Here is a 221,859-nt window from a genome sequence, read left to right as displayed (position 1 = left end):
TGCAATCCTGCCCAACCATGACAAATTCAGTCTATTCCATTTGATCAAGTCTCTATCTGAGTCCATAATTTTTCATAATTATTCTTGAACAAATCTATATTTTTTGCAGTCAGCTCAACTCCCAAATATTTCACCTTACTAGTTACTTCACAGTCCGTTGTTTCCATTAACAATTGTTGTTTCTGCTTAGTCATGTTTTTACATAGTATCTTTGACTTCTTTTTATTAATGAAGAAACCTGCCAAGTCACCAAACTCCTTAATCTTATCTATCACTTTTGGCATGTTCTCCAATGGATCTTCTACAATTAACATTATGTCATCTGCAAATGCTCTAACCTTGTATGAATAGTCCTTTATTTTTATTCCTCGTATTTCCTCGTCTTGTCGTATTTGTATCATCAGAATCTCCAATACTAATATGAACAACAATGGAGATAACGGGCAACCTTGTCTTGTTCCTTTACTAATCGTCAATTTCTTGGTCAGTTCATCATTCACTACAATTGCTGCAGTCTGGTCCCTATATATTTCTTTAATTGCTCTGATGAATCTTTCTCCCAGTTGTAGCTTTTCCATAGTGGCAAACATAAAGTCCCAGTTTAAATTGTCAAACGCCTTTTCAGCATCAACAAAGAAGAAACCAACCTCCTTGTCACAACGCTTGTCATAATATTCAATAGCATTGATCACTGTCCTTAAATTGTCTCTTATTTGTCTGTCCGGCAAAAAACCTGCTTGTTCTTCCTCTATAACTTCCGAGAGCCACCCCTTCAGTCTCTCCGCCAATATCTTTGCAAAAATTTTATAATCATTGTTAAGTAATGATATAGGCCTGTAATTTTTCACGCTAGTCAGATCTTGGCCCTCTTTTGGGATCAATGATATATTCGCTTCACTCCAAGTGTCTGGAATTCTTTGATCCCTAAAAACTCCGTTCATCACCTCTTTTAGGAATGGTGCCAGTTCGTTGGCCATTGTCTTATAAAATTTAGCCGTAAGTCCATCTGGCCCTGGCGCCTTTCCTAGATTTGCGGATTGTATTGCCATACTTATTTCCTCGTCAGTTACTTCACTGTTCAACTTATTTCTCCAAGCTTCCGAGATCTCTGGAAGTTTGGTTTTCTCCAAATATGATGCTATTGATTCTTTGTTTACTTCTTTTTTATTATACAGCTTAGCGTAAAATTTATAAAAGGCTCTGCTAATGGTAGTCTGCTCCAAATACGTTTTGTTTTCTTCACAAATTTTATTTATTATTTTCTTTTCCCTTTTCTTCTTTAATTGCCATGCCAAATATTTCCCAGGTTTATTAGCACCCTCAAAAGCTTTTTGATTCAGTCTTTTAAGGTTCCACTCCAATTCTTTATTACTCATTGCTGTTAACTGTTCTTGAAGAATTTTGATTTCCTGATGTATTTTCTTTTTCCCTGGTCTCTTTTTTAACTGTACTTCTTTGGCCTTTATTTTCTCCTCAATCTCTTGTCTTTTCTCCTCTTTCTTTTTCCTTGCTCTACCATTTAAGTCCATTAGTATGCCCCTTACAACCGCCTTATACGCGTCCCAAACTTTACTGGTTGGTACTTCTTTATTCACGTTGTATTGTATAAAAAACTTAGTCTCTCTTCTCAATGTTTCCATATTCTCACTTTCCTGTAACAAGTCCTCATTTATTCTCCAGGCTTTCCTTTTTCTCCTTTTTCCAAATTTCCACATAATTGGGTTGTGATCTGAGCCTACCATCGGCATTATTTCTACCTCCTTAGTCCATAACGCTAAGTCCTTTGAGGCCCAGATCATATCAATTCTTGATAATGTAAAATGCCTTGCAGAATAAAAAGTAAACTGTCTGGTTTTAGGATATTCTCTCCTCCATACGTCTTCGAGAGTCTCTTGTTGAATCAACTCAAAAAAAAGCTTTGGCAATAGTCCTCTTTTCTTTTGTGCTTTTGTAGTCTTTTTGTCTAGTTCCAAATCTGTCACTCCATTGAAATCTCCAGCAAGAATTATCTGGTCATATACAAGATCGTCTAAGTGCTTCCTTAAGTCCTCAAAGAAGCTTTCCTTTGCACCGTTAGGTGCATAAAGTCCGACTACCAACACTCTCTTTAAGTTCCAATTACATTCCACTGCTACAAATCTAGCTTCCACATCTCTCATAACAAATTTTGGCTGCAGCTCCTCTTTCATATACAACACCACTCCTCTTTTTTTCTTGTTGGAAGCCGCTACAAATTCTTTGCCCAATTTTCCAGATTTTAAATATTTTACATCCTGTTTTCTAATATGGGTCTCCTGCAAACAAACAATATCACATTTTTGTTTTAGTAGCCAATGAAAAATATTTTTTCTCTTATTCGGTGAGTTTAGTCCATTTACATTCCAAGATAATACTTTACACTCCATATTCATGGTTTTGTTGGTAAGTCTTTTTCATTGTCCTTAATAAATCTCTCCATCTCCCGCTCAGATCTGATACGCTTTTTTGCCCCTCCAAACTCAAAGGACACTCCTTCCGGTAACTCCCATCTGTACCTAATGTTCATGTCCTTCAAAGTCTGAATTAACACTCTATATTTTTTCCTGTCCAGTAACACTGATCTGGGCAATTCCTTCATTATAATAATCGTCTTGCCATCAATCTCCAATGGATCTTGAAATTGTTTTGTCACAATCCTCTCTTTCATATTTCTAGTTGTAAACTGCACGATCACATCCCTTGGTAGTTTCCTCTGGGTTGCAATTCTCGAGTTCACACGATACGCCACATCTAGGATAGCCACAATTTCCTCCTCCTCCTTCCCCAGGTATTCAGCCAACACCTCAGTCATCTGTTCTTGCGCTGACTTCCCTTCAACTTCTGGCAGACCACGAAAACGAAGCTGCTTCTCCATGTGTTTAGTTTCTGCAACTGACATCCTCCCCTTTACCAATCTCATCTCTGTTTGTTGCGTTTCTATTAAATTCTCCATCGCGTCTTCTACTGTTTTGACTCTCTGTTTCGTTCCTTGTAATTCACTGCTAATCGTTTCCACGCCTTTTTTCACTTCTGACAGCTCCGACTTTACTGTCTGTGTAACTTCTTTGACCTCTTTAATAAGCTCCAATTTCGTATCCTTAAGTTCTTTCATCATGTCTATAAGTTTTTTGTCCAAATTTTCTATTGCCGATTGCCACTCTTTTTTCGACATCGTGGGGCTTGCTTTAGCTCGCTCCCACGAATCTGCTCTCTTCCTCAGCTCGGTGGCGTATAATTAAACGTTTTCCTTTTTTTCAAATGTCCCAATCTTTGCCAAAATTAATTTTTTATATCCAAAATGTCGGGCGTCTTTTCTCTATGGTTTCTCTATGTTATTATAATCCAAGATGGCCTACTTCCTCTTCCGCTGAAGCCACGACCCTTCCACTTTCAAAAATGGCGATTCCCCACTTCCTGTCCCTTGGCAAGGGCCGCTTCCCTCCAGCCACTCTATTGTTGTTACGCACTTCCTGTCTCCCGTCTTCCCACAGCAGGTCTCGCGATGGTGTCTTTTTCCCACAGCTCCAAAACCACAGGTATTCAAAACAATAGTCCGTTTTTTGTAATAACTTCTTTAAACTTAGTCTCTTTTAAAATACAACTCCTGCCGAGTCTTCACCTCCTTTTCACTAGTCTGTTGCAGTTTAAAAATCTACTTTCTTTCCTCTCTGTTTTTGTCAATCTGTCCCGTTTCAAGAGATAGCGATCTTTACCTTCTCTTCAACTTTCTCGGGTTGTAATCGCTGTTTCGATCTTAAATTCTCCTCTCGACTTCCCTCCCCGATCGAAGCTTGGGTATGTAGGTCTTATGCCAGCCGAATTGGCCCCAAAATTGCCGCAGAGATTATAGCCGACCCGTCGCAGGGTGGGACCTCAAGGATCGGGGGGGAGACTCCTTGTGTAGAGCCCCCCCTCGTCCGAGATCTAGCTCACCCTAGGGTCTTGAGCGTTCTTTGCCTGCTCCCCGCCTGAGAGCAGTCGGCCGCGGGTTATTTTCACCCCTCCGGCCGGTTAAAACGGCAATCCGGTCAGCTCCGCAAATGGAGCTGCGTTAGACCTCCATGAATCCCAAACCGGAAGTCCTATAATCACATTCATCCTTATTGACAAGTTGGTGCCTAAAACTGTGGTTATCTGCTCATTGCATTTATTTAATTCTGTTTGAAGACAGGCCCTTGGCTTCTGAATTTTTTTCCCCAACGCCAAAGTATCTTTCACAGGATGCCAACAAAGGAGATTTCTTGAGGAAAGGCTGAGACCATGCTACCAGTTTTTGTTGTTTCTCTTTATCATGTGCACAAGAAAACAGGGTTTGGAAAGCTTTTACATTATAATAACACCAAAAAGGTATTCTAGGTGACAAAAATCCTTTTAGGATATTTTTTTAAAGTCGAGTATATTTTATAAATGTTATGCAAATGATTACATCTTTGTCTCAATTGCTACTTAGATTTTAGCAACAAAACATTTTAATGAAACTCACTAATTTCTGTTACCTTGAAATTATACATATTCAGATAGGCTAATCTTAAAAGTATTTGAAAATGTATGTGGCAGAATATGTTAAGCTGTTTTCTTGAGGGCAGCACCTAGAGTAATTTTATGGGGGGGAAATTAACTTGATGGACTAGAGGTACAGTGTCACCATCACTCATTTTGCACAAAAGTTTGCTTGTTTAGATATTTCCTACACAAAAAGTTTCTCTGAAGTGCAGCAAACTTCATCCTTAACTGTGGCTCATGTTGCTCTACTTTTTCTGCTTCCTTACTGGAGAGGCTCAAAGTAGCTGGCATTAAAGATAATTTGCGGGCAAACGTTAACTGAAGAAACCCAAGACAGAACGGTCATGCATGTGCTCTTGGTGTCTTATATTGCTATGGGAGGTGTTAGTGGCAAATAAGTCTGAGTTCCTTTTTATCATCATTGGCCTTGTAGAATCCAGATAGTTCTGCCCAAGGACAAAGGAAGAGGAAGCTATGAGAAGCATCCAGTGTCCTTAAGAGCATCAGTAGCCTAGCTTGTGGTTGCTGTGCTTAAGTAAATTCCATCTTGGTCTTGAAGTCTGTGCATGTGTGTAGAATGTGGAAGGACATGCATTTATTAGACTGGAAAGTAGGCCATGCTACACACACACACGTGCACACATACATATGTATTGACATGAAAGTATGCCTTTTTCATTAGATGGCAGAAAAAACAAACTTTTGAAGTAAGATGCCAAAGGTGGGTTGAGCAGTCTTCTCCCTAATTAATTGTCAAAAAGTGATTTTTGCTCTACAGCGGCATAATTCCACAAACTCATGTGGAATTTAACATTTTTAAACTGCAAAATGTTGGGGTATTTTCCCCCTTAATATGAAGAAAAACGAGTAGCCCAAACTGTGGTCCTCTTGCCCAGGTATGACTGTGGCAACCTGTTAAATGCAAAAAGAGAAGAGTAGTGTTGCTCAGGCATCTGGCAGTAGCACAGAGGTCTGTGTTGGTTCTTTAAAAGGTATCCCTTTAGATTGGGATGAAGCTAGACATTTCTTCTGAAATGTTCTATTTTAGATATACACTTGGATCCTGTTACTGTCTTTTATTTCTCATTAATTTATCTTTTGAGTTTTTAACCATATGGTGGTATAGATTTCCTCACCTGTGGATTTTTACCTGTTGTGCCACTGTAATATTATTCAAAGGGTAAAAAGTAGACTGATTCGTCAGGGGTATGTTCAGACAACTTGTTTAACTGTTTCTTCAGTGGCTCACCTGGTTAATTTTTCAATTATGTAGTATATAAATAAATAACTTAAGAGATCTAAATCAAATCTTCCTCTTCAAGAAAGAGGAATTGATTCAAAACTGGATCAAATTCCATAAAAAAGGGGGGGTAGAAACGGCTAGATTTTAGGGAGATATTTGGCAAAGAGGAATTAAGGAATTAACCCTTCATCTAGGGGTTAAGATGAAGCAAGCGTGAGAAGCAAAGGGATTACTTTCCTATGTATGGTTCCGCAACTAGTTTTTTTTTTTTTCCACAGCTTGGTTTGTGTAGGCAGGGTCCTCTACAAACTTGTCATTTGCATGTGTATCTGAGTAACCTAAGAAGACTGTTTAGCAATGGCTTAGATGCAGCTGGAAGCCTAACTGAAATTAATTTGGATCTTAATAGAATTGGTAAGGAACTAACCTTCCAGCCATTTACATACAAGATTTAATTTCAGCCACCACCTGGGCTTTAAATGTGCATTTATTGTGCTTTCAATTGGGCTCTGAAAAGTTGCTGTTAAGTGAAAGGAAATAGCACCACCTTTTGCTTTTTTTGACCAGATTTCTGATCTCAAATCAATTCTTGCTTCCTCTCAGACAGGATGTTGGCCAGAAAGCTGACAATCCAATCCTATACAACATTGCAGCAGCCTAAGCCCATTCATTTTAGTCAGTTTAGACTGCAATAACTCTGCTGACGGTTAGACTGCCTTGGATGGTTTTTTCATTTACAGATCCCATACATGATGCTAGTATTATATTAGTGCATGTGAATGGAATCCAGTGCACAGAACATAGATACAAAAATGATAGCAAGATGTTATTTAACCCTTCTGTCAGGTAGAGCTGTTGCTTGACAAGAACACAACTCTCTGTCCCCGTATTAATGTAAATGAGAAGCTGTTGGTGGATGCAGATAGAATAAAATTAGATAACAGTAGCTTGTTCTGTTGTCTTGACTGGACCCAGTTTAAGCGCCTGGAGGGTCAATGAGAATAGAAATATTTGCGCATGTATTCAAAATGTGTGAATATTTTAACATGTGCAGTTAAAGGAAGATAAAATTGACGCATTTTGCCACAGGATAAAAACTGGTGGACCACAGATTATAGCTGGATCATGTTTCTCATCCTTTAATTAAAAAACTTTCAGACTTCCGTGTGAACTATGCAGTTCAGCAGGAGGTGCAAAGTTTCAGGTTCTATATAGCTTTTCAGTGATAATGCTGATGTTTATTTGCAACTTTTTGGCTGAAGTATTGATACTAAAAATGTTACTAACTGTTAACTGTATGGGTGGGGTTGACAGACACAGGCTTCCTCAAATAAAATTTTAGTTTAAAATTTCATTTTTAGAAATCCAGTTACAAAAGTAAAGTGTGTCATTGAGTCACAGTTGCCACAGCATGGCAATCTCATGAAGTTCCACCTCATGGGATCCAGGCAAGAGATTAGCAGAGGTGGTTTGCCATTGCCTTCCTCTGCATAGCAGTTCAAGTTGTCCTTGGCACTCTCCCTGTTTAGCTTCCAAGCTCTGACAAAATCAGGCTAGCCTGGGGTTAATAAGGCAACTTGTATTGCTGTGTTCTGTTCTAAAAAAAAAAAAAAGGCATCAGTCTCAAAATGTAAGAAGGTAGTTTCCCTGTAAATCTAGTCCATGTGTCCATGATAAGTAAAAGTTACGTTGCAGGCTTGAAGTATTAAAGCATACCATGATGAAAGTAGCAGACACAACTGATCCCAAGGATGGAGAGGTTGTTGGAAAGCGGTCCCTGGCCTTATCCTTCAGAGAGCAACACCCCACCGACAACAGTGGCTCTGCATATTGGCTGGAGACTTGTAAACTAAGTATACATAGATGCTTTGTTAAAAAAGAAAAAATGTTGCTTGTGTTTGTAAGTACAGCAAAGTGTAAAAGAGAAACTGTGTTCAAGAGCCGGTTCAGCTTGCTGAATCTCTATTATAGAATTTATACATGCTTTAGAAAGGCAAGTTTCTAGTCCTTAAGGCATCTTAGAAGGGTTGGAAGTAACCCTGGTGAGACCTCAGACTAGCGTGAGCTATCTGTTATGCTGAATGTTTCTCCTTCCTTTCCATTTTATTAATAAAAGCTGAATAAACCATGCCAAGCCAGTGCCCGTGTCAACATGTCTATTTTGTATCATTTGCCAGGGTGCAGGCTGCAATTTTCCCTCTTGCTAGCAAGGCAAAATGGAATCTATCCCCTTTCCTCTTCTTCTCTGCATAGACCCAAATGTGGAGAGGGGAGAGGAGAGATGGCCTGCCTCAGTTCATAAAATGCACAGATGTGCAGAAAATTGATTACCATGCCTATGTAGGGCATCCAGTTAATGATTATACTGGACTGCTAATCAGAAAACAGATGAACTACAAGAGAAATACTTGACAGTGAGCTAGTATTTGGCAGATGCTTAATGGGTGATTTGGGGCGTATTTCTTTCTCTTTGGAGCAATAGTCGTCTCCAGAAAGCCACATTCACGTGTACTAGCAACCAAAAACAGCCATGTGACTACTAAACAGACAACAAAAACAGACTACTAAATACACACAACCTAAGATATAGCTGTTAATATGAAAGGCATAACTAATCTTTTTAATGACTGGAGTACTTCTGATGGTGTAAGGTTGCGTCTCCACCACTATTGAACCTTTGGCAGCCCTTGTATATCTGGAGTAAAGTACAGCAGCTCAAGTGAGAAACTAAAGGGGCTAGGAGGCCAGAATGGAGCAACCTGGCTGTGGAGAAAAGGGAGTTAAAATCCTCACCACTCCACTGAGGTCAGCTTTCTTTTTTACCAGGAAGCTGCCATTTGGTGGTGGTTTGACTCTTCTCTACAGGTAGTGTGCTGTCTTCCTGACAGCCACTCAGTTGCTGGGATAAGAATGCAGAGGCTGTGTATGGGGATTATTGGGAAAGTTTGTCCCTCTATCTCTAACACAAGCTCTAATACTCAGGGAAGCAACTACAGTCTGGGAGACCCCGGTTTGAATCCCCATTGTGCCATCGAAGTTTGTGGGGTGACCTTGTGCCAGTCACATGCAGTAGTAGTTCTGAGGATAAAATAGAGAAGCCAGTTTGAGTCCCCACTGGAGAGAAAGGCAAGGTATAAATGAAGCAAACAAGCAAGCTCATACATCCTCCAGTGTCTCTGGCAACAGCTGTTTCAGGATGGGAAAGCCCTACCCTCCAATGGCCTTGTCCACATGGCCAAAAGGCACATTGGGGAATGGTGCTTCAAAGAGGCATATCTGGCTCCCAAGCCACTGAAAGAGTATCACTGCTTTGGCACAAGAAGTGTCGTGCATCTGCTGGAAAAGACACTTCTTGGGGGAGAAAATTGTATTTGATATAAGTACCTTTGATTTGCCTGTAAGAGGAAGAGGTTCGTGTTCCAAAAGACTAATTAAAAAATATCTATTGAGAGAACGAGGCCACAATCTAGCCGCAACAGTGCTAGGGATTGAAATCTTCTGTATTGAATAGGTGTGGGTGCATTCTGTTACAATTTTGCAGCACTGTTGGAGAGAACTATGACTCCTTTTTCTCTTGAACAGATTGGTAGAGTATCCAGACAGAACCTTATAATTATAGGTGACTTCAACTTCCCTGATGTGTGCTGGGAGACAAGCTCAGCAAAGTGACAAGACTCACGCAACTTTCTGACCTGCCTGGTTGATAACTTCCTTTTTCAAATGGTGGAGGAAGCTACAAGGAGCTCGGCCATACTAGACTTAATATTAACCAACAGGGAAGAATTGGTAGATGGCGTGAAGGTGGTGGGGACCTTAGGGGGAAGTGACCATGTCCTCCTTGAATTCCAGATGCTGTGGGGGGCCAAGGAAGTTCGTAGCCAGACTCTTAGGTTAGATTTTCGTAGGGCCGGCTTCAATGAACTCAGGCTTAATGAAAGTCATTCTATGGGGGAGTATGCTGGAAGGGAAAGGAGTGAGTAAAGGGTGGCTCCTCTCAAACATGAGCTTTTGCAAGCTCAAGCCCTCACAAATCCAACAAGACGGAAACATGGTAAGGGCTCCAAGAAACCAATGTAGATGAACAGAGAGCTCCAGAAAAAGCTAAGGGAGAAAAAGGAAATATTCAGGAAATGGAGAGGACAGACCTCTAAAGAGGAGTATATGAGGGTTACTAGGTACTGCAGATCAGCCATCAGAGAAGCTCCATATGAGCTGGGTCTGGCCAGGGGGGCTCGCTACAATAATAAAAACTTCTACAGATATGTGAGAAGCAAACACAAGGTAAAAGAGGCAATTAGACCGCTGTTGGGAGTGGAAGGAGAAACTGATGGTGGACAGAGGAAGAGCAGGCACGCTTAATGACTTTTTGCCTGTTTTCTCCCTGAAGAACTTGAGCCCATCTAGAGATGGTAATAGACATGACAGGACACCTGGGTGGCTAGTTGACATTGACAGAGAGGTTGTGGAGAGGTACTCGGCGGCACTGGATGAATACAAATCCCCTGGGCTGGATGGTGTGCACCCAAGAGTGCTCAAAGAACTTTTTAGAGAACTCTGTCCATCATCTTCAAGGACTCCTGAAGGACTGGGGATGTGCCACAAGACTGGAGAAGAGCTAATGTTATCCCAATCTTTTAAGAAAGGGAAGAAGGCTGACCGGAGAAACTGCAGGCCGGTCAGTCTGACTGCTGTTGCTGGGAAGATATTAGAGCAGATTTTAAAGGGATCGATCTGTAAGCATCTGAAGGACTGCTTAGTGATCCAGGGAAGTCAATATGGTTTTGTCCCCAACAGACCTTGTCAGACCAACCTAGTTTCCTTCTTTGATCGAGTGACGAGCTTACTGGATTGTGGGACCTCTGTCAACGTGATTTACTTGGATTTCAGTAAAGCTTTTGATCAGGTCCTCCATGACATTCTAATGGGTAAACTGGAAGACTGTGGACTGGCCTATAGGACAGTTTGGTGGATAGGAAACTGGTTAAAGGACTGCACCCAAAGAGTGGTGGTCAATGGCATTTCATCAGATTGCTAGGAGGTGACTAGTGGGGTGCCACAGGGTTCGGTTTGGGGCCTGGTATTTTTCAATATTTTTATCAATGTTCTGGATGAAGGGATAAACGGGCTACTCATTAAATATGATGATGATATCAAATTAGAAGGAGTGGCAAACACCCAAGAAGACAGAGTTAAAATTCAACAAGACCTGAATACTCTGGAGAAATGGGCGGTTGTGAACAGGATGCAATTCAACATAGATAAGTGCACAATATTATATCTGGGCCACAAAAATGTGAAGCACAAATACAGGATGGGGGATACACTTCTGGGTAGTAGTGTGTGTGAAAGAGATCTTGGAATAAGAGTGGACTGTAAACTAAATATGAGCAGTCAGTGTGATGTGGTGGCAAAAAAGGCAAACTCTGTCTTGGGTTCTTAAAGGGCCATTGCATCAAAATCGCAGGAGGTCATAGTCCCTCTCTATACTGCCTTGGTCAGGCTGCACCTGGAGTAGTGTGTGCAGTTCTGGAGGCCTCACTTCAAAAAGGATGTGGACAAAATTGAGAGGGTGCAGAAGAGAGCGACGACAATGATCGGGTCTGGAGACTCAGCCCTGCGAGGAAAGGCTGAGAGCCTTGGGAATGTTTAGTTTGGAGAAGAGATTGAGGGGGGACATGATTGCTCTCTTTAAATATTTGAAAGGCTGCCATTTGGAGGGCAAGGAGCTGTTCCAGTTGGCAGCAGAGGATAGGACTTGAAGCAACAGCCTTAATTTACATGCAGAAAGGTACTGGCTGGATATTAGGAAAAACCTTTTCATGGACAGAGTAGTTCAAAGGTGGAATCAGCTGCCTAGGGAGGTGTTGAGCTCCCCTTCACTGGCAGTTTTCAAAAAGAGGCTGGATGAATATTGGTCAGGGATGCTTTAGGCTCATCTTGCATTGGGCAGGGGGTTGGACTAGAAGGTCTGTATGGCCCCTACCAACTCTGTGATTCTGTGACTTGTCTGCCAGGGAAGTTTTTCTAGCAGGGACTATTGTTTAGTGTAAGACCCACCTTCAAATCTCTCATAATTAAAACTCAGTTGTGTTCCAAGTAGAAAACTGTTAGGGTTGGTTTAATGTGCCAGCCAGGAAAACACACCTTTGCACTGGCATCTGCATTCCAACGGATTCATCAGACAGCACTGGCGTGCACTTCTTAAAGGGCATGTTAAGCAGACCCCTTGCATTTTGTCTACATGGCAAAACCGTTGGAGAGATTTTGCTTAATCTTGAATTCTGTTGAGATTGCTTGGTTCACAATTTGTTGTGTAAACTGCTTAAGATTGCTTTTAGACATGCTGTTTTTTTTGTTTGGGGTTCTATATGAGCATCCACTGCTGATATGTTTTTGCAATAGAGGCTAAATATTGCACTCCACCAGACATCTACTTTTAGCTCATTAACAAATGAAATCACAGTAAAAATGTTGCTGTCTGCCACATTCACTATATTGTAAACTAAAGACTTTGAAAAAATTACTAACCTGCAATTATTAACCTGCCAATCAGCTGTAATTAATAGTTAACTTTTTAAACTTCAGCCATGTCATTCTGTGTAATGGTTGAAATGTACAAATCTGTGAAATCCTGTTAACCCTAAAAGTATTTTTGTATATATGAAATAAAAATTTAATCTTGGGGGGAAGTCACTGCTGCTTGTTGCCTATAAGTTTCCCAAGCAGCCGCTTGCTCTGTTGTGCTGGAGTGGTCAGAAACATTTTGAGTGCACAGGGTATGTATCAGCCACCAAGTGCGTATAGCATTTGAGAGGAAAGAAGACAACTAGGGTAGAGGCAGCAATCAGAAAAACAACACAAAAATGCAACACATTAAGAAGCTTGAAGGGGCTGTGTGCTGTTGCTAAGAAAACAATAGCTAGGCAAAGGAGTTTTTGGAAACTAAAACATAACTGGAAGATAAAGCATTACTAATGAGAGAGTTGAAAAGCATTTGCTGTGTTAACTAACCTGGCCTTGGTTCTTGGGTGCAGGTGTCTGTTGGGCAAAGTTTGTCTCCAGTTGGGAGCACTCTGACTCACTTCATTCCTCTGTTTGTTGTAGCAGGGCAGCCTCCCATCTGGTGCGCACTATCAGCTCTGCCTATTATATTTTGCCAGTACTGGCGCCAATAGCGTAGCCTAACCTATTAGCATTTCCTAGAGCAATACAAAAGGGAATGTTACCTAGTGTACTTAGAGACCAGTTCAAGCTCATCAGTTGGTAAGCAGCAGAAAACTATCTTCGCTGATCCTAATCTAATCATCCTGCCAAGATTCAGTACTGGATAGGGCAGGGGGTTAAAGCTTCTTGTGTGCCTCTCTTCCCAGAACAGAATGCATTCAGTCCTCTAGTAGCCCAATTTCCCCCCACCCCCCAGGTATCATGCAGCCCTGTAGCTTTGTTGTGGAGGGCCCCGTGTCACTTCCAAATTCAGATGAATAAGCAGTTCAAAAGGACTGGATTGCAACCTGTTAGATAATATTGCATTTAGGTGTTGTGTTTGAGCCATGAATTTTCAGCTTGAGGTTACAGGATGTTTATGGGCCACTGAGGGCCATCACAATGTCTGCAACAGTCCAACTCATGGAAGTGAGAGGCTGCTTTGAGTAACCGGAAAAAAGTGATAAAGAACTGGGATGTGAGGAACTGAAAAGCAGGCTGAGGGAGGAAGAGAAGGAACAGGAAGTGGATAGTGAAGGCAGTGGGCTCCAGCACCTTAACAGATTTAAAGGGAAAAGAGGGGCCTAAAGGATGTGTGGTCATGGTTCTTCTGGGGCCCAGACTCAAGGACGGTACCCACAGCACCCAGACCATGGAGATAAGAAATCACTATTCCAAAAGTGCAGCCATCTCAGCTGAAAATACAAAACTACCCTTACAGCATTCGAGGAATTTGAAGGCAGAATTAAACCTGCCATACTCTTGAGGTATTCAAATGCAGAATTAAATCTGCCAGCACACACCCAAGGCCTCAAACCTCCTAACAAGACTTTTTTTCTCTGTACCCGTTTTGGACTGTACACTTTTATCATCATATGAGGTAACTTCAGCAACCTGTGAGTTGTTCGCTGTAGCAGTGGGCAGCAGGCAGTATACAGGGAGAGTACAGCTGCTGTGCAGAGAGAAGGAACACGTGAGGCCTTTGTATGGCTAGTGCACTGCATTTCCTCCCACACTGCTGCAGCCAGGACAGACAGCTGGCCAAACAAGGATAGCAGTCTGCAGGCACAATGAGGTAAGATGGGGCCATGACTCCCCACCAGAATATTTTCAAGAACACGTTTAAATGTAAATAATTTTGGCAACAATATGCTAGAAGGTGTTCAATGGCAATACATTATTAAAGAGTTTAGCATTTTCAGTGTTATATACTGGTAGTCCTACCTATTGTGATTATGTGAAAATGTTCACTTTATAGAATTTGTTTCCTACTTCTAACTTATTTTTTCCTACCTCTCAGACAGAAAAATTAAAAGAGAGATGTGCTGATTTACAATACCCCCACCCCCCAATTATAAAGACTCTTCCCACTCCTTGTATCTGACGAAGGGAGCTCTGACTCTCAAAGGCTCATATCCTGGAAATCTAGTTGGTTTTCAAGGTGCCATTAGACCCAGATCTTGTTCTTCCACTGCAGACCCACACTATTACCCACTTGAAATTACTCACCAAAGGTGCAAGTAGTTTTAATTCTCTTTAAGTACCAGGTATATTTGCAATTTCTCTTAAGGAAAAGACATTTATACTTTAAAATCCCATAAATATACCAAATAGTACAATTTTACATGCTAACTACATTATAAATGATTTATTTTATCTTAAATCAGTCAAAGCAGTTTAGGTTTGATAAGAAAGTAAATATTACATATATTTCAATCCTGCCCCTTTTTCCTTTTTTTCCCCAGGGTAAAAATACAAAAAAGGGCTTTAAAATTTCCAGACATTTTCCATCCCTAATTCCATCCCTTTACTGCCTTTCTTTCTTTTTTAAAAAGGTTTTTATTGGGTGAGTAAAATTTAATATTACCAATTTTTTGATTAATACCCTCATTTCCATATTCTCCCACCCTTTCCCCTCCCCCCTTTATCTCAGACTTCCAACAGTTTTCCAACTCGCTGTCTAAATCTACTGCTTATATCTCTTTTTCTTTTCTTATTCATTCTAATATATAGAAACATGTTGTAATTGTTAATTTGATATTAGGTTTTTTATAGTTTAACATATAATATCTATTTTAGTAGTATATTAGTACTGCCTTTCTTTCTTTAATACACCTGGTAGTTTAGAGCTGGTTGACCATAAAGGCCTTCACTTAGCAACACTTTGGGGTGGGAAGCTGCCCATATTGCTCCTCTTCCCCTTTAAAAGCCTGTCAAAATGTTCTTTGTGCTTTTCTAGGGCTATTCCTTTCCTAGCCTCCTCCTTTGTGCTGGGGGAAAGAGGAAGAAAACAATCAGGAAAATACGATAATATGGGAACTGTACTAGATCAGTGGAATTTGTACATCAACTGCTGCTCACATTCTATAAAGAGAAGAGGATGCCTCCATTGAAATTAGGGATACGCTTTTGAATGAATATACACAGGATTGGGCTGTGCATGTGTAGGGGAAGAGAAGGGAGGCAGCAGTTAACTTGCCAGCATGTAGCACAAAGGAGAACTGGGTCCGTGATAAAAATACATTGCATCTCAAAGAATGTTGTACGTACAGACATGAGCTGGCCAAATACAGAGATCTTAAGAAGAGTGCAATTTTGTCTCATGTAGAACAACAACAGAGGACAGTGAATGGATGTATGTAAAAGCATATTTATATAGATTTGCTCCATACAAGCATCCTTACACTGCATTTGAAATATTTATTCATTTGTACATAGTTTCAGCTCTCAGCAAAGCCCAATGCCCCTAGACTCCCTACAGCTCTGGTTTCAGTTGCCGCAAACTAGCCCAGTTTGACCCTTATAAATCAAGTGGTCTTAAACAGTACAGCTGCTTCTTCACCCCTGAGCTGTTTTCCAGCCCAATGCACAGAGTCCATTCAATGCTATGTAAAGAATTATTGGTAAAAATTGGGGTTTCTTCATGGTTACAGCTCTGATGGACGACTCTGTCATTTCAAGGTTAATGTTTGATGAAGCAAACAGCCTTTGCACTAGGTGAAACCTTCCGGTGTCAGTGAGTGGAGCCAGCACCGGGTCTGCAAATGTCAGTGTACCATCTGGGGAGGTCATATCAGGCTGTTCAGAGAAATGGAAAGAAAGGGTCACTGCCACAGAAACGCAGCTCTTTTTCAAACGGTCCCCATTCTGTCCCAAGAACATGTTTAGACAGGCTGTTCCATTTCAGGAAAATGCTTGACCGTGCACAATAGTTTTGCCTCATTTAATGTACCAAATTCACTCACTTGGTTTAGAACATTCTGGGCAAATTGGGCTGAATCAAGCTGTTGCAGCCTGCAGAGCTTTGCTACCATTCAGACTTCTCACACCTCAAAAACTTACCAAGCAACACAGGGCAGGGACAACCTGGAGGTCACAGCAGGCCCACAGCAGCACAAGCGCATAATCCGACAGCTCTGTGGAAAAGAAAAATCAGAGGCGAAACAATCAGAAGTCAAAGTAGCAAGTTTGCCTTGTCCTCGAAGTATATTCTAAAATCTTAATGAAACAAACACATGGGATGTGAGAAAGGGAAAGGTCCAAGAAAGGCCCAGCAAAGAACAGAACTGACTATTTTGAAAGGCACTGTGTCTTACAAAAGGTTACCAGGTGATGTTCCCTTCCTTGGAAATTTCTCCCTCAACCATCAGATTACCAAATTATTCATGCACTGTGGCTCTGTCCTTTGGGTTCCCTTTATTATGCTCCACTTCTTCACAACACTATTTGGGCTCTCTGCCATTCATCTGTATAGCAGCAAGCACAATTCCTACATTCAGGAGCACCACTGGCATGGGTTGAAGGGTACCTTCCCGGCTTATACACCAGAGGCGCCTATATCTAATGGAAGGGCAAGTCCTAACCTTTGATTGATATTTCCAAGTATAGTCAAGCAGGAACTTTCTGCCATTTGCTTCTATGGAAGAAGATTTTGTTTTTGTTTGTTAGCTGCTCTGGAGGACAGAACGGAACACAAACCTTGAAGTTCAGCATGATCAAACAAACCTGACTACATGTTAAGCTACGGGATTTCAGGAGATCACCCAGAGAATAGTGTAGAGAGCAGAAGGTCAAGGACAAAACCCATTTTCCTTGCTCCAAGGGAGACCTCAAAGAAGAGATGGAAGGAAGAACAACTCTCTGAAAGTGGTTGAATGAACAATAAGACAGCCAGGAAGAGAATCAGCTGATGACAGAGTCACAGAAACCTAGGATATGAAGGGAGTCACACAAAAGGAATTGCTCAACTGTTCTACAAGACAATGGAGGAGTCAAAGAGATGGGGAAAGAAAAGAGACTTTTGGATTTCACAGTGAACATGATCTGTGGCCTTAAGCAAAACAATGTCAACATATCATAGAGGGAAGAAGTCAGGACAAAAGAAATTGGAGGGGAGAAAACCAAGATCACGGATGAGGTATACTTCACAAGATTGGAAGCAAATGACAGAAGGGAAGTGAAAGCCAGTGTGATGCAGATGTTAAAGTGGGTCCTGGGGAACCCAGGCTGGAATCCCTACCCTGCTATGGAAGCTCACCGGGCAGGCTTGGGCCAGACACATGCACTCAACAAGGTTGTGAGGATAAAATGAAGAAGAGGAGAATGATGTAAGCCACTTTGAGTCCCCGTTGGTGAGAAAGGCAGAATACAAATTACATAAATACAGTAAGTGGGACAATAGAGGCAGGATCAGAGCTGGATGTATGCATACACTATAGCTATAGTTTAGGGCCTCAAATTATGAGGGGCCTCTATATTTCAAAAATGTACAAATTTACCATTTTCGGTAACCTTATGGGGCCTCCTAAACTTGACACCTTAGGATTTCAGCATGTCTTAATCCAGCCCTGGGAAAGATGTTTTTTTAGAGAACAGGATAAATGACAAATTCTATAGGGAAGGAGCCAGAAGTATGCCATAGAAGGGCTAACAGCAGAGGAGATAAGAGATAGCTGGAGGAATTAGATGAGAACAGCTGCGCAGTCAACTCATCAAGTGAGAACGGAAGGAGGAGGAGTTGGGAGCAGTGCAAGAGGAAAGGAAGAATGGAAGAGGTAGAGAGGACAGATACACAGCTTTGAGTTCATCACTGAAGGAGAACAGTGAAGAGGGTGGAAGGAAGTGGAAGGCAAAATAAAGCTGTACGCAAAAGCAGATCTTCACTAGGAAGCTGCTAATTACTCTCTCCTTTCTTTACCTGCAACAGCACTGAGGAGGATGTGAGCAGCTAAAAGGAGCTCCTGATTTTGATGCCAGTCCCTCAACTTTTCATCCTGTAAATTGATTCCCATAAGCCGTAAGAACTCTTCTGCATTTTGTTCCTTTGGCAGCTGTAACTCCTTCAGTACTAAGTTTTTTGGAATGTCTTCTGAGCATATATTGTCCAACTGTAAACAAAAGAAACAGACATAATGTTTCTGGGATGCTAAAAATCAAAGTCGAAACATAGAGCCTTTGGAAATATAATTAGCATTGCTTCTTTCTAAAAAGCCACTTTTGAATAAAAAGTGAGACTGCTTAGAAAATGTTTTTGTGTTTAGGAAGCAAAAGGATTACCACATCCTCCAACTGAGTCACTGTTTCTTCATGAAGCAGAAGTTCACGAAGCACTTGATATAAAGCACCCTGTTTTCCTTCTGAAAGTTTCATGAAAGGCTGGAATTGCATCTTTAATTGTAAGACATCTGCCACAGACAAAAGGACATACTAAGCAAAGTCTGTTAATAGAAAGCAGTATTTAAAACTATCAACCAAGTTATTAATGATTCAAAGTTATACATTCAACAAAGCATTTTAATTTACAGCATTATTAAAAATAATTTCAAGTCAGAACAGAACCTTTACTGGAAAGTAAATCCCAGTGCAGTTCTTAAAACATGCCAAGGTTTGATGTTGTGTTCCTTTGGGTGTTTTTTCACAGGAAAATCTTGTACCACATTAAAGAGATGGGCCTCTTCTGGAGAACATCTTGGACAAGTGCTAGAATGGCCCATCATCCTACCTTTCATTAATGGAAGAATATTTAGATGCTAGGTTTGCAACATTTCAGTTGAATGCCCAATTCCACTTGTGTGCCAAGTTTTAGTGGAAGTTAAATCTAGCTCCTTTTTCATTACATTGCAGAAACAGCATTGGAATGTATGGGAACATTTTTCAATTCAGTTTGTGTCATGTGGAAACAAATACAGGAAAATACAGAAAAGGCATGAAGATGAGTACTATGATAGTGAATGCCAAAACCTAAGAGATGGACAGCATGAATGGTGGTTGGGAAGCAGCATGTTCTTTGTCAAGATGGATTGTTGCCCAATAGAAGCCACAAAAGGATTCCAGGTAAGTTCATGCTCTGTTCATTTATAAGAACGAACACAACAACTTGGGGTTAAATAGAAGACACATCATCCAAATGTGGCTCTATTGCAAATAGGTTAGGACATTGCTAGAATGGGCTAATGCAATAAAAAGGCAGAGCTACAAGATGTGCACAGTGGGTGTGCTAAGAAAACACAATCACATGGAGCTTTTAACAAACACATTGCTCTTTTAGCCATACAAAGGGATGCATTTCTTTCTTTCAGCCATTGATGTGCTCCAGAGAAAGTGCTTTTTCAAGAAAAATCACAGATACTGGGAAATGGTTGTACTGGCCACTGCTATAGACCACTTAGAAACAAACGGCCAAATTCACAGACCATATAAAGGGTGCACTGAAAAAGCAAACAAATCAACAACAACAACAAAATTTAACCAGGAAATGAAAGTCAACATATTTCCATTCCTTCTTCCCAATAGTTTTGCCTATGTAGACCTTGATTACCTAAGGTACAGCCAGCCACTTGTTCTATTAGCACATAATTTTCACCAGCTTTGCACCTGGCCTCTCAACACAATCCTTGTCCATAGCTGCCACATATACCTCCCTGTGGTTTCTCAGAATAAGATGGAGCTCACTGCAAAAAACAAGATTCCATAGGACGAGAAGCTAAGTAAGCCTCTGCTGAGGCATTTAATTAAGAAACTGTTGCCATGCTGTGTTACGAATGTTCAAGAACTGCTATTCCACGCATACCTCCTAAAACATTATTAATTTGGAGTAGTTTGGCAAGGATATGCTAAAAATGGGAAATGGTTCTTAATTATGTTCCCGGCAAGGGGCAATGTCTTTGCAGAACAAAAGGTGCACATTGCAAAAGCATCACATTTTCGTCAGTAGATACCTTCAGACATTAGTACAAACGTACAAGGAAGCATCTCCAGGCCATGTGAATGCAGCTGCCTGTTGGCAAAACACAGAGTACTTTGGCCCAGGCCCACACAGACACCCTGCCCCAGAAACAGGAGTGAAGTCATTCAGAGAAAGTGGATGGGTGGATGGATAAAGAATGGAAGGTTTACAATTAGCTTCCCCACACCATGCACACCTATTTAGAGAGTTGTACTGATTTTTACTCCCAAACATAATTGGAAGGCTATAGAAGAAATGGGGATGCTTTATGACATGACCCATGAAAACGGATTTAGGTTTTTGACTTAGGAAAAAAAAACTATATATTTTATTGTTCACATTTCAATGCTAACTTCAAGGTTAAAGGAAGCTTCTGAAGGTGAAGATTTTTATGGACCAGCATAAAAAGTCACCATTGTCCCCACAATCTCATAGTAAGTTATGCTATAGCCTGTCAGTATGCCATTGCCTCGTTTTCACTGGTTAGTAATTTCTGGCACAGTTAGCAAAATCAGCCCTCTTATTTTGATACAACAATATCTCTTGTTCTTAGGGATACTGAAGACACTGAAAAGTAAGAGAGTAGGCTAAATCCCCACTATTATTTTAAATAAAGCATCCTATATTTCTTATAGTATTACTTCATAGTTAGTTTTAAAGCATACCATTTTTCAAAATGTTTAATGAAGCCTCACTGGGTATGGGGCTTAATGGCCCAGAGACCTTCTCGTGGTCCACAGCATCCGGCTGATGAAGGAAGAGAGCATCTCTGAAGATTGCAGAGTAAGGATAAGACGGCACTTCTGTGCTCTCTCTTTCGAAACCACCTTGTTGTTCATCCAGCAGGCAGAATTCTGTCAGTTTAAAATGGTTTTGAATTCAGTCATTCAGGAAGACAAGGAACTCCAAGTGCCTTTGGAGGACCTTTTAACCCACCCCAGCAAACATCTCGCTGTATGCATTAGAGCTTTTCTTTCTTTTTTTTGTAAATGAATTTTGGTTTACACAAATTGTGATCTAATATCATTATTTACTATTTAGATTACTCACTAGCTACACTGGCTTGGGTCAAAAGTTGTGCAAGCACAAATCGAGAAGAATAGACCTTTCCCTCCTCTACTCCCTTGCTGTGGTTGAAAGAACACCCTGAAACACTGCCTCCAGGGGTCAGGGAATGGTCAGCAATAGAAGAGGGTTCACTATTGGGGGAGGCGATCTGTGATGAGAGGGGGAAAAAGGCAAACATCAGCTTCTCCTCCCCCACGGGGCAGAATTGCCCCTCCACCAATAGCAAACAAGGTCTGGATCCAAAATATGTGCCCAGAACAGCTGACGAAACATAAAACCACTCAAATCAATTACTGATCTATTACATTTATATTCCACCATGGAGATCCCCCATCCAGGCCCAGGCCAACCCCACATCTGCTTAGCTTCAGAAAGGTTGTCAAATTATATGCCATGCAACCATACCCACCAAGCAATGTGGAGTGCCTCTGATGATTGGAAAGATGGGCTACATATTGTTTTAATTAATTAATTAAAATGACATTTATGGCCCACTCTTTTTAAGAGGTGGAGCATAGCCTTTGACTATGTTATTGGACTGTTGTTGACTTACACAGTGAATTCACTTTGAGTCTCAGTGAGAAAGATGATAACAACAACAACAACATTTGATTTATATACTGTCCTTCAGGACAACTTAATGCCCACTCAGCGGTTTACAAAGTATGTTATTATCATCCCCACAACAAAACACCCTGTGAGGTGGGTGGGGCTGAGAGAGCTCTGAGAGAGCTGTGACTGACCCAAGGTCACCCAGCTGGCTTCAAGTGGAGGAGTGGGGAATCAAACCCAGCTCTCCAGATTAGAGTCCCATGCTCTTAACCACTACACCAAACTGGCTATAATACTAGCTATAATACAGTAAATAAATATATAAAATTAGCTTTTTTTTCCTTCCAAAGATTGTCATGAGATAATTTTTTCCCTGTCATGATGCAATGAATTCCAAATCTCGCAACCCATGGCTTATGAGAGGAGTAAATCCTGCTCTCCCGGCTGACCTCAAATTATGCAAAACTGAATTATTCAAGGCGGCTTTTTTACTCAGGAGAGCTGTGCTATTAGGAAGTGGTTTCAAAGAGATACACTGGTAAAGGAAAAGGGTCTATAGACTGTACTACTACATACTGTCTCTTGCTGTAAGTATGAGCCTACTGAGTAATTTCTGTGTTGTTTAATATGTCAGGTTTGGAACTGCTTATGCTCTGCTTCAGCTCTCTGTTTCAGATCTCTGCTTGCTTTCAAATCCCTACAAATTTGCATTTGTATACCTTATTGCATTATTTATTGAATGTCTCTGTTGTACACTATGTAATCCACTGTAAGTCTCAGTGAGAAAGGTGGACTATAAATGGCAAAACAAAAAAACTCCAAATAAATGGCTCAAGGCTCTGTCCTTCAACTGATACTCTCTTAATAGCAGAGCATGATTTCCATGGACCTTTTTAAGATCCAACATGCCACAGCCTCAATGAAAACACTTCCTGCCCTACACCTATTTACCAACAACATATACACAAAAGATCTGTTTATGGACCTCCCAACATCTTTCCTAGTTTGGCTCAGTCTCTGCTTTATACATTTTTACAATCACACTGTAATTTCACTGAAGGAAAGAAGAAAGATTGGACACTGTTTTCAGAAAACAAACAGGATTATAATGTTGGCATTAATAACTTCCACAATTCAGAAAAAAGACATTAAATAATGCATCAACAGAAAACCTGAATCCTTTCTTATACATTTTCCAAAACTGTAATGAAATCTACATACAAAGAAAAAACAAAAAGAGGTGATATAGGAGCAAAAGCAAGATGGAAGGAAAGAAATGCTAGCAACTATTCAAGCACAATGTTCATGTTCAGAATTTAAATATAACCTTTCTGATTCATATATCAGTGAACGGAATCTAAAGGGAATGGGAAGCACAAAGACCAACAGGAAAGGAATATTGCAAGAAAGGAAGTTTGAAAAGCCCTCAACAACAACTTTGTGCTACGACAGAATGAGAATGAAGAAAACAATTGTGAGCATATTAAAACCCCTCAGAGACTGAGAAGAGTTGCAAAGCAAGAGAAATACAAATTCAAGCTTTCCCCTCAAGAGTAAAGAGACTCTGCCAAGGTGCTTCTTGTGCCTCAATTAAGGCTAATAAGAGCCTCGTGTAAACACTGGAAGGCGAACGTATTAGTGCTGCCAACACTTTCACTCCTGTTCCCAGGGCAATCTTATCTAATAATGTTCCAAAGCTGGAAATCTGTCAGAATGGCTGAGGTCGCCTGAGCTGCTGAACCAGGCCAGGCAGAAGAGGTATCTTTAGGAAAAAGCAAGATGGAGGGAAAGGCAACAGACTGCATTTAAAAGATGGGTGACATCTGGGAGAAAACCCCTTGCAAAAGGCTTTCCCACCAGAAACTTGAGTGAAGAAAACCACAGCAGGATGGACTAAGTAGGTAAAGATTCAATGTCTTTGTGACAGCAGCAGCCAGAAGCTTATTCACCTCATTCTCTCTATTTGCATGATTATATTGGCATGACTACAGTTTCCTAGTTTGAACTGGCAAGAAGGCACAATGCTCTCTATGCTGGTAAATTTAAAGACTGGTTGCTAGATAGATACCTTTCAAAGTCAGGTCAAATGAACTTAACCAACAGAGATCACAAAGACTGGGTTCTGTTGAGTTCAAAAGCACATGTCCTGTACTACTAACGTTCAGGAAACTGAGGGATTTATTTTATTTTATTTTTATTTACTTTGTTTATAATCTTCCTTTCCTACTGAGACTCAAGGTGGATTACAGGACAAAATCCCCAGAAAGCACACAAACATGTATGAACCTATGAAACTGCCTTCTATTGAAACATACTATTGGTCTTTCAAGTTCAGTATTGCCTACCTATATTGGCAGTGGCTGTCTCAGGCAGAGGTCTTTCCCATCGCCCACTGCCAGATCCTTTTAAGTGGAGATGCTGGGGGCTGAACCTGAAACTTCCTGCATACAAAAGAGATGCTCTCCCACTGAGCCACAGCCCCTCTCCTCCAAGCAGAATATGTGCCAGCCATAAACACAGCAAGCAAGAGCTACCAAGAAAATGCAAACTGACATGGGGCTTAAAGTAGCAAATAGCAGCATTAAGACATACACGCAAAATCCAGAACTCAAAATGATACCTCTAAGCACAAGATAAACAGCTGAACAACCAAAGCAAGATAACTAAGCAGCACAATTTCTTTATGATTTACTGCCGTGAAAAATTACTTCACGTCAATAAAACTTTTATGTGAGTTCAGTTAGTTTAGGCACAAATTCATCTGCATCGTGAAAGAAGCTGAGCGCTAGAGATTAGAGATGCCCTTCCACTAGAACAGCTGAAACAACCTGGATTATAGTTATGCTGACATGCTTATTTCACTTGCTGCTGGGTGGGTGGGGGGTGGGAGAGAATACTTGGTTGTTAGAGGAATTTGGATTTCTTGGTGACACCCAGCCAGTGACCACTTGTAAGAGCTGGCCTCTGTAAGAGACAGAGTTCCTCCACCCTTCCCTTCACCCTCTAGTTATAACAATGACAGACAGCAAAAGCCCACATCTTTTATGGCTTCAGTGATTAGATATAACTAAATATAAAACAGGGCAGGGCAGAACCAATAAAGAGCAGGAAAAAAGGGCAAAGGTTAATGAACCCAGGCATACTAACTTTATTATTAGTGCGCTCAAAGAAGGCACTCCAACAGAGAGATGTCATAGTTAGAAAAAGTAACAATGTGCATTTATATGCACTTTTAATCTATACTTTTTAATGTATGTATTCAAGCACGCATGGCTACCATAAAATTATATACTTTTCTGAGAGAGAAGTTTTCAAAGTGCATAGACACAATGCATGAACTCTTAGCAATCAGAGGCAACTTTATTGGTTCTCCTCCCTTACTATCAGCCAGATAAACTCTTACATATATTCATAAGACAAGTGGAATCTTCTCCTTCAGGTATGCCATCATCCATCATGCATAGCAAAATGAGAGGCTTCAAAGCTTTTCATTTTAACAATGACAATCACATGAGGTAGGTTAGGCTGAGCAAGAATGACTGGCCCAAGGTATCCCAGCATCTTCCATGGCAGTGTGGGGATTTGAACCTGAGCCTTCCAGACCCTAGTCTGATGCTCTAACACTGGTGCAGGTGCAAGCGCTCTCTCTCTCTCTCTCTCTCTCTCTCTCTCTCTCTCTCTCTCATCTATACAGACAGTTTTGACTGTCATCCAGAGTATCTGTAGGACATCTCACACTCAACTCTCTGGCAAGAAAAAACCCTCAGTCTACAGAAATTGGGAAAATTAGGAAGGAGTTTCGCTTGCAGCAGTTCCTGTGCAAAAACCTCCAAATGGCTAAAACTACTGAAAAAGCTACAGGTTTTTGTTTTTCAGTGGTTGAACTCTGTGATGAATTGGATCTCCTGTCATACTGTTTAGTGTTTAAAAACAGTTGCAAGGGGAGGGGGAGATGGAGCAGATTTGGAAAGAGGATTTCTTGAGAGAGAAATCAAGAGAGATAGAGGTCATCCTGTGAGGGAACTGTGAGAGTGTATTTGGGGGGAGAACCCTTTTCTCTTGTGCCATTTTCCTCAATAGCAACTGGGGGACAGGGAAAATTCTTATTGGTTCCAGCATTGGGGAAGAACGGTGTTGGGAGTCCAACAGGGAGGAGGGAGTCTGGCCTCTGTGTCCTGTCAGGGCATCTCTTTGGCCAATGTGTGAAAAACAGATGCCAGTCTAGAAGAACCACTCGTCTGATCCAGCCTGGCTGTTCTTATGCACTAGAATTATAACTTTCCTATTATACTTGTTCTTTTTCCCTACTGGGGACAATGGTTAAGCTCTCCTTCCACAATACCACAGCCTCAATCCAAGCTGCACCCCCGCCCCTTCAAATCATTTAGCATTTTAAAAGGAGCTGGGCAGTCTGGTCTCCCATAAAATGACAAATGCAACTCAGCTCAAGCTAACTATCCAGAAGGAAAAAAACACAGGAACTCCGGTAAGAAAGCAGATGGTGGATGAGCAGAGTATATCTCCTGCATGAATTAGTAGAGAATCTAATGGACTCTGACAGATGGAACTGTTTGGGTGAGTCAGACGCGTGTGCTTACTCATGTATGCTGACACGGGAATCGTGCTGTCAGATCTGAATCACTGTCAGCTGTACACTCTCTCTGGTCACACACAAACAAGTTGTTTACAGATTCCTTGAAATGCACTTGTGATTTCAGCAAAACCAGGATGCGCTTTCGTAGAGTCGTGTATATTTGTAAAGCCATCATTTTTGCTCCAGCTTTTGAATAATGCCTGGTTAAATGACCAATCTGGCTTTTACGTTCTAGTAAACCTGGCAAGGTAACATAGCTCACTGACTAACAGTGTTCCACAATGCTGCTCAGGAGAGGGGGCAAAGAATACGAACCCATTACCTACCAAATTGTCCGTCATGCTTTATATACAATTCTATTACACCGTAAGCAATAGCTGTGGGAGCTGGGATCTCCAAGATCACATTGGAATCCTTCATTACATTCCCATTTTCACTCACTGATACCTGAGAGAAAGATGCACTCATTCATTAATTTGCACTGGCTTGATCCAACACCCCAGTAATTTAGTCATGAACTGACTATCAAGGTAAAGAAAAGATATTCTGCTGTGCTGCAGAAAATGGATTTAGATACACTTTTAATTGTTAGTTACACAAGTCTGAAATACAGGAAGTGAAATTGTCCGAACATTCGTACCAGAACTGAAGGAACCGTCACATATTATTTTTGATCAATTCCAATACTTAAAATGCCAGCACAGATGCAGCTAAAAGCTAGCATATTTGTAACTTAGAAACAAGTTCATGATGAACCAAGAAGAAAATTAATAATCTTACAACATGCATAAATATTTTTCAGAATTTACTACCACAGGTTTAGCTAATAGCTTATATGGCTTTTTAAAAAAAAAGGCAAATCCATGTCCATGAAGGAGGAGATCTCATTCCCCCCCCCCACACACATACACACTATTCCTGGGGGGCTCCTGTTCATTTGGAGGGGTGTTTTGGGCTGCCAAGGGAGAGTGAACAAAAACTGACACACACCCCTCCTTGCACCCATGGAAATCTATGGGATGCAATTCATTATCCATAACGGTTGCAAATGGACCCCTCGCATATAGAGGTACTTTTGTAAAGTTCAGACTACCAGATGCCAGGAAGAAGAAACTAGGAATAACTGCCTCCTTAGTGTTCTGCTTATGAGCTTATCTGAAGCAACTACCCGGCCACGGCTAGTTACACAGTGCTATGCTCAATGACCTCTAGTCCGAGCCACCAAAAATCATTTAGCTTACCCTGTATCCAAGACACAAGTCTGGAAAAGCTCTTCAAAGACAGTTTGAGGAGTACAAATCTCAAGTGTGAAGCTGACTATCTGCACTTCCCAAAAGCCATTGCTCCTTTGAAGAATAGAATTAGAGGAAGTAATATACCAAATGGCCCTCGCTCAGAAACAGCACATATTTTTAGAGAACAAGTTGATGACATGAAGTCAGTTACTCAACCACACCAACAGGCAAAGGAAAATTCTGTGGCCAAAGTAATTGCTTAAGCATCTAGCTCAACATGCGATAGACCGTCCCCAAACCAGCAAACATGAAGCAGCTTTGTGGAGCAACAGAAACTTTCATACATAGCTTGGAGCAAGTCCTCTAGGAATTTCTCCTGCACATTCTCAAAGGCTGTGTAATATCAAGAGAGTGTATTTTTGCAGCTTGCACTCATTGCAATAGAGCTTGCATAGGACGTCACAGAACTGCATACTGTGTTTGCAGTATGTTATTGGGACCACACAACTGCATATATGCATAAAGCCTGGCATCAGGAAAGCTAGAGGGGGTTATAACAAGCAACTGTTCAAACTTAAACATGAATGGAGTATTTCAAAAATGCCATGTACATAAAAAGGTATGGGTTGGGGCCAATAATTCTCTTCTGCTAAGACTTGTTCAGACAGAGAAAAACGTACTGGAAATGAGCCATTGGATCATATGACTTCCTTGATCTTACCTTTATGACCTTTGTACGTAACCCCACCATACTGGCCACTTTTTCTTCTGTCTGAATGTGTTCAGATATTAAACATTTCTGAGTTGTTACTATTCTTTCTGTAAGGATACAAAGAACTTCATGCTTTCTTTCAAGCATTTGTTGCAGCAATGTATTGTGTAGATTTATTGTCCTGTAAGAAGAGAACAAATATCATCTAAGACATACAAGTTGCTACCAAGAATATTCAGGTTTACTAACTATGTGTAGAATCATTATGAAGGACTCTTTACCAGTATCAGCCAAAACATACTCAGGGTCACTGCATTTGTATAATTGAATAATTTCTCACTACAAGTAGATACTATCATTAACTAGTTGCAGCACTTCAGCATAAAATTTATACCCTTAAACTTGGATGACCATCATACCTTCCATGAGATCTTCCACATGTTTCGTACTGACATCTCCCTTCAAGCTCTACATGCTCTTCTAGAAGCAAGTCACAGTTTGAATCAAGCACAAAGATCACTCTCTGGCAAAGAAGTATTTAATCCTTGATGTGGCTATGGGAGATGTTTAAAAGCAAATTATTTTACCAAAATGGTAAGTAGCTTTGGTTAGACTTTGATGATTCAGTAAAGCATAGGCCACTGATTAGTAAAGAATGCAAAATAAGTAGTAAAGAATGCAAAAGAGTAAAGAATGCAAAATAAGACTCTAGTCTTCATTATCAAAAATCCAGGGAGAAAGATTCACTCTTGTCAAAATACTTGTAATGGCACCTTGTGCAAACTATGTGCATGCATGTGCCCATCTAGTCACAATCAACTTATGGTGACCCAAGCAAGGGGCTTTCAAGGCAAGTGTGAAGCAATGCTGGTTAGCCATTTCCTTCTTCTGCAGAGGAAGGAAATGGCAAACCTGGTGGTAGTATGTCCAAGTACAGATTCTGCTTAGCTTCCGAGATTGGACAAAATGGGGCTATGCTGTGCTGCCTTCCCTCCTGTGCAAACTATAGCAGTCTTTTTATCAAACTAACCACTGCCAACATCTAGAAAATACATCACATCTCCAATTAATAGACAAGTCTGTAAAAGAGGACTTGACAAATATGAAGGTATTTATTCTAGTATAAAGTGAGGGAAGAGAATCGTGTTGTCCTTCCTTCCACTGTTAAATGGAGAGCTAGGTCTGAACTCCATAAACCACACACATAACGAGACTTAGGCTGATTCTGCACACGTTGGATAATGCACTTTCAATGCACTTTAGCAATCGTTTGGAAGTGGATTTTTTGTTTCACACATGAAAAATTCAGTTCCAAATGATCTCTAAAGAGGATTGGAAGTGCATTATCCAATGTGTGCAGAAAGTGCTTTAGACTGCTTTTGCTTCTAGTTCCATAGGCTGCAATGGACCCCACCCAGAGCAAATCTAGCCCCCGCCCAGCTGCAAGGCTTCCCCACTTCATAGGGCTGGGACATACTGCCACAGGTGATAGATCAAGGATAGCACAAGTATGCACAAAGGGGGAAAGAGTACTTGAATATCAGAAAAGGTCCTGTGTTGATGCTAATATCCCCATGGCAGTCTTCATAACAATGAAATTACATCCGAGTTTGAATTCCAAATCTCATTTCCTGGCCTCCTCCTAGTGTACTGGGGCAATCAGAAACAGCCCAATTTCTTCTGTCCAAAAACAGTGGTTGAGATTCTATAAAGCCAATTCCTGCACAGCTTTATTCCCTCAGAAGGGAATTAACTAGACCAGAGCACTCCAGTCTAAGCTCTGTCACATTCCACCAAGCAGAGTTTCATGTTACTTCTCCTATTAATCCAATTCCAAGATACAGCTTTCCGGTGGATTAATTTCAGGCATGCCAAAAGCACAATCCCTTCTATAAAGTCTTATAGTTTAGCTCAAAACAGTTTCTCAGGCTGTGGAAGTACTTCCTTCTGCATCTTCTTTAAGAGGGAATAAAGCCTAAAGAAGAACTACATGCTTGGGAAATATTCACACCTCTCTCCCTACCGCAGGTATCATGGCCTGGTCAGTTGCAACTTGTATAATTGCTGGAATGCACTGCAGAACACTCATCAAGAGGAAGGAACATAGCGACAGAGGAAGAAAAGATTGGAACAATAGCCACTTTTGATGGATGCTTGTAAAAAGTGAGTGACAAGCTGAAAAGAAATAAATTACTATTTGTAAATGTGTTGCTGGAAAATGAAAATATGGTTCACTGTAGAGCAGTCACTTAACTGATGAATGTTCCCTTGCTTAAAAAAATTACCATGCAGTCGGAGAAAAATACCTCAGCTGCTTAGGCGGGTAGCTGCAGTATGCTGCACTGGTTTTCACAGGCTGCATTCAGATGTCTCACAAACCTGTCTCCTGTGCTCTAAGATCCCCTCCCTCCTATCCAGTCCTCTCCCACAGAACAAGACCGGAAGCTTTTTGGTCTGAGAAGCCTTTGGTCAAGCTCCAACTTGCCATGATGGCCAAAGGCGCCTTGGCAAACTGCCTTTTCCTTGGAAACCAGGATTCAAAACTGGGATTAAACTATGGTTTAGTATCCATTAGTGAGAAAAAAACCTCAAATTTGCAAGTGAGCATAACAAACAAGCCATATTTCTGACAGTCACCAATAAACAGAGACTCGTTGTGAGGTCTGAATGTGCAGCTATAGCTTAAACATGACATTAATTCACATGTCCAACTTTGAACAGAGAAAAATATGGGACAGGAGGGAACAAAAACTGCTATGCCAGGATCATCACTGAAAGGCACCCCATGCACGCCCTGGCATCTGGAGAGGTTTCAATTTATTACCCAGGATCATTTCCACCAACTGTCAGGAGAACAGGATTCAAATTATTTTTAAAAAAACAACCCAGGAATTAGCACGAGAATAGAATTCATATCCTCTGAATGGGCACCACTGCATCCCAGATAGGTTTTATCAAAACTCTGTCACAAAAGTCTGCAAAGGGAAGCCCTGCCTCACCAACCTTTTGGAGCTCTTTGCAAAAGTCAACAAGCATGTGGATAAGGGTGATCAGGTGGACATTATATTCCTGGACCTCCAAAAGGCTTTTGACAAGATAGCTCACCATGAGTTTATCATGGGATAAAAGGACAGATCCTTTTACTGATTAACAACTGGCTAAATGAGAGGAAGACAAAGGTAGGAAGAAATGGACTGTTCTCACAATGGAGGGAATGAGCAGCAGGATCTCGCAAGGATTGGTATTGGGACCAGAGCTATTTAATTTATTTGTAAATCATTTGGAATTGGGAGTCAGCAGAGTAGAGACCAGGTTTGCAGATGATACCAAACTATTCAGGACGATAAAATCCAGAGTGGATTATGAAAAGCTATCTAAATTGAATGAGCGGGGGGAAATAGTAGAACTTGGGGGTTGGCACCCAATGAAGTTAATGGGCAGCAGATTCAGGACGGACAAAAGGAACACTCAATGAGTAACTAAACTGTGGAATCACCTGACAGTGGCGGTAGTGATGGTCACAAGCATAGACAGTTTTAAAAAGGGTTTAGATAGATTTATGGATTAAAGGTCCATCTAAAGCTACTAGCCACAGTGAGCAGTGGGAACCTCCACATTCAGAGGCAGGAAACCTCTGAAACCCAGTGCTAAAAGACAACATCAGGAGAGGGCCTTTCCCTCGATGCCGTTTGTTGGCCATTCAGGGCTAGTGGTTGATCACTGTATAAAACAGTACACTGGACTAGATGGACCATTGATCTGATCTGGCAGAGCTCTTCCTAGGTTCTTAAAACTGAACTATAATTCAGCTACTGCCAATTTCAAGTATGCGCTGTATTTCAGAAGACATTCAGTTCCATTTAAACGGACATACATTTCAACGGACATACATCCCCAGCCATCACTGGCAGTCCCTTTGTACATAACTGCAGATCATGTCCCAAATTTCTCAAGCTGATTCTGCATATCTTTTAACCCTTCACAAGGACATCAACTCTAAAGCCCAGACTTACCTTCCCTGGATATCTTTCCTAAGTTTCTGCAGATCAGCTTCCTGCTTTTTTAGGTTTCCAAAAGATGAATGGCTAGCCACAATGCCTTTTCCACCGGCTCCAAGAGTGATCTTTCCAAGAGATGTTTCAATGCTTCCACTGACATAGTCTTCAAACTTCCCTTCATATTTCACAAAATCAGATTCCACAATAACTTTCAAGAGAAAATAAACAGAAACAAAATCAGAAAAGTTGTCTAGGCTTTAGAACATTCATTCTAAAATGGAGAACAGCTTTCCAGACAGAGTAAAATATGGAGGAATAATCAGATGCATTCAAACATAAAAGTTTACTGAACAGTCTACTCCATTCATTCCATTTTGCCTGTGAGTTTGTGAGCACAAGGGCACTGAAGAACCAGGGTGACAACAAAGCCCCAGAAGATCTTGGGCAGGATTTCTGCCCAGTGGGGTCTTATTTCAGCAATAACAGCAGTTCCTCTTGGTGTCCTGTTCTCCAGATTAGGACAGGGTGTTGAAAACTTTGCTTTAATTCTTTCACCCAACATGGTTTTGCTCAGGGTATATCACGGGGGGCACCAGGAAGGCCATCTGGACCGGGCCTCACATTCACAGAGGGGCTCAGATTTAAGCTTCTGACATAACCTCCAAATAAGGTTGCAAAGACAGTCACAGCGATACACTGATGTTCATCATTTAAACAAAGATGTTCACTTAAAATTGTGTCCCATTACCAGGCCACGCTTCCTGTTGTGCACTATGAATTAGTATCATCATCATCTTATATTCTAGTAGCCAAGTGTTGCCCTCTACCGAAATCTGTAGATCAGATAGTTCTGCAAACCTGGAGAACCATCTAAGTTTGCAGAAAAATCTGAAAACATTTTTTTTAAAATACATGGAAATACATGGGAGGATTTAACCCTCCCCCCTGTACTTTTTTATGTTTTCAGATTTTAACCACCACCATCACCACCCCAAACCAGAATGTTGCCTGCACAAGCACACCTATCTCTTCCTCAATCAGTGGCAGTGATGAGACTGGAAGCTGCATAGGACTGGCGGTGCCGGTGGCGAGGGTGGGATGGGGAATGGAAGTGGCCCAGGCATCTCTCAACCTCTGAGAGGTTCTGGCTTTGTTACTGAAACCAGCCTCCTCCACATGCTACTACCCCTTTAAAGGAAGAGACATGGGTGTCCTTTCTTCCTTCAAAGAAGGGTGGTGGCATAGTAAAACTGTGCATAGAAGGAATAGTTAAAACTCCTCTCTTCATGCAGCCCAGTCCTTGAATTGAATACATATATAATTTAGCTTTTAAAGATGAATGGCTATCTGAAATCTCTGTCTCATCTAAGCAGAGTTTCCCTGGGCTGTCTCATTTCTACACATATATCTGCCTTTTACACATGGAAGAAAATGAAGTCATATAATGGTTTTGTTCCAACATAACTGCAATAGAAAGGGACAGCAAAATATTCTCTCTGTGGAACTAGATATTTTCCAAGAAAGAATGGATGTGGCTTCTGGGCATACTGCGTACAATTTGGAAACCCTGAGCCCTGTTTCAAAGCCAACCCTTGTTCTTCTAATATATGAAATAAACAAAGACATTCAGTATTTATTTATTTTATTTACTTTAGACTATCATTCTGTCCTCCCCACGGCGGGCTCAGGGCGGATCCCCCCTCATCTAAAATGTATGATACTTGCAGATAAATGTTTGAAATGGGACCAGTACAACAGCACACGTCATTACAATTGAGAAGACCTGTTTCTTCAGTGTTGGAAGCAAATACATTGGTGCAGAAATGCAGAATCAGGGGATATGATTTGTTCTCTTGGGAGATAAAGTAGTATGGTTATCTGAGAATCAGTGTGATATCATGGTTAAGACCTAGATCTGGGGAATCTAAGTCCATATCCCCTATGAGCCATGAAGTGATCCCTGAGTCACTAAATGAACAAGGATGCTGTTAAGATAAAACCAGAAAAAAGAAATTGTATACGCTGTCCTGAGAAATATGGAGGAAGGGTAAGATAAAAACTTGACGGATAAATAGATATCCAAGAGACAGTCCCACTCCTGGGCCTGAAAAATATGACTGCAAACTAGGGTTGCCAGTCCCCCACTGGGGATGGGGATCCCCCGCTCCCACCCTCCACTCCTGCCCCCCCTTACCTGGCCAGCAGGGAAAATAGTGGGGGAACATGCCTCCCGGAGTGAATTCCCAGGCAGCTTGGCACACTCCACAGTGGGCCAATTTGGGCCCCAAGCGGGCTGAATCGGGCCCATTTGGGGCCTAAATTGGCCCGCTGTGAAGCGCAGGAGCTCTTCAGCACCCTCCCAGCAGCACTCCTGCATGCCATAGCAAGCCTAATCGAGCCCATTTGGGCCCAAAATTGGCCCGTTGCAAAGCACGGGAGCACTCCAGGGCTCCACCTTTACCACAGATTTCTGCTCCTCTATGTGGTTTCTTTTGCTGAGTTCCCCTCACATTTCAGTGCTCTGGCCTTTGTGAGCGACTTCCTGGAAGCTGCAACTGAAGGCTGAGAAGATGATACACAGCTCTCTTTGATTCTGGCCTCTGGAGATGTTTTTATAATACTCAAAAGTCAAAGGCCTATTATATTCCACAGTATATTCAAGAATGGAGCACAATGTCAACTGAAAGGATCTGAAATGCATGAATGCTAACAGTCATTCCAAATAAGTGCTTCACAACATCAAACTTATAAAATGAAATCATCTGAGACACCAGAATCATCCAGAATCACCTTTCATTGCTTACACTGGAGAAATTACTCTGGAATATATTGCATATCTTTTTTAGTGAAAATAAAATCAAGATGGCACGTTAAAATGCAATAAAATGGCAACAGCTTGCTTTGTGGAAAGTATGAAATATTCTAAAGTTCTAAAAAATAAAATAAAAAGGAAGCAGACACTTCTGCCACAATTCAGAAACGAAACATTTGTTAGTCATCATAGCACTTTGCCTTAAGTAGCTGTTGTTTTACCTGGTTTTATGGAACTGCCTTCAGCAAGCACATCATTCAGCGTGACTGACAAGAGGTGGTACTTTGGCTTCTGCCAACACCAGGTTTTCTTCTTCTTGGTCACCAAGCTCAGGAGCTGGAATTTATCCAGGTCATTCAGTCGTGACACAGGGATCAAGTCTCCTCCACAGTCCACCTCCCTCACAAAATTCTTTGTTGCTTTTGCAAACATCCTTGCGGGGAATGTTGTTTCAGCACCTTGTGGAACAAAAGCAAATTTGAAAGATATAAATATCATGAACAGCAGCACACATAGTTTACATTTTTTTTAATTCAGACACTGATTTGGACAGCTGTCTCTGAAACAACTGTCCACAGCATCCACTGTGTTTTTCAAATCCAAATCAGAGATGTTTATGTTCTTAACAGGACCATTTGTAATGATCTAGGCTCCTCCAGCAGCTCAATTTAGGCATCGCAAGCAAATGGAAGTTTTTTCTTGATAGGCACAGACCTAGCTAACTGCAGGGCTGACATGCTCTCTTCTCTTCCGCTGCACAGGGTGCCAATACTGAAGATGGAAGTCTTTAATAATTCCAGTTGATCATGGCATCTGAACATAAGCATCTTAACAAATGGGAGTTTCTATCTTTCCCAGTATCTTGGATTTTTAATCTTAATTAAATCAGCGTTAACTATCTCTGAAAATAGGAAAGAAAACTCCAGTTTCTTAGGACACTCCCATTTGACTAACTGGACTTAGTTGAAGATGTCCACCTTCAAGCTCAGTGCACTGTATGAGGAAGAAGAAAAAGCAAGCACACAAGCTCAACAACTGCCCAAGTATGTGTTCGACTCTAGAAATGATATGTACTTGTTGCAGAGAAAATTGGAATTCAAGTTGCAGTGTAATTTAGGGTTTTTTTTGTTTTCTTTTCCTCTTAATTTTATAGACATATGTATTGTTAGTGTGTTATGTTTAGAATTGTATGTTTTTTCTTGTTCTCTATGTTTGTTGTTTATTGTGTTGTGGTGTGTAGTTTATAGTTTAAATAAAGAAAAATTTTAACAACTACCCAAGTATGTGTTCAAGCTTCAGTTTGTTTGTGATGTACAGCTTGAGTTCAGGTGAGAAAGGGGCCGTTTTCTCGCAGCCTTATTATAGCACAAAACTAGCGCATCCTATCGCTGTTCTTCCACTAAACCTCGTGAATGTGTCTTCACGTAATAGTCAAGTTCCATTTATTCCACTTAGTGACGCTTATTTAGCGGTTTTTGTGTTGGTGGGAACACCTGGAAACGATTGGGAACGCTTGGAAACACTTCCTTCCCACTTAGCCCATCCCCCTTTTTCTCTTCTGGAACCCTTGGAAGTGATTTTCGTGTCCAAGACCCAGGAGTCCTGCAAGCCTTTGCGGGCTCCCAGTCAAGCCCCCTTAAAAAAAAAAAGGAAAACTGATTGCGCTATTGCGATGTTTCTTTAAACAGGAACCAATAACCGAATACTTTCAGCCATGGTCTAATGTTGCTGTTGATTACTTTCAAGTTATGCACATTTAATGTTTGCTGTTAATTAAAAGCAGCCCAGCGTTTGGTGCCTTTCCTGAATCTTCCACATCAGGCTGCTTTCGTTTGTGTAAAAGGTGCTAGCAGCAGGCTCTGCAGGCGCCAGAGGAAGCCCCCCTGGAAGAGCATCGCTTTGACTGTCTCCCCCCCCCACGCTTCTTCACTTTGCCATATGCCCCCTCCCCTCCCCCTGTCCCCCCCACCCCGTGTGTACGTGCTTTGCTGTAAGGTGGAGAGAGGTAACCATCTTGGAGGTTGCAGGAAGGATGGTGAAGATGACGATGTGGAAGAGATGGAGATGAAACAGAATATGACAGACGTCTCCAAAGTTCAGAGCCCTCTTTCCGACAGGGGAGGGGGGAAGCGAGTCAGAAGGAGTGTGAGGAAGGAAGCCTGGAAATGCTTTCCCAGCCCCCAAAGCCTTGTTTCCCCCCCAAAAGCGAAAGGAGCCGGTCGTGGCAGGCTGCTGCCTTCTGCTCGCCTTTGTGCACTGGGTTCCAGTGTGTACTGGCCCGACAAGTGGCGTGCGCGTGTGTTTGTTTCCCCACCCCACCTTGCCTTTCGCTAATTGCACAAAAACAACTTTACGACCCCAGTGGCTGGGAGGGAACTGGAAGCGGTTTGGTGGAGTTGGGAGCGCGGTAGGAAGGTGCTTCGCTGTTATTGTGATGTTGTGCAAATCTTGAAGCCTTAAAAAAAAGTGAAAGTGGGTGGTAAGGTGCTGTCATCAACTGCGACATGCACACATAGACCACCCACTATTGCGCAATTTCTGCAGAATGTGAACTTCTGAAAGTACAAGGAAACGCAACAAGGCAGAACAAGGCGAGGCAATGCGGGATCGCACATGGCGCAAAACTGGCGGAATATTTGGATGTGTGAAAATGGCCAGGGATTGTTGAGAAAGACCCTTTCATAGCATGTGTCATGGAGCTCAGTGAGAGTGAGGACTCTTCAGGAGAAGAGGGGCCTTGTGTAACCAGCCAAGCCAGCCCTGATGCAGCTGAAGCCGGTAATCAGGAGGAACAGCTGCTGGCAGATCAGAGTCCATGGCCAGCAGCTGAGCCAGAAGCCCAGATACTCGCCAGCTTCAATACCCCCGGTGAAGCCCAGCCACCAATTACCCAAAGTCCACAGGCACCAATGCCCTCCAGCTCTAACACCACAGGTGAAGCACAGCCAAGGACACCCAGATCTCCAGCTTCACCTAGAGACCACCGCAGATGAAAGTGATGTATGGAGCTGCAGGAGCAGTGACAGAGTGCACACCTCCTGGCCAGGCGCCAGCTGCTTGGGGAAAGCGATGGAGACTGAGCACAGGATAGCTCCCAAGCAACTAGCTGCAAGCCCAGCTCATCTATAAAACCCAGCCACAGAAGACCAGGAGGCATGGAAGCAACATGTTGGATTCCTGCTCTGGCTGGGCCACTGCACTGAACCTTGCCTTGCCCTTGTCTTGCTGTGTGACCCTCTGACCGTGCCTCAACCTTGTCTCTGTCTAGCTCTTGCTCTGGCAGGCAACTGACCTTCGGACCTCCTGACCTGGCTTTTGGATTCTGGATTTTGTACTCACTCCTGGCTTGGGACTTGTGCTCTGACCTTGGATCGGACTTGGACTACTCTGCTTGGGCTGGCCCAGCCCCCGACAGCATGCTTCACACATTGCAGTGTCGAACTCTTGCTGTGATAGCATGCTTCATACATTGCAGTGTCGAACTCTTGCTTCCCTCAACAAGGAGACATTACCAAGCCTGCTCTCTCTGACAAATATTATCTGTGCTGTAAAGATTTTGCAAACAAGTTGCTGTATTCACATTTCAAGATATATAGATAAATTGTCCTGGGCAAAACCCAAACCCACACACTCCTTCTGTGCACAAATGGAAAGCACTTCTGCTAAAACACAGACAGTGGGGCAAAATTTCTTACTTTGCACCCCTAGTGCTTGATAAGAGTTCTGTTCTATAAGACTGGGAAATACTTTTACATGGAATGAGGGTGGGGACTGCCCCTTTAAGGGGAGAGCTTAAAAATTTCAATCATATGTTTATACCTAAGAAGTACGCTGTCAAGCAACACTCTCATCTTGTATTTGTTTGGCCAGAGTTCTATGTAACACACAAAAACTGTGCCACTGCTAATCCATTAGTCTTAGACTGAAGTTTACGGGATGTATCTAACCTTTTTCATGTGGACCTCACTGTACTCTTATTATACCCCCATCCTGGAATGCTTCTGTCCACAAAGGTTCCATGACCTGGTACAGCTTTTTTGGTAGTCCATGACCTTCACCAACAACACAAGTAATCACCAGAGATTTCCAAGACACAGGCTACATTTTGAATGGAAGTTTGGAAAGCAAAGGAAGAGAATAAGGGAAGGAGTAAAGCAGGCAGGATCCAACCTATTGCTCTTTTGTCTTTTTTGTGGCTGTAAGAAATGTGCAGTGAAGCAGACAAAGCAAAATTGCTAAAGATAGGTTGTCAATTTTGTTGAAAACACAAGTTTCAGATAAGGTGATGCTATTTACTGGGGAAAATGGAGGAGAGGGAAGCAACCCTACAGAAATATATTATGAAAAAAACCTGCTTTCTAAATGATGTTTCATATGCAGCTTCAAATTCCTAAGTAGGAAATAACATATCTTTCATACTGTGTCAGTAAAAATAGCAGCACATATGCATACATCATTGCTTTCCCCTCTAAAGGCACATGCAATAAGTGGGAAAGGATTGGGTCCCACACATTTAAAGACAAGAAGTGGCATTTTACTTTGTGTTGGCCCCCAAATACACTCCTCCATATAACAAAAAGACCTGAAAAGCAGATGAAAAGAGCAAGTGGAAGAACAACCCATATGGGAGAAATGTTTTGCAAAATGTTATGAAATGAAGAGAAGTAGGGCAAGACATGAAAGCTCTGGACAACATTAGGTTCAGGACTGTATTTCCGATCAGCAGAAAATATTACATTGCTTATAAGTTTGAATTTTGTTAAAACATCTGAAAAAATCCTATGTCATATGTTCTTTTCTTTTTTTTAAGGAAAGGATATAAATTATATGTAGGCAGTATCTTGCACGGTCAGGTGGTCAACTACATATATTAGCATGTGTGCTCATTTTATTTTTTCTGTATAGAATCCTGATTGTTTCATACAATCATAGTCTGAACATGGAATTAAAACTGAGTTAACTATAACCGACAACAATGTGGCATGTTTAGGAAGAACAGAGTTAAAACAAGATTTGAAGATTATTCAAATCTTAAAGTAGAACAGATTCATTCTTTCCCTGGCAGTAAATACCACACCAATCCTAGTGAAGACAAGTGTTGTGTATGACAGTCAGGGTCAAACATGATGTAATTTTTTTCCTATTGACTCCCCCCCCCCCCACTCCCTACTTTGCAAATGCAGCTACCATGGCTGTTTTTTCAAGGAGGAAAACAGTACTGAAGGGGGGGACTTTTAACCTTTTTTCTTTTGTCATTTTCTCACTGAAAAAGCTTTCTTGAGTTGTTTTTACCTCCCCTGGGAGGATAAAAAATTACAGACACTCATATTTTTACATAGTGATGTTACAAACAGCTTGGGGGGGGGGCTATATTTTTCAGCAAGAAAATGCTGAAAGGGTTAAAAACTTTCCTCCCCATTCTGTTCTCCTTGAAAAAGCAGCTTCTGTGGCTGCATTAGCAAAAGAAAAAAAATATTTTAAAATGAACATGCTCACACACAAAATAATATGCAGTTTGCCCTTCAGATCAACCTTGACACTTCAATTACATAGGTATAAATGTGGTTATATTAAACATACAGAATATCGAGGAGGGCAGGATTTACTCAGGGTGGCAGAACTGCAAATGTCAACTAATTATCACTCTTTATTTTCTTATAATAGAAATTACATCAGAGTTAGCTCACACACAGAGTGTTTGGGAGTTCTCCCTGTGGATACTGTTGAAGGATAAGGAGAAGATAACAGTAGGTTATATTAGGTTTGTCATTAACATGTTGCTTGGTTGGCATTGGCAACTAGAAATAGACCGCAGGCTAGTAAGTGGTGACTCAGCGAGTCCCCTAACGTAGTAGCAGATTCTCCACCCCTCTAAAAATAAATAAATAAATAAACTGGTCACAGTTTGGCAGTGACATAATTCATCACTTCTCATGCCAGAAGCTCCAGCTGTGTTTTGCAAACACCTCTTCAGTTCATATCCCTTTGGGGCCGAATCAAGACCCAATAAATTAAGGTAATGACTCAGACTCAGCTCTCACTGAGGTGACAAGCCTGGACTGCATGGTACAGCTCGCAGGGCTGAATCGTCACCCCCCATTCTCTCTTTCTCTCTCACACACATATATAAAATCCCTCCACACAGAAAACTGGCAAGTCAGGGATCCAAAGCCAATTTAATATAAAAAAACCTATACTCAAATAAAGCCCCCGTTATCATTTTCTCCTGATCCAGGCAAAGAAACAGATTTCAACACTGGGATCATATTTTTGGGAGCATATTCTGTATGTCCACAACTCCCCCTTACTGAACTGAAGATGAAGGCCCAGCAGACAGGCAGCACTTTCCCACCCCCACCCCCCACCCCCGAGCCTGGGAGTTCTATATGACTGGAATGTTTCCACACTGTCAGTGCAATCCTATATGGAGTTACTTCATTCTAAACCCATTGGATCAATGGAGTCTAGATTGAAATAGCTCTGCTTAGGAATATACTGGGTATATGGCTTTTGTTTTTTTAAACTTTCTTTTTGGATTTTGCCTTGGACGACCATGGCCCCCTACATCTATTGCAGTATTTCTATTTCACATACTATTGTAGCATCCCTGTTTTACATACTGAGGCTGTTTCTAGGGCCAGCCCATAGCTTTTGGGCACCCTAGAATTTGGGTGCCCAAGCCACCACCACCCGCCCCATCATGGAGAAGCAAGAAGATGGCACTTGCCCTCCTCCTCATGGCAGCGGCATGGTGCCCATCATCATTGCCCTGCAAGCAGTGGCAAGGTGCAGAGGAGATGAGGTAGTGCCACCCTCCTCCCCATGTGGCAATGAGACAAGGTGTAGAGGTAGCACCTGTTCTCCTTGCACAGAAAAGTAAGGTGTGGAGGTTATGAGGTAAGGCAACACCTGCCCTCTTTGCTACTCTAGGGAGGTGAGGCAGTGAAGGAAAGAGGAGCTGGGCAGGAGGCCGAGCCAGATGCCACTTCATTAGTGGTGGACGGTACAGTCAAGTTGTACCACAAGACATCATGGAGTTTTCAAAGCAAGAGATGAGCAGAAGTAATTTGCCAAAGCCTGCAGAGATGCTAGATTTGGTGGTTTCCCATCCAAATACTAAACCGAGGTCACCTCTGCTTAGCTTCTGAGATCTGACAAGATCAGGCTAGCCTGGGACATCCAGGTCAGGGCAATTCATTAGATGCATAAAATATTACAATCAACTGATACAGGTTATGCACACACAAAACTGCAAACAGCAGAAGTATGGTGGGAAGGAAGAATTGTTACAAAGAAGGGCTCCAAGTGCTTGTTGTTTCCCAGGACAAGATCTGTGACATTATATTGCAGAGAACAAATGAAAAAAGACACAGAAAAGACATTCCACCTGTTGATGAATTAATGAAGTAGGAATAATACAAAAAGGGTACATAGACTTGTAAGATGATACAGTCGCTTTCTGTACTAAGCTTAAAGATTTCAAATTTATACAAAGTGTACTTTTAGTATACAAAGTATACTTTTAGTACTTTGAGAGAATGAAGAAAATAAGTGTGAAAAGTACTATCATGTGTATTTGTGTGCATATCAGAACACAGGAGAGCAAGCAATTACAATGGGATTATGTCTTCTAGAACCATTGGATGAGCACAAGCAGCTACCAACATATTGTGCTGTACATATTGGACAACAGGCTAAAGTTTTTAGGTTTTTACAGTTAAGACAAAGAAATATGCCAGTGTTTATAAAATTATACACTAGAAAAAGTGGACAGATTTATTTTGCCACATCTGGTAATGCTAGAATTCAGAGTCACCCAACAAAAGGAAGTTTAGACCTACAAAAGAAAGTTCACACTGCATAGAGATCACTGCTGCAAGATGTGGTGACTGCTAATAGCATCGAAGCCACTTAAAAACAAATCCATGGAGAGCAGATCCGTGGCTGTTAAGAGCAGAACTGAACCTCCATATTCAGAGGCAATATACCTCTGAATACCAGCTGGGAGCGGAGCAAACAATAGGGCCGCTGGATTACTGCAGATGCGCCTTGTTTGGAGGCTTCCACCTGGCTGACCACTCCGGGAAACAAGATGCTGGGCTCGATCTTACGCTCGCAAGCGGAACAGAACCAAGAGAGATCAAGACCGGGTTCTAACCGGCACTCTGCTCTGAAACTCACTGGTGCCCTTGGACCGTCCTAACTCTGCCACACACAGGGTCCTGAGCGGAGGGGGACCATTCCCAACGCCTTGTGCACCTTGAGGCGATAGAACTGGAGAAAGAGAGGCGTGCACGACGCTGCTTCTTTATGTACAGCATGACCAAGTAGAAGATGGGGGGGGGGCAGATACCTGCGACAGCCCGCCTGGGAAATGGGCGCCCCAGAGCTGCGAGATGCTGCTCCGGCCTGGGACATACACAGAGCTCCGAAAGGCTGCACTGGAAACAAAGCAAGAGACAAGAAAGGAGGAGGAGAAAGCGCGTCGCCCGAGGTGCTGAGGCGGCTGCCGAGTCCGACACCTCTAAGGAAACGGGAGCGCCGCCTGCGCCCCCCCTTTACTCACATTCCCAGGGTGGCTGTAGCCCTCGTCAGGCCTCCCCTCGCCTCCTCACGGGCGCTCCGGGGCTCTAGGACCGCAACCCATTGCCGGCGCCCGCCCATCACTCCGGGCGCCACGCCCCTCCTCCGGCCGCCCCTTTTCCAGGCCTCTTCTCTTGCTCCTCGCGCCGCTGACTCGTGAGGAGGCGGAGTGCACTGCGGTCCACGGGGCGTGGGGCGAGAAGAAAAAAAGAGCCTTTTATGTTGACTCTCATTTAACACGTGTTTGCGCGTAGTCCAAGGCTTCAGCGTGCGCTTGAGCGCGGAGATCATTTGAACTCATTTTACCTTTGTTGTAGCCTGAGATATGGGCGGGAGGTTTGGCCACGGGGGGCAGCAGAGCTCTTACGGTGCCGTTTTCAAGACAGCCGCTCCAGTGATGGTTTCACGTGTTTTCTAGTGCAAGCATATTCGCTTTGATTCAAAAGTGAGATACTTAGGTCAACCGGGCTTGCAGGTAAATTTTCGTGGGTGCCATCCTGTGCACGTTTTCTTGGAAATAAAGCCTGCTGAACGCAGCGAGACTCACTGCTGCGTAAACGTGCCTCCAGTTACTCTATTAGATAAATGGATGCTGTCAGCTAAAATGGATTCGTCAGAAACAGCCTACGTGATTGAAGACGTATGTTTGGGGCAGTGTTGCAATGGTGGTGTCTGTGTGATGTTTTATCGTGACACTAAAGACTGAGTCGACGATAGCTTTACAACAGCTCTTGTTATCTATCACCGATCTTAGATTCAGGTTGGCCTTCAATAGAAGAGGAAGATTCGAGTCCAGCTCGTTAGGAACCAACTAGATTGCCAGGGTATGAGATTTCTCAAATCAAGAAGAAGAAGAGTTTGAAATGTTGCTTATCAACGATCTTGTTATCTGTCAACCTCGCCTCCTTGGAAACATGGAGAGATAATAATGCATGGAGGCTTGTAAAACTCATTCCCCCCTCCCCCGTACAATATTAAATTGGCACTGGCTTCTCCCTCTGTGATCCAAGGCCAATTGCTTTGTTCATTGGATGTTTTATGCTGTATGCCTGCATTACTTTTTATTCTGTAATCCACTTTGAGCCTTAGCCAGGGAGGCAGGCTATAAATAAATAACCACAGTTGCCTACATTGATTAACATAGATTCATATTCTTTTTCCATCCCAGATACACACCTAGAGATAACAGCAGTGGGCTACATTGCAAGGTTGTTGTAAAACACTCTGCCCTCCCTCCAGGCAATATGCAACAAAAAGCAGGGGGGTTATTTTTCACCTCTTCCTACATTTGTCATACATCTTACCTGAGTAGGAGGGGGGATTTTTTTCTATGACCAGATGTCATAGAACAAAAAATTTCCAAAATAACCAAAGTCCTATCTCTAGCCAAAAGAACTGTCAGTCTACTACATAAGTACCTCTCTGGACAAGGAAGTTGTGCAGGGTCCAACAGAAGCGTGTTTTTTTTAATGAGCAAATGATCACTGGGCCCATTAAAGTTTGGAACGCTGGTCTTTGAGTTAGAGAATTAGTTCTGTACACAGTTAGGAAGGAAGAATCCCCCTTTAATTACCCCAAAAGGCTTTGCTGTGTAGCATGGGACTTGCCTGACAAAAGTCACGTAGGACAGAATCTCTAGTAGAGAGGAGAACTGGGTGAGATTGAGTGGAGAAGCAGGCTGCATTCCACTAGGGTTGCCAGCTCTGAGTTAGGAAATTCACGAAGATTTGGGGGTGGAGTTTGGGAAAGGGGGGTGGGAAGGGGGAACTCAACTGGATAAATGCCATTGAGTCTACTTTCCAAAGTAGCTATTTTCACCAGGGGAATGGACCTCTGTTGCTGGGAGATCAGTTGTAATTCTGGGAGATCTCCAGCCACCACTGGGAAGCTGGCAACCCTGATTGTTTTTACGAAGCAATTTTTTTTAAAAAACAAAAATCTATTTTGCTCTATTGTAAGTTATATTAGCGTTAAAGCCTTTAATCACAGCAAAAGGTTTCATGTTTCTTGGATTCATCTGTTCAAATGAGTTTGCAGAGAAATGAAGGGCAGGTTGCCATCCTCTTGCCATCTGTGGATACGGAACTTGTGATTTTACTTATTCGTGATCTGTGATTTGATCACATGGCAGAGTGTCCAGCCTATTTTTACTCCCCCCCCCCCCCCACATACCATCATAGCAGTTATTAACTGATTAAATTTTGCAGGCTTTTAAAAAAAATTGCTACTGGAAGGCAGTAGACCCCTGCCTCCTAGTGTTTATGGATCTTGTTTTTTATGTTGATCCTGGGAACAGATCATCATTTGTGGGCCTACTGTAGTTGTAATCACGTTAACTTAACAATAAGTATTTTTTAAAAATCACTGGTATATTTTTGCAAGAAAGCAATGAGTTGCCTGGACTCTGAGATGGTTCCTGATGCGTTTGTGTTAGGGATCCTCTTATCACACTACTAGTTGACTGTTATTTCCAAATCTTTGAAAAACTCTCGAGCCCAAACAATTCAGTCCTGTTTGCCAGCATGGTGTAGTGGTTCAGACTGTTGGACTAGGATAAGATCTAAGAGACTCGGGTTCAAATACTCCCACGCTGCCATGGAAGCTTGCTGGGTGACCTTGGGCCTATCACACACTCTTAGCCTAACCTATCTCACAGCTGGTTGTGAGGATAAAATAGAGGACAAGAGAACAATGTAAGACTCTTTAGGTCCCCATTGTATAGGAAGGTGGTGACACAGACCCTTGTCTGATAATAGAATATTGATTGAACAAAAGGGAACCAGGTTTAACAAGTGCTTCATTTTCATGTCAGGTTCTGCCACGGGTGCCAACCTGTGAGATGCCGGCCGGCCTGACCTCCACCTTAAATGACCTTCAGGGAATATGTGAGATCCCGCTCTGTGGAAGGAGGGGGGGTATACCTCACCCTCACACCCTCTCAGTCCACTCGCAGGTCCCTCAACCTGACCTTGTCCCTCCCAACCAGCCAGCCAGCCAAGCCTCCTTTGATTCGAGCTTCCAGTAGCCTCAGCTGGTCTCTATTACCCCCTTCCTCCCTGTTTGCAGCTCGGCCCTGTGCTGCTTCTGCTGTCCTGCCAGTACAGTAGCTGTCTGGCTGGCTGTCCCTATTTCTTGTGCCTTTTCCCTCTGCCCTGGCCCCCTCCTGGCTGTCCTTACTTCCCCTGTCAGGCCTCTTAGCCTCCCATTGGAGGGTGGAGCTGGTTGACTTCCACCTGCTCCTTCTGACCGTCTGGTGCTTGGGTGCTTCTTTCTCTCCCTTGGGTGCTGGCAGCTTCTGGCCCTGGGGGGGGGTGTCAGTTGGGGTGGCTGGGCAGCTGCCTTCTGGCTGTCTCCTGTCCCCTTTTCCTGGCAAGTCCGGGGGCTGAGCCACAGACTCTGGACACACACGCCCCATTGGCTTTGACTCATGGGGGTTGGGGTCCTCCTCAAACATTCACAACATGAGCTCTGCATCGACGTGGCTGGCTCCCCTGTGGTACTTGATGTCGAATTGGTACAGGAGGAGGGAGAGGTACCAGCACAGGACCCTGGGGTTATGCTCCTTCATGCAGTACATCCCTTTTAAGTTCTGTGCTTTTGAGGACAGAGTTGTACTTGAAAGTAGACAGACGTTATAATCCTAAACACAATTACTCCAGTCTAAGCCCATTGAAATCAGAAGACTTAGACTGGAGTAACTCTGCTTAGGACTACACTGAAAGAGGCTCTTTTGTTTCCACATTTATTTTAAAAGTAATGCTACCCCTGCTGTAACTGCCCCTCTGGGACAGTGAGATATAAATGAAGTAAATAAATAAAATAAATTATGCACAGCCTCACAAATACACAACCCAATTGATTTCATTCCAGAAGCACACAACCAAGTTAAGTGACAGATAAAAAGATGATGTATATAGAGAAATCATGCCAATGGAATACAATATAATGATTCTTTGAGATTAAAATTAGTAGAGAGGTGGCTCCACAAAATCTATGCAGTAAGATATCTAGAATTATACCTAAAAGTCTCTCAACATCAGTTAAGATTTCAACCACCAGGTGTCAGAATTTCAAGAACACATGCAAAACTTAGAAGTCGGTTCCAAAATGAGCCAAAAAATCTTTCCTAAATACCAAGAATGGAAAACTTTGCTTTCTCCAAAATCCCAGACATTAAAAACAAGATTTCTAGTATGTGATATAGCATCTGAATGTTATTCAAACCACTTCAAGTGGAATCTTGTATTTGGAGAAGCAAAATGGAAACATAAAATATATGAATCCACATAAGTTCGAATATTCAGGAGCACTATACTATGTAAAATAGATCAGACTGGTACAGGGTTACTTGGGGAAACAAGGGATATTCAGCTAATTGGAAAGAGGGAACATTTCTCTTATTTAAATGAATGAGAACACACCAAAGCATACGTTTGTATAGCTTATTCATTCATCCTATTATTCTGCAGGAGATATTCCTTGTGTCTTTTTTATTGTGCTGCACAAAGGTATACTGTACATAGGTATACTTTCCCTGGCAATCCTGCTGTCATTAGATCTTAGAGGCTAAGCAGGGTTGGCCCTGGTTAGTAATTGGATGGGAGATCTTCACAGAAGACCAGAGTTGCAGAGGCAGGCAATGGAAAATCATCTCTGTTAGGCCCTTTTCTAGAAAATCCCAGCAGGGCATCGCCTTAAGTCAGCTATGACTTGACAGCACTTTTTCTCCACCACCACATTGGTATTCTTAAAGAGAAAAAGCAGCTACCTCTATAACCTAAGTGATTACTCAATGCAAATGATGTGTATTAAAACACATATTCATCTCTTATATCTTAGGTGTCATAATAAACATGAATTTAGGGTAAAGATGTGAATAATATTCTTATGTGCCTTGAAAGATTTGTCTCAGGAGCACTTTGCAAAGGTCCATCTGGCTGAATTCTTGTTTTATTAAAGACCAGCTGGCTTCTGTTTTGTTTAAGAGCCTCAACCCTTAGGGCTTCATCATAAATAAAACACCATCCGATAAAGCTTGAAAACATCATTTTTATGCAGCTGTTATATCAAGCAACTTTACTTTCATTTTAAATATTTTACTTTGGACAATGAAGCATCAAATACACCTGTATGTTGTTTTTCCAAGTTTTCTGTCATTTAAAGACCACACTGTTTTTCAGCTAAATAGCGGCTTCCTAGCAAGTGGAACTCTAGAAAATGTGTTTGTTAACTAAAGTTCTCACTGATTTGAGATTACTTGTAAATAGAGATGGGCACGAACTGCATTATGAATTTCAAAAACCCACGAAAATGGCGATTGCGCGATCGCGATCCGGCGGTTCGTTATCAGCCATGGCCAACGAACCAGCGGTCGGTAAAAGCCTGGTTCGGTGCGTTTGGCTGCAGTTCGGGAAGCCAAATACTTAGGCGCCAGCAATCAATTCCCCTGGCAACGGAGCTGGGGGAATGCCTGAACTCTGTCTGCGCTCCTTCTGTCGCCCTGGAAACCTGAATGGAAGCCCAGCTTACCTTGATCGGCAGGTCTTCCTTCCAACCACAGAACTGCAAAGAGGTTACAAGTTGGGAGAAGACACCCAGGGGAGGAAGGGGGAAGGGGGTGTCCTGTAGCCACGGGCACTCCAATCTCATCCCTGCAAAACCTTATAGGCAGCTCTGATGGCCAAACACAGACCTCCTGTGTTGCTCAATGGGACCTGTGCTTATACATAGCCGTGGGCTCCCAGGCTGGCTTTTACTTTCAGCGAGAAGTGGCGTGGGACAGAGCTCTTGCTTGCCACTTGCTAGCCTTTGGAGAGAGAGACTAATTCAGGTTGGTTTGGGGGGATAGGGATCTATCTCCTCTGGTTCCAGGGCTGCTGCCTGGCTCTGGGGCCAAGCTCAGTAGGCACCTCGGCTGAGGGCTCACACTGATTAATCAGTGCCTGATCTGTTCAGGTCTGTGGGAGTGGTGGGCTAGGGCTCTAGTTCCTCCTTCCCTCTGGTGCCATGGCTGCTGCCAGTCCCTGGGGCCAAGCTCGGTGGGTACCTTGGCTGAGGGCTCACAATAGTGCCTGATCTGTTCAGGTCTGTGGGAGTGGTGGGCTAGGGCTCTAGTCCCTCCCTCCCTCTGGTGCCATGGCTGCTGCCAATCCCTGGGGCCAAGCTTGGTGGGTACCTCAGCTGAGGGCTCACATTAGTGTCTGATCTGTTCACGTCTGTGGGAGTGGTGGGCTAGGTGTCTAGTCCCTCCCTTCCTCTGGTGCCAGGGCTGCTGCCAGACCCTGGGGCCAAGCTCAGTGGGCACCTCAGCTGAGGGTTCACAGTGTCATCTCCGTTCTTCTTCTCAATTGTTGTTTGCTGGCACAATGAGGCTTCGGGTGGGGGACAAGAGTGGTTGTGGGGGGAAGTGCAGAGATTGTCCTGGTTGCAGCATGGGAAACAGTGCTGTGCAGGTCTCTGGAGCAGCAGAGACTCCCGCTCCCCCAAAATCACCAGTTGCGGCTGTGGAGGAGGCCAAAGAGCTCTTGCTGGCAGCGGAAGAGGAACTCCTGAAAATTTGGGGGGAGGAGGAGGCCAAGGGATCCTTGGAGGAACGGTTGGGGTTTGAGGAAACATCCAGCCCATCCCCATCCCAAACTACCGGTGATGCTGTCCCTGCCTGCAGTCCACCCATTACTCTGTCTTCCATTGCCAGCTCCATGGCACATCCAGCAGCAACCCTTTGTCCTCCCTCCCCTGGAACCATTAGTGGGCCACGGTTCAACCTCAATGTTTGAAGGCACTTTCGGTCCCTTCCTACTGACCCTCGTGTGGTGCGGTGTGGTGTGTGTGAGGGCCTGGTGCGCAGGGGCAATGACCTGAAGCACCTGTCATAGATGGCCCTGACTCAGCACCTGAAGAGGCACCACCCAACCCTGGGGTCTCCGTCTTCGGCCAGCATAACATCAGTCGGGGGGAGACCGAGGGCCACCAGCTCGTCTGATCCAAGATTGGTGGGGGGGTCTCCGGAATGCACCCCGAGCAAGAAGCCTTGCCTCAAGGGTGCAGCTGGTGGGAGCGGAAGGGTCAGGCAGGCCGCCTGGGGGGAAGTTGTTCCATCGGGGTCGGGGGTGGCTCCGCTGAAAAGGGTGAGGTCAAGGGCTCAGGAGGCGGGCGTTTGTGTAGTGGCTCAGACGATTGCCCTGCAAGGCTTCCCCCTATCGGTCGTGGAGGGCATGGGCTTCCAACTGCTGCTCCAGACCTTTGCCCCATGGTTCTCCATGCCGTCACGGTGCACTGTTGGGCATTAAGTCATGCCCGCCCTGTACAAGGCAGTGTGAGACATGGTGTGCAGAGACCTGTCAGCCGCCCAAGGCAGAACAGTGCACTTCACGGCTGACCTGTGGAGCGGCTGCCATCACGGGTACCTTGCCATCACCACCCACTGGTGGCAACCAGAGGACCTCCGCTTCCCCAGGCCAAGATCTGGCAGCTGTAAAAAGGTGCCCAGCTTGACACCGGGCTACAGGGCAGTTCTTTTTCAGGCCCAGGGGATGGACGAGGTCCACACCGGGAAGAACATCACCACCACCATCAAGGCAGCTCTGAGGGGGTGGATGTCCGAGGTGGAAGGGTTTGTCCGTGACTTCATGGTCACGGACGCGGGAGCCAACATGTTGGCAGCCCTGAAATAGGCATCCCTCCTGGGCCTGGTGTGCATGGCGCACAAGCTGCACCTCGTAATGCAGGACGTGCTCGGGCTGGGGAGCAAGCCGAGGGACAGCTGGGACAAGGAAACCTTGCAGACGCGCAGTCTGCTGGACAGCTGCTGTTGCATCACTTCCCACTTCTCCCGCAGCATAAACTCTTCCCGCGAGCTGTTCCAGAGGCAGGGGGAGGCAGGGGACCCCGAGCACCAACTCTTCCAGGACCTGCCCATCCACTGGGACTCCACCTACAACATGATATGTCATCTGGTGGAGCAGAAGGGCGCATTGGAAGACATCCTGTCCTCTTCAGATGTGCTGAGGAGGGGAGAGGAGTTGAGCATCAGCTGGAGAGTCCTTGCCCAGATGTCCCAGATCCTGAAACCCTTCAAGGATACCACTGAGCTCTTGTGCTCCTACCAGGCCAGCCTGGGTCAGGTCCTCCCTCTGATCCATGGCCTAGACCAATTTCTGGCCCCGGAGCTCCAGCAAGGGCAAGAGCTGCTCCCCAGGGTCCGGGACTTTGTCCGGAGGATCCAGGCCTTCATCGCTGAATGCTTGCATCCTCTACACTGTGAGGCTCTGTACCAACTGGCCTCCCTCTGTGACCTCTGCATCAAGGGCAGCATCGCCACATAGGCGGGTCCGATGCAGCACTGGAAAAAGGAGCTCTGCAGAGCGGTGCTCCGTTTCCAGAGACAGAGGGCAGGAGAGAAGGAACTGGGCAGTGGCGAGGGGCAGGTGGTGAAGGGGGAGGGGGAGGGGGAGGAGGGGGGAAGAGAGCCACACCAGGGAAGAGCCACCCCAACGGACACATTCGATCCCTGGGCCTCGTCGGTGGACTGCGTGGTTGGCCGCTGCATGGCAGGCGCGTCCCTCTCAGTGGAGGACTTGGTGGGGGCCATGGTGCACGAATACCTTTCTGAGCCCACCAAGCCCCCCCATGCCAACCTGTTGCAGTATTGGGTGAGGAAATCTGACCAATGGCCAGACCTGTCCATCGTGGCAAACAAACATCCTGTCCTGCCCTCCCACCAGTGTGCAGAGCGAGCGGGTGTTCTCCCACCTGGGAGACCTCCTCCGTCCCCGCCGCGCACGTCTGCACCTGGACCTGGTGGACAGCTCGTCCACAGCAGGCTCAAGCCTCCCTCAGTTCTGAGGGCTGCTTCCATGGCTGGTGACCCTTTGCCCTCCTCTCCCTGTCAAGTTCCTGTTCCCTCTTCACACCTCTCCCTCTCCAGATCTGCTCAGATGCCTCCCAACCTGTTCTTTCTTTCCCATCCCGTCCTTTCCACGAAGGCAGGAAGGTGTGGTGCTGCCAGCTGATGCGGCTTTTGGGCACGAGGAACAGCTCTGCTGCTGTTGCCGATGTTAGAGTGGCAATGTATGGTACCCCCCCTTCCATGGCACCTGGTATCCCCACTGAGCAGGGGGGAATGGGTCCCTCCCACTCTTTCCATGAAGGCAGGAAGTTGGGTGCTGTCTGCTGCCACCGCTTTGACCCCGAGGGGCAGCTCAGAAGCTTTTACTGAGCTTGACAGGTTTGAGCTGCATGGTGCACCCCTATCCATGTGTACCTGCTGTCCTCTCTGTGCATGGGGGGAATGGGACCCACGACCAGTCACATGTCCTTTCTGCGAAGGCAGGAAGGTGGTTGAGGTCTGCTGCTACTGCTTTTGGGCATGAGGGGCAGCTCAGGAGCTGTTGCTGGTGTTAGTGTGGTGCTACACAGTACCCCCCCCTTCTGTGGTCACCTGCTGTCCCCTCTGAGCAGGGGGGAATGGGTCCCTGGCCCTCACACCCTTTCCGTGAAGGCTGGATGGTGGGTGCTGTATGATGCTTCAGCTTTGGGCCACAAGAGACAGATCAACTACTGTTGCACATAAGATTGTACGTCACAGTGGCCCCTGCCAACAGCAGTGGCTGTCCCCTCTGGGCAGGGGTGAGTGGGTAATGCCGCTATGACCAGTCATATCCTTTCCGCAAAGGCAGGAAGGTGTGGTGCTGCGAGCTGATGCTGCTTTCTGCCATGAGGAGCAGCTCTGCTGCTGTTGCTGGTGTTAGCATGGCACCGCCTGGTACCCCCCCTTTCCATGGGCACCTGCTGCCCCCTCTGAGCAGGGGGGAATGGGTCCCTCGCCCTCACACCCTTTCTGTGAAGGCTGGATGGTGGATGCTGTATGATGCTTCGGCTTTGGGCCACAAGGGACAGATCAACTGCTGTTGCGCATAAAATTGCACGTCACGGTGGCCCCTGCCAACAGCAGCGGCTGTCTCCTCTGGGCAGGGGTGAATGGGTAATGCCACCATGACCAGTCACATCCTTTCCGCAAAGGCAGGAAGATGAGTGATGCTGGTGACAGCCTCCACTGTGACACAGGGGGAGCGGACAAGCCTCTGCCACAACAGTCTGCACACTCCTTCAGGGTGGATGTGGGATCCCTCCGTCCCGGTCCTGCTGCGCAATGTGGCCAGGAAGCCTTGGGCTTGGCTCTCCTCTCCCACACAAGTACATGGTCCCTCTTCTCACCTCACCCTCTGCGGAACACTCAGTTCCCTCCCAATGACCTCTCTGGTCCTGTCCTATTCCATCCTTTCCGCAAAGGCAAGAAGGTGGTTGATGCTGGCTGCTGCCACAGAGTTCCTCAGTGGGATCCTCGGAGGAGGCCTTGCGGCTGTTAGGATCTTCTAACTTCACAGACCCTCTTTCAACCTGTCCCTCTCTGGAGCACTCCAACCCCTCCAAATGACATCTCATCTCCTTCCCGTCCTTCCATGGGGGGTGCTGCCGGCGAGCGGCCAGACCCCCTGCCCCCTAAAGGGGTGGTGGTTTGTTGCTGGTTCCCCATGGCCGCCAGGCCCGGCGGCCGCCATCATCACCCTTCTTCCAGCCTGCACCGGGAATACCAGTGTGCTCCACTTTAGACTGGTGGTTGCAGGGGGATCTTCCCACTCACCCCCACATGACAGGTCCTCTCCCTCCCAACCTTTCTAGCAAGGCAGGAAGGTGGGTACTGTCGGCTGCCACCACAGAGTAGCTCAGTGGGAGCTTCAGAGGAGGCCTCGCGGCTGTTGGTGGATCTTCCCACTTCCCCTCCAAATGACATCTCCTCTCCCTCCCGTCCTTTCCGGCAAGGCAGGAAGGTGTGTGCTGTCGGCTGCTGCCACACTGTTCCTCAGTGGGACTCTCGGGTGAGGACCCTTGCTTGCTGGGGGGGTCAGGCCCCCGTTCGAATGACATGTCCTCTCCCACCCACGCCGGGAATACCAGCGTGCTCCTCTTTGGCCTGGTGGGCGGGCACATGGGGGGTGCCACGGGTGAGCGGCCAGACCCCCCGCCCCCTAAAGGGGAGGTGGCTCATTGCTGCCTCCCCGTAGCCGTTAGGCCCGGCGGCCGCCGTCAACACCCACCTTCTGTACACTGGGCCAACGTCAACCGGTGGCTCTAATTGTGTCAAGTGGGAGTTTCTTGGGGGCCTTGGATTGGAGAGGGTATAACTCCAAGGTCCCTTTTGCAATCTTGTCCAAACAAAGTTGTTGCTTGGCAAAGAATTGGCAAGAGGAGATATGATTAAGCTAAATGACATCCTGAAAACATTTAATATCACTGAGCCAGTTTTGTAGATGGACAAGAGTTTACCCAACAGGAGATACACCATTCAAGTTCTGCTGATTTAGTAGATTTGGCTCATTGTAGATTATAATTCATCATGGTAATCCTGTGTTGGTCTTCATCAACCATGCCGACTGGTAGGTTTGAGGCGATTTATCAGTTATGATCAATATAGATCTGCTCTATGGGGGTTGTTTAAATAGTTGGGGAATTCTATTACTTAATAGACTATAACGCAGATAGTTTAGAAGTAAACCACCAGGAGTATCTCATTAAGGGCTTGCTTCTCTGGGCCTGTAGACTAAGACAAATTTGTTTTGTTTCAAACAGGGCTGTTTTCCCATTTAATTAAGCCAGTTTACAGGCTTCCACAGCTGTGTGCAATCTTACTCTCTGTGAAGTCTGCAGATTTTCCATCCATGTTGTGCTATGGGATTTCTACAGCATGTTCTTTCATTTGCTTTATTAATTTGGAAAGTAACCAATGTTACAGGAAACTGTCGAGCGTTTTCTATTGGCAAAATGTAAAATGATCATATGCTCAGACAACTGAAAATAGTATGAATCAGTCTTCCAAGGGTTCTGTTCGCTTGGAAGAAATGCTCAAAGGATCCCACTAAGCATGGATTTTTTAAAAAATGAGAACACGGCATGATGTTGGAGATGTAATATTTATTAATATCTACCTAATGTAGTTACAGGAATAAAATGCCTCATACTTTACACAGTAAGATGAGCCAGAACTATTGCAGCCAGCACACTGTATAAAAGAAAACAAAGTGGAAGACGAGAATATTGCAACTATGAAGAGACAAGACTCATAATGCAGCAGTCATACCCTCGAGAGTATGATACAGTCCTGTCACCAGATCAAGTCAATACCTTCCCAAACAAAACCAATGCATGGCAAGATTTTTCAATTCAACAGTTAAACATTTGGAGCAGGTGAAGCATGCATACGTGAGCGAGCCTATTCTGAAATATAACTTGGAAACCAAGATATGAAACACTATGCCCAATTCTGAAAGAACAACGGCACCCAAATCCTACTGAATCAGTAGAAGTCAAGGGAAGTCTGGAGTCACAAGCCATCTACAGTGACTGTTATTTAAAACAACTCTGTGAAATTTCTTGAAGTGAGATGAAGAAATTTGTAAAAGGTGATTAACATGCCAACAACTTAAGAGAGAGAGAGCAGAATGACAACAGATTTATTGCTCTTAGAATTGGGAGATGAAAAAATATTTGTTCTAAACAAGCATAGCTATATAGAGAGATTGCGATCAGTTTAGTAAATTTGTCATAGAAAGGTAGTTTATACTCTTCTCATGGAACTAAAAGGGCCTTAAATATGGAAGGATCCCTGCCATACCATTCTCTTCCGAGCACTCTAAGGTGACACTAACGTGGAAAAAACATTATAGGAATAAAATAAATGACATTAAAATCTCACTCAAATTTGCAACAATATCTGGAATTCCACATACTGGGGCAGCAGGCTAACCATGAACTCAACAGCAGCAGAGGAATTTCTAGTATGAAATCCTCACTAGCCCCAAATTGGTGGGCTAGTGAATATACACAACATTGCTGTGTAAAACATATGTGTAAAACATATTTAGGTTAGTTGACTACATGACTGTGCATCACCAGATTGCAGCATAGTCTGTGACTACGAGTCTCGAGACATCTAACAAGTGAAGAATATGTGTTGGCAGATGCAATGTTAGCGGGGAAGGGTAGTTTTAAAAGACAGAGCCGGTGGTAGGGCAAAGGTTTTGCTGTATGAAGGGGCTGTGAAATGCCAGAAGGGAAAACTTCACCATTATAACTTCTCCAGGTCCAAGCCCAGCTCTGAAAGGTAGCACCAGTCCATTTCCATTCCTCCATTCCTCCTGCGATCCCCCCCCAGTTTTAGATTGGAGAGGTGAAATTGACAAAGCCTTCCTGGAGGCAAAGACAAAATTAACAAATCCTCTGAGAAGCCATCTCCACTGTAGCTGTCTTTTTAAACTACCCTTCCCGGCTAACATTATGTCTCCCTACACTTGACAAACACGCACCAACACATCTCAAGTAGAGAAGCTCTACATAAAGGTCAAATTGGTTAGGGATTAGAGGCAGCTAATAGTTGCTCTGGCCCCCTGAACTTACCTCAAGTTTTCCTGTCCCAGTAACTTCTTATATAAAGGAAACACAAGAATACTTCAGTATTAGTGCTAATTCTCTGCTAGCCTGACTTGTACTAACTATAGAAGTACACTTCAATTATTCCAAATTTACTACAAAACAGGGCACAGGGAAGAAAAATTAGATGGTCTAACAGCCTGGTTCTTTTTAAAGAGTACTTTCCTCCAAGCTAAGGCTGTGAGCTCCGATCATTTCACTATCAAAAGGATGATTCACCGGAAAAGAGGGCAGGGCAGATGCACCCACGTTGTGCCAGCATTAAAAAAGCCCTCCCTCAAAGTTCAGCCTTGTAAAAAAGGGAACTTAAATTCTACACCAAAGAAATCCACCAGGCAATGCAGGCAACTTCGAATTCGTTAAGTTCATTTGCATAATTTAGTGATGCTTTTTAATACATGGACATTTTATGGAATGATTGTTAACGGTAAATAAGTAAAGCTCTAGGACAGGGGCATGTGGACAGGGAGAGATACTGTAGTTTGTTGGGTTTAAGGCAGCAGTAGACATTCCCTTCAAACTTCCTCTCACAGCCATAGGGAGCAGAAATTTGCTTTGAATTGTTTTTAAAAATGTGAGTAAAAGGAATAGAGCCTTTGGCCCCATATCAAATGTGCACAACAAAAAGCTACAAATACAGTGTGCATAAATACAAATACTAGATTTCAACTACACTGAATGTGATCCATATCAGATTTGTTCTGCATTTCATCCAAATAATATACTTGTAATGGAAACATCATTCTCTCACACCAATCAAAAAGGAGTTTTAAAAAAGTTACCTGCCCAATTATACAAGTCAATTCATTTCAAAATATTCAGTACTCAAAAGGATAATAAAGCCAGTGCTGGGATGGCACCCCCCCCCCCCGCAAGTACAGAACATGTTACTGGGGAACAAAAATTCAGCGTATTGACAGCCCCAACTTTCACAAGCTGCTGTTATGGCTGCAAAGAGATGCTTCAAAGTGCATATGCAAAAGCCAGTGAAAAGGCTGAGGAGCTATTGAGCGAAGACTTCCAGTGCTTTGAGGGGGTTCTAATGCACCACACAGCCCTCTTTGCTCTAGCAGAAACAAGATAACATTATGAAAAATAAGATATGCAGATGTGTTTAGTTTGCATATAGATCACAGGATTTAGTTTTTTGGGAGGCACAATCTCAGTTCCTTTAGAAGCAAAGATAAAGATTCTGTGCTTGAGTTCGCATACTCTGGTGATTGCTCTACATAGAACTGTCATGGTCCACTGTGTTACTGTAGGATTTTCCTACATTTAACCCAGATAAGCACTTCTAACCCAAACAGAGAGTGGTAATTATGCAACTAAGAGGGACCTGAATAATCACTATGAAATGTTTGCTGCTTGACACAAAAAGCGAGCTGTTGAAGCACAGAAGTAGGACCTGAGACAACTGGATTCTGTGATAAAAATTTGCTACATAACCTTAGGCTTGTCACAACCTCTCAGCCTAAGCTACCTCACAAGATGGCTGTGGTGGGGATGGGTTGCTCTTACTTGCATTTTGTATGACTGTAAACCACCTTAGAAACAGACTTCTGTTGCAAGATAGTTTATAAATTCTGTACTAAATAATTTTAAATAAATATTGAATACTAATATCAATAACAACAGTGATTTCCTCTCTCCTCATATTTTTCACACTTTACAGTTTTGTCATCTACCAGGGCCTCCCACATTCATTTCAAAGCAGAGATCAACTGTGTTTGTTTATGTGCTATGACGTTTAGATGTAGCTTTGGATGTGGATAATCAAATATTGTTTTGAAAACCTGAGTACTAGGACCCCCCCCCCCCTTACACACACACACAATGGAAGTACAGGTTTCTTCAAGTTTTCCAACTGAAATTTGAATTTTGTCAAACATTCTGTCTTTTAAGATCTGAAATTGGGAACACCAGACATCCCATAATTCACACACTATAATCTGTTTTAAAGTTTGGAATTAAAATGTATTTTGGATTCAAATTAAAAAAGATTTAATTTGCCATATACTGTAGAGCACTTGAACTGTAACTTATGAGGGAGCATTCAAAGAATTCTCACGATTTCTTGATAATTCACAGCTATTCTTACAGTGCTTCTCCTCTTTCCTCTTAATTTCACTATATGCTCCAGTTATCTTTTATACTTTTCAGATATAGGGTCCCGTGACTCAGCTGTTGTTCAAGCCAAATACAAGCTTCAGTCAGACTGTTCTTTGAGCTCACTAACAGTCAAGTGCATCTGGTAACACCAATTTGAAGTATTTGCGGGTTGGAATTGGAACTCCCTAAGTGTAGAGGTGTTGCTCCTACTGTGGTCCTCTAAAGTACCCAAAGGCGGGAGGAAGGAAAACTAAAAAGGGCTGCCCAATGGCAGTTTCCTAAAGATGACTGAATCAAAGTAGAAAACAATTGGTTTTCCTCCTGTACAAAGTCTACCAGTCTGTGTGGGCTAGCAAAGCTCAGCAAGGAAATTGGCACAGCCAGCTCAGTGCCAGACTGCAGATGTTAGGGACCCAGGATAAATCTTTCTGCCAGGAAGTGCCCTCAAATGATGCAGAAATAGCAGTCAAGATGAAATGGTATATAGCAGTTATCAGCAAGCGTTCAATGACATTCCGAATTATTCAAATTCATACTTGTTCTACCCCGGGGGTACTTAGATTCTTTTATAATTGCAATTATCCACACAATGTGAACACGCATATCTATCACCACTCAAAACATAATCGGAGCAAGGCCAATTTGTGTGAATGTGTGTCAGTCTCTTATACAACTAAGTGGAGCCCAAGAATCAAGGCAGCACCATACGTGTGGTTGTGTTCACATGCTTGCACGATATTTTAGTAAACCCACTCCCTTCCCTCATTAGCAAATCCCTGTACTGGAAAGCCAGACTGCCTAACATTTAAAGTTACAACAGGCTGTGTGTGTGTGTGGGGGGGTGCCATCTACAACTCCAATAGTTGGAAATATTCAGAAGTAGCACAACATTTTTTAAAATGTGTGACCAAGCACTTAATTATATATTCCTCCTCTCCCATTGAGGGTGGGTAGGAGAATAGCCATGATTTCGCATAGTATCAAATAAGTTGGAGACTTATGCTAAAGTAGTATATATCTGTCAACATGATTCTATGTTCTACTGAGATACAGAGTGTGATATAATCACTGTACATGGTGAACTGGCTATATGATCATTTCATCCTGCACCAGCTCCCTATTTTGTACATGAAAAGACAAATAAACAGTCAAATTGATACAGTGACATTCATGGAATCATGGCTTTAGGGGACTGGATCTCCACAAATAAAAGCAGCAGCAACTAACAGACCAGGTTCCTTTCTGAATCCTAGATACTAGATTTGTATCTCAGTTTGCAACTGATTAATGCATGCACGGTAAGAGTCAGCTCCTGGTTCGTGAACAATGACTGTACTCTTTAATAGCTACATTAAACATTTAAAAACTGCACTTAGAATGTAAAAAGCAGATACTATTTCCAAAGAACAGCCACGCATCAAAACCAGTGAAGTTTCTGGAGGCAAAATTAAAGAATCACTCTTAATTGACTGTAAACATGGAGACCATTTGTGCGGGAGGAGCTATACAAAACAAATTATAAACATATATGCTAGACCTGTCCAAAACCTGAAAAAAATTGGAAGAGATTTTAACTAGGAATGGAAAAAAAATCAAATAAATAGAATTTATATAAACAAACCATTTAGTGCTTATGTTAAATTGTTTAGCAGAAATAATCCTAAAGAAAATGACAGAAAATATTAATCAGTGAAAAAATGTCATAATTGCATAAGGTATTCCTTATTATTTAATTACAGCATAGCTAATTTAAACTTGAGGAAAAAACAAAAACAATAAAATGATTAAGTGTAACTGGGGCTGTTTCCTTAACAATGGGAACATGGTGATAAGAAAACAGGTTTGTTTTCTCAGAAAGGTCAATGTGGCTTTTGTGTTTAACAATACTTAGCAGCACTTGCTATGTAGAATCTTGTAAAAATAAGCTAAGGAAAAAAAACAACTTCTAACTGATGTCAGAGAACACCTTTAAACTGGAATACTTGCAAAATGTTACACAGAATCTTCATTTGGCCCAGTATTTTAAAAATTTCAAAGAAAGTACATAGGAAGATATGAACTAGAGATCTTTCAAATGCTATGCATTATGAGAGTGTTGTCAGTGACAAGAAAACCTTTCCCCATAGACCTGAATTCTAAACATATTAGTTATCCTCTAGCAAGCTCTTTCTGTAATGCCCCCCCTTTCCTACCCACACAAGCTATCTCTCTAGAAGAGGTTGTTCCAGACTTGGAAGAGAGGCATGTATAGGGCTTCCCATCACACACACAGTTGTTCTCTATGCACACTGAAATTAATGGATCATACTTCCAAATACCATGTATAGAACTGGGATGCAGGACTACACATCATATGCTAAGAAATACAGGAACGAAAAGAGTGCTTTACAGTAGTAAGTGCTGGATTTGTGAACCAGCAATGCTTTTCTCGCAATCTGCAAGCAATAGCTACAAAACCCGACAGAACAAACTTGTGTTCCAGACTGCAGTAATTTTGAGTACATGCTTCTTATAATGTGCAATACTGTATAAACTGTGATTTAACAAAACAAAAATAAACACATGATTTCCACCGCCATTCAAAAGTGCTATTTCATCTACTTCCATGTCCTGTTCTAACATGCTCATGAAACTATTACTTATACATACAAAGGATACAGGAAAGACATACAACCATTTTAGTGCAAGACAAATATTTACCTAAACACAAAACATTTAAAAGGAAGATCATATATTCCATACATTTATCTATAAGGCAGATGGTCAGCTTTTTAAAAAAATACTAGATATTAAATATGCTGCTCAGAAGAGGTAGAAAATACCAACATCTTATTTTCAGAAAATAATGTCTCTTAAAACAATTAGCTACTTTGCAAATGTTTAAGAAAAAGGGTTTCTTTCTCTGGCAGGATCTTGTACCAGTGAAACAAAGAATTCATGCTCTTTAAAGCAGAAAGGTCATTCTTTTCATTAGGTTGCTTTTTCCAAGTTCTAGGTTGAGAGGATAACATTCTGTGAGGCTAATTTGAAAAGGTACAATCCAGGAAAATGGAGCTGAGATGTAAAAATCCTATTAAAAAATATCAACTGAATAGGTTGCAACTGAAGTTAGCTGCAGTATACTTTTGTTGGACTGTGTCCTAGAAGATAAATTAATAGCACAATCAATTGTAAGGTGTACTATTTGGGATACAATCTGGGACATTTCCTGTGCAAGCCCTGCTGAAATTAATGGCCGAAATTCCATTGATTCCAAGAAGGCATAAAAAGCTTCCAAATGGCTGTGCCTGTCCGTTGTATGTAAGGCAGTCAGGAACCATCAATACTATTGATCAGTTCATACTGTTTCTTAGAATGTGTTATCTAATGAAGTAAAAATAGGAATTTAATCATTTTTTAAAAAAAGAAATCAGACTTGAGCACCATCAGCAATTGTGATGGCAAGAGACCTCCGAACACGCTCAACTCCAGCTTTGGTAGCTTACTGACATTATGGGGGGCGGGCGTCCATTCTGGTTTTGTAGCACAGCTGAAGGCTGCTGGCTGGTATCATCTACTACACAGTTCAATAAGGCATGTATTAATTCCGAACTTTGCATTATCCTTTGGAAAAATAGTGTTCAAGGTTCTCTCCCCGCCACCCTCCCCCCAATTTTCAAAGATAACATTCAACAATAGTTTATTAAATATTATAAAGAAAGCTATAGTTTTTTGTACATTTTTAAAAAATCATGGTTACTATCCAAACAGCAAGAGAGAAGCAGAACGAAGAAAATGTGCCCCTAAATTAAGCAGGATACTAGACGATCAAGGTGATAATGCAGCATTTCCTCTCTTATTAAATGATGATTTGGAGAATCAACAGCTAAATTTCCTCTTGTCCATTCTCACCAGAGAACAGAATGATCCAGCTTAGAAAAGCCAGGATTTTTCCTCAGTTCCCGGTAGGTTCCATTGCTCACCCAGGAGTCATCTGCAGATTTCCTGTTAATAGAGAACAAAAGGGTCTTTTATTCTCCTGCTAACATTGGTAATTTAGTTCTGCTACATATTTTATTTTATAGATCTTTAATTTTGTGGAGAAGAATAAGGGGCTACTATATCCAGAATTCACTCTGGACAGCTGTTAAGCATGCCCATACTTGCCAGCAAAATAGCTGCCAGGCAGCCTGAACTTATGTCACTCGGCTGCATGAGAACATAGATATATCCTTGGCTAGTTCTGAAATCTCTGAATGCCACATCACATCAATGCTTTCCCCTTCAGGAAGCACCTTGTAGGTAATTTCCCATTCAAGCAATTACCAGACCCAGGGCTGGCTCAAAGAATGTTGCTATCCCCAGCACTCTCTTCCCTTGCCCTCGCTCCTGGGTCCAAAGCAGACTCTACTCTCAGTGCCCCTGCAGCCCACCTGGGACAAGGGCAGCAGTGGCACAGAAACAGGAGGTGACAACAACAGGTTCAAGACAAATCCCAGTGCTGGACTGGGACCTTGGACAACCAGGTTCGAATTCCCGCTCTGCCACAGAAGCTTCCTGAGTGACCTTGGGCCCATCACAGTCTAACCTACCTCACAGGATTATTGTTGTGAGGATAGGATGTCGGAGGAGAGAATTAAGTGATAAGCTATTCTTGGTTCCATTTATGAAGATGAATTGGATATAACATAAATTGGGTGTAACATAAAATCAGAATGGCAGCATACATTGTACAAATGTATGCTGTAGAATTTATTCAGTTCTTCCTCCACCTCACTTTTTAAAGAATAGTACAAAAATATATTTGTATCTCTGAGCATATACAGGCAGTTAGGCAAGTTGTAAAAGAACTGAACAAAAGCTGAATGTAGTATAGTGTGTGTGAGAGATGAGAGACAGATTAGATACATAGGATGTTAATAGATCAAAAATATTTTAGTGGTCACTGAAGCAAAACTATCTGACAAAAGTACCTGAAAAATCTAGGTTGATGCTCTATATTGTTTTCTTCTAGAATTTTCCTCCTATCTCTCTGTAGCTGCTCAATCCTCTGCTTCTGCGCTTCTGCTTCTTCAATATTCCCTTCTTCTAGAAACCTGCAGTACATAGGATAGAAAAGGTCAGCACAGTACGTTTCATTTTATGACCCTCTCAGGGCAAGATGTGCAAGCCTCAAGTGTTGTGACTGGACCTTTTAGGAGGTCCGTGTAATGGAGCAGTTAGAGTGCTGAACTACAGCCAGGGCGACTCCCGTTCAAATGCTCACTGGTCATGAAACTCACTGTGTGACCTTGGGTCAGCAACTCAGTGTAACCTATCCCACAAGGTTATGATGATGATAAAAGGGAGGAGGGGGCAACGATGTATGCTGCCTCAGCCTCAAGCTCCTTGGAGTAGGACACAAATCAGGAACAGTGGCCAGACTTGGCCTTAATCCCAACCCAGACAGCAAGTTGAAGGAATGATTCCAGATCCAGATAGAAAAGGTGGTGGGAAGCAACTGAAAAGCAGCTACCAGCCTTTCTGGAGGCAGTCAGAGATCAATGGTCTGAGGACACCATTTTCTTGCTGCTTCATCTCCCTCATGCCAATGCAAATGACACATTTAATTGATTCTGGCTCCCACCCTCCCCCGCCCTTTATGGCAGACACACCATACACTGGAGTGCTCCTACATCTGAAGGGTCAAAGGTAATAAAAATTGTGCCACTGTAGGAATTCACTACATGAAAAGAATGAATACATTACCTTTGGTCAGGTCTAAATCTGGTGTCAGTAGGTGGTAGCATCGGTCTCGTGACTGGGTCCAATTCGTTCAATTCTAATGCAAACTGTGTGAAACCATACCACTGCTCGTAATCATTAGGCATTGGATCTATAAATAAAAAATGGTTTCATTTATCTACCAGCCCAAATCCAACACCCTTGGCTTATTTTAATAACTTACGGCTTGGAAAAAGCAATGTAATTAAGCATGCTTAAGCATGTGCAGCTTTCATAAAGGCCCTCTCCCCACGTTTTCATTGGTTCACTGCCGATATAACACTGAGCTATAGCTGTGTTTAATGCAATGCTCCTGTGATGGTAAGTGTCTTTTTCAGTGACTCCCCCTCCCTTCTAGCTTTTGTCTTACCTTTTAAGAAGGCTTGTTTGTACAGATATCTACACACATGCACATATATATTTACAAACCTACTTAAACCAACGGGTTTTATATTTTATTCTGCATACAATTCTTAACTGTGGCTCAGGTGTTCAGATTAATTAACAACCACGGTTAAACCACAGTTAAACATTGCTATCCGCATATTATTCTTCCTGTATAAGAAAGCCTTTCAAAGAAGAAAGAAAGAAAGAAAGAAAGAAAGAAAGAAAGAAAGAAAGAAAGAAAGAAAGAAAGAAAGAAAGAAAGAAAGAAAAAGAAAGAAAGAAAAAGAAAGAAAGAAAAAGAAAGAAAGATGCCAGTCTTAAACTTGACTTTTCTGGCAGTCATTTATGAGTAATCATTATTTGGTTTTATCTAGCAGAAGACCTCATCCTTAGAATACAGTCGAGGATCAACAGCTGCCCCATGCACATGCATTCTCAGTGGTGGCCCCCACTTTATGGAACTGCCTGCCTGAAGAGGTCAGGCAAGCTCCCACTCTCCTGGCTTTCTGCAAACTATGCAAAACTGAATTATTCAAGTGAATAATTATTATTGAATTATTATTCAGTGAATTATTATTCAGATAGGAGGGCTCTACTGTTAGGAAGTGGTTTCATAGAGATGCACTAGTAAAGGAATGGGGACTATAGACTATGCTACTATGCACAGTCTGTTGACCCTACTAGGTAGTTTCTGCTTTGTTTAATATACCAGATTTAAAGTTGCTTGTGCTCTAGTTCAGCATTGTTTCAGCTCTGTATTGGATTTCTGCTTGTTCAAATCTATGCACTTTTGCATTTACATATCCTGTTGCATTGTTTACTGACTATCCCTGCTGTTGACTATATTTACTTACACTGTGTAATCTGCCTTGAGTCTCAGCAAGAAAGGCGGACTATAAGTAACATAAATAAATACATAAAAATTACAAAAACCTAAATTAGGAGAAAAGAAAGCAAAAGGTTCATAAATGTATTAAAAAATACAGTCACTAACTTGCTCTCCAGATACAGTTTGGAGAAGATGGTGTCCCACAGTATATACTTTCATGCCATTTTCCAAAAAGCCGATGCACTATTTTCCCATTTTTGTCCAAAACACTGCCTTCAATCTCGTGAACATTGTGATTCCAGTACTTTGCCTAGAAATTAAGTCAGTGAAACTAAAATCACTTTCAAAAGGTTAGTTTAAAAAAAGTGTCTATTAATTTGCAGTTTTAGATCTTGTAATAAACAGAGCTGATGTATGTAGCCAAATGGGCTAAGGTGAGGTGGCAGAAAAGACTGTTTTATGGGAGATTTCTGCTTGTATTGTATTGGTTTTATTTTATTCTTTGTAAACCACTCTGACCATAATCTTCATAGAAAGGTGGCATAAAAATAACAAATTCTGACTGCAGGAGAAGAATCCTATTATCCTTCTTTGGGGAAATTTGCATGCAGACCAGCAGAACACATGTAGGTCCCAACAGGACAAATAGAGGCTTCCCAAAAGCTGCTCAGGTCAGGAAAACGGAGTGTGGGAAAGGCTTTAGTCCCCTCTCCCTGCAATCCATGGTCTGAATCGGGACCTCATACCTCTGGGAAAGTTTCAGCAGAACTCCTAGAGCGCTGCTGATCAAAAGGTAGACATATTGCCTACTTCTGGATAAGCAGGTGACAGGTATGGCCAGGATTGCCTTTTACCAACTTTGACTGGTTAGCCAGCTGTAGCCTTTCTTGGGTAGGATAGATCTGGCTACTCTGGTGCAAGCCCTAGTTACATCTAGACTGGTTTACTGCAATGCACTTTATGTGGGGCTGCCCTTGAAAAGTGTTCAGAATCTTCAATTGGTGCAGAATGCTGCTGCCAGGATGTTGTCTGAAGTGGGTCATGGGGGCCATATTGCTCCAGACTTGGCCCATCTACACTGCTCCCAATTTGTTTCCAGGCACAATTCAAGGTGCTGGTCAGCTGAGCTTTAAAGCCACACATGGTGTGGAACCAAAATCCCTTATTCCCTTACAAACCTACCCAAGTGCTATGGTAATCTTTCAAGGACTAACTTCAGGTGCCCTCACCTTCTGATATTAAAACAGGTGGCAATCCAGGACAGGGCCTTTTCAGTCATGGCACCCAAACTCTGGAACTCTCTCACCAGAAAGACTCACTCTTCCTTTCTGTTGCTGATTTCTGCCAGCAGGTGAAGACTTTTTTGTTTTATTGGGAGTTCCCTCAGTGATCCCTCCTTCCTGTCCTGTTTTTAATTTTTGTTCTCATGTATGTGAATTTTATTATGCTGCAGGTGTATTTTACTTTGGTTTTAATTATTCAGATGATGTGCTTCCATTTGGCTGTAATGTTTTTTAAGATGTGTTTTTATTATATATGTTTTTAACCTGTTGGTCGATTTTGTGGCCGTGATGAGGGCAGAAACATAGGGTATAAATTTTGTAAATAGGAAAAAAGTGGGATACAAGGACTTTGTAACATGTTAATAAGCCTTTGAGACAATGACTGGTCCAAACAGTCACCTGTGTAGCTTCATGATGTAGTGGGTTCCCCAGTTCTAATTAGACAATCTAGCTAATATAGTACACTGGCTTGATTTCACAATGTTTTTAAGCTTTATAAAAATAATTTACTTAAAATACATATCTGGCCATGTAAGGCTACTTCACAAGAAAATTCAATCATGGAAGGAAGACAGGGGAAAATTATATCATGGAACCATTTCAACAACAAAAATGATTAAGTCAACCTCACAATTCCATTTAGCAACCTGGTTGCTCAGGAAGAACTTTTATAGAGTAATCATAAACACAATTGCACCCTTTTAGATACATTGAAATTAGTGGGCTTATAAGGGTATAACTCTTCTTGGGATTGCTTTTACAGTGCAATCCTAAGCAGAGTTACTCCAGTCTAAGCCCACTGAAACCCATGGGCTTAGATTGGAGTAACTTTGCTTAGGATTGCACTGTTAGTCATCCTGTTGACATTCAAAAACACTCTACCATATACAAGACAATTTTGATGTTACCAAGAATCTCACCTTTATAAAAGTAAGTTTGCAGTGACATGTGTGATCATTTAGATTCTTTATGATGATTTCTCCATAGTGTTCTATCCATCGCTGCCCACTTAAAATATTATGAATGCAAGATGTCACCTTATTCCACTCATAATGGTCCCTAAAACTGGAATGCAAATGGAAATCAATGAGCTCATGACATGAAACAGCTAAGAAGAAGCAGTTTGCTAGAGATGATTTTGTTAGAATTGTTGTCTGAAACATTCTGAATATCCCATTTTATAACAGTGAGGAAATGTCTCATGGGGTGGGGGTGGGGTGGGGGAGGAGAACCAGAATGGCACTTTTGGATAACAAATTAAGATCTAAATTAAGGTTTTTCAGAAATGTTAGCATTTCACAAAGGAAGGGTGCTTAAGAGTCAGGGATCAGCAGTACAGCACATGCTCTGCATAAGGCAGCCCCAGGGGCAATCTCCAGAGTGGGACCTCTGCTCAAGACCCTAGAGAGGGATTGCTCATCAGGGTAGATACAGCTGGATTAGAGGGATTGCAATACATCTTCACTTGACACATTTAACTAAAGGTAGTGAGTTACTACAGGAGAACATGGACAGGGATTTGAACTTTTCATCTGTTGTTTGAAAGCCCGAATTTGCAACTATCTTCAGAATTGAGGAGTGGAGAGAAGAACACATCCTTTTCCAGCAGCGGCTAAAGAGGAACTGAGGGAGGGAGCCACTCGCCCTGCCTTTTAGAGCCACAACTGGAGGGAAGTGCACAAAAAGGCTAGGCGAGTGTCACATGCCTCTTGGAGCTTTAGAACATCTGTGGCTGGCCTGCACATGTGCAGTTCCCATGTGGGACTGCAGAGAACACATAACAAAGGACAAAATTCTATCTGGCAAACCTGGTCCAGATTCATCAGCACACTATTATAGAACTTACGCTGGCAAAATTACGTGTGTTGTACCAACCGGTACAATTTCCATGGATTTCCCCCAAAATTTATTCTTCCATCTGATATCTGAAATTAAAAACAAAACAAAACTTAAGCATGTCTGCCTGTTGACTTAGCTACTGTTATACTGCCTACAAAGTGCATTGTGCAGGGGGTTGGACTAGATGACCCTTTCAACCCTATGATTCTAAAGTATACCATGATTCCAAAATAAATCATTTCAGTGGAGCAATGGCCAGTTCAGACAACCATTACATCCATGGCCAGATGCTCCCCCCAACTTTGAGACAGACAGGACTCTTCTTTGCACAAACTCGGCCTCTGATAGGACAGCAAATACAGACCAGCAATTATTTAATAGGTTGAGAAGTGGCATTCAAAACTGCAAACTCCTTTCACAATGAAAGCCCAGTTTGCACCAAACAGATGCCAACTTAGTGCCAACTATGAAGCTAACCATGCATAGAGATCATTGGGTTTGGCCTTCACTGTCAGAAATGTCTTCTGTAATGAACCACCCACTTATGGTTGGCAAGGCCAACTTCAATCGAAAGCTGCTGTGGAATAGTGGTTACATAGTCAGGCTGCAAATCAGCACTCTGCTGGTTCAAATTCCACTACCACCATGAGCCTTGGGTAAGCCACTCCTCTCAGCCCAAGCTCCTCCAGCTATATCCTGGGGATGATAATAACACTGACCTTGTTCACTGCTAAGAGTGGGACACTAAACTGTCTAGAAGAGCCGCAGATATGCTGAGTGGGACACTAAACTGACTAGAAGAGCAGCAGATAAGCAGAGTAGTAGTAGTTGTTGTTATTAAGTACATTTTTATTCCACTCTTCCTCCAAGGAGCTCAGGGTGACATACAGCCTTTCCCTCTTCTTCCATTTAATCTTCACGACAACTCTATGATGTAGGTTAGGCTGAGAGAACATAACTGGCCCAAGGTGACCTTCACGGCAGAGTGGATATGTGATCTGGGTGTCCCGACCCTAGTCTTCTGACACTCTAATCACTACACCACTCCGGCTCATATAACTGTTGAAGAACTGTGTCCCTCTTTTCCAGTCAAATGTCTGGGGGAAACAAGACAAGGTATTTCCTCTACTGATTTTGAAATACATTGATAAAAAGCTAAAACTTCTAAAAATATTTACTTAAGATTCTGACTGTCCACTATATTCCTTTAAAAATGAGACAGTGTCTGATCTGCCATGGAAGTTTGGTGTGTGACCGTGGGCCAGTCATACCACCTCAGCCATATCTACCGGACGGGATGATTGATGAGAAAATGTAGAAGGGAAGAACAGTGTTTAAGGCAGTTTCTGTTCCCACCTGGGGGGTGGGGGGAGCAGGGTATAAATATAAACAGATTATAAATGCTATTTTGTTGCAATATTATATGTGTATCACTTACATGTTTCAAATTCATGATAGTGAGATACTATTGATTAATTTCTAACAATAAGTGTTTTTCTACATTTCAAAGAGACGAAATTCCAAGATTTGATGTGTTTTATGGCTATGGACCATGCAGATGTTTCTATTTTCTCACATGTGAAGCTGTGCCTTAGTGCACATGTGTCTAAAGTAGACCTTAACATCTGTCTATTCTGAACTTCTAGACTATTCCCGTATTCTGGAAGCGATGGTAGAAAATGATAAATTAAAGAGTTACCTTGCCAAAAGACAAAATTATCAGATTCAGCATGACATGCTGAGATAGGAGGGTGATGACTGACCTAAAAAAAAAAAGAAAAAAGAAAAGGTTATAGTTACATTTACAAGCTTGTTTTTAATTGGTTCCTCCCCACCTCTCGTAGAAATTTTGGAATGATTTTATTCTCCTTTAAATATACTGCTGACCACAAGAGGGAGCTGGTAAAATGAAAATCAGTGACAAATAAATGCATTCTACAGCTCCTCAGGAAAATGAAGATGAGTTGTAAAGTAAAGGTGCTTGTCAGTATCAACAACTGTGTTCCGAATGTAGATGTTTAAAGGTAAACTAAAGATTCTGTACATTAAAGAGAGAGAGATTTTCTTTGAGAAATGAAAGATAACATCCATAGAAACATTCGTACAATACAGTACTCTTCACATTTTCAAAAGGACTGAATGTCCATAAAGTCCATCGCCATGAAGAAATCTGAATTTAAAGTGGTGGGGAAATAAAACAAGTCCTCTACACATTTTGGCCAAATGCTTCCTCAATATCTTCTTTATGCGCTAAGGTGGGTCTACACGCTGCTTTTAGTTTTTTTCCTCAGCTTAAAAAAGCGGACTATAGCAACAGGAGCTGTTATTTAAAAGGCGCACAGATTGGGAGATGTTATTTAACTTTATCCATTTGTACTATTGCCAGTATAAATGAATGCTGAACTGAGAACATGATAAATTTGCTGCATTAGATGGCACAAAGTGCCAATATTCTCCCTTGCAGTGATATCCCAACTCTCCTCTGAATGTAGATCCAGATGAATTAGCCATTTTAGTCTGTAATAGCAAAATAGCACTAGTGTGGGTTGCAAGCATCTAGGGCAACTCCTGGCAGGTGGCGCCCCTGTTACCACATGTGCGCATGCAAAGCGTACATGCGCATTCCCAGGACCACACAATGATGTCACTTCCTGGAAGCACTCCCACAATTTGGGCCGCTTACCTCCCCACCTGTTACCTGGCAGCATGCTCTTGGCCAGCAGCCACTGCAGGAGCCAGAGGGCCAGCTCAGCACCCAGCAAGCTGGCCACCCCATTGGCACAGCAGGTGGCCAGGGTAGCACGGCGGCCTCCCAGCCCTCCCATGTGCGCAGCTACCTGCACTGCTGACGCCAGCTCCACGTGTTCCCAGCTAGCAGCCGCACCCTCCACCCTCTCTTTGGTGGTACCCGGGGCAAGCGACCCTCCTGCCCCTTAAATATGGCCCTGATTAAAGAGTCCAATAGCACCTTTAAGACTAACTTCATTGTAGCATAAGCTTTTGAGAACCACAGATCTCTTCATCAGATGTATCCTCTGAATATAGCTGTTCAGAAGATTTTTATGCTATTCCTTTTTGAATGATGTCAACAGAACTTCTAAATAAATGAACTTAGGACCTCAATTAAACACCATTTAATTTCAAAGGGCTGTATCTTATTTTCAGCAGGATCTTACCTGGTTTCCCTCTTCACTGCAGTCCTTGGTATGTGTGGCTTTTACTCATGTGGGTCCCACAACCCCCAGAATAGCCTTTTGGTGGTCAGGGGGTCCCTACTCTTTCTTTTACCAGTGGGAAAGCTTGTTAAGATCCAACCCAAACACAGACACTTAAAGAATACTTTCTCTCTCTCTCTCTCTCTCACTCACTCACACACATACACACAATCCATGCAAGAGAACTCAAAGCCCAAACAAAGCAGATCATTCAAGAAAAGGAGACAAGTTAGCCACATAACCAATCAAATTACAATATACCTTATATGATCAACAAATTAAACATCTAGAAATCATCTAATCATTTCACACTCCTCCCCTCTCTCAACACCTTTTCAATCATTTGTATGAGAGTTCTTCATATGCTCTCTCTCTCTCTCTCTCTCTCTCTCTCTCTCTCTCTCTCTCTCTCTCTCTCTCACACACACACACACACACACACACACACACACACACACACACAGAGGGAGATCTATACCCCTCTCTTGTACACATATGAGATGGGACCTGTGTCTGACCACTCTTGGCTCCTGTGGCCTGTCAGTCACAGGGCTCAGATAAGGGCTGGCCTAAGAATCTGCGTTTACAGGAGCTGCTGCTGCACACGTCCAGCCTAGTCTTAGCTGCCTATTTTCATTGCTGCCACTGTTGGTAGTGGCCAGAGCAAGGAAGGCCTCCAACCAGGCCCCTCCTCATTAAAATTTGCCACAGAGAAGTCTAGGCCAGGAAGGAATGATCAAGTGTGGTAGTGGGGATTTGCATTTCACGCTTCCATTTCTGCATCTCTTCTCCCTTAGTACGCTCATTAAACACACTTCTGAATAGAAAGGTCTTGCAGTGCCTATGGCAGTTACCCATCAACTCTGTTCTCAAGAATATCAAATTGTCTGTTCCAATTACCAACCAAATTTCTAGTTTTTCTGGTCAAGATTCTCCATTTACATCGTAGAAGAAGTTTGACCATCTTTGTTTCCACACCTAATTCCCATTTCAATTACACATCCAAAATCTTACGAATTCAGAAACAATTTCAAACAATGTGACAAACAAAAAAGGTGAAAGAACACAGAAATCGCAGAGCAGCTACAAGGATTAATGTTAGCACGTTCGGATTATTTAAATGGATGCCTTTGGGTTTTTCAATTAATCCTTCTAAAGTAAAATGGTAATATGAATCCCAGTTGTACCTTGGCATCAGCCTTGTCTGTGAAAATTACAAGCAGACTGTTTTGATCACATGTAAGAACATTATGCAAATAACTGTGGTCCTCTAAAAGAAGAGATGTTACTGGCAAGGACCCCAGTTGTTAATACATTGCCCACACTTGCTAGAAAACATCCTGTAATCATACACTATCCTGATCTTCATGAGTCTGAAATGCTTCCATCAATGCTGCTGTTTGCAACTTGATAGGCATCTCATGCTCACAACTCAAATTCAGTGATCACCTTAGAGATTCCTAATAAGCAACCAAAATTAGCAAGTTTACCAGAACAGAATAACAGCAGCATTGCAGTACCTGTTCAGAAAAAAACTGGAAGCCCTTATCTTCACGGATACATTCATAGGTTTCTCCAAGCACAGGATTAAATGGCTTACTTCCAGCTCTATAGTAACTGGATGCATAGGCAGAGACAGCAAAAGCAGCCATGTACACCTAAAAACAGAATGTACAGAATACTGGTCATTAATAAAGGGGTAAGTGTGTATGTCCTTGCTGTATTGGATAAGTGCTTCTTTTTTAAGAAGAAAGGTGTTCTTCAAATGTCAGACACATTTCTACTTAAATTCTAATTTAAATCTAATTGTATCTATGCCTCCTGCAAGCTGGAGTATTATACTCTTGAGCACTGGAATATGACTCATTGTTTACAGAGTTGCTTTATTAAAATGTAGAGTGGAAACCCTAAAAAGTGTGAACTTTTAAAAAGAAGCCAAAAAGCAAATGAAAGCTCATACTCATTTTAAAAAGTTTAAGAAGAGACAGAAGGGAACATGTAGGGTAATGTTTACAATTCACAATCCAGCACGCAGCTCTGCATTCCTAAGACCGCTTTCCCATTGCCAGGAAAGGTGCAGAAGGTACCATGAATCTTTACTACTTACAGAATTCAATTTATGGAAACTGGAAACGGGAGCTCCAGGGATAAGCGATTGGTGTCTTCACACAACTTGCTCCAGCTGCAGGGCACTGCACACATGAGGCTTATGATCACGCATGGCCAGCTGAATGAGGAGCCCTGCACAAGTGGGTGCTGCGCTTACTGACCCAGTTGTTGGGAATGCATGTATGTTCAACTGCTCTTATTTCTCATTCCCTGCCAAGTAACTGGTCAGCAGAATTGTAACCATTCTGAGAAGGTTCCACATGCACAGAGCCCCAAGGGCTCTGTACATACTACTTTGGCTTGGGGCAGTGACACTGTATACAACACCAACTAGGTATCTGAAATCCATACCTAACCATAAGTGCTTTTAAACAAAGTTCCGTTGCAAAGAGTAAAAATTGTTGGAAAAAATCGTTTTTTGGTTTCATTTTAACAAATGGCATATATACATTTCCCAGTACAATTAACAGAAATGGCAAAGAACACTACACTACCAAATTCCATTCACAAGCAGGGCTACTGTTCTATCAGGGGCAGAGGAAATTGCCAGAATGCAAGTCCTTAGAATGCTAACAGAACAGATTTGCTTCATATACTGAAAAATGGGAGTGCCCAAAAAGTTTATTCAGCTGTTTATGGGAATCAAATATATTAACTAACAAGGTGCCTTCATCAAATGGTTTAGAGAGGACCAATAGGAAGGAGCTCTTTTCGTAAAGACTGCAAGAGAGTAGGAACCATTCTGCATGTTACTTTTAATCTAACATTAAAATTAATCTCAGTGCACATGTATAACCCAGAAAATGAGAAGTCTCTGTTAGTACTTTTTTGACTGCTGTACGTATTGGGGTTTCCCATGAAGTAACAGACACTCAAGCCACCCATCATATCTTACAGAGGATACATCTATCTGCTAAGATTACTCTCTTTCTAAGAAAAACTAAAGCATAAAAACCGGTTTTGTGACACTGCCCATAATGGTGGTAGTAGCTAGCTATCCTTTAGACAGGCAGGAGTCAAATGTGGTTCCTTTGCACATTGTGTGTACTGTTCATCAAAAAGGCACTTTTGTTTCTCTACACATTATATTCAAAACTGACGACAGACTTCTCTTGGCTGCATACTGTAGTGCTGCATTTCCACCCTTTACACAGTTGTGGGAGCTGCAATCTGAGCTATGCAGTTTTCCAGCTATGCAAAGGAACACAAAACTTACTCTTTCCCCTTTCTACTGCTCAAGTGATCTTCCAATGCAGGAAGGACAGGGACAAGGGAAAAATATTCAGAGTTTCTTTCCTGTATAAGCTACAGTGCAGTGATGCACCATTCCTCACATCTTTATGCACATGTGAAAGAGGGAAAAAATCACTGTCTGACCAGAACTGAGAAGGAGGCAGGAATATTTCTTCTTACCATCCTTTCAAACAAGTTACTTGTCCGTGCTGCCTTATCCAATAGCTCACTGTATTCCAGTTCTTCACAGAGTCGTTGCAGAGTATTCAGGGGCTCATTCAACTCAACAGGCATTGCCACTTTGGAGAGGTCTTTTCCAATGTTGTTCCGTAGAATGTTCCAAAGGCTGATGTTACTTGTATTGGGGCATGGCGCTGGCAGACATGTCCTCCGCTGGGAATGGCATTCCATGTGGCCGTCAGGAACACAGTCTGGAAGACAGATGCTGGGAGTTAGTTTGATGACTCATGGACTTTCATGGCTGTCTGCCTCCTTAGTTATAAAAATACGTTTTGATAATAATAATAATAACTGCACTTATATTCGACTATTCTAGACAGATTAGTGCCCCACTCAGAGTGGTGAAAAAAGTCAGTGCCATTATTATTCTCACAATACAGCTGAGGAGCTGGGGCTGCAAGGAGTGGCTTACCCAAGGCCATCTGCTGATCACCTGGCAGTAGTGGGATTCAAACCAACAGCAAAGGACTAGAGTTGTTATCCATACAACAGCCCTGTGAGGCAGATTAGGTTGAGGAGGACTTCCATATCATCCTGCATTCATCTTCTCAACATAAAGCCTTCCTTCATGCCCCTGTCCCAGTTGGCCATAGAAGTTAATGCCTTCTTGTTGGCTAACCATGGCTCTGGAATGCCCTTCTTCTATACACCTGCCTCCTTTGTTGGGTATTTTCCAATAATAGGTTATTGCAACATCCTTTTAGCTACTTGGATGGTATTTGCTCCTAGCTGGTTTTCAGTACACATGGCTTTGTATTTTTAAACTCTTGCTGTGGGCTGAGTTGTCTCCATTTGGCTTTAGCTGAAAAGTATGGACATGTTACAGAACTGCTAGTTTGTTAGGAGGGACTGTGATATTTACTTCATTTATAGTCCATCTGCTTTATGGCGTCTCATGATGGATTATAGAAGAGGGTTGCCAACAGACTTGGAGAAAAATGTCCTGTCTCTTTAATAGAGGTTTAATGTATAGAAGCTTTTCATTGTCTGGAGGTATATAACACCTCATTAAGCCTTTATTAAAGGGGCAGGACATTTTTTTCTCCAGACAATAGGCAACTCTGCTACAGAATACAATCCAAACAGTATACAACCCATGAGAAAAAAATAGTGTAATATGTACTATAAACAATACAACCAAAAACCCCTTCATTTTAATTTTGTTTTCTGCAACACAGAAAATAAATGAATAAAGCAAGCAATTAATGATTTATATCAATGTGCCGGAATCTGAACCCAGTACTTTCTGCTTCTAAGCCCACCCTTTAGTCACTGTGCCACGCTGACTTTTTGCTGTGCCAAAAATAAAGCACTCCTCATTTGATTACAAGTATTTAATTTTTCAGCAGTTGAAGGGGGTGGGGGAATCATATCTGTATGTTAAATTTGAAATTGGGTTTCACATTCCAGTCCAGGAATGCAGTGTGGGATCACAACAATTGGAGCACTGATCACAATTCTAACACAATGGAAAAGAGTCCCAGAGGTGCCATGTATAGAATGTTTATGAAGAATAAAGAAAAAGCTGCTGCGTTTTTCCCGTAGTGCTCTGGATCATTCCCTCTTGGGTTTGCTGTTTTCATGCATAAAACACAGCATATCCACTGGTAGCAATAGAAAGGGTCTCTCCAACAGAAGCGCAACCTGAAGAGAAGACATCTGGACTGTAATAAAATGGATGGATGGTGCATGTTTTTGCACTAAGAATGAAAGGAACAATCCATCCTCACACAGGTGCAACAACCCATAAGCACATGTCTGTGTGAGGAAGCAGCACAGTGTTCAGTGTTGTATCTTCTCTCCTTCCCATTGGGTATGCGTGATATTCAATTTTTGAGTGGGGAAGGAGAAAGGCATGATTCTGTTCAGTCCTAGGCTATTTCCTCTCCTGACAGGTGGTTTTGACTGCAAAAGAGGAAGCATTGGAGAAGTGAAATGGAGGAACTTTATACACAATGTAAATTTTAAAAAGAAATGGAACCCTCCATCTCACTCAAGTCCTACTTCATTACCAATTTCTGATAATGCAAAAAAAATAAATAAATCTCAGAATAGAATAAAAAAAAAGAGTGTCCTACCAAGGGTTTGCCTTTCATTCTCTATGTCATTACTTAGGTTGTCTTCAGAGATGTTATCACTGACATCGCTGGCATATGAATCATCATCCGATATCTGAAGAGGAAGGAGATATAGTTTCATTCTGATTACAGTGGTAGAGGTAAGTCGGAGGGACACAATTCACATGCATAATAGACAGCAGTGTTTGAGGAAACTAAAAAAACTGATAAAAATAGGTCATGATGGTTGGAATGGCTCTTGCAACAAGAGAATGCTGTTGTAGCATCTGGCACGGACTCCAGATAGCCTGAGAGCAAAAGTGCTCTAAATAAACATTGTTGCATATTTTAAAAATATTGCAACATTTCTTTGCCAAATACAGGAAAAATGTTTACTTTAAAACATACATCGGGAGGTTAAAGATTTTACTTTATTTTTTAATCTAGTAGCATCTACATTCAAGCAGCGCTTCCTGTTCTTCTCTCCCAGGCTTTTGCTTCTCAAAATTCTTTAAACAAGCAGCAATAAAGCCTGTGCTTTGAAAGAGTGAGTAACATGCCGCTTGGGGCACCTGGATGGCAATTAATGTGCAAAGGCAGGAAAAGGTCAAGATACTTTGAAATGAGCAACATGAGCCTGATGTTCCGAAACTAGCACCCCAGACCTCGTTTTCTGAAGAGCTGGCAGACAGCAGGACTTCCTGTGCATCAAAAAACTCGGTGAGAGAATCCGTTATAGACAGCCGACTTTCATTGGAAAGCTGATGAACCAGACCCCTGGTTTCTTCCTCTGAATTTTCCTGTAAAAAGAGGGCGGAAAAGGGCTTTTAGGGAAAGCATAATGTAAGCATAAAGCAGATGTGAAGGATATAAAAATAATGGATTTTAAGGAAAGTTGTTTAAATCATCAGGAAGAGGCCAGCCAACCCCTGAGGTGTTGGTTCTATTCATTTACTGCAAGGGATTTCATCTCCTTGGTTAAATAAATGCACCTGCTACTTGCAGTGTCTTGCCAAAGTTTTAGTCCCAGCTGCCATGTTTCTTTTAGCATGCGTGAATCCACAAGGCAAGGAATAGAATATCTGCTGATATCACAAGTGGCAGTGAAAAATATGGGATCACATGGAAGGGAAGAAACAGAAGAATGGAGAATCCAAAGAGAAAAGATAGGGCAGCCTAAGAAGAGTCATTCAAAGAGTTGAAAGATTATTACAGATAATACCAAGAATAAAAGTGTGCAGCTGGTGGCATGCATTTTAGAAGATCATAAGCAGCAAAGCACAAAAGAATCGATCTGCAGCTCAAGGCAAGCAGTGTGTGTAGTCTCTCATCTAGGGTTGCCAACTATGGCTCAGGAAAATCCTGGAGATTTGAGAATAGTGTCTATGGAGGACAGGGTTTGCTGAGGGGAATAAGCTCAGCAAGGGTATAGTGTCATTCCAGGACGTCTGTTTCTCCTAGACTGTATGGTATACCACCAGAGTGTGCTCCCAAAATCTGCCAAAGATGAAGAGCATCGAATTGTAAACAAGACTAGGTTGATAGCTTGGTTTACACAAGAAAACAAAAACAAACACACAAATACACCTTTGGACAGCTTTGCCCAGTCTTCCGTTTTCTTCGGTGCTTTTTGCACCAGGAAGAGGGTATCTTGTCAGTTTTCAAGAAAAATCCTTTTTTGAATGGTGCTAACAAAAAGCAGTTTTATATTGTCATATTATTTTAATTGTAAACAGTTCTGTGACCTTATGATGTTCCCTCGTCATTAAACAGCAGAAATAGCACCAGAGGCATTTTAAAAATTTCAAACATAACTAACTAGTTGATTTTATTTTAGAAGGGAAAGGTCAGGTGAAATCAGGGGTTGACAATTTATGAGGTAAATCAGAACATGCACAGTATTCAGTTGTATGCTCTCCACAGATACATAAAATATTTTTGTTCTGAGGCTTTTCTTCCCTTGGTTTTTCCCAAGCACTCTGGTATACTTTCTTTTAGTATTCTATGTCACTTTTGGAGTTAGGAATATGCTGATACTCACTTTCTAGTACCCCAGTCCCCTTCTCTCCACACACCAGTCTTCATCTGAATCTGAAGGTTTCCACAGGCAGTTTCCAACCACACCTGACCAGGGATCTCTCCATTTTCCAGAGCTACCTCCCTGTTTGGGTGGGGATAATCTCCTCCCTTAGAAGATCCATCCCCTTTCTTTGGCCTGTTTGGGAGTCTGCACTCACTTCCCAAACCTCCTTGCCAACTTTCCCAGTTCTTCTGTCAGTGTTAAAACTGTTCTCCCTGAGGACTCCGTCTCTCAAATTCCTCACACTGGATCTCTCTCTGCTAGGACTGAAAAAAGACCCTCCTCTTTCCAGACCAGGCTACCTAATCTGAAGCCTTGGAGTAGCCTCTCACTCAAAGCTCTCTGATTCTGAAAGGGACTCACCCTTAACAGTCCTGAAAATGTGTGTGTACAGCCCTTCCAGGCTTCTTTAAGAGAATCTACCGGGACATTCCATCAAGGACTTAAAGGTCACTGTAGTTCAACAGAAACCTTTCAAAAACAAAATCCAACGGGAAGCTGCTGAATTGGAATTCATATGTAAATTTGACTCAGTCAGGCTGGGATTGAATAGAGACTATGAATGGTTATCTCATTATCAGAAGTAACTGACTTCCTTAACAGAAGCAAACTGATCTCCATATCAGAAGCTACTGTTTGCATCTACTCCTCCTTCCCCTCTCCACCTATATATCTGACCAGTTTCTTCTTGCCCTCCATGCATCTGACGAAGAGAACTGTGATTCTCAAAAGCTTATGCTACAATAAAGTTGGTTAGTCTTAAAGGTGCTACTGGACTCTTTTTGATTTTGCTACTACAGACTAACACGGCTAACTCCTCTGCATTTAAGAGATGCAGATCATCACAGACCTTTTTTTCACTGATTCTGTCAACAGAATTACTATATGGTGGAAGATCACATCCCACACATAATAGGACTGCCAGCCCTATGCCTGAACATTTTGCTGGGAGAAGTCTGGGGAGGGGGAAGCATTGTGGACACTGTGATGCTACTGCCAGGAGATCTTCCAGACATGATATCACAGCCCCTGAGATGCTCTTGGAATTTCCTCTGTTTGCTACAGAGATTAGCAGAAAAGTAGAAGATATTCCTAGGGCATTGTATATGCTATGACCCCCTCCCCCCAGCTTCCCCCCCCCCACTGCTCAATTGATCAAGCAGTGACAGTTGAGGGTGAAAATTTGTCTGCCCTGGGGCAGGCAAATGGTAAACCTAATACATAATCACACAAGTGAATGGATAAAGCAAGATTTGATTGCTGCTGAACACCTAGGAAAAGAATGAGCAGGAAAAGTTTATTATTTAATTACTTAGAATACTTCTATGCTGCCTCTTCAGAGTCCTGCTTGAGGTGGTTTACAATTAAAATATTGTAACAATATAAAGCAACAAGCCATTACAACCAAGCTGTTGGCCATAAAGAGCATAAAGCAAAACATACCTCAGATCAGAAGCTAGCCCTTTTTAAAAGGTGGTAAAGATAAAACCCCTAATTAAAAGCTAGAGAGAGAGAGAGAGAAGTGTTTTAGTCTAGTGTTTCAAAGGGTGGGCATTCTAAAGGCAAGGTGCCACCACAGAAAAGTCCCTGTTTCTAGTTGCCATCTGCCTCACCTCTAAAAATGGGGGCTTGGAGGTAGTTCTGAATTGGCAGGCTGGATAGTATGGAGTAGTTGCTTCAGGTACCCTGGCCTCAAGCCATTTAGGGCCTTCAAAATAAGAGCCAGCACTCTGAATTGTGCATGTAAGGAAGCGTGCAGGAAAGCTCCCCTTGTCATGAAACTGATGCTGTTTCATTTTGCACAGATTTATGAGGGACAAAAATCTGGAAGATCCTGTTCATTAAAGATCCTTAACAACAATGGAGGCATTTATCAGATAGCAAATGCAGTGAAGTGTTTTTCACTAAGATCACAACAGCTAATTAAAAAATCGACAGCCCCTAGGTTATCCGCAAGCTTATCTGTAATGGTTTTTCTATTACAGCACTTACAGGCATATTTTCCCCTTGACAGCTTTGCTGTTTTGTCGGTTAATTTGGTCACTTAACCATCAAGAGCTATTCAGAGTGTCGGTGCTCTGCACTAAACATATTATTAAAATAAATCATTAAATAAATAGCACTAAGAACGCTCATTCCTGTAAGGATGTGTCAGTTTGATTGCTAAACTGGTAGGTTTCCATGATCTTTGAATAATACTAGGATTATTAGATGTTGCTGTAAGACAGAAAGTTCAACTTGAATAAATATACTACGATAGGTTGAAAACAGTAATCAGATAGATTTTAAAAAGTTGATTTCACAATTTTGAACAGCTTTGTACAGTCGTCCGCTGATGAAAATCAAAATCAATGGACTCTGATGCAACACACAGCCATTACAGCCATCCAAAGGGCCGAACTGCACATTCCCCCCTCCATTTCTTTACTACTTAGTATTTTATGTGGTTTGTAGTCCAAATACTGAGAGACAGCACCAGTAAATATAAAAAAGATTTTTCTCTGCATTTCAGCCTGTTTCCAAGCAACTAACAAAAGTGAAACAAAAAACAAACAAAACCCTCATCAAGTGAAACAAAAAACAGTAGAAACCACACAAAAATGTAAAAAATAGTAAAAGCAAAATAACAGTAAGAACAGAAATAAGCTCCAGCCAGAACTACACCATCCACCTCAAGTTCAGGAGAATAAAACTGCTCTCACCTAGCTCTTAAAAGGTGACAAAGTAGATGCCAACTAGGGACAACATTCCATAATGGTGGCATTAGCAGCAAGGGAGGGGAATTTTGGGAATATGTCTGCCAGCTCCATGAGTTATGGGATGACTGTCTCCTTCCCAGTGGCAGGTATTAAAGCCTAGACATGGTCAGTTACACAAGCCAAAAAGCAAGAGCCAAAGGGCTGTTTGTCTCATAGCCAGAGGCCCTTAAGTGAGTTGAGCCAGTGGATCCAGGACCTGCCCAAGATTTGGAGTATTTTTATTCCTTCTTTCCAGTTATTTATTTAACTTGTATTTTGGAAGCTGCTTCAGCTCCCCAACATGGAGAAAAGCAGGGTAAGAATATTCAAATAAATAAAAACACCACCAGACCATATTCCTACATAAGAACACTCTTATTGAATTAGACCAGTGGTCCATCTACTCCAGCATCCTGTCTCACACAGTGGCCAACCAGTTACTCTGGAGGGCCAACAACAGGGCAGAGAGGCCAATGCCTTCCCTGATGTGGCCTCCTGGCACTGGTGTTCACAGGTTTACTGCTTTTGAATGTGGAAAGTCCCTTTAGTCACCACAGCTAGTAGCCACTGATAGACCTCCATGAATTTGTCTAATCCCCTTTAAAAACCATCTATGCCTGTGGCTATCACTATTTCCTCTGGCAGCCAATTCCGCATTTTAATCACTTGAGTAAAGTACTGTTTACTTTTTTCTGTCCTGAATCTATTGCCCATCAACTTCATTGGGTGGCACCAAGTTCTACTATTTTGGGAGATGGAGGAAAACTTCTCTCTGTTCACTTTCTTTACCCCAGGCATAATTTTATAAACCTCTATTATATCCCCACCCCTCAGTTGTTTCTTTTCCCATCATAGTCACACCTAGGCTGTTTCCACACATCCCAGCATAGCACTAAATTCATGGAACAAGAGCATCTTCCCAGCACAATTTCTGACATCATCGTGCCACAATTCAATTCCATTCTTGTGGCGCAATGATGTCAGATATTGCACCAGGAAGACACTCTTGTTCTGTGAGTTTAGCAGTATGCCGGGACATGTGGAAACAGCCCTAGTCTTTGAAAGTGGGGACACCAGGAGCAAATCTTAAGTTTCAGCAGGCCCAAAAAGTAGCAGACAAACCTGCAGATACACAAAGTATAACAAGATGAAATAAATATTAAACTTCCAGCCACATCGCATGGAGAGGTTCTGTCCAACAATACCACTGAGACTCAGACTTGCTATTCAATAATGCCAACATATGATGAACTGCTCTTCCTTAGGACCACCAGCAGAGCAGATCAGAATTTTTAAAAAATCCAGCATGATATGAGCAAGAAAAAAATTGGATTGATATCATGTGATTTCTGAAAAGCCTTTGTGCTTCCTATGAGGTGAATATATCTTACACTGATTTTGAGATCCTGGTGTTCTTTTTTTGCATTTCCCTACTCTTATGCTTTTGCACCTTATTTTTGTGTGTTTGGAGTGGGTGCCTCTTTCTTTTGTTGGGCAGTTTAAGTCTCTGATATATATACTTCGAGTCACCAGTTCATGACTCACTGCTAGTGTAAGTTCCAACACACTGTTTTCGGAACACAGTAGCCTCTCCTCCACTTTGGTACAGGTCACAGGTTTTTTAAAATACCTTTGCCAGCATATTAATCAAGGTAGCTTGGGTCTCTGCACTGTGACAGATTTTAAACTGTTGAGCAAAGGCCTTTTCGAAAGAAATAACACAGGATTTTATTTAGAATGATTTAGAATTCCAGTTATTTAGACTAGACGTACCTCTCAGGGGCATTTCTGTTTTCATGCAAATATCTGTTCATTTATAAGACTTACCACATACATTTTGCATGGTAAGCTGGTGGTAGCTTGCCACCTCAGGAATCCAGCTCAACAATTCTGTAATGGTTTTCTGTGATTTTGGACCTATGATATTTTAATGTTTGCATTATACTACTGGAAAATGAAGCTTTCAGTATTAGCTGGCCATAGAGTTGATTCCAAACTGTCTGAAAGAATGGGAACTATTTAGCTGTGTCTATGGTTCTCCTTTCAAAGTACTGGATTCTGCAACTTCCTTTAGGAAGCTTGCAATGACTTATGGAACAAGAAACCTTTGGAGCTCTAGATAAAGTTTGTTTTTATAATTTTTACACCATACAGTGCAGATTAACATTTGCAACAGTCAACACTCATCGCAAGTACTCTTTCCAGACGTAACTTCACCAGCCAAAAGTATTGTGATTTCAATGCTAGGAAAATGCAACTATGCTACATGTGTTATGTTAGACAAACAGGTCTGGATCCTATACAACAACTATGAATCAGTGTGACACATGGACAAGGTTATATCCTATATGTCCTAGTCAGATCATACATGAAGTCCTGGCAACAACTCATCTTGACTGGGTTTAAATTTTCATCCAAAATTTTAAAAAGAATAAGTCACAAAGTTAATTCTGAGCTATTACTAACAAATTTATAGGAAATTACATCTTCCTCTGATAGTTTTCCTGTAACCTGTATGTAAGAACATTATCCACTGTGTGGCTTAGAAAAAAGATGCTCACAATAGTATACAGTAAGGACAAAAGAAGCAACAGGATTAATTCCAGTGGAATAACTTTGTTCAAGAACAGGTTGTAAGTAGTCACAGCCAAATAAGAAAGACAACATTCTGAAATTTATGATGTTAAAGGATAATTCACTAATGATTTTCAATGCAAACAGATCAATTGCAACTCTCTAAGAAATATATTTCCTAAAGAAGTCACTCTATAAAGCTTGGAATTTGAAAAAGGAAAGGCAGATAAACACGTCACACTTCAGAGAATGATTTCCTTCAAGATTCAACTATACAATGTCAGGATCATTCAGTGGCAGATGAATAATACATACCAAGCAAGACTGGGTAAACATTTCTTTGATTCTCTGAATTAAGCACTGCCTTTTCAACACTTTTTTCAGTTGTACCTTATGACATCAATTGTGCAAAGTAAGCCCTACTTTGAGAATCTTTTTCTTAACTGCAAAGATAAAAATTTCTACCACCATCCCAAAGCCTTATCTTTCAGACCCAGGTAAGTCCATACCCACCATGTTACTTAGCTCTCTACCACCTAATGGAGCAACAGGCCCATAAGCCATAAACAGAAGTCATTTTGCAGCAGAAAAGGTGTGCCTCAGTTGCAGTAGGAACATTCCTTAGATTAGACTAACTTTGTATTTTGCCTGCCTTCAGAGCACAGTGCAGCTCCCAGCGTTTGCTGGATCCAAATGTTTATACAAAACGTTAATCAAGAGATTAATATCATCCTAATGATTCCTATTTGACTTCTCAATAAATCAGCATCTATACCCAAAAGAAATCCTTATACAATTTACAGAGTAATACAGCACCTGCTTCCTTCATTAAAAAAAAATCCAGTCTATGATGATCTAAAAATATATCTCAATTCATATTACTTTGGCTTCAAGGAAGAGCAGTCTCAGTTGCTAGTCAAAAAACATATTCCAGAAATTGTCATGAAAGAGCAAAACCTAGCAACTAACAGGAAAACTTCAGCAATTTGGCTTTCACATCATCTTGTTATCGTTATTGCACACTGTAAATGCTCTTTGTTTACTGGTTTTGTAAGTACACTCTTCAGGCTGATGTGTTCACTGTCTGTGATTTTGCATTGGAATCAATGGGTAACTTACATCCAATGACTTCCTTTTGCCTGGTGAAGAGTCTTCCGCCAAAGGAATAAGCTTGCCAGTGACAGAGCAAGGCTCCTGCCACCTGTACAAGAAGACCTCCTCACTTAGTGGGCATTATCACATGTATCCTACCAGTCCTTTGAGCAAAGCTGGAAGCCTTCCTCCAGACTTCTCCAACTTAAGCGCTTCTTCCTTAGGCTGGAGGAATTTCCTCAAGTCTAAGATTAGGATAATTGCCAGTAAATCCAATCCACCGTTTACAAAGAGAGAGCAGTTTGTCTCTCATAATATTGTGTTTTGGAGCAAAAGCTGTAAACACAGGGAATTAATTAGTGATCTAACAAAACAGTGTGCATACAAGTGAATTGGTTAGATCAAACTAGATGAAAGGATGGTTTTGCTACAGGAAAAGGGAAGGGCGGCAAGTCACTGGCTGGCCCAATGCAAGGAAAACATGCTTTGCAATATCATTCTTCCATGGGAAGCAGTCTCAATTCATGCCATATCAGAAGAGTCAAAAACATGAGGAAAAGTTCCACTGAAAGAAGAAAATTGGAACAGGACAAGATGCCGCTAAGCAGTCGACTGCAGGAGCAGAAGCAGATCAGGAAGGGGGAATGCAACAAGCAGCTTTGCAGAAAGACAGGAAATCTATACCCACCTTTGCCAAATCTGGGCTGGATTTTGCAATAGCTGCTGAATCAAGGAGCATAGATTCGGCATGTATTCTGCGTAACCGGTCTTTAAGATCTGTGTTTTGTGCTATGGCCTGGAATGTTTAAGACAAAAGAAAGTACATTTGGGACTATATGATGCCTTGGCTAATCCTGTATGGTCACTGCAAAAGGCAGAACAGAGCTCTATCATAAACAACCTGATGCCAGGACTCTAATTGTTTTTTCTGCATGTTAAATAATTCAAAACTGCACCTTTTTGGATTCAAGGAAGGGATGGATTTAGATGACTGGGATTGGCTTAAAAGTTTACTGCACAGCAGCTGTTACAGATCATCTCTACAAACAGAGGGTCAGTTAACATTGGGCTTTAGCGCTTAACCATTTGGTTAAAGGTTCTACTAACTCTTTCAACCTACCAAGTTCTTGGAATGTCAAAAAACTAGGAGATGTAACAATGAGATCAGATAAGGTCTTCTCAGTATAGATACTATTACGTGGGTCGTAGTATCCTGTACTTTTCTGCAACTGCTAATATCGAAACTGCCATTGTTATATCCACTTCCTGACATCTCATGAAGACCTTTGGTTTCCTTAAGAACTACAGTTTGTTTTTTCTAGTATGACTATCACTTCGAAATTTACAGAATCTTCATCTACTGGAGAGTGCTCCATTCGAAACTGAGAACAAACAGGTGCAAAAGGCTCTCTTTACAGCTAGTATGGCTAAACGCTCCCGCTGATGCTGTGGTAGGGAGGATCCTGGAGACAATTTTCTAGGTGAAAATGTCACCATGATTTTACACCCCTCACCTTCAAGTTAGGTCAGCCAAAAGAAACTGGAAAGGTAATTGGTATCTCATATAAGTTAGCCCATCTTCTGTAATAGTTTTAATAGTGGGGTGACACAGAGCTAATCTATAAAGACAAATGTCCTGACTGACTCATCAACGCTCAGCCCAAACATGAAATTCGGGGAGAACATTCCTTTCATGATGTAAACACCCACTAAGAAGGGATTTTAAGAAATTCACCCCCTAAGGGAGTAAAAAGGTGTAAATTGTGTTTCACAAAGGGAAACAGCTTCTCTGTGTGGCTGGCAGGCTGCTGCCTGCTTGCACCCCCACTGATTGCCAGCTCGGCCACTCTTCCCTGATTGGGCCAGCCTTTCAAGGTCATTTGCATATGTGGGCTGATTGGGGCTCACAACGTTCCACACCTCATCCCCTCCCTCAAGACAGTTGGAACACAGAGGTCATTTGCATATGCGGCCTGATTGGTCCTCACCCCCCACATTCTAAACAGTATGCGGGTGCTATTGGGAGTCATTGAATGTGTCGTGAGGTAAAATGCACTTGCCAGCATTTCACCTAAAAGTTCACTAGGGTTGCCAACTCAACCCCCCCCCCAAAAAAACACCACATAAACCAAAAAATGTTACATAGTCATAAGTATTATAACTGGATTTAAAGTAGTTAAATACCGTAGTGAAGCATGGGTATCAAGCTAGTCCATTATAACAGTGGGAAAGGCACATTTGATACAGTAATAAAAACTGACATTAGACTATATGAGTAATCAGAGCAAGATCAAACAAGCCTCTTCAGCAAGTGGGAGTAACACTTGGTTCACTCAAATGGAGTATGATTTTTAGTGCAAGTATGACTAATCACTTGGGAATTTACATTTGTTAATTACTTCCTTAGCAGTTAAAACAACAAATAGCATGATCTACTGAGAGGGAAGGTGCTTTTTGTTCATGGCCATCAGAAAAGCTAAGTTTGCATGTAATACAGCAATAGAATTTCTAAAAACAGATTCTCATATTTATATTTAAAGATGCTATAGTGTGGCTATGTACAGAAGTGAATACAGAAGCATGTTTCTGAATAAGTGACTCAGATGTGAAATGTTTTGAAATACACTTGTCATTTCATGAATTATATACCATAGATTTATTTCCGGAATAATTTCTGCAAACATTGTAAAGATCTTCAACACTAGGTTGAAAATATAAAAACTTGATCCCAGCAATTTAAAAATATTTGATGGCTGGTAACTCTACACTCTCAAGTCTCAACAGCTAAATATTGCCTTTGTGCCAAAATTAGATGTGGCAGAAACCAATTAACTAACCAATATGTCTAGATCTTTAGACAAAACTCCTTGCAACTGCAAGCATTGATAAGGAACTAAATGAAAGGGTACGAACAACCTTTGGGACTTGGAGAAATCCTTAAAATCCACTGGGCTCTGCAGCTAGCCACCCTAAATGGCCCTTTCTTTGGATTATTCTCTATCTGGCTGCAGACTGAAGTTAGATTAGGATCCTTCCCATCTCTCAGTAGTGAAAATCTGAAGAATAGACTGACAGAAGAGTCATAAGGAGCATCATTCTTCTTTGCCACCATATGACTTGCCACTTGCTCAGTCCATGAGAAGAAGGTTCTCTTCCAAGATCTAATAGCTAACCCGTTTAGAAACATAGAACTGGAAGGGATCCCAAGGGTCATCTTGTACAACCCCCCTGCACGATGAAGGAAATTCAAAGCTATCTCCCCCCGCCCTCACCTCCCCCAGTGATCCCTGCACAATGCCCAGAGGAAGGTAAAAAAACCTCCAGGATCCCTGGCCAATATGGCTTGGAGGAAAATTCTTTCCTGACCTCAAAGTGGTAATTGGCATTGCCCTGAGCATATAAGACGGGGCCATGAGAGCATCCCACTTCCTATTTTCTTCCTTTGGTTATCCCCTACCATTTTACTAAGTGTCTTTGGCACTCAGTGTTCCATTTGCTATTCCTTGATTTTCTGAAGATATTTCAGCAATCCAGTAAATCTCTTGTAATGGAACTTGACAGGTACAGCTCAACAAAAGGCTTTTAGTTATAAGTTCACAAGCTTCCATGCTAGCAAGTTAGTTGGCAATATCACGGTCTGATTTGGACATGTACCCAAGAATTCTAACAAACCACAGAACTCATGGATATTCTCCGTTCTTAAGATTGCACCAGCAGAATCTCTTTGCTGATGGCACAGCTTCTTTTTGTTATGACACGGAATGACATGTTCCATCTTTTGTCCTTTTAAATTAACAGCATACAATTTCATCCAGTCAATAATGATCAAGGAGAAGCACAGGGAAACAAAATGACGTTTTTAAGGTCTGTAATAATAACAACCCAAAGAAAGCACAAGCATAAATTCAAACTAGGGCATGATGACAGCTGAGGCAATGCCTAAGCTTTCTTTCAAAGTCTGTATTTATGGCACCACATTCTTAAATTATTACTGTAATTAAAAAACAACTGATGACATAGTCTGGCAGGAATCAGGGTCTTTGGCCACATCTCTGGCATCAGTCTGATTCCCTAATCAGAAGGCATCCTTTGGGAGACTGAAGTATACCTAATGTTATTAGAAAAGATCTGATGACCACAGAGAGGAGAGCAAATTTGCTGGAATACAGCCAAAGGTCCACTTTCAGAATAGCCTCCCAATCCTAAGAGAATTTGGCAAGGTCATTTGTTTACATAATTTCTTTGCCAACACTTCCCTCTAGCATTTCCTGGAGATGCCCAAGTCTGATCAATATTTCTTGCCTGGCCCAGATACCAACCTCATTCTAGGCAGTGGCCATCAGATACAATATTTATTTGTGGGAGCAAACAACATGGAATATTTTGCCTCAAAAGATTATCTTCCACCCTAAGCAATGCTGTAGGAATATGATATACATGCAGGGCTGCCTCGCAGAATAAACTATCCAGCCTGTAGCCCAAACATCCAAGAATTTCAACTTTCATTAGAAACCCAATACCTTATCCAAACCAAGCAAATATACTTCGATACAGATTTAATTATTTACTCTGATACAGAATATGGATGATTCTCCAGTTGAAGAATCTCGATATTTGCTCTTTAGGAAGAATTCCCAAGTAGCTTTTATCATGAGGCCCTCTCTAGTTTCATTTTGCTAGTGAAACAGCCTGTTCAAAAGTTTAATTAAAAAGAAGTTATTCTGATCTTACTACAAACAGGCCAAAAAAAATGAAAGAGCAATATTCAACATTGTTTAGACAGATAAACCCTCCCAACGGTCCTGTAGCTACGCAAATAACTGCTTGCATGCTCTTTGCATCAATGCAGAGGAAGGCACGGGGTCTTAAAGTTTTACTTTCCTCCATTAAAGCTCAAATTTCCTGCATGGATTGTCAAGTAATTAAACAAGGGAGAGTAGAAAGTTGTTTTAATAGGTATTGTATTCTAAGTCCTGAGGAATGGACTGTCCCATACAGCCAGTTTGGTATAGTGGTTAAGAGCGTGGGACTCTAATCGGGAAAGCCTGGTTTGATTCCCCACTCCTCCACTTGAAGCCAGCTGGGTGATCTTGGGCTAATCATAGTTCTCTGGAGCTCTCTCAGCTCCACCCACCTCACAGGGTGTTTTGTTGTGGGGATAATGACAACACACTTTGTAAACCGCTCTGAGTGGGCATTAAGTTGTCCTGAAGGGCGGTATATAAATCAAATGTTGTTGTTGTTGTTGTTGTTATTATTTTTCCTGGTCTCTGTGAGACTGGCCATGAATTTCTCAATAAGTAATGCAGCAAACCCAATTTCTGTATGCACACCACTGTTAACAAGAGTATTACATGAATTTAAATGCCTACATACATACATCAGAAAACTTTAGGTCAAGCAATGTTTCCATACAGGTGATGCAGATGTATGCAGATCACTCATGCTTTACACGTTTGCTGCAAGGAATACCAAAACATATGCTGCAATTGAGTTTGCCATATAAAGTGGGGAGTTGTTCTGTGTTTACGCAGGCCGGGATTGCTGAGAGCCATCACGTGGAACTCATTTATTTCAATCATGTGAACGAACATGCTAGAGTTTTCTCAGTTGGTATAGTCTCATATTGGAAAGCCATCTGAATAATTAAAAAAAATAGTTATAAAATGGAAAATACCGTCCTAAATGGGATTTTCTTCGAGCAATTGTGTCTAGGACTGCAGATCTAATTTAGGGCCTGAGGGTCTGATTACACAAGATGTTAAATGCAAGTTAGGTTGGGGGAAACTTGAATTTAATATATGATTGGCACTTGCCTTCCAAACAGTGTATGTGTGTGGGGGGAAGGCTCCTGAGTGAGGACAGGCAGAAGGAGGACAAGGCTTTGTGATTCCCTCCCTTCCACCCCGCACAGTTTTGCAGGCAGAAAAGAGCTATGGGAGGTAGACTGTTGGTTATACTGCTGGAACCAGCAATAAGATAAACAAGTCTGCCCACCATGGCCTTCTCCTGCCTGCAAAAGTGCACTGGGTGGAAGGAAAGGAATCACAAAACCTCTTATATCTCAGCACACACACTCAGGGTGCCCATTTCCCACACACTATTTTAAAGGTGAGTGCCTGTCACACAGTAAATGCAAACCTGGGCTTAACGTTTTGTGTAAGCAGACACTTCTTTTCAAAAGAAAGAACTTTCTGCAGCAAAAGGAAAAGGAGGAGGAGGAATGGAAAGAAAAAAAGATGCTCGCTTTCTCCTCTAATATATTACAATAAGGGAGAAAAGAAAGCTAATAAAATCTGCTTGACCGCTCCCTCTTGCAGCTTCTTATATAGGGCACACAGCCAGATGAACAGGTAGAATATTGATAAAGACTGCACATGCGCACAATGCACACAGCAATAATTATATCACACTCTAGATGATGCATGTGCAGCACATTCATAAGTACCTGCTTTTATAAGGCTCCAAGTTAAAAGGAGTTCAAAAGGTGCCAACAGAGTTTGCTCCTATGGAGGATGTCTCAGAGCTGGGAGAAGAGGGGCCTGCAGGTTGGCTGCTAGCAGCTGTCATTCACAAATATGAATTCTCTAAGTTAATTATGTGATGTGGTATTAACAACACTGTGAACACTGCTTTGCATGGCTGCCAAAATCTGTTTTTCTTGTGAATGCATAGGCTTTTTTTGGGGGGGGGAGGCAGGGGGAGAAGGAGAAATTCAGAGCATGGCTTTATAGTCACTGTTGGGCTTAAGATCCCACCTCCTGGCTCAGTAACACTTCCATCCAGTCCAGCATTCTGTTTCCAACTGTGGTCAGTTAAATGCCTCTGGGAAGCTTACAAGCAAGTCATGAAGGTGTCTACCCAGCACTGTTGTTTGCCCCAAGGCTTCTGAACATGGAGATTCAGTTTGGCTCTCTAGGTTAACGGGAGGCTTTCCATGAGAATGGCTGAGAAGAGATGTGGTGGGCTTGGATAGGAGCTTCTAACACCCTGACTTTTCAAAGACCACAGATCAACCCACTTTGCATCAAGCAAGTTGAAGGATAAGTGCTAGACTGCTGAGGCTGAATAGAACTAAAAAGAGAAAAGGAAGTACTTCCATGCATCTGATGAAGAGAACTGTGGTTCTTGAAAGCTTATGCTACAGTAAAGTTGGTTAGTCTTAAAGGTGCTACTGGACTCTTTTCTATTTTGCTACTACAGACTAGCACGGCTAACTCCTCTGGATCTAATTCCAACAGGTATGCCAAAATAGCTCAGCCTTCCATCTAACTACTTGCTGAACAATATTTTAAAGCTACTAAACACAGTGAAGGCAGTATTTTTGAGGGAAAAGTCCAGAGTGACCCAGAGCTCTAGGAAAAGAGCTGGAGTCAAAAGCATGAGATGTAACAATAGACCTACCAATGCAATGGAGTACTTACTCTTTAAAACAACTTTATAGCTTGATTTGGTAGAATTCATTATGAGTATATCAAGTATAAAGATAATCTCATTCATAAAACTGTTATGTCTATTTTGCAGCTATATCAATTTTAACATTGCTCAGTCTTATTTCTTATCAACATGTGCAAAAACCAGTGGCTAAAGTAAACAACTAATACTCGGAATGGGGGTGGGTAGGCAGAGTCAGGATAAAATGCTTGCAACGTGTTCAGAAACTGACACAAGCAAAAATTTCTCCAGCTGTTTATACAGGTCTGTCAAGTTAACTTATCCCTGATTTTCTTATGTTTCCAATCCAAAGTGTATACTGCAAATTCTAAACTATGAGAGAAGCAGATTCTTCTCCTTGCCAAACAGCCCAGGTACTGCGATCCCCAACAATGCCAATAGGAAGTTTTTATACCGCTTCATCCTCTGTCCAGTACATCTGCTACATTTTATATAGACATCTTAAGGCCATCATCAGTATATCAGAACACATTATAGGTTAACATTAAAATGTCATCGAATATCCAAGAAAGCAAAGCTAGCAATCTGGTTAAATTCAAGTTTATTTAACAGCATCATTAATGATGAGCATTTTAGGTGTTTTGATTATCACAACAGAAAAGGAAAAATGAAACTTCTGCCCTCAAAAACACAGCTTTGCAGTTAAGGCATGTGCTAGATTGTGCAATTGCTATAAAAAGAGAATTTTCATGATAAACAAAAATCTGGAACAGCCCTTTGAAGACAGGCTCTGAAATTTCAGCATCTTGCACAAGATTCAGTTACTTGCTTGGCATTTTGTAACTGCTGACTCATTTTGCATGCCTCAGCTTGTTGCTAGAACACTAGTGATGTTGATTTTCAGTTATGACGTTATTTTAATTGTCCATCGTTTTAGTCTATTTGTATGGTTGCTAATTTCTGTTTGAAAGCAGCTTTACAGGCTATGTATTTGCAGAGAGGAGGGAAACAAATGAATAAATGAAATAAATAAGCAAAGTTCCAAAAACTGTTTTAAGCAGGTGACTGCCAACACATTTTGCTAGTGTCTGTTAGGCAATAACATTGCATTTGTGACTGAAATATTCATTTCTCATACAGTCATTTCAGTCTATTCACCTACACACACCATTCAGGCCTATAGGGAAATATCATTGCTGTTCTGACTCGTTCTACACACACTGGGTGGCCAAACCAGCAATAGAGATGACATGGCAGAGATACAATGTATGTCTTGGGGAAACCAGAGATGCATTGTACCCCCTCCCAGGAGTCTCTCCAACACACAATCCAACTTGTCATACTGACTGGCGTTTGGCAACTGAACCAAATGCACATATCAAGGGCATAAAGGATCTGACTTGATACAGGAGTCAGTATTCTTATGCTCTCATTTCCATGTAGTTTAAATCAAAAGTAAAAGTTAACAAGCAATTTATGGGACTATCAACATGGGTAACTTACAGATGATAAGGCATTCTTTAGTCCAACTATCTGAGCAGATGGAGATGAAGCTGCATCATGTTCAAACATCTGCTTCAGTTTGTCTCTCTCCGTTGATATCGTACTAAAAGCTGACTTTAAGGTAAAGTACACTATAAAAACACAGCAAAAATAGTCCAGGTTACAGAAAGGCCACTGTCTACAGATTAAGACATAGCAGTGTAGTGCGTGGTTCATGGAACTCTCTGCTTCTCCTGTAGTTGAGCCCTTAGAGCTTTAATTAAACGCATAAACAATGCACATAATTAAACTATTAATCTCTCTCAAATAGATACACTCCTAAATTCAGTCGGCCTGTGAAAGGGATGTGTACTTCGGGTTTGGGATTCAGGTTTTTTAACCCGAATCGGGCCCAATTTAGAAAGATTTGTCATTTCGAAATCAGTCTAAGCATTGCTGAAGCGATTCGGAAATGCCAAAGCAAAGCTTACGTAAGTGCTTTTGAACACTTTGGGTGGCACGGCACCAATCCTTCTCTTGCTGACTGTTCCTGCAAACTTGCATGAAGAAATTGCTTCCTGCAAGTTCCCGCCTTTTCTTCTCCCGATGTGAGGGGGAGTGAGCAAGTGAGAGGCAGAAGGGGGAGGGAGGGAGGGGGATCAGGGAAGGGAGGGGGACTCAGAGAGTGTCCAATCCCTGCAGCAGCTCTCCTTCCTTGGGGATTCTCTGTGGAAGGAGAGTGCCTTTTTGGAAATGCTGCAGGGATTTAAATTGGATGCTTGCTTTTTAGCCAGCTTCCATTTTGCCCTGGCCTGGAGACATGAGACTGGTGCCTGCTTTCTGCCGGCTTGCCTCTGTCTCTGTGGCCTGGGAGGTGACTTGGCTGTCCTTCCTGGGACTTACTGCTGGATCTGCTGTGCTGACTTCTGGACCTGCACCTGGAGACTGGTGGAAGAGTCACTAAGGGCATTTTTCTCTTCGGTGGGAGGTGGATAGGAGCACCATAGCATAGCCTCCCAAAGTCCAATCTTTCTGAAACTTGGAGGGGGGGGGGTTGAGAGGACAGGTAGGAGTAGGTCCCTTGCAAAATTGGTGCATTTTGCTTGCATAACATGGCCCCCCAAAGTCCAGTCTTTCTGAAACTTTGGTGGTCATGAGAGGAGAGTTAGGAGAAGATCCTCAGCAACTTTGGCATTATTAGGTAAGAAAATGCCCCCCAGGGACCTGGATAGCCAGGAATGGTGTTTCCCACTGGAAACAATGGCCAAATTTTACCTAATAATCCCAAAGCAGTTTAAATACCCGAAGCAGAAGTGGCAAGCAGCTTCGTGATTCAGGTTTTCCCGAAGTTTTCCCCTGCTCCAATAAACCTGAAGCAGGAAACCCAAATCTTTTTTGGGGGGTGCACACCCCTAATATGGACCAGGTCTCCCTAGCCCAATGCTATCCACTGCATGACCTGCAGGGGGAACATCTAATCAGAGATGAGTTTTAAAATCATTTCAGCATATTAAAAGAATCGTAACACATTACTTCCCTCAACACCTAAGTAAGTACAGGTGAATAGCATGTAATGGCAGCAAAAAGCTAACTGTTAAGCTTATTTAATTCATTTCATGAAGAGCCTTGAAGAAAAATAACCAAATATGATATCACTGTGGAATATCAGGAAATAAAACAACTGCCACTAAGGGTGAATTTGAATTGCCTAAGTACCCATTCACTTAATGATAATCTTACTACATGGCACTTTCTTCCGCAGAGGACTACTGCTTTGAGCCACTATGGAATGAAAGGCTTCAAAGCACCAGTAGCAATTATCATGTGAATGTAATCCTCACTGTCTCTTTTAAGAGGGACTACAAACACATAGAATCTTTATGGAATGATTCGTGTAACCAATTCTGAACAGAAAATGTAGGATAAACAAATGCGTTCACCTCCATGTACAAAAGGAAATGGTCATTTTGTTTGCAAGATGCACCTTGCACCAATTCACTACCTAGAATTGTCATGTGATTTAAACCTCAGAAATAAACAAAAAAGGTTAATCAAACCAAGTAACATGCCAGTTCAAAGGAGTTCTGTTTTATTTGAGCTGAAAGTGAAATCATCAAATATTTCCTGTTTAATGCTTTTAGAAATATTTCCTGTTTATAAAAGACTTGAAGCAGCATCTATGCTTCCATTACAATTAAAGCCCAGCTAAAATGAATATATACATATGAAAGAGTTCTCATTCATGGTAGCAAAATTTAACTACTGATTTTTTAATTTAGTTTTTTCTAAAGGCTGGCAAGTGCCACCTTGTGCTGGCCCGCTAACTCCGTAAAATGAATTTTCTCTTCTGCATTCACTAAAAATAGATTACTACCATAGCAACCCCCTTACATCACAAATGCCAACTTTGAAATCCAGCAAGCTGCTCTGAGCATGGGTATGCATAAGCCAGATGCGATATACAGCTGCATTTTAGATACTGATTTTAACAAATATTTTCCAGATTAGCAGATGCCAAAATTTTTGGTCTATTCAGAAGGTTAACTGTCCAGACTGGATTTTCTACATATTAGCTTAACATGTCTGCATACATCCTGATAAGGCCACAAAAGTAAGAAAGGATTATCTAGTACCTAGTTCAGCCTTTTTAAAAAGTTCATTGCTTAAATCACCATTATATGCTTTGAGGATGTTTACATCCTGGGGACAAAAGGAGAGAGCAAGACAGACAGGAATTGATTTTTTTTTAACAACTCCCATGAACACCTGCCATGATCTTTACTTCTTTCACAGTGAACAAAATCACATTTACCTTTATGTGCTATGTGACACAACTCCTCTTGCATTTTAGAAAATTCTGATGATGTTTCAGAACCATTAGAATAACCTTTCTCTTCCACAAAATCTATTGTAGATAAATTAGGATTGGAAGCATGCAGTCTCAATGGAGCAGAAAGAACAGCCGGTACCTACAAGGAATATACAATAGCTTCTGATATTAGTACAAAAGGTTTCCAGGTGGCAGTAAATTATGTAAAAGGCAGGAAAAGCCACTGATCTGACAGGGACTGTTACCCCTGTAGATCAAATGATAGCAATTCATACATTTGATGTTTGTTGTACAGTACCTAAAGCATTATAGTTAAGGTTCTAGAAGCCTTGCTGTAGATTATTTTGCAATTTGAATGCCTAAGAGTTCTAAAACGGTGCTGCTCATCTCCCATTTAAATGACTGCAACCTTCTCCTTGCTGGCTTCTGTTCTTTTTTCCCTACCCACTTTAAGTTATTTAGTATGCTTATGCGGAGCTACTGCTTTCAAATCGCCTCCTCTCTCCTTAAGTCTCTGTGCCAATACCTTTCCCTATTTCAGTTTGAATTTTTTTTTGCCCCTACATTGAAAATATTGTTTCTGTTCTCAGTCAGGTCCATTTCCATTCGCTCTGTATACACCAACGATCCCAAATACAGCACCCAACAGCATCACTATGGCCACTTATGTGCTTCCTACCCCTCACTTGCTTCTTGACACTTAGCAATAAAATCCAAAGGTTCTCAAATGGAACAGAAAAACCAAAGAGGACTTTGGATCACTTCCTACCAACTGACTGACTAGCTAAGCTCTGGGCTGATCCCAGGTAGATGCATTCTTGCTGTGCACTGTCGACTTGGCCACAGTCAGAAATCCCAAAGTTCAGCCATTTTCTGACCAGTCTTGCTCCCATGGCTGGTATTTTTAAAATGGCGCATTCTAACCTTTCCCAACATTCCAAAAGTGCCACAAGAGCAACAAGGTTGGGGACCCCTGCCAATGATCCACTTTTGCTTCCTTCTCCCACTTATTTCTCTGTGCCTCTTTCCTTAATCTTCCTTGTGCCTATAATCCCTTCTCTTATTAATCAAGCCCCTTCCTTCAACAAATGTTACCTCCAAACCCATTTTCATGTACAGCTTCATCTGAACTACCCCAGCTCCACTGTTATCAACAGCTGCATGGCAACTAAACTCTGCCCTTACCACTCCTCACTTGATAATCCTTAACATCTTCCCTCTGTTTCAGTGGGTCTTCTGGAAAGGATTATCCACATGGTATCCTATACTAAATACTGGTATCAAAATCAATATTAAACAGTAAGGACTTCTAGACGTATATTGGATCTGTCTGTTTAAAAACACTGGATGGTTTGAGATCATGACCCAAGTACTTTGCTTCTACATTACGATGTTTCTAAAAGATCAGGGCATGAATAAATTCTCTTCCAGTTGAGACTTCTGTGTCACCCTTTTCTCCACTGGTCTCTGCCAAATTCTTCTCTTGCTCAGACAAGTGGTGCCTTTTTCCTACTGCCATTCCTTATCCCCATCTCATCTTGGAAAGTCCTTCTTAAATTTGTGGGAGGAAGTTATCAGTCACTTACCTGCAAAGTTGTGCTCTAGCTCCTCGTCAAACATTTTGCTGGATCCAGGGGATTGGAAGTGTGGGGAAAGAAAAGGCAAGGGGTGGGATAGCTAGGCTGGAGCACAGCCATGTCAAAAGCACATTGGACAGTATATTAGGGTTGGGATTTGACCAGTCACCCAATGCATCCCAAACAACTCAGTCAACTGATCAAGCACTTAAAATGGTAAAGAGGAATGGAAATAATGACACATCAGAAATTTACTAGAAGACTAGTTTGCCTCAGGACATGGCAGAGTACTTCAAGTCCTTCTTGTTGACTCTGGCTAGGGCAACTGACTCAGTGGAAGGCCTGACTGTTGGGTACTTGCAACCTATGCTACCTTTTGCTTATATGCACTTCCATAGCTTAGAGCTGAAGTCCTCTGAATATATGTGTAGAGTTCTAGAGTTCCTCTTCTGTTCTCCTCTTGGAGAGATCTCCTTCAAAAAGGAAACCAAGGGCAAAATGCTCCTGACCATGTGTGAAGCTGCCTAGCAACTGGGGGTTCTTTGCCTCACTTTCAGCCTACAGTGACAGTCACTTCACAAATGCTGTACAGCCCAAGACATCGCCTGCCATCCATCTTAATCCAGGCCATCAGTTGATTGAGGGAAGAGGTCTGGGCTCTGTTCTGGCTTGCTGGTATATCTGCATTTACCTAGTAAGCTATGGCCAATTCACATGTCATAGACTTCACAGGTTGGGCCTGGGATCTTAAGCAGCCTAAATGCTCAAATTCTGGCTAGCTGGCAACCCAAGACCAGAGACTCTCTGACAGCTACTTGTGTGAGTTTGCTTTATGCTTCCTTCCTGAGCCCTAGTTATCTATCTCCGTTCAGCAGGAACCGCAGATAGAGCACATAGCCATTAAGAAAATCTGGGTCATGCCACTCAGTTGAAGGTGAGAATAGCAGCTCTTCAGAGCAAGTTGCAGGGCAGATAGCTTGCTCCTAAAAGCAAGCCCTGACTCTTTCAGGAATAGGGAGCAAGACACCATTACTCCTCCTTTTACCATCAGATGATGTTATTATGATGCAACACACTGGGCATACTGCGCTTATATGACAGCATTCTTGACTACACAGAACATTTGATCATAAAACAATGATATGCAGTTTATTGGTAAAATGTGAATAATCAATTGACTAGTGCCCACTCTACACTACACATAAAGTTTCCCCTTAAATCAGAACACTGTCCAACTACAAGCAGCTTCCCATGACTTCTGATAGAAGTCTTTCCCCTGTCTTGCTGTCCAAAGTCCTTTAACTGGAGATGCTCAAGACTGAGAGGCTATGTATCCTCCCACATGGCTATCTCGACTCCCACCTTTGCACATAAAGGCAACCTGTATAAACCCAGCAAATGAGATAAAGGTGTGCTCTCCAAATGGATGGAACCCACTCAGAGACAGATAAATGTTATTTATTATGTTGTTAAAATTTCAATAGATGAAAGGCTCATTGATTTAGTTAATATAATACTCTGTGCTCATCCTACACGCTGCTTAATACCCGTAGAATAAAATAACCATCTGTCAATAGACAGCAATTACTAAGGCCATCAATTATACCTCCTTTATCTTGGAGAAAATGAGCTTTCACTAGTGAATTCATATCATACATTAAGGCAGGGAAGAAGAAAAGATGCCAGTTACCTGCAACATTCCTTTAGCATCTTTACTAATAGCTCGGGAACGCCACCTTCTGTGTGTCCTTTTTTCTTTTTTCGGACTTTCAAAAGGGATGCCCTTTAGAAAAGCACAAGGGAAAGAGCACAGTGCCGTTTGTCACAAATCTAGAAAAAAATGCTAACATCAGCCAGCAGCATGATCTGCAGAAGTAGCAATGTTCACAACTCACCTGCATGGCATTTATGGCTGGTGCTGAGTATGTCCTATGGAGAACTTCCATGCTTTGCAAAAGCTGGCTCATTTCCAAGAGATAGTTATGACAGTGGGAGAGGTCTGTTTGGAATAAAGGAAACTGGTTTTTTTTAACCTAGCCACTAGAAAAAAGAGAGAGAAGGAACTGACACACTGCTAAAATCTTTCAGCACAACTTTTTATCATAACTAACTGCTGGGTAATTGAGTTATGGGATGCAAAGGATATATCTGTCTATTAGATACTGCTGTTAGCCTTGTAGGAGGACATTTTAAAAATAATTGTTAAAAGTAATATCTATCATCATGTTCTAGTGTTGTTAGTATGTGTCAGGACTTTAGCGGACTCAAAACAGCAGAGCAAAAATACATTGCTTGTGAAAACCCTCTTAAAAAAATTCCATTAACTTATCTGATATAGCAAGGACACACTGAGAGCCAAGCTACAAGTGACGCCTGACACAGGTTGGACACTTGTCAGCTTCCCTCAAGTTTGGATGGGAAATGTAGGCATCCTGGTCTTGCAGCTGTAATGGAGAGCCAAGCTGTAAAACCAGGATGCCTACATCTCCCATCAAAACTTGAGGGAAGCTGACAAGTGTCCAACCTGTGTCAGGCATCACTTGTAGCTTGGCTCTCAGTTACTGACATCTCTGAAGACAACTGGCTTTTATTTGTTGCTGCACTAATAGGTTTCTGCTTGATATGAATGCCTAAGCTGTTAGCTTTAGCATAATCAGATCACTCAGTAATGCTGCTCCCACTATCATAATTAACATAATTATTAGTTTTCTTGAACAAAAGGCCTTGATGATATTGCCCAGATCTTAATACGTATCAAAGGGATTCACCCAGTTAGAAGAACACAACTGACAAAACATAACACACAGAATAAAGCTGAGCTATATGTAAACCAGTTTGGGGAAGAAGGTTCCCCCAAACTGGGCTGTGGAGAGTCCTTAACACAGTATTTCTCATGTGATTAAGATCTCTTCTCAAAGAGAAAATAAGCTTCTCTACAGGGGTTGTGAGAGAAGTGTTTAAAAGGCTGTCCATACATGTGACTTACTTGTCGGATGACCAACAGAAGGGCTGAGTACTCATTCCCTGCACTTTGGTCTAAAGAAGGTAGCTGCAATAATCATGGACAAATGGAGTATTTAACCCTACATTTAACCCTACAACAAGTAACTCTAACACGGGGGAGAGGAGGGGCCCATAGCTACTCTAACATTGATTTATGCCCCTCAATTGTAAATAGGCAACTCAGTTTAGCCCAAGGACACAGAATACTAAATGGCTGCAAAGGAAGAAAAACATCCTCAATAAGCATTTATCCAAGATAAAAAGGGCAACATTGTCTTGCTTTGTTATTTTTCTATTTGCCAAATCCCTGCTTAGAATAATGGGGCCTCAGCCATCCATATTTAGCATGCATTCCTTTAAAGGTGAAGGAATGGATAGGTACTTGTGGGATGGAGAATTGGTACTCAACCACAAAGCCAATGCACATGCTAGATCTTGTTATAAAAAGATTTGTTTTAATGGTTAATTTATGAGAAAGTCACTGCATGAAGACAGCTATCCTCAGAGAATTGTGTAAGAAAATGTTGTGAAAGCAAAATAACCTCAGATTTGAATGCATTCTACCTAAGTTACCTTGTGAGCATCTTTCCATATCCTCAGAAGACTGAAGCCAAGGTGGAATCCTTGACTCATTGTTTGAACAGGAGAATGAAAAACTACTTCCAGTCTGCATTGAATTCTGTTGCGTCATGCTGCCTCTCTGTACCATGGAAACAAGATTTCTTTTATCAAAAGAAGAATTCCAACGGAAAAACAAATACTCAGCTTGGCTTTGCTATGACGAATATACATTTCAAAGCCAGGTATGGAGGCTTAGGTACAGATCTAGGAGACTTGCAAAAGTAATTCTCCAAATTTATGAAAACTGCACACAGTAAAAAGCTGTAGCTGTTCCTATGTTTCTCTGAAGATTATACAAACAGTGGCAATCACTCTACCCACATGACTTGTACCACAAAAGACAGCTGTTTATCTCCCACTACAATTATCAATGGTTAAAACTTACCTATGGTTAAATGAAGGTCAATATAAAACTTTGGTTTCTATATGCTGAACTGAAATACCATCATATTCACCATGCACTAACACCACTCAGTCTATAATCAGCTGTCAGTACATCATGTAGTGGAGTGTAACTATGACTACTGAGTTTGGGCAACAACAATTCAGTCTCTTCTAATCCATGTCCAATATGAAGATCACTGGACAGCCTTGGAGAAGCCATTTTCTGAGCATGAACTACCAAAATTATTATGAGGACAACATAAAGGCATGGTTCTGAGATGATGGAAAACCATGGATTGCCTAGTCTGGGAGAATCTTCACACTTGATGTTGATCTCTCATTTCTTTGAATGCTGGGATTTAATTAAAACCTTCCATTTTCCCCATTAAGTCACCAACTACAGATTGCTCTCTTCTTTATAAACAAGAAATCAAAATCAGTATTAAGCCAGAGTTTTGAACCCTGCTTTGCAGGGAAGAGAACAAAGCACCCTCACATGATGGCAAGCTATGGTTTGCACAAAGCTGGAAATTTTTAATTGTTTTATCAGGCTGGGAGAGAAGGCCCTTGCAAACCCAGTGTTGGAGGGCGGAGCCCAGATAGATTTACCTACAGACCCTGGGTGCCTAGGAGTGATGAGGGAGAGCTGGTGAGACCAGGGATCAGCCCCAACAAGTGGATCAGCAGCCTGTGGACAGCCACTGATGTAGGTGCTGGCCTAGTGGCAGCCTCTGTTAGCAGCATCCAACTGCCTGCCTCAACTAAGCATGGCAAAGCCCTGCCCTCATGGATAGTGAACATGACTGCAGGACAGGTAGAGCCATGCCCCAGCATGCCCAGCAGGATGCAGCCAGCCCATCAGGAGAGGAGAGGGTGGAACTGCCCTGCTAGCAAGCTGCCAGTTTGGATAGAATGGGGTGGGGAGATAGGGAGGACCCACCCAATGCAGGTGGGGCTGCTCCTATTCTCTCTCCAAGGTTCCTGGGTCACTGGTGGGACAGCGCTTCCCTTAAACCTCCTTAAAGAGGGTCCAGAGATGGGCTGATGAGGAAAAGTGATACTGCTAGCCAGCAAAGTGGCAGCAGTCATGGGAGATGGCAGAGGAACGAAGTGGAACAACCCCCCCCCCCTTTTCATTCTGAGGCCTTGGAGCTCTCAAGGATGTGAAGTGTTGTGATTGAGGGACAGGGTCTCAGAATGGGGAAGGCAGAGCACCACATCAAGGAATCCTTAGGCAGAACATGGTTATAGCTGAACCATGACATAACATTTTAAATTCTGCTCAGGAGCGAACAGAATTTCATCCAGTTCCTACTGTGCTAATGAAGAAAGTTGACATTCCTTACATCCGCTTGTGCATAAAAAGCCAGCACAACATTTTTGATAATAGTTTATGCACAACAATTCATCTAAGCATCAACCTGCAGCTATCTACTATATTCTTTGTTGTAGACTTCACTCGGAGATCAGACCCAATTATTCCCAGAGGGAAGCCCATTATCTATACCTCATACGGTTTCTACCTTTCTGCTTGACGCATACTCAAAAAGGCCAGACATAGACTCCGTAACAGAGGATGCTGGGAAGAAATGATTGTTGATGTCATGTGGAAACATGGAGATTTCGTTCTGACGATACATTCGGTGATGGCGCAACTTTGCTACCCACTCATCAAATACTTCCTGAGATTTTGCCTAGGGGAAAAAAGAATAGGTTATACAACAAAGAATATATTCTTTGTTGTTACAAACAACAGCTGGCTTCAAGTGGAGGAGCGGGGAATCAAACCCGGTTCTCCAGATTAGAGTCCCATCAATTTAGTCTTAACCACTACACCAAACTGGCTCTCAAACTTATAAAAAACGTATTAAGTGGTAGCAGCAAAAGTTAGTTAGCCTGTTTTTCTCCAACTTATTCCTCATGCAAGTAAAGTCAAAAGTCTGAATTTGCCACTCAATATAATTTTCAAACATGGAATTCAAAGCATATCCAGTTATGCTCTTGTTTACACAATGCAAAACAGAAACTGCCAGTAAAGAAGAGGACAGACCTGCATTCTAAGCAAATATAGTGGATTGTGCCGGATTATAATGCAAAATTCATGGAATCTTTTGCAGTTGCTGGGTACAAATTATTACGTGAATATGATCACCTTTAAATGATAAATGTGTTCTTCTGTATCCAAATCTATACATTTTGTTGATTTCTTCACAGACATCACTGAAAGCCCAACATCTATACATCCATGCAGCTTCCCTCTGTCTATCTGCCAAGAAACATTTAAAAAACCCCAATTATTTCCAATTAAAGGAAAGAGGACAGCAGAAGATTTAGGTTTTTAGGATTACCTGTTTTTGCCTTTGGAAGTAATCACACAAGTCACATGAGAACATTGGAGCAGCATGCCTTCAAGGTACTTACGTCAGCTGGACTCTTTCCATATTTCAAAATTCCTTTGTCCAGATAAAAGCATCTCTGTAATATACAGACAACTCTTTTAGTCAGTAAGCATAAAATGCTACAACGTATTTAAAATGAAAGGTGCCTGAAACTTTCTCACAGAAGTTTTTGACAAGGTCACCAAACCGAGTGACTCAGTTTTAAAGGGCAACAACACCGGTGATGGTGAATGCTTTTCTCTGACCTTGTGCCAACCTTTCAGAGGCCATTTCCTTTTTTTCAGCAGGTAGCCTTCCTGTCTCTGTGGTTCCTGGGTATAGTTCACAACTCCCCGTAGTCCTTCTACGATCTCCCAGCTGTCCTGTTTAGAAACAAGGTCCAAATATGTGGTTGGCAATTTTCTTCCTTTTTCCATACAAGACGACAGACCTCAAAAAGAACATTTTTAATAGGCAATCCCCCATCCCAGGTAACTTGAATTTAAGAAGACAGCCCCACTGGACTCCTGGCTTGACCTATCTTGGTCTAAATGAGAAGTGGCAAACCACCCTTTTAATCAAAGAAGAAAACACAAGCTCATTACCCTAATGTTTAAAAAGCACGTTCACAACAATAAACAGCGCAGAAACTGACGGATTTCAGAATCTAAACTGAGGGAAGATTTCAGAACCTACATGTGAAGAATGGGAATGCTCTTCTACCAGTTTGTGAGTATTTTGTTTTTTAAAAAACACACTACCACCTCCAAACTTCTCAAGGATGAATCATCCAAGTGACTGTCTGTGACTAAATTCATTTAATTTATATATTACAACTTTTTATTATTGATATGGTATATTCTAGAATCCGCATTCCAAAGCAACCATCTCCAGGGGAAGTGACCTCTATAGTCTGGAGATCATTTGTAATTCCAGGAGATCTCTATGCCCCACCTGGAGGTTGGCAGCATATTGCCTATGCCTTCTCAACAGCTACTTCATGATCCACAAAATGCTACTGCTTCAAAAAAGGAGGGAATAAAGATGCCCTCCTGTCCCATTCTGGCAGGCCATCCCAAAATACTGCCTCCACAACATATTGGTTCCACTATACTCTAGTGGTTTGGTACTGATTAGGTATAAGTCACACAGACACCAAGACCATGGGATAACACGAACCAAAATATTAAAATACTTTTAAAAAAATTATTTAAAATATATGGACAATATGGTTATTTAACTGGACATTTCTAAAGCCTTCTAACCTTCATGGTAATTTCCTTAACATTATTGTAATGAAGGGTGTTCACTCTCCTAATTGCCTTGACCTGGATAGCCCAGGTGAGCCTGATCTCATCAGATCTCAGAAGCTAAACAGGGTCAGCCTTTGTTAGTAATTGGATGGGAGACCTCCAACGAAGACCAGAACTGTAGAGGCAGGCAATGGCACACCACCTCTGATAGTGTCTTGTCATGAAAACCTCACTGGGGTTATTGTAAGTCAGCTATGACTTGAGAGCGCCACACATAAACACACTCTCCTAATAATCTCTGCCCTAAATCAGCAGTGACAGGACCCCCGCTTGCTTTGATCTGAAGCCTTCCTTCTCATCTGGCGGTACTGGGATAATGGGAGACAAGTACATAAATAGGAGGTTGCCTTAGTTGTTCCATCAAGTCCACATACAAGAGCATATTTGAGAGCAATCAATTTGGAAAGGAGGCAACACATTTCATGAGACCATAAGACAGTAGATTTATCACAGAAACAGGGATACAAGCTTTGGCGAGTCACAGATTGATTCTGAAATTCCAAGGCTAAAGATAAATCCCTTCAGCCACCTGTCTCTTCCTTTATAAAGTAACAATTTAATGTTGGAAAGGATTTTATAAAATGAAATCACATAAATGTTTTCTTTTAGAGTACCTGGGGTTACAGAATTTCTGGCCTGGAGGCCAGATCAAGCCCTCTCTGTTTCTGGGTGTCTTAGCTTATGTGCGAAGATTCCAGGGGAAACAGGTGGCCTCTTTGAAAGGGGTTTCCTATGACAAGTTAAAATAGTACAACAGACACTGCTACCTCAGGAGCAGCTGTGGGTAAGTGAGCAAAAGAAAATGTGTATCTGTTTGACTGTGTAGTGAAGCATGTTTGCAGGTATGAATAAATAGAAACACTAGGGTTCCAAGTCCCCTGGGGCCCAAACCCAGGGGATGGGAGAGGTTGTGGGTGGGGTGCGGAGGGGAACTTACCTCATGCATATTCCAGAGGACTTCCTTTTTGCGCTGGGAATGGTGTCATTCCCAGCATGACAAGGAAGTCCTCTGGAGTGTGCAGGAGCACGCTCTGGAACTCGCAGGCCCGTTCCCTGCACCTTTCTTCTCTGTTGGCCGGTTAAGCAATGGTGGAGGCTGGAAGCAAGGGATTCCCCGCCACCAAGGGAATGGGATCCTTAGTGATCACCTGTGTTCTGTTTGTTGTGACACATTTTGCTTTGCCAGATGGTCTCCTGTCCAAAAATAGACAGGGAACCCATCACTCACGTATGTTTTCTTCTTTTTCCCATGCTCCAAACCTAGTGCGATGATGTTACTTCTCTTGCAGAAGTAACATCATTGCTGGTGCGCAGACGGCTAGGTGGGCTGGAAGCAGGAGGGAGGGGGAGATGGCAAAGGTGGTAGAAGTACAAGAGACTGAGTGGGCCAGCTGGTTGCTCTGGCGGTCTGCGCTGCCTGGATGCAGAGGGAGGGGAAAGAGGCAGAAGCGGCGCAGGAACACCTGCTGGAGCTGCTGCCAGCTACTGCATACCAGCGGCCAACTGCTCCCCCCGCCCCCGAAAATATTAGGTATTTATATGTCTGGTATTTTAATGTTTCCTCCAGACAATCCAATACAAAAAACCAGACTGTCCAAGGGAAAACTGGACACCTGGCCACCCTAGACACAGCTAGAACTTCCTCAGGAAACAGCTATGTCATTTTAGCTAGGGCTGCCTGGCCTCCTGGTAAGTGGGAGGCCTGCTGGAAGCCATATTTGCCCAACACCACTCTAAACCTTCAAGTGACATAGGATAGCTCTAGGAATTGCGAGAAACTCTAGGGAAGTGACACAGTGGCATAGATAACGTTTTGCCCCTCATGTCTCGGCCCTCGACCCTCCTGCCAGTTGCCAGCACATCCTGGAAAAAGGAGAGTTAAGTTTTGAGTTAGATATTTCTAAAAAATGAATCCGGAACCTCACACCCCAGTATTTTAATTATTCCTTAAATATCACAAATTTGTTTTGTCAGCAATCCTAAGTAGGTCTACTTGGAAGTAAATTCCATGTTATTTAACAGGGGTTTTACTCCCGGGAAAATATCTTTAAGATTGTAGCCTCTCTCTGCTCCAGACAGGCCTACAATATCCAGCAATACTGCCATTTTAGAATCTTTTTGAAGGTATGTTAGCATTTCACAAAATCACAGATTCATAGGGTTGGAAGGGACCTCTAGTCCAACCCCCTGCACAATGCAGGAAATTCACAACTACCCCCCCCTCCCCGACTTCCCCACTGAACCCAGTTCTATGCCCAAAAGAGGACAAAACACCTCCAGCATCCCTAGCTAAATTGGCCTATGGAAAATTGCTACCTGACCCCAAGGTGGCGATTGTGATTACCCTAGGCATGTAAGAAGGGCCGCGAGAACTAAGCACTGATGTAAACCTGACTCCTTGTATTACCACTCTTAAGTCTTATAGTAAATATATTTTGGATTTTATGATCAAATTAGGAATAATAATATCAAAAATATTTTGGTAGCTTAGAAGTTGTTGGATGTTTGTACACAAAGAATCAAGATCCAGCAATTAATGGTGTTGAAAATGTTCTAGAAGTACAAGAGATTCAAAGCTTAATCTACTCATTATAGTCAACCTCTTACAGAAATAGTACTTTTAAACAATATTAATTCATGAAGCAATATTTAAGTAATTAATTTGTTAAACAATATAATATAAGGACTGGCCATGAGGTAAAAAGAGTACCATAATTCCAGTATTTACAGATGGGACATTTTGAAGAACACTTACTCATCAAAGAACCTAACTTAAAAAAATTATAGGAACAATATATTTCACATCTGTCACGACAGGGAAAGTGTAGGATTGCCAGCTCTGGGGTGGGAAGATACCTGAAGAATAAATTTGTTTCCATATCCATGCTTTGCTGAACCCATATTAATCTACTTGAGTTATTATTTATAGTTTGGCTTTCTGAGACTTGAGATTACATGGTGTAAATCAATATGATCTATAGCTTGAACATCTAGTAAACAATGCAATAGAGTTTGACTAGCAGAAAATTTAAAAACAAGCAGAAATCTGATACAGAGCTAAAACAATGCTGAAACAAAGCACATTAAACACATTAAACAATGTAGAAATTACCTAACAGCATCATACTTACAACAACAGAGAGTATAAAGTAGCATAGCCTACAGTCCCTATCACTTTACCAAAATGTCTTTCTGAACCATTTCCTTACAGTAAAGCCCTTCTACCAGTGTAAAAAAGCTCTTCTAAATAATTCAGTTTTGCATAATTACTAACTTGGTGGAGCAAAGGAAGAGAGGGACCATGAAAGGCTTTATACGTGACAGCCTGGTAACTGGTGGGCAGCCAATGCAGTGACTGCAGAATGAGAATAATATGCACGTATTACCTAACTCCTGAAAATAAACAAGTTGTAGCATTCTGCAGCAACTGGAGTCTCCGAGTTGACTTCGAGGGGAGTCCTATGTAGAGTGCATTATAGTAGTCTAGTCTTAATGGTACCATGATGTGGGTACAGGTGGCCAGGTCAGCCATTCAAGACAGGAGGCCATCTTCTGGGCTAGACTAACAGTGCAATCCTAAGCAGCAGGACGGAAACCGCATAGGAAGAGAACTAAGCCTTACCCGGGCATAAATGGCACTTACATCAACATAAACATAAACCCCACTCTGCTGGTGCCCGCCTGAGACACAGTACTGCAGATGGGACGCCGCCAGCAGGCATGCTTGGTGGCCAGGCAGAGGCGCAAGTCTGGCGCGAGTCCCCATGCTGGTGCGGGAGGGGGTAGGGTGGGGTGTGAGTTAGTCCGCTTCCAAACCTACTCCAGCCCTGGGAATGCCCCCTCCAGCGGCGGAAAGTTACGTCACGAAAAAAGGAGGCACAGCCCATAGGCGCCCATTGAACGGGAAAACTCGAGCCCCTCTCTCAGCATCCAGCCCTGCCCCCTGTGGCCCGAAGGAGCATAGGATGGGAACTAACACAGGAGCCAATCTACGTCCACTTCTGGGGTGGGCGAGCCCCCCTCCCCGCACCAAATCACCTGCAGACGCACCCTACAAAACATCTGGCTGCGCTGCTCATGACCTCAGGTAAGTGAGCACACGGCCGAAGGCTCTGCCTGTCAGCTTTATGCCGTGGATACTTTGAGCACGAGGTGGGAGAGAGGGTACTCATGGAGGTGGCCACTGAATGCACTGGTGGGGAGTTAGCAAGAAAACTGGGAGAATTTTGCACTCGCTCAAGGGAAGAAGAAACTGTCTTCTGTTCACTTGCTCCCCCGACTTTGACAACAGCTGCCGCTCCTCCCAGCTTCCCGTTGGGATGTCTTCTCACACATCTCCACAAACTTTTCGTGGCTCGGGGCTTGGATCGAGGGGGCGGGCTCTGCTGCCAGGAGAAGCATGTATCAAGTGGCATCCTGTCCGGCTCCCCTGCCCCCTTCCCTCCCCTCAATGTAACTTCAGGCAGTGGGGTGGGAATTGAACTGTGGTCCATGAATGTCTGGCAGGGTAGGGGGGGATGCTCCACTGAGGATGTTCATTCTCTGACGGACTGAGCTGCTGGCATCTGATAGGCCAGGCAGAGGGGAAGGCAGAAGTTACTAGGGGGAGGTGTTGGCTGTGAAGCAATATCTTTGGATCTCCTTCACCTGCAGAAGAATGGACCACCCTCCATTTCGCTGTTTGCGGAAGCAGGGATGGACTTGGAAAATCTGGCCCAGGGAGCTGGCCTCTCACGTGGTTTCCAATGGGCATTCCTGTCACTCATTGTAGAAACCACCCACCCCACCTGCCTCTCCGGATCCTGGGGGCTGCTCCCAAATGCTGCAGGATTTCTGGTCCTACTTTTCAGGGAGGGGGAACCTGTTTCTCGTGGTAGTGGTGGCAGCAGCATGGATTTGCAAGCGCACCAAGCTGCAGCCACAGCCTGGCCCTCATCAGAAATGGGGGCTGGATGGGTGAGAGGGTGGGTGTTCGATCCAGACCTTCACTATCACCTCTGCTCCCATCTCTGGCAGGGATGCCTGCTCTCTGAAGGGGGCGAGCTATTGGCGGCGGCAGCAGGGATCCCGGCCTCCCCATTGGCTGCGCCACTGCTTGCCCCTCGCCTATCAGAGGAGGGTTGTGGCCATTGGCTGGTGTGAGCAGGGTTGTCAGGGGAACGGCAGGCAGGTGTTCCTGGTGGCGGCTGCACTTCGCCTTGCCATACTCGGACGCTGGCAGGACTTCTGCAAAAATCCACAGGGAGCCGTGGAGCGGCGCTCCATTTACGACAACGCACGAGTGACAACGCTGCCTCTGGGCATAGGATTGAGCTGCCCGTTGGAAGAAGGCATTTTTTGCAGCTGCATTAACTTGCTTCTCTACCAGCAATGCTGGATCCAGTATAACCCCTAGAGTCTTAACTGAGTCAGCAAGGGTCATTTGGACCCAAATGAAACTGGGGAGCAATAAAGAAGTACAAAGCTTGGAGTCAGGTTTCAACATTAGACTATATGTTAACAGTAATGTATATAAGAGTAATGTAAATGTAACAGAAAATTGTAATCCAAGCCCCACCACAGATCTTCCCCTTTAGTTATTAAAATAAATACATTATTAGACAGGGGTCATAAGTTCATTTATTTAGCACAGGTTCGGGAAGGGTTATGCTGATGATAAATATTTATTTGTTCTGTTACACATTTGTTTTTTTTTTAAAGTAATATTTTTATTAACATATTAAAATCAGTGAACAGAGTTAACAAAGAACAACAAAGTAATAGTTACCTATATACAATTATGTACAGGAATACTTAATCACGATTGGTTATAGCTTTGAACAAGAAACAAGGATAACAGATAATAGTCAATAAGTCAGTTTTGTTAAGGTTCATATAACTAGATCTTCTTTGGGAGCTATTACTTCAATCTTGAGTCTGTTAAACATTTGTGAGATAAAATATATTTTAAAAATCAGCTTTGAAGTTGTGTCTTAGTAGTTTTACTTGTGTTTTATTTATTGCATATTCTTAAAATATCAACATAATTCAGAGAATTAATAGAATTGAATTATTGTATTCTATTCACATTCTCTCAAACTGATAAGCTAGAACAATCAATAAAGTTAAAGTTTAAACCCTACTTATGCTAAAATTAACATTTGAAAAAAGTAGTAGGAACTGGAAGCCATCTTCTCACACCATCACTTTCTAGTGCTGGTGGTCCTCTTATTTTTTTCTTCTCTTGATCCTTTTGGCATTGCTTTTGACATCTCAGTCTCCATATGAAGGAAAATGCCATCCTATTCACATTGAATTTTTAAACAAAATCATTTTTAAAAGCATCAGGAAAACATTTCCATTAACACTCAGACTGAAAGTGATGCACACCATAATCTAATCCTTTCAAATGTGGGAGATACACTTTATCTTCAAAACCTGCTCTTGAGAAGTCACTCTATTATCAGTGGGTTTCTTAGGCCCTTAGTTTAACATACACAGAAACAGAGAGAGAGAGAGAGAGAGAGAGGCTGTGGTTTAGACAGTTAGGTATATAACTGTGTCATTAGAACTCTAGTTAGTTTCAGATAATAAGAATTATTGCTCATTAGAAACCATTTCACATTATTTAGGTGCTTGTTTCACTGAGGCACCCCCAACCTGTTTTATCTGACCACCCACATACAACTTAAAGGATATACAAGAAACCAAACTGGATTTATGGAAAGGCCGGACACAGGCAACTGATGAGCCTCTGCCTGGGACAGTGGGGAAAGGAAGATTTGTAGGTTTACACTGGCAGTTTTCGAGGCCAGAAATGTAGGTAATTAGAGTCTCCGGCAATCTCCTCTTTGAAGAATACAAATGCCTCAAAAGCTGCAGCTTGGGGGAGAAAATAAACCAAGCAAGCTCAGCTCTCCTATCTTTGCTCTTCTCTTTTGCACATTTTGGTATTTCCAACAGAAATGATCTGGCATCATTCTTTCTTTGATAGCAGCTTCCCATTTTTGACTGTGTATGCTGGTATCCCACTACAAACCCCATAGGCACCAAACCTCCGCTGAGAATGACATATGTACATTTAAACCACTGCTTTCTGTAGTGAAAAAAGCAGAAAGGGGGAATTTGCCAAGAAAAGTGGCAATATAGATGCATGCCCACCATTCTCTACTAATGTGATGGTGTGAGTATTAGGAATCTGCACCCGAGTACAAAATGAAAAGCAAGATATGACTGGGAAATTAGTTACCGCTATTTAGAAGAACATTCTGGTTCTCCTTTTTCAATATTTGCTGTGGGAGAAGAGAACAAACACAGACAGCAATTTGTAAGTCTTTGTGGATTCTAAAAGTTCATATTTCATCAAGCTTCTTACTAGAGAGTCATTTAATTAAACTAATAATATCTAATTAAAATGAGATTGAGGTGGCTCATTACCAGCTCTTTATAGAGGTGGATATCATGCCTGTCACATGGAGCATTATCAGTCATCAGAGACAAAACGGGTAGATGTCTAAATATATTCAAGTATACAGTGCAGGTGGGACATTACAAAGACAAATCTATGCTTTGTTCTAAGGCAGTGCTGCCCTGAACACCAGTGATTTATGATCTCATCTAGGAGTTGCTTCTTCCAAGTGAAAACAGTGGGGTGCTTAGCTAAGAAATCAGTAGGAATAATGAGATACCCCATAACTGCTGTGAAAAAAATGCTGTCCCACAGCTGAATGGACTTTGTGCTGGAACAGTGAAGAAATAGTCAAAATTAATATTACGGCTAGTAGCCAAAATTAACATAGCGCTGGCTCCAGGTTTTAGGAAGGCTGTGGTCAAGATGCCCTCCAGCGACCTTCCCCCTACGCAATACACCTTTTGCCTTTTCTATCTTCACTCCACCTGCTCCTCTCATATATACCTGGCCTACCTACCTCTCTGGGGCTAGTATTGGTTAGACTAAAGGCAACCAGAAAGAATCACTCCTCTGCTTTCTGTCTAGCGTTTCTCTCAAAAATTGAATAATGAGTGCAAAGGCACTAGAATAATAGATCAGCTCTAGACTCTCACTTGTATATTTTGTAATATTGCCTTGATTCAGCATACAATTAAATGACTTTTTTAAAAAGGGACTATCTATATTTACATAGAGGCTGTTCTGTAGGGGATAATGGCATACTTTGTAAACCGCTCTGACTGGGTGTTAAGCCATCCTGAAGGGTGGTATATAAATCAAATATTATCATTAGGGTCCTCAACGCCACCTGAGACCAATCCAGTCACCTCAAGCAGGGAGACTGTTAGGCAGTGGAGTAGGCAGTATACTAACAGAATCCCAATCCCATCTCTCAATCCAAACATTAGATACACAGCCTCAAATCTGGAAGTGTCCTGGATAGGGGGATAGGGTCCTTATAGCATCCTAAATGATGTTCCCTCTCTGCCATCCAGACCTATTATGATGTGTTACCGAGTACCACAGGGGACACAGAGTGGAACCACAAGTGACAAAAGGCACAGGTTGGACACTTGTCAGCTTCCCTCAAGTTTTGATGGGAAATGTAGGCATCCTAGTCTTGCAGCTTGGCTCTCTGACTGCTGTCCAACGGACTTTTCAACTGTCACTTGTCCAACATTCCGCCAAGCTGCCTACAGTTGGGAGAGGTTAGCCCCAGCCATCTATATGATTCATTAGCCAGGAGGATACTGGAAGGGAGAAGCATTGATGAATAATTGGGTAGAATACTGCCACCTCTCTGAAAAGGATACAGAACCTTTGAAGGCTTTTCTTTATCTCTCCATAAAGAAAAGGCTTAAAAGGCCTGCTTTCAAAATAATAAATGAAATCTATTAATTCAAGGAAGGCACCTGCAGTATCCCCTAAGGGGCCAAGTCCACCCGTGGCAAATAATCTTAAGAATACCTGACATTTCTAGCACCTTCTTACTTCATCTACCCAACTGTTATATACAATATTATACAATTACTACATAGAAGGATCTGGATCCAACCAGATTTTCTGCTGGTGAAAAATTGAGAGGTCCTGAATGTTCAAAAGCCACATGGGAGGGGAGTGGAAGTATGGAGGAGAATTGTGTGAGACTGAATGAAAAAGCGGGCCAGTTCCAACTGATTACAAACTATTACTTACAGTAACGGCTGTAACTGTATTGAATAAATTCAATATTTATGCCTCTTATGGCAGGAATCGTTCTAAAATTCTCTAGATTGTTATTAAACCTTTTCCTACTTTTGTCAGATCTCAGAAGCTAAGCAGGGTTGATGGAAGACCTCCAATGAAGACCAGGGTTGCAGAGGCAGGCAATGGCAAACCACCTCAGTTAGTCTCTTGCCTTGAAAATCCCACTGGGGGTCACTATAAATCAGCTATAACTTGACAGCACTCTCCACTATCTATACTTATTAGATCAGCAGGAGGTAATCATAAATGAACTACACACACGATCTAGAATGTGGTTTTAGAAAAGAGCATGAAAACTGTGTCATAAGGTAATACATTACTTATTTATTCACAAACTACCCCATTGCATCTCATCCAGAAAGGACTTTCTTAGTGTTACCATATACACAAATTGAGCTAGATTGCTTTCTCTTCTGTCAGTACAGATTTGTCTCTAGCAGCAAAAAGAAAGCAGAGGAGGGCAGCAGAAATTTCATGGATGAATGGGCAGGTTTAAATGACCTGGGAATAAGCCCAGCACTCCAGGGGCCACTCAGCTTAGACCCAGTCAGAAGAGCTGCCAATGGGAATTAACTCACCCACTGCTTACAGTGGTAGATACACTGATCACTGTTGCAACTTAAGGCTCTAAGCAAAGTGATTCCTGCAGAGCTGGTGGAGCTGCTGGGGCTCAGCTGGGCTTGTACTGGCAGCCAGCTATAGAGCAGTGGCTCATCAGGACCCTTCCCAGTAAGTGAAACACCTCTGGAGATTTCACCCATGATGGAAATAGCAGAGACTGCGGATAGTGCGTTTCCCTCACCATAATACTGCACTTTTGGCAGAAAACCCCTTCAATTCCCTCCCCCTCCAAATCAAGCATTATTCCTTCCAGAGTTAGCAGAATACCTAATACTCAAATTCAAAGAAGAAAAAAGGAAGGAATGATAATGTTGCCACTGAGATTTACAAGAAACATACGCTAATCAAATGTGTAAAGACAGAACTTTGGCTTAGATCAGTACCCACTTTTTGTCCTCCAACTTGCCACTGGAGCTTGCTGTGCCCCTTAAAATCAGGACCCTATGGGTTACTGGGCACGCCTTTTGCCAGTCAAAATAACTGGGACCTAAGCCACTGAATCATATTTCTTTTTTATATATATAAAACCAGGACACCAAGATACTAGCCTTTAGCAACAACGACCTTTAGCACCAGTCAAACTCAAATACCTTTAACTCACACTGAAATTTCTTCCTGTCCTTGCATTGCACAATTGGTATCAGGAAACACTGAAGTGTATGTTTTAGAAGTACTTCTAGTGTAACTTGGAGCAATTACTGAATTGCCAGTACCAAGGACACTGGAAAGTAGCAGAGTACAAAGGACACATTGCTGTATACTGGGGGGGGGGGGACTCTGACAGTCTAGCATTAAAAAGTTCTAGGAAACAGTAAGCAGAAGCTCAAGAAATGCAAAAATTCCTCCAAGATTTCCCTTTTGACCACGTATGAGGAATATAAGAACACGTTGCAGGAGACAAAATACATATGTAGAATTATGATAGCAATACATAAGTCAGTCCAAGGTTAGGCTAGTATATGCAAGATGCTAGGAACAAATAAAGTGTTGGACTACTTAATTGATACATTATGCCCCAAACTTTAGGTGGCTTAAAAAAAGATTTTCAAAAAATAATTGAGAACAGGTTTGTCCATTCTTATTAGCCATTAAAGGAACCTTCCTTCTCCAATAGCAAATGCTGTGTTACAATTTGCTCTTCTGAAAGGAAGATACGCATGTATTCCATACTTCCAACATTTTTGCCTCTGTTAATCCGACACAGTTGAACCAGTCAAACATGTCTTTTTGCATTGTTCATTCTATAAGGACATTCAGAAAAAAACATCATCCTAATCTTATCCAAATATCTGGGCAGATTGACAACTTTTACTCCTCCTTTCTCCTTGTTGACTGTTTTAATGATACCACCTGGAAGGTGGAAAAGTCTGTGCATTAGTGTGCTGAAGAAAAAAACAGCTGGTTTAGTCTTTTAATAATATCATCATCAACATTAATCCCATCACAGAATATTTTATTCTTTTAAGTACTACTTTTATATATTATTGACTCGTATGTAATGCTTAGTTGATTGAGGGTCACAATGCAACTAAACTGAAATCAAATCTCAAGCAACTGCTTTCTCCAGCACATTGTGCAGGATAGCTGACTATGGCCAAGTATCTGGCCACTGTCGGAGATATGATGCTGGACCGCATGGCCCTCTGAACCCATCCAACATGTCATTTTTTATGAACTTTGGTGGAATGCCTTGGATCTCCAGAGCAGTCAAATTGGTATTTGATGTAAAACTAGAAGCTACTAAATTTTTACTTCACAGTGTACAAGAAAATCCCAAAGGCCACATTTTATTTTAGGTCAATCGAAAAATGAAGCAGTGAGCTAGAATTGCTCCTCGCCTGATACTTGTTTTCACAGCTCCTCAAACACAACAGATGATAGTGCCACACTTTCCTCAAGAAGGAAACACAGTTAGTTGTAGTGAACATTTTGCAAGTACCAAAAATAGAAAGCTGCTTCGAGGAGGATACGGTTTTGCATCACTAGCAACTGAAGCATTTGTGATGGTTCATAAGATAAGCATTTAAAAGAATTTTAAGTTTCCACTTGCTTTATACTCCCACCAAGAGTTATTACTGGCATGGTGCCTCTCTTGGTGCCACGCTTGTTTTTAACCATCCTCTCCTCTCCAAGGGAACATTAGTGAAACAGTCTTTTGAACTTAGGAGTCAGAGACTTTTCTAAACTACACTACAGATCAAGACCTGGATTGCCAGGAAAGTCTCTGACCCCTAACTTCAAAAGACACTATCAACAGCAAATATTGCCTTGCATTAAGAAGGGAAGGGAACATGAATTGAGTCATCATAGCAATCCAGAAAAAGGTTAGAGGGTGGAACTCAAATTAATTATCAAACTCTCTGATAATATTTTGCAAGTGCAGTCAGCCAGGCAGGGGCAAAAGCCAGGATTCGTTTTCACAAAGCCAGGATCCAAGGATTACACTGCAAATCTATGCAAAGTTACATCAGTTTAAGACCATTGAAATCAGTGAGTTTAAACTAGAGTAACTCTGCATAGGACTGCATTATAAATGTATTCCAGTAGAAAAATCTAGCTGAACTGGCACATTTTTATTTTATTTATTTAAACCAGTTTTTCTCTGTTCGATGCAGACTAAAAGTAGTTTACAATATAAACAATAAAAAACAAAAGGCCATCAATTCCACTCAAAAATTAAGACATAAGTTACTGAGCAACAAGCCTACCAGCCATCAACAGACTAAGCCGTAGGGCAGGAAGAGAGGCAGAGCAAGTGGTAATGGCTCTCTGCCCTTGATGGAACCAGCCTTTCCCCAAAGAGACAGTCAGGCGCATATATATTCCAAAGGAGAGAAGATCTGAGCAAGTGTGTGTTCATGGGATTTCATTTTTAAAATCTAAAAAAGAGTATAACACCTGAAGTAAAATACAGAGAAATTCCAGAGGGATAGAGCAACGATCATTGCTTGCCACTGAAAGGACAGTCTACTGGCATTTAAACACATGTAATGTTGTATAAGCTCCTATTGTGATCCCTCTTTGCGGCAAACAGACGGACTCTGAGCAACAAAATCTAAAGAAAACTTTATGTGCAATGGGTCTCTTACACCTTAGCAAGTTGCACTGTTCTTTTGCCAGCCTCCAGGTAGTGGCTGGAGATCTGGAATTACAACTGGTCTCCAGGCCACTGTGATTAGTTCACCTGGAGAAAATGGCTACTTTGGGGGGTGGACTCTATGGAATTATGCCGTGCCAAGGTCCTTTCCCTCCCCAAACCCCACTTTCTCCATTTCTCCAGGTTTCACCCCTCAGATCTCCAGGTATTTCCCAACTTGGAGCTGGCAACCCTACTTTAGCAGCTGTGACAGAACAAAAGAAGAAATTGCTTCTGAGATCAAATGCTTGTAGCCACAATCCAGCAAGTCATTTATATTCAAGTAAGAGAACAGGACATTCATTCAAACCTGAAACAACAGCTTTCCTTTTCAAGGACAGTGCCCTTTTTAAGGATGTGCAGCAGAATGCTACAGAAATTTTAAAGAAATCTTCAGCATTATTTGTAATCCTTTACTTGTGCATAAATGGTGCTACTAGACCATGACTTGGAGTTAAAAAGAATAAAGCCACAGGAAGAAGGACAAGGAGCACAAGTTTGATTTTTATGCACCACAAATATATTTTCTCTGGCAACAATTCATAGTTATCTTGTGTGCAGAATACAGGAACTCATCGGATTGAAGCAAACCAATAACTCTACCCAGTGACATTGCCCAGTGACATTGCCCATACCCAGTGACATTGCCCATACCACCTGAGGGGGTGAAAAGGGACATGCTAACCCACGTGTTGGAAAACTACTAAGAGGCCTAATAAAATCAACAGGATGTATTCCCAATTAATGTCACCCATCAAATGACCATTACAATGTGGTTACTCAGCCATCCTTCAAGAAGCCTTCCTCAGTCTAAGGAAACATCTTCCAACACAACAGCCATTTAAGCTGGAGGAAGGCTTCAAATTCTGTTCAGTGACACTGTAGTTTCTACCTCATCATCAGCTCTAAAACCAAGTCAGAAACCAAACTGAAATGGATCTAGATAAATCTGCCTCTAGCCAAAGAAGCATGGAGTTGCTTAGCCGCCCCTTGCTCAAACACCTTGGTGTTATTCACTGGCTCCTCCTCACTGGTTGAAGAAAACTTTGACAAGGAGGAAGAGGAGGTCCTGGAACCACTCCTGCAATGCAGACACCATATAGCACATTTCCAGGAGCCTCCTTTGATGTTCAGGAGGGGCGCCAAGAGACTGGAGTCAGCCCTCTGACTCTGGAAAGTACCCCTGCCTTTCTCCTAAGACTCTGAACTTTCCACCCCAGAACCAGCTGCAGCCTTTGATGCCCCTCCTCAATTCGCCTCTCAAACAAAACAAGAAGCAATTCAGTTGTAAGAGCACTTGGTACCATAATTAAATGTGGTGCTTTAAGGACCGGCAGTCTGTTCCAGACAGACCAAGTGTACATCCCCACCTTCTTGAGGGAATATGTAAGCCCACTTTCAGCCTTTGTTGGAACAACATGAAAGCATCCTGCTCTGTTGAATCCCACCTCAGTAATTTTTCCCTGTGGTCCTGTAATTGCAAAGACTTCTGCCTTAACTCCGCACACCTCAGCCTTGAGCTGGACACTTTGCTCAAAATACTTCCAAACAGCTGGTTGTTGTTCATGCCAGCTGGATGCAGAGATGGCTTCTTCAAGAGCAGCTTCACAATTTCCTCTCTTCGAGGAGGTCAGAGAACTACACCCTATTTTAAACAAAGCATTAACCTGGACTCAACTAAACTGCTATATCCCACCAGAAGGGATGAATCAAAACAGGTTAGATTCAAATATGGTAGGCCACATTTCCTCCAAGTAACTTTTCAATACTCTCAGGGTTCACAAACTGAAGGTTATCCAAGCAACCACAATAAGTTTCATTTTGATAACATTTTGAGTTGGTCCTGAAGAAGTCATGGCATTCAAGTCAGAGCGGATGACAAGAGTTCCTCCAGAATTTTGGTAATATGGCCATTTCCCCTATAAATGTGGTAATGCATCCTCATGCACGGAGCCTTTCTAGCAGGAGCCCAATTAAACAATTACATGATGCACTTACTACCAAGTCCTTAATTCAAGGGAGAAAGTTGGTGATACTAATAACCAAGTCACTGAAAACCAGGCTGCAAGACAGAGTTGAGCCATCAAAGAATTAACTCACATATAACAGATCTAGCCATGATCCAACTTACATTCATACTAATTTACTCATGTGAGCAAGTCAAACTGAAAAATAACAACCCACCCTCATGAAGTAAAATATATAAAATTTACCATATTCTTCATTATCACAATATGATTTTAAACAAACAGATATCGACAAATATGTACATTTACCTGTCTACTTCCTTGCTTAGAGGAGCAGCTGCTGGTACTCCGTGAAGGTGACAACACTTTTTGAGACACACCAAGGCTCTTCTCTTCATTCATGATCATGAAAGTATTTCTTTCGTATCAATTCGATTAGTAAACTATCGGAAGTATGGGAAGACATAGGAAAGAGAGGCGAGAGTCATCGCGTCCCCAAATGCAATCCAATGGCATTTTCAGTGCTCCAAGGAGATTCCTAAAGGAGATAAAAAGAACATCCAATATGAATATCAGGTATGATTTGGATGAAGGAATAGAAGGAATGCTTATTAAATTTGCAAACAATATTAAATTAGGAGGGGTAGCAAATACAGTAGAAGATAGACTCAGGATACAAGATGATCTTGACAGGATGGAAACTGGGCTAAAACAAATAAAATCAATTTCAACAGAGATAAATGTAAAATTCTGCATTTAGGTAGGAAAAATCAAATGCATAATTATAGGATAGAGGAAGACTTGTCTTGGTAGTAGTATATGTGAAAAGGATCTAGGGGTCTTAGTAGACCATACACTGAACAAGAGTCAGCATGTGATGTGGTAGCTAAAAAGGCAAATGAAATTTTGGGCTGTATCAACAGAAGTATAGTGTCTGGATCACGCGAAGTGATGGTATTGCTCTACTCTGCTCTAGTTAGACCTCACCTAGACTATTGTGCTCAGTTTTGGGCACCAAAATTTCAGAAGGATATAGACAAGCTGGAATGTGTCCAGGGCAATGAAGATGTGAGGGGTCTGGAGACAAAGTCTTATGAGGAAAGGTTGAAGGAGCTCAGTATGTTTAGTCTGGAGAGGAGGCGACTGAGAGGGGATATGATAAGTGTCTTCAAGTACTTGAAGGACTTTCATATAGCACAAAAGGTCGGACCAGAACCAATGGGTTGAAATTAAATCAAAAGAGTTTTCGGCTAAACATTAGAAGAATTTCCTGACAGTTAGAGCGGATCCTCAGTGGAACAGGCTTCCTTGGGAAGTGGTGGGCTCTCCTTCTTTGGAGGTTTTTAAGCAGGGGCTAGATGGCCATCTAACAGCAATGCTGATTCTGTGAACCTAGGCAGATCATGAAAGGGAGGGCACTAGTACTTAGTTCTCATGGCCCCTTTTTATATGTCAATCGGCGCTTTGGGGTCAGGAAGCAATTTTCCCCAGCCAAGTTTGGCTAGGGATCCTGATGGTATTTTACCATCTTCTGGGCATGGAGCAGGGGTCATTGGGTGTGTGTGTGGGGGGGGGGTAGTTGTGAATTTCCTGCACTGTGCATGGGGTTGGACTAGATGACCCTGGAGGTACCTTCTAACCCTATGATTCTATGATCCACAGTAATTCTTAAACACCAACCAACACCCTATACTTTCCGAGTAACGCATTCTGGTAGCATTGCTATACAATTCATAAATTAATGTGTGGTGAAAGTTAACAGCCAAGATTTGAGAAGTAATGATGAAATTGGTTTAAAATAAAAGTCATGTAGATTTATACTACATATTTGGAACTGCCTTTCTTGGAAGCTTTCAAAAAGAAGTTGGACAGGAACCAATTAAGAATAACTCTACTAAATACAAATCTGTGTAACATTTTTAAGGACATTTCATAGGAATTCTAAGTAATCTTTATATAAAACCTGTAATGTAGGCTTAAGGCTGCCTAATGTGTTAACAGCAGAGACTTGTACTGAGTTCAAAATTCAAATGCAGTGCCATCCTAAGCACAGTACAACCTGCTGAGCCGATTAACTTCAACGTACTCGAAATGATACAACTCTGCTTTGGACTGCAATGTTAGCGATTGCAGAACAGCTGTCAGTGATGTCTTAGGCACAAGATACTCTGTTTTGCAGAAAAGGTGTTAGACAAGATGACCTATGGTGCCACTTTCCAACTCTGTTTCCATAGACTCCGTAATTTTGTAGAAAGTAGCTATCCTCCGCCCAATTTTTGCAGTAGCATTTAATGTTGTAGCCATCTCAAATGACCAAACTATTCAACTTAGCCCTGAGAGAACAGATTCAAATATGCATTTGAACGTAACAGAGAATGGTAGTTGGCCCATGTGGAGAATGAAGTGTGAAAACTAAAAATGCCAACTTGGATTAGGGAAAATCCATTTAGGGAAATGACTCCCAAAGCTTGACTGCACAGCAGCTTTGGTGGATGATGAAGTGACTGAGCCTGGCAGAAGAATACTTAGTAGCAGAGGCAGCAGCCTAAATAAAACCCTTCCCCCGCCCTCCTTCAACAATGTATAATGTGAACAAGATACCATGGTAACAGCTTCCTCCCAGTTTGCAAAAACTAGACTAAAGGGTAACACTTTTTGCAAACACAAAGGTGGGGGATGTTCTTATTTTACTATTTCATTTCAGTCTTCAATTGAGCAAAATTCTGAATGGTGACAAGGTGAATGGGGAAAGGACCTAAAACACTGGTCTAGATGGACAGAGATTGAGTACAAATAGCTCTTTTAGAGGTGTGAAATAATCTGATTATCTCAGAATGACATACTGGTGTTTGTTTTATGGGTTCCAAATTTGTTTTATAAAAGAGTGGACACCACCATCCGGAGAAAGCTCTTTGTATTTCTACAATGGATACAGAGAATGCTGAAGTCACTTTTATGCTCTTAAAACTTATGGTGTGTTAAACATCATGTTCCTTGTCCCCAGCCAATCCTGGTGTATTTTACACAGGTTTGTTCCACTTATAGCAAAGAACAACACTATATCAAATCCATTTGCCTGGTTACCTGTGCTTATTCACGGCTGCCACATATACAGGGCAATCCCAAGAAGAGTTAAACCCTTCTAAATCCATTGAAGTCACTGGGGTTAGAAGGGTGTAAGTCTTCTTAGGGCTGCACCATCATTCAACCAAACTGCTGGTGTGACAACAGACAATGAATATTAGCTTCAGTGAATCTGATACTAGATCTGCATTCTCAATATCTGACAGACTATGTGAAAGAGAAGCTATGCTGGGATCATAACATCACATATCATACTAACTCTTGTATATGTTATAGTACCAAACTAGGATCTAGGGCACCTGGGTTCAAATTCCTACTCAGCCATGAAGCTCACTGGCTTAGTTACTTGCTCTCTATTTACCTTGCAGTGTTGCTGTCAGGACAAAATGGAGGAGGGGGGAACTATGTACACAGCCCTCCGCTCTTTAGAAGAAGATCAAGATGTGATGTGTGTGAGAGAATATCCAAATACTTCACTGACCTGTGGATGATGGCTGCATGCTGTAATTTGGGTGGCAATGAATATTATCACTTAATGTTATTACCTTACAACTTGAAAGCACCACTGAATATTTTAGAACTTGGCTGTTAATTGTCTAATGTGCTTGAAATATGATACAAGATTCAACAGAGCTCTAAACCATTGTCATACTGTATGTTTCCAATTCACAACTGATCTAGGGATAGGCAAAGCTTTCTTCACAGTTTGTAACCAGTACCTGCATATTCAATCACAACCTCTCTATGGACATCTGTGCATTACATAACTGTTTCTATAGGAAAATACTATAGACAGGAACATAACCACAGGCGCAGATGTTAACTTTAACCAACACTCTTCTTCAAGAGTCTATTGGAAGCAATAAAATTAGTGCCTAAAAAAATAAGCCTGTGGCCGTAACGGAAGAATATGTACTGCATTTTTCCATTATGCTTAAAAGGCTTCATTTTAAGCACTGATTCAGCTTGCTTCCAGAGGGCGTTAGTTTTAGAATAGTGTCAGTTCCTGCTCCAATTTCTTATTTTGACAGTTCAGAAAAACTGATGGATAACATTTAACTCTCATGTTCCACAACAACTGCATATGGTATGTGTTAACAACATTCACCAGTATCCTAAACTACTAGAATTTGTACTGGGCAGTAAGAGAGACACACAATCGCTCCTCCTGTCAGAACTCAGACACCTGATTGTATAGGCATCGTTTCACATGGGCACCTGCATGAATGCCTCAGAGGGGTGGATAGGAAGGAACAGAGCAGCTCCACAGAGGGTATTCAGATAGCTCTCTAATTGTTCTGGCAAGAAGAAAGTCCTGTGGCGATATGAACACATATCCACATCTATATGGGGCTTTGCAATATAAACACCCCAACATAAACACAGAGCAAGCATGCACTTGTATGAGTGATTCAGACAGCTCAGCTAATTAAGGGACTTGCAGTACAACATGAACCAGAGTTACACCCTGCAAAGTCCATTGAAGTTAATGGGCTTAGAAGGGTGTAACTCTCCTTAGGACTGCACTGTAAGAGTATGATGCTCAAATCAGTGTATGAACAGATGAGACTGGGAGTTTCAGGCAATTCATGGAACCTGGCTCTCCAAACCCTTTTAAAGTTTTCTCCTCCATGTGGGTTACAAGTTATTTTGCAAAAGTGGCACATGTTGTGAAGCAGAACTCCTGCTTTCATTGTATCTTTTTTTGCGGGGAATATGATTTCAAGTATATATTATTAACACACAGCTGACAGAGCAACAAAAAACTCAATCAGACCAGTCCCAAATTCCAAATACGTTCCCAAGAGCAGTAACTAGAAGTTAAAATGGTGTTTAGAACACCTTGGCATTAGGCTGTAGCACGGCTTTACTTCTACAATCTGTTGTACTACTATTGCATAGCAACACATGAATTCATTCCCAGCTCCACCCTCTGGGCTCTCTGAAAGAAACATTTGAAGAAAGCTGGCAGAGAAGTTGCTATGGCGCATTTATAAGTTTTTTGTTGCTTAGCATTTCCCATGACTCTTTTGGAATTATGGCTCATCTCTCACCCCGTGGTTATCCATTATATTTTTAGAATATACAAAACAGTCACTATAAATACCACCAACTTCATCATTCATGCAGTTCTCCCTAAACGCCATACAGAAAGAAAACAAGCTCATTTTCAGCCATTGTCTATAAGAGTATTTTAAGTGCATAAAGAAAGGTCAAGAGCAATTGGGCAGCAATGCCATTTTGGAATCCAGGATGATCACCAGAACACACTATTTTATATTCCAAAGTCCTTTTTTTTAAAAAAAAAAAGGTGACTAGACCTGACAAGGACAAAGAAAAAGAAATTAGTGTTAAAAGAAAATGCAAGCAGCACAAGTTATGAACGTGAAAAAAATACAGGCGAACAAGGGACCCATCATTTCTGCCCACCCCCACCCCCACCTCTCCCACTGGCCAAGACAGAAGGATGGGTGGGAGTGCCAAACTGCTGGGGGATTGCCCACCCACCCACAACTGGCAAATGGTAAGTCTAGGCTACCTCCTTTCATTTCCCCAAATTCAAATTCTACAAACATAAACAGATATGAAGGGAGAACTCTCATATTCCTCCAACCAAAACAACTCACATTGTGCAAGCTTTCCAAGTCTTCAGAACTCTTAATCAGACCAGAAGTTAAAAAGTATGCAGGAGGAAGGAATTTTTAGGCCAGTCTGCACAGATAACTTCACATGGTTCAAGCACGTAAAAGAGGACATCCGCATAATTATGTACCATACCTTGGTTTGCTGTGTGTTGAATTTCCTGACTTACATATTAAATCTTGGATATCAAACAGATATTCAAGAAAAAAGTCACATTCCAGCAAACAGATATCCTATTTCATACAGTTAAGCACTTTGACAGGGACTGTCTGTAGCTTCTTTGTGCATATACATAGTGGCTTCATAATGTAGAAATATAAATTAGAGATGGGCACGATCCAAAAAAAATTAATGATCCAGCTGATCGTGGATCGGCGCCAGCGACGATCCCGAATTAACGATCCACACCAAGCATCTCCTGTTCCCGATCCGTGGATAGTGGATCATGGAGGCCAAAGCGGGCCACGCTGCTATTCCCAGTTATGTGGGAAGGTGGGTGGTGGCGGCGGCTGCCATGCCTGGCAGGCATGGGGAGGCGGTGATGAGCTGCCTCCCCTCTGGTCCCATTCATTAACACAGGAGGTCTGTGTTTGGCCATCAGAGCTGCCTATCAGGGTTTGCAGGGATGAGATTGGAGTGCCCATGGCTACAGAACACCCCCCTCCCCCTCCCTCCCCTGGGTGCCTTCTCCCAACTGGTGACTGCTTTGCTGCTCTGTGGTTGGAAGGAAGCCCTGCTGATCAAGGAAAGCTGGCCTTCCATTCGGGTTTCCAGGGCGACAGAAGGAGGGCAAACAGAGCTCAGGCTTTCCCCTAGCTCCGTTGCCAGGGGAATAGATTGCTGGTGCCTGAGTGTCTGGATCCCCGATCTGAGCCCGAATGCAACGATCCAGGCCTCTCCTGATCGCTGGATCGTTGGCCGTGGACAATCACGATCCGCCAGGTCATGATCGCGCAATCGCCATTGTCGTGGGTTTTTTCCGATCGTAATGCGGATCGTGCCCATCTCTAATCCAAATAGCCTTAAGTATCACTAAAAGAAGCACTGGTGAAGAAGAGGACTACAATATCACCAGTTCATCTTTCTAGTTTGAACTAAAATATGTTTGTCAACGACAGTGCTATATTTATGGGCAATTTCTCTCAGATACTGGTTTTAGTGCAACACTACACTGAAAACTTCATTATGTGCCTTCCCTGCACAGAAGGCAAACACACAACTGTATCTGTCAGTCTCTGGTAAAAGAAGGGAATGACCACTATCAACTAGAGATGGGCATGAACTGAAATACGAACCAAAATTAAGCACGAACCAGGCCAGTTCGTGGTTCGCAAACCAGTGGTTCATCAGAGTCCATTTCTGATGAACTGCCACGAACTTTAAGCTGGTTTGTTTGGTTCGTTTTTTGGTTCATCACTGCAGATAGCCTGGTGCCAATCAGTTACCTAGGCAACAGGGGATGGACTTCCTGCAGACCTTCTGCTGGCCCGGAAGTGACCTTCTGCTGACCCGGAAATGATGGTTTTCTGACCTGGATGTGACGTTTTCACAAACCAAACAAACCGGTTCGCGAACCAGGGGCAGGTTCGTGAAAGTTCATGAAATTTGAAGAACCACGAACTACATGGTTCGGTTTTTTTCCAGTACGTGCCCATCTCTACTACCAACTACACAAGAGATTAACAGTCCTCTTTTCACACACGCAGTAGGAAGTCACCTCAAATATAAAAGCTTGCAAAGAAAAAGCCTACTAACAAGTATATTTACAAGGAAGTCATACTAGTTTCAGTGGGACGTATCTAGGTAAGTCAGTTCATCTCGTTATTAGACTAAGAAGGTAAAACTGATGGTTCAAGGATATGTTCCCATTAAAAAAGATCCAGATATAGTCTTCTGTGCACATGCAGAATTTTGTCAGACAGATCAGGGCTTTACACAGTACTAAAGATGTACGACTACATTAATATTGGTTCTCTGAGAAAAGATACACGACCCACCAAAAACAGGGACGAAAAAAAACTGATGTAAAGAGAAACCATTGTGCCAGTACACCAGTACATATTCCAAGCAGAGTTTTTACCTCCCCTTTGTATATAAAACTCAAAAGACTGGAGGAAATGTCATATCAATTCCCAACTGCAAGGTGTAAATATTTAGGTCTATAGGTTTACAAACTGATCCACAATGGAAAGAAAGACGGTGAATCTAGTGGGAACGATGGCTGGGCACTTCATCAGTTGTTTTCATTAAAAGAATTGATCAGACAAACACTAGTCAAGTATTTCAAAGCATCATTACAACAACAAAGATCCTTTAATCATCAAAAGAACAGATACTTATACTAATTACAAAAACAAATTAGTTCACTGATGTTGTGAAAATGGAACATAGGATTTTCTAGGAGTGTTCCTACTAGGGCATCCTGACTGATTGGAAATTTCTCCCAAGGCAAGGCTTAAATCCAACTTTCTGCCTTCTACGGTGGGAGGAAACTCCCACTTGAGCCAGTTAGAGATTTCTAAAGCTGGAGGTTATCTTGGAAGAAGCTAGAATATGCAAATAACCTTCCTTCCCACAGCTAAGGCAGTGTAAAGAATTATATACACACAACTCAAGAGAGACAAAACACAATTACAACTTAGTGGGTAGGTGCAAGGAAGAATTGTTCCACAGAATCCAAATTAGGACACACAATCCTGATGTCAAGACTCAAGAGAGAATTTTCTCCCTTCCCCAAACAGGGCAGAGCATGAGGACCTTCCTACCTCTGAGTACAAGGAACACTTATGATATGTCCGATATTCCATTATCATTGGGAGGGAGAGGGCATTTTGGCTGCCTCAGAGCAGTGTCACATGGGCAGGATCATTTGAAGAGCATGAGATCACAGGACCTCTTCAAGGACTCTGCATCCAAAGACCACAATGGATGAGTCAACAGTGCGTACTTTGCTCTATTGAATAAATGCTGACGCCTATGCAGCATCCTTGCACATGTCCTCTAACAATACATTTGTCTCAATTATTGCCAAAGCTGCAGTCCCTCAGTCTGGATGTATTCCTAGAGGTACAGACTTGTTTTGGGCTTCTGTGGGCCGATACTATACATACCTTATTTACTAACTGAACTCTGATAGTTTTCAACCTTGAAAAGATAGATGAAATGCCACAAATAGCAACACAGATTTTGGAACAGAGGAGGTGCTCCTGATATAAGTTTGCAAGCATGCAAAGTGTGACAGTTCCCCCCCCCCACCTTTTTGGGGCAGAAGGGTGACAACAGAGTTCTTGGGCACAATGGAAAGTGAAATTCTATTTAGGAATACAAAGTGTGTGCTTTTTATTCAATTTATCCAGAGGGGAAATAATGTGTATGGAGGGGCAGCACGAATGAATGTGCTGGCCCCATTTTTCACTTACATTCAACCATGTACAGATGCACAGACTCTGTCCCCATCACCAGGAACATTCCTGATCATGGGAATGGCGCCTACATGAGCATACTTTGTACGTGCATAAACAATGTGCTCATGTTCTGATGATTATACATAGTCAATGTGGGATCAACACACTCATTTCCATGCCCCCTCTACATGCATTGAACATGCTCTTAATTTTGTGTCCTTCATAAAGACCTGGAGTTAATGTAGAATGTTCCCATTGTGAACATGATGAACAGAGGTGACCATCACCAGAAATGGACATTAAGGGATAAGAACTTTAAGGAGACCACCTCTCTGCTAGACTAAAAAGGTAGAGAATCCTGTAAAACTACATGAAGCTACTGAAAAAAAATTATTTGGGGTGTCTTAAACTGGAAGTCCCTCCATTGACTAGAAGTGTGGTCAGGGAAGACCCCTGTCTTTTTAAGGTCTTGAGATGCAGATCCTGTGTCATACCTGTTGATGAAAAGGCCATCAGCAAGAACCAAAGGCTCCAAAGACCATCTTGTGCTACCTGTCAGAGCTCTTCAACAGCTGTGTACTCTTGCCATGGAAGAATACAAACTGGCTTGGTGGGAATTTCTTCTAACCAGAGAAAACAGGAAGCTGGAACTAAGTCTTGCCTCCAGACCGGAGGGAAAGAATGATACCCTTTCCCTCAGAATAAGAACAACAAATTCACTTTTTAAAATGTTTTAATGAATTACAACATTTTAAAATGATAGCTAAGGTTTTATAGATTACACCAAAGCTTTTGACTGAGTGGATCATGAAAAGCTATGGATAGTGTTAAAAGAAATGGGGGTGCCATAACATCTGATTGTTTTGATGAGCAGCCTTTACTCTGGACACTGTTAGGACAGAAAATGAAGAAACAGAATGGTTACCAGTTGGTGAAGGTGTCAGACAAGGATGCATATTACCTCTCTACTTGTTCAACCTCTATGCAGAGCAAATCATAAGGAACGCTGGATTAGATCTAGAAGAAGGTAGAGTGAAAATTGGTGGAAAGAACATTAACAATTTGAGATGCGCAGATGACACCACGATACTGGCGAAAAATAGTGAAAACTGCAAATGACTACTGACTGAAGATTAAAGCAGAAAGCACCAAAGCAGGATTACATGAAGACAAAAGTAATGACTACTGAGGAATTACACAATTTTAAAGTTGACAATGAGGAAACTGAAATTGTTCAAGATTTTCTAATCCTTGGCTCAATCATCAACCAAAAGGGAGACTGCAACCAAGAAATCAGAAGAGACTTAGAATAGCAGCTGTGAGGGAACTAGAAAAAATCCGTAAAGATTAAGATGTCTCTCTGGGGACCAAGATCAAGATAATCCAAACGATGGCATTCCCCATTACTATATATGAATGTGGAAGTTGGACAATGAAGAAAGTTTACAGGAAGAAAATTGATTCATTTGAAATATAGTGATGGAGGAGGGTTTTGCACATACCATGGATGGCCAAAAAGACAAATAACTGGGTTCTAGATCAAATCAAGCCTGAACTCACCCTAGAAGCTAAAATGACAAAACTGAAACTATCATATTTTGGTCATATCCTGAGAAAACAAGTTTTTCTGGAAAAGTCAATAATGCTAGGAAAAGTGGAAGGCAGTAGGAAAAGAGGAAAACCTAAAACGAGATGGCTTGACTCAGTAAAGGAGGCCACATCCTCCAATTTACAAAAACTGAGCAAGTCTGTTAATGATAGGACATTTTGGAGTTCTTTCATTCATAGGATCGTCATAGGTTGGAGACGACTTGACAGCACATAACACACAATTTCTACAGAATGTGAATGGTTCACAGTAGGGATGTGCGTTTCGGCATTCAGAATGCCGAAAGAATGCCGAAATAAAAGTGTTTCGGCTTCTTTCGGGGAATGCCGAAACGTTTCGGGGAATGCCGAAACGTTTCGGGGAATGCCGAAAGAAAAAAGCCGAAACGTTTCGGGATTCTTTCGGCTTTCTTTCGGCTTTTCAATGGGAAAATGCCTCCGTCTTCCCGGACGTCTGGGGGAGGCATTTTCCCACCGAATAAGCCCAAAATTGGTGGGGACCTTCCTCTAACCCTTCTCTAACAACCACCCAAGTTTCAGACAGATTGGACTTTGGGGGGCCATGTTATGGCCCCCCAAAGCAGGTCCCCCCATCCTCCCATAAGAAAGCGAAGGAGCAGCATATTGTTAGCATGCTGCTGCTAATCTTTCTTCATTATTTCCTATGGGGAAAAAATGAAGAGGCAGGCTTCCTTTGCCAGGGGTGGCATTTTGCATGCAAAATGCCCCCTCACCCTCAGGGGCCCTTCTCCCACCCCTCCTCCCACCCCCCACCAAGGCTCAGCCTGCTCCCACTTGGGGGGGCCATTTCATGGCCTCCCCAAGTAGGTGCTCTTTTCTCTACCACTGACAGCTGGGGAAGGCTTGTCTTGCCAGGGGTGGCATTTTGCATACAAAATGCCCCCCAGCCCTCTGGGGCCCTTCTCTCACCCTTCCTCCCACCCCCCACCAAGGCTCAGACTGCTCCTACTTGGGGGGGGGCATTTCATGGCCTCCCCAAGTAGGTCCTCTCAGCCCCTAAAGTCCACCCCTTACAGCCCCACACAAACCCAATTCCCCCCCCACACAGACCCAAATCCCCACATTAGCCCCTCACAGACCCAAATCCACCCCCACCTGCCCCACACCCATAACCCCAGGAACAGGCTGGCAAAGGCCAGCCCTCTCCCTTTGTTCCCTATGCTGGGAACTTCTAAACTCTCTTTCCCTGGGCAATTCTGCACAGCCCAGGGGTGCCACAATGGTGGGCACACTTCTGAGTGCCAGCTGGTCCCTGTGAAAGAGCACCTGAACCACAGACACCCTCCCTCAAATTCCCCCACCACCTACAGAGATGGCTGGCCAGCCAGCCCCATTGTTCCCTATGATGGGAACCAACTGCACAACAAAGAATAAAAAAGAACAACACAAAATAAAGTTTTAAATTTTTTTTTCTCCCTTCCAAAGTACAAGTAGGCAAAGCATTATGACACATTACACCAACAGTCCCCCACACAGAAAAATAACACAACTCACTTAACATCAGAGAATCACAAAGCATGATTCCTGTCAAAAACACTTTATTTCTTGAACAGCTTTAGGTTACACAGCAGGGGGGAACACCAAAGGGCATGGCAGCACTATCTTACACAAAAATAACACAACTCACTTAACATCAGAGAATCACAAAAACACAATTCCTGGCAAAAACACTTTATTTCTTGAACAGCTTTAGGTTACACAGCAGGGGGGAACACCAAAGGGCATGGCAGCACTATCTTACACAAAAATAACACAACTCACTTAACATCAGAGAATCACAAAAACACAATTCCTGGCAAAAACACTTTATTTCTTGAACAGCTTTAGGTTACACAGTAGGAGGGCACAACAGGGCATGATAGCAATGTACTACAAAAAATGATACAACCCACTTCACTGTTTTTGACAGCAATTGTGTTTGTGTGATTCTCTGATGTGAAGTGAGTTGTGTTATTTTTGTGTAGTACACTGCTTTCCTGCTCTGTGGTGCCTTCCTACTGTGTAACCTAAAGCAGTTACAGAAATAAAGTGCTTTTGACAGCAATTTTTTGGGGTGATTCTTTAATGTGAAGTGAGTTGTGTTATTTTTGTGTAAGATACTGCTTCCATGCCCTTTGGTGTTCCTCCCCTGCTGTGTAGCCTAAAGCTGTTCAAGAAATAAAGTGTTTTTGACAGGAATTGTGCTTTTGTGATTCTCTGATGTTAAGTGAGTTGTGTTATTTTTGTGTAAGATAGTGCTGCCATGCCCTTTGGTGTTCCCCCCTGCTGTGTAACCTAAAGCTGTTCAAGAAATAAAGTGTTTTTGACAGGAATCGTGTTTTGTGATTCTCTGATGTTAAGTGAGTTGTGTTATTTTTGTGTAAGATAGTGCTGCCATGCCCTTTGGTGTTCCCCCCTGCTGTGTAACCTAAAGCTGTTCAAGAAATAAAGTGTTTTTGACAGGAATCATGCTTTGTGATTCTCTGATGTTAAGTGAGTTTTGTTTTAATTTTTCTGTGTGGGGGACTGCTGGTGTAATGTGTCATAATGCTTTGCCTACTTGTACTTTGGAAGGGAGAAAATAATTTTTTTTAAAACTTTATTTTGTGTTGTTCTTGTTTTATTCTTTGTTGTGCAGTTGGTTCCCATCATAGGGAACAATGGGGCTGGCTGGCCAGCCATCTCTGTAGGTGGTGGGGGAATTTGAGGGAGGGTGTCTGTGGTTCAGGTGCTCTTTCACAGGGACCAGCTGGCACTCAGAAGTGTGCCCACCATTGTGGCACCCCTGGGCTGTGCAGAATTGCCCAGGGAAAGAGAGTTTAGAAGTTCCCAGCATAGGGAACAAAGGGAGAGGGCTGGCCTTTGCCAGCCTGTTCCTGTGGTTATGGGTGTGGGGCAGGTGGGGGTGGATTTGGGTCTGTGAGGGGCTAATGTGGGGATTTGGGTCTGTGTGTGGCAGCTGGGGGGGAATTGGGTTTGTGTGGGGCTGTAAGGGGTGGACTTTAGGGGCTGAGAGGACCTACTTGGGGAGGCCATGAAATGGCCCCCCCAAGTGGGAGCAGTCTGAGCCTTGGTGGGGGGTGGGAGGAAGGGTGGGAGAAGGGCCCCAGAGGGCTGGGGGGCATTTTGTATGCAAAATGCCACCCCTGGCAAGACAAGCCTCTCCCAGCTGTCAGTGGTAGAGATGAGAGCAGAGCACCTACTTGGGGAGGCCATGAAATGCCCCCCCCCCAAGTGGGAGCAGGCTGCACCTTAGTGGGGGGTGGGAGGAGGGGTGGGAGAAGGGCCCCAGAGGGTTGGGGGGCATTTTGCATGCAAAATGCCACCCCTGGCAACACAAGCCTCCCCCAGCTGTCAGCGGTAGAGATTAGAGCACCTACTTGGGGAGGCCATGAAATGGCCCCCCCAAGTGGGAGCAGGCTGAGCCTTGGTGGGGGGTGGGAGGAGGGGTGGGAGAAGGGCCCCTGAGGGTGAGGGGGCATTTTGCATGCAAAATGCCACCCCTGTCAAAGGAAGCCTGCTTCTTCATTTTTTCCCCATAGGAAATAATGAAGAAAGATTAGCAGCAGCATGCTAACAATATGCTGCTCCTTCGCTTTCTTATGGGAGGATGGGGGGACCTGCTTTGGGGGGCCATAACATGGCCCCCCAAAGTCCAATCTGTCTGAAACTTGGGTGGTTGTTAGAGAAGGGTTAGAGGAAGGTCCCCACCAATTTTGGGCTTATTCGGTGGGAAAATGCCTCCTCCAGGCGTCCTGGAAGACGGAGGCATTTTCCCTTAGAAAAAAGCTGAAAGAATGCCGAAATAATGCCGAAAGAATCCCGAAAGCCGAAAGCCGAAAGAGATTCTTGTTTCGGCTTTCGGCTTTAACGATAGAGAATCTTCTTTCGGCTTTCTACTTTCGGCTATAGCCGAAAATTTTTGGCTTGCACACCCCTAGTTCACAGAGCACTTCTTTTGATTGTTTTTTTATCTTGGAATACTAGAGGCAGCCAGTAATCATAAAATGTACAGAGAGAAATTTTTATCAAGCTGTAAAAGGGAGTCGGGTCTAGAAGACTGGCATGCTGCTTACTTAGCATGAGTCCAACCTCCCACAAGGGCTTTACAGAACAGACAAGCCATATTTATGTGGAAGAGGAGGTACTCTATGGTTTGTACAGCAAGAAAAGGTCCAAAGTAAGTGACCTTTGCCACTAAAGATGGCTCATGTTCCTGGATGGAAATGCTTGCAATTATAATAGGTGGCCAGTAGAAGAAACTTTCTATATTTCTAGGTTTCCCTCTGACTGCTGCAGGGCTAGGAAACAAGTAGCCTTCCACCCTTCCTTCTCCAAGAAATGACACTATAAAGGAATAGAAAAGGGAAGATGGAACCTACCCACTGTGGCATTCTTGGCTATAGAAAATACTAGGTAAGATTTTACCATTGTCAAATAGCTTACCTATTTAACTTCATTTATAGCTCATCTTTCTTGTTGAGACTCAAAGCAGACTGACCAGCATGCTTTACAATGAGATAATTATGTGAGGTGCTTTGGACACTTTTAAGTGCTAAAGCATTATCACTCTTTAATACACTTAATAGGCAAATAGGTGGGTACCCATGTTGGTCGGTAGTAGAAGAACACAATTCAGGTCTAGTAGCGCATTAAAGACCAACTAGATTTCCAAGGGAGCTCTGACTCTCGAAAGCTCATACCCTGAAAGTTTAGTTGGTCTTTAAGGTACTACAGGACCTGAATCTTGCTCTAGGATGCAAAGCAACAAAGGAAACATAAAAACTGAACGTAATAGCTAATGTGTCTGCTTCCCCTCTGTATGCCATAAGGAAAAGACTGCTCAGCATACCGGTTGAAAAAGCAGTTCATATTTTTTTAAAAAATCATGATATATGCATATTCTAAAGTACAACAGACCTTTCCTCAGATTAACAAAGTTACCATAAGAGGGAACTGACTTTATTCTCATAAAAGAGATCACCAGCAGAACAGAACCTCCATCTCAATAAGGTCCTACCACAGAGCCACACCACAAAACTGAAACATACTGTTATGAGACTTACAGAATAGCACAGAGTTTACATAAACAGACACTCCTTGAGGACAGCCTATCTAGTACACCACATCAGAGCCCACAGAGACTGACACTGGGCACAAAAGTTCTTCACCTTTGGGTGCTTTGCAGCTCTCCATCGGCAAATTCAGAACAGTTAACAGCTGTTTCCCCTCCACACACGTATCTGCCAGGCAGTCACTGCCCATTCTGGGAAACATTCACAGCCATTAGAGCATTATGGTTCTTGTTGGCTCAAATCCCTCAATTCCCATCCAGAGTCACTCTACTGATTGACCCACTTGCAGTAAAGCCAGCCAGCAAACTCACAACAATACTAATAGGAGGCTTCAGTTTACAAGAAGGATCAATAGACCCATTTCTAAACCAGAACAGAAAGCTCGCCTGTAGAGAAAGCCAGATTCTACTATGCATCCGAGGATGTAAGAAGCAAGGCACCCAAGCAGAATGTGAGAGGGGCAACTGTGCTAAATCAATCTTTTAACATGAGTGTGCCTGGTGAGACCAAAAACAGATTATTAATGCAGGTCCCAAAGCCTTAACAGATTGATAAATAACATCCGGAACCTAATTTAAAGAAGCCCAACAAACTAGAAAATGTTGTGCTGAACTTGAATGGCTCAGGTATCTAAGAACCTTTTTAAAAAAGAACAGACAATCGATATGTTGTCTTGGCATCTGTGCTTCTTATTTAAGCACCAGTCAAGATAAAAGAAAGACAGACAAATGTATACAGCACTTAACAAAACCCTGGAGACCTTACACCACATATTTTAGATTGACAGTTTTAGGCTGTTCTAGTTTCATAGTACCTAAAGTTTGTGACACTACAAAAGAAAATCACAAATCATAGCAGAAAAAGATGAAAAACTATTTATAGAGAAGCTAGGCAAGTGGATAAGAGACATCTTTAAAAGGCAGCAAACTGGGCAGTTATAGAAATGGTTCTCCACACCATTCTAAAACTACATCTCTATCGTCTCAAGATCTCTTCTGCCTCACCCAAAGAGAACAGCAGCTTGTCTGTGCGTACACAGGTGCCTGCTTGTCCCACTGGAAAGCTCATTTTCTGCCTTAGCCAGATTGGAGGTACCTGACACAGACAGCTGGGTCAGGCACTCAGGAACTCAGATTCTGCTGGGCCCTCACTAAGTTTGGTGTTGGGAACCCCAGATTCTTCCAGTGCCTGCTTTCTCAAAAGTAAGCCTAGTATTAAGAACATATTATGCACTCTCCACTCCCTCATGCAGCGACAACTTGCAGGGAAAGTGTTTCCTGGGTTGGTTCCCTTTGGGGAAAAGCACAATGAAGACTTGTGCCACTTTTGATAATATTTACTTTATTTACAAATAAGCAGAGCCCCAGTGAAGAAAAAGAGGCAGTCCTATGGGACAGCAAAGTAGTGCAGTGGTTAGAGTGTTGGACTAGGATTAGGGAGATGTGGGTTTAAATCCCCACTTTGCTGTGAAGCTCACTGGGTGACCCCAGATTAGTCTAATTTACCACACAGGGTTGCAGAGAGGATAAAATGCCACCCTGAAGAAAGGGCGGGATACAGACAGGACCCAAGTAGAAAGACAGATACAGTAGTCCACACCACAGGGAGAGATCCTAAATGCCACCCCCACAGGTGCTTCAGTCAACTCATAGTTCTCACTTTTCTCTCAAATTGCTCTTCCTTAATGAACATACTTGACTACCTCTCCTCATTTCCAAAGATTCGGTTTACCTTCCCTAAACACTTGAACAATACATTTTAGTGCCCATGTAAATATCCCTAGTCATTGCCACTGTTTTGTCACAGGCCTTTGCTCTGACAGGCATGCCACTTTAACCTAAGCCCAGTAGATGCATTCACAGTAACGAGACACTAAAGCGACAGCAATATGAATCTATGAAGTTGGGTTATACAGAGTCAGACCACAGGTCTCTGTACCTCATTCTATTCTGACTGTAACAGGTGTTGGGGAAACAGTTCAAGTGCTTCCCCAACACCTGTTACTAGGATAGTCAACCTCCATATGGGGCCTGGAGATCTCCTGAAACTACAACTGATCTCCAGACAACAGAGATGAGCTCCCTTGAAAAAAATGGTTGCTTTGAAGGGTGGAATCTCTGTCATTATATCCCACTGGGGACCCTCTCCTCCCCCAGTCCTGCCTTCCCTGGTCGGTACCCCCCCCCAATCTCAAAGAATTTCCCAATGTGGAATTGGCAACTCTATCTGCTACGATTCAAGACAAGAGAAACCAGAGATCATACTAGGGTCTGCTCCATGCAAAGCTCTTTACTCTGCCACAAAGCCATAGGCTTCCAAACACACATCTCCTTAGCACCTCTTGAGGCCCACTCCTCTCACAATGAGAGCACCCTGCTGATCCATACATTAGAGACTGATGAATCTTGGAAATAGGGTTGCATACTCCAGATTGTGAACATTTCTAGAGACTAGGGAGCAAAGCCTGGGAAGGATTGAGTTTGGGAAGGGGAGAGACTTTGGAGTTCATGTGATGCCACAGAGTCCAGCCCCCAAGGCATCCATTTTCTCCAAGTCAACTGATCTCAGTAGTTACTTTGGAAATGTAATTTTGGGAGACCTTCAGGCCTCACCTGGAGGTTGGCAACCCTACTTGGAAATGTCATGATTATCTGGGTATAGCTATGAAGCCCATATTGCTTACAACTTGTAATGGGTTATATTACCTGCTTATCAGATTGTACAGTGCTAAATAATATATGTGTGAAAGGCTAGTCCAATTGCCTGAATGCACTTCCATGCGGTTGTGCAAGGATGACTTGTGCAAGCAGTCCTGTGCATTGCAGGACTAGCCTCTGACATACATGCTACATGAAAAAAACAGAACAATCTCTGATAAAGATGATTAATCCACATGCCCCAAATAAAACAAGCAGCAAAAAGCATTTAACCTTCTACTTTTCTAATCTCCAAATGGAACACAACACATACAGAATTCATGGAGTTGCATTGCAGATATTAAAACTGATAAATTCACCCATTAGAGAGAACAATTATCTCTGAAGATCTTCATACGCCACTTCTTGCGCTCACGTTTACTCTTTGCCAGTGAAAGCAGCTTCCTGTTCTTTCACAGGCCAGCTTGAAACACACAAGAAATGCCTCTGTCTAGGCTTTAAAACCTTCAATTTGAAAGCACTACAGAACATAGTAACTATCTGTCTCTTTTATTGTGTGGCAGTTAGTATCTTTATGAGAGGCTCTGAATATTTTATAGCTTACTGTCCTCTCTTGCTCGTCTGAAAGGCATAAAAGCTACAGTCTCATCACTTCTGTAGGCTATCTGGATTCTGGAATCTAGGCAAAGACAATATGATAGACCGACTGACAAACTAATGTTGCTTCCAATTATTGGGCTGAACTACATATTATACTCAAGCCTGTGTAAGAAAATGCCAATGGCAAATGATAAGCAGCTTTCAGAGGACCTTTCAAGTAGTGATGCTGTGGACTTCATGTCAAACCTGTTTAGTTGAACTTACTGTGCTCAAATGAGACAATCAGATATGAGATGGATCACCTGGTCTGATTGACTGAACAACTCAAATGTGTTGGGGGTTTGCATGTGTATGTGCAAAACATTGCTGATCCAAGCAGCCTGGCAGCCGTTAATGAAAGGCAAAAGGACAGGGGGAACGGTCCCAAACTCCAAGGCAAGGCACACTAAGGACACGCCAAAAGACCGCTGCTGCAATCCAAAGCTTTATTCACAAGTGCCGAGGGTCAAATCAAAAAGACAGGGGAGCGCCCACACTCTCCGGCTGCTCCCGGCGGGAGATTGGCAATGGGTTTGCCTGGCTAAATTGTCCCGTTTTGCAAGGCTCACAGCTTCATCAAAAGCCACAAATAAATTCTTAGTGTAAAGCGTATTTCTATTACTGAAAAATAACCTGCTAGACAAGAATCAAGTTTCTTCTTAGTTTTAGTTGAACAGAATTTCCTCTCTTGTCAGTGACTAAAACTAAGAAGAAACTTGATTCTTGTCTAGCAGGTTATTTTTCAGTAATAGAAATACGCTTTACACTACGAATTTATTTGTGGCTTTTGATGAAGCTGTGAGCCTTGCAAAACGGGACAATTTAGCCAGGCAAACCCATTGCCAATCTCCCGCCGGGAGCAGCCGGAGAGTGTGGGCGCTCCCCTGTCTTTTTGATTTGACCCTCGGCACTTGTGAATAAAGCTTTGGATTGCAGCAGCGGTCTTTTGGCGTGTCCGTCCTTGGTGTGCCTTGCCTTGGAGCCATTAATGAAAGACAACTTAGACCATCAAAGGTTAGTTTAAAAAAAAACACCAGAATTTATTTATGACTGATTTAACTATTTATAGCTGCATTTATACAGCAAGCCACTGTTTTCCCTGCATTTTTTGCCTACCATGCCATCAGAAGGCTTTGAGTGTTTTTTTTTTAAATAGGTAATTGCTATTTCAATTTAACAGTCTAATGATGTGTAGCCACACAACCTCCAGCTTTCATTAAAAAGCATCTATAGCCCCTTTCAGTTTGGTATTATAGAGAGAAAGACAGTTGTCCTGTATTGCACTATTAAGAAGAAACACACTGAAACAGCCTAAGGAACAGCCACAAACAGATTGACAAACAGTCAAACCAATCACTGAAAATCAGTTTTGTTCATCATGACTGGAGAACAGGACCTGAGCCAAACCAGCGGGTGTTCTAGAATCTCTGCTTTCAAGTGACGAAACCATTTTGTAGGGAGAGAGCAAGTGGCTGTGCAAGACTCTCTGCAATTAAAAAAGCAGAAAGGAAGGTGAAACAGTCCCCCTCCTGCTCAAACTACCCCTCCCCAAACTGCTTCTCATTTACAAAGGTAATAAAACCAGTTTTAAAGCTCCCTTATATGGGTTTCAATGTGAAGTGTAGATTGTCCCTAACAGACTGGCTACAGAACATCAGATTTTTCTATGCACGGATATCTTTTCCACTCATGTAGATGCCAGCATCCTCTTTGGCACTCAGAGCCATCTTTCAGCTATATCTGGAACCAGAGAGACTGCTAATCTGCACACCTGAACTAGGTTACTGTAGCAGTTAAGAGATGGAGCTATACACTCAGAAGCCCTTGGTGCAAGTCTTGAAATATACTACTGGCAGAAATATACACTGGGCTTCATTTGTAATCAATCCCCCCCCCCTTTTACAGGTACCAGTAAATTTTCCCAAGAGGTGATAAAAGCAGCTCATTTTCAAGGGTGGGGGATGCACAAGGAAAAGATCCCCTCCCTAGACCAAACTCTTCCTCAAAAAGGCAACCAAAGCAGCAGCATCTGGGAAAGGAAAGAAAGAGTCCTCCTTGCAAGTGCTCACGTGCTTTTCTTTTCACAGCTCCACAAGTATAAACATTGTGCCAGTCCACAAAGCCTTTTGCCTGCCTTCCCCCATGAGTGCCACATACTACAAAGCTTTTGCCTGCCTTGGTTACCTCCACGTGCACCACCTGCTACACTGACTGACAAAGACTGAGAAGTTATTCACCCAGACCAAACTAGCACTAGCCCACCAGAGGAACTTCATTCCAGGGCTCGATTATAATCATATTTTTGCACTCCTCTACAACACATCTGTAACACAGTCCCCTTCAGCTAAGACAATAAAATGTTGTTAATTTGATTTCCAGTCATGAACACTGAATGCTCTACCATCAAATCTGCAAAAACAATTGTCTATATACAGCCTTAATCTATTTTAGTGCTCTTCTATGCATTTTAGACCCCCCCCCAAAAGCCCAACAAGGAAGAAGAAACTGTTAACAATATAATAAAGATTTCATGCTTACATTCCAACAAATTATGCTCATGCAACAAGATGCAACATTATTCAGACTGCTAAAGAAATAAATACTCACTCTATAGTCCTTTACAATGCAACCTTAAGCAGAGTTACCCCCTTCAAAATCCACTGGATTGCACTGTTAGCAATACAAAAACAGAGTTAAACTGAACTACTCCTCAAAATGTTGGGAGGAAAATTGTAGCAATTGCATATTTATTATTTATATCTGACCTTTCTACTATATGTGTAGCACCCAAAGCAGCTAACAAGACTAAAATATACCACAATTAAAACATATAAGAAATAACAGCATGGAGTAGTCGTTAGAATGTCCAGCTAGGATCCGGGAGACCCAGGTTTGAATCCCCCACTCTGCCACGGAAGCTCACTGGGCAACCTTAGGTCAATCACACACACTCAGCCTAACCTACTTCACAGGGTTGTTGTGAGGATAAAAGGAGAGATAATGTTGTAAGCCACTTGAGATCCTGTTTGAGGAGAAAAGTGGGGTATATTAAGTCAATAAAATAAATAATATGCAAACGTCAAAATAAGCCCAGACAGCAGCACAAACTATACATGATGCTGGTGTATTATGGCTGGGATTTCCGATGAGTGATTTAGCCCTGAAAGAAATCATATCTGTGGAAGATCTGGCTTAGAGTCACGGTGCTTAAAAAGGAAAGAATGTAAACATTCTCCTCTGCATGCCATTTTCTGGATTGAGAATATCCCTCACCACCACCCCCAGAGAAGGGCAGGCATAATACAGGTAATATTTATATCCCACTTTTCGTCCAATTGAGAGGACCCCAAATAACTTACAACATTGTTCTCTTCTCCTCCACAATTTATCCCCACAATAATCCTGTGAGGTACTTTGGACTGAAAGAGAATGATTGGTTCAAGGTCACCTACAACAATGGGGTTTCAGATGGAGGCTTCCCAAATCCTAGCCCAATTTATACAATAGTCAACGTGTGGCTCTTAACCAGCAATAGTGAGCCAACTCCAGGTTGGAAAAATCCTTGAGATTTTGGAGGTAGAAACTGGCAACTCCTACAAGCAATCAGTGCAAAAAGAGACAACACATTCACCAACAAAACAACAGCAGCAAGTGAATTATTCAGCCTTCCCTAACGGAATTATTTTAATGGGAAGCAAAAAGGAAGAGGGCCAAATGTACTTCCGGGGTCAATAAACTCCATAATCTGGTTGCAACAACTGAAAAGGGCTGCCTGCCCACTAGCTTCACATCAGCAAGCCTGGGGACACAGTGCAATTTTGTTTTGCAATTAAGTTTTGTTATGGATATAAAACTTCCATTTTAAATAAACATGTGCAGCTTGTTATGAAAAGAAATTGAGTTTCTACTTCACATTCATTAAAGTAGTACAATTTGGGAAGGGATTTTCAGTCCAGTGTGAGCATCTGGCAATCCCAAGTATGCAAAGAAAAAAGACAATCCATATTTCTTCATTTGGTTTCCTCTTAATTCCTATTCTCTTCTGAGCAGTCAGGCATTTCCACATGCTCAACATTTGATGCTGGAGATGAATAGCCTTTCATTCAGATTTGGTCTATAGGTGGAGGCCTCCCCAAGTTTCTACTATAGGCAAAAAGGATACAGAAAAAGAAAAGGAGGCACACTAGAAACTCCTGAACTTGCCTTGCCAAATCTGTCTTCCTAACTTCTCTCCCCTTCTCCACAAACCTACTGTCATACATGGGACTTGGGGTGGGGAGACCAGGGTTGCCAACTCTGGGTTAGGAAATTCTTGAAGATTTGGGATAAGAGCCTGGGGATGGCAGAGGGCCAAGCTACAAGTGACAAATTACACTTGAATGGCAAGTGAACAGACTCACATGTATTCCTCCCTATTCACTTGTGCTCCACTTGATCACATAGTGAACAGTAGTCATGAGCATGAACCGCATTACAAACTTCAAAAACCCACGAAATTGGCGATCGCGATCCAGCAGTTCGTGATTGTCCACGGCAAATGAACCAGCATTCGGAAGAAGCCTGGTTTGGTGTGTTTGGCCACGGTTCGGGAAGCCAGACAGTCAGGCGCCATCAATCAATTCCCCTGGAAATGGAGCCGGGGGAATGCCTGAACTCTGTCTGCGCTCCTTCTGTTGCCCTGGAAACCCAAATCGAAGCCCAGCTTACCTTGATCAGCAGGTCTTCCTTCCAACCATGGAGCTGCAAAGTGGTTACAAGTTGGGAGAAGACACCCAGGGGAGGGAGGGGGAGGGGGTGTTCTGTAGCCACAGGCACTCCAATCTCATCCCTGCAAACCCTGCAGCTCTGACGGCCAAACACAGACCTCCTGCATTGCTCTATGGGACCTCAGCTTATAAAAAGTACTGCGCTCCTAGGCTGGCTTTCACTTTCAGCGAGCAGTGGAGTGTGAGAGCTGTTGCTTGCTACTTGCAAGCCTTTGGGGAGAGACAGAGTATAATTGAGCTGGGATTTTTGTGGGAGTTTCCTGGGGGCCTCAGATTGGAGAGGGTATAACTCCAAGAGCCCTACTGCAATCTTGACCAAACTTGGGTGCTGGCTGGAGGAGAGCCTGCTACACACTCTCTGTGAATATGGGCTCTGTAAGTGCAATGAGGGCCGTTCTGAGCACCACGAACCGCGAACTGGTTCGGCAACAGGAAATGTCTGTTGCGGTTTGCGACTTCGGGATTGTCATTGGCACCGAACCACGAACTGCAGATTCATTAAATTTTTTGGTTCGTGCCCATGTCTAATGAACAGTCATCAGTTTTCCAGGGGAACTGATGACTGTTGTCTGGAGATCAGTTGAAATTCCAGGAGAACTCTAGCCCCCGCCTGGAGATTGTCATTTTCAACTATAGGGGGGACAGATAAGACTACAGGTTCCACCACTACCACTTGGGCTTTCAGTTTCTAGCAAGGGCTCATTTTACAATTCCTATCTAAATAGCTCAAGGTTCTGTAGGGGAGAGTCTTTTAACTCTAAATTACCAAAGCACCTCCTGTGAGTGGTAATCTCTAGACCCAGAAAAGTTTTATAGTATACCTGCATTTTCTTCTCCTGCTTCAGAGCTATTCAGAAGAATGCTGATGTTTACAAAGTCTGAGGCTCAACCGCAAGCCTACCAGCTTATCCACCAGGGCTTTACAGCAATCCAACAACAGCACATTACAGATACAGCAACTGGCAAGATTTCTGACCATTAGGTCAAAGAGCAGCATCTCAACAGGAGAAATAAACAGCAATAAAATATGTATGAAATAGAATTCCCATTTTCTGATCTAATTTATACACTCTAGAAGAGTATAATATTGCTCAGACAACTGGAAGGAAGAACTGAACCAAACAACCACTAAGACCTCAATCCTAAAGATGACATATTGAGGCTATAAAAAGGTCAAGCACTCTGTTTCATTGAGAACTGATGAAGCATCATTTCATGCTCCTTACAAGTCCAGACACTTTTCCTCCAGCAGTTTAGCGCCAACACTTCTGTGATACATCAAGTAGACTTAAACATGGTTTGCAACTGCAACAGACATTTTCATCTGGTAAATTTGTTCTAAGGATGGTTATCTACAAGAAAGTTTCTGAACAGAAGCAGTTTCTACACCTCTACCCCCTCCCCACCTTTAGAACTCCAAGTTCATATACAGTGGGCATTTTTTCCAGATGCACACTTGAACAAATCAGGATGAGAGAGGAGAGAGTGAGCTCTGGCAGGTTGACTGCAAAGCCTTTCTTTGAGAGGGAATGTTGTCTTCATAGGGCCCAGAACCTTCCACAATGTTTGCAGATCTTGCTTTAAAAAAAAAAAAAGCATTTCCAAGCAACAGGTTTTATCCTAGGGTTGCTATATCGACACTCCACAAATCTGAATAACCTAATTTGCATAATATGCAAATCAAACACATTAATTGTTCTTTATCTACCAGTTGCTTTGCATCTATTCCTGTTAATTTCTACTCTGAGTTGCAGAACAATCCTAGAAAACATCTCTGCCTGACTCTTTGCTGTTGTTTCCAAAGACAAGCACAAGCAAACTGTCTCTGGGAGAAAGAAAGATGGAGTATGATCTTGTGCCCTATGGTCTCCATTTTTGTTGCATCAGCAGCTCATGGATCTATATCTGGTCAATTAATGAGCAAGGAGATGTTCCCCAGTAGGATACTGTTTGTTTTTCCTCCAAAGTCTTCAACCCTTGACAATTCAGCTCTCACCTACCCACCATGGCTTACAGCACTTAGAAATGGAAAGTCCTTGTCATCTGTTGAAGTAAGAGTTGGGCTGCTCTTAAGTGTGGGCACATCTACATCCTACTGAATTCAGAGGGATTTTATTGGTTTCCATGAAAATCACTGCCAATTGTCTCCAAAGACTCCTGAGAGACTGGACTAATTAGATGCCCTTTATCCACTAGGAAATACCACCCAATACGGCTTCTTTTAACTTGTTGTTGAACAACCTAAAACTATTTTCCAACTTCTACAATATAAAGATCACTTTATTTTCTGCTAATCTCAACCTTATAGACCGACCTAAGGAAGCAAATGACAAACAACACCCTTTTATACTTTTAAAGAGAAAGACACTAATTGTTTATTACATTACTGTCTTTAAAAAACCAATTTGGAAACGCACAATGGGTTGAAGGCCTTTACTTAATGTGTTTTTTAAGCATTTCAGACCTCCAGGCTTGAAGATATGCCAGTTTTCACAGAACTGTCACCAACCTTTGTAAGTGAATGAACAACAGATCTCGGGTTTAAATCCTACCATCAGTGGGCAGAAGAAGAGAAGAATGAATGGAATTCAAATGTAACCTTTTACAACAGGCAGAGCTGAGTGATGAAGCAAGAATGCGTGGGAAGCAAATATATATATATATATATATATATATATATATTTTAATAATGTGATCTAAGAAAAAGAACTCCTCCCCTGAAACCTGTATTTGCTGTAATTACAGCTATAAGGTTTTTATTCTTTCCCAATGATAGTTATTGCTTACAACACTCCTGTCATTTTCTCCATTCTGCAGCAGACAGGAGGATATTGCTGAAAGGTGCAAGGATGCTGGATTCTACTACTCCCACTTTTCACTTTGAGAAAGAAGTTTGGGGATGGAGGTAGATAAAATCTACATATTAAAGCTGCTGTGCAAATTTAAACTTTGCATTTCACCTTGAACAAGGTGGCAATTCAACCCTGTAGCTAACTTTCCAGATCTATGAAGCTGAAAGCAAAAGTTCATTTCCTGTTTTCACTAAAAGTGAATCCAACAAAATGGGGGGAGGGGGGAGAGACAGTGGTCTTACCCCAATAGGAAGAATCCGTATCCAGGAAATGGGATGTAGTCCCTGCTGCTGTAATTTCCATATGGTAAACTATGTATTAGGCACTATAAAGAATTAGCAAGGTCCCTCAGGATCAACGTTAGACAGAAAGGTAAATGATTTTAACAGAGTAATAGGAATGGTTTGTGGGAAAGTTAAAAGGCTACAGAAGTGGAAAGGGGTCACCAAGGATCTGATCAGCAGCAACAGAAAACTATTTGAGTTGTGTACCAAAAAAGGAAGTTTGAAATATTTTTTCTTAGTCTTCCATTCCAATTTCTGGAGAAATAAAGAACAGAGGACCACAGAAAATAAATCCTTAAATGAAAAGGAATTTCTAACAATGTCACCATAACACTGGCAAATCAAGGTATGGCATGAGAAATGTTTTTTTAATTGCATTTTTACCCCTAAGCTATGCAGGACAGAATGTTAAAGAAGACTCTGCCAAACTCTGCACCGCAACTCTGCCAGCATCGCACATGCACGTCCAAGATTACAGATGGGGCCCCAGCATAAAATCATTCCCTTATACTTTGATTTCCTAAATTTGAGACTGACTTGTTAACCACCATATGAGAAATACCAGCAAAGTAGGATTTAACAACTTCCTCACCTCACTCCCTCAACCACCTCTTCAGTAAAAGAATATAAGTATCCCAAATAAAAGTAAGCACTTCTGCCATTCCAAATGGGTTTCTGGCTTAATGTAGATTCTAACATTAAATACGTCACGAACTGCCCTTTATGCTTTCATAAGTGCCTCAACTGTCATACCAAATCCCAAACTATTTGTCAACTACAGTGCAGCTCAACCATGCAGGAAAATTGGGACTGTTTAAATCAGGGCTGATTCCACACATTACAAAGTTCATGTGGTAGACACCATGAGGACTCTGGATCAGACCTCTATCTGGAGTCCTGTGCTGGAAACTCAGTTCTTAAGCATGTGGGGGTCCAATTCGGATCAGACTCAAGGGAAGAAGGGATTTACACCTCCTCCCTGCATCATTTTCCTGATCTGAAATAGGCCTGGGGAACAATTATGATGACTACACCTAAGTTTCCCTAGTGAGGCAAACAGTAGCTTCTGGAGCTAGTTCAGGTCAGAAAAAAAGGTGTGGGGGGAGGCCTGAGCACTTTCTGCCCCTGTGCCATGGTCCTCCTGAGCCAAAATGGATTCCCAGCACGGGGCTCCAAGTGCATGTCTGTCCACTGTCCAAGAGTCTACCACAGGGTCTTTGTATCATGTAAATCAGCCCTCAGAAGGCACAGTAAAACAAAACCGAAGTTTATTGTTAAGAAATCAGAATCACATTAAAATATAAAAAGGAAAGAATACAGTATAAAACCTGATTTTTAAAGAAAAATCTTTATTCTAGGATGTTATGAAAGAGGTACAGTCATAATTGCATGGTTTTAAGATTCTAGGATTCCACCTCCATAGTCAAGAAAGCTGGACACAAGCCTTCTTTTTGTCCAAATGTATGATCTCCAGGAGAAGAAAAGCAGTATGAACAAGAACATTCTTTCCTTCATAGCAACTTGAACTCCATCTGAGATTAGGTAAAAGGTAAAGGTAGTCCCCTGTGCAAGCATCGAGTCATTACTGACCCATGCGGGGACATCACATCACAATGTTTTCTGGCAGACTTTTTACGAGGTGGTTTGCCATTGCCCTCCCCAGTCATCTACACTTTACTCCCAGGAAACTGAGAACTCATTTTACCAACCTCGGAAGGATGGAAGGCTGCGTCAACCTTGAACCGGCTACCTGAACCATCTGAGATTAGCGCCCAGGAAATTAAAAGTCCTATCGTTCATACCAGGTGTATTAAGTGGGTGATCATCTTGATGACATGAACAAATTAAGAGCATCCAAGAGGGCAAACTGCAGGGACTTGTGAAAAGTAGGGTTGTCTTGTGCTCACTGAGGGTGGGAGATCTACCACCAGCAGCCCTTGCCTGCAGGCACTCCAGTGGGTGGTGGGAGAAAGAAAAAACTTTTTAAAATCACTGTCAGCAATGGTGGGATGTCACTTTTGAGTAAACCAGGAATCGCCAGAAACTCTATGGTAAAGGTATATAAAACCATATGGTAATACCATAGAATTATTGGTGATTCTTAGAGAGAAGTGACATCACCTTGTCACTGACAGCCACCCTCACGTCCTCATCCCATCCAGTCTCAAGCTGGTTGCCAGGCCAGGCCAGTGAAAAGCCCATTGAAGCAAGGTAAGAAGGCATGAATGAAATCATGTAGTCACAATACTCCCATTGCACTCTGCCTAGTAAAAAGGTACATTAGTACATAAAATAAGGACAAAACAAACAATTTTATCATGAAAACAAAAAAAAGACGTAATAGGCCCTTCTACTGTATGAGATACTCACAAAATACCCTTAAAACAAACTAGCTTAGCTGAATCCCTAAAAAATGAATTGGAAATTTTTTAAATGGATGTCAGAATGTCCATCTAAGTAATCTTGGCCAACATTACTGATTTGTGACTGCAGAAAAATAAAGTGTGCTGGCAAAAGAAATCAGAGGTAAACACTATGGAAGAAGAATTCCCAATAAGTTATTTTAAAAGCCCATCACTCTGCTTCTAGATGTACAACTATATTCACAAGCATCCTTGTAAACCAGTGAATCTTCAAAGTTTATGGATTGTCATAAGGGTTAGATTCATACTATTGGTTTTACTTAACAGTAAATTATGTGTAGGCATATATTTTGGTACAATTTAGGCCCTAATAAATCTTAAGAAAATGTATCCCTTTTTCTATAAAGCCTATTACTTGAATACTGCCATTTCAGTGAACATAAATACAAGTAAGCACTCCCTCACATCTATACTTCTATTTTTATCTCCAGGGAAAATCCTATCTCATATATTCATTGATTCTAGTAGTCTAGAGATTTAAGTAATGTATCATATTACATTAAGTTAGCCAAATATTCATGTAGTCTCAGCCAAGTCTTTACAAATATTCACATTAAATTATCCAGGAACAGGGAAGAAGAACGCTTGTTTCAGCCTTGGCAAGAGAAGCAACAATATTAATCCCCTACAGCTGCACTCACACAAAGCGGTTGAGCAAGTTCTTCAGTACAAGTTTCACAGAAACTATACATTAATTGAGTATATGAGGTTGGGGCTTGGAAGGTCCAGTTTCAGACTGCCACCGTGTCATGAAACTAACACTCACTGGGCAGTATTGACAAAGCGACTGTATCTTAGACGAGCTTCCCTCACAAAGTTGGAATGTGGTTAAGTATGAGAGAATCACAAAGGTCGGGTGGAGAGTCATCAACAAGGGCCATACCAGTCAACTTGAAAACACAAAATAATGGACTACCATTGCCACAGTGACCACATTGCATCAGATTTTTGCAAAAGGTGCAAGGCACAGCATCATCACTATACACATGCAAACAAATTGTAGGTAATTGTTTTGATATATCTCAAGTCACTACCTTTAGACAGGCACATAATCTGTTGGTTCAATGGACATGCACAGACTTTGCATATTTTTGTTTCGTGAATACAGAATGAAGGCAGTCTGCAAGGCACAGAAACATTTCCAGCCCATAAGGAAGCACTGACATTTGGTTTATTCCTAGAAGGTAGCAGAGAAACAAATAAGCTGCAATTAAAGCGTAACAAGTATGAGGAAGATGCACTGTGGAGAACTATCCTAATTCAGTTTTAAAGCCTGCAGTAAAAACCATGCAATAACAACAACAACAAATTCCACTGAACTGTTAGTCTTCTTTATCTTAACAGAAGATAAATAGTTTCAGATTAGAACATATGCCTTCAACTCAAGAATGTGTAGAATGGTTGAGTCAAAGAGGAGGAAGAGTTTCTCTATACACATAAGAAAACACAACAAACCTGACTAGAAGAGGAATGTGTAGGTATGAATAGTTCAATGGCAAAAGGACTTGGCTGATGAGGTGCCAACAAAGGGTGAGGACCTCAGTCAGGTGAGGAGTCATCAATGGCTTAGACCTATAATGTTGAAGGGATGAACAAATCATTCTTGGGGACTTGGATACAAAGAACTATGTTCCTGTCTCTCACCCTCCCGCATGCTCACATTTTTAAATATGTCAGGGGAAGGGTCGTGGCTAAGTGGCAGAACATTTCCTTGCAGTTTCAGTCCCTGGCATCTCCAGCTGAAAAGACTCCTGATGTGAAAAGACCACTGCCTGAGACCTTGGAAAGTTGCTGCCAGTCAGAGTAGACAATATTGACTGTGATAGACCAACAGCCTGACTCAGCATAAGGCAGCTTCATGTATTCCAGTACCATAACATTGATCTACTATGAACCTACAGTTACATCACAATGAAGATTATGAACAATTTTACTAGTGAAGGGAGAGTTTGATAAATGTATCTCAGTCTGGAGGTCCATTTGTGAAAAAGCCTTGTTGGTTTACCTCTTTGCTCTCTGTTCCCTCAACATAGCTAACTTCATCTAAAGTGACACCCTGCCCTGATCCAATATTTCTACAAGCTAGGAAAACCATCAATGTGCTACTTCGGGGTTTGCCCCTTTCTGTTTCCTTTTAAAAGGTGAGAAAGGTAAATTGATTATGTAAAATAATGTAAGCTTTGATTGTGAGTTATATTGGCATTACAACCGTTTTAACTTAGGTGATATACTATGACACACAACAAGGTTTTTTGGAGCCAAGGAAAAAGATTTCTCAAACAGATTTAGGTGGACTTTGGGAGCAACCCTAAACAAATCTACTCAGAAGTATGTTCCATTTTAGTCAGTAGGGCTTATTACCAGGAAAGAGTTCATAGGACTGCAGTAGGGTTGCCAAGATGGGAAATTCCTGGAGATCTGGGGAGTGAAACCTGGAGAAACCTGGAGAAAGTGGGGTTTGGGGAGGGAAAGGATCTTGGCATGGCATAATTCCATAGAGTCCACCCCCCAAAGTAGCCATTTTCTTCAGGTGAACTGATCTCTGTGGCCTGGAGACCAGTTGTAATTCCAGATCTCCAGCCACTACTTGGGACTGGAAACCTACTGCAGTCTTTTCTACTCATATTTTCATGCTGCATAGAGAAATTAAAGCAGCTTGATCAGTTAATATCCTATCAGGCTGCCTGAAACCAGTCAACATGGGAGATGCTATTTTATGGCTAAAAATCCGGATGATCCTCTATTATGAGCACTTGGAATATCCTGTGTTGGACTAATAATATGGAAATAGCTAATTCCTCATCCATTTGCTTTCAGCAGTGCCAATCATCATTCCTGCTGTAAATTCAAATGCCTTTCATCCATTATATAAACTTCCAGCATGTCTTTTTTTAAAAAAACCCATAAACTAAAAATCACATTTTCTGTTTTAATAATTTTTGTGCTAGCTCTATATATCAGAATCTTATATATTAATAGTCAAGGGGCCTTGATCTCTAGATGCTTAAATCCAGAGACTGGAGCCACAAACAGACAAGGCAGATCTTCCTACACACTTGAAAAATGATCAGTTGCAGAAAAATCTGTCATCTACCCCCCCCCAAATACTGAGTGCCTGTAGCTTTAAGTAGGTGCCCTCCATGGCTGTTGCTAGGCAACCATAGCACTTCAGCCAGTATTCCAGGCATGGTTTCTTTCAGGAAAAGGCAGGGGAAGGGAAAGATTCCTTTCCAGGGCTGTTTTGCCCTTTGAGGGACAACTTATCAGGCCATGTCCAGCAGCAACCGCCAGAGGATTTGATACCACATGACTCACCCAGGCCTAGCTGCTTGCTACTGTTCAATAGCAGCCCCCCTCCCCAACAAAAGCCAGTGCACTGTACTGGTTAGACTTTCAGAATAGGATTTGGGATACCCAGGTTCAAATCACCACTCTGCAGTGGAAGCTCATTGGGTGACTTTGATCCAGTCACACACACACACACACAGCCTAACCTACCTCTCATGGGCAATTGTGAAGATAATACAGAAGCAAGGAGAATGATATAAACCGCTTTGCGTTCCTACTGTGGAGAAAGGCTGTATATAAATGAAGTAATTTAATAAATATAGATGGATATGGGGGGGCTAGATAAAATGAAAGTTGTTTAGTGGGTTTGAAGGACAGAAGGTCATAGGAAAAGGTGAACACATAGAGGCTGCCAGGAGGAGGGAAACAGGAAATAGTGTGGGGAAGGGGATATAGGAAAAAGTGAACTCAGAAGTCCTCACAGGTTCCCCACCATGCAACTGGGCCCAGCTCAGCAGGCACCATGCAACTGGGCTATACGGGAGAGGCTGCTGGGGGAGGGAAGGGGGAAAGGTGAAGATAGGAGGTAGACAAAGGTGGGTGGAAAGGAGAGCAGTCAAAATACATGATAATGTGCCCTCACCTGGATATTCCAGGTGAGTCTGATCTTGTCAGATCTCAGAAGCTAAGCAGGGTTGGCCTTGTTTAGTAACTGGATGAGAGACCTCCAATGAAGACCAGGCCTGCAGAGGAAGGCAATGGCAAACCACCTCTGTTAGTCCCTTGCCATGAAAACCCTGTCAGGGTCACCATAAGTCAGCTATGACTTGATGGTAATCGCCACCATTCACATGATAATGTGCCCACTGTGTTGCATATTGTCTTGTTCACGCAGGAAAATTTAGTTGTGAATCACTGCTATCATGTAACCATAGTGGTGTCCAATGATAGCCTCGATCACACAGAAGCATTAAAAATCCCTAACAGCAGGAAGAAGTAAAGGCAAAGGCAAACAGTTGTTTATTGTTGAGGTTGAGAGAACATCGCTTCTAAATAGCAGAGGACTACAAATCTAGTCCTACTGTGCAAACATGTCCAAAGTTAAGCAGTAAGCCTGCTGCCAGCCTAGACTCAATGTTTTCTGTTGGAATCTTGGATGCTGCGTCCAACAAGATGCTTGAGGCTGAGCAACAGGCATGCAGATCCAAGTCCATCAACCACTGAGTTTCAGTAGGTCAAAGGGAGAGAGATGGCTATCCTCAATCAGTGCTACGCCCATGTAAATAGTCAAACAGATAGAGGTCCCACCCAGAACCTCCCCAAGAAAATTAAACAATGATGAGCCTCCCAAGATTAAGCTCAGTTTCACTGCTCCAACAGTAAGCAACTCTCTTTCCAAATTTTACCACCCACCTAATCATGTTCAAGTAAATAAGGTCATCTCATGCAACAACTACTGTTTGGTAATGCAACATAAAACGATTGTTATCGATAGGTTAACATTACCCAAGCTGCAAGTAGAATGGTAGAGTGCTGCAGCAACTGAAAGTTCAGGCATAATTTATCTTCATCTCCTCCCCAACCCTAATTCTCTAGCAGCAAACTGGTGTCTGTTTCCCAGCAAGAATGGCATCATCTTCAACAGTTCCAAAAGCAGGGTATTTATTTATTTATAACACATTTATACCTTGCCTTTCTCTCCAGTGGGGGCTCAAAGTGTCTTACATTTGTCTCTTCTCCATTTTATTCTCACAACTCTACGAGGTAGGTAAGTCTGACAGTGTATGACTGCGGGTCCAAGTTCACCCACTGAGCTTCCATGGTAGAGTGGGGATTCGAACCTGGGTCTCCCAGATCCTTGTCCAACATTCTAACCACTATGCGACACTGGTTCTCAACAACACACTGGCTGGGTAGAGATGTTAATATATGGCCAATAAGTACAATCAGTTTGTTAAAGCCTTTGAATGCACATACACACACACAAAATGAGAGAAAATATAGATAGTTATGTCCAAGACTGACCAAGGTTCCAGTTCTTCCCGACTAAAGCTCATCATGAATAATCAACAGAAAAGCAACTTACTGAAATCCTGACAACGAGCATTTCTAGCTGTGCAAAATCCAGGCTAAATAATCAGCCAGTAGCTGAAAACTGATCTCTCCAATGAACATTCTCATCCCTGCGTGCAGTCACATCTCCAAGCATCAAGCACATTAGAGAATGCAAATATCAGGGCACTAATCATTTCTCCATTCCTAAAACACCGTCTTCACTCCTACTGCTAACATATTCCATGCTGTGACTGAAGAGATCTGCAGGCAGATTTGTTTGTTTTTAAACAAGGTTTAAAATGAAGTGTTTAAAAAAGGTGCTTAGCCAGACTGTCACAATATTTAGCAAAGTCAGCTGTCATGTTCAGCAGAACTAAAAGGCCCAGATAAGACACAAGTAAGTGAAGATTATATTCACATATCCTAAATTAATCCTGTTGGACACAACTCCTATCTTTCAACAATCCAATAGGAGATGCACGAACACTTGACTTACCAATAGACAGATATCAGCAACCGATTCCTATCTGACTTTATGCCTTCTCCCATGAATTCATGGGTCTGTTGTGAGGTAATATTTACTCAAACAAAACTGAGGCAGTCTCTACTGCTATAAATGGTTGACAGAGGTCCACTCTCCTGTAAGATTCAGCAGCCCATCAGCATCTCCTTCTCATTCAGATGGCAACATTATTGCTTTCTGGGCTGCATCCACACATCTCTGGACATTGTGCTATTTTTGTGCTATAACAAACTGCAACTTGAGTGGCTTATCTGCACAGAATAATCCAATTGCAAATTATTACTATAGTGCAACAACAGTGCACTATCCAGTGATGTCTGCATACCACCCTAGTAACTCAAATCCTCAAGAGGAATCAATGAAAGATAACCTAGATAAATATTCAAAACAGATTTTTTTTCAAGTACATGCCAACTTGCTGGCAACACTGAAGGAAGTTGGCTGGCTGGAACTCATCTAAAAAAGAACAATGGGTGAAATTTTATGCACACTTGCCTAGAAGCACCATGAATCTCCATAAGATTTACTTCCAAATCAACATGAATTGGACTGGGCTGCATACTCAGTTGTATAGTTTATAGTAAAAATAATGGGGGGGGGGGGAGACAGCCACGGTAGCTTTGAAGAATACTCCATTTTTCTTTTTCTATACATGGCAATAACAATACCTGATACAGCTAGCTGGCTTCAAGATGGTCACTGGTTCATAACTACTGACTGTTTTTGTTGATCACCATTTATGCAAGCATGAGGAAGATGTGCAGAACAAAAGAATCTGACAAGGGCAAGCCCATACACGTTGCAAGAAACTCTGGAGGGAAAAGAATCCAGTTTCGCCACATCTCAACCATCTCCAGAAGAAAAGAAACTCATGACTTCTCGATGATTCCCATTTCTTTTCTCTTATAAGCATCTCAGACACACAAACATTTCTGGTACAAAACAGTTTTCAAAACCAAAACATGATCTTTCAGAAACAAAAGGGCTTGGTCTGACTAAGCTGCTTTTCCAGCTGCAACTACAAATGGTTTGTACAAGCAGTTGACAATACATGGCTTAGGCCAGGATGATGGTGCAGGAATTTTTAAAAAATAAACAGTCACTTATGTATTTTACCAAATTACAGCCTTTGTCAGGGAAAAGACCTGTTGTCAGCGATCACTCAGAGTACAAACCCCTTCTTACCAGAATAGAATTGTTCAGCCATTGTTAAGAAACTAACTTTGACCTGACCCAAGTATATAAGGAAAGCCCTGTTGGATCAGACATGGGGTCCCTCTAGTCCAGCATCCTGTGACAGGATTCCAGTCTCCAGCAGTGCCCAACCATTGTCCTGGAGGCCCAAACAAACAGGGCACAGAGGCCAAGAACTTCCCCTCATGTTACCTAGTAGCATTGGTATTCAGAGGGCTACTGCCTCTGAATATGGAGATTCCCTTTAGTCACCATGGCTAGTAGCCACTGATAAAACCTATCCTCCAGGAATCTGTCTAATCCCCTTGTGGTCATCACTACATCCACTGGTAGTAGAGTTGACAATCTTCAGGCGGGGCCTGGACTGGAGTTCTCCTTGAATTACAGTTGATCTCCACACTACAGAGATCAGATTTCCTGAGAAAATGGCAGCTTTGGAGAGTAGATTCTATGGTATCATGTCACCACGGAGCCCCCCCCCCAATTCTGTCTTCCCCAGGCATATCCCAATCTGGAGTTGGCAACCCTAACTAGCAGTAAATTTCATGAATTACTCACTCATAGAGTAAAGTATTTCTTCTCTGAATTTCCTACCCGTCCACTGTATTGAGCACCCTCAAGTGCTAGTATTATGTGACAGGGGGAAAGTTTTCTCTATCCACTTCCTCCACTTCATGCATAATTTTATAAACTTCTATAATCTTTCTCTTCGAAAGTTGAGTAAAAATGTCAAGGCTTTTTAATAAGACTTCTTTGATACTGGAGAATAAATGTATGTCAATACACACAATGCCTGTGGCTCACTGTGGTACTAAAAGTGTACTTGGTTAACTGGACAGAATATGTTCTTCTTCAACTGTTTGGTAATCAAGCTGTGCACCATCTCCTAAGTTTATTATGCTTTCTACCTAGAAACATTCTTGATCAACCTGCTTGGCGATTGCAACAATATAGCGCTGCTTCTCTTCTGAGCTTGAACAACTTCCAGTAAACACTTTTCTCAATTTTTTCTTCATATTTATGATGATTCCTTGCCTATGAAAGCTCATAGTCTTTAAAGGTGCTATAGGACTCTGGGTTTTTTTCTTCACACTGTCCCAGCAAAGCTACTCTTCTAGAATTTTTCACTGTTAAACACACACAGCTCCAATGTGAAGTTTCTGCAAGATAACAGTAACCAATCTAAGCATTGTACTCCTGCGGCTTGTTAGCACAATTCTAACAACATAGGAAACGTCTCTGCCACTGTGCAAAGGCTTTCTTGGCAGCAAATGCCTCCTCATCTGCATATCAGAAAGGGATCATTTCATTTGGGCATATGTAATCTGCAAAAATTTGCACTTTTTCTGGAGAATTGCAAGGGTAAAAGCTGGGGTTAGAGATCAGTCTAGGCATATGTTGGCTGACGGTTGGTTTGCAAGGGGTTAGCTATAAGGATTAAGGACAGCAGTGGGACAGGATCTTTGCTCAGGCAAAGATCAAAGTTTCAAAAGGTCAATATCCTAGTCATGCTCTTGGCCTTGCGACAACACCACATTTTTACTGGGCATGCTACTGATTTATCTTCTCAGTTCACTGATCTGGAGTTGCAAATTTGGTTTCTTCTAACTTAGGCTGCTGTTCTGACAAACTCTTTACCACAGCCATTTAAACAGCATGAATGGCCCAGAATTCCTGTAGTAATCGGGAATAAGTCTGTGTCTGTTGGACATTGTGACAGTGCTCCAATCAAACTACCATTAAAAGACTGTTTTCAGTTGTTTTTAAGATATACACTCAAACCAAGCCAGAATACCATACATTACCATTTCCCACAGCAGTTTAGCAAGTCACACCTATTTCCACAACTGAAGATACCCTATAACCAGATGCTTACCAGGAACAATAGAAACAAATAGCCAAGACCAACTAATATTAAAGAGGGTCAAATGTGTAACAATCAGTAAAGGATTTCATCAGCATAGGGGTCTTTCCAATGCAGCCCCCAACCATATACAAGCCTCCCTTCCATTGTCAGATCTGCTCAATCAGCCTACCATACGGAAACACGTGACTGAAGAGCACCTCATCAAAAGTTCTAGATTTGAAGGGCCCCTAAGACACTGTACTCCTCAGCAAAGCACTTTAAATATTGGAATCATTAAGCCAAGAAGGGCTGGGAAGTTCAACTAGTTCTAACAAATTCCCTGAACCACCAGCCAAATATTCCAGGCACCATTAACCCAATATGACAGAACTAGTGTGGAGAAAGGCAGCATATTGTAGCAGATAACAGCTTAGACTGGGATCGCGGAAACTTGAGTTCAAACCCCTGTTTAGATATTTAGTTTATCATGTAAAGTTACTAATAACCTTGCTTAACTCACAGGACTATCGCATGGGTAAAATGGGATAGCCATTAGCCTCCAACTCCCTGGAGGAGCATTCAGCTAATATCTGCCACAAAACCCACATGACCCCAATAGGATCAAAGTGTGACTGGTTATATGATAAAAATGTTTTCAGATTGGAGACTCCTATTTCTAGGAGTTCATTCACAAAAACCATCTTCTCTCTTACTGAAATCTGATGTTAAAAACATCAGAAATCTGATGAAAAATACTTCCACCGTAAAAGCCAATTAATATTTCAACTAAAGATGATTAATGAATGAATATGGCTCATTTAGACCATTAGGGATGTTTTGCTTTCTCTATGATCTATGCTTGATCAAATCATGCGGCATTTCCACCTGACCTCTAAACAGCATCTATCCAATGATGGTTAAATGCCTGAAAATATAAGCATTCCATTTTTACATGCATCCTCAGTAAGACAGAACTTTAGAAAAGAAACAAAATAATTTATATATGGTACTCTGTTTTGGCACAGCCTCACAAAGGTCTTATTTGAAACATCTTACAAATTTCAAGAAATCAACTTCATCTGAAATATCTGCGCTTCCTGTGTTCTGCAAGCCTTCAGGTTTACCACAGCTGCAAAGGCCCCATCTGCTCTTCCTCAAACTAATTCATACTGAGAGCAACAGGGTTTTTTTTCCCCATTGAGCTAGCTCCCTGTTTTTACACACGGAGGAATACAAGCCTATGAAGCAGAAGCCAACATTATGAGAGATGCTCTAGCCAATGAAGGGCACATGCAGGGAAGAAAAATATCTTAGGCAGATTTATATGAACTAGAACAAGCACAACCTGAAATGGATTCAAGAGCCAAGATGCTTTCTCTTCATCATGTGTGACAAAAGCAATAAGCTTCATTTCACTTGGGCGTAGTTTTACAACATGGGGTGCCTAGAGAGAGTGGCGTTAGGAAAGAAAGCCATATAAGGAATCCAGGTGGGGGAGGCAGATTGGAGGAAACTGCACAGCAGCCACCACGAGCCTCTCCCAAAGCATTCAGTTAACTGATGGCAGAGACTCTGGCTATGTGAATTGCGTGCACTGAAAGGTTCCATATCCTGAGGCAGAGTCATGGACAGGCTTGTTTCAGAATGAGACCAAAAGAAGTAAAGGCTTTTTGGCCAGCTACAGCGAGCCACTGAGCTACATGGAGAGATATAAAGACTAAACCAGATAACAAGCAGATTACTATAAATGGGGTGTTACTGTGCCTCAGCTCAACATTAGATAGTCTCAAGCGCTACTAGCAATAGAAACCAAATTGCCAGAGGCAATTGTTGCTGATGTATTAAATACAGAAGCAGATTTATGAGCTTTATTAAAATGGTGTATAGGCAGAATCTTCCCATGGCCATCAAAAAAAAAAAAGATACAGAGAACGTTCTCCTATTCCTCTTCTGTTCAAGAAGGCCAACAATGAGCACCATGAGTAATCAGTCAGGGGCTTTGTTAACAATTCTGCTCAGGGCTACTTCAAAAGAGAGATTTAGCATACACAAAATGAAATTTTTAAAAAAATCAAAGCACACAAAATCTAGTTGCTTATATGGTGTGATGTACTATACAGAGGTACCGTGAGCAAAACCAGCTAAGAAATAGGGCTTGTCCAGTAAACACTGCTCACCAGTCCTACGCTGAAAAGGAATGGCAATAAACATAAGAACAGTAAGCAGTGCTTAGATGCACTGCACTGGAACATGGAATCATCACCCAGGGCCTTGCCTGCCCATAGCACCACACCATCACAGGTACCAGTGTTGTCAGATGCAGAAAGGACCTCAAATTGCACATCTGAGTTGGCAACAAGGAAAACTGAACAAGGGCCCCTTAATATCTCAGACCTGAGATGCCTGATCTAGAGATGCCACAGGGGATGTTCATGTTTAGGTTGTACATCCATAATCAGCACCACTAATGGATGTATAGCTGCTAGAAGCCCTTATCTTTTCCCTGCATTTAAGACTTTACATTTCTGCTTTTCCTGGCTCCTTCTGAAGCTGCCGGGTACAGAGTACTAAACTTCTGCTGTACCACAGAGCTTTTTGCAACCTACAATAGGGGGAGTTAACCAGTCCCGGGAACAGCCACACAGACTGCAGTGTCTGTCCTTATGAAATCTCTGTGTGGCGCATGCAAGTGCCTACAAGGGGCCAGGAATTCCAGCACATTTCTCTTAGATGTGGGGACTGACTATTGCCAATGATGTAGAGAAGAGCTTTGGTGTCACTAAGAATTAATCATTATAGTGCACAGATGTGATACATGTTATGACTTTGCTTTTACTGCATGCCTGTACTTTCTGTTTATCTGGATCCAATACTACTTTCCTGATTGTAAGATACCAGTTTGTTGGCATCACTGTAAGCAAAGGCTCAGCTGCAGCCATACTGGCCCAACTATAGTGGGGGAGAATCAGTGGCTTGACATGCAGAAGGTCCCAGGTTCAATCCCCAGAACATCCAGCTAAAAGGATCCGGTGGTAAGTGATGTGAACGACTTTCACCTGACACCCTGGAGAGCCACGGCCAATCTGAGGAGACAGTACTGACCCTGATGGTCCAAGGATCTGATTCAATATAAGGCAGTTTCATGTGTTCACTGCACCAGGCTGCCTTCTCTTAGTTCAAATCTAACAAATAGGCGTTTACTTTGTACCAACTTGGGAGAGTAAGTTACCTCCCCTGCCCCTCCTAAGCAGCCCTGGAAAAAGAGCAATTTATGCCCTGCAAAGCCACAAGCAATTTCTGAAAGCAGGAAATGTGCAGATAGGCTCTCTGAAGTTACAATCAGTAGCCAGCTGGTTGCCAATTGTAATTTCCAAGGCACACAGCGAGAGGGCAAGCTCTGCAGTCGCTCCCTGATGAGTGCCTCCCAGGAAATTCAGTGCTCAACCCCCAGATTTAGTAAGCAATACAAGATCAGTGTTTGGAAACAAATGCTTAATGCATCTATTAATCTAAAATTAGGTATATTTCACTGCACAAAACCCCATGATCTTTTAAAAGACAACAAGCCATAAAACCCTCAAATGAAATGTGTTGCAAGCTGCTGAAGAGGTATTTGCAATGGGAGTAAACTAAATAGAGCACCAACAAATACTGCTCCAGTGAGAATCACAATATGTTTTATAAGAGCAGACTAGACCGATGTTCGAAATCTCTATCTTTGGAGGACACACAAGCAAACTAGGGCATCTGCTCATGCCTATTCAGGCTAATGAGTTTTTATCTTCAGTTAACAGCTAGCAGTCCTACACTAGGGGAACCACGCAGAGGTACTGCTCACATTCCACATATACACAAAAATGAATTTAAAGAAAAGATTAAACGTCTATTTGCTGCATAGTGTTGCAAACATTGAAAAGAAAGTGATGCTTAAGTTGCATCCAAATGGCAAACTGAACCACAGCTGGACACAGTTTACACCTCTGGAAGAATACCAGCTACATGTTTCATGTTACAGCCTCTGGCTTGAGCTGTGCCACTGGCACTAATTCTGCTACTCTACCATTTGGACTAGTAGGGATCAGCTGGGAATGGGAGGGGGCAGTCTTGCTGTAGATTTTACATGCCTTGTATGTGCTGGATACACGGAGCAAACAGCCCAATACCTTAAAATCCTCTGTATCCAGATCACTTTGGCCAGATTCACAGAAAAATGGAAACCTGAACTCATGCCCTTGTGAAACCAGCACAGAGATTCCCATATGCTCCAGCAGGAGCCCTTTCCCAAAGCCCTGTATGAAAGAGAAGTTTCTCTTTTCCATTCTGATGTGAAAAGATTTTTTCCTTGATGTAGAATGCTTGCCATAGTCTAGTTTACTACATACAGAGAGGTCTCGGTCCTAGAAAACAAGGAAGGCTTGATCCATAAATTATTCAAAATATATTTTATTGCACAAAGTAAACTCCATGAACTTTTCAAAATGATTAAAATCTTCAAATATTATGCATACAATATCTTGCAGAAAATGTCCACTAGCAGTCTATGTTTAGTAGACAGGGCTGTGCGTGGAAAGAAAAAAGATTAAACAGGCAAAGATTGTTTTAAAAAAAATTAAAAGCTTGTAACTGATCATTTTAAGTTCCTTGATCATTTCATCAGAGATTATCATCAAGCAGCTGTAGTCAGATGACATACAGAATGTGAGTTAGCAGAACAGGAATGTATTTGATAGTCAGATCTCTAATAAGCCAAAACTGGGCTTTACAGCTTCTCACACTGCAACAGATGTATAACCCTTATTAGTGAATATCCCTTTAAGAATTCACATGTAAAACATTCCACCATATGCTCCCCCTTATATGCAACTAACAGTTCCAAGAGCTTCTCATAAAGCAGGTAATGTCTGTTGAAAATAAACTGAAAATCAGTCTTAAAGTGTAACTGGATTTTCTTAATACTGTTTTGTACAAAGACTACAACAGCTATGCTTGAAAAAATATGGAAAGTGATCTCTTTTAATAGACCTGCTGATAAATGAAGCCAACAAATAAAAACAAATGAAGCAGCAGGCAAACTTCAACAGCCTACATAAAGTAGCCAGTTCTCAGATGACATAACTTCATTTTGCAGATCTGAGTGATGTATAATATAGCTTGGAACTTATTACTCTTTATAAAGTCAGAACATTGCTCATTTAGACTATATCTTTGATCAGAACACATACCTTAAATCCATAGAATATAAAGGTTCTCCTACCTGCTTTCCAGTTTTCATTAAAGTTTTGTGAAGTAAACATTCACTGTCTCTCACACACCCTCTCTCGCACACAATACCTAGTAATTCCACATCACTAGGAGGAGAGAAGCATAGGAATGGAAGAACAGCCTTGCTGGACCATACAAAGAGTCCACCTAGCTCTGAATTCTGTTCCAAACAATATGCACACAGATGTCACAGGAAGGTCTCATAATAATGTGTACCTTTTGCCCCCCCCCCCACCAATCCAGTAACTGGAGGTACACTACCTCTGATCATGGAGGTCTCGTCTCCTCAATAATAGGTAATAATTGTAAAATTACTCATCTGCATATAATATACATACAGTATGTATGTGTATACACACGCTATATATACATAATGGTTACACACACATTACAGGCAAAAGCCCATACAGAATAAAATAAAACTGTTAAGAACTAAAGTCAGGGGTGGGGAGCAAAAAAGGGGATTTAAATCTCCTACTTCAAAAATACATCAGAAGCAAGAAGCTCTCTTGAGGCTGCCTACCTGAGAGTCACCTGCCGCTGTGCCCCCTTCGCAGGCAGGTTGCGCCCAGAGGGAAATCCAAGCCGCTTTTCATCACCCCTGAGCCACCTATCACTACAGTCAAAATGCAACTCACAGCAGGGCACCCGCAATAACAGCACGGGCGGGAGCGACAAACACGAAAATGAACTCTTTCAGCGGCTCTACCTGTACGCTCGATGCTCTCTTCTCCGGCAGGAAAGGGGAGGAGCATCTAAGCTTGGTTTCAAGGGAGGCGCCAGAGCGAGTGCGAACAATAGTCGCGGTTGATTGACAGCACTATACACCAAAAGGAATCTCCCAACAGAACAGCACAAAGGGGGCGGGGCGTTCGCTCACTCTCGGCTGGGCAGATGGGTGTTTCCATGATGTCAGCGAGCTGCGCTTCTTGGACAGGTAGGAAGAGGTGATGCGGTGCGGGCGGGCAGACACCTGCGAGAGCAAGTCAAGGGACCCGACTCCCCGAGGCAAGACTTTCCCTTTAACCCGGGTGAGTCGCCCAGTCACTTCCATTAAGAAGCAATGCTAAGCGCAATGAGAGGTTTTTTAAGTTCCCGAGGCAGAGCGAGATAGTCTCTGCAGACAGTCAGGATTTCAGTGCAACGAACTAATCCCAAACCAGCTTTACTGCACCTCTTCCTGAGCTTAGCGATTTACAGTTTCCATAATTACTTCGGATTTGCATCTCAACCGCATGCATGTTTCCCATTATCCAACGCACACAAAAAAAAAATCGGTTAGGTTTATAACAAGATACCAGCCTAACTCGTGGATCTACGACGCCCTTCCTCCTAAACTCCCCCAAAGTGCTTATTTGACAAATGAGGAACAACCAGCACCATTAAAATGTCATTCTAGGTGGCCAGAAACCGTATTGAAGCGTTTCAATGAAAAGCAAATTTGGGGGAAAAAACCTTCAGATCGTTCAAAACGCCTCGATTCGGTAGAAAAACTAGAAGAAAGTTGCAAGCTTCTAACTTCCTTCCCATAACCTAGCTAAAGCCGTTACATGGGCTCCTCAAGCTAAAGAATCTCCTCTCCGAAAAATTAAAAGCAGAGCAACTTAACCAAAACAGACCCTCGTTATACTCAAAGCATACGAATTAGCGCATCAACTCCACGCGTAGAGGAGGAAGATAAACGAAAAGAAAGAATTCTACCTTGATTTTTATCAGGCGGCAGGAAGTGTCCCCAGACATGCTCCGGGCATATTTCAAACTTCTGGACACTTGCCTCTGAGTAGACACCTTCCCATTCTGTGCGGTCTCTCAATGCAGTGACAAATGGAGAAAGCCTGCGAGTCCTGCCCCGCCTCTGCCAAGGCTGCGGACGCTACTGGCTGCTCTTAACGGGGCGGAGCTTCTCGAGGAATTCGCCAAGTAATCGCATCAGCGTCTTGGCCCCATTCACGACTTGAGCAGGCAAGAGGAGAAGGGCTCTCGTTTCACGCCCCCGCAAGAGCTTTTTAGGACGCTGCCCCGCGGACATCCCAAGCTAGTGACTGATTGGCTCCCTGATTCTTCGGCCCCTAAACGAGGAATTCCATTGGCTCGGATTAAAATATTTCATCAGCATCCCCCTCCCCACGAAATAGGCACCAATTACAATGTTAAAATTAGCCTGGGTTTATTTTGGGGGGGGGGGGCAAGCAATAGGTGAGATATTTTTTATAACTGCAGATAGGAGCATGGAAGTTAATAGCTAAATGAATGCTTTTGAACTTTCAGAGATATTCTAAAAATACTGATTGTGGTTGGTGTGGGTGCAGGCAAAGAACCAACTACATGCTACTTCAGCATAAAACTACCAGACCTACTTAATTTTTTTAAATCTGCTGTTATTTGTCTTTCCCCAGATATGATGGCTGCACTTTTTGTGGGTCATGGTCCTGCTCTCTACTGAGAAAAATAAACAATAGAAAATAACAGCGTCAAACACCACAGAAACAGAACTCTGGAATTCACTGCCGATAGTATAGTTACCATGCTGAGAAGGCAAGAGTCACATTTTAAACAAGTAAAATGTTAAATACCTGCTTTTTAAAAAAAAATTGTCCAGTATCCAGTTATACACCATATACATTGTTTCAAAAAGGCAAACAAATCTGTTGCAGCATAAGCTTTGTGGCCTTGCACCCGCTTTGTCGGATGTCATGATTGTGGCTGAGGCCATTCTCTCAAATGTAGGATTCTTGAACAGATGGAAGGAAAGATCCACAAATAAATGTTGAACTTCTAGTCTGCCTATGGTAATATTGATTAGAGCACTTTCTAAACACTATTGTATTTTATAAATTTCTTCAAACTGAATATGAAAAATATGCTACCTACATGAACATATATGATCACAGCCACAAAGTATCATATAACAAGGAAGTCATAACCAGTGTTGTATAGTGGTTACAGGGTCAGACTAAGATCTGGGACACCCAGGTTCAAATCGTCACTCTGCCATGGAAGCTCACTGGGTGACCCTAGGCCATTCACACATTCTCAGCCTAACTGCCTTCACAGAACGGTTGTGAGCAGGGCTTTTTTTTCTGGGAAAAGAGGTGGTGGAACTCAGTGGGTTGCCCTCAGAGAAAATGGTCACATGGCTGGTGGCCCCGCCCCCTGATCTCCAGACAGAAGGGAGTTTAGATTGCCCTCCGTGCTGCATGGCGCGGAGGTCAATCTAAACTCCCCTCTGTCTGGAGATCAGGGAGTGGGGCCACCAGCCATGTGACCATTTTCAAGAGGTTCTGGAACTCCGTTCCCCTGCATTCCCCCTGAAAAAAAGCCCTGGTTGTGAGGATAAAAGGAGACTAAAGTAGGCTGCCTTGGGTTCACATTGGAGAGAAAGGCAGGGTATAAATTAAGTAAGTAAATCATCAAAAAGTATAATTTTAAGAACAAGAGCTTTTGTAGACTATAGGCCACGTTTGTCAGATGCTGAAATGCACAGCACAACATAAGCCTTCAGCATCATGTGTTTGCATTCTTAAAAGCCCTTCCTGTCCTGGGACCATATACCCAAAGGATCCCATCTCCTTGTGAGAACATGTGAGGCAGCTTGGAACATCACAACAAACAATTTCTTATCTCTCTGCCCTCTTGCTGCCAGTCCCTTCTCAGGCTCTCCTTGTTGCAGTCCAAGTACTGTGGAACAACCTTCCCGACAGCATATGGAATCCCCCCTCCCCAACCAACTGATAAGTTTCAGGCAAGGCTGGAAAACAGAGTTATTTGCAACGGGGAGTTTAGTGGTACAGTCCTAAGCAGAGTTACACCCTTCTAAGCCCATTGACCTCAGTGGCCTTAGAAGGGTGTAACTCTCCTTAGGATTGCACTGTAAGGGCATAAATTCCTAACATTGTTGTTTTATTGGTGCTGGTTTTGGGTATTATTTCTGGATTTGAAAAGTTTATGTTATTGTTTTAGAACCTGTTGTTATTAGCCTTGGGTCCCCATTGTTTGGGGGAAAGGTAAATATATACATATTTTCAATAAGTTAAAGGAATTGCCTAAAATGAAAATTTCATCACAAAATGAACAACCCTTATTTATCCATCAGGTTGCGTAATGAGAAAAGAAATCCCCACTCTATTCAGACTATGACTTGTGCAGTTAAATTTTTGTATGTTTTGTGCCACCACCTCATGTCAGTCTCTTCACCAAACAGATTTGGTATAAAATAGCTTCTTAGAGCTCTCTGGCCATTGATGTTCACAAATGGATTTGTGGGAATTTCTGTAATTTATAACAGATTTATACCATCATCTGTTTTATACAGTAAGCAGTCTGGCCTGTGTAACTGCTGAACAACATTGACAAGATATTGTTGATATCCATATATCATAGGAACTGTGGACATGATAGATGCAAATCCGTGAATGTTACATATCTGTAACTCAGATATTTGAGATACAGATTGTAGTGCTGGTACGTTGCTTATTATATGTCTAATCCTATTGATTGCAAAGTCAAAGCATACCTTGACTTTATCTTGTTTTGGGTTTATATTCCAGCTACGTTCTATCAAAAACTCACAGATATTCCAGGAGTCTTTCCCTAAGTGGTTTGTGAAAATTCATTGTATATTAATACATTTTTAAGGTTTTTGAGTTCCCATTTAAAAATGTTTTCAAGTGAGGTGAGTCATAAGCACATGTATGCTTGGTTGATGAAGAAAGCACTTTGTATGGAATGCCTGCCCAAAAGAAAAATGGTGGTTGCCAACTCAGACAAAAGCAGCAGCAGCAGCCTCAGTGGCTGTAACAGAGCCAGTTAGCTGCAGAGTATTGGGGTGGGGAGGGGTGGGGAGAATGGTACATGGAATAAAGGAAAATATTCTTTTTTTTCAGCTGATGCATTTTTGGATTTTTAAAAAATGTTTTGTGGGATTTTTAGGACTTTTTGTTGCACAATTGTGAAATAGCACAAGATCACAACAGTATGTTAGTACAATAGTGCAATAAACATCAAGCCTGCATGATGTCTGTAGTGTTCATGTGGGGATGGGTTGTCCACAGGCCTGGAAAAAATATGTCCTCCTGTCCCTTTAATTAATGCTTACTGTGTGGAAATGGGCAGCAAAAGCTTTTCATGGCACGCAAGTAAATAATGTCACCTGGTAACTAACATCCCAGTCAGCTCTACTAAAGCTCTGCCAGACAGTTGGCAAACCTATGTGGCTCTACCAGACATTTGGCAAACCTATGTGGCACTGAAGCTAAGGTGGAAGTTTAACTTGCCATTGAATCCTGAAAAACTGCATTTCAAAAAAGCCAATACCACATTACTTACAGAAATTTAAACAATTTACATCTGTCTTCAAGAGTACTGCTTCTCCTATACCAATGGGCTTCTTGAGTTTAGATGATATCTTGTCAACTCTTCATGGGCCAGATCAGTTTCTGTTTAAGAAAAAGGATGAATGGTTACAGAGATAACAGAAATGCTACCAAACCCATGGGTGAATGCTAAGTTTTCTTGGCCATTTCAATCAATGATCTCAAAGCAGTTGTCTTCAAGTAAATCAATTTTGATAGAATGCAAAGAATCCAAACAACAACTAATACACAAAGTAATTTGCTTGGATCCTGTCTAAAATTTCAGTGGCTGGAAGGTTTTTATCTGCAGAAGCAACACTTCCCTTCTTCCTTCTGCAGCCCCCAATGCCCCCTGAGAAGCTACTTCTATGGGACTGTGGACCTGGGGAAAGCCAGACGTCAGCTGTGAGAGGAGAGATTGGTAAAAATCACCACCTCTGCATGCACCAATATTTTATGTGAGATCCAACTTACTATGTGAACTAAGGTTTGAACAGGAACTATAGATTCATTTCTCATTATGAAACTGGATAGAAGAAGTAGATGAAGATTTCACTACAGCAATTCATTTGACAATTCAAACACCTGACATTAAAGGTTTGTGATTGTTAAATACTATTAGAAATTACTGTTAGTAATTGGATGGGAGACCTCCATTGCATGACTCAACAGCACTTTCCACCACCACTGTTAAATGCATATCAGCAGCTGACCAAGTGGTCTATAATATACAAGCTTTCATAAAATGTGAGACAAAAAGACTTATAAAAACATTAACACAGCTCTGTATCTGAAGATTTTTAATGTTTTCTAAATGATATACAATCTGTCACTGTCTGGAGTGCTGTAGGATTCAAAAGCATTTATACCATCTTCCTCATCATCCTTGTATTCTATAATCTTTCTGTAGTACACATTTCCCTGCCACATACTGTTAAAGACCAGGCAAGTCCAAGCTATACGTGCCAACATTCTAAGGCAATTGAAGTCAATGGAATTGGAAGAGTGTAACTGCTTACAACTGAAAAGAGAGAGCGGATGGAAGCTCTTGAGCCTAGCTACACCAAGATCCATGTTGTCTCACAGTAGCAACATTTTCTAACTCCAATTTTAAGCAGTTTGGGTTGGATTCAAAGGTTCTGTTCCACTAACGGAGACTGCTAATGGTAGAACACTCCTCTTACACTGAAGGAAAGGTTTCCCCATTAGCAGATCAGATACCTTCTGACTCCCACCATATTCCTTGCATCCAACTACACTGAAAACATCTGGATTTTTAAAAAGTCATGCCAAATCAGAAATAGGGGCATGTTGTGCTTGACAGGTCAGTTTAGATCCACCAACTCACCTGTAAGCAAAGCAATACATTACTTTCACTGCTTTGCACATTTCATCTTCATATTTTTTTATTTTTATTGATGGAGTCTGGCAGTACTATAATCCACCTCAAGCTATTACAGAAAGAAGCTCTGTTCTATATACGCAATATTATTTAATTCCTCTTTGATGTACTGTAGTTCTAAATGAAATTACATGCTAAATTGGGCTTTTGAATTAGGGTAGATTGTGTTAAACCAAGGTCTAGTCAAGAACAGATTTCAAATCAGATTTCTGATTTGTCCCCAAATTTCCCATTAGATTGACAGAACAAACCTACGTAAGTTTACTCAGAAACCTTCTCAGGTCTACTTAATGGGATTTACTCCCAGGAAAATATTCTTAGTAACATTCTTAGATTGCACTCTGATTTTTTAGTTTGAGACAATGTAAGTAAAAAAAAAGGAATGTATTGATCCTTTTGAAAGAAATGTAACGTTTTTTCAAATTATGTGAGGCCAGGATTTGTTGTGCCACTCTGAATATAGCAGTGGTGTTATTCTAATGTGCCAGTTTGGGCCGGTTAGCCTTAAAAGTTGCGTCATGCTGATTGCTAGGGTAGGTCTGTCAGTATAAGCCACATGATGTACTGTACAGCATTTCTATAGGACCAAGATGCTAAAAACCAGAATTTGGGGGAAAAATACAATCTGGATGAGCATTGAGTTGCCTTATTTTAAAGTGTTTCTTTTGTGTTCACTATGGATTACATCACAGATGAAGGAAAGCCTACAAGTTGCCATATCAGCATGGCCCTGCCATTGTCTAACTTACCAAGTGGATTCTCCCAATCACATGGAGAATTTCCTCACCAAAAGTGGCTTTACCATCGGCAAAGATGATGCATCAATTTCACAAAATCCCATTGCTCTGATCCATGAAACACCATCTATTGAAATATTCGACTGTGTAAACTCCATTCATATGAATGGGAATTGCATAGGCATAGGTCCTATTTATGTCAGTGATATTTGCAGAGAAGAATTTCTAGTGCGCTAATTAACGCAAGGAAGACTCGCACTGGGATTCTCTGCATCTGGCACCCAAATGTGTTTGGCTAGCCCTCCTCTACCATAGCACTGGAGGCAATGCTCCCTCATAGGGAAACATGGCATCCTGTATTAGGTAGTGCAGAAGAATGTAGAAAACCATCTTGCTACAGAAATAAAGGAATATTGAGTTTGCCTACTCCAAATGGCTTCTGTTCTGGAGTTTTGTGTGGGAAATAATTTTAACTTACAATGGTTGGTACTTCAGCCTAATTCTCAGGAAAGAGACTGTAACACAGCAGTACAGTTAGTAAAGATCTATATCTGATACACTGGAGAGTCCGTGCCAGTCAAAATAGCTATCTTGGGATAGATAGATAGACTAATGGTTGAACTCTGTATAAGGCAGCTTCATATATTCATGTGAAATATATTTGCCATTATCTGTCAGAGTCTGTTGTTTACAGGAATGGGGAAAAGGCCTTACAACAATTAAAAAAAATTCTTTCCCTTCTAAGCCACCATCAGTGTAAAGCCCATTCATACACAGGGACCTAGAGACCAGATTCCAGCCATTTTTTGGGAAGTGTTCCATTTATTTCAGTGAGACCTATTTTTACATAACCTAGTTAGGATTTGGTTTTCGTTCACAGACTTCAGGGTGAATAAAAAGTAGCCTCCCAATGGTATATGGAATGCTGAGGAGGGAAAGTATAGAGAGAAGGTTGATTGCTCACGCAGAGCATTAGAATGGCCTTCACTGAGTCCTGGGGCTGAGTGGGCTGACTGACTAAGAACAGCAATGCACAGCACTGAAGTGGGATGGTTTAATTACTGCTAATTTCCAGGCATTTGCATAATGTCTTTTTATAGCCTTACTCAAGGGCAAAAGAGCTGGAATTTCGCTGTAGCAACTGGACCCTGACCCATGTGATGAAACAAAGCTGAACTGACATCATCTAATAATAGTTATTCTTAGTGTTGCAGCACTTTAACAAAACAGAACGATCAGAAAGCTTTAGTAGCATTCACTGAATTAATAACTATTACAAAGAATTTTATCAGAACAGAGAGACACAACCTGATCCCACAAGGTTAGCATGGGAATGGACCTCAGGAATCTGCACAGACTCTGTCTGTGGCTCTTAGGGTCCATGAAAATATGGTACTGAATACTAGTAACAATAAGGAAGACCACCAGATTGATAGTTCCTTGAGTGAACATCCTTTAAAGCATTGCTGGGGTAATGTTGTAGTTTTAATATTCTTTTCAGGATACGGTGATTCTTTTGGGTTGGGTGCAAGAGGTTGTCTCCTCATAGGCTTCTTTTAATATATACCATACAATTTTCATTCCCCTTGTTTTGAATTTAAAAGCAAAATTGCATGTTAATGGTCCAGGTTCATACAGCTGGTTTCACTCAGTTGGCAAAACCATAAGGCAAGATTTGCAACTAGCCTCTCAATGCAGCATAGGAAAGTGCATCTGTTGTACTCAGGAGCCTTATCCATACAGCACTGAGGATCAAAGATTCTTGTAGCTGAAGGTCGGGAATAATATAATTACCTGCACGTTATCAGGAAAGCTAGGCTTATATCCTTGCCTTTGAGTAGCAAAAGCCACATGAAGACAGTACTGCTTGTAGACCATTGGCTGAAACCCCCTCAAGGTGAAGTAACATTGAAAAATGCTCACCACTAGAAGAAAGCCAAACAGAGTTTCCTTAGCAGAGCCTCCTCTTGGCCTAGAAGGTGGATTGTGAGCCTGGAAATCTGCTGCTATTCTTCTGCTAGCTTCCTTCTAGGCTGCTTGCAGGCTAGCAGCTCCGTAATGTCCTTACATCATATAAAATACTTGAATAAATTCAGAGTTTGGGGGAGGATGGATAGGCAGAATTTTCCTTGCCTTATTCCCCCACTCCCAAATAGATATCCATGATTTCAACCTTGGACAGGTAGACATTTCCCAGCATGTTCTTAGAATTGCCATATGGAAACAGGTTTTCCACAGAAGTACAAACATATTTAAAAAAACCCTTCATTTTTATACCTTTTCAGTACCCAGTTTCCTGGGAGTAAAGTGTAGATGACTGGGGAAGGCAATGGCAAACCACCCCATAAAAAGTCTGCCTAGAAAACATTGTGATGTGATGTCCCCCAATGGGTCAGTAATGACTCAGTGCTTGCTCAGGGGACTACTTTTATCTTTATCTATACTCCCTCAAAATATTTTCCTCTCCTCTGAAAAGTATCTTTCTTTCAAAATGTGTTTTCCTCTTTCTCCTAAAACTGTCTTCCTTCTTGTCTCCGTCCTCTCCCCCTCATTAATTGAAGATTTGTTCCTGGTGTCATAGGATGGGTAGCAAGAGACTTCTAGGCCCTAAAGCAAGAGAGACAGAAACATTGTCTTGACATTCCACATAGGTCCTAACTGCACATTATATTGTTCTCACGACCCATCAACCAAATGCCACACACAGCACAAGGGAAGAAAGGCTTAAGTTTCTCTCTTTGTGCTGTTTGCCCAACCTGAAACAATGCTGAAGAGCTGCATTGTATATGGATGGTACACTATGGCAGACTAGGATAGCATCTGTCAGCATATTTGCTGACAGATCTGAAAGTGATGTCATGCTGCTCTAGGATTCAGCAGAAATTCTACTGTAAAACCATAGAGTTTCTGTTGAATCCTAGAGCAACGTCCGTGTTTGCCAGGAAATGATGTCATGCTGCCATGTCTTTGGCATATTTTTTCACTTTTCCCCCTGCTGGCAAACCAAACAGTAACAGGGGTTGGGGATTTCCATAAACTTGCAACCCTAATTAACAGGCTACTTGGGAAAACTTGCATGTAATCTATCAGTACATATATGTTTCCCCAACAGGGCAAACAGCAGCTCCCTAGGGCCGTTTCAGGTTGTGAAATGGCTTGGAGGACAGACTTAAATCCCCTATCACTTTGTGCTGCAATCCTAATCTGAACCAGAACCCCATACCCCTGGGAAGTAAATTCCATGCACCACACTCCCCCCGCATGTCTGGCTGAAAGGCCCCGGGGAGGGCATAGGGGAAACACAAGGACAATGTATCATGCAGTTGTATCAAAGGGTTCAATCTACTAAAAATTTCCTTCAGAGCTGTTCTACCGAAGAATGCCAGAGTGGAGCTGAACTCTGGATTGTAACTTCAGGTTTCCTCAGTCTGAAGGAAAAGTTCCAATTATTCTTTGATAGGCATTAATGTAATTTATTAACCACATTGCTAAATTGCAAGATTGCAAAGCAAGTCATTTTCTGAAACAAGCACTAATATAGCACAGCTTGCTTTTCTAAATTTGCATGTAATTTAAAACTCATGTTTTGTCAGATTAGACCAAATCACTGTGCACAAGACATTACTGTGTGACATTCAGTCACACAAAAACAAAGTTTTTGTTTGTTTTTTTAATTTGAGCTGTGCAGAGTTTAGTCACAGGATTTGTTTTTACAGAGATCACTGTGTTTACTAAATGGCCTTTTGGTGCTATCTGACTCGATGGTTTTATGACATTACTATTTTATAACACTCTCCTTTGATCCACCGCTTTATCAGGACAAAGGCTCTGACTCTGTATTACTGGACTAGAGTAACACAGTACTATAGATTTATTTTCTGGTATGATGGATTGGTTGCTGCCAGCAGAAAGGCACTTGCAAATGTCTTTTCAGACCACTATAAAAGACACAGGCACACCCAGGTATAAGCATGTAGATAGACATGTATAAGGGAGAAACTACATATTATTACTTACGGCATATTGTTGCATGTACCTGCTTCTTCTAGGAGTGTTGAAGTAAGTAAGTAAGTTGTGATTTGAAGTGGAGAAGCAGCAACAGGGGAGGACTTACTTGATCCTCCTCCCAGTTACCAATTTACATTTACACCCTCCCCACTACTTTCCCCATGCAGAGTAGCAGATTAATGCTGACCCTCATAAATACGTTTGGAACCCTGAAGGGAACAAAGCTACATGTGTGTGTGTGTGTGTGTGTTTGACATGTTCAGAAAAAAGTGAAAAAGTGTCTGAGAAAAAGGTTAAGAAAGCCCTCCCCAATGCTGCTCCTCTACTCCAAAGTGCCCTTTAAAAGTTTCTCTTTGAGGACTCTGTCTCTCAACTCTTCACACTTGATTCCTCTTTCTGCTAAGACTGAAAACAGCCCCTCCCCTTGGTTTAAAGCAGAGCTGCCTGAAGCTGAACCCTCTGAAGATGGAGATCCTGTACCTGGGGCATGGGACAATGGGCAGGGAGATCCAGCTCCCAACCCTTGATGGAGTGCAGTTGGTGCTTGCGTTAATTGTGCAGAGTCTGGGTATGACCTTGGATGCCACACTTTCAGTGGAAGCCCAGGTCTTGGCAGTTGCCAGGTCTGCAATTTTTCATCTTTGGAAGGTCAGGCAGCTTGCCCTCATCTCTCTTCCCATGACCTAGGTACAGGGATCCATGCAACAATCACTTCCAGACCGGACTACTGTAACACGCTTTACGCAGGGCTATCTATGGGCCTTGCCTGGAACTGCAACTGGTCCAGAATGCAGTGGCACATGTCCTTACAGGGACACCATTTAGGGCACACATCCATTTGGTGTTATGCCAGCTGCACTGGCTCCCAGTTGAATTCTGGATCTGGTTCAAGGTTTTGGTTTTGACGTTCAAAGCCCTTAATGGACTGGGACCAACATACTTGGGGACCATCTTTCCTAATACATCCCCCAGAGAGCTTTATGCTCAGCTGACAAGTAGCTGCTGTTGATCCCTGGCCCAAGGGACATTCACCTGGCCTTGGCCAGGGCTTTTTTTGCCCTGGCCCTGGCCTGGTGGAACTCTCTCCCAATGAAGATCTGGCCGGTGCGCGATTTATTACAGTTCCACAGTACTTGCAAGACAGAGATGTTCTGCTGGGCATATGGCTGAGGCCTGATGATGTCTCACTCTGGTTGCTAGTGCCCCCACTGTATCGCCCTGAGATTGACAGTTTCTATTTGTACGATCTGCATTTTATGGTTTTCTGTATAGCCTCTGATATGTATACTGGAACTTTATTTATGTATTTATTGATTGGTTTTTATCTGTTTTAATGCTATTTTAAATTTTGTATTTAAATGTTTGTTGTGAGCCACCCTGAGCCCATGATACAAGTCTAATAAACGTAACTAACTTTCCAGCTAATGCTACCCTTGGAGTAGCCTGTCACTCAAAGCTCTCTGATTCTGTGAGGATTAACCCTTAATAGTCCTGCAGCTGTTTGTATAGCACTTTCATGGCTTTTTAAAAATGTGCAGGCCGTCACAATGTCACTTTGAATTTGGGCCCCTGTGAAATGTGAGAGCATGGCCGCTGCCAGGTGCAATGATGTCACTTAAGGAAGATTGCAATAACACTGAAGAGACTTTCAGACCTCTGAAAATCAGACCAAGTTAACCACTCATGTCGTAACCACAGAGCTGACCTGAACCATGTGAGGATATCTGAGAACAGTCACTGGAGCAAGTGCTTTTCTGATAATGCAAGAAGTGGACTCTGAGCACATCAGTATTCGCAGGTCAGGTCCTTGCGAAGCTTGATCTGATTTCTTAGTATGAATGGCAGAAGAAGCCATTCAATTACATTTGAGTCCATATAGTACAGGGGTTGAAAGTGAATTAGGCCACATGGGCTCATGGTAAGACCGTGAGTCATTTGAACTCCTGACTTTTCAACGATACTGAGTTACCACACACAAAAAAAGCACTGGTGTGGTAACATGCCAATCAAAATAAGAGAGAAAGTGGCATTTGGGCACATACTGAGGCAACCATACCATACCCACCTATATTAACTCAATTCACATATAAGTCCTAATTCATTGTAAGTGCTAGGGACAGAGGGTATTTTTGAACCAGGGACCCTGGCAGCACGACTCAAGTGCCTTACTCTCCTGGCCTCCATTGCTGCTTGCCAAAGAAAGGAGCATGCTCACTAGTTCTTGACTGTGCTTCTGCTCCATCGTTGCGGAGTGCCAGAACTCCAGCTGCTGAAGAATTGTCATGTAACCCAAGGGGCCAGTAGGATTCCACCGGGACCTATAAAGTATCTGACTCATTTCATAGGGTAACTTGTTATTTACATACTGATAAATGGGGTCTGCCTGACTCCTTTATCTTAGCCTGGCACTGCTTGCTTGCCTCCAGTTTGCCATTGCTAACAATCTTGAGAGCTGTCTCTGGAAAGCATATTTCCGTAGTTCAGTAGCTGGGTTGCAAATCAGCACTTTGTTGGTGTGAATCCCATAATTGCCATGAGCTCAGCAGGTGGCCTTGGATAAGCTGCTCTTCTCAGCCCCAGCTCCTCAGCTGTATTGTGGGGATAATAACAACACTTACATTGGTCACTGTTCTGAGCGGGGCACTAATCTGTCTAGAAGAGTGGTATATAAGCACAGTTATTATTTATTATTATAACTGAGTATCCTATTGCATATAACTGACGTTTTCCCTAAAGCATCTAAACCTGACACAAACACAAATGTGCCTGGCAGATACCATCAGCAAAAGGGCTGCTGACAGGCTGATAATTCTCTTCACAAAGCTAAGACTTAGTACTGATTTACTTGTGGCTCAAGTCAAAGCCCACCGATTATAGTTGTTATCTGCCGAAACTTGGCAATTACTCCTTTTTAATCTCATATCCACAACTGGGAGTCCCATTTATGGTAAACACCAATTGAAAATGGGCCATCAAACACCTCAGATTTGTGCTTTGATGACTATCTTGAGTCATTCTGCTGTCTTTGCTGCTGAGGATCAGAATGAGTCCTTTTCTGGAAACAGAGTTCCAAGCCCTCCCCGCACACTCATGTCTGTCTAAGAAGGAAAGACTGCTGTTGCAATCCTTTCGCTGTACATAACAGTACTTTGGAGTGGGCAGAAAGGCAATAATATTAAAAACGATCTTTGCCAGTGGATCAATTGATATTGGGGACATAGATGCAAAAACCATCTATGCATTTCTGCCATGATGTGTGCAAGCCCCCTTGCTCCCAGAAGCAATTTGAGAAAGGCTGAGAAGTCTTTGCAGTGCCTAGTAATATTCATTAACCCAGGATCTGGCTGTGTGTCATTAGTACCTGGTGGAGTACTACTGCCAATTTGACCAGCTCCCTCATTCCCTCACATAAACCAGTCTAATTAGGGATGAAGCAAAAACATGGCTATTTGATGCAAATCAGAATATCTTATATGCTCTTCTTGTATATGAGACATGAGAATTATTTTCTGTCTTGTTAGTTATTAGACAGCTGCTTGCCAAGCAATGAGACAGCTCTTTTCTACATTTCCCATGCACTCAAAACAGGACTGACGCATTGCTAAAACAATCAAACATTGCTATGAAACTTAATGCTGACTCTTCTTCAGTGCTCAGCAAGCCAAGACTCCATCACTATTAGACAGGGGACTTTTAGGAACTCTTCACAAATCACCAGTTTGCACACAGAAGTCAATTACTACCATTAATAGATCAAATTCTCAACATGGCCAAATCTGTAGATATTTAAATCCACTGTGGATACTTAAATCTCCATGACTAGAGACAGATCTTTCTACAAACCTAAAAAATGTCCCAGGTTTGCAGAAAAAATCCAAATCTTTAAAACACAAACATCCGTTGATTAACTCACCCCAACACAGAAGCAATGCCTGTAGCTTTAAGAAATGAATGCCCTCAGTGGCTGTTGCTAGGCAACCACACAACCTTCAAGTCTTGGTTTCTGTAAGTAAAAGGCAGGGGAGCAGATGCATTTGCAGAGCTGGTTTGGTCTTTGGAGAAGGACTCATAGGGGCCAGGCTTACCAGCAACCACTGGACATAGTGTTGCCAGGTACCACGGACAACTGGCAGGAGATGGGGTGGGGGTACTTACCAGTGCACACCATGTTTTGGCTTAGTGTTAAAGAACTGGCCCTGGTATGACACCATCACATCCAGGTCACATTGGAAATGGTGTAATTACAGGTGATGCAGGCTTGCACACCCTGATTCCCTGTCATGATCTCCTCTGACCAGGCCAGTGATTTGGGCCAGGAGGGCTCAGCGAAAGAGCCTGAGGGCCAGCGGTGTCCGAAAGGGACTGGTGCTGCAGAGACACTGGCTGACAGCACACCAGCAGCACCAGAGATCACTCTGCTAGAGCCAGCAAGCAGTGTCAGAAACCACTCTGCCAGAGCCTGCAGTGAATCCTTGCCACCCGCCACAGAGATCACCACTAGGCCCCCACCAAGCAGCACATGAACCCACAGCCCCTCACGATCCCTTCCCATGGCTCAGGAACAGTGGCATTAGCAACGTAGGATAAGTAAGTAAATAAGTAAAACAGAGCAATTCAGAGAGCACAGCTAAGTGTTTGTGTGAGTGCATGCTGATGAGGCAATAAACTCACACAGAGTACATTTACTTCAGGAAAGAAAATCAGAGCCCTTTTATTTAGGAACTCCACTCAGGATAGGAAAGAGGGAGAGAGAATATAATCTAGCTAAACTAGGATGCTGGTGAATCCAGGGAACAAGCACTGTGTCCCCCATAGTGGTAAGACGGAGAGTGTGTGTGTATGTATATACATGAGGGAGGTGAAGAGTCTCTCTACACGAGGATGCTCAAGTGAAGGGAGGCACAATGTTAGCTGAGAAGCATAGTTTAAAAAGACAGAACTGAAGGCTCTGTCAATTTCACCTCTCTACAGGAGGGTAGTTTAAATGGACAGAGCCTGTGGAGATCGCTCCTCAGAGGTTTTGTTAATTTAATCTTCGCCTCCTCAAAATTGATAGAGGAGAAGGAGGAAGTAAGTTCCCTGAATGTAGCAACCTTCACATCAAATGGACAGCATCAGATAGAGCAGTGTCTTCCTCTCTAGCCCCCTCTGTAACCTCCAAGTCCCAAGTCCCTGGGGGGGCGGTCCCTTCTGTGCAACTAGGCCTGGCCCAGTGACCACCAGTACCACATAACTTGACCATAGTTTTCCTGGGTAGAGGCTGCTGGGGGAGAGAAGGAGGGAAAAGTGAAGATAGGGGCAGGTAAATGTCAGTTGGCTGATGGCTGGGAAGGAGAGAAGAAAGCATGGAAAGGGGAGCGATTATAGGGTCTCCCAGGGAAGGGAAAGAGGAATTTGTGGGAGAGGGGAAATTAGACGTTCCTGCAAGTCCTTGCAGATCCCCCACTTGTTGTTCATAATGTACAAATTATGATTCCACACAAATGAAAATCACGACATGTATATGCTATTAAGAGAGCTGCAGAGTTGCATCATTTGCAGAGGAAGTGCATGAGGGATTTGGAAGCTTTGCTGGCTAGTGTGCAGGGAGAAAAACTTACACTCAGAGGCTTAGGTTTGGAAAAGTTTATTATACGATCTCCATACTCTGAAAGAAAAGAGGGGAGATAGATTCCTTTCTTTCTACTTAGTCTAAGGGTGGCACTGAATTGGATGGCACCTAAGGGTGGCACTGGATTGCAGGACAGACCTGCATCCATGGTGCAAGATGGTGAGGAGAAGGAGAGAAAGAGTAGAGACTGCAACAAAGAGAGAAAGAAGAAGGTATCATGAGGAGGAAGTCCTGAGAGTAGCAATCTACACATCAAAGGATAGTTCAGGTCAGTAAAGAATAGACTGTAAAACGATCTCTGACCTCTACTATCTTTCTCGTTTGTTCTTCTCTGAAACCTGAGGAAGGGTCTGTGTTAGTTCTCCTCTTCCAACACATGCAATAATGGGTTCATTAGACATTGTGACTTGCATGTGTAAATAACTTCCATTTTCTATACATAAATTCTGTATAAGACTTTGGTCGTGTATAGTTTCCGAATAGTGAAATCAGGAGATTTTAAATTTGGGAACAAATCACATGAAGATGTTGGAAAATCTGTCTCTGTATCTCTAACACATATTTCCTAATTCAGATCATGACTGTGGCTTAGGGGGTGGAGCTTTGCCTTTTTTTCTATATGGCATTTCATCCCCAAACACCCCTCCCCCTACACACACACTGCATGTATGAGGGAAATAAGATCTAAGAAACCTCTGTGATCATGACAACAATGTTAAGGAAGAGAAGTCTCTCCTGCCCACATGCCATGATACCATCCCAAATTATGCCATTCTTTTATGAAGAAAAGTGGTATTGGAGAATAATGATAACGATAACATTTGATTTATATACCAGCCTTCAGGACAACTTAACAACACTCAGAGCAGTTTACAATGTATGTGCTTATTATCCTAACAACAATCACCCTGTGAGGTGGGTGGGGCTGAGAGAGCTCTGAGAGAGCTGTGACTGACCCAAGGTCACCCAGCTGGCTTCAAATGGAGGAGTGGGGAATCAAACCCAGTTCTCCAGATTAGCGTCCTGCTGCTCTAAACCACTACACCAAACTGGCCCACCAATCACAATTGTTGCAGCATCTCATACTACCCTCATGTGGTAAGTCTAACGAAATCAAAGCAAATCATTTCAATGAACTAAAACAGTCAGCAAACCAATGAATAATTTGTTTTGGCTTCAAAAGGGTGTTGACTAGAGTCTCCTCAAAGAAAACTTGATCACTTGAGCTAAGGAAGTTATAAATTGAAAACTAGTAAGAAGATAGGAGAGACAACGTAAAAAAATCACCTGTTTTCAGCATGGTCGGACATTAATAGTGTCCCACAGCTCAGAACTGGATCCAACATTGCATGCCAATATGCAATTTATTATTCATGGTTGAGAATGGATTGGCACATTCCATTTCTAAGTGTACTACTACTTTAAGCAGTTTGGTTTTCATGAGTACCTTGTGCACTTCTAAGTAGTCAGTCTTTTGCTGTGTCATGCATTAATACTTGGAAAGTTTGCTTTACTATCTTTTGGTTATTTGAAGCATTTTCATTGCTTTCAATTTAGATTCTACAGAAGAAAGAAACTAATTTAACACCTGCATGCAGTGTTAGTTCACCTTAAGCTCATGAAAATCAATGGGCTTTGACTGGAGTAACTAGACACAGGATTGCACTATAACTGTGGCAATGAGGGCATGTAGACCAAGCTCTGACCCTGCTAGTTCAAACAGGAAAAGAATCTGATACGTGGGCCGGTACAGAAGAAAGCCACATACAGGCACAGAGATGAAGGCCAGAAGAAAGTCTTTTGTCATCCTGGATTTGAGTCCAGTGGCACCTTAGAGGCCAACAGGATAAGGTGGCACTGGGCTCAAAGCCTGCTGTTCTACTGCAGACCAACAAGGCTACTCACCTAAAACTGTCATTCTGGCAACTGACTCAAAAGCAAGAAAAAACCCACTACCGAAACCTCACATATGAACACAGGAAGCAGAGACTGTTGGTCTCCTCTGGTTGGCAACAACCTGGAAACATGATGCCTTGTCCCTTTAATATGTGGAAATGGGGAGCTGAATTTTTTCATGGCATGAAGGTAACTAACATCACTTGGTGAAAAATAGTCTTTTACGCCTCTATTAAAAGGGCAGGATTTTTTTCTCCAGGCTGTTGGCAACCATCCTTTTCTGACTGGTACTCCTCTCCAGGGTCATGAAATCTCATGTCACCGAATCTTTTTAAATTGGCGATGCCAGGAATTGAACCTGGAAAGTTCAGCATGCAACATAGATGCTCTTCTTCGGAGTCATAGTTCCTACCCTATTCCCTCCCTACGCATCCAGGACAGGCCATGCCACCCTGTTTGCTATAATTCAGCAATTTTACTAAAGTTCCTTTGCAGAAAAGGCAATTCTATCAGTAGAAAGAACAAATCTTTTCATTGCTCAAACCAACAAACTGCTCTGATCTTTTATTGAAGTCACCTGATATGGCCTGGCCTACAAGAAAGCTTATTCTCTGTTCTAGCCTGAGCTGGTTGGTGATTGATAGACTAAGTTATTTTGACATACCTGTTGTAAGCTGACCCTAGTTTACAACCAGTATTTGGAACAGAGACCAGGTATAGCCTTCTGGTAGGAACCACGTTTAATGATGTTTTATTGCTGCACCCACAGGCCTAGTATATTGCCCTGAGCAAGAAATTAGCCATTAGCTATCAGTAAGTTAAACAATTTGAACAAAAAGAATAAACAACTAAATATCTTTCCCGTCTCAGTGGTCAACAGGGGATGGTATTCGTCTCTTGAAGCTTACCTGGTTGCTACTATCTGCAAGTTCATTCTCACAGGTTGTCTCTGAGTCTCTTTGATCTGTGAGGCGAAGGTAGCATTGCTGTGGTTGGCATTGGCTCAGCTATTTCTGGAACAGCTGCAGGATTAGGGCATTAAGGACCATCATATGGAGAATTCACAACCCATCTTGGGACTCCCAGCCAGCCGAGGCTATGATGCCTGTCTTGCCAAAGAGCAAAAGGTTCTTTAGGATTTGATGGCAATAAGCATACTAGTGTGGAAGGAAAACAATTTATTAAACAAAGCAAGTAAAATACAAGAGAGATATCAATGCATAATCAACACAGAGCATACATACAAAGAAATAACAAGGAACACATCAGTACAATAACATAGCAGAACAGAGGAAGGATACTGCCTGATGATTTACATTGCCAACTTCAGTTGTCTGGGACCCCAAAAGATAATGGGCAGACTCCTATGGCCAATTTGTGCCCAACATGTTACTGGTCTGTTTAAGCTGAAGTCCAGTTTGAGAGGGATTTCATTAAGATTTATATAGGTTAAACTCGGGGCTTTTTTTCAGCTGGAATGCAGTGGAACGGAGTTCTGGAACCTCTTGAAAATGGTCACATGGCCGGTGGCCCCACCCCCTGATCTCCAGACAGAGGGGAGTTTAGATTGCTTTCCGCGCAGCGTGGAAGGCCATCTAAACTCCCCTCTGTCTGGAGATCAGGGGGCGGGGCCACTGGCCATATGACTATTTTCTCCGAGGGCAACCCACTGAGTTCCACCACCTCTTTCCCCAGAAAAAAAAAAGCCCTGGTTAAACTTACCTATGCCCCCCTCCCCATAAATTAATCTTCCTCAAAAGATGATTAAAGAGAAGTTGACTGATCGTTACAAAGAGAAGGTTCAAGACCAAAACATGTCCCAGGCCAGCTGGCGCCAGTTCAAGAAATTATTGCCTGCCTATCCTTGGGGCTTGACCTCTTTGGGAATCCTTGTACCCTTGTACTCAAAACACCAGTAAGGCCAGAGCTTATGTCAGCAGAGAACAGTATAGCTTGCATAAGCAAGAAAGCATATTCAGGCCCTGGCATGAACAAGGCAAGATGGCAGAACCTGTGATACACCCTTTAAACTCCTCAATATACAGTATCTTGCACAATGACACTACAATGCCTGCAGGAGACTCCACCACAGGTACATCATTTCCTCTCCTAGTCACCTCAGCATTCAGGAACTCAGGCTGTCCTAGATTACCACAGTACCTCATATCAACGGTATAAACTTACAGCAGGGCAGGTTCAGATTCTGCTACCAGGCTCATTTGAGATTCTGTAAAAGCGGTTTTCTTCTGTTAATCTATAGCCAAAACTGTTAACAGGTTAATCACACCAAGTTTTCGATTAATGCTTTTAGACTTATTCTTGAAGGTACTTCTAAATTTTCTTTTTCTCCCATTCAGCTACATTTATGAATGGCACAGGAGACTTGCGGTCATCATGACTGGTTGAGTCATGAAAAAACTACGACTGTACATTTGGATTTTAGTAGATTGACAATCAAGCCCTTCTCTTTTGGAACAGGGTGTGCCAGCTTTGCATTAGTTTTGAGGGACAGAACTAAGAAGGAACTGTGAATAATGTATGATGGACATGCATGCCAAAAGCTGTGGGGGGGAACATGGAAGATTTACTGTAACACTGAGCTGTAGTAACTTTGGTTGATATCTAAGGCACACAGAATTCTTCACTGGGGTAGTATTCAACTACAGGCTGCCAACTCAAAATTTGCCACGTTTAGCATGATAAACAGGGTTTCTCACCTGTAACTGTTGATCGTCGAGTCTCTTCTGTGCAGACACACATTGGGACTGCGCAGGCGCAGGCCAGCCGCGGAAAAGATTTTTCTAGCTCTAAGAGATGTGAGGGGGACGTTCGGATCCACCGCGCATGCGCGCCGGTGTTCCCGCCAATTTTGAATGCATATATATCCGAACGTCCCCGGCATTCCCTCAGTTCACCTGAGCCGCCGGAGAAACAATGGAAGAAACCAAGCACTCACAGCGGGGCAGGCGGGAGGGAATGTGTGTCTGCACAGAAGAGACTCGACGATCAACAGTTACAGGTGAGAAACCCTGTTTATCGTCTTCGTCCTTCTGTGCAGCCCCACATTGGGAGAGTAACTAGCATCTCACCAATGGGGGCGGGTGTGAGTGTCTACTTGAACAAGGACTGCAGGACAGCTGTGCCCACAGCCGAGTCACGTCGTGCATGCACATCCACAGAATAGTGCTTGATGAAAGTGTCTGCAGCGGACCATGTCGCAGCTTGGCAGACGTCCCGGAGCGGCACTCCTCGTAGGAAGGCAGCAGAAGCAGCTTGCGCTCGAGTGGAATGAGCGGTAACCAACAAGGGACACTGGACTCCAGCATGCCGATAGCAAAGTTTAATCGTAGACACAATCCAGCGAGAGATGGACTGGGCAGAAGCAGGTGAGCCCTTGCGAGGGCCAGAGTAACACACAAACAGGGCAGGAGACTTCCTGAAACATTTGGTGCGGTGCAAATAAAACAATAAAGCACGCTTTACATCCAATGTGTGTAGTGCTCGTTCCCCTGGGGATGAAGGTGTTGGAAAAAAGGAAGGGAGGAACACCTTTTGCTGTAGGTGAAACCTTGAGACTACCTTGGGCAGAAACTCCATGCTAGTGTGGAGCATGACAGTACCAGGGAAAAACTGCAGGAAGGGAGGGTCACACCGCAGGGCAGACAGCTCCCCCACACGCCTAGAGGACGTGATTGCCACCAGGAAAGCCACCTTCTGAGTGAGCAAAGGCAGGGGACAAGAAGATAGAGGCTCAAAGGGCTGGAGCATCAGCTGGGAGAGAACCAGGGAGAGACTCCATTGTGGAATGGGATGGGCCCTAGGAGGGAAGGTCTTGAACAGGCCCTTCAGGAACTGCTTGGAAAGCCAGTGAGTAAAAACTGTCTTCCCATCAATCTGCTCATGGAAGGCAGAGATTGCAGCCATGTGGACCTTAATACTGGAAAACGCAAGGCCCTGGGAGCAGAGATCCAGGAGGTAGTCCAGGATGACAGGGAGCGGGCAACTAAAGGGAGAAACCCCCTTTGGGGCCAACCACCGGGAAAAACGTGACCACTTCCTCTGGTAGGACAACCTGGTGGACGGTTTCCGGGCATTCAAGATCACCCCAAGCACCCCAGAAGAGAGGTTCATTCCCGGTTGCCCAGAAGCCAGGCAGCCAGATTCAGTACAGCCACATCGTGATGCCACACCCCGTCCCTGGTGAAGAGGTCCGGGGTGTGAGGCAGGGGGAGGCATCGCCCCTGGGACAGGGAGAGCAAAAGGGGGAACCAATCCTGGCGAGGCCACCGAGGGGCAACGAGGATACAGCGGGTTCGGTAGGCCCTGACCCTGGAAAGAACCTTGTACAGGAGCGGAAAGGGCGGGAAGGCATAAAAGAGCCCTGGGGACCAAGGTATTTGGAAGGCATCCCCTAGGGAGTGGCGGCCAATGCCGGCCCGGGAGCAGAACAGCGGGGCCTGTTTGTTGCGGGCAGTGGCGAAGAGGTCGACCAACGGCGTGCCCCATGATCGGAAGACCTGGTGGAGGTAAACCCTGTTGAGGGACCACTCGTGCTGAGGCAGAAACACCCTGCTCAGCGCATCCGCCGAGGTGTTGAGATCCCCGGCAATGTGCACGGCTCTGGGAAGGACGTTGTTGACCATGGCCCAATTCCATAGAGTTGTTGCCTCCTTGCAGAGCTTGAGCGAGACCGTCCCTCCCTGCTTGTTGAGGTAGTAGCAGGCCGTGGTATTGTCCGACAGGACCTGAACCCTCCTGTTCCGAATGGCATCTGCAAAAGAAGCGAGGGAGTAACGGATCGCCCTAAGCTCAAGAAGGTTGATATGCATGGATGCCTCAGATGGGGACCAGATGCCCTGAGCCGAAAGCTGTCCACAGCGCCCCCCCCATCCCAAGTTGGAGGCATCGGTATAAACCGTGACCTCGGCTAGGAAGGGGCCGAAAGGACAACCTTCAGACAGGTTCCCAGGGACAGTCCACCAGGCCAGAGAGCGCAGCACCACCCTGGGGATGGAAAACCTCTGGTGCTGACCCATGGTGAGGGGGTTGTACCTCCGGACAAACCAGTTTTGCAGAGGCCTCATACGCAGGCGCGCAAAGAAAACCACCCCTGTGGTGGAGGCCATAAGGCCCAACAGAGTCTGAACCAAAAGGGCAGTCTGATACCGGCAATGCATAAAATGCCGGGCCAAAGCGGAAAGCCTGGCCAACCGGTCAGGGGGCAGGTAGGCTCTACCCAGCAGGGAATTGAAATGGACCCCAATAAACCTAATGGCCATGCCTGGGGTCAGGATAGACTTATCCCCATTAACCACCAAGCCCAGCCTAGCCAGCACGGACAAAGTGAGGGCAATATGGGCCTGGAGAGAGTCAGGCGAGGGTCCCACCAGGAGCCAGTCATCCAAGTACGGGTAGATAAAGCAACCCTGGGACCGCAGGTATGCCACTACGGTGGCCATGCACTTTGTGAAGACTCTGGGTGCAGAGGCTAGCCCGAAGGGCAACACTGTATATTCATACACAGAATTCCCATACACAAACCGCAGGTATTTCCTGTGGCCCTCAAATATAGAAATGTGGAAGTAGGCATCCTTCAGGTCTAGAATGGCCAGCCAGACGCCCACTTCCAGGAGTTCCATGACTCGCGCCAGGGTCAGCATGCGAAACTTCTCAGCCTTCAAATAACCATTGAGGCCTCGAAGGTCTAAGATGGGCCGGGAACCTCCACCCTTCTTATCCACAAGGAAGTATCTGGAGTAAAAGCCCCATGGGGAAGTAGAGACATTGACCACCCGGACAGCACCTTTGGTAACCAACTCCATAACATTATTGTGTAACACAACATCACAACATGGAGAACAACGGGGAGGGAGAGAGAGAGGGGGTGCATCCGTAAACATTAACTTGTAACCATGGGCCACAATGGACAGGACCCAAGCGTCAGAAGTAACACGTTGCCAACAGGGCAAAAAAGGTCGAAGCCTGTCCAGAAACTGGGCAGCAGAGGAAGCACCCTCGGAGGCCAACGGGGGAGCGTTCAGGCGCAGTCAGAAGACCGAGGGCTTCTGCGCCGAGGTCGAAGGCTTGGGCGAAGAGGGCTGTTGCCTGCCCTTGGACCGGCCGGAGCGCCTGGAAGGGTGACGCTGCTGGGCAGAGTAGGATCGGTGACCGTAGGACTGGCCCGAGAAGAAGCGCCCTTGACGCTGCTGGTAAGGCTGGTAAGGGGTCTGGTAGGATCGGAACCGACCATAGCGATACCTCGGACCCGACGACTGGGCTGAGGGGGCGACCCCGAGGGACTTGGCCGTCTGCTGATTCTTCTTCATCAGGGAGAGGGACTCATCCGTCTTCTCCGAGAAGAGCTGGGGCCCCTCGAACGGGAAGTCCTCCACCTTCGCCTTCTTCTCTGGAGGCAGGGCCGTGGACCGGAGCCAGGCGTGCCGACGCAGGACCACCGAAGTTGCCATCGCTCGCGCTGCAGAGTCGGCGGCGTCCTTGCCAGCTGTCATTTGCTGTTTTGACAGCTTCACGGCCTCGGCTTGGAGGGCCTTAACCAGGTGGCGGCGATCCTCCGGGAGGTCGGAGAGGTAAGAAGACAGCCTCTTCCACAGGAATAGATTATAGGATCCCATTATGGCCTGGAAGTTGGCAATACGGAATCCCAGAGACGCGGATGAGTAGAGTTTCCTGCCCACGCCATCCAGCTTCCTGCCTTCCCGGTCCGCCGGGGCCGACGAGGAACCGGAACGGAACCGAGCCTGACCCTCCTCAGCCACGATCGACGAGGGTTTCGGGTGATTGAAGAGGTACGGGCAATCATCTTGCTTTAAACGGTAGTACCGTTCCACCTTCTTTGCCGTCGCGGACAGGGACGCCGGCGCCTGCCAGAGCGCGAGAGCGTTATCAACAAAATCCTCCACGGGGGGAAACGCCACCGACGCGGGGGACCCGGAATACAGCGCCTCCAGCAGCTTACTCTTGGGCTTGGAGGTCGTGGAGGAGACGTCTATCTCCAGCGCGGCGGCCATCCGCACCATTTGTTCGGAGAATAGCCTGTAATCGTCATTCGGGGACGATGAGCGGGGCCCACCCACGGTGTCATCCGGGGAAGGATCCGAGGCCGCGTCTGAAGAGCACTCCGACGGTGACGCCAGACCTTCATCATCCTCGGAATCCGAAAACTCCGGCGAGGTTTGCGTCGGAACCGAAGACTGGTGAGCGGTCGGGGCCGACGGATAAGTTGCAGGAACCGGCGGTCGCAGAGGTAAGCCCGGAGGTGGAGGAGCGGGTGCTGGGAGCCCGACTGGCTGAGCCGGAACGGAGACCATCGGAACCGACGGATGTTGCAGGAAGGGCAGCGACTGCTGGAACCACGCCACAAAATCCTGCCAGGAGGTCATGTTCCCAACCCCCGCGACCGGCTGGCAAGGGGGCAGAGGAGCAGGCACCGGGGCAGGCCAGCGAAGAGGCATCGGAACCGACGAGGTAGACGGCAGTGGAACGGAGGCCTCTGAAGGCGCCGGGGCGGACGGCAGGGAGCGCTCAAAAGATTGGAACGGATCCGGGAAAGGCGGAAACGGCACAAATTCCTCGGGAACCGACGGAGGAGGCGTGCAAGGAGGCGACGGGGTGTGGAGACTCACCACATCGTCGGGTATCAGGACTGGTTCGGCCGGAGAACCAGGCAGCACAGTCGGAGCTGGGGACAATGCACGGTCCTTGGCCCTCGACTTCGCCTTGGCCTTCTTGGACGGGGGCTCCGAAACAGCCTCCGGAACCGAAGGCTTGGAGGAGGACTTCGGCTTGGGCGCGGAACGCTTCTTGGCCTTCCGGCTCGAAGGACGATCCCCGGAACCGGAATCAGGACGGGCCTCCGGAACGGGTTGCCCCGTCGGTTCCGAGGGGAGCGGCTCTGGCGACTTACGAGACGGCGCCGGTGACGGAGCGGCGGAGCGCGGCCTATCTCCCGAAGAGCCTGACGGCTTGGGGGGGAGAAGGTTGGCATCCCACAAGAAGGCACGGAGCCTGGCCTTCCGATCACTCCTTGCCTTCGGAGTGAAGGACATACAAATGGAGCAGCGCTCGACAACATGCCCCTCGCCCAGGCAGATGAGGCAGAGCTCATGGCCGTCCGAATGGGTCATCTTAGTGCCGCATTTATGACACTTTTTAAACAAAGATGTCTGCGACATAATGAACGGTATCTCCCGACAGATGACAAGGGGAAAATACCGACCAGCAGAAGAAACGATCCAAAACTCCGAAGAGACGCTTGAAACGAACGCTAGACAATAAGAACCTTTTCGACGGCGGCGAAAAAGGAACTGAGGGAATGCCGGGGACGTTCGGATATATATGCATTCAAAATTGGCGGGAACACCGGCGCGCATGCGCGGTGGATCCGAACGTCCCCCTCACATCTCTTAGAGCTAGAAAAATCTTTTCCGCGGCTGGCCTGCGCCTGCGCAGTCCCAATGTGGGGCTGCACAGAAGGACGAAGACGATCTCTTTGTTACTGTTCATCAACATAAATTCCGAATTTTGTGCCATCCCTTCAAAAGATGGTGACTGGTTGAAAGCGGAAACACCAAGCAGGATGGTCTGGTTTCTAATGTCCCTGACATGTGAATATCTGTTGATGGTGAGTCACTCTTTCTCTCTTTCTCTAAGCTGGTCTGGCAATTGAAACCAGATAACAAGATGACAGAATGATGATCTGATTAGAAAGTTTTTGCTTGTTCCCAACTGTCAAAATAATTTTCACAGATTTGGAATATTTCCAATATTTATAAATGAGTGACTATCAAGATCTTGATCAGTTGATTTCTGAGCACGAATCCCTATTCTATTTCACTCAGTCCTAAGGTCTTTCGTACTCAGTTTTAGCAAACATGACATGTGATGCACATTGTAAGACAAGCAACCACATGCTGGTTAAGTAGTTGTGCAGCATACATAAATCTGTGGTGGTTCTTTGGAAAGTCATAGAGGAAACACAGTCCAGACACTAGTCCTTCCTGTCTCTTTGCACCTTGAAATGCAAGAGAACGGAAACGCAGTGCCACATGTATTAAGAAAAGGAAGAACTTTAGTTTATGGGGAGGGGCTCTGGCTCAGTGGTAATGCATTTGCTTCGCATGCTGAAGATTCCTGGTTCAATCCCCGGCAACTCCAGGTAAATGATAGCAAGAGATGTGAAAGAGCTGAGGCTCTGCAGAGCAGCTGCCAGTTACTGTAGACAAAACTGGTCTTGATAGACCGATGGTCTGATTCAGTATATGGCAGCTTTATGTGTATGTGCTTTAATAGCATGATCTAGAAGCAAGACAGGAAGATGACAACCAAGGCAGTGACAACAATTTTAATGTATGACACTTAGAGCCAAGCTACAAGTGACGCCTTACACAGGTTGGACACTTGTCAGCTTCCCTCAAGTTTTGATGGGAAATGTAGGCGTCCTGGTTTTACAGCTTGGCTCTCCATAACAGCTGCAAGACCAGGATGCCTACATTTCCCATCAAAACTTGAGGGAAGCTGACAAGTGTCCAACCTGTGTAAGGCGTCACTTGTGGCTTGGCTCTTAGGCTCTGCCTAGGAGCCAGGAGCGGACTGGGAAGTTAAAGCGGCCCTGGAGCAAGCCAACCTGAGTGGCTCCTGCAGTGCTACAAGCCAGCACTGCAGGGCTGCTCAGATAAGTGGAGACAACAACGGGCATTAGCTCACTCATGGCTTTCTCCCACAAGTTTGATGGAAGTATGGGATGAAAGATTGCTGCTGAACCTAGCAGCCCCTGAGTTGCTGGCGAGCTGCTGAGTTGCAGTCTCCTCAGGCAGCAGCCCACCAGGAAATTTCCCTGTAAGTTAAATGACAAGCCTGCCCTTACTGGGAACTATTTTCTAACAACAATGTTTTAAAGCAAAAGAAGAGGAGTCATGTTTAACATTGTGCTCCCAAACAAGAGATGAAGCATCTCACTAGTGACAAATATCCTCAGCTGCAATGCCCTGCCTTCTTCAACCTTGTTATATTTTGTACAAAGCAATCAGTAGTTATTCTGACTCCAGGAAAAATCACAAATGAATCCACAGACAGAAAAGAGCAATGTGAAGGAAGGAAGGTCAAATTACTGGCTCCTTCTTGGTAGCAGAGTTACTTAGCCAGTGCAGTAATTAATTCTCAGACAGTCAAATAGTAAGAAAGATAGAGCTTACAATTTATTGAGGTAGATTCCATTCATGGCAATATCCTGGATTAGAAAGAGAGTCCTAGTCCAAAGAGTCACTTTTCCTATAAATACCACGTCCAAATAGTCCGGCAGCAAGGCTGCAACTAGGTCTGTGGATGAGGCCTTCATGGCAGCAGCTCTGAGAAATACATTCATCCCCTTTGGAAGGCCATGAGGCAAGAAAAATAAATCCCCCAAGAGACACAGAAACAGAGGAATCAGGAGGCATACCCACCTTAGACAAAGGGCCAAGCTACAAGTGACGAATGACACTTGAACAACAAGTGAACAGACTCACGTGTATTCCTCCCTGTTCACTTGTGCTCCACTTGATCACATAGAGCGCAAGTGAACAGGGAGGAATAGACGTGAGTCTGTTCACTTGCTGTTCAAGAGTCATTCGTCACATGTAGCTTGGTTCTCAGAGAAGCAGCTTACTATCAAGAGAGTTACACATACACACAGAGAGACATTCAGCATCCCCAGTGTCCAAGGCATGCTGAGTCACCTATTCCATCATGGACTACATGAGCCTGGTGGTCCCTTCCAACTCTGAGATTAAATAAAATAAATAAATGTCTCCAATGAGCCTAAATGTTGCCTTGTGACCTCTTCAGCCTATATGGACAAGCATTCCATTCGGGCCTCCTCCTTTTTGTGGTAACAGATGTGGACTTCATATCTACACAATAAACCAGAACTTTCTCAGGAATCTAGCTGAATGATTATTCCTCCCCCAGGAATACTTCTTATAGGGTTTGCATCTCCCTCTGACAAAACATGGCTCCATCTCTTCTGTATACCTGGGATTTGAAAGCATGTTTTCAAGGCATCCTTTTAGAGCAGAATTGGCCCTCGCTTATTGCAAAGGATCTATTGTTGCCAAGTAGGCCCCCTCTCCTGCTTTAAGGCCTGCCATGGACTGTGTTAAAGTTTCCTGCATTGCTGTTTTACTGCCACACAAAGATTGCCCTGCACGTGTGTGCTCTGAAACACGTGTCAGTTTCCTGCCTGCTTGTTGATTACCTTGCTGCTGCAATAGACTGTGTTAGTTCCCTGACTCCATGTTTGGTTAACTGCACAAAGGACTCTCTTCCTGGGCAGCCCTGCCCAGACCTATATCTGGACTTCCCAGTGTGTGTTTGGACTTTAATACAAGTGTGCCCCATGCCTGCATTGCCATCTGCCACAGACCGTGCCTGTTCCCTGCTATGGACTGTGTTTTACGTGCTGTTCCCCCTGCCTCCATGGAAGCCTGCCTCATCTGGGCCCAAGCCGCTGCTAGCAGCCGGGTGCCTGCCGGGGGAAACCTCCAGCGAGCCTGGCTAGGCGCTCCCTGGTCAGTTCCTGCCTGGAGCCTCCCGCGGGCCGGTCCCCGAGCTTGCCCTCGCCACCGGGCAACCTGCTAACCAGCCCCTGCTTTGCCCAGCCGGCATCCATGTTCTTAGGCAGCCAGAAGACCCAGGGAAGAAGACTGCTTTGGGAAGCCATTTCGGCGAAGCGGGCACACCACGTCCGCAGCGAGAGTACCTCGCCCCGCTCTGCATATCTTAGGAGCCACCCCGGAGAAGGAACTAAGTGCCGACCATCCCAAGCACTTAGAGAATGCATCTCAAAGAAACCTCCGCATTCCAGAGCTGATGACATCAGGGCAAGCCCTGTCCGCTGGAACATCCATTCAGCCCACTCGGATTTCCCCCTCCCTCTTTTGTCCCCTCTTCCTGAGTTGTCACTTATCACAATCAGATTACCAAAGTGGCCCATCCAAGCCATTCAGTAACCCATTAGAGCCTTTGTTTTAATCTGTGAGAACCACCAAGTACAGCACCAGCCCCAGGGTCCGTTTTGGGGTATTTAAGCTGGTCTCTCAGACCGCATGGTGCTCAGGCCATTCCTGTCCAGAACCCCTTGCTGTCTGTCCGTGGATCCATTGCTGGCATTGGACCACCCCGCTGTTGTGTCTCTGCTCCGCTTCAGGATAGTGAGTATTTCCCTTATCATCGTTGGGAACCTGCTAATGCAAACGTCTCTATATTTCTTACTCTGTATTTCTTAGTCCTTGTATGCTTTCTTGTGTGTATGTGCAAGTTCAGGCTTACGCCACACTATTAGTAAATACACGTGTTTATTGAACCTATTTGTAGTCTGCCTCTTTGTCACTAGAGTGTCTGGAATCGGGACCTCCGTAAACGTTGGTTAGATCCGCGCTATTTTTAGTTCCAGACTGCAAAGCTAATTTCCCCATTATAAAAAGCAGTTCTGGTAACACTATCTATCACTGACCTTACAGCTGTAGGCTGCTGAGAGACAAAGATTTGCTGTGCCTCTGCTTATCATCCCTACTCAAATGTCATATGGAAAGAAATTACATGACTTGCTGTTAGCAGGAACAGGCTAACAATTGGTTGTTTTGATGTATATCCATTCATCAAAATGGAATGTTTTCCATTCACTTCCTCACATTTATATCCCATGTAGTTTCCAATGAGCTTAGGGTTTTGTATACAGTCCATCCCCATTTTATCTTCAAAACAACCCTGTAAGGAAGGAAACATGAAAAGAGAGAGTCTCAACAAAGGCCACATGCCTTCAAGACCATATACCTTTCCGTTCCGGTTTGGGATTCATGGAGGTCTGAAGCAGCTCCATTTGCGGAGCTGACCGGACTGCCGTTTTAAGCGGCCGGCGGGGGAAATTTAGCCCGCGGCCGACTGCTCTCAGGCGGAGAGCAGGCAAAGAACGCTCAAGACCCTAGGGTGTGCTAGATCTCGGATGAGGGGGGGCTCTATGCAACGGGTCCCCTCCCGATCCTTGAGGTCCCACCCTGCGACAGGTCGGCTACGATCTCTGCGGCAGTTCTGGGGCCAATTCGGCTGGCATAAGACCTACATACCCAAGCTTCGATTGGGGAAAGAAGTGGAGAGGAGAAGTCAAAATCGAAACAGCGATTACAACCCGAGAAAAGTGAATGAGAAGGTAAAGATCACTATCTTCTGATACGGGACAGATTGGTAAAAGCAGAGAGGAAGAAAAGTAGATTTTCAAACTGCAACAGGCTAATAATAAGGAGGGGAAGACTCGGCAAGAGTTGTATTTGAAAAGAGATTAAGTTTAAAGAAGTTATTAAAGAAATTGGACTATTGTTTTGAATACTTGCGGTTATGGAGCTGTGAGAAAAAGATACCATCGCGAGACCTACTGTGGGAAGTCGGGAGACAGGAAGTACGTAATAACAATAGAGTTGCTGGAGAGAAGCGGCCCTTGCCGGAGGGCAGGAAGAAGGGAATCGCCATCTTTGAAAGGGGAAGGGTCGCGGCTTCAGCGGAAAAGGAAGTAAGCCATCTTGGATTACAAAATCATAGAGGAACCATAGAGAAAAGACGCCCGACATTTTGGACTCTTTAAAAATTAATTTTTGCAAGAAGACCGGGACATTTGAAATAAAAAGACATCTAAATTTTACGCCACGGAGTTAAGGAAGAGAGCGGACTCGTGGGAGCGAGCCAAAGCAAGCCCCACGATGTCGAAAAAAGAGTGGCAATCGGCAATAGAAAACCTGGACAAAAAACTTTTAGATGTGATTAAAGAACTTAAGGACACGAAATTGGAGCTCATAAAAGAGGTTAAAGAGGTCAAACAGACAGTAAAATCGGAGCTGTCAGAAGTCAAAAAAGGTATGGAAACAATACAAAGTGAACTACAAGGAACGCAGCAGAGAGTTAAAACAGTAGAAGACGCGATGGAGAACTTAGCAGACACGCAACAAACAGAGATGAGACTGATGAGGGGAAGAATGGCGGTTGCAGAAACTAAACACATGGAGAAGCAGCTACGGTTTCGTGGTTTGCCAGAAGTGGAAGGAAAGTCAGCGCAAGAACAGATGACTGAGGTGTTAGCTGAATACCTGGGGAAGGAGGAGGAGGAAGTTGTGGCTATCCTAGATGTGGCATACCGTGTAAATTCGAGAATTGCAACCCAGAGGAAACTACCAAGAGACGTGATTGTGCAGTTTACGACACGAAATATGAAAGAGAAGATCGTGACAAAACAGTTTCAAGATCCATTGGAGATTGATGGCAAGACGATTATCATAATGAAGGAATTACCCAGGTCAGTGTTACTAGATCGGAAAAAATATAAAGTGCTAATTCAGATCTTGAAGGACATGAAAATCAGGTACAGATGGGAGTTACCAGAAGGTGTGTCCTTTGAGTTTGGAGGGGCCAAAAAGCGTATCAGATCTGAGCGAGAGATGGAGCGATTTATAAGGGACAATGAAAAGGACTTACCGACAAGATTATGAGTATGGAGTGTAAAGTTTTATCTTGGAATGTAAATGGACTAAACTCACCAAACAAGAGAAAAAGTATTTTCCACTGGCTATTAAAACAAAAATGTGATATTGTTTGCTTGCAAGAAACCCATATTCGAAAGCAGGATGCAAAATATTTAAAAATGGGGAAATTGGGCAATGAATTTGTAGCGGCCTCTAATAAGAAAAAAAGAGGAGTGGTGTTGTACATAAAAGAGGAGCTACAGCCAAAATATGTAATAAAAGATGTGGAAGCCAGATTTATAGCAGTGGAATGTACATGGAACTTAAAAAAAGTGTTGGTAGTCGGAATTTATGCACCTAACGGTGCAAAAGAGAGCTTCTTTGAGGATTTGAGGAAGCAATTAGATGATCTTTCATACGACCAGATAATTCTTGCTGGAGACTTCAATGGAGTGACTAACTTGGAACTAGATAAAAAGACATCAACTGTACAAAAGAAAAGAGGATTGTTACCAAAGCTTTTCTTTGAGCTGATAAAACAGGAGACTTTAGAAGATGTATGGAGAAGAGAAAATCCTAAAAGTAGACAATTTACCTTTTACTCTACAAGGCATTGTACACTATCAAGAATTGATATGATCTGGGCCTCAAAAGACTTAGCGTTATGGACTAAGGAGGTAGAAATAATGCCGAGGGTAGGCTCAGATCATAATCCAATCATGTGGAAATTAGGGAGGAGGAGAAAAAGGAAAGCATGGAGAATAAATGAGGACTTGTTACAGGAAGGAGAGAACATGGAGATGTTGAGAAGAGAGACAAAGTTCTTCATACAATATAACATGAATAAAGAAGTACCAACTGACAAAGTTTGGGATGCCTATAAGGCGGTAATAAGGGGCATACTAATGGACTTAAATGGCAGAGTGAGAAAAAAGAAAGAGGAGAAGAGACAAGAGATTGAGGAGAAAATAAAAGCCAAAGAAATACAGTTAAAAAAGAGACCAGGGAAAAAGAAACTGTACCAGGAAATTAAAATACTTCAAGAACAGCTGACAGCAATGAATAATAAAGAATTGGAGTGGAACCTTAAAAGGCTGAATCAGAAAGTGTTTGAAGGAGCAAATAAACCTGGGAAGTATTTGGCATGGCAATTAAAAAAGAGAAGGGAAAAGAAAATAATAAACAAAATATGTGAGGACAATAAAACGTATTTGGAACAGACTACCATTAGTAGAGCCTTTTACAAATTTTACGCTAAGTTATACAATAAGAAAGAGGTGAATAAAGAATCAATAGCGACATATTTGGAGAAAATGAAACTCCCAGTAATTTCGGAAGCTTGGAGGAATAGACTGAATAATGAAGTAACGGATGAGGAAATAAGTAAGGCAATACAATCTGCAAATCTAGGAAAGGCGCCAGGGCCAGACGGACTTACGGCTAAATTCTACAAGACAATGGCCAATGAACTGGCACCATTCCTAAAAGAGGTGATTAATGGAGTTTTAAAGGATCAACGGATTCCAGGTACCTGGAATGAAGCGAATATATCACTGATACCTAAAGAAGGCCAAGACTTGACAAACGTGAAAAATTACAGACCTATATCGTTACTCAATAATGACTATAAAATCTTTGCGAAGATATTGGCGGAGAGACTGAAGGGGTGGCTTTCGGAAGTTATTGAGGAGGAACAAGCAGGCTTTTTGCCAGACAGACAAATCAGAGACAATTTGAGGACAGTGATAAATGCTATTGAATATTATGATAAGCGTTGTGATAAAGAGGTTGGTTTCTTCTTTGTTGATGCTGAAAAGGCGTTTGATAATTTAAACTGGGACTTTATGTTTGCCACTATGGAAAAGCTACAAATGGGAGAAAGATTCATTAGAGCAATTAAGGAAATTTACAGAGACCAGAATGCAGCAATTGTGGTAAATGATGAAGTGACTAAGAAATTAGCTATAAGTAAAGGAACAAGACAAGGTTGCCCGTTGTCTCCGCTGTTGTTCATTTTGGTATTGGAGATCCTGATGATACAAATACGACAAGATGAAGAAATCCGTGGAATAAAAATAAAGGACTATTCTTATAAGGTCAGAGCATTTGCGAACGACATAATGCTAATTGTAGAAGACCCAATGGAGAACATGCCAAAAGTGATAGATAAGATTAAGGAGTTCGGAGATTTGGCAGGTTTTTATATCAATAAAAAGAAATCAAAGGTATTATGCAAAAACATGACTAAGCAAAAACAACAATTGTTAATGGAAATAACGGAATGTGAAGTAACAAATAAGGTGAAATATTTGGGAATTGAACTGACTGCAAAGAACATAGACTTATTTAAAAACAACTATGAAAAATTATGGATTCAGATAGAGAGAGATCTGATCAAATGGAATAGACTGAATTTGTCATGGTTGGGAAGGATTGCAGCAGTTAAGATGAATGTGTTACCAAGAGTAATGTTTTTGCTACAGACAATACCAATCATCAGAGACTCTAAGCAATTTGAAAAATGGCAGAGGAAAATATCAGACTTTGTATGGGCAGGCAAGAAGCCTCGAGTGAAAATGAAAGTTTTACAAGATGCAAAAGAAAGAGGCGGAATGCAACTGCCCAATCTAAGACTTTACCATGACGCAATCTGCCTAGTGTGGTTGAAAGAGTGGATGACGTTAAAGAACAAGAAACTACTAGCCCTAGAGGGATACAAAAAAATATTTGGATGGCACGCATACCTATGGCATGATAAAGTAAAGGCGGACTCGATGTTTCTGCATCACTATATACGGAGAAGTTTATATACAATCTGGAAGAAGTACAGAATCTACTTACAAGAAGGAACCCCTTTGTGGGTAGTTCCATATGAGGTGATAGATCCGAGAGCTGTTGATAATGAGCAACAATGCTTAACTTATAAAGAAATAACTAGAATTGAAGCATCTAAACTCAGAATAAAGACTCAGGAGGAACTATTACCTTACTATGATTGGTTCCAGTATAGACAGATCAGAGATTTATATAACTCGGACTCTGTAAAGGGAGGTATACGAACAGAGAATTCGGAACTAGAGCAGACCCTTCTTAAAGAGGACAAGAAAAGAATATCCAAGGTATACCAAGTACTGTTGAAATGGTATACTGAGGATGAAATAGTTAAAGTACAAATGGTGAAATGGGCCATAAACTTCAACAAAGAAATAACAATGGAGGCATGGGAATACTTGTGGAAGATTACAATGAAGACAACGACATGCACCAGCATTAAAGAGAACATTTACAAAATGATTTATCGTTGGTACATGACACCAAAGAAGATTGCGCTAGGGAATTTGAACACTTCTAATAAATGCTGGAAATGCAGGAAGCATGAGGGCTCCCTCTACCATATGTGGTGGACGTGTGAGGTAGCCAGGCAGTACTGGGGGGAAATAATAAGAGAAATGAGTGAGATTTTACAATTTCAAGTAAATAAGAACCCAGAACTCCTGCTACTAAACTTGGGAATGGAGGGAATTCCAGCCCATCATAGGACGTTGATATTTTATATGACGGCAGCAGCTAGACTTTTGTACGCGCAAAAATGGAAAGTACAAGAAGTGCCAACTATCGAAGATTGGATTTACAAATTGCTGTATATGGCAGAAATGGATAAAATGACAAGAAAACTGAGAAATCTGGACTCAGGACAGTTTAACACAGACTGGGAGAAGCTGAAACAATATTTGGAGAAGAAATGGGAGGTGGGAGGAGAACTGTGGCAGTTTGAGAACTATTGAAGTACATTAAAACGCAGAGGGGGGTGATCTTGCCGGGGGGGAGAAGAGGTATAAGTAAATCTCTAAGCAGTTATGTTACTAGATTGATATATATAGAATAATAAATAGAATATTGAGAGAAAACAACTAATCATAAGGGTTAAATATAGGGATTGATTAACTAATAATATTTTCTTTCTGATTCTGTACAATGTACCAAACTGAATATGTTTATCTGAAGGTATATATGTCAAATTGATTGATATCATATATAGATTTATGATTGAAGGAAATAGAAATATTAATGTAAACAAATATAATTAAAACAGAAAGAAGAAGATAGAATGAATAATATATAGAGTATAAGTTAAGCTGGTTGATTTATATGAATGTAGGGTTTACATAGTTTACGTTATACAGAAATATTTGAAAATGGAATTATGGGATAAATTGTTTATCCATTATGGAAAAAGGGACTCATAGTTAGGGTACAGAGTATTAAAAATAGTTAAAGAAGTATTGCTTAGAATAAAGGGAGAATATATATTTGTTAGATAGAGGAATAAATAAAGAGTAAGGGAAAAGGGACAAAGGGTTGGAAAACTGTTGGAAGTCAACAAAAAAGGGGGGGAAAGGGAGGGGGTTAGAAACTGAGAAATGGGAAAATTGACTGTAATGTGTAAATATATGATTCTAACCCAATAAAAAAATTTTCAAAAAAAAAGACCATATACCTTTCCCTCCTTGGTAAAGGGGCCTCTGAATTTATGGTTGCATATCAGTGGAGCTTCGTCAGGTTTCCCGAGTCTCCAGGATGACCAAGGCTATGGAATTTTGTCCCCCTTGTGCCTTATTCCAGGTGGTCGTGGGTGTCATTGGTTTGCTTCCAATGTAATTACAGCACCAGTGAAAACCTGGCTCTGCTTCTACAGCTGTATCCAATAATCTTCCTGCTTTCTTTGCAAAGATAACCAATAGCCAAATTTTCCCTGGTACCTAAAATACTAACAAAACTTGATTCTAGTATAAGCTTTCTTGGACTAGATCCCACTTTGCCAGATATAATTTGTGTACATATCTTTCATTTCTAGAGCAAAAGAGTAAAAAGTATTCTCCCCACCCCCTCCCCCCGTTTGAAATATGAAAAGTAGCTGAGCAATGGTTGGAACTGAATAACACACTGGGGTGGGGGCCCCCTCTTGGCACACACCAGTTATCTTGAAAAGTTACATAATATTGATAAGAAGTGAGTACAGTGAATCAGTATCTCACAGCGCCATCCTCAGTGGAGTTATACGCTTCTAAATCAATTGAAGTCAATAGGCTTAGAAGGGTGTAACTCTACTTAGGACAGCACAGTCAGGAACTTAGATAAACAGGAGTCTTATGGTACTTTGAAGCACTTCGCTATAACAGGGTAGCATTACCCTGTTAATGCCTATTAAGCACTTGAGATTTACTAGGAACATGGAACATCCAAAGTATTAATGAAGATTGCTTGTGTGCTTATGCAGAGTCCATTTATCTCACTGCTAAGGAATCACAGAATATTAGGGATCACAGCACATCTGGTATTAAAATCTGTACTTCAGGGTCAAGGACAGGACTTCTTGGCAAACTGGGAGGCCTAAAACTATCACCACCACCACTACTATTAATATTATTATTAAATCACTAAGAGGCTGAAAACTGGAGAGTTCATGGATTCATGTCTGATCGTCTTCGTCCTTCTGTGCAGCCCCACATTGGGACTGCGCAGGCGCAGGCCAGCCGCGGAAAAGATTTTTCTAGCTCTAAGAGATGTGAGGGGGACGTTCGGATCCACCGCGCATGCGCGCCGGTGTTCCCGCCAATTTTGAATGCATATATATCCGAACGTCCCCGGCATTCCCTCAGTTCCTTTTTCGCCGCCGTCGAAAAGGTTCTTATTGTCTAGCGTTCGTTTCAAGCGTCTCTTCGGAGTTTTGGATCGTTTCTTCTGCTGGTCGGTATTTTCCCCTTGTCATCTGTCGGGAGATACCGTTCATTATGTCGCAGACATCTTTGTTTAAAAAGTGTCATAAATGCGGCACTAAGATGACCCATTCGGACGGCCATGAGCTCTGCCTCATCTGCCTGGGCGAGGGGCATGTTGTCGAGCGCTGCTCCATTTGTATGTCCTTCACTCCGAAGGCAAGGAGTGATCGGAAGGCCAGGCTCCGTGCCTTCTTGTGGGATGCCAACCTTCTCCCCCCCAAGCCGTCAGGCTCTTCGGGAGATAGGCCGCGCTCCGCCGCTCCGTCACCGGCGCCGTCTCGTAAGTCGCCAGAGCCGCTCCCCTCGGAACCGACGGGGCAACCCGTTCCGGAGGCCCGTCCTGATTCCGGTTCCGGGGATCGTCCTTCGAGCCGGAAGGCCAAGAAGCGTTCCGCGCCCAAGCCGAAGTCCTCCTCCAAGCCTTCGGTTCCGGAGGCTGTTTCGGAGCCCCCGTCCAAGAAGGCCAAGGCGAAGTCGAGGGCCAAGGACCGTGCATTGTCCCCAGCTCCGACTGTGCTGCCTGGTTCTCCGGCCGAACCAGTCCTGATACCCGACGATGTGGTGAGTCTCCACACCCCGTCGCCTCCTTGCACGCCTCCTCCGTCGGTTCCCGAGGAATTTGTGCCGTTTCCGCCTTTCCCGGATCCGTTCCAATCTTTTGAGCGCTCCCTGCCGTCCGCCCCGGCGCCTTCAGAGGCCTCCGTTCCACTGCCGTCTACCTCGTCGGTTCCGATGCCTCTTCGCTGGCCTGCCCCGGTGCCTGCTCCTCTGCCCCCTTGCCAGCCGGTCGCGGGGGTTGGGAACATGACCTCCTGGCAGGATTTTGTGGCGTGGTTCCAGCAGTCGCTGCCCTTCCTGCAACATCCGTCGGTTCCGATGGTCTCCGTTCCGGCTCAGCCAGTCGGGCTCCCAGCACCCGCTCCTCCACCTCCGGGCTTACCTCTGCGACCGCCGGTTCCTGCAACTTATCCGTCGGCCCCGACCGCTCACCAGTCTTCGGTTCCGACGCAAACCTCGCCGGAGTTTTCGGATTCCGAGGATGATGAAGGTCTGGCGTCACCGTCGGAGTGCTCTTCAGACGCGGCCTCGGATCCTTCCCCGGATGACACCGTGGGTGGGCCCCGCTCATCGTCCCCGAATGACGATTACAGGCTATTCTCCGAACAAATGGTGCGGATGGCCGCCGCGCTGGAGATAGACGTCTCCTCCACGACCTCCAAGCCCAAGAGTAAGCTGCTGGAGGCGCTGTATTCCGGGTCCCCCGCGTCGGTGGCGTTTCCCCCCGTGGAGGATTTTGTTGATAACGCTCTCGCGCTCTGGCAGGCGCCGGCGTCCCTGTCCGCGACGGCAAAGAAGGTGGAACGGTACTACCGTTTAAAGCAAGATGATTGCCCGTACCTCTTCAATCACCCGAAACCCTCGTCGATCGTGGCTGAGGAGGGTCAGGCTCGGTTCCGTTCCGGTTCCTCGTCGGCCCCGGCGGACCGGGAAGGCAGGAAGCTGGATGGCGTGGGCAGGAAACTCTACTCATCCGCGTCTCTGGGATTCCGTATTGCCAACTTCCAGGCCATAATGGGATCCTATAATCTATTCCTGTGGAAGAGGCTGTCTTCTTACCTCTCCGACCTCCCGGAGGATCGCCGCCACCTGGTTAAGGCCCTCCAAGCCGAGGCCGTGAAGCTGTCAAAACAGCAAATGACAGCTGGCAAGGACGCCGCCGACTCTGCAGCGCGAGCGATGGCAACTTCGGTGGTCCTGCGTCGGCACGCCTGGCTCCGGTCCACGGCCCTGCCTCCAGAGAAGAAGGCGAAGGTGGAGGACTTCCCGTTCGAGGGGCCCCAGCTCTTCTCGGAGAAGACGGATGAGTCCCTCTCCCTGATGAAGAAGAATCAGCAGACGGCCAAGTCCCTCGGGGTCGCCCCCTCAGCCCAGTCGTCGGGTCCGAGGTATCGCTATGGTCGGTTCCGATCCTACCAGACCCCTTACCAGCCTTACCAGCAGCGTCAAGGGCGCTTCTTCTCGGGCCAGTCCTACGGTCACCGATCCTACTCTGCCCAGCAGCGTCACCCTTCCAGGCGCTCCGGCCGGTCCAAGGGCAGGCAACAGCCCTCTTCGCCCAAGCCTTCGACCTCGGCGCAGAAGCCCTCGGTCTTCTGACTGCGCCTGAACGCTCCCCCGTTGGCCTCCGAGGGTGCTTCCTCTGCTGCCCAGTTTCTGGACAGGCTTCGACCTTTTTTGCCCTGTTGGCAACGTGTTACTTCTGACGCTTGGGTCCTGTCCATTGTGGCCCATGGTTACAAGTTAATGTTTACGGATGCACCCCCTCTCTCTCTCCCTCCCCGTTGTTCTCCATGTTGTGATGTTGTGTTACACAATAATGTTATGGAGTTGGTTACCAAAGGTGCTGTCCGGGTGGTCAATGTCTCTACTTCCCCATGGGGCTTTTACTCCAGATACTTCCTTGTGGATAAGAAGGGTGGAGGTTCCCGGCCCATCTTAGACCTTCGAGGCCTCAATGGTTATTTGAAGGCTGAGAAGTTTCGCATGCTGACCCTGGCGCGAGTCATGGAACTCCTGGAAGTGGGCGTCTGGCTGGCCATTCTAGACCTGAAGGATGCCTACTTCCACATTTCTATATTTGAGGGCCACAGGAAATACCTGCGGTTTGTGTATGGGAATTCTGTGTATGAATATACAGTGTTGCCCTTCGGGCTAGCCTCTGCACCCAGAGTCTTCACAAAGTGCATGGCCACCGTAGTGGCATACCTGCGGTCCCAGGGTTGCTTTATCTACCCGTACTTGGATGACTGGCTCCTGGTGGGACCCTCGCCTGACTCTCTCCAGGCCCATATTGCCCTCACTTTGTCCGTGCTGGCTAGGCTGGGCTTGGTGGTTAATGGGGATAAGTCTATCCTGACCCCAGGCATGGCCATTAGGTTTATTGGGGTCCATTTCAATTCCCTGCTGGGTAGAGCCTACCTGCCCCCTGACCGGTTGGCCAGGCTTTCCGCTTTGGCCCGGCATTTTATGCATTGCCGGTATCAGACTGCCCTTTTGGTTCAGACTCTGTTGGGCCTTATGGCCTCCACCACAGGGGTGGTTTTCTTTGCGCGCCTGCGTATGAGGCCTCTGCAAAACTGGTTTGTCCGGAGGTACAACCCCCTCACCATGGGTCAGCACCAGAGGTTTTCCATCCCCAGGGTGGTGCTGCGCTCTCTGGCCTGGTGGACTGTCCCTGGGAACCTGTCTGAAGGTTGTCCTTTCGGCCCCTTCCTAGCCGAGGTCACGGTTTATACCGATGCCTCCAACTTGGGATGGGGGGGGCGCTGTGGACAGCTTTCGGCTCAGGGCATCTGGTCCCCATCTGAGGCATCCATGCATATCAACCTTCTTGAGCTTAGGGCGATCCGTTACTCCCTCGCTTCTTTTGCAGATGCCATTCGGAACAGGAGGGTTCAGGTCCTGTCGGACAATACCACGGCCTGCTACTACCTCAACAAGCAGGGAGGGACGGTCTCGCTCAAGCTCTGCAAGGAGGCAACAACTCTATGGAATTGGGCCATGGTCAACAACGTCCTTCCCAGAGCCGTGCACATTGCCGGGGATCTCAACACCTCGGCGGATGCGCTGAGCAGGGTGTTTCTGCCTCAGCACGAGTGGTCCCTCAACAGGGTTTACCTCCACCAGGTCTTCCGATCATGGGGCACGCCGTTGGTCGACCTCTTCGCCACTGCCCGCAACAAACAGGCCCCGCTGTTCTGCTCCCGGGCCGGCATTGGCCGCCACTCCCTAGGGGATGCCTTCCAAATACCTTGGTCCCCAGGGCTCTTTTATGCCTTCCCGCCCTTTCCGCTCCTGTACAAGGTTCTTTCCAGGGTCAGGGCCTACCGAACCCGCTGTATCCTCGTTGCCCCTCGGTGGCCTCGCCAGGATTGGTTCCCCCTTTTGCTCTCCCTGTCCCAGGGGCGATGCCTCCCCCTGCCTCACGCCCCGGACCTCTTCACCAGGGACGGGGTGTGGCATCACGATGTGGCTGTACTGAATCTGGCTGCCTGGCTTCTGGGCAACCGGGAATGAACCTCTCTTCTGGGGTGCTTGGGGTGATCTTGAATGCCCGGAAACCGTCCACCAGGTTGTCCTACCAGAGGAAGTGGTCACGTTTTTCCCGGTGGTTGGCCCCAAAGGGGGTTTCTCCCTTTAGTTGCCCGCTCCCTGTCATCCTGGACTACCTCCTGGATCTCTGCTCCCAGGGCCTTGCGTTTTCCAGTATTAAGGTCCACATGGCTGCAATCTCTGCCTTCCATGAGCAGATTGATGGGAAGACAGTTTTTACTCACTGGCTTTCCAAGCAGTTCCTGAAGGGCCTGTTCAAGACCTTCCCTCCTAGGGCCCATCCCATTCCACAATGGAGTCTCTCCCTGGTTCTCTCCCAGCTGATGCTCCAGCCCTTTGAGCCTCTATCTTCTTGTCCCCTGCCTTTGCTCACTCAGAAGGTGGCTTTCCTGGTGGCAATCACGTCCTCTAGGCGTGTGGGGGAGCTGTCTGCCCTGCGGTGTGACCCTCCCTTCCTGCAGTTTTTCCCTGGTACTGTCATGCTCCACACTAGCATGGAGTTTCTGCCCAAGGTAGTCTCAAGGTTTCACCTACAGCAAAAGGTGTTCCTCCCTTCCTTTTTTCCAACACCTTCATCCCCAGGGGAACGAGCACTACACACATTGGATGTAAAGCGTGCTTTATTGTTTTATTTGCACCGCACCAAATGTTTCAGGAAGTCTCCTGCCCTGTTTGTGTGTTACTCTGGCCCTCGCAAGGGCTCACCTGCTTCTGCCCAGTCCATCTCTCGCTGGATTGTGTCTACGATTAAACTTTGCTATCGGCATGCTGGAGTCCAGTGTCCCTTGTTGGTTACCGCTCATTCCACTCGAGCGCAAGCTGCTTCTGCTGCCTTCCTACGAGGAGTGCCGCTCCGGGACGTCTGCCAAGCTGCGACATGGTCCGCTGCAGACACTTTCATCAAGCACTATTCTGTGGATGTGCATGCACGACGTGACTCGGCTGTGGGCACAGCTGTCCTGCAGTCCTTGTTCAAGTAGACACTCACACCCGCCCCCATTGGTGAGATGCTAGTTACTCTCCCAATGTGGGGCTGCACAGAAGGACGAAGACGATAAACAGGGTTTCTCACCTGTAACTGTTGATCGTCGAGTCTCTTCTGTGCAGACACACATTCCCTCCCGCCTGCCCCGCTGTGAGTGCTTGGTTTCTTCCATTGTTTCTCCGGCGGCTCAGGTGAACTGAGGGAATGCCGGGGACGTTCGGATATATATGCATTCAAAATTGGCGGGAACACCGGCGCGCATGCGCGGTGGATCCGAACGTCCCCCTCACATCTCTTAGAGCTAGAAAAATCTTTTCCGCGGCTGGCCTGCGCCTGCGCAGTCCCAATGTGTGTCTGCACAGAAGAGACTCGACGATCAACAGTTACAGGTGAGAAACCCTGTTTTTCTTCGCTGGCTGGGGAAATTCCTTCTCATGCTGAATACGCAAAATGTTCTAATGATTCAATCAAAACTGCATGGAAAAGTTCAACGATGTCTTTTCCTAAGGAACAAGATTTTTTAAAAAACAACAACAGCTGTACTTTATCAAGAAAAACTATATATTTACAATAAAAAGAAGGGATCTTATTTCCAGTTTAATTTTCATCCATTCTCAAAAATGTTGTAAACATTTCCTTGAGTCAAGAGATGGAAGAAATTGATTTGGGATTTGACAGAGTCCAACCTTGTCAAGTACAAAGTGTTATGTATTGGGCTCAGTTAGGCCAAACAAGGCCTGTAAGGTAATTGCTATCTGGAATGTATTTACTGTTATGCGCTGAGCTCCATAACATGTCAAAGTTCCTAATGCACTTCATTCTCATTGGTTACATTGCCTGCACTTAATCTTCATTGGGTACATTCATATGCATCTTCATTGGTTACTTTCCAGGTGCAGCAGCCAATCGGTCCTCTCAAATAAAGACCAATCAGTGGCCTGCCTGCACACTACATTGTATATAGTTCATGCAAATGATGGTGTTCTACAGTACATGTTCTTATTGGTTGCTGGCTATTTTGGGGGCGGGGTTTCTGTGTATATATTGAGGGCTTCCTGTTCAGCTTGTGTGTCATCTAGTGAGTAGTGTCTGCTGTTGTCTGTCTGTTCTGGCTTGCAATAAAGAACCTTGTTTGGCTGAAATCACTCTGGGCTGAAATTATTCTGAGCTCCAGGCTCAGTACACAATACAAAGCAAATGCTTTCCAATTTAACATAGAATATTCAGAATCAAAAAAGTGGGTCTGATCTTATTTCTGGTCCAGTCCTAAAGTAACTTCTTCAAAGTCACAAGGGCTTTTGAGGCTCAGAGGACTGTAGTTTTTGCAGTGGACTACAGGACTGTGCTTCCTGTTTCTGGCTAGGGACTCAAAGCCTTCGAACTCTGCCCCCTACTTGAGAAACTTCCCCAGCGTCTTCATCTTGGCCTTCAACATGTTTATTCAGAAGAAAGTTCCACTGACTTCATTCCAGTTTCTGGTGAATATGCTTGGAAAGATAGTGCTGGCCTGCTGACCTACCATTCCCTTGTTAGCTCAGTGGCTCAGAATGGTCGGCTAATGTTTCTGGAACCTGTTTGGAGATGGTCCCCCCAAGGGCTCTATTGAAGCACACATCAGAGCCTGGAGGAGATAAGCTTGCAAGTTAAAGGCAAGGAGCATATCTCTGTGTGACAGAAGCAGCAGCAAGTTGGAGTTTGGAAAGAGAGGAGCAGACAGAGCTAGCCTGTAAGTGACCCCTGACTCTGGGGATCCGGTGTGGAATAATACGCACCACGTCCCCTCAGGAGCAGTGTTTTGCAATGGAGTCATCCACATATTCAGCTGCCAGTCATCAAGTCCTGAGTAATTTGGTGCTCAGAAATTAAGTGATGTGTGTGTGAAGTGTCTGAGCCAGCCTGAGTATGTAGCATCAGCAATATGGAAAAAATAATGACCTCTGGGCAAACTATCCAGGCAGGCTTCTTTGTATAAATGGACTTGGTGCTAAAGGAGCCTTGTTAGGATGCAGAAATCAACATTCCCCTCTGAGTGATAGAAAAGTACAGCAGAACTTGCTTCCTAGATGGCTGGGACCAATGAGTGGATGGATAAATTATCCATATGTACATGGAGAAGAACTCCAGTAAAAAAGCCATAAAAAGCAGAGGTAGTATCAAGGTTTGATCCTTAAGCCAATCCCTAGCAGTGTTAGCAGTACCACAGGAGCTTCTTTTGGACTGAGGCTGGTGGGGCAGGTCTGGGAGGCAATGATAGGCACAGTCTATTCCTATCTTCTCCTCTCACCCTGCCAGTGGTTGGGAGCTAGCAAAGCTACAGCAGCACAACAGTGCCCTTGTCCAACTGTGATGCCTCAAGTGTCAGCTTGTGTTGCTTAGGTGGTGAACCAGTTCTGAATACCTGCACACTAGATTCATTAGTTGGAAGCAAGTCCTCTGGATCTACTACTACAACGAAGTACTATCTGTACATTTATAATAAACAAGTTGCCCTTAAGAGTACAAAACTGTGTCAGCTTAATTCCATTTTGGAAGGTCCTTGGGTTGGGAAAACAGCAGAATCAAGAGAGGAGTATATACAGAACAATATCTTATGACTATTTTCTTGGGCTATTATAACTTGTGTATCACTCCCAGCACTGCTGCGCAAACTAATATGAAATAATGTTAGTGGATAGATGTTGTCATCTGTTATGTTTGCATCTCATTTCTTTGGAAAGCTCTGGGAGGTGATTACGTGCTGCTGACAGATCCCCCCAATGCGTTAACCAAATGTATGCAATACATTTCCAAAATGAGGTTTAATCTGATATATTTAAAATGACAGGTCACAATGTACTGATACACACTCTTCCAGAACATGAGCTCTGGTGTGAATGAAATTTCAGTAATATCAAACCTCTGGGTGAGATTTGATTTCCAATGTGTGTTGAATGGAAAAAAAAAAGATCAAGAAGTTCTTGCTTGTTTACTTTCACTCCATATGCATCAATCTGGAGCCCCAGCAATCTTACTGGCTTGCAATACACATTTGGGAAGTCACGCTTATTTCTGTGGGTTTCTGTCCAGAGTGGAAGATAACTCAGGCAAGTCAAGGCACTGCCTGCCCCTCATACCTCCACAGATGCCACTGTAGCTCTGCCGTCTCTCAATAAAACTTTTCATCCCATCTCCTGCACAGACTCAATTTTCTTCTCTGTATGAAGACAAGTGCAAAAGCTCAGGAAGATGTTATTATAGTAGTCCAACTGCCCTCCCCCCCAGTGTGTGAACAATGATAGCCACTATGATTTGAATTTGAGATCAGGCATTAAATCTGAACATCCAGTACCCTCCAGCTGATTCCTCACAAAGAATTTGGGAGATATGCACAGTGCTCTGTGAAACAGCTTCCCCTCCTAAACTATGTCTCACTGTCATCCTTCTCTTTATTTGGTTCCCATCCATCTCTCAGAGCAAAAGTTCTGTAGGAAACTATGTCACAGCCAACAATCAGGGTTACCAACCTCAAGGTGTGTCCTGGAGTTCTCTTGGAATTAAAACTGGTCTCCAAACTACAGAAATCAGCACCCCTGGAGGAAATGGCTACTTCAAGGTCAGATCCTATGGCATCATATCCCTGCTGAGTTCCTTCTCGTCCCCACACACTGTCCTCTCTGAGCCCTACCGCTAAATTTCTAACAATTCAGATAACAAAGGAATGGTGGGTCAGCAGGCCAGCACTATAATTCCAAGCCTATTCACCAGAAAGAAAATCCTATTGAATTCAGCATAAATTTATTCAGAATAAACATGTTGGGGATTAACCTTACTAACACTCATGTTGGGCTGCGAGATTTTCCTGTTCTTGAACATATAATGGTGAGGGGGCAGGTCTCCCACTTATCACAGGATATCTCCTGTCTTGAGCCTAATCTCTGCTGCTGCTTGACAGAGTGGCATGGGGAAAGGGGGGTTTATTTGGCATCATTCCAACATATGATATCACTTCCAGCATGAAACTGGAAGTTATGCCATCATGTCGGCACAATGCTCTAGGATTTACCCCAAACTCTACGGTTTACCTCTAGAGTTTGGCTGAATCCTAGTGTGTCACCATGACCTGATGACATATGGTTTTATAACAATAATAATAACAACATTTGATTTATATACCACCCATCAGGACAACTTAATGCCCACTCAGAGTGGTTTACAAAGTATGTTGTCATTATCCCCACAACAAAACACCCGGTGAGGTGGGTGGGGCTGAGAGAGCTCCAGAGAACTGTGACTAGCCCAGGTCACCCAGCTGGCTTCAAGTGGAGGAGTAGGGAATCAAACCTGGCTCTCCAGATTAGAGTCCCTCGCTCATAACCACACCACCAAACTGGCTCAGTTTTGTGTTGGAAAAATTATCTCCTTTTCCTCTTTTTTGTGGAGGAAGTGATATTGCACATATTGGCACAATGATGAATAGCTTGTCCCTGCCCCCAAACTCTCCTGCTGGGGTGTCAGCAAGGGTTGGTAACCATAAACGTTTCCAGTTTGGGGGATGCACATTAAATGTTTTCACTTTTCCAGTCCTAGTCCAACCACTTGTTCTATTTATATTGCCCCATCCTGGATTCTATTTCTTGGAAGATAAACGGAATGCTCTTTGTCACTTTACACAGCCTGCCCCCAACAATGCTTCCTTTGGTATGGTTGCATGCATGCACCTGTCCTTGCAAACATATGACTGTGAGTCTCTGCAATGTGAGAATCCTATTTGGAGTTCAGCAATGGACAGAGAAAGGATTAGATGCCACCCATCTTTCTCTGCTCCTTCTCTCATTTTGAAACATGGTATTGGGGTTCTATTACATAAATTCACCCTAGTATGTGACAGAATGTCATACATTGATATGCACATATCTACCTGCATGTGTGCATATACACACGCATATGTTGGAAATAAATAAATGCACAAATGAAGTGATTGTGGCAGAATGCATTTGACATCAGAAAAAAACATGGCTGGATAGATTAAATTTTTTTTTTAAATTCTACCCTTTCTCCAAAAAGCTCAGGATAGCATATATCACCGATTCCCTGTATTTTATCCTTACAAGACTGCTAGGTAGTTTCGGCAGATAAAAGGGCAGTCTGGCCATTTCACTTATAGGAAAGTTATTGATGGACTACTGTCCTGGAGGGCTACTAGCAGCCAGGAACAAACAGAGCCCAGCTTCAACAGCCGCACCAATTCTGGAGTGTCTGGACTTCAGCAACAACAACAATTTGTATCAGTGTGCCAGCCTCCTCCTCCCACACTGCTACTAGAGGCTCATCATTGGTCCTACTACCTGTGTCTGAGCCGAGTGCTCCTTGCAGTGCTTACTCACATACAGTACCACAGGCCAATCACCTTCATTTGCACCTGGACATCTTCTCAGTGTCTCCCTAAGTTGATGAAGGGTGATTAGCCCAAGCTGTCTTACTTTAGAGTTGGGGCCTGTCAGATTTTGCTTTTAGGTTTGTAGGATACACAATAGGGTTATCAAGCCTCCCATTATGATAGGAAACTTTCTGTTAGTAACTTTTGTTGCCCACCACTGGTCAGAGCAATGGCAGGAAAATGTTTTTTAAAATGCCAGCATTGCACGTGCCATTGTGTCACTTTCCTGGAAGTGATGTCACATTACTTTATGAGTTTTTCTGGTAATTCTTAGAGTGACATGGTATCACTTCTAAGTTTTCCCAGAAGTGATGTCACAGTTCATGCAAAACTTGCACTCCCCGTGTTGCCCATTCCCAAAGCTCCCACAGTTGCCAGACATCTTGTGATAAAGGTGCTGTTGATTAATAAGAAAGGTAGTGGTTATAACTAGGCAAAACAAGCAAACAGTAAACAGACTTACAACATCCTGCTCTGAAGACTGATCCCTGGCAGCCCTCTTGAGATGTCTCTCCATGGGGAAAATCGCTGGTCACGTGTCTGCGCAGTTCCCTGTCAACAGCGAGATCCAAAGACCTCAAGGCTTGCCTGGCTGTTTAAAAATTTCTGCAGCCTGTGTGAAAATGCCAGCACCTCTCCAAGGGATGCTTTCCCACAAGCAGACCATTTACTGCCTTCTGCATTAACTCTAACTATGCCCTACTAGAGCTGAGGCTAACTGGCAACAACTGGCAGTGCAGGCCTTTAGCCTGGAATTGAGTAAAAGAGGGCAAATAGGAAAGAATGGGGTTCTGTAAAGATTCACTGTCTCCTCACCATACAATGTTTTTCCATGTGTAAACCTTCTATGCAAGTTCACCCATGGGAACTTCATGGCAGATTGGGAGTCTGAACCAGGGTATTCTTGGTCATAGTTCAACACAACACATCTCCTGTTCAATGTCAACGTTTTACATCATCAGCAGTGTGGAAGCAGCTCTGCAACCTGAGCAACGATTTCTGTCTTGTGAATGAGTGCCCTTGCTCCTAGGCCCTGTTACCTATGGCCTTCATAACATGATGGCTCATCTTCAAAACAGACAGAATTCTTGGAGGAAGCTTATGCTTTGTTGGGACTGACAGCTACATAATACTGCAGAAAGGGAAAATACAAAGATTATATAAGCATTTTATACAGAGAAAAGGATGAAGGAGAAAGAAGCACGCCTGAGAGGCTACTTAAGCAAAGTCCAAAAGTCAAAGAGCAACAGAAGTACAGGGTGGCCAGAATCCAACTCAATTAGGTATGTTTACGCTCCATTGCTCACAATAGTCTTAAGTGTAGGCATTTCTGTATTGGGTTACAGCCAAGGCTTTTCTCCTTATGAACTTTATCATTGTCTTATTGTTTCACAAATGTGAAGATACTTTGCCATGTCATTTTCTCACTTGTGCTGCTAATTAAAAACCCACTCAAATATACTCTGTATTCTGCAAATTGTAGTTCTGATGGGGAAAAGGTGATGGTTGGTGACAATGATTTCACTTCTTTTTTTCATAAATAATTTGATGAATAACTAAGAGCTCTGACACACTTGCCAATCTAATTCTTGGCTTCCCGTAAATACTAACTTTTTAATGCTTCAAAATGAAGTAATGTCTTGCTAATGCATTTGCAGTCAGATTCTTGGAGCAGTGGCTCTCTTGGTTTCCAATGGAATCCATATCTTTCTGTTTCGACAGCAGTGCTGAAATTTTAGATCATCCATTAAACCTGAACAACCACAGTCTGCCCTAGGACAACAGTGGGTTGTATTTAATTGCAAAGCATATTATGATTGAAAAATGCAATAGAAGAGCAGAGTACATTAAAGACAATTCAAGTCCAATTGTTTCAAATGAGTATAACAGGGAGATGGCTAAAATACAATCAGAAATTGAACACCAAAACCAGGATACTGAGTGGTTCAACCATGCAATGGGCACTTCAGTTTTATCATATGCACAGTTTAACAGTAGATGTTTTGAACACTGTATACATTTTTAAATAATTCGCTCCTAAAGACTTACTTTTGTTATTAACCATCCTTAATATGGACATCTATCTGTAAGGCACAAGAAAATTGGTTTGGCGAGACAATTCGTTAACACACAGTACTCCAAAGAAAGAAGTGCTGTTTAGAAAAGACACCAGACATCATGACTCATGAATGTGAAAACTCAAAGCCTGGAATAAATGGAAAGGTGTCCCATATCATTGATAATACATACAGGATGATGCAGGTAGCTCTGCAAGCTCCCATTCCCTTGATTCTAGGATTCTGGAGAAGGCAGTACCTTCTTTTGTACTCTCCCCTTCACAGATCCATCCACCTAAAGATGTCCATTCCCATGTTCCCACCCCTATTTCCAGGCTTTTTCATGAAAGAAGTAATGTGTGACAACCCCTTCCTTTGTTCCTATCCCTTACCATTAAGATTGAGAAAAATGAGGGCCAGCTACCTTTGCTGTCTTGCAGTTCTGCTTATCTCAAACACACACATGAATGTAAGAACATGGGTCAGATCCTAGGATTCCTTTCTCTCCAGTCTTCCTTCACTGGAGAAAGGCTATGACTAGCTCCTTGCCAGTGTATATAAACACTAGCTTGATACCTGTGCTTCGCTATGGTATTTAACTACTTTACATCCAGTTATAATACTTACGGGTATGTAACATTTTCTGGTTGGGGGGCGGGTTTGAGTTCGTTTTGTAGTATAATAGCATAGTACCCTAGCTTCACAAAGGTGTTTGAATAAAGCGAAGCATGTTGATGCTGAAAACTGATGAAATGAATTTCGAAATGTAACATTTATTGAAGAGATTTTAAAAGGAAAAGATTGTAGTGCAATAAATAAAGTGAAAAATACATACAACTTTTTTTTTCCTACTGAAGGACCTCTTTGTAGACCTCATTGGTGGTTTCCCCCTCAGGATCACCAAGCTGCTGGGTGAACTCACTCTGGAGCAGGCCTTGTAGAACCGCCCATGTGAGAAGCAGTCCTCCCTCAAGTCAATTCCTGCCACCTTCAGTATCTGCTCCTGGGACTTGTTGATCATCATAGCAAAGCAGACCTTGAGGGGGAACTGCAGTCTCTTGAACTCGAAGAGGTTATCTGATGGTATGAATGGTATGCGTGGTATGAACACCGACTCCCCCCTGAGCACTGCTGCTGAACAATGTGTCCTCAGTGATGTTCCTGTGGAGGGCTTTCACTCGTAGTCTGGTGCCATTGCAGAGTTTGGGTGGGCTGAGGTTCTGGAGCAGCATCACTGGAGAAGCTTGTGGGCTGGGAAGCCAGGAGGGTTGAGCATGCTGAGGAACTCCACAAGTTAGTGGACCACATCATCCATTTGCACCACTGAGTCCACAGATCTGTATTCCATTTCTGCCCCTTTGAGGGAGTTGTGTTTCATTAATGATGGCAGCTTTGTCGTTCTTGGGGGTAAGAATGGCACGTTTGCACAGCCAGTCCATGGACTTCTCCATGATAGTGATGATATCAGGGTATATCATGGCTGTTAGGTCTGATAGGGTTGTCACTACTGTGCCTAGACCTGCAGGGATGGTCACCTTTCCCTTGGACTCAGGATTTTTAGTAGGAGTTCACAAAATTTCCCAGTGGACACCTTGCCTCTCAAGTGGACCCTCATGTTCTTTCTTAGTGAGAGTTTCTAGATGAGGGGCCACAGATACAACGCCTTGACACACATGGTAACCTCGACAGCTCGAGTTCCCCCTGGGACTGCTGGCAGAGTCTGCCAGAAGTCCCCAATCAACAGCACGATGATGACTCCCCACATCATTGCCCCTGACATCTTTGAGTGTTATGCTCAGTGCCTCAAAACACCCCTTGTGTGCCATGGAGCTCTCATCACAAACAATGAACTTACAGTTCCACAGCACTTGGGCCTTGTTTCTTTCTTTTGAGATGCTGAACAGGGGTGTTTCTGCATGGATGAGGTTAAGAGGCAGCTTGAAGGTAGTGAAGGATCATATGCCATACCTGAGTGAGCCTTGACCTTCCATGGAAGTGAACGCCTCTCATCTTCTAGGATTGCTTTGTTCATAGAGAGAGACTGCTACTCTGTGCACCTCGGGGTGAACTTGCTGGTACTTGGCCACCGCTGCTTGGTGCACCGCAGAAGTAGAATGTGCATATGTGCATATTTCTTTGCTTCCTCCTTTTAGCATTGGTGTATCTTGCATGGCGTCTGCCAGGAGGCTTCTTGGTGGCCATAAGAGGTGATGGCTGCGAGAGGTGTGAGGTGGAGTTGGACTGAGGGAGGGGTGGGGTGGTGGACACTTCGGCAGGTTCATGTGAGAGGTTCACACTGAAATGGCCCCTAGAAAGGTCATGTACCATCTCCCCATGAACATTTAAAAACTCAGTTACCATACTGACTTTTATATAAAATCCCTATTCAGGAGTCTCGTACTGCCTTTCTTCAACTGTCTGCAGTTTCCTTTACCTGATTTTTATCTCAGAACACAGAGTTCTACAGCTGACCCATCAGGGAGGGGGAGGGTGTGAGCAGGCAGGAGCCTGCCAGCCACACAGGAAAGCCAGACCCCACAGGAAGATTGGCAGCCCTAGAGGGGAAGACTGGGAGATGTATTTTTACCTCAGGACACATTCAATGACTCCCAACACAACTGCATCCTGTTTAGAACATTGGGGTGATGACCAATCAGGCTGCATATGCAAATGACCTCAGGGAAGAGTGGCTGAGTTGGCAGTTGGCGGGGCAGAGGAGAAGAAGGCTGCCAGCCACACAAGGAAGCTATATTCCCTACAGGAAAACAGATTTTATCCCTTTTTACCCCCTTAGGGGGAGAATTTCTTAAAATCCCTTCTTAGTGAGTCTCCACAAAAGGAACGTTCTCCCCAGATTTCACATTTCTAGGTCCAGGGGTTTGGGCTGGGCGTTGATGAGTCAGTCAGGACACTTGTCTTTATATATATATAGATATGAAGCTACTTTATACCATTAAACCATTGATCAATCTAGCTCAGTTTTGTCTGTTCTGACTGGCAGCAACTCACCAGGATTTCAGGTAGAGAATGGTCTTTTCCTGATCCCTTTCCAAGGAGATGCCTGGGGCTACATGTACAGCATATGCTCTGCTACTGAGCCACCAGCAAATGAGGTGGTAGATTTCTAAGAAGGTAGAGTGGAATGCACCGCTTCGGAGGCTATGTAAAGGATACCATTTTGAATACTTCCATATAAAAAAAAGTCTTGCAAGTAATAAAGCTAACAGATCAGGGAGAAATGTTCAACTCTATCTTACTCTATGCTGAAAGATCAAGATGGGCAGCCATGTTAGTCTATCTGTAGCAGTAGAAAAGAGCAGGAGTCCAGTAGCACCTATAAGACTAACAAAATTTCGTGAGTCACAGGTCACTTCTATAGATACCAAGAAGTGAGCTATGACTCACAAAAGTTTATACTCTACCACAAATGTTGTTAATTTTATAGGTGCAACTGGACTCTTGCTCTTTTCTGTTACTCTATGCTGAGTGAGATTTCTTCCTGCATGGAGCTTTTCACACCAGAAACAGACTTCCCTTCCAGAACAGCTATCTTCATCCTAATTCAGAAGTGTTTCATGAGGTAGTGGCAACAGGCAGTGCCCTTTTCAATGTAGCTAAAATAAACAGGAATCTTGTGGCACCTTGAAGATTAATGAGTTTTTGTTCTAGCATAAGCTTTTGTGGAAAAACATTAGAATAAAATATTTTTAGTCTTTAAGGAGCCACATGACTGCTGTTTTTGTTGCAAAAATCTGACAC

At 43.1% G+C, this 221,859-nt stretch overlaps 2 protein-coding genes across 5 annotated transcripts; both read right to left on the bottom strand.

Annotated features, from left to right (window-relative positions):
• Nucleotides 1-14,600: 14,600 nt before the first annotated feature.
• Nucleotides 14,601-43,815, bottom strand: GSDME (gasdermin E). Of its 2 annotated transcripts, none has more exons than XM_054990759.1 (10): nucleotides 43,730-43,815; nucleotides 35,385-35,621; nucleotides 32,367-32,559; nucleotides 28,363-28,534; nucleotides 26,733-26,853; nucleotides 20,858-21,046; nucleotides 18,524-18,651; nucleotides 18,165-18,354; nucleotides 16,310-16,383; nucleotides 14,601-16,045 (listed from the first exon to the last, which is right to left on the bottom strand). In XM_054990759.1, the coding sequence occupies exons 2-10, from the start codon at nucleotides 35,593-35,595 to the stop codon at nucleotides 15,806-15,808; spliced, it is 1,518 nt and encodes a 505-aa protein (XP_054846734.1). In that variant the 5' UTR covers nucleotides 35,596-35,621; nucleotides 43,730-43,815; the 3' UTR covers nucleotides 14,601-15,805. The 2 variants fall into 2 exon arrangements, with proteins under 2 accessions (XP_054846734.1, XP_054846735.1); XM_054990760.1 differs by lacking the exon at nucleotides 43,730-43,815 and adding an exon at nucleotides 43,517-43,586.
• An 11,886-nt stretch (nucleotides 43,816-55,701) lies between these two features.
• Nucleotides 55,702-168,097, bottom strand: OSBPL3 (oxysterol binding protein like 3). 3 transcript variants are annotated; one of them, XM_054990835.1, is made up of 23 exons: nucleotides 167,945-168,097; nucleotides 122,950-123,178; nucleotides 106,695-106,811; nucleotides 106,472-106,525; nucleotides 106,203-106,316; nucleotides 105,574-105,744; nucleotides 103,619-103,745; nucleotides 101,938-102,041; nucleotides 101,733-101,825; nucleotides 98,448-98,604; nucleotides 95,657-95,787; nucleotides 87,447-87,554; nucleotides 78,940-79,074; nucleotides 78,296-78,389; nucleotides 76,158-76,408; nucleotides 74,156-74,293; nucleotides 71,120-71,183; nucleotides 69,428-69,506; nucleotides 68,502-68,646; nucleotides 66,464-66,608; nucleotides 65,068-65,194; nucleotides 64,293-64,415; nucleotides 55,702-63,324 (listed from the first exon to the last, which is right to left on the bottom strand). In XM_054990835.1, exons 2-23 carry the CDS (start codon nucleotides 123,046-123,048, stop codon nucleotides 63,228-63,230), a joined length of 2,673 nt encoding a protein of 890 aa, XP_054846810.1. In that variant the 5' UTR covers nucleotides 123,049-123,178; nucleotides 167,945-168,097; the 3' UTR covers nucleotides 55,702-63,227. The 3 variants fall into 3 exon arrangements, with proteins under 3 accessions (XP_054846810.1, XP_054846811.1, XP_054846812.1); XM_054990836.1 differs by lacking the exon at nucleotides 167,945-168,097 and adding an exon at nucleotides 166,767-166,919; XM_054990837.1 differs by lacking the exon at nucleotides 87,447-87,554.
• Nucleotides 168,098-221,859: the final 53,762 nt, after the last annotated feature.

The sequence above is a fragment of the Eublepharis macularius genome, chromosome 11 (assembly GCF_028583425.1).
Source record: "Eublepharis macularius isolate TG4126 chromosome 11, MPM_Emac_v1.0, whole genome shotgun sequence".
Classification (NCBI taxonomy): Eukaryota; Metazoa; Chordata; class Lepidosauria; order Squamata; family Eublepharidae; genus Eublepharis; species Eublepharis macularius.
Note: the sequence above shows the minus strand (reverse complement) of the source record. Positions and strands in the feature narration are given on the sequence as shown.

Bases quoted from the DNA above. Each gene is read 5' to 3' on its own strand.
- GSDME (XM_054990759.1), bottom strand. From the start codon at position 35,595: ATGTTTGCAAAAGCAACAAAGAATTTTGTGAGGGAGGTGGACTGTGGA. The intron at 32,560-35,384 runs GTAAAACAACAG...TTCTCTTGAAAG, and splicing joins AGGCAGTTCCATAAAACCAG to TTATTGTGGAATCTGATTTT. The intron at 18,355-18,523 runs GTAATCCTTTTG...TTTTGTTTACAG, and splicing joins TGACTCAGTTGGAGGATGTG to TTGGACAATATATGCTCAGA.
- OSBPL3 (XM_054990835.1), bottom strand. From the start codon at position 123,048: ATGATCATGAATGAAGAGAAGAGCCTTGGTGTGTCTCAAAAAGTGTTG. The intron at 106,812-122,949 runs GTAAATGTACAT...GTTTCTAAACAG, and splicing joins CTAAGCAAGGAAGTAGACAG to GACAGCTGGGAGATCGTAGA. The intron at 87,555-95,656 runs GTAAGTTACCCA...TAAACATTCCAG, and splicing joins TAAAGAATGCCTTATCATCT to GCCATAGCACAAAACACAGA.